This window comes from Lepisma saccharinum, chromosome 6 (assembly GCF_977018435.1).
Source record: "Lepisma saccharinum chromosome 6, izLepSacc3.1, whole genome shotgun sequence".
Lineage (NCBI taxonomy): Eukaryota > Metazoa > Arthropoda > Insecta > Zygentoma > Lepismatidae > Lepisma > Lepisma saccharinum.
In genome coordinates, this window is record NC_139234.1 from 77759715 (window position 1) to 78048072 (window position 288358).

The window sequence follows — 288358 nt, forward strand, 5'->3', positions numbered from 1 at the left end:
ACCACTGAACATTAGAGAAGTGCTTTAACTTTCCTGATTCAACTTGCGTGTTTCAACGTTTATCTGGGGATGTGAAGGACATTGTTTTTAAATGTTTTTGGCCTTGGTTAATTACAATTAATCAAGAACACCTATTTGTTTAATTTAATCGAGAAAAATGAACCTCGAAAGGCATACAAAATGGACAGAATAATCAGAGACGAAAGTAGGCACAAGTTTACCTATAAGTATTATGTTACGGTGAAGTGAAATTTCAGCTTCCTCCGAATAAACAAAATCCTGCTTACGGTATGGACATGAGGTGCATGGTGTTCGCTTGGGTTCTTCCTTGTTACCCCATTTTTTCACTTGTGTATATTTTTTCCTAGTAAAGAGAACAGCATCTGTGAAACTATTAACCACGATGTTCAAGAATTTGCAGATAAAACTTGAAGAACCATATTTAAATGAACCTAAAAAAATTACGTCATAATGTTAAAAGTGTCCTGAGTTTTGAAATGAAACAGATAATGTCATTTTTCTCAAAATGAACTTTGGTTGGGATCTGCCGTTATTATTCTGAGCGCCTCAATTTTAAGTCCATATTTAACTCCATATTTTGGTGAAAATAACCAAATATGTATTTACATATTTAGCACTTTTATACTGCATATTAATCCGTTCCCTGGATATTATTATCAGGGGTAGACAAAGGTAAAGAAAAGGTAAAGTGCTCCCCTGTGCTATGCACCACGCCAAGAAGGCGTATAAGGAGTGTGGAGTTAAGGCCCCACACTTTCTTGATCACTGCCGAAGGTGGGGGTGATGTGATCAGCACCACGCCCCTGGCCGCCTTTACCCCCCAGAGTTTCCTCCAGGTACCCATTTTATACGACGCTGGGTGGACGCCGGAGCCGCTTGAACAGGTGGAAAAAATCCCCAGCCGGGGATCGAACCCGGGCCTCTCGCATGGTAGCCAGATTAATTAATTTTCATTCAATTTGTTACTACAGGCAAAGTTCGCAGCACACCCGTGACATGAAACATATGACTGCATAAGAATGGGAATATAACAGGACGTGGGGCCTCCTCGATGGCGCAGTGGTAACGTCGTCGCCTTGTAATTAAGGGGTCCCTGGTTCGATACGCGGTGGAGGCACATGGCACAGTGGTTCGGATCCCACTTTAAACCGTAGGTCCAGTCCCGATTAGCCTTACTGTGCATAAAGTGGACTTAAAACTCAAACCAATAACAGGACGTATTCATTATCTACCTTGAGTGTAGTTCAGATGCCAACATTTGAATAAAAACAAGTTTCCTATATGACAATAAAGCTGGTAATACCTGCAAACGAAATTAATGTAGAAAAGATAGAAAACTGAATATATATTGAATAACAAAATAGCGTGTAAGATCCAGTTGACGAAAAGTAAAGTTCCTAATTAATATTTTATCCTGTCATTCAAAACAGTTTGATCCCAATCTAATCCATGCCTTCCAGTAAGTTGGGCGGAAATAAATGCAACAAATGCAAAATAAGTTTATTTGTATATATTCTTATTTATTTATTTATTTATTTTTAGCACCTGTTAAGTCTTTCAGGTGAGTCCGGACCCACTGGTCACCTGGTCCATGCCCCGGAAATTAGAATCGTTCACGACAAATTAGAAAAAAAATAATACAAACTAAGACCAATCTAGTTGCCGCAAACAGCCTGTTGAGAATGCCAAGCGGCTTTTTATTGGGTGACTTGTGGTCAGCACGTTGAGTCCCGTCGCTGCTGTTTACTGGGTTTTCTTCTCGAGTCCGCTGCTATTGTTTACAAGAATTTCCCCAATTGCCATCACGCTGCTGGCTGGGTCAACACCGAAATTTTTAGTGTCCCCAGCGCGGATTGAACCCGGAACCGCTCGGACGAAAGACTGTCTTTCAACCAAAAATGCAAAAATAAATTAAAGTGGGCCAATGTTCATCTTGTCAATACTGTTCTAGATATGTGTCAGTGTGGCACAAGGAGTTCTGTCGTAAAATAACTCTAAAACAACATACAAAAGATCGCAAAAGATGCACGGGGAAAACAAAGAGATGCTTGTTTCGAAATACACCAGGAATGCTGACAATTTCAAAATAACGAACAAGGTTAGAGCCTGTGTTCTGCGCTCGTGGAAACAAAAGTCGCATTGAATCTGCCTCGCTTGGGCATCGAGGTCACGACGTGAGAGTGTTTTCACTTCCCGAACAAATCCTTGCGATAAAAAGAATCTTACAAGTTTTGCCTGCCAGTACCAGAAGCAGTGGCGTGCGGTGCTAAATCAGGCATGGGAACAGGTGACCTGCACTTGCCCCCCCCCCCCCCCATGCCTTTCGTAATATAATGCAGTAGACAAAGTAAAATTCAACCCTTACTGAAATGAATTAAATAAATATATGATACATGTTACAAATTGTCAGAAGTGACATATATGAAGCACGTTAAAATTATGACAATAACATTGTTAAAGCAAATATGATATAATGTAAAGAAAACATTAAAAACAAAATTGTTGATGCACAACAAAGAAAAAAATAATGAAAGCAATTTATGAGTGATCAAATGTTTGGTCGAATCCTGTTTCATCTCTCTATTTGTATATTACGTTGACATTTTTTTTTGTAGAGTTGAGTATTCTTGTAATTCAAACGTCCTCAATGAATAATTACATTCAGATGACCGAATTTTTTCATGACGTCCGCTAGATTTGTAGAAATTGTGACAAAACCCAACTGTTCCAAACTCCCTTCTCAGGAACAAACAAGGACAACAATAATTTGCTGCTGGAAGAGTATCCAGTTAATCATTTTACAGAGTTGTAGTAACTTCAGGCACGTATCAAAGGGGTGGGGGGCTGGGGCTCGAGACCCCCCGAATGTTTTCGGTTTACACTAGATAAAATGAGATTTTTTGTTTCTTGTGGTGTGGAATAAAATAATGGGACGTAAATTTAAGGAGAAATAATTATCGAGGCAAGACGGAGAATGTTCTACGTATAATCCTATTATTGTAAATAGCAGGTATTCAAGGTGGGCATCAGGGGCTCGAGCCCTCCCCTCCTTTTCAGGATATTTTTCTGTTTACACTAGATAAAATTACGTAGGTTTTTGGCTTCTTGCATAATGTGATGATAATTCGAGATAAATAATTATCGAGACAAGACGGAGAATGTTCTATAACCCTGTTATTGTTAATAGCGCGTATCCAAGGTGGGGATTTGGCGGCTCGAGGGGACCCCCCACCAGAATTTTTTTCAGTTTACCCTACATAAAATTAGGTTTTTGTCTTCTTGAATGATGTGACGATAATTTAAGGACAGAAATACTTATCAAGGCAAGACGGAGAATGTTCTATAATCCTGTTTTTGATAATATTGCACGTAAACTTTTCTTGCTCTTTCGGTGTTGTCGCACCGAACTTAACACTATGTAGAGACTTGTCAGCATTTGGAAGCTGCACAACAAAGGTAGCGCCACACGTAGGGCGATTCGTTGTAATTTTTAATCTGTGGAAGGCGCGAGAGGGAACGTTATTGAATAAGAGAAAGAGTCGAACTACTGGCAATATTAACGAATAGTTTTTATATACCCTCATTATATAGAATATAATGAAGGTATAAATACGCGGCTTCAATTTCGCGGTTGATCTGTACAACAGAGTCTGTTAATAAGACTTCAGAGTTAAGTGTGGCAATTCATGCAGTCGATTAGTGATCAGTCAGTGTCCATTGGTTGCTTTATAAGATCTAGTGATTCGAAAATGAAAAGGACTAAATACCATAAAGTAACAAAGTCTACTACTAGTTCTAGTTCGGGTCCAAAGCTGAAGACATTGACGACAGCGGAATTTCCAGAGCATAAGAGCTGCAAACATAACATGGGAGGACAAGACACATTAGTGGTGTTCAGGCTCAAATCAGAGTGAAATATTCGAGAACAGTCAGCGTCCAGTTTGCAGCCCATAGTTTGAATTTCGTGTTGTCGAGTGGATTGTGCATCCCGTGCATGTGTAACAGCTTCGTAAAAAACTTCCGATACATAGATGTTTTGATGCCTGATGAGAAGAAATGGACAAACACACATACTGAGATGGTTCCGTTACAGCATGGAAACAGAGGAGGTGATAGGTAGAAAGTGTTCCGATTTCACGTTCTGATGAAAATGACAGCCTTAAACAGTGGCAACGATTTAGGGGATAGTTGCTCCCCATTTTTTGCCTGCACTATCACACTATGGCCTCTTAATGCTAAGCCTTGTCTACCCCCGTTTTGGCACCCATTTGTCACCACTGGCCTGAAACATACAATTGTGAGGTTTTATCTATAGCCCTTTAAAAAATGGTGTTCAGCCCCCCCCCCCCCCCCAAAGGAATTCCTGGATACGTGCCTGAGTAACTTGTTTGAAAATGCCTTGTGTATGATTTCGTTTTAGTCTTTAATCCAGTTAGGATATTATTGGTTTGCTGTCTTTTCTGTAAAGTTCAATTAACTAAAAGCTTTCGTCTTCGTCTTCAGCCGGTCGATCATACAACATTCTCAACCCTACGCTCCCAACATTCGCTTTCTTGTCCTGCCGCTGCGTGCGTCTTGGGCCTTGGCTTGGGGCTGGTGGAACAGATGGATGCGAGCTTCCCTCGGCAGCTATTTCGCAGCGTTTAGCGAAAGCATTTAGCAGACGCTTAGACTATAGAACATTTTTCCAGTTCGTTATGAATGACAGACGAAATTTTGCAATGAAATTAGGAAAATATGGACTTACTGCACTCAAAACTATCACTACGACGCAATTAAATTTTAGCACATAGCAAGAGTTCGAAGGAAAATGAATTCGCTATGTCTCTCGCAGGGAACAGCTAGAGAGTTCAGCTTCCGTGGTGAGGATCGTTTACCATCGCGCGTACTCGGCATCAGTCCGTAGAGGGATGAACGACGAGGGTAGGTGAAGTAACAAACGCCCGGTCACGGTGAATGTTTTTCTTCGGCGTTACTTTTGGAAATGTCGATATCGGGAGAAAGAAGTGTTCTTATTATGTTAATATAGATAATTTAAATAGCTTCAATGGGCGATAAGTAGGAGGGAACAGCCTGTTCCCTCTGTTCCATGGAGGGACCGCCACTGACCAGAAGTGCAATATTGCAGTGTTGCCAGCTATGCACAAAAAAGCTACATAACAGATGGCGCTAGGAGAGTTCTTAATCCGTTGCAAGCTGAATGAACAAAAGAATGACCACCCGACAGTAGAAACACAGACTAATAAGTTGGTAAATTTCTTATATGGCAATTATAGTGTGTGAATTGATACGCCAAATTGTTCATGATTAGAATAATTAGTTTTTCTCTTGCGTCCTGCGCATGTTTTTTTTTTTTAATACGTAATATATTTGTACGTATTGTGGTGTAGACAGTGGGTTTAAACCGGGTTTAACCCCCCCCCCCCCTTTGAGCTTTTGCAATATTATGAAAAATGGCTAATTTATCACAGTCAAAGATCTGCGACAGTAATAATAATAATAATAATTTGAATTATTATTCCAATGCAGCATGGAGAAAAACAACATTCCAAATACAATCTAAGCGGCCTCAAAGTTCAAGTTTGCAATTCTTTTGCAAAAAATTCGCGCAGTCTCTCGCGAGAATTGCGAAAATTCCTTGCTTCGTCGCAGTGTGCCAACGTTATTGCAAACGTTCTTCCCGGTAATGATTTCCCATCCCCTTGTGAACTCTCAAGTGATGCTGCGTCTACGTCCACATCATTAAATAATGTTGAAGAAGTGCTTTGTGAATCACCTAGAAGTGATAAATGTGTTGGAATGTCTATAAACTTACTTTTGAAGGAAAACATAGACTCAGTGGAATTAGGCAACATGTATTCTCGCGCCTCATCATCATCCTGGGTGAGTTCCATAGGTAAAGAAGGTATTGTAAATTTCCACGTGCATATAGCACCGTGCCATGAAGGCACATGTAGTGGTGTGCTGGGGCCCACACATTCTCGATCTCGGCCATTTTGCAGGGGATGTGATGAGCACCATGCTCCGGCAGCCTTTATCCCCCAGGGTTGCTCTCAGGTACTTATTGATATGAGGCTGGGTTCGGAGACAAGGCTGAATAAATTCCAACCAATTCCTGGAATCGAACCCGGATCTCCCACCAGGTAGTCAGACTGAACCACCGCGGCACCTTGAATGAGTTTCATATTTTGATTATTTCAATAAATTTAATATATTTGCTTGTTTTTATGGATGTTCTTCACACTTAGAATTTCTCACCTATCATATACAAATAACAGTTGACTAGACAATTATTTCGTAACAAAGAAGAAAAAAAAATGTAATTTTGTTCTATTGCTTTCATAAATATATTTATGAAGATATCTACTACTTAATAACAGTAGTGATATAAGTAGTAACAGCAGCTGCATTAGTAGTATTATTAGTAGTAATTAAATAATTAATTAATTGTAAGTATTATTAATTAATTATTATTATTAATTAATTAAAATATAATAAAACAATGGTAATGTGAATTTGTAGAAAGTTTTCGAAATAACCCCCCCCCCCCCCCTTGATGAAATCCTGCGTACGCTACTGGGTGTAGAGGTTGGTAGCCAAGAAACGATTACCCGAACATAGAGATCGTTTAGTTCATTGAACTTTCCATTATGCTTATTTTGTGGGGGGGGGAGGTAGCAATTTTTTCTTTGAAGATTCTGCCAGAATATTACAGGATGGCTCAAAAGTCCAGCACCATAAGCGTGTGACGATAAATGTGAATTGTTCGCGATTTCTTCTTGTAAGTGAACCATGCTGACTACTAAAAAGTGGGTAGAAGTTATTCTGCTATGTGAACACAAAAACAACTACTACAGGGGGGGGGGGGGGCACCCGGATCGAGAACCTGTAGCGCACACCACAGAGCTATGTTTCTGATTACCTTTGCAAAAATCTTGCAAAAAACAACTAATTTTCCCTTATTGTCATGTCATAACTAAATGATTGATCATTGAATCCATACAAATGCACTGTTGATATCAGGGACAAAAAGTATCTGTGTGAGCGAATTGCTTCTGAATGCCGTGATTTCCTGACTTCGGGAAATGATTTCCCAACACCCGAAAAATTCCAAAAGATCTTATTTAAATGAGGTTAATTCTTGATATTTTCTGCACTAATTCTTGAAATTAACAGTTTTTATTCCAGAAGTGCAAAAACAATTAGGTGATGGTGAAATAGTATGTCCAAATCGAGATTTTCACAGCATCGAAATTTCGAAAATTTCCAGATGTGATTGGTAAGTGGAGAATTTTTCAGTCCCGAATGTCAGGATTATTAATATTTCTGTCGCAGGCCCTTTTTATGTTCTCACGACGATAAAAAATATAAGGCCTATTCTAAAATTTTCTTGGTTAGTATAGATTAACGCAGAATTGAATGAGCTAAATTTTGATGTAACTCTTTTTTATTTAGGTCTACTGGTTAATTTTTAATTGGAGCCCAAACTCAAGTATCTATAATTTTTAATCCAATGGTAAGTAACTTATCCAGCTGTATTATACATCAAACCAGTGGCGTTTACTTCATATGACTTTGGATAGCGAGATTGGCAAACTTTATGCATTTGTATAGTGTAGTATATCGAAAAATTCTGTATCTACAGTAACGTTTTCCTTGAATTATTTTTGGATGTCACACTCGCTGTACATATATTCACACACACACACACACACATACCAGGTGGTTATAATTAAAGTGACGGTGTTCAGAGTGGTACAGCACGGGCTGTAATGAGAGTAGCAGTCTGAAACTTCGTAGATATGCTAATGAAGCAATGCGCTCGCGAATTATGCCAAAAAAAATAGTTCCAATTCTCGCCACCAGGGTAAAAAACGGCGCTGTAAGCAGTCAAAACGTGGAATTTTCCATAACTCTGACGTCAAAGTCGGTGAAATTGCCTAACCATTGTGTGAGCTCCCTGGTTGTTGTTGGTGACGCTTGTTGCTTTTTCCTTTGGTAATGTTCATGTAATTCGAATAGTGAAATTGTAGCGATATTTTATTACAAGGAGTATTGTTTTCTGCGATTTATAGTGTTTTTCCTGTAACTATACCAAGTTTTGACTGCTTATAGCGCCATTTTTTACTCTGGTGGCGAGAATTGGAACTATTTTTTTTTTTTTTTTTTGCATAATTCGCGAGCGCATTGCTTCATTAGCATATCTACGAAGTTTCAGACTGCTACTCTCATTACAGCCCGTGCTATACCACTCTGAACACCGTCACTTTAATTATAACCACCTTGTACATACATACATACATACATACATACATACATACATATATATATATATATATATATATATATATATATATATATATATATATATATATATATATATAGTACATATTCACTACAAATCTCCGGACTTCTCCAATGGAAGTTCCACGTCATAACGGCGAGTGTGATGTAGTGGGCGTTTAAGACAACGGAATCCTAGGTGCGACAGCTTTACCGGTTCTCCTGTTCAGGGAATTGTGAATTGATTAATGCTTTCGTGCGTTGATCCTCAGAATTCCAATCGTGTAACGGCGGCTTAATGATAACAATATTTAATTATTGAGAACCGAGCTTGTAGTTAGGAAATATTGCACTTGAAACCTCATCCTGCTGTCTCGCAGCTAAGGTTCAGATCGAAGATAAGTGCAGCTGTTGCAGATAACGAGAAGTGGCAGAATAACTGCAGATATGAACAATGTCTCGCGACAACTGAGTTGAGGGAACTCGCGTTTGACAGGTAAAAAGGTAAGTAAGAGACTGAAAATGAGACTTAGTACTCTCCGAAAGTACAGGGCGTCCACATGAAACCTCCCTGATTTCAAATTACAGTTGTGAGGAAACTATTCGGCAATAGAGCCGTGCGGTTTGCGGCATTATTTAAACAGTATATATATATATAATTTAGTGCACTTCTACATGGGCTCCTTTCGTAACCCTCAAAATGTCTAGCCTATAATCGATCTCGACCTATGTCGACCTGACTGTCGTTAACACTCCCAGTCGCTTGGAACTTGCCATACATACCAAGCCTTAATTGTCAGTATGTCTGGTGGTTCCCGTTCAAATGCACGTCTAAAATGTTTTTGGACTGAAATTGGCGACTTCGTTTCCGCATACTACACGCACTGCTGTATCTTGTTCTGTCGTTATCATGGCTAATTACTTAGCACATAAAAAAAATAATTAAAAAAACTGATGCCGCAAACCGCAAGGCTCTATTTCGAATAGTTTCCTCACAATTGAAATTTGAAATCGAGGAGGTTTGATGTGGACACCCTGTATACCATGTCATTTGAGACTTCGGGAAAGTAGAAGTAGAGTGTGTTGTCTGTCTCATTTCAATACCATTCTGAGTGAATACATTTTCGTGCATTCGTCTATCGTTACACTACTCTCCCACTTAATAAAGAAACTATTATTATTATTATTAGCAGTAGAAGTGCACAAGGACTTGCCTGCAAGAAGGGAATTTTGTGTACACTGGTAACACTGAAATCGCCTTCCTCATTGCTTCTGTATCTTTGGTGCTTTTAAGGTAATGAAAAGGCGATAAAATCAACGCCTTCATCGAATTTACCATCATAAATTTTCATTAATGGCAATAAGCGTCCATTTTAAAACACGGCGTTTCTTCACCTGGCAAATTAATCAATGGGGTAATTTTGCTTGATGTTCGTAATCGATAACATGCAAACGAGTTATCGAATTGTATTTACGTAGATCGGAATGTTTTTTTTTTTACTTTGTTTTAAGTCTTGTTTATGCACAGCTAGGCTAATTCGGACTACAGTTTAACCTTTAGACGGCCGAGCAGGTTGACGAAAGTTCTGGCCCAGGCTTCTCGGCGGGAATTTTAAATTTGAACACTCTTTGGAGGAAAATTCTTATAACTCGGGCACTAATGGAGCAATCTACTTCGGATAACTTTTGTCTTTCAGCTAAAACATCAGCGCATGCAACCGTGTACAATTCAGAACGCCAGACCGAGGAAATGGAAAAAACATAAAAATCTGGAGTTTGCCCCCTCTTCTCCCGCTATTTTGGGGAGAGGGTGCGAACTTTAGTATTCTTTTCAAAGAATGGACGTTTCCAAAGAGAATTAAACGTGTTTCATGTTCCTGGGTGCCATACAAATTGAATAATAAGCCAAAATGTGAAAGTCTGTGTTTTACGAAAAATAGGTAATTTGCATATTGCTCAGAAAATTGTTATAACTCGGGCACTATGGGAGCAATCTACTTCGGGTAAGTTTTGTTTTGCAGCTAAAACATCAGAGCATGCAACCGTGTACAATTCAGAACGCCGAAACGAGGGGGAATTTCAATGAAGAAAACCCATAAAAATCTGGAGTTTGCCATCTCTTCCCCCGCTATTTTGGAGAGAAGGCTCAATCCTTGGTATTCTCTTCAAAGAATGGACGTTTCTCAAGAGAATGGAACATGTTTCATGTTCTTGGGTACCATACAAGTTGAATAATGAGCCAAAAAGTGAAACTCTGTTCGGAAATGTGGAATGGATATGTTGCGGAGAGGAGGGAGGGGGTCATCAATGTGAATTTCCCAGGCTTGCTCCAGACCTGTGTCGGAGTTTCCACCCAAACATGAGAGTATGAAGGTCCAAAAAGCACATCCATTTCGTAATCAGCACCATTATACCATATGGTATCATCGGGCCAGTAAAGGTTAAAGTGGGAACCGAGCTATTATGTGCATCCACCGGGTATCGAACGCGGGTCCCCTTGATTACAAAGCGACGACGTTACCACTACGCCATGGAAGAGACCGGAAAACGAAAGGTTTCTCCATTGGTGCCTTGTGGTTGGCACATGCGAGTGCCCTTTCTCCATGATCTTTACAGGCAGATCTCTAATTATTATCAATATGCTGGTCCAACACCGGATGTTCTGGGAATCGAACAGCAGCAAATGCGAGAGTCCGCCTCACCACGTGAATAGAGACGAGACCGAGATGGCATTGAAAAAATCGAGACGAGGACGAGACTAATTTCTTGAGTGTCCCGGTTTCGATACCCCTTGGAGAGACATAGTGGTTCGGTTGGATCCCACTTGAAACTGTACGTCCAGTCCCGATTAAACTATCTCTTCATGAAGTGGACTTAAAAGAAATACTGAAACTAATTGTTGTAAACTCTCGGTCTCTCGAGACTTTTGTATGACACTTGAAAAATTTATCTCAATAAAATTTCCTGTACGGCTCGATTTCTTGAGACGCATCAGTGCCCTCGTTAAGTGCTGGTAAAAAGAAAGAAAGAAAAAAACACGTGTGGTCAGTTCACCGCTGGAAACAGTGTTGGCGGGAGAAAACGGCTGGTTCCTTTCTGTTTCTGTGTCTCTTGGCAGAGGCAGTGTTGCTACATGAAGGGAAATTTCCCTTGTGAAAGGTAAACCAGGTACAATTTTCGGGGAAAAGCAAAATTTTGTGAATAGTATCGAATTGCCGGAAAGTTTGAAGTTGTCGAACCCCTGCTTTTGTTTCATTCGAATGCTTGCATTCGGTGTGCGAATTAACGGGGGATGTCGGATCCCACCCCTCACAAAATGTTTATCCCTGCCAAAAGAAACTCCCTCAAATAAAATGGAATTGAAAGTATATACGAGTACATAAAAAAAAGTAAAAAAATAAAGTGCTCCCCTGTGCTTAGCACCACGCCATGTAGGCGTATAGGGGTGTGGGGGTAACGCCCCACACTTTCTTGATCCGGTCATGAGTGGGGGTGATGTGGATATGATCTTGTGATCAGCATCACGCCCCTGACCGCCTTTACCCCCCAGGGTTTCATGTTATTCGACGCTGGGTGGGTGCCGGGGCCGCTTCCAATGTTATACACGAGTACATACCATGTCTTAACTAATAAAAACAATTGAAATATCATGCCCATTAATTGTCCAGTCATCCAAGATTTCCCTCCCGTAAAGAACGCAGCCTTGTTGATTAAAGGAGGACACATGACCAACCTCATCGAGCCACATGATTTCCACATAAGTTTTCATGCCATATTGCTGATATTTTCTTGTATTGCAAGAAAGTGTTAGGTAGGATATATGGACATTAGTTTGAACTTGGCAACAGGAATTTGGTGAAGTTTTCGGTGTTATTAAACTGACCGCAACTCCAACTGTCAGCTGGGAAGCAGCGAATCAGAGATCAGTTGAGTTTTCTTCGATTGAGATCGGGCATTTTCGAGTCACAAGGTACCGAACGTTGTTCGCGGGACGAAACAAATGAGTGTTGGGTACACCACATGTTGCCAAACGTACTGTAAAGCGCAAGAGAGTCTTCGCGGGCAAAGAAGAGTTTCACCCAGGTACGCATTGAATCGGGGGTGGCTGAACCAGGAAGGGAGAGAAACCAAAAATTGCCCCTGCTTATGTTTTGATCAACAACGAAGACGGCGAATATTCAGTTAACTGAAGTCCGTGTGAATAATCAGGAGTGCCTTCCAAGAGTGAGGTCATAGCATTCGTCAGAAGTAATTGAAATGCGGCATGTGGTTTGGCGATGAAAGGATGACGACACGCGAAACATCACGGTACATAGCAGAACGATTCGTCTGCCTACGTGACAAGGGTGCGGCATGGCAAGTGATAACAGTAATGACCGCCCAGATGTCAGCACCTGCTGTTGCGAAACTTGCTATTTATTGTAACAGCTTTTTTACTTCATTTATCGCGATTAATAGTTCTGTTAATATCCAAATCAAGGTAAACATTGTGAAAACAGTTAAATCTGTAAATTTCCTGCTACTTATTCTTTTGAAAATATGAATTAAATAGAACTTCGCATTACTATAACACTGTTGTTATATTTCTGTTCTACAAAATCTTGTAAATCAATTCTGTTCTGCTTCTGCTATAGAAATGAATGTGTAATGAAAAGTCATACTTGGGCGGGGGAGGGGGTGATTGCTTCGCTAATCGCCACATACTTGAGCATATTGTCACGTATCTGACTTCCTACTTTTTGTAGAAAATGTTAGGTAGGTTGGACATTGTACCCTTCTTCCCCCATTGTATACATATTCATGTCCAAATTTTGCATAAATACTTCATTTACACTGCGCGATTTAAGCTTTGTTTGGGGGGGGGTGCCCACTCAGGGACATATTTGTGAATTCATTACACTTTTCAAACAAAGGTTAAAAATTGCAGTTACGAAATATGTTGTAGTGTATACTCGTTCCCCTACCTTTACAATTCCAACCCGCTCCAACATAAATCCAGCGCACTCTAGTAGCTATTCTAGAACGTCAATGTCAATGGGTTTGTTACAACTCAGAAATATCCATGACTGTACGAACCATGAACACTTTTCAAATTTGGAAGATAATATGTGGATAATACCTACGCATTAAGTTTGCAAGTAAATGACAAGAAAAAATTTCTATTAATTTCTGCTGTTGCAATGGACAATCACAATCTGTCTCAGAAACACCTACTTAAGATCGGCATAAACAATACTTTATATATGTAAATATACATAAAATGTGTCCTACGTAAATTGGGGTGGGGGCAGAAAGTACCTTGCCCCCCTCCCCCGAAGTTGGCGCCTATGATGATATCGTTTCGTGAATTCTATAAAATTTTGCTACGTACATACATTAACGGTTATTAGGTCATTCACAGCTACCGAAGACGGAACGGAACGGGGGAAATATATAACGTTCATTCAATTTTGTATTTCCTGCATAAAACATGATTTTTATTTTATTGTATACTGATGTATGTTTACGGAAGAGTACAAATATTTCCTGCGTTTCATTTTCCGTTAAGACAGATATCCGGTATTAAATGTTTCAACTTGACTGCCGTTTCTTTTCTGCTATGTCATTGGGTTGAAGCTTCCGTGTGTTTCATGCAATCAAGGATTTGATTTGATTCGTTTTTTTTTTTGTCGCCTTTCTTCCGTTTTGGCTGATCGCGACGCTGTTATCAACGAGATTAAACCGATAAAAATCTGGAATAAAACTGTCAAGTTGTCCCCTATCCATTCCACCTTGCCAAGAAGGCGCTTAGGGGATGTGGAAGTAGGACTTGCACATTCTCGATCTTGAACAGAGTGGAAGTCTAGTGATTATCACCATGATTATTTTCAGATAAGTCGTGTGTTTTGTGTGTTGTGATTACAATGCCAACGCATTCAGGATAAAAATATTTTTTTCGAGGGTTTGTAGCGTCGAAACCAGGCGTTAGCCAATGTTACATCCTTTGGATGTACAAATGCGGTAAAGTTGCTTCGAGACGAGACCAAGACTCGTCTCAACTCGACAACAGTCTTTACCTACCTCCCTCAGGTTTACCACAGGTCTACACGTCCGAAAAATGTTTTACATTCGCACTCATATCCATGATAAGTATAATATGCATCGAATTTGAGCTCATTCTTTACCACCACGCGCAAACGTCGCAACCTCTGGAACACAAACTGAGGTAGCGTCCGGGAAAGGCGAGGACTCGTCGCAAGATAACTTTCACCTGTTCTTGTGCACAGGGGGGTGACATGGCCGTAGACAGGAAATGTTTTCGGGGGTGGGGGGTTCATCCATAATTGTTCCCATGGGCGTCGCGAGAAATTTGAATAATAGTAATAATAACAATAATTATACAATAATAATTAAAATTTCATAATAATGAAACAATTTTATTCCATAATAATAATAGGCCTAATAATAATAACAATTATTATTATTATTATTATTATTGTTGTTGTTGTTGTTGTTGTTGTAACCGCCCCTGTTGTTGTTATATCCTTGACGGGGCTTACTCAATCTAGCAGACGAGTGAATATCCAGCACAAGTTGTTTTTTTATTTTTTTTTATTTTTCATACAGTGTGTACTGAAATCCACAATTATAATAGTTTGTTATTAAATTTTAGATACCTTCAAGAAAAAGCTTTAAAAGTCTGATGAAAATTTTAGTCACAATGTTTTTGTTGTTTGACCTTAAAACTTAATTTTTGGAATTTTGATAAGTGTGGAACCAGTTATTATTTTTAAAGAACTTAGCCTGTTGGATGGAATGTTTTAATCGTGAATGTAATGCGCTACGAAATTGGAGATCCTAGGTTTGAACTCCTATCAAGGGGATTTTCAACTTTATCGAACAGGGAATTACAGGACAGCAGAAGTGAAAATGGAGGGTCGCGGGCGAGTTGCAATTCCGGGAATAAATCCTGTTTCACTCAACTTTCAGAATTCCAAATGTATGAAAATTCTAGCTTGATCGTTTCAACCTTGTCTCCTTGTATTTTGTGATGCTTCGGAAAAAAAATTGGAAAATGAGTTACAGATTTTGGTTTCTTAACTTCCATTAATCCTACATGTTAGAAGTTCCGGGGAGGGGGGTGTTTGAACCCTAGAAACCCCCCTCTAAATACGGCCATGGGGGTGATGGTTGCGATCGCATAGTTTGAGTACTAACATGTAGCTGAATGACTAGACACTATGAATAATGAATCTTGCTGCGGATATCAAAACATATATGTACATTTTTTAATAACATGTGAACATATAGCGTATTTCCCATGGATATCCAAGATTGGAGATCTCATGGATATCCAGGATTAGAGATCCCATGGATATCCAGGATTAGAGATCCCATGGATATCCAGGATTGGAGATCCCATGGATATCCAGGATTTTAGATCCCATGGATATACATGATTTTAGATCCCATGGACGTCTAATGGCTGCACATTCTGAATATCCTGTAGATATCCCTCGGAGATTTGTGCTGTATGGGTTCAACAATAAAGTTTACTCCACCTGGCAACACTATTTAGGTTATATCGCAAGCAAGTCGTCTCGCAAGACACAAGTGAGTTTGGAATAGAGCGTGTGAAAGTGAAACCATGATAGGCAGGTGCAACTAAGAATACTCTCAGATGTGTCACTTCAGGGCCAAACTGTGAGTTATGTTTTCTCGTGCGTCTGTATGATCAGTGCCTGCATCTTCTGACAAAATTCTGAACTGCTGGTCTCGCTAAGATTATATGTTATTTTTTTCAAATAGCTATTCCCAGATCCTGCCTCCCGATGGCGCACTGGTAGCGTCCTTGCCTTGTATTCAAGGGGTCCCAGGTTCGATACCGGGACTCATAGTGGTTCGGATTCCACTTTAAACTGTAGGTCCAGTCCCGATTAGCCTTTCTGTGCATAAAGTGGTCTTAAAATAGCAATTCAGTCAATCAATCAAGCTATTCCCAGGTCCATTAAATGCTGCGACAAAATTCGAAATCTTGATGGTAAAGACGTATTGCAGATTTGAATCGAGTCTATATCATGACGTTGGATATAATGCTCCGCCCACACGGTGCTATTCGTTACTCAGACACATGCGCACAAGGCTACTGCGCATCATTTTGCGCAGAGCTCCGCTGACTAGCTTCAAGGTAAAATCCACACACGTTTTGAATTTTAGCAGTATATACCGCGAATGCCGACGCTTCGAGTGACAGACCGTAGCTAACAAACGCGTTCCGCTATTTCCTTCTTCAACCACGCGTTACGGAGGTTCTGCTCGACAATAGTTGCCAACTTAGCCATTTATTTACTAGACTTGGTGCCATTTTTCCTTTGGTACAAAATTTCGGTATTTGAAACAAGAAAGATTTATTTAGAGGACAACCGTAACAAACACCCATCCTTAGCCGCACATCCTCTCAGAAAGTTGCTACATGAAATAATTTATATACAGTACAGTCTCGATAGTCCTGTATATAAAAAAAAATTGTCAGTTTTTTTAAAAGGAAATGATCGGTAAGGTCAGTATTCTTTATATTCGAGACTGCAATTTGTAATTTTTTCCCCTTATTGTATTATGGGAAATTCGCGAGGAAGGCTTGTTTTCAGTTTAATTAAAGGCAAGAAGACAGGTCTTTCCTGATCTAGTAATAACTATTAAAGTGTTTTCAACATGGTAGATTTTCCTAGAGCGGGAAATCGCGGGAGTTTTCAGGATATATATATATATATATATATACATTTCAATTTCGTCAAGTTTTGCTCCAGAAGTTGTTTTTGAGACTTGAGTTTTTGTGTTAAGTTCACCTTATGTAGAGACATGGTCGTCCGCAGGATTTTGTCCAGGGAGGAGCAAGCTAGGTATGCTTTTTTTCAGTGGGGGGCAAAGGAGGCATCTTTCCCCCCATAATAGTGATACCCTATCAAAAGACACTCCTTCACTCTGAAATTATCATGTTCCTTCAACACCCTCATAATAATTAACATAAATTACTGTGACTGAAATGAAATTATGTGTGAAATATATAATTTTTTGGTGGACATTCATTTTCCATGGGGCCTTCCGGACGTTCATGTGCACAGATAGGCTAATCGGGACTGGAGCTACAGTTTAAGGTGAGATCCGAACCACTATGTCCCTCCACCGACATTGGCGTACTGACGGCTAGGGATGCTGGTGCAGAACATTTGCTTCCTGATGTACTTCACACCCGGTATCCTCCGTCTCCTATGAAAGTCGGAGCATTCAAGGAGACGGAGGATACTGAATGTGAAGACGATTTAAGGTTTGCAGAGGGGGCTGATGGGGCTACAGTCCGCTCCGAAATTTTGAAACAATCAACATTTTCAAGTAAAGAAACAGCGAAGAACTCTGGAAAAAGCAGAATGATTTCTAATTGTAATTTTTTAGAATAAAAGTTCTAAAAGTACAATATATCTAATGTATATACCCCACTCCTCTAGAAAGCAACGAATGTACTATCCACCTTAAGGCGCGCTTTAGACGCCTTTAACATTTTTGCTAGCATAAACGTTATGTAAATGCTTCCAAAATTCTCATAGCTGATAATACTTTACATAGAAGCATTTAGGTTAGCTTTTGCGATTGTATACTGTATACAGCACGAAAGGCACTTCGAGTTACACCATCTGTGGTTAGTGCATGGTGTTTACGATTGAAGCAACTAAACTATTCTTCCATAGGTGTACTGCATACGTTATAAAGTATGTATTTAAGCAGCGCCATTGCTTTGGATCTAAAACCTTTTTATAGGAATCGCTAATCCTCTCGGTTCAATAGTTATCTGATTTTAAAAAATGTGAAGTGATACGTTGTTTACATCTCACTCGGTCGCCATTACATCTGCACTCGTGACCTTAGTAGTCGCTTCTGATTTGTTATGTTACGGAAATATGACGGATCCTATCCTTGAGAAATACCATGAAATATGCCATAAGATTGTTCACTTTACACGGTAGCATTTTGGTCATGGCATAAATGTTAATAAAAATGCTTTTGTGTAAAGCGGGCCTTACGATCCAGTCCCCCCGAAAAAAATGTGCGTACGCCAGTGTCCACCTTGTGTCGAAATCAGGACCCCTTGATTAGAAGGCGACGACGGAGCAGAATTTGTGTAAATTCACAAAGGTCATAGCGGATGGGTATAGGGCTAATTACAAGTTACTGTAACACCAAGAAGGGGGATTACTGGGATTTCATCAGAAGATGTTAGTAGAATTGAGGTGTTACATGGATGATTTGTGATTTGTGCTTCTTTAGTGAGATTGTGAAAAGTGAGTTTTTATTTAAGGGCAGGAGGAACAGTTTCCACGCTCAGCCAGACGCGAGGACCTTAAACTGCTTCTCCCCCACTGATCTTTCTCCGCGGTGAGTTGGAGAAAGAGAGGTGTGTGCGCTGGCTGGTTGTAGGAGGGGGAGAAAACTTAGCATTGAGCTTATGGGAGTATTGTTTTACTTGTTCTCTTGGGAATATCACACTTCCGATGGCGTAGAAAAAAACATCAGCGGGAACAGGACAGGTTGAAGATTGCGCTTGTTTTAGGCAAAGTCGAAACTTCAATGTGATTAGCCATAACTTCAAGTTAAAGTTGCGTGTCCTAAGGAATGCATAGGAGTGAGTAAATAATTTTTAATTATTCATCATAATTTCACAGATCGTATCTATCTTAATAATAAACTTACAAATCTGCAAAGCCGCTTCCACTTGCAACATGGAGATAAATTCATACTCTCTTGTCGTATGTTTTGCTTTTGTCAGTTGTAGTGCCCATTCCGACGATATTGAATAAATGCATACCTGGTGAGAAACTGTCACTCTTCGCCTTAAGATTTAGTTTAAGTTCCGCGAAGAATCCTAGCGTTGGCAACACTGTGCTCACTGGTCCGCTGGTAATTGCAGGTGACTTAATCTACAGAATGAAACAATTTTCACGGAAGGCGTGGCGCAGGAGAATTGCCCACGAGCACGCGCACCCGTTACCTGCAGTTATTCTGAGAAAAAAAGGAACATATTTTTTTAAAAGAAGAAGAAAACAGCATCACATGATTCGCGACCTTGAAGCGGTAGTGAACATGTTTGCTGTAAAAATCCCGCTTTTGTAATTAGTAATTTTGTTGCAGGCTTCTAGCATGCTACACTGCATCCAGCAGCAAATGGAAGAGTAGGGAAATAGTTCAAAGTTTCGACAATGGGTAAAAATGTGGCGTTTAGAATTAAAACTCCCCTACTCAGAGCCCTCTGGAGCCCATCCGAAGCATCGAAATACGATGAAACTTGATATAGAGGCTTTATAGACAATAAGGAAGCGAATGCTGACGAAATAGTTCACAGTTTGATCACCAGGTGGAAATGTAGAGTTTAGAATTATAATTCCCCATGTCAGAATCCTCTGGAGCCTGTTAGAAGCATCAAATTGCTGTGAGACTTGGTATAAAATGCTATGGAGACCATAAGCAAGCTGACGAAAATAATAGTTCAAAGTTTCCTCACCAGGTGGAAATGTGGCGCTTATAATTAAGACTACCCTACTCAGAGCCCTCTGGAGCCTGTTAGAAGCATTAAATTGCGGTGAAACTTGTTATAGAGGCTTTGGAGACAATGGAGAAGCGAATGCTGACTAAAGAAATAGTTCACATTTTCACCACAAGGTGGAAATGTGGCGCTGAAATAACAACAACCAGAAATCGTACATGCGAAACTTTCTTTTAAGTTTATGTCAGTTCAGAATTGCTCAATATGTTCACCGTTAATGTAAATAATCTTTGAAAGCGTAAGACAGCGTAATCAAAGATTCAACAGCAGAGTGTTGTTCATTGTTCACCAGATTTCAACGCCACATTTCCACTTGGTGGTGAAAATTGGAACTTGTCAGCATTTTCTTTCCCATGGTCTAATAGCCTTTATACGAAGTTTCACTGCAACTCCAAGCATATTTAAGGAATATTTGTTCTTTAAACATGCCAGAGACCACCCACAGACCCGAAACATATCATCAACTGCAGAGATTTTACCCTTCCTTCAAATCCTGGGTTTATAGTACACCAAAGAGAATCCTCGTGTTCTTGATGTTTCAATTCCAGCCAAAGGTCGTTTCAAGCTGATTCAACGAACCTTTTACAGTCCCGCAGAATTAACTTGAGAGAAATGGCCGCTCTGTGAGTGATGCAACTGTGCTCGAATTGGCTAGAGCGAGGGACTTCCCGCTGTAACGGGCCAACAGAAACTCTAATGTTCGGGCGCGCGAAATGTTACCAACTGTTGAAAGGACTCACGTGCAGTGACTGGTGAAGCTAGCAAAGTGGCAGTGCATAGCGCTTTCTTTCTGAATAAACTGTTTATCCATTTATTGTGTAAGGTAGAATACTTATAATGCTTATAATGTTCTTAGCATGTCCACTTAATACAGTGATATTTCCGTTACACAATGTAATTATTTTTCAGCTGATTGCCCGTGATTCGCGTGAGAGTCAAGCGTTCGCTGTAGGTTGGTACTCCTGCAGCGGCGCCGGCAGCCATTTGTCTCAAGTTAATTCTGCGGGACTGTAGGCGAAAGCCTGAAAGAAATCCTCTCTCAAATAGACAGTGACGGCGCCAGTCTAAAATAAGTGGGGGCTACACATTTTAGAGTCAAATTCTCGGGGGCTAACTAATATTGGCTAAAAGCTAATTACGTAATACTTTACTACGGTATAATTTTACCAGTGACATATTTTACAGTCAGATCCACAGATAAATCACTGAGATGTGATGTTAGGTTGCATTTTGTTCCATAACGTTACCGGCCATACCCGGAAAACCTTACCTTAGCTCGTAACGATAGGCATAAATCTTTATATCAAATAAAATACAATAATTGTATTGTTTTCCTTTCCTAAGTCATTATCGAGAGGAATACATACTTACTATTCATATGTAAAGTTACTTTATAAGTTTTCGGCCGAAATGAATCTACCGTACTATAAAAATCTAGGGGGACTGCTGGTGGGACTGAGGACTTGTTTAGGGGGGCTTCAGCCCCCCTGTAGCGCCTTCTCTGTAAAGTCGAAAATCGACAAAGCGTAAGTCAATTTTCTGCTTCTTTACGTTAATCGCAGACATAAATGATGATCAGATGATTGATTTAGTTTATTTTACTTTGCGTTTTGTGCCTCTTGTCTGTCTTATTTGCGAACATGGGGATGAATGATGAAATTGATGAAGGGACATTCACAAACAACCAAGCCCGAGCGGGATTCGAACCCGGGACCCTTGGATGATCAGATGAAACTGATGAAGAAACATTCACAAAGGAACAGACGTTTCCATGACAAGACTCGAAGCTGGGGCCGTCGGTAACGTGATCGTGAAGTCAGCACTATGGTCACAGCTGAGAAATGTATTGTCAAAACAGAGGTCAGTGTTAGCACATCTGGCTGCCGGAAACTACCGTACTTCCAACAAAAAGGAAACGCAACGTAATCTTAAACGGTTTTGCTCTTCAAAATTGACAATCCGTAAAGGCACATGTTCTTCGTTACGAACAGTTTGCCACCGCAAAAAGAACTGCAGGAGCAAAAGACTGACCTTTACAAGACAGGTTGACTGCGGACGGCTTAGAAAACAGGTGACGTTTCGTTTTTGTTTTCGTTTGCACACTCCCACCCTGACACGCTAACCTGCTGAGACGTTACATGCACTCCCCCCCCCCTTCATATGCCCTCTGGCGGGAAAATCATGAAATCGTTTCCACGGACTGCACATGGATTCAGAACTAGCGTTACTCAGCAAGTGGATTCGTGTCCAGTTAATCCTCTTTGCTTGAAGTGATAGCATGTCTCAGCCAGGTTGCTGTGTTCGGAGGTGCAGTGTGAGGTTGTAAACGTGTAAGCTTTTGCCGGATTGCCACCATGAAGATATTCACGGATAACGACATGTGTCGTCACCACTCTGGGACTTTCTTTATCCTGTAAGTACTTTTTTTTTGTCATTACAGGGGAAGGGAGGATTCCACCCCAAATATAGCATTTTCAGAGGAAGAGTCCATAAAATTCACGTCTTCGCCTTGTAATCAAGGTGTCCCGGTTCGATGCCCGATGCAGGCACATAGATAATACAGTATGTTCTGAGAAGAAAACTGTGTAATTTAAAATGATTGAACTTGAATGAATAACGTCGTTACAAACTGTGTATTATGCACTATGTATGCATTATTCTAAGTAAAGTTTACAATTATTTTTTTTACAAAACCTGACTGATGTCTGAGAATGAAAATGGCGCCCTCTATGCATGGCGCCAGTGGCGTGCCCAAGGGGGTGGGGTTAGTCTGAGTTATAACCCCCCCCTTTGACCCAGTGTTCCTAAAAAAGGAAACGATGGCGAAATGAGAGCTGACTACCAGAAAATGTGTACGTAACCACTCCCTTTCGAAAATCCTGGGCACGCCACTGCATGGCGTCTTAGGCTTCATCCCCTCTTGCCTACTCCTCGCTACGAACCTGCATAGTGATTCAGATCCCACTATAAACCTACATGCCCGTTCGGTTCCGATTAGCCTTACTGTCCATAACGCGGACTTAAAACACAAACTCAATCAATCACTTACATATACAGGGTGTTTCCGGGCTAACGATACAAACTTTCAGGGGTGATGGAGAAGAGCACATGTATCAATTTGAGATATGGAACCCTGGTCCGGAAACGACGTAGTCGAAAGTTATAAGCGAAAATCGGTGCATGAAGATTTAATACTTTTATTACCTGCACAAGTTTCACAAGCTGTTCCGTTGCCAGCTTGGTCACCTGATCTGACCCACTTGATTTCTTCTTGTGACGTTATGTGAAAAGTCTTGAGCACGAGACACCTGTCGAGACTGAAGAGGATCTCCTGACAAGAATTCTCGCTGCCTGTGACATTGTTCGAACTTCCCAGAGGTTGTCCCAACGGGTACGCCAGAGTTTTGTGCGACGATGTCTTGCCTGCAGCGAAGCTGGGGGACGCCACTATGAAGACTGTTGTGAATGTAGCAGCTTGTGAAACTTGTGCAGGTAATGAAAGTATTACATCTGCATACACCGATTTTCGCTTATAACTTTCGACTAAATCGTTTCCGGACCAGGGTTTCTGATCTCAAATTGACACATGTGCCCTTCTCCATCATCCTTGAAAGTTTGTATCATCAGTCCGGAAACACCCTGTATAAGAATCTTCTAATTTGATGTTATATTGTTTATGTATTAATTTCTTGTTTACACAATGCTTTTGTGAACACTGTAATTGGGCATGTGGCTGTTAGGTTCGAAATAAATAAATATTGATATTTTCAAGTATTTGGAAACAATCAATGAAGTACAGGACCCCCCAGGACCGGCTGTGTATGAGTGGTCAGATTGTATTGAATATTTTTGTCAACATAGCGCACGTGACTGGAGTCATTCATATATGTACACATGGACGTCCGCAAGATTTTTTTTTCAGGGAGGGGCAATCAAGGTATTTTTTTACAGGGTGAAGGGGAAACGACATCCCATAATAGTATTGCTTCAGTTCGAAGTTATCATGTTCCTCATCCTGCAACGCCCTTGCAATAATTAACGTATATTACTGTGACTGAAATTAAATCATGTGTATGAAATATGTACTTTTTGGTCGACTATCATTTTCCGAGTTAGCTTGCCCCCTTCCTTCCGGATGTCCGTGGGCGAGCCAAGCAACTTTATCATTGGGTAACGTCTGACCAGTTCATGGACTCCCATCGCCGCTGTTCTGTCTTTCGAGACCGGAGTATGCTGGCATTGCTTTCAGTAGTTCCGTGAGTCAACACCGAAAATTTGGTGCCCTCACCGGGGAACAAATCCGGGACCGCCCACACCAAAGACAATACCGCTCTCAGATATTTTCTGCCCCAATACAAGTATATATATTTCCGAGCGCCCAGTGTTATCTTGCTTGTAAATGTAGGCTTATTCATTATTCAGTTAATTTATTTTGGCAAGGTTTTTTTTTATTATTACTATTATTATTAATTCAGGACGTGATATTCAGGTTTACCCACGATACAGAATTTACCATCCATGTTCTCGCTCGTTGTCACGAGTAGCAAATACCTGCCTTGTTTGTTTCTTTGAGTTTGTTTTTAATCCCACTGGATCTGCAGTTTAAAGTGGGATCCGAACCACTATGTGACCCCACCGAGTATCGAACCCCTTGATTACGGGGCGACAACGTAACGTTGCACAGTGGTTCGGATTCCACTAAACTGTAGGTCCATTTCCGATTAGCCGATCTGTGAATGAAATGAACTTAAAACAACAGTTCAAACAAATCTTGTTCTGCGAATCGAGTTGCAAATGCCTGGGAGGATTTTGAGAAAGGCGACTGCCCCCTTCCCTCCGCAGTTAAAGAAAAAAAAGATTTATCAATGTATGGAGACAGAATTACTATAGACAATATTCTGCATTAAAATTAGAAAGTCTGAGAATTTGGTGTCCTTCCCACATTTGCAAATGGCCGTCACGTTCTCGTGCCAGAAGCTACCCTACCGCTGGGCATGTGTGGCAGACCTCACCTCGGAGGACATGTGAGGGCGAGAAGGCCAAGTAGAGTCGTGAGGGTGAGGTGATGGAGGTTGATCCAAAATGACCCACCTTTCATGAAAGTTTAGACGACCCAGACAGTGGAATGTACAGGAGGGGTAGTGTTGGTAAGTGTCATAGCTTCTTTGACCCAACATCCTTTAAAAAATGGACATCAAATGCAGGAAAGAACGACCATTAGAGGATGTACCCAGAATCATTTTTACCAAACTGATAAGTGCTAAATATGTAAATACATATTTAGTTATTTTCACCAAAATATTGACTTAAATATGCACTTAAATTTTTTTAAAAAAATCATTTCTAATAATACAAGACACCACACGAGCTACATACGCTTATGTTAACATTAATTGTAAAACAACACAAAATGTGTTTTCATTTTCTGTTTCCAAAATAATTTAATAATACAATTTTGTTGCAAGTTTTCTAACGTGAATTTCCTTCTGTTGTCTCATAAAATGAATTTAGTTTGACTAAAACTGCGTTCAATATCGAAATAAAAAGTGGGAGTGTATTTCAAATTTGTCAGTTATTCGCAAGAAATTCACCCAACTCATTCGGTCTCGCTGGGACATGTGGTTATTGCTCGAATATGGAGTATATGTTGAGTAAAGTTCTGAAATATGGAAATAATATGTAAAAATAACTAAAATATGAGCCAAAACCTAATATTTGGAAAATAAAAATTGAATTTCTCGAGTCTACATGCCATGATACCCAAAGATAATACAAAACATAACTGATTTAAGCTTCATACATAAATATGTATTTACATATAAATCCAATCCCTGGTGATAGCCATCTAGCTATTACCCGAGAAAGAAGAAAGCAACCGCTTCAAGAACAAATGTAAATTTCTAATAAACAATGCTGTTTTTTTCCTGTACCACGTCTTCTTAAGTTAACAGCAAGTGAAGAAAGGATCAAACAATGTGTGTGCTTTGAAAACTAAAACCAACCATCTACTGTTTGCGAAAAGTAATGTTTACGGGGAAGTTTGTTCCCTTGTTCTAAGCCTTTGGCAAACGAGTCTTTGTGTACCGTGTCAACTTTGCACTGTACACATTAGCAAAATGGCGTGTAGGTTGACGCCACTGTTACCAAATGGAGAGAAAGTTTTTCTTTTTTCATGAGAAATGCTTCGTTCAACATTGCATTTGGTGTCAAAACAAACAGTTTGAGTACACGTCAGTTTAAATATGGCCGCAACCTATCGACTGCTCAGCAGTGTTGCCAAATGGAGGATAATTTCCCTCCGAGCATGAAAAATATTGAATTTGCAGGGAAATTTCAATATATCCTGTTCACATTAAATTCAAGTACATTATTGCATGAAATACGTTTAATTTCCTTCATTTTGTACCCCAAAACACTGCAAATTGTTATACAATACACACAGTGGCAGCGTTTAGGGGGGTTAGGGAGGCACTTGCCTCCGCACTATGGTCTCTTAATGGCAAGTCTTGTCTACCAAGAAATATTAAACTGTCCTAATGGATAGGCAGAGGGGGCAATATTTCTTAGGGTGCAGTCATACTGTACACCTATATATCGCACAAAAATGTACATCTAGACTAAAGTAGTATTTATGTATCTAGATTTGATATTCGCTGAGGCAGACGAATCCACTGGGTGGCTTCTACCGCCACCCTTGCCTCCCCTCCTCTCTGGAGCCATCACAATGGGGAAGGTGAAAATACGTAGACGTGTGGAGCGAGTGACAGGACGGGGTTGGCATGGTTCAGGCTTTGGGGTGGACACAATTCAATCGCGTGAGAGAGGATGGGGTGAAGAATGTCCAATATGTGGGGAAGACGAGACGAAATTCCACATTCTCCTCCAGTGCAAAGAAACAGCAGAGGGTAGACGGAAACGCATAAGGGATATGAACGAAGCTGAAATGGAGGGGCTATTGAGGGCCATTACGGTTAGGGAAATGGCTGGAAGGGACGAAACTCAAGTAAGGGAACTGGGAACCTTCCTATATTACGTCTGGACAAAGATGAGGGACGGGAGTGAAAGTGCCCCATAGCGGTGTGCAGAAAGTTTATTTTTGACAATGTAATAACTAGTGCTTATAGAGTGTAAAATTATGAGAAAAATGAAACAGGTTGATAGATTGTAGTGAGAGAAGAACCTAAGTCAGTATGAAAGGTAAAGTTGAACATGTGAGGACATCAGGAGAGGGGTTATGGGGTGGGGAAAGAAAAAAAGATAAGAAAAGAAACTTCATTGATGTATGGAAATGTGTGTACAGCTGCAAAGGCTCATACTGAAATAAACCTATATTCTATTCTATTCATCAGTAGGCAGAGTACGAGAATCGTTGATGATTAAAATATCGAAAATAGTGTGTACAGAGTGATTCAGATTGTTATTAGTTGTATTTTTTTGTATTAAGGCTACCCTTATGCTTACAAAATTGATCTGCATTTTTTACAACAATCTGTAGTATTTAAACTTCTGTGGGCTTGGTTTGTGTCCATTTGAGTTTGTGATTGTCCCTTTATTCATTCTTCATTATTACATCCTCATCCTGGCGATTAGCCAAAAGTGGCAGAAAAGCGAATTAAAATAAGACAAATCAATAAATTTAAAATATTTATGGCTAACCAAAATATAGACAATGAAACAAGGCAGTGACATAATAAGGCGTATAAGCATAAAATCTTTTGGTTTTGAATAGTAGTTGAAAGCATAGAGGCTACTCAGGATTAGATTACACTTTATGCATTATATCTACCGAAAATGAATATGCAAATCACCTTATTGCAAAATACATTATAATGCAATTGCAGTGTAGGTATTATTTCATGTTTGGCAATTTTAAAAGCGAAATATAGGGGGCATTAGTATTTGACATGGGATTTGAAATTGTAAGAAGAGAAGTTTCAGTGAGTGTGGGTCGTGTGGGTCTGAAAGAACATTAGAAACAGACACGAAGTAATTGGTAATTAACACTTGACGTCCAAATTTTCAGAAAAAAATATAAGCAGTCAGAGGGATAAACATGAAGTGTCTCCCGCAATGTGTTGGTCATTGCCGTAAGTGATATGCCTTCCAAAAGTACAATATTATTGACACGCAAATGCCAACGAAAGCATCACCTGAAATTATCGAATCGCTAGTTACAAACTTGTGATAGGCTCACGTGTTTAATCATGTTTTATTTATTATTACATTTTTTTTAATGGGGCCGCTGAAATTATTATTATCTATTTACAAATCAATTTTATGATTTGTAAATAGATAATAATAACAAAAGATAAAATATGAGGGCAAGATATGAAATCTTATTCTGTCCTACAGTGTTCGAAGTGGAAATTCCTAGTTTGGGCCGGGGTTGGGGGGAGCTTTGCCCACTTTGGGAAAGGTGGGGGATATGCTTTATGAGAATTTTCTTAATTGGGAATATCATCCCTCATGTCTCCCCATTTTGAGCACTGCTGCAGGATGCCTTGCTCCCTGAAACTGTCCGCGAATACACGAGACAAGACTTACCGCCGAGTCTCATCTCGTCCGTAATGTGACATAACATTTAAAGTCAGTACAAAGGCTTGGGAAATAAGTCATTAGATTATGGCGCGGGGTCGCGTACAAGGAAACAGATGTTATTGATAAAAAGCTTCGAATCAGGTCGTAATTATTATCACGTTAACTGCACGCATAACATATATTTTGTGAATGGATGGTGGGAAAATTAATATTCTCTTAAGAAACATGGCCCCTAAAGTTGCACGAAGATGTTCTCCATAGATGGCGCGATTGCACGAACTACTTCTTCAGATCTGCTGGAGGCACAGTTCTACAACAGTCAGATTTGTACGCAATCAAAAGTGGAAAAGATCTAGTGTTATGAAAGGCAATACAATCTTAAAACAAAGCTTGAACAGGCTCAAGATCAATGGTATAACATTTATGAAGTTCACGACATGGACACAGGGATCAAGTAAGTAATATACTGAAACTCCTGCAAAAGCTAAATACATCAATGGTCTAAGTTTAAATAGTGTTCAATTATTACATGCTTATGATTTTCCATAAAAAGATTTTACAATTCTCAACCTGTAATACAAGATTTGATGTAAATAACCTACTCATGAAAAACGTGATTAGGTTGAATTGTAAGTTTTAAACACTTGAATGCTCCACAGAATGATCTGGATTTTTTTATATATTGCCTGTAAAACGTGGAATTTGAATAAAATGATTGGTAGTTATGCGTCGTTGCCCCATTCGCCAATTTCATCTTCTCACATATGACGTAGCGGTAAGGCTGTCGCCTTGCAATTTATTTATTTATTAACCAGTCGCCTATATACAAATATTTACATAAATACAAACACATAGTAGTTATTACACAAAACCTGAGATAGATACGAATACAAAAAAAGTTATACAAATACGAAAGTTACATAAATACCAAAAATTACATTATATATATATATATATATATATATATATATATATATATATATATATATATATATATATATATATATATATATATATATATATATATATATATATATATATTACAAATTTTAGACAGAGGTGAAAACTAAAGAACAGAAGAAACAAACAATAAACAAAGAAGGAAAAGTTTCAAATTTGAATTCATTTATATGTATACAATTTTGATTATAGATATATATGAGATCAAAGCTACAAATTATATTTGAGACTATAAATATATCACTTCAAAATTGGATCTGTTTTATTTGTATATTATATCTAAAATGTTATTTAAACTATATAAAAAGTTTTTAATATTAAAAGCAAAGTCGAAATCAGTTCTATTCGAAACAATATTATTGTGTTTACTTAATAATCTAATGATTGGAGAATTTTGATGGAATTTTGTGTTTGATTTATTGCAGTAAAATGGTTGTCTTTCTCTTACTACCTTATAATTGACATTAAAGTTTATCATCTGTAAGAGATTTTCACACTCAAGTATACCGTTAATAAGTTTGTATAGTAACATATGGTCAGCCATTTCGCATCTTCGTTGAAGTGTATCACATGAGAATTCATTTAGTAATTTAACATAGGAGATGCGATCTGCATATGAAGATCTCTTGTATTTTTTGTAGTAAATATGTCGCAAAAATTTATTCTGAACTGTTTCAATTTTATTGATATGGCATGACATATATGGGTTCCATACCGTACTCCCGTATTCTAATTTTCTTCGTACAAGATTATTAAATAAATATACTAAAGAGTTGATATTAAATATATCTTTGGAGTTTCTTAAAACAAAGCCAACAATTTTATAAGAATCGTTAACTACTTTTTCAATATGAGTATCAAAGGTGAGTCTGTTGTTTAACCATATTCCCAAATCCTTGGTAATGCTTTTTCTACTTAGAAAATTACTGTTTATTATATATTATTATTATATCTTATATGTCGTCGAGCAAAAGAAAGTACAAAGCATTTATTGACATTAAAAGAAATCTTATTTCTTTGTGACCAAACGTAACAATTATTTAAATCGGATTGAAGAGCTAGACAGTCAATCTCATGATGTACTCTCTTGTATATTTTTACATCATCGGCAAACAATAAGCACTTGGAGTATTTAATTGTTCGTGGTAAGTCATTAACATATAATAGAAAAATAAAGGGCCCAAATTTGAACCCTGTGCTACGCCTGAGTGCACAATAAACGGAAAGGATGCAGTGGTCCCCGCTTCGATCCCCAGTGAAGGCACATCGTGGTTCGGGCCCAACTTTAAAACTGTAAGTTCGGTCCCGATTAGCCTAACTGTGCATAAAGTGGACTTGCATTCATCATCATAGTCACGATTAGTCCGAGCACGCAGAAAAGTTAATAAAAATACAAACATTCTACACGCATAGCTAAATGTTTTTGATGCCTTTGATTCGCACGGGGGGAGGGGGGGAGGCAAGGAGGGGCCTGCCCCTCCTAATACTCTTACTTAGAAATTTAGTGTAGAGAAATCTTATTACCGGTATTGTCTTTAAAAATAAAGCTGACGAAAGTTGCAAGCAACGACAGCAGGTTTATATCCTATGTAATTGGACTATCTCACTTCGTTCTCCAGCAAATTACTTACTATTAAGACTCACACATTTCATTCGTTGTGTTACACCTGCGTGCTCGCAGAATAATAAATTGGTCACACACTGGAAATGAATAAATTATGTGTATTTGTTTTGAATCTGCTGTACGAAATACACAGAAAAGGAAAATAAAGAAGGAAGGGACAGAGAACTTTTGTGCCAAGGAAGTTGGAATTCTTCCAATATAGTGATTATCGGTGGGCCCAGACACACACTAGCTCTATACGCCTCTTTTTAGTAGCCATCAATACACTAATACAGTGAGATGGGATGCGGTTTTCTTTCTCCGACTGAACTTTCATCAAGGTCTTCACACGCCTGACTCCGTGACGCGCCACCTAATTTAAAGTCTCTAACTGGACAAGATTCTTGTTCTCGTCTCGAATTTAAATGGTCTCGGTACTATTCCTACTTTCTCGTTTCCAGTATTAAATGACGGAGCCATATTTGTGACCTAGATATTTGGTTCTTCGAATATTGTCTGCACTTATTTAGGTCGTTGAAAATCACTGGTTCAAAACAGCCATTTGTAACATATTTTTGTTGAATAAGAGATCAATTTTCTGCAGAAGGTATCCACCCACCAAGTAGGATGTGGAACGAGATTTCCTGTTTAAACCTGTTTTCTTCCTTAGTAAGATCATCATCTTGTTACCTGTCAATTTGATTTACCGCTTTACTTCATTTTGTGGGAAGAACTGCAGACCGCTTTCGCCTCTCGGAACTCCAAGACTTTACATTTCTTGGTAATTGCAAGCCTAATTACGATATAAGTGAATCGCACCGCCAATAGTGATATTCTCCTTCTTCGGATTCAGCTCTTTATTTCTCGTCATCTCTGCCTTCCACATTCTCTGTTTCTCACGGTCTCACCACCAACGGTACGCGATTCGAGCTGTGTAGCCATTGGTGTTTCTATGAAGGGCGCCCGCCGAGGGGGACTTGTCCCCTCTGAGAGATACGAGGTAAGGCAAAGTTCCCCGTGCATAAACACGTGCAATCAAGGCTCATTTAGGTGATGTGAGGGTAGGATCTCGACCATTTTGGTACCCTTGGCGGAGTGGTTATCGCATCGCGCTACGACGCCAAGGGTCCCGGGTTCGAATCCCGACCTGAGCATGGATCTTTGTGAGTGTCAATTCATCATATCATCACTCATCCCCATCTTCTCAATTAGCCAAAAGTGGCACAAGAGGCCAAGTAAAATAAAGCAAACCAATCAATCAATAGGCCATTTTGTGGGTGATGTGATCAGCACCACGCTCCGGCCGCCTGTACCCCTCAGGTTTGCTCCCAGATACCCACCGATTTGAGGCTGGGAGAGCCGCTTTAAGCGGCCCGGGAATCGAACCAAGGTCTCCCGCGTGGCAGTCAGACACCGTAGCGACTAGACCATCGCGGCTCTGATATATCAGGAAATTTTGATGTATTTCGAGTGGTGAAATTGTAGTGAAAACATGGATGTTGGGTGCGTGGTCTCTGTTTCATATCTGTGCATCGTGGAAAAGTACAAAAAGTGGAAAGAACTGTTCAACCACAAAGTGATGGATGTTTATGGAAAGGAAGAAAGTCGAATTCAGTTTCTATGTAAATAGTGGGCTCAAGTTTGAAGTTGACAACAACGCCACGGTAGTTTCTATTCAATTCCAATTTTATGGTTTGCAAAATAATACAAATAATAAAGGGTAAAATGTGAGATTTTATGACTATAAAATATCTACCCCCCAGTGCTCGAAGTTCAAATTGGGGGGAGGGGGGTGTCTAGTTTTGAGAAAAGATGAGGGATTTTTGTATGGATCAACATAGGGATGTAAGGGGGTTCCTATGCAAATTATCCTAGTGGGGAGATGCTTTATTTGAATGTTCTTAACTGGGGGATAGCATATAGCATCCTTTATATTCCCCACAATTTGAGCACTGCTGCCCGCTCTGAGAAAATATCCTGCGGGCAAGGACGTATTTAGGGGGGTCCAGGGTGTCCGCACCTCCCAGAAAAACTTACCAAGTACTAAAATAGAATAATGAAAATGTACTTTTTAGCATTTGTTGTATACTTTAATCGATCGTTATTCATTTCCTCTGAAGGCAAGGATTATTATATGGGGATCACACTGCTTTAATGGACATCACCAAAGAAGATTTATGCACATTGCTACTTATGAAAATATGCAAAAAAATATTAATCATAAACGTATTTTTTTTATTATTCAATAAATATTCAATTCTTTATCTATTTGACATTAATTTCCTTGTTTTCATACAAATTTCGGCTATCTTAAGTACACGCAAACTAGATAATTAATATGTGCTCTTATATCTATATTCTTATACCACCTTTTTATGTATTCATTTAAAAATAAATGGAACATTAATAAATTTATATATTTTAATTATAATTTAAACATTATTATTATTATTATTTCTGAGACACTTCACTCGCCCCCCCCCCTACCCCCAGAAATATATTTCTAGATGCGGGCGCTCGTGGTTTACACGTTTGTCCTTTGCAGTTTCATCTGTTCATTCTCATCACGCAATTAGCCAAAGAGGAAGAAATGCGACGCCAAATAATGAAAATACAAAAAAAAAAAAAAAAAAAATACTCCTACATCCCCCTGTCATTTTATTTTCTTTCTTCTTTAGGTTTTCTCTTACTGTTCCTGTTATCTTTTTCTCGCTTCTCCCCCTCCCTCCATCGCTGACTTTCTTCGCTCTTTGTCTCTTATATCTCCCCCAATAGCTGTTTCTTTATTTTCCCTCTCTCCGTTTCCTATTCGCTGTTTAACAGTTCTCTTTTCTTTAGATAGTATTATTGGCAATTTATAGATGGCAAGACCTATTTGTATTCTGTTCATTGTGACCTCCTATTGATGCAGCTGTCTGCTGAACTGAATTACGTCAAATGGCATAATGCAAAAGATTAAATTTTACTTGGATGTGCCATAAGAAGTTTGTAATAATTACATTCAGCACTTGTGTTACTTCCAATACAAAATTCTCAGGGAAGATTACCGTCTCCCACATAATTTAAATATGCATAGGTTTCCAATTTTTAAGTTTTCCCCATTCAAGAACCGTCTGAGGACTATTTCTGTCCTTAACTAATATCCTAGTAATTTTAGAGGGAGAAGTGACATGGTACCTTCCTGAACAACACACTAAAATCTCCCCGAAAGAAACAAAACATGTCCGCATTCCAAAATGGCGGCCTGCAGACTGCACCTGCTGTCTTTATATGTTGTGATAAATGTTGCCTTGAACCTAGAAAATTGAAACCAACAGAAATCGAACTAAATACGATACCAAAGAAATTGATGTTATTCTAGAAATAGAAATATTAGCCCGTCAATTATATTTTCTTTGAATTTCAGTAACGTAACTATGTAACCTTTCAAAAACAAGGTTATATAAAAAAAAAATAAAAAAAAGCACGCATCCTTGCAACTAGTTTGAAAGTTATTTGAATCAGTTATCATTCATAGCATGGCAGTTATGTAGTCAATTATACACATATAATTACAAATCGTATCATAACTGCGTAAATGGTTGTTATTGGTAGTGTCAGATGAGCTTGCATACATGACGAGACCAGTAACTGTAAGCCTGGAAAACTGTCTTCACACTATTCAGCTTCTTGCAAATCAATTCCTGGCCTCGAAGTTGATATTGTTCAATGTACACTGTAGATGTTTCAGCATCGTGACTTGTAGAGAAATTTGGACAGAAAATGGTCTTTTTCACCTTCCATTCAACAAACTTACCCCCAGCTTTTCCCCTCGCTCACAATCAACCAATCAATCACATCATAGTTTCCACCTTCCTTTGTTTCTTCTGTTGACGTGTTTGGTTTCTGTCTTCTGCCAGTGCGTCATTTCTCTACTTTTTGCAATTCATATATTTACCAATTTGATGTACGTCATCCTTCTTATACATCCAAAATATACTGAAACGCACTGTACAAGAAATCCTTGTCTTCATTCTTCCAACACATGGACGCCCGCAAGAATTTTCCAGAGGGGAGAGGGGGAGCAAGGACTTTCCCCTAAAAAAGTGTGCTCTCCCCTCATAAAACACTGCTTCGATTGAAAGTTATTGCAGAAGGTTGGCAAAGTTGTTTTAAGCCCACTTTATGCTCAGATAGGACTGAGTCTACAGTTTAAAGTGAGATCATAACCATTATGTAATGTGCCTCTATCGGGTATCGAACCGCGGATACCTTGATTGGAAGACGACGATGTGATCACTAAAACATCGGGGATATTCTTGCCTGCGACTACCTGAACGAGCCTTTCTTGTACTTACAATCCCTTATAGTAATTAACTTAAATCACTTGAAGCAATAGTGGAGATTGGGTATCAAAACCCGGGGGGTAGTGTTAAAGGGGAGGGGGAACCCCCGAAGTAAGCTCGCCTCCACCCGCATACATTCGAGGACAGGCGCTGGTAAGTTGCGTGAATTTTTACGGTTCCCCAGCCTTTACATTTCTTACTTATTAGTTTAATTTTACAACATATAATATAATGTGATACATAGTATAAGATATATATAAAGAATGATACAAACATTGTTAATTTTTACATAATTATTTGTGGTTGTTCTCGCTATTGTGGGGACCGGAACAGCGTTGTTGACATCGTTGGTCATTTGTTCAGATTGTATCTGCGACGGCGTATTTTGATATTTATTCAATTTGGAGCATGAAAACCGAAGCCTATTATTTTTAATTATTTAAATGTAGAAGTTCTGTTCCTTATCTGACTTTTATGAAATGCAATTGCATCATCGATTGCGCTCGCGTCCTCCGTCCATTCTGGGATCCCAGAACGTGGCCCCTGCATTCGGTGGAAATCAACCCTTAGAATATAATGGTCTTTATTTAAGCAGACGTGTTTCGGCCTCATGTTCTCACAGCCAACCCTTGTCAGAGATACAATAAATGAATAAAGCAAATAAATAGAAAAAAAAACATAATGATCATGATAATAAAATAAAAATAAGAAGAAGATTATACAATGATAAAATAATACATTGAATTGATTAGTATGTATACTGTGTAGTAAAAATTGTAAAGATAAATAATAGTAGAGAAAATATACGGTTTCACCCGGAAATAATTGCAACACAAATGTTTTTTGTGCCAGATTGTGTGGAATGGTATAGTGAATAATATATTAAAAATCCGCCATGCAAATGTTTGGGGAAAATCCGCCATCTTGGAAAAAGGCGGCAAAAATTCAACTTAAAAATTAAAAATAATTAATATCTCGAAAACTGTGCATTATACACAAAAAGTAAAGGTAACCAAAATGAAAGAACAGGATATTTGCTAAATTATGTTTTTTTGTTTGATAGAGCTACCACAAATCTTAATTGAATTAGAAGGATTGAAATATTTTCCTTAATTTTTAGAATTAGCGTAAAAGCTGGTTTTTGACACAAAAAAACAGCAAATATGTAAGAAACTATGTAATTTACGTCCTAAAGTCACTGAACCAAATTCATAGCTTATAATTTCCTCTAGGGATTGGTTTTTGTTTCGTGCCTTTAGAGTCAGGGGTTGAGGAGATATGTAGTTGAATGAAGAGTCATGTGTTTCCCTAAATTTACGTGTTCCATTTCCTTGGTTGATTCGATTTCATTTACTTCACTTTTGTGCCACTTTTGGCTAATTTGCGAAGATGGGAAAGAGTGATGATATGATGAAATTGATGAATGGACACTCACAAACATCCATGCCCAGGCCGGGATTCGAATCAGAGACCCCTGGCGTCGTAGCGCGATTATGATATGAACGTAATACATTGTTTTATGCAGTGTTTTGTTCACGTGGCGTTGTTACTTACATGTTGTTTTGTTGTTTAAAAATGTATGCACACAGTGACGGCGATTAGGTGCCTTAACTGTTCAGGGGGGGTGGGGGGGGGGCAAGAATAGTTTACTTTCTATTGACTGCAATTAGAGAGAAACGTATTGAAAATGGAATTCGGACAGATGATTTTGGGTCAAATCCACTGGTAGACAAGGCTTAGCATTAGGAGACCATAGTACGCGGATAAAAAGTGTGGAAAGGTGGGGGGCTGCTCCCCATTCCTAATCACCGCCCCTGTTAATACATTGAACCAATATTAGTAAAATACGGTTCTAAACCGGTCACTTTGCCTTAGAGTCCATTACAGAGGTGCACTTGTAGCACAGGTGTTACCCCTGATGCAGCAAAAGGAGAACATTTGCGTAACTGATTGAAGATTTAAACCCCACTTCCCAATACGCTCGGCTTTAACGAAATTCCGACGATTATCGAGCATCCTTATGTATTGCAGCCACATAGCAGCAGTATCCTGTTATCTTTCAGAGTTGATCCAAATGTAGATAGAGATTTTTCAACACCTGTGTAAGTGCAGTTGCAATTGTTAAGATATGTAGGTAATGTAATTGTTGGGACAATACTAAGTTCTTTAGTTTTTCTTAAAACTTTGATGGCAAATAATGTTAGTCAATGGTGCAGGCAGTTTGTTCCATTCCCTGATCCCTGTAACAAGGAAGGACTTGTTGTAGGTGGCGATTTTATGTTTGGGGATTTTTAGACTGCGTTTCTTGCGGATATCATGTTCGACCAATGTTCTACGAGAACAGATCTTATCGGATATGTATTTTGGGGAACCGCTCTTAAGAATTTTGTGCATCAAGGTGACTGTTAATACTTTCTTCTGTCGTTGATGTTTAGCCAAGGAAATTTCTTTAAATATAGGGAGATACATGTTCTTTTCTATTTAGGATAAATATGAAACATATACAACAGTTCTGAATTTTTTAAAGTTTGTAAAGAGTGTTCCGTATAGGACGCCGAATTAGAAAATTAAATAAAAATAGGGAAAATATCATGAAGATACTTATATTTCACACATATGTAAGCAGTAACATCTCCCATTTACGTATGAAAGACAATGTCAGGCATATGTCCACCTCTACTGAGTCTCTAAGCTCCACAAAATTATTGATAACCCTCTCGCAGATGTCTGTCCAGATACCTCCAATTACCCGTATGATTTCCGCCTTCAGTTCCAAAAGAGTTCGTGGTTTGTTGGCGTACACCTGTGATTTCACAAACCCCCGTAAGAAGAAATGACAGGGTGTAAGATTACACTCCACCTGTCAAAACCCACACCTCACAGTCGTTCTCAGCGGATGGATGGGCTTCACGCTCCTGGATTATTCGAAGATTTTCGGAAGGAAATCACAACAAATGAGTCAAAACAATTGAGGCTACATTAATCGGCATGACAACAGATGCCAACATTGGTAAGAACAGGTCTGCCAACCTCGAAACAATAGCACTCGATTCAAATTCGGCGTCCTGTACAGAACACCCTTTAGTTTAGGCCTGGGAGATATTTCCCTTAATGCTTATATTATGCAGAGGTGGTGATTGGTGATAGAGAGGGTATGGGAAGATGGCCAGACATCTAATCCGCTTATCCGGGGGGGGGGGGGGGAGAGGACAGTTTACGTTTTCTTGATAGACAAGGCTTAGCATTAAACGTCCATAGTGCTGGGGTAAAATGTGGAGGGGCAGCTGCCACCCTTAATCGCCGCGACTGCTGTGAGGTGAAATATATATAGAGGCAGGCATTATTTTTCCGCGAGGATTGGCCCCCATTAGTCCACCTCCCTTCCGAACGCCTATGCTCCAACATGTTGCAACACACCTTCATGGTAGGTTCTAGAAACACAAGTAAATTATTCCATTTTTATTGTTTCCTGGGTTCGAATCCCACATGGGCATAGGTGTTCTTTGTGAGTGCCCTTTCATCAATGTCGTCACATCGCCACTCATCCTCATCTTCGCAATTAGCCAAAAGTGGCAGAAAAGCGAAGTAAAATGAACCTAATAATCCATCTTCATTTGGCACAGTTAATTCTGAAACGCAAATACAGGGGATATACCCTCCCGATTTTTTGTAGACACTCTCCCTTTACTGAGCATAACTCTATTACATACCTTGTGCCGTAAACGCAGCTCCAGTTATATCGCGGCGAAAGTATGTTACGCGATGTTCTTCTCTTTAATGGTGGAAGGGCAAACACATACTAAAGGCCAATGGCGCGTGGTAATAGGTTGAGGCAGGAAATCCACTTGCAGCCAGACTGCTCATTTTCCTGCCCTAAAGAGCAGCTGCTCCATTTCGCGTTGCTCCCTCCAGCCACGGGAACCCGATGCTCTGCTCATTATGTGCGGATTCGCTGCTCTAACTAGGCTACTCGGTCGAACACATTGCATTTCATTATCTCACTGCTACTTTTCATTTCGTTGCCACTGGTATCCGTTCTCTCTTCTGTTCCCCTTTGGGTCCTTCTATTTCTGGGACTTTTCCTTCACTGCTGTCGCCTTCTTGTCAATCTATAGTCTGTGCTGCTTCTTTGACCATCAGTTCACTCTGGTTTTCTCCTAAATTTATCTTCTTTTCATTTTATAGTCTCCTGTTCCACTGTCACTCTCTCTTCACTCATCTTTCCTCCTTAATTTATCTTGTCTTCATTGTTTACTCTCTCCTTCCGCCGTCACTTTCTTCCTTGATGTATCTTCTTTTCATTTTGTACTCTCGGCTTCCACTGTCATTGTCATTCAACTCATTTTTCTTCCTTTTCATTTTGTAGTCTCTGCTTCCATTGCTACTCTCAATTCACTAATATTTCTTCGTTAATTAATCTTTTCTTCATTTGTAGTCTCCGGCTCTACTGTCACAATCTCTTCCCTCATTTTTCCTCCTTATTTATCTTCTTATCATTTTGTAGTCTCCCGTTCTACTGCCACTGTCTCTTCATTCAACTTTCCTCCTTAATTTATCTTCTTTTCATTTTGTACTTTCTGCTTCCACTGCCACCATGATTCCACTCATCTAATTTTTTTCTAAAAAAATGTAACACCTGCTGCAGATTTTACTATCCTTTCCCTCGCGTGTTTTCTTTAGTTTATTTTTTTCTTTATTTTTCTTTTATTTCCATTTTTGTTTCTTTCCTGTCGTTTTGACTATTCTTTCTCTTATTTTTCTCCACTTCTACGCCTAAGTCTTTTCTTCTGATTTTACTTCCTGTTTTTACGTTCTCACTATTATTCTGCTTTACCTTATCACATTTTCTACCTTAGTTTATTTTCTTTCCATTTCATATTCCGCCTTTTCGAGTCTCGTTATTTTATTCCTTGAAAATTTATCTCCTGAGTTGCCGTTTTTACTGTATTTTTCTGCATCTTGTATTCTTCCTTTCTATATTATATGCCTGCGTTCTGCCACCCTCACTTATGATTTTCCACGTCCCCCCCCCCCTCATGTTAGCCCAGACGAATTTAACGAAGTTCACAGTCGTTTCTGCCTACTTCCTTGTCCCTTTTCTTTCGTCGTCCTTTCACCTCTTAATCGGAGTTAACATGAAGTAAGAATTGGGGGAGAGAGAGGAGGCATGCCCCCTCTCTCTCCCCCTCAAATGCTATGGAAGCAATACAATTTCGAATGTGTGATATTCAATATTCATAATAATACAACATTAAGGCTATTAATTTTTTCTAAAGAAAAGTTTCTATTAACGACTCTTTTTTCAACATTTAGTTCCTTTTTTCCATGCAGGTTTGGGCACTTTTTAGTGCCTACAAATCCTGGCTCACTGAAACAACCCTTGCTCATAGTTACACCAAAGTGCCCACTAACTATAGGTGATTGATTTTCTCTGATAGTGTAATGTGAGCTTAGAAACCTTTGCTAATTACTCAAGATCATTAATTACTTGCTCATTAATTATACGGCCGAAAGCTCGCACATAATTACTTGTGAAAAGTCAGGGGACACATGCTAAAAATTCTTCTATCTGTATCCTCTTATTGGTAGATAGCGCAAATAAGTGTAACAATCAATAAGTGATTATGTATCACATCCGATGTTGTCATAGCAAAAGGTGTAAATTTTGGGTGATTTCATCGTGTACGTACAACTCAATTTTGCATCTTTGTGTACATTATAAGACTCTCGGACGGTTTCTGTGGTAGAATGGTTATGTTAGCATTCTACGAATTCAGGGTTGCCAGGCTAGCCGTGCATCTGAGTTCGTTCCATTATCTATTTTCATCACTTCATCATACATCCTCATCGCCGCGATCAACCTAGATGGGTTGAAAAACTACTAAAATGGTCCTAAATAGAAAAAAGAATGGTAGAGTTTTAATTTTTCCTCCTGTTGAAACGTACAACGTCAGATTGATAAGCTGTGGATGAATTAAGTGTTTCGGTGAAAGTGACAGAATACTATCAGAATCAAGAATTTCGTGACAGAATCTTCCCCTAATTATGAGCGGCGTTTCCCTTTTATGCGAAGCAGATTCGTCCATTTCCTACTTTCTTCATATTTCTGACGTTGGATGACGCGTGGCAAAGTAGGTGTTCCGGAACTACGCGATAGGCAATAAACAACCGCAGATGTCTGAAGGCCCAATGCTCAAGTAGGCATGAGATAAGAATGGGGAGAATCGTAGCTTTCCATCGCAGCCGTTTACACGCTAATGATGCAACCGTTGATTGAGTGCTCGCATTCACACAGAGTTTGAAGGCTTCGAGCTAAGAGAGAGATCCCAAGTGGTTCCGGCTTCAGAGCGTTCCAGAACTGAGCTCGAAGGTGTAATGGAGGACTTATTATGGAAATACGCGAAATGAAACTTTTAAGGCATTCCGGAGCAAAATTTTGCATCCCTTCGGAGCGAAACTTTCAAGAGTGAAACATTGGATATCCTCCCGAACGAAACTTTGGAGACACTCCGGTGCAAACCTTTGAAGATCCTCCAGAGGCAATCTCTGGGCTTCTTCCGGACCGAAACTTTGAAGATCCTCCAAAGTGAAACATTCGATATACTCCGGGAAAAAAAAAACTTTGGAGATACTCCTCTGCAAAACTTTGAAGATCCTTCGGAGCGAAAATTTCAGGATCTTCAGAAGTAAAACATTGGATATCATCCGGAACGAAACTTTAAGAAACACTCTGGTGCAAAACTTTGAAGATCCTCCGGAGGGAATCTCTGGGAATCCTCCGGACCGAAACTTTGAGAATCTTCCGGAGCAAAACACTGGATATCCTACACAGAGTAAAACATTTAATATCCTTTGGAACAAAACTTTGAAGATCCATTGGATATCCTTCAGAACAAAACTTTAGGGACACTCGGATACAAACTTTGAATATCCTCTGGAGGCAGTGTTGCCAGGTCTACTGATTTCGCAGGAGATTTCCTGATTTTCAGCACGGTCTACTGATCTCCTGACAAGTTTCATGAAAATGTGGAAATCTCCTGATTTTTTGCTTCCTTAAATATTTATAATGAACAATTATTTTAAAAAATGGAAAGTTGATTTAAAATTTACATACTCAGCTGATGGAATGCAAAGACCCATGAATATTCTGCAGAGAGAGAGAGAGAGAGGTACCTTCGTTACCCCTGTTGCGATCTCCCATTTGTACAGAAATATGTGACTTTGATGTAATCATGCAAATTCCATCCGCATCTGCGTCAAAGGTTAACAGCTCCCAAGTTTTGGGAATAGAATAGAATAGAATTTATTTCCAGTATGAGTCTTTACAGCTGTGCATACCATACAAGGATGAGAAAATGTTTTAGTATAATTTTCCTACACCCTTCCTCCTCTCAGTCTACTTCCACATTCACTCTGCTTGGGAGTTCACAAACACTATTTCACTTCAACTCTTTCCCTACACTTGCACTGTTACCTGAGTGATTCCTAAATTTTCTCACATTTATTAATTTATTTATTTAGTAGCCTCTCCCCCGTTTCACACATGTTCGCAATCCCCACTGAGCTTCTTTTCTCTCTTTGCCGAGGCATAGTATAGGAAAGTTCTCAGATTCCTTATTTGCGCCTCCCCCTCTCGGTCTCTCCCTCCTAATAACGCTTGTCATTATACTCTCAATGTTATCTTCATTTATTTCCCTGATATATTTTTGTCTTGCCTCCCCTGTTTCTTTGCACTGGAGGAGAATGTGAAATTTCGTCTCGTCTTCACCGCATAGCGGACATTCTACGCTCCCGTCCTCCCGTTTTAGTTTAACTTGTGCCCATCCCCACAGTCTGAACCAGGCCAATCCTAACCTTTCTTTTGCTCCACACAAATCCACGTAGTTCCTCCCTCCCCATTCTCGATCCGTATCCACTATTTTCGCTGATGTTAACGATATTTTTGCGTCGCATTCTGCCAAAATTTTCTGTTTGGTAATATCTTCCAGTCTGGCACGTATGGCTCCTAGCATCTGCATATCAAATCTTCCCTCTTCCCACACCCATCCCAGCCCTATACTGTATAATTCCGTCTTTATTTTTGCTACCCATTGCCTCCCATTACCCCCACTTATCTGTGATTGTACAGAGTTTTTTTTTTTCAAATTTCCCCCCTCCCTGGTGATCAGTTTTGCCCAGTATTTAATGCTCCTCATTTTGGCATCCACTTCCTCTCTTAATTTTCCCATTTCCATAAGTTACCCACATGTTGTCATACCCCTCCCTACTCCTAGCCCTTGTTTAGGAATCTAGACTGTACGACGTTTACGGTTTCCCCTCCCTCCCAGACCCATGGTTCGATGCCATAGAACAGTGTTGCCTTAACTGTGGTCTCGTAGACCCCCCTCCAGAATTTTAAATTGTATATTTGGTACTTTGTATTTTATTTTTCTTGTTTTTTCCAACGCAAACATTGCATTACATTTATTCCTGTGTACGTGCCTTGCCCACCTGCCCGTCATTGTCATCACCATGCCTAAATAATCGTACTGTTTCACCCTATCGACACTTGTCCCTCCGTATTTCCATTGTTCATCCTTACCAAATCAATACCCATTCTTAAATACCATTATTTTGGTCTTCTTGATATTTACTCGCGACCGTTCTGTAGACCTGCTGTTGTGTTCGAAATCAGTACCAGGTCGTCTGCGTAAAACAGAAGTGGTACCTTTATGTCGAATATCGTTGGTGGATCCATGTCCCTCTGTGCTATTTCCTCCACGATATCGTTGTTGTTTCGGTCGAGGAGTGGAATGTATGGTAGGCACTATGATTGAATATTGTCCACCTTTCTTGTGTAATATAAATATTTGTATCGTCAAACGTAGTATGGAGTGTGTAAGGGATGATTTCAGTAGCAGCCAATTAACACTTCAAGTGATATTGTAAAAGATATAGTAGAAAAATGTAGTATGTGTGATATTTCTAAACTTTATGTAACTAAATGACCCCCTTCCCACCACACACATAATTTACCTTCATTTAACACTGTTAAACTTTTGAAAAATTGACTTGATTTACAAAGCCCCCCCTGATAACCCGTGAGCCCCCCCTGGAGATCAATTCTGGCTACGGGCCTGGCTTGATGACATTGGGAAAGACCCGCGGCTTCTTGAGCCCAGTGTGCATTGGGAACTCCAACACGGGTGTCCAATCTGGTGCGGTTTTTGTCAAAGGGGAGGTAACTGAAAACTGGTTACAACAAAATACCAATACACGGAGGTCGGCTTAGTAAACTGCTGTTGCAGACTTATACCTATGCTTGTACGTCGCAGTCTCTTAACTTAGAAATAATAGTTCATGATTTTATTTAAGCCATTTATGAGCGTAACTGCTACTACAATTGGTCTTATGTGCCTTTATACTCAATCAATGCTGTGGCGGTAGAAATTCTCTTTCCCGATTTTATACCAGATAATCCTCGAATGCAAAAGGCGATTTATTTAACATTTACATTGTCTGGAGTGACTGGGAAAAAAGTTGAAGAAAAACCTGCGACTTGTCTGATACTGGTTTCCGGGTTCGAATCCCGGACTGGGCATGGGTGCTCTTTGTGAGTCTCCCTTCACCAATTTCACATCTTTATGATTAGACAAATGTGGCAGATGCGAAGTAAAATAAACCAAATCAATCAATCAATCTGTCTAATACTGGTTGGTTACCTTCCTTGATTGAAAGTAAAATTTTAATTCAAGGATATTTCGGGGGTTCAGGCACGATAGCCCTTCTCCATTACCATCAATGCGAGTATGCTTTGAATGTGTTGTTAAAAAAAATCTGTGGGCGTTCTTACATCCTCTAACTTTGTCTAATTTTAAATAAAAGCAAGCTAAGGTGTTATCAGGTAGAGTAATTCAAAAATATATCCCCGAATGCGTAGTGGCTGAAGCTCGAGTCTTAGTTAACACAAAAATCACGAAATGTTTCCATAAACTTCTAAACGCCAAGTACATAAATCCACGCACAGTCACACCATTTATTTTAGAATATTTCTGACATGAACAGAAAATGGAGGTCGGATTTTTTCCAATACTGTCACTTGCACCCCCTCTGTTTTGGCACTCGATCATCGCCACTGGTTGGGGGAAACTGTACCTTTACCTTAGTGAATTAAGGGGGTGGGGTTATCGTACCACTTGAAGTACAAATTCATAATAAAATTTGTATTAACATAACAGTATTATCTTTTGACATCTAAAATTAATAATACGTTCAATAATGATAGTGGAAAGCTTTTCCCACTCAACCCCCCCCCCCCCCAGAACGTTGATAATACGCTATTATTAGTTCTTCTGATTTTTAAGCAGATCTCCTGATTTTTCAGGGGACGATCTCCCGATTTTTGAAAATATGCCCTGGCAACGCTGTCTGGAGGGAATGTATGGCCACCCTTCGAAGCAAAATTTTGAAGATACTTCAGAGAGAAGTATTTCCATTGACCTCGAAGCTCAAATTTTGCATCTCCCCGGAACGAAACTTTAACTATCCTCCAAAGCGAAACTTTTGAAGATACCACAGAAGGAAACATTGAATTCGCTCCGGATCTAAACGCCAGTTGTCCCCCTTGAGAACATTGGAGGGAAAATGTGCGTTAATTCGGGAATGACTTTGCATTCATATGGTTATCTTCCAAAGCGAAAGTATGAATTTACTCCGGAGCAAAACTTTGATTATCCTCCGGAACGAAACTTTGATGATACTCCGGGACGAAACTTTGATCACAAGAGAGACACCATCAATTATACTGCTCCCGGTAGAATAATATAAGTATCTTTAGGGCAGTTTTTCACCGTTACTTTTCATACAGAAACCATATGAACATGGAACGCATTGGTAATTTTTAGTTGAAATTGATGGAACACGAGTTAAAGCGTGTCCCGTTTCTGCTTTCGGTCTCGTGTTGCCTGTTTGGGGTTGGGTCGCACTGCTTCCACAGTGCAGAGGAAAAAATACCCATATGGTGGACTCATGGTAGGAGAAATGACGGGTGGAAAGGAGTGGAAGCGTGACTGATGAGGTTCTTCGAGTACTTCTTGTAAGTTCAACACGAGCGAGTCTCTCTCTCCGACGCGGCGTTACTCGAGTGTTTATGTTGCTTTCCCCATCCTCTGTGGGCAGCGTGTTGACAACTGTCACGCTCCATATATGGACCTACAAGGAATATCGAGCAGGCGTTGAGCTTCGAACTGAGATGGCTGAAAAATAAAGCTTTTTTTTCTTTCTTTCTTCTTTCTTTCTTCATTTCTCGACAACCATACTCGTATGTATGCGCGTGGGAAATCTTCTATATTCAGGTTGTTTTAATTTGAAATGCTTTGATGGCAACATTATTATTAAAACTTCAGATTGTGTGTTCAGAGAAGGTTCGTGCCATAGAATACTCGTTTGTATTTGAATATACCGGGTGATCCGTTTGAGATGTCAGAAAAGTAAACCTTTATACACAAGGGGTTAATGTACGTATCTCCGTGGAGCTTGTTGTAATATAAGCAGAAAGGATGTAGGTTTCGAATGAGTGGAGGTTTACTGACTTCAGCTGCGTGGCGGCAGTAGCATACATGGAATACTCGAAATTTTGGCATACCACACGATAAACTGTGTGCTCTGTTGTGCCGTGACCACCACCTTTGTTACCATGCACATTAGCGCCGCCATGTGGCTGAAGTCTGTAAACCTCCACCATTCGAAACTTACATCCTTTCTGCTTATATTACAACAAGCTCCTCGGAGATACGTATATTAACCTCTTGTGTATAAAGGTTTACTTTCCTGACATCTCAAACGAATCACCCGGTATTTTTGTTATTTCGCGTAATTTTTTTTCCACTTTTGACTAATCGCGACGATGAGGATGAGTGATGACTAGATGAAATTGACGAATGCCAACCTCCGTGGCGAAGTGGTTAGCACAGCGCTCTAAGACACCAGGGGTCCCGGGTTTGAATCCCAGCCTAGGGTTTCATCATATCATCCTCATCGTCGCGATTAGCCAAACAAAGCAGAAAAGCCACGCTAAGTGACAACACTTTTAAAAATGATGAACGGACGCTCACAAAGAATATCCATACCCCGACCGGAACTCGAACCCGAGAACTTCGGTGGCAAGATCGAAAGTCGACCACTTACCTTCGCACAGTTCGTACCAAGAAAGGAAAGGCCTCGGTCACCTCACCTCAGACGCAAATGTTCCCCTTAGCTAGACCCCGCCCCCGTGTTGCCATATTTAACTACCTTCCTTTGCTTCTTTGCCAAAACTTGAACAGCGTTAAATATTACGTCTTCGTTTTAGCTGTGTACGGTTTTCTGTTTCATGATTCAACACACACTTGGTACTGGATAATGGTGACGACGACGTGTTGAAGAACGTCGTATATTTAAGTAACACAGGGGCAGTTATTGAATGTATCATCCTCGCACCCTTTGCTGACTTAAGCTTGATTAAGTATTTGGTTTATTTTACTTCGCTTTTCGATCATTTTTGGCTAATCGCGAAGATGGAGAGTGATGATATGATGAAATTGATGAAGCGACACTTACAAGGAACACCCACACCCAGGCCGGGATTCGAACCCGGGAACCTTGGCGTCGTGTGCTAACCACTCCGCCGCTCCGTCTAAGCTTGAAAATTCGATAGCATTACATGGTTCTTCTTCTCTTGGTAGAAGAGTATATGGTAGTTCAGATTGCACTCTTAAACTGAAGGAGTGGACTTAATCTTTTTTTCCCCTCTCTAAAAAAAAAAAAAAAAAAAAATAACTCTCGGTCAAATACGAATTGTTAAAAGATTTATGTACATTAACGTAGATACATATTCCTTTTCTAGTTCGAATAATTATTTTTTAATGTGCATATTATGTGCACTATATCTCACGATACCAATACACTGTTAGCATCGTGGACAACTTGCTTATGCTATCCGGAATTTAGTAATAACATTAAATATATAATATTTACTTATTTGCGGTATAAAATTTTGTCGCAACATCACGGCTGGATGTCGAAAAAGCTGGAAGAGGTGGAGCCATCGAAGAAACATCGCGATTCGATGAAGGAGTTGTATTTTGTGATCTTGAACTTCCGATTTTAAAGTAAAGCACTACAGTAACGCTTTAATTAATCTCACGAAGTTCGAATAAAAAAAAATGATGCAGTAGTACATCATGTGCCTTCCTTCCCCACTATGGATTTTGTTCACTTCGTTATAAACGTTGCTATGTAATCAGAGTTGTTTGCCACCTGAACATTAAGTGGGAATGGGTGGAGGACACTGATGCTTTATCCCAAGAATAGCGTCTTGTATAGACTTTGGAGCAAGTAAAATTACGTGTCGTGCGGGTCACATCCAACTGCTAACAGTCACTAAAATTAATTTTTAAGAGCTCTAAACCTGGTGCTCCAAACCTAACAGTTCCTAACCTACAATTCCTCTTAGTTCTAATAATGCTTAGTGGTTAGGTTTGAGCCGTGCAGGTATGGATACGAGAATGGAAATGATCATTACTTCAATTTTTCCGACTTTCTCTATGAGACCTGACTTTTGTGTCACCCGGTATATATTATGCTATTGGCAGATTTCTAATTGGTCGAACCCCTTTTGTTTATCCACCTTCAGCTATTACTTTCCCCTCCAAGATGAAGAGTTTGGTGTTCCCATTTTGTGACAAAAAAAATAATGTGTATGCTGCGGACCGCTTCCTGTAACTCTTCTGCTTAATTTGAATCAACATGTTCTTCCCATGGCTAAATATGTTTATTTGAAAGTGAAAGAATTTGGGAGTAAATTGATTTCATTTTTTAAAAAATTGATCGTTTATACCTAATGCCATGAACGTTTCGATCACCTCTTGTATTAACGTGCAACTGGATTAGTGGTAATGCTATCTCCTTGTAATCAAGGGGTTCCGGGTTCGAGTCACATTGCACAACGTTTCAGATCCCACATTAAACTGTAGGCCCACTGCCGATTAGCCTGTTTGATCACATGCGGAACTTAAAAAAAAAACTTTTGTCCTCGGCTTGTAATCCAGAGGGTCTAGTTTCGATTCCCGGTGGACGCACAATGTACATTGGTTCGGATACCAATTTAAACTGTAGGTCCAGTGCCGATTAGCCTATCTGAGCATAAAGGACACTTAAACATTGACAACGTTTTTGACAGTTTACAAATACGCTTTGTATTACAAAAGGAAACATTTGAAATATCCGTATTGGGAAGTATCCCATATCCGTTGTAGCACGTTTTCTGTAGGGGAAGTACTTCAGTACTTACAATACGGAAGTCATCCATACAGTTATGGTTTTTCCTGTATTGAACAGCCTGTCCGTTGTCCTATACAATAAATAAAACACACGATTATACTTCCCCAGGAAAGTAACTGTAGTCTGGCTGCAAACACTCTTCAACTGTTCTTGGTTCCATAGAGTGAACACAGGATGACGTAGAAAGCACCATATATTCATCGGGAGTCTGAAAGATAAACAACAAACAAATCAGAAAATGCAGGCCAGTAGGATTTTTCTTTCACTGTTTCTACTTCGAGCGTTGGGAAAGCTCACCCTGTTTACAAAATCATTCATGTAAATAACGAGCAGGAAGTATAGAGAATGTTGTTTTTCTTCTGAGCAACTTTGTTTTTGGGAATGGTAACAAGACGAAACGTGAATGAAGCGTGTCTCGTTGCTTGTCTGTGTCCCACAAAGTCGGAAGTTTGTGGAAAGCCCCTTTATGCTCAAATAGGCTGAACTAGAATGGCTGTGTGATGTGTATCCGACGGGGATCTAACTCAGGACACATCGATTTCAAGTCGAGAGCCACAGTTCTCTCTTTCCTCTTTTCTTTTGAAAGTTGAAAAATCTGACGTCATCCGTAGCCAGAACAGTCATTAGTCAAGTTATTAGTTACATTACGAGGGCAATGAGAATGCAACATGTAGTTTTACCCGGAAAGAAAGACAGAGATTTCGATACATCAACCAAGGACGAAAGAGAAAGAGAGAGAGAGAGATGGGCAATGAGAAAGATTGATTGATTTGCTTTATTTTACTTCGCTTTTTGTGCCAGTTTTGACTAATTTGCTAAGATGGGGATGAGTGATGATATGAAGAAATTGATGAATGGACACTCACAAACATCCATACCAAGGCCGGGATTCGAACCCGGGACCCATGGCGTCGTAGCTCGATGTGCTAGCCACTCCGCCACGGGGGCCGGGGACAAAGAGAAAGATAGAAAATGAAATGAACAAAATGAGATAAATTGAGAGAGAGAGAGATGTGAGCAGAGGGGGGAGTAAAGAAAAAGCTGGACAGAGGATGGGAGGGAAATAAGGAAAAGACACAGAGAGAGAGAGAAAAAAAGCAAAAGAAAGAGAGAATGAAAAAGAGAGAAAGAGAGAGAAGAGAATGAGAGAAAACAGAAAAGAAAGATAGAGAAAGAAAAAGAGAAAAGAGGGAGAGACAGAGAAAGAAAGTGAGAGAGATAGAAAAGAGAAAGAGAAAAGTGGGAGAGAGAAAGGAAGAGAAAGAGAGAATGAAAAAGATAGAGAAGAGAAAGAGAGAAACGGATAAAAAGAGAGAAAGAAAAAGAAAAGGGAGAGACAGAGAAAGAAAGAGAGATAGAAAAGAGAAAGAGAAAAGTGGGAGAGAGAGAAAGCAAGGGAAAAGAGAGAGAAGAGAAAGAGAGAAACAGAAAATAAAAAGAGAAAAGAGGGAGAGACAGAGAAAGAAAGAGAGAGATAGATAGAAAAGAGAAAAGTGGGAGAGAGAGAAAGCAAGAGAAAGAGAGGTTAGAGAAAGATTGAAACATATAAAAAGAGAGAGAAAGAAAAAGAGAAAAGAGGGAGAGACAGAAAGAAAGAGAGAGAGATAGAAAAGAAAAAGAGAAAGGTGGGAGAGAGAGGAAGAGATATGAAGTAACAGAAAGAAAAAGAGAAAAAAGGGAAAGAGAGAGAATGAAAGAAGAAGAGAGAAGGAGAGAGGCAGAGTGAGAGAAGAAGAGCGAATGAGAACTAGAGAGATAGAAAGAGAGCAAAAGCAAACGTAAGTGATAAGAAAGAGCGAGAGGAGAGATTGAAAGCTCTTCTCTCCCTTTTTCTCTCTCTCCTTCCCACTCTCGGGAATGAAAGTTATACAAAGGGAAGAAGAGAGTTCAGAAATGACATACCTGTTGACACAGGAAAGATTGAAACGATGAAGGGGAGAATACAAACAATTCTTAATATTAGGTCGTGCAGTAATTCGCCAAAAGCAACGACATGCGTCTGAAACTCGTATGTAGGCGACATGTTATCTTCCAATATCAACTTTATTGCTGGGAAGAATAATTCCTTGAGCCCCTAATAGAATTGATTGCGTAAACCCGTAGCTGTTCGCTTGCGCAAAACTGACTAGATAGTTGTGTATCACGTAATAACTCTTCTCTCGTAAGATAAGATTCATGACGAGGGCTTAACTATCTTACTATTAGGAATTATTATTGAAGACGTTTTCAGCCTGTATATATTATTGCTATCTGACAATCGTTGCAGAAAAACAAGGTTAAATAACAAAAAATCTAAATTCCAAATTCATTGATGGGAATTTATCCCATCATCTATACTCTGTCCCGAGAATCTTTGGAGTAAGAGAACGAAAGATACAGTATATTTCATCAGTTCATCCCTCGTCGTCGCGATTAATCAAAGATGCAGAAAAGTTTATTTCGAGTCCACCTTATGCTCAGATGGGATAATCGGAACTGGACCTACAGTTTAAAGTGAGGTCCGAGCCACTGCAGTATATATCTATCGGGGATCGAACAAATGGCCCCCTGATTACAAGGTAAAGCGACACAGCAGAAAATATAGGAATTATGAATTATAATGAATAATTCGCACGCAACGATGACGTAGTAGTAACGTTGTCTTATTGTAATCAAGGGATTCCGTGTTCGATACCCGGTGTAAACACATGGTGGTTCGGATCACACTTTAAACTGTAGATCAAGTCCCGATTAGCCTATTTGTGCTAAAAGTGGACTTAGAAACAATAACTCAAACAAACAACTTTCGTTTCCACTTGTGGAAGCCCACGAGCGCTCCGTGCGGTACGAGCTTCCCGCCTGCACCTCAAGGCCAGTAACGGAACAGGAGTGACGAGTGGAGGACCATCTTCCTTTTTACGGAACACCACCTGGTTATGGTTACAATTCCACTCTGCACTGTTACTGACGAATCAGGGGGCGGGAGGACTCCCATTGCACGAACGAGACCGACGACGCCTCCTGCTTCGCCCACTCCCTCTTTTCTGCCCGTTTTACAATGAAACAGCACCGCTTCTCGCTCTGTAGTCCACTCTTACACATACAGCGAGTTTTCCAGCTTTACTGGAACAAAACAAAGGGATATGAGGGGTGACCTTACACGTAGTTTACCCTGGAAACTACGTTTACATAGCCTGTAGAATCCTCTCTATCATGTGTGCTGTCCATGTGCGTTTCTGATTGGCCGTTCATGTAATCACCGTACACCGCTGCGATTGGCCAAAAAGGCAGACGTGAATTGAAACAAAGAGTAAAACACATGGAATAGATGATGGAACAACCTCTTTCTTATCCATGCCTTCCAAGCAGCAGCGGCGCCAGGATTGAATCATCTAGAGGTGCTGAAGGGGTGCGGTGTTGGAAGAAAACATGAAAGTGCATACTTTAACTATTATATCAAATTACAGTCCACTTTTATTATGCTTGTATGAAAATACGCCAATGAAAATGAAAATTTGCTTCAATTTTGCTTGCTTTAACCACAACAACCACATGTTTTGTATTTTGAAACCAACAAGCTGGATCAAGGTAGATGAATGTCATAAATTGTCTTACAAAAGAAGAAACAATTGTTAATAACAATAATGACGAACGAAAGACAACAGTCCGTGATCATTGTAGAAACTGTCTCCGGTACAGGGAAGTAAGTTCGGCTTCTCTTTCACATTATTGATATGCCTTGCCTGATGTGTACAGTGAGATACATGAGTATTACCTGCAAATTGTTCATGACTATTTTCAATAATTTTTCTTTTACATCCTGTGTGTTTTGAAGCGATGGATTTTTATGCATGCTGGTTCAGAAGTTGTCAACAGCTTGTTTTGAGTTTTCTTTAATTCTTGAAGCTCTTACTGGGTCAAATAAAGTGCACGAACATGGTGATGGACCATTTGCATGGTAATACTCATGGATCCAACTGTACAATAACAGCGGTCTCAATACCAAACATTCTACTCTCAGTATGACGATATGGTTTTAGTAAGTCATAAAGTAATTTATGGCAATGCAAGAGTTAATGTTTTCGGTTGAAGAGGGGTGCTGAAGGGTGTGCGGAAGAAAATTTAGGGGTGCGAAAGTACCCCCCTGACGCCACTCCTGACTCGAACCTGAAATCCGTGGTGTAGTCTGTTGCTACAAATAGCAGCAGGGATCCTATTGGAAATAGTAACGACGCCAGGGGGGACCGAACCCCCACCCAAAGGTAAATAAATGCTATTTTAACACTCATTACTTGTTGTATTAAGGGGGGATGACATATGAGCAAGGAACGGATTTTAAGGTGCAGCACCTTTAAAAAATATAGCTGTTTTCATACCTTTCGCTCGAGATATGTATTTTAGGACATGAAATCAAGTAAAATGAACACACTTTGTTACACCTTTTTGTGAGATTAGCACATTTATCCCCTTTTTACCACCTCTTTAGTGCTTCAGCGCTTCTTTCCTTCCTTTTCTGTCATGTTTTGTTAAGATATTGGACAGAAAAATAAATGATTTTCACTATTTTTGAGCAGCTACATTGTAGAACAGAACGAGAGCTACAAAATGGTACAATATAATCTTTGCAGCCCCAATAATTCCCAATATAATGTAGCAAAACCCGCGAGAGGAAACACAAACTTCAACAAAACCAACTCGGCAGAAACACAGTTCTCTCTGCGGTCCGCGCGCATTGTATACAGAAGGCGCATAAAAAGAGAGCATTGAATAAAGGCATTTTATCAGCACCTTTTCGAAAACATTTTCACAACCTTTTATTCCCTTTCCAGATAATATTGCACCTTAAAATCCTTTCCCTACATATGAATACCATCCCATTAACCCCCCCCCCCCCATTACATTCTTGCATCTTTACTCATACGAATTTCATGGGATATCCCCAATATGGAGCGTTCCACAAGGATCTAGAGGATTTAAATTCCTCATAAAATTTACCTTACGTGTAACGTGATAACACAGGAAAAGAATTTCTAACCCACCTCCTTATCACATGCACAGGATATCTCCAAACTGATCGATAACGTAATTCGTGATATCTTATCGCACTGGATTTCGACTGAGTCGAGTTCTAAATCATTTCGCATTGGAGCAAAGATCCTTATGTAGGATTCGATAATGCAAGGGTGAAAAAAATATTGAATTGTGATATCTGCGCTGATAAGGTCTTAGTGAATGTAGATTATGTTCGACCGAGGCCTTTCTCTTGTGCGTTGTGTGAAGTGACTATGTGTTTCTAGTGCGAGGGAACGTTCCAGGGTGTACTTGAGAAGTCTCTTTGTCCTTCCAGCTCCAGCGCCATGGAGAACGACCTGCACGCCAGGGACAGGGTGGGAGTCCAAGACTTTGTCCTTCTGGAAGACTTCCAGAGTGAAGACGCCTTCGTGGACAACCTGAAGAAGAGGTTTAAGGAGAACCTGATCTACGTGAGTACATGCATTCCTTTGTCTTTTTGTAGATTATGTCGGGCTAGTTTGAATCACTTTGCCGGGTAAGGGCGTATCCAGAGGAGGGGCCGATGGGGTGCAGCCTCTTCGGTCCAACTTAATGAACGAAAGAATAATTGTCGTAATTTAAAAAGTACACGCGGCGGTACAGGGATGGCTCAAGGTAAAATGTTCACCTGGGCGGGCTGTTTTTTTGGCGCCCCTCCTGCTTTCCACATGACTATGGTACTTGCCAAAAAATACGCTAACCTTATTTTTAAAATACTCTAATGTTACTCTTACTTATTTAATTTACTGGATCAAGCCTTCCAAGACTGAAATGATAGGCTACCTACCTACAAGGAAGTCGTTGAGGTAACACGGCGGCACTTGGAGGTAATTTTACTTACATATATATATATATGCAGCTCACAATAGCTTTCATCTTTTTAGTTGTTGCCCTTGAAAATGATTACGGCCCGTTTCGCCTTATTGCGTTTTCACCTCACCCAATACAATTTCGCGTGATTTATGTGACAGTAACTTTCTAAGGCGAAACGGGACATCCCATTTCGCCTTATCCTGATTCGCCTTACATACAAAGAATTTCCCACAAAGGGAAGATTATCGACATGAAGGGTCATTATTATTAATGTATTATTAACCTAAACTAACCTAACCGACAGGACAATGGGAGCCGAGCCAAGGTATGCAATATCACAAGCTCTGCGCTCCAATTATGAATTACCCTTCGAGTCGATAATATTCCCAGGTGGGAAATTTTTTTGTGTGTAAGGCGAAACAGGATAAGGAGAAATGGGTGTGTCTACCAGTCAAGTAGGTCAAGAAAGTCATGGAAAGGTCAAGAATTTTAGCTATTTTTTTTTTTTTTTTCAGTATAGCGAGTTTATCTTGTCATATACCTGTACGGGGATTTGATAAAATTGAACATTTGGAAATCTAAAATTGTATTGAGGTGTGGTTAACATTTGTTCACCTTGTTTGTTAAGGATTACATTCTTGTATGTGTGAAGTTTTGTAAAAGTATTAAATAAAGTAATGTGGCCATTCCCCAACCAGGATGAAGTCTCAAGCAATAATTTTTACATGCATTAATAATTATAGCAAGTACAGCTTCACTTTTCATCTTAGCGGGCTTTGTGGTAGGGGTTTTTCATTGAATAAAAATATATATTTTCTTAATTTTGCAACTATATCTCGATACCCAGTGGAGGCACGTGGTTCGTATCCCACTTTAAACTGAAGTTCCAGTCCCAATTAGCCTTACTGTGCATAAAGTGTTAAAACACCAAATAAATCAATCAATCCAACTATACCTAAGTAGGGCCGATTAAATAAATTTAAGATAGGGGTGGGGGGAAGGTGAAAAAAAATTCTTTAAAAGGTTAAGAATTTTGAACTTGTTATTTTGGTAGACACCCTATTAAGGTTTTTTCTACAAAACTAGTACATAAACTAATTTTATTCTACTATTTTCTATATTTTCGACTTGTTTTAAAACATAATTATTAAATCTTTTTTATAAATTAGAGCCTTCTCTTCACTAATTAACAAAACAATATGTTCAAAACTGACCTTTTAAAATATATTCCATATTTTTTACGCATCTCCTGTTTCTTATTTCCTTTGTGCTTCACTTGAGTGTCTATGACCGTGATTCTCGAACAGGCTAAATTAGAAATAACATTGTCTCAAAAATGTAATTGAAATTTTCGAGTCTATAGGAGCAAGTAAAATACTTTACACCCAAAAAAGTACCAGAAGCCTGTTCTGGTGTGTTCTGAAAGGTAAAAAAGCAGTGTGTGTGGGTGCGCACACACACAACCAGGATGGATTGAATTTTAGTCGAAGCTGTCAAACATAGTGAAAAAGATGCTCTGGACTATTTTCAGTACAGAAATAAAATCATAACCTTTCGGAATTTGCATACGTAATGTCTATTTGCCTCAACTGTCAGTTTTACTTATAGTAGAGGAAAATTCCCCATTGAATACTGTTTTCTTCCACAATACCTGTCAAAAAGCTTACAGAGTAAATTTCCTTATTTTATGTTATATCTAAAAATATAGTTAGTCCTGTTATTACTTTATTTCGGAAATTTTTAATATATAAAAATTTATTTTATAACTATATATCATGTGCATCTTCTACGAACGTGCATGTTTTATATATATATTTAAATATCTCAGTTGGTAACTTAATGAAGTCTTGTTTCCGTAGTAGTACAATAAGGCCGGTTCTGAAACCGAAAATGGGGCTCGGTGGGGCTCGCCTTAATGGATTTCTCTCGTAAGGCATGAGCCCCATTTTCTGGCAGTGTTGCCAGCTCCTTACTCGAAAAAATCACCAAGGTTTTTTTTTGGGGTCTAACCTAGCCTAAAGCAAGGAGCTGGCAATCTTGCTTGAGGCTCGCCTTAATGGTTTGCTCTTGTAAGGCACAAGTCCTATTTTCTGGCAGTGTTGCCAATATTTTACTCGAAAAAATCACCAAGGTTGTTTTTTGGGTCTAACCTAGCCTAAAGCAAGGAGCTGGCAACGTTGCTTGAGACTTGCGTTACAGTGCATAAAGCAAGGAGCTGGCAACCTTGCTTGAGGCTTGCCTTACAGCGCATAAAGCAAGGTTGCCAACCCACTGGTACTTTTGCCATAGCCTTTTACAAAAAAGAGAGAGAGGAGAGAGAGAGAGGAGAGAGAGAGGGAAGAGTTAAACAACCGACAGCTGCCAACACCCACCCTAACCTAACCTAACCTAACCTAACCTAACCTAACCTAACCCAACCTAACCTAACCAGGTCTAACCTAGCCTAAAGCAAGGAGCTGGCAAGTTTACTTAAGACTTACCTTAGTGCATAAAGCAAGGTTGCCAACCTACTGGTATTTTTGCCATAGCTTTTTACAAAAAAGAGAGAGAAGAGAGAGGGAAGAGTTAAACAACCGACAGCCCACCTACAGCTTTTTTTGTCTAACCTAGCCTCAAGCAAGGGGCTGGCAACTTGCTTGAGGTTTGCCTTACAGCGCATAAAGCAATTTTTGCCAACCTGCATATACTAAACAAGGAAAGCGGGCACTGCCGTAAAAGAGAGAGAGAGATGGATGGCAACACAGTATGTGTGTGCGTGTGTGTGTGTATAATATGTAGCATTATTAACTAGAGTGTGTTGGCAATTTACTTACAACTAAAAAAAAATAGAGATGCCAGCGTTGCTGTAAGATGAAGAGAGAGAGAGATTTATGGCTGGCAACAGTAATGAGCGAATACACCATATCGTAATTTTCCAACTCCGTATATCGTGACCTTTGTAAACCTCTCTCGGGGGAACGATGTGCCACACGCACGCGCGCGCGCGCGTATGTATTGTAACACAAACAAACAAACAAAATAATAATAATTGTTGTTTTTAGGATGCCTGGCCCCTATAACCCCGCCAGGGTGCGTGGTGCCCAACCAAAAATGTAAAAGTTTTCTAATGGCTGCGGTTATAGATTACCGCACCTCTGTAGAGTTTCACGTGTTTTTTTTTTCCCCCAAACTTCCATGAAACCCTACAGAGGACCTCCGTAATGCATGCAACGTGTACTAACGACTCTAGTGTTATTTGATGTTGTGATATTTTTGGATATAGAGTTTTATTGTGAGATATAGATAAAAATAATTATGTTTATTATAATATTTTCTTGATGAAGATGGAGAATATGTGCGTGTTACAAATAAAGTTGCATGCTTTTTTTTCATGCAATTTCTAAGATGTTTTGTAATTCATCAACTATGGGTTGTAGGAAAACGATTCTTGCTCTATCTGTTATCGCTCGACGAATACTATAAACATAAATAATGCTTATGGTTTGATTTTTAAAATGGCGAGCGGAAAATAACTATGTTTTCTGAAATTATGATTTATACTTCATATGCCAAGAGGGCTGAGGGTTAGAAAAAAAAATTGTTTGGTAGAATTATGCACACATAATATTTTTGTGTTTTCTATACACAAGCTTAATTATTTTTTTCAATTATTTACAGGATTCATTAAGAAGCAAGAAGTAGCATAAATAGCACACTCCCACCAAACCCAACACCATTGTGAATTATTGCACAGTATTTATTTTGTGGCACTCCACTATATATATATAATAACATGCCCACAAATATTTTCAACAAGATGCGCTCCATGAAAAGTTGCCCCGTGTGCAAAAAAACCATATCAAGCAAACATTTTGCAAGACATTGTCGCACCTGCGTGCCAAGCAAGCATTTGGCTGCCACTGAACTATGTTCCGGATGCAATAAACACATTACAATTGCGTATGCCAAGAAGCATAAGCTTATTTGTCTAAGCAAAAATACATCTGGTGCTCAACCGTCGACCAGCTCGACCAAGAGGAAAGCCGAAGCCGACTCGCCACCACCCACGAAACGCGTCAAGCCTGTAGCGAAAGCGAACCAGACTGCTTTCGAGCGGTTGTTAGAGGACTTTGTCCTCACTTCGGAGGGCTCATGCGACGTGCGTAGCTTTTTGGAGAACGTGCAAGCCGAAATTATTTCCATCCTCGGTGATGCGCTTGCAATGCACTCCACCAAATTCTACGCATCGCTACGTTGCCAGTACAAGAACCCGTCTGACGAAATTTACAGCTTCTGCCACAACACCAAGGCGAAGACGCTGCATCTGGCGGATGTCGACAACCTCGAGGTCATCTACAACCAGTTTGCCGATGAGCTGGTGGCAAAACAAGAAGAACATCAAGCTAAAGGCTCGGGGGGTTCGCTGTGTGGCGAGCCTCACGAACTGTGCGTCAAACTTTGTAAGTTCGTGCCTCTCTCCGCCTCCAGCTACGTCCGCTTACCACCTACCATTGTGGCAAAGAAGGCCGTCCTGAACATCCAAAATAAAGATAACAAGTGCTTCGTATGGTCGGTGCTTGCAGCGTTGCACCCTGTCGACAGGAAAAACCAACCACGCCGAGTTAACCACTACCTACCCTATGAGGCAGAGCTGGAAGATGCGATGGCTGGGATTGAATACCCGGTGGCGCTTTCGGACATTCGAAAGTTCGAGGTTCGTGCGCGGTTAGCCATCAACGTTTACGGTCTCACTGACGAAAATGCGGTGTACCCTATTCGCGTGAGCGACGTAAATGTTGATGGTGCGCAGGAAATTCACCTTCTGCTCATCAAGGACGAGACCCATCACCACTACACCCTCATCCGTTCCCTCTCCCGGTTGGTGTCGAGCCAAACAAGCAAACACGAACACCACATAGAAGTTTGTCGCAGGTGCTTGTCAACTTTTGATAATCGAGAACAGCAGGATTATCAGCACATCAGAGGTCCCAACATCGCTGCAGAGAAGCTCGCTCGCCACAAGTTCTACTGTAGTAACAACGAGCCGGGTGTGGCAGTCTTGCCCAAACCTGGCACTGTGGAGCGTTTCCACATGCACGGTGCCATGGTAGAACATCCCGCTATCATCATCGCGGATTTCGAGGCCTTCCTCAAACCCCTGTCCACTTGCGATCCCGATCCCGAAGTTTCCTCTACCACCCCTTACCAACTCCACGAGGCATCCAGTTTCGCATACGTTGTGGTGCGACGTGACCAGCATATCGCCCCCGAGCCCTACGTGTACCGTGGTCCCGACGCCGCCAAACACTTCCTCGAGAGGATGGTTGTCGAGGCCAACGAGATAGGGAAGGTACTGTTGGCCCCCAAGTCTATGCTTCCACTGTCTCCCGACGATCAGCGTAGACACGACGAGGCCATCGCTTGCCCTGTCTGCGTCAAGGAGTACACCGCCAACAACCGTAAAGTTCAACACCACGATCACTTTAACGGTAGGTATGTTGGTCCATGGTGCAACGGATGCAACCTCATGGCCCGGGACCCGCGATTTATCCCTGTGTTTTTTCACAACGGCTCGGGATACGACTTCCACCACCTCGTCAAGCATCTTGGGTACGACAACGAGGGAATCAACGTTCTCGCCCAGAACGAGGAGCGTTACATCAGTGTGAGCAAGTGGGTGCGAATCTCAGGATCACACTCTACCGTCGAGCTTCGCTTCCTCGACTCCCTGAGGTTCCTCCCGGCCAGCCTCGATGCTCTCGCGGGGAAGCTTAGCGACGAGCAAATGCTCATCACCTCTGCGAATTTTCCGAACTTGGACGCAGGTCTCTTCAGGCGTAAGGGGGTCTATCCCTACGAATACATCACAGACCCTTCCAAGTTCGCAGAGACGTCGTTACCTCCTCGAGCAAACTTCTACAGCAAGCTGCGAGGCTCGAACATCACCGACGAGGAATATCACCATGCCCAGTCCATGTGGCGCGAGCTGGGCTGTCGAACTCTCGGGGACTACCACGACGCCTACCTCAGACTTGATGTGACGCTCCTCGCCGACGTGTTCCAGACGTTCCGTGCGACCGCGAAGACCATCTACAAGCTGGACCCTGCCTACTTCTACAGTCTCCCCGGACTGGCGTGGTCGGCCATGTTTCTGGTGACGAAGATCGAGCTGGAGCTTCTTTCGGACGTGAACATGATGCTGTTTGTGGAACGTGCCGTGCGGGGTGGAATGGTCCAGGTGTCGCAGCGACACTCGCGCGCCAACAATCACCACATGGCCACCGGTTACGACCCCTCACGACCGTCCAGCTACATCATGTACACGGACGTCAATAACCTCTACGGACACTCCATGATGCAGCCACTCCCCTTTAGAGGCTTCGAGTGGGCTGACCCTTCCAACTTCGACGTCGAAAGCTTTGACGATTCGGAACATGGGTTCTTCGCCGAGGTGGACCTTGAGTTCTCCGAGAAGCTGCAGGATTTGTTCAGCGATCTTCCCCCTGCACCCGAGTTCAAGTGTCCACCCGATTCCAACCAGAAGAAGCTCGTCATGGATTTCGAGTCCAAAGAGCGTTATGTCCTGCACTACCAGAATCTCCGGTGGTTGATGAAGCAAGGGGTTACCGTCCACGCAGTTCACCACATCCTCAAGTTCGAGCATTCTCCATGGTTGAAGCCATACATCGAGCTCAACACCGAACATCGCACAGTCGCCACTTCTGATTTTGATCGCGATTTCTTCAAGTTAATGAATAATGCGGTGTTTGGCAAAACTATGGAGAATGTACGGAATCGCATGGACATAAAATTGGTAACGAGGAAAGCACAATGTCGCAGGCTCGTAGCAAACCCGTTATTTTAATCGAGGACCATTTATAATGAGCAGCTTGCTCTGGTGCATAAGTAGTTGTATTGGTACTACTATAAACTCAGGAAAGTATGAACCCCCCCTCAAGCAGATTTGCTCTACTTAAAACTTGCTCAACATGGCCATATGAGCTTTTTTCTCTAGTGTGGAACCCCTGTTTAATCCAAGATTTTTGTAAAAATGCCCTCGGGAATATTTCGGAAAGTATGACCCCCTCAGATTGATTTGGCTATACTTACAAAAGGCACTTCTGTGAGATTGTTGTCCATAAATTTGTTAAAAATATGCCCCTCTTGGGCCACACTTAAAACTAGGCCACACACACACATACACACACACATACACACACACATTTATTTCTGGTTTAAGTTCAATTGGATACCAGCTTCAATTTGCTTATCAAACATTAAAACAATGTAATTCTTCTAGAACTGCTCTGTGACTCTCTCATTTCTCACATCATAAATATATGATTTTTCACCTATGAGAATGACACTGCATATGGTGTCTTCAGGTAATGCCTCGTGGAATTCACAGATAATTTTAATGTTTGTTCTGTCATTAACCACAACTTGTTTTCTTTTTGAAGTGTTGATTACAAACATGGGTCTCTGTGTTTTGAATTCATCTGGTGTGTAGTACAGGTCAGTATTGCCAGTAGTGACGCGCTTGAAGGAAGAAAAAGCTTCATATAATTTAAGAAAATCATTCTTGGACATGTCTAAATTATAATTTTCTCTAGGAAAGACTTCATTTCTACCATTTTTAAGATATATGTTCTTGATGTTGCAGTTATCAAATCTACTTGAATTTTTTTCCTGATTATTGTGTCTTCCGGTCTGAAACAGTACCACCACGAAATCGGGCATGTCAAATTGAATACTGGAGAATGAATTTGTGGCATCAAACTCATAATAAGTGCCAGATGCGGGCTTCTGTACGCATTGATATGTGTAAAATTGCAGAGGAATCTGTGGATTTTTTACTATATCTGCTTTGTGTTTAAGAGCGTAACTGGCCTCATATTCAACAACAGGAATTCTTAGCTCCATAGTCTGAATAATGCATTTTCCTGCATCAGGTAAGGTATTAGGCAAAGCTTCCCCTGTAGAGTTTAATGTGCTGTACCTCATCAAAACATTGTTATCATTTGCAGCTCTTCTAAATGTAATTCTTAAACCACCCTTCCACATAATATCTTTGTAATCCGAGAAGAATCCTGGCAACAGGCGCATGGGGAACAATACAGTATGATTTTTAGATAATATCTTATCACCAGCTTCAAATCCACCTATTTGGTAGTATGAAGCCTCGGTTTTGGATAATTTTAGTGTGGCCAAAGCTGTAGAGGTAATGCCGGGATAATCCACTCTGTTTATAACAACGCCATGTTTTCTGATCTCAATTTCAGAGAACAGATGCGGCACAAAATTATCTACCAATCTTATATTTGAATTTGCCGGATAATCTGTTCCATCGAGCTTTACAACATCAAATTTGATGTATAGATCTGCTCTGTGGGGGTGTATAAAGCCGTCCCCTACATCAAGATCAACCTCAATCTCTGTGTTGGGTTGATTTAAATTTGCAAATGTCCTCCTGTTTGGAGGAAATGATTGTAGCTCATAACTCTCAATATTTTCCATGGTATGTATTTTTATTTAAATGTTAATCTCTATGATAGCAGTTGTTGTGGCTCCAGCAAAATCAACTAATTCTTCTTTTTCATTAGTGACCATCAATTCAATGTAATCTATTCTATTATGGCACACAGGAAAATATAATGTTGGGGATGGATTGTAGATGATGGGCTCCATAAATTCCGAATTAGGTTTGAATGTTGCAATGATGCCAGTTTGTTTGTGAGTGCCTATGCCATTTGATTTGGTGATCATACCCTCTGCCACATTACAGTGAATATTCAGAGTCTCTATGGCTAAGAATTTGGGTATATTCATAGCAGTGTGTTTGATGGCCGGTTCAAGTTTTGTGTTGTTCTCAAAGCCTAACAGCTCTCCTATAGTACCCAGATCCACTGTTTCTGTAGCAGATACAATCTCTACTCTGTGAGTGACAGAATTTTGACTTAACACTACACCTCTGGGTAACTGAGCATTTAGAGTGGACAGATTATATTGCCCTGGAGTGATGACAATTTTTTGATCCCCTACTGCAATTGTGTTGTTGTGGTGCGTAATATTAGGTATCAAGTACATGCCGTAAAATGCCCTGAGAGCTATTGTTTTGGGATACACAATGTCATCATGCAATTTGAGTTTCAATATTGAATTTTGGCTGGTGAGATGGAATACCCCCATGATGTTTTAAATACCACAAGGCCTTTTGAAAATCTTCAATTGATGGTTTATTTATTTGAGACATATATCTGAGAACAGATAAACACAAATGTCCACAATTAACATCTTTGAAGTTTTGAACACGGGCATTATTGTAATAAAGATTAGCTGATTTTAGATATTTTATTAAATTTTCAGGTGGAACACCTCCAAATGAATCAAACACAAATGCCTCATTGTTTAAATATTTAAGATAACAGATCCAGTGAGTGCCCTGATTTTTGTACTCATCCAAATTAACAATGCCACACTCTTTGTTGAGTGGTTGTTCCGGTAAAGAATCAGACATGTACACACCTCTAAAATGTTTGATGCCCAGTGGCTTGATCAAAGCTTCAATATCTTGGTTTGTAAGCGGCTCTTGTTTTTTTTAAACTTACTCATGGCTCTCTTAACACCTTTGCCTTTTTTCTCCATGGCCAGGTTATGGCGCCTCTGCTCATCTAATTCTGCCCTATTTTTCTTGGCATCTATTACTGTTTTTGCTATGGCAGCTGATCCCCCAGCCAAGCTCCCAACAGCCCCCAGTGCAGCTAAGATGGCAGGGATGGTAAATATAAACCCCCCCACATGTGATTTTTTTCTTGATTGCTGTAATTTTTTTAATTGGGGGGTACTAAGCAACAATTTCATACCATGTCCCTTTGCAAGACAAGAGCTTTTTTTCTTGCGCTGCTTTTTGGTTAAAAGACTATCAATAGTTTTAAGAGATTTAAGACCTGCATAAGGTATTTGATACATAACACCCTTGGCCTTCATTGTAGGTTTATTATATACATGTTCACAGCCCCCACCCCAGTTTTTGTTTGGTGCTCATAGCTATGGTGGTTCCCAATGCTGATATTCTCTCACTTAAAGAAGCATCTTTGCTTACAAATCTACCAAATGCAGCCTCTTCTAATTTCTTGTCTGCAACATGTCTCTTGTCAAGATCAGAATGTGTGTTGTATGCTATGTCATGGTCTCTACAAGCAGCATCTAGGGGATTTACACCAGGATCACCTCTGTTTAATCTATTCTCCAATTTTGTGCCTGGACCACAATACTGATAGCCTGGAATGTGTAGTTCAAATGGCAGCTTGTTTATAATGTCATTAACAAGCCCCCGACCCTCAGAAATATTCCAAAATTTGGGGGGTAGAGTATTAATAATTTTTATGAGATATCCAATCCCTTTAGGGTCATTCACTATAAAATTAGACAATTTTGTGCTTATCATGTCCATAATTCCAACCTTTTCATTGTAAAAATTGTGGTTCCCAGCATTTTCCTCCCCAGCTATCACCAATAACCTATCTACAAGTTTCCTGACATCATCAACCCAGACAAATTCTTTAGGCAGGGTGTTGTATTGTTTGATTCCACTACCTGTCTTGATTTGTGACCATATGGGCTTGATTAAGTTGTTATATTTTGCTCCACTGCTCGACTTGACTCTTTTTTGTGTGGGATCATTGTTCTGGTATAGAGCATCTGATTTTATTAATATTTCTTTGTAATGTTCATAATCTTGATCTGTATAGCTGCCAGGCCTTTTCCTAGTTATCAGTTCCCACAATCCAGGTGTTCCGGGGTACTTAACAAAACCACCTTTTTCTCCGAGACGAGATTCTGAATATACAATTATATCATCTCCCATAAATGTTACTCTGAAATTGCCAATTCTATGAATGATGCTGCCGTCAAGCTCTGTGTCGGCATATAAGCCAAAAACCTCATCTTTGTTGTCTTTAGGTGTGGTTAAATATTTTTGAGCAAGAAGACCCAATTCAATTGGATCCTGTGTAGCTTCAATTCTTCTAGGAGCAACAGGACTAGGTGTATGAATACTGGAAAGTGGGGTGAATGGATAATCTAATATGTTCCTTGCAGCTACAGGTACAAGCTCTGTGATCAAATCTTGATTCTGCTCTGTAACAGTTTTGATATTCTTACCTAAATTATTAATAGCATCAATGACAGGCTGTTCTGTTTGTTTGTGTTTTTCATAAATTCCCCGGTTCTCTGATTTCCATCCCTTGAATCTTTTTACAAGATAATCTCTTAACTTAAGATCATCAATGATTGGCCTTTTCATGGTTATTTATATACGTCTCAACGTCTAGAAAATCGTTGATTTTATTTCTGTATTTGCCGCTATTAGGTGTTCTTGTCATATCAATTGTGACAAACCCATAACTGTCTTGATTCCAGCACCTGCTGCAAAATTTAGAAAAGTCATTGTAGCTCAAGTCCCCACCTACATATTCATCATGTATGTGTTTGAGGTTGGTATGGTCTTGATGAAACACACATATAAAATTGCTGTTGTCTCGGATCAGCTGCTTCGGTATTTTTGAAAAAGTCTGTGCCAGGTAGAAGCAATCAATGTTTTTGTGTCGGCCCTGTGTAAAGAAATTTCTAACCTTGTTTTGATTATCCAGTATAACATCATCAAACACAACAACAGAATTATCGAGACATTCATCAAGTGGCTTAACATCTGGTTCAAAAGTGGCTATATCCAATCCATCATATAGCTTCATCAGCTGCTGATATTTTAATTGTTCCAAACTCTTAGAAAAGACATACAAGTGCCTGTTTTTCCAGTCTAACCAGTTGGGTGCCAATAAAAAATTATCAACCATTAGTGTAGTTTTGCCACAAGCAGATGGCCCAACAATAAGACACCTAATATTATCAGGCAGCAAGTTGCCATTTCTCTTATTCTGTTGTTCAGGTTCTGGCAGCCTTTTTATAACATCCCAGGTGCTCATATTATCACTTTGTCTGCATCGATCCAGCTGTTTTCCGGATGACCCAGCCATTTGACAAATAACTTGTTGCCTTTTCTGCGGATGATTTTTTCTATGAGATATGTGTCAGGCTGTTTAGTTTTGCTGAGCTCTTGTTCATAGAATCTGCCTTTGAGAATTTCTCCTCGGTGATCTTTTATTATATATGTGTTAAGGGTCCCGGGTTTAACTTGAACTACTGTAAATAATTCGGTGCTCCAGTTTCTTGTAAAGCCTCTTTTGAATAAGTGCTTATATTTGCTGATTCTTACTTGATCACCCACCCTGTATTTGGCCCTTCTTGTTGTTGGCTGGTATCTAGGATAATAAACAGTCCTGATCAATTTTTGCTCATCAGATGAAGTTACTTCGGAAGGTTCCATGTTGATTGTGGAATGGACAGAGTTGTTATATTTATGTAGAAGTTCTGGAAGAATATTAAGCCATTTATAATTACCTTGAAGTGTAAATTGTTTATACATAAGATTTTTTAAGGTTCTGTTGAATCTCTCTACAATTGAGGCCTTGAGGTCACTGTAACTCGAGTAATGTTTTATTGCCTGGCTTTTAATAAATTGTTGGAACACTGAATTATAAAATTCTTTGCCATTATCTGTTTGCAAATAGCGCGGTGATCTTCCTGAATGATTGATGATTGTCCTGATGGCTTCTGTAACACATTTTCCAGTCTTGGATTTGAGTGGCACAGCCCAGGCAAATTTTGAAAATGTGTCTATGACAGTGAGTAGATACTTGTAGCCCTTGTTGATTTTGTCTAAGTTTTTCAGCTGTCCACTTGACAACTCAATCAAGTCGCTCTGCCATAAATCATCTATGCTTTTTGTGACTACTGGCAGTCTCTTAAAATTATGTCTGGCCTGTCTGTGTAATTCATCAACTATAATTTCTCTAGACATAATATGTAAACAAGAATATTGCAACTATGGGGTGTTCAGCAGCTGATACTGCAGGATTTTCTAAATATAATTTGTCTCCTATTTGTATTTTAAATTCCAGAGAGCCATCATCTTCAGCATAAGATGTTTCTAATGTGTTGGGATCTGTAAAATCCTCCAATTCTACACTGGTGATTTTCACTTTGTTCTCAGCATTTGTTATTGATAAGGTGGGGTAGTGGTGTGCCTGTGGCTGATGCCAATATTTGATCTTGATTGGTCTCAATGTGCCCCCAACAAAAAACTGGTAATAAAATTGTGCAGGGGACAGCATATATATTTTGCCACCTGGTGTAAATGGAGAATCATATTCTTTGTTGGGGATGCTGTACAATTCAAGAATTACTGTATGTTTTGGATTCTCGATTATGCCTGTTATTTCTTTTTCTGCTGTAAGCAATCTGCTTGTTACAGATTCAAGGTGCTCATTGATGGTCCTAACAACATCATCATGGCCTGGCTTAATTTTTATGTCCACAACAAGTTTCTTGTATTGTTGCACAATCTCTTGAAGCTGGGTGGCAAAAACAGACAGAGCATTTGCTTGATTGGATTCCATGGTCCCTAGCTGGTGCTTGATATTAGCTACAATTTGTTGCAAATTTTCAACAACTGCCAATTTTGAATTTTGAGCAGTAAGATCATGGACCTGTCTTCTGATATCCTCAAACAGGGCATGCAATTCATTAATATGTTGATTGGTTGGAAGAGTGGCCACTGTCTGAGTGAGATGTTTGATCTCTGCTTGGATATTCTTGATATCTTCTGATTTCAATATCCTATTCACTGCTCTCTTAATATTTTTAAGTTCCTGTGATGTGGGAAGATTTGATACTGTATTTTGCAAAAATTCAAGTGCCAATTTCACATTGTTTAATTCAGATGCATCAGCCACATTTTGCATAGCATTTTGGAGCAGGGCTATATCTGCCTGAGTGGGTGTGGATTGTTGTAAAATTTCAAGTTTTGTTTGGATATCATCTATCAAGTGATGAAAATGAGACAGTTCAGATTCAGTGTTGAGGTTTTCAAGCTTTGTGATCTGCTGCTGGACACTGACAAGTGTATCTACAATCCCAGGCAGGCGAGTTTCTTGTACATTTGCCAAATCACTTTGCACTGCTGCTATGGTACCTTCAAGATGAGTTATGGTACTTTGAATTTTTCCAAAATCTTCATATGTTTCAAGTTGCAGCTTAATGTTTGCTACACTCCGAGTTATTGCATTCAAAGCATCAGAAGATGGCAAATTGTTCATAAAATTTTCAAGTGTCTCAATTTTTTCTTTAACCTCGGCTATGGCATTGTGCAGAGGGTCCAGATTAGGTATCTGGAGTGATTGAATCTGTTCTTTCAGAGTGGAAATCACTAGATCAAAATCTTCCTGTGATTTTATGCTTTTGACAATTGTTTGGAGTTGTGTCTGGACATTATTTATCTGCTCTTCTAATTGCTGTTTCAATTGCTCGGAGTTGTTAGCCTGGGTCTTAAATTTGGCTTGAAGAGCTGCTACAGCTTCTTCTAAACTTTGAAAATTATCCAATGTGGCCAGATCAGTATATTTCTGAAGCAGCACTTTGAGTTCAGAATCAATTTTAAGGAGAGGGTCCATGCATTGTGATTGTAAATTTGTAATTTCTAATTGAAGACTGGCATTGAGTGTGGTTTGTAAAGCTTGTAAATCACTTCTTAATTTCTTGACTCTGACATCAAGCATCAGAATCTCATCACTGTGATCTTCATGTCTTGTGTGGCCAAATATATCATTAGGCATTTTGTTTTAATAGTTATTTATTATAGAGTATCTGATTCTTAATTCTATAAAAAAAGGTATAAGCTTGTCATAAGATCCAGGGACCTCAATATATAAGCAGTCACCAGCAGAAACAGTATATACAGTGCCAGAAATCATGTTTGAGTGCTTAATTCTATAAATATTTCTCCCTACTGAAATTTTAACATCACCCTCAGGGGTTGTAATAAATTGCAATTGCCCACCTACAGGTAATTGGTAATGATTTAAATTATTGTTAAATATGTACAATGTTTTGCCTGTTTCATCATCAACATCTGTAAGTATGCTGTTCAGATGAATAATTAACAAGCCACTCAGTTTAGACATTACAGATTGTAAATCAGGAGAGGGTTGTGGTGTTGGCAGGTCCATAATAGCCTGTTTTTTGAACCCAAATAAGTTCATAGGCATGTTTATTTATTTCAAATCATGCTCTGTAATTGGGCATTGATTTCCACTTTTCAAATCACAATGCCCCCAAGGTAGAGTATGTGTGCCACATGATAAAATGCATCTCTTATCATCATGTGGGTCCAGAGCCACTTTTGTTACAATATTTGAAGTCAATAAGTGATTCTCACTCTGAATTCTATTTTCTGATGTTCTAATTGAATTCTGTGATTTGATGCAATTTTTATAATCTTCAAATTCAAGATCTTTTTCCACAGTTACTTTGCCAACGCCCTTGGCCTTTTTGACAACAGCACTACATGTTTTAAAACTGTACACCTTGGCACTTAACCCAGCAAATTCCACAATAACATCGCCAAGTGTCTCATCTTTTAACTTGCCAGGCACCTTTTTGTTGTGGTGTTGTTGAATCTTTGTATGTTCACTGGTATCAAAGTATTGAAACAATTCAGGCTGTGACATATCTTGATAAACATCTTCTGTTTGAATTTCAAGAATAAAACTATCCGTGTCCATGTACAATAATTTTACACGATCACCATAAAAAGGTTTCAGCACATCATAATACAATATTAACATATGTAATTTGGACAATTCCAATATCACAGCCCCTACATAAATAGGTTTATCAAACTTGATCTTTGTTTTCATCATGTTGAAAAGTGCCATGTGCTCATCATAAATTTTTCTGTAATTGAAATTAGGCTTTGCAACCAATTTTTTGCTCCGGCTGGGGTCAGTAATTATTTTAACATCGGTATGTTTTCTGACATTTTCAATAGTTTTGCCATAGACAGAATTAACCATCAATTTAAACAAGCCCTTATCAAATTCGCTCTTTGCAGATGTTCGAAGCTCTGTATTTGCGTCAATGTATGGTTTCAGCCATCCTGAGTGCCTGAACCTCAAAACTTTGCCAACTTTGGTTACTTGAACACCATGTTTCATCAGGAACTGGAGGTTTTTGTAATATATGACATATCCCTGTTTTGGCTCCAGTGTCATCATGAGCTTCTTCTGTTTAGAGCCAGGTGGGCACCTAACCTCGGGAATTGGGGGCAGATCAGAAAATTTGTTGTGCAAATGATCTGGAATTATCAGACCAGTCTCTAAGAAGAGGCCATATTCACTGTCATCAAAATTCTGAAGATCTTCAATTTTGAAATCTTCAACCCACTCAAGCTCTGCATATGGCAGTTTTTGCATCATGGCGTGACCATAGAGGTTGTTTGCATCCACATACACTATATAATTTGATGGCCGTGCTGGATCATAATCAGGCATATGCTTGTTATTTGCTCTGGCATATCTCTGGGAACATTGCACCATCCCTCCTCTTATACATTCCTCCATAAACAGATACTTATCTTGATCGTGGATCAGATCCAATTGCATTTTGGTATTCAAAAACGTTGCAGCCCATGCTAGACCAGGGGCACTGTAAAAATACACTGGGTCCAGTCCATAATTTTGCATGGAAGATTTTCTGAATGCTTGCAATATATCAACTGAGAGAGCGACATCAAGTTTCAAATAAGCCATGTGATAATCACCAAATGTCTCGCATTTTAAACTTTTCCACATCAATTTGGCATGGTGATAATCTTCATCAGTAATTCCAGATCCTCTGATTTTGCTATAAAATGCTTCTTGTGGTGGCAGGGAACACTCATCAAATTTAGATAAATCTGTAACATTGTCGTATGGATATACACCCTTCCGCCTAATTAATTTCAGGTCCTGATCTGGAAACAAGGCACGTGTGATTTTCAATTGATCATCAGATAATTGATTTGCCAGTGTAGCCAGGCTAGCAGATAAAAATCTGTAAGAATCAAGAAATCTTAATTGAATAGAAACACCATCAACTTTAATTATCTTGCTAATAGATATATATTTTTCATCATTTTCAGCTAAAATATTTAAATTCTGCTTCTCAAACCCCTCGTACCTGATCAGATGATGGAAATCATAATTGGATGCTCCATGGCAAAATATGGGGATAAATCTTGGTCTCTTGATCTTAATATTACAGCTATTACACAGGGCCTGTTTATATCGACCATCTGTATGAGAATGGTGATGTACCTTGATATTTGTATCTGAAAATTCACAATCACATACCGGGCATTTTTCTGCATTGTTGAAATCCTCAATCTCTTCCTCTGTTAAAGGCAACATGGGCTTTGATATTAATAAGATGTTAGATGCTATGTCACAGCACACATTTTCTATTCTATGTGCAAATATTTTGATGGCATTTGGTCCCTTGTATGAATATTCTTTAATAACAACACCATCCTGTACAACCACATAACAAAAGCTGGAAGGTTCATGTAGCTGGTATGGTGTAATTGATGATTCTTCTGGATCTGGGCTACAGAATGCAAGAGATTTGAGATTCGATTCGAAATCATAGACAATATATGCTGGGTGTTCCAACAAGGCTTCAAACTTTTTGAATTTGCAATTTTCACTTGGATTGGGCATCACCATATGAACAGGTTTATGGTTCCCACAGTATTTCAGATGCTCAATTAACTTGTTTTTAGCAATTTCTGCATTCACTTCCCGAACCCCCTTCACCATTTTTCTACCATCAAATACAGATAAACATCTTCTGCACAACTTGAATATTGTATGAGTTTTGTCTAGTTGTGTTCTCACCAAAGCTTCAAGATTATGTATTAGAGTGTAATGATATATGCCATCCCCTTCAATTAAGAGCAGATCAATCGGAATTGCAGCTTCATCATCAAGTGTACTGATTCTGAGAGGTGCTATCGGGCAATTGCCAGTGGAACAAGTAAATACATTAATAGATAATTGTTTGCCATTGATATGCCTGGCCCTTTTTTCAAATTTATCAATATTCTGAACTGACATTGGATATTCTAAGCCCTTCATTGCTTCATCAAAATTGTGTTCATGCTGTTTATAATAACTTATTCTCTCAGGATTTCTTGAAACTGGAAACAAAGCAGCTAATATACACCACAAAAAGCATTTCTGGTCGGTATTTTCAATATTGACTACGGCTCTTTTGTTTTTGATATTAGCAGGTAATGGCAGATATGTAGATCCTTGTAATGGGCTGAATTCAGAAATATTAACATATAACTTGTGTGATGAACCGCATAGGCTCCATCCTGATTCTTTTGCCGCAAATTCAGAGTGTTTAATGTTCAATTGATCTATCAGCCTGCTTATTATTTTGTCTGAATTTGTATTTGAATATACAGGTACAGTTTCTGTTAAGTGGGGATGTGTAAATTTTGTGCCGTTTGGTTTCTTATATTGTACAAACAATTTGAGAGAGAGCTTATAAGAGCCATTTTGTGCATTTAGAATTGCCTGCAGATCAGAATTTATACTGTTCAAGAAATTCTCAATGCCACATCTTGGCTCTGATACAAACCGGTGATCTCTTAATTGGCCGTTAAAACTGCTACGGATGGGTTCATAGCGTGGCTGCTTTGCTGCTCTGGCATTAACAGGCGCTTCGTGCCTTCTTTTCAGACCAGATGTAGATGGTTGTGCAGAGCAAGTATCTTTATGTGTATATGTGAAGTATTGCATGCTGTATTTTCTATTGCATTTGGGGCAAATTTTTGTAGGAGTTCTGTATTTGTCTGGATTACAAATTTTTTGATGCTTGGCCCAATTGGGGCTGGATATATTTTTATTGCACTGATTACAATATTTTTGACTTGGCATTTTTGTTGTTGTTTATTATATACAATTTCCCGGGTTTCAATTCAAAACTTTATACTGAATTAAAAATCAGTTGGGTTCAGCACTGTACTTTGTATGTGTGTGTATGTATGTATGTGTGTATACACTTAATATTTTTGGCTTTGGTATTTATATACAATTTCCTGGGATTCAAATCAAAACTCTATTCTGGATCAGTTGAGTTCAGTGCATACAAAAAAACTGCATAGCTCTATGTCAATTAGTTCTTGAGTTTTGTATTTAGGAACCGCTTTGGCCCCCCTGCCAAAAATTGGCTTTTATTGTATCAGTGTATATTGTCTCTATGACCTTACTTGGGTTATTCCAGTACAGACAAAAAAAACTGCATAGCTCTATGTCAATTGGTTCTTGAGATTTTGTATTTAGGAACCACTTTGGCCCCCCTGCCAAAAATTGGCTTTTATTGTATCAGTGTATATTGTCTCTATGACCTTACTTGGGTTATTCCGCCAAATTATATGCTTCAAGTCTCCTATACTTTGGTGGAGCCTGTTCAGGTTCTATCCCCCACTTGTGGGTTCCACTGCCAATCCAGCAATGGTGAAGAATCTGCACTGTGCCCTGGCTTTTATAGTTTTGTCGGACCAATCAAAACCTTGCTTGCTTTAGCCAATCAAAACTTTGTTTGTTTTAGCTAAGCAAAATTTCTGTTTATTAATTGTCCAATCTTGTCTATTCTTGTTCTGTCTTGTTAAATCTTGTCTGCACTGGTTCTAACCTGTAATATTGTGTCCTGCCTTGTTGAATCTTGTCTATTCTTGTCCTGCCTTGTTGAATCTTGTTCTGTCTTGTTGAATCTTGTCTATTCTTGTCCTGCCTTGTTGAATCTTGTTCTGTCTTGTTGAATCTTGTCTATTCTTGTTCTGTCTTGTTAAATCTTGTCTATTCTTGTCCTGCCTTGTTGAATCTTGTTCTGTCTTGTTGAATCTTGTCTATTCTTGTTCTGTCTTGTTAAATCTTGTCTGCACTGGTTCTAACCTGTAATATTGTGTCCTGCCTTGTTGAATCTTGTCTATTCTTGTCCTGCCTTGTTGAATCTTGTTCTGTCTTGTTGAATCTTGTCTATTCTTGTTCTGTCTTGTTAAATCTTGTCTGCACTGGTTCTAACCTGTAATATTGTGTCCTGCCTTGTTGAATCTTGTCTATTCTTGTCCTGCCTTGTTGAATCTTGTTCTGTCTTGTTGAATCTTGTCTATTCTTGTTCTGTCTTGTTAAATCTTGTCTGCACTGGTTCTAACCTGTAATATTGTGTCCTGCCTTGTTGAATCTTGTCTATTCTTGTCCTGCCTTGTTGAATCTTGTTCTGTCTTGTTGAATCTTGTCTATTCTTGTTCTGTCTTGTTAAATCTTGTCTGCACTGGTTCTAACCTGTAATATTGTGTCCTGCCTTGTTGAATCTTGTCTATTCTTGTCCTGCCTTGTTGAATCTTGTTTATTTTTGTTCTGTCTTGTCCAATCTTGTCTGCAAGTAAATATGTATGGATGTGGGTGGGTGTAGGGGTGGGTGTGGGGGTGTGTTGGGTGTGGGGGTGGGTGGGGGTGTATTGGGGGTGCATTCAGAAACATGAGCTCTTCTCTAACATTTTTGCCGAAGTATCCTGTTTTTCTGCTGAGCGTACATGCAATCCATACCGCAGCGCCATGCCTCCCGGCGCGGCGGTGGACAACTCTGGAACTAATCGATGTTGGAAATGCTCTGCTCGAAATATTGATCCCACCCATACTGCAGCGCCATGCCCCAGCGCGGCACTCTCTGGAACTAATCGATGTCAATAAGACTGCTGATAGAACTGCCGGAGCTCTGCTAATAAAACTCAGGAGGCAATAGAACTACCGCTCCAAATATTGATCCTACTGCTGCCGCTACCAGCGCCGCGCTGCGGGGATCTGAGGAACTTGCTCAAGTATTAATCCCACCTCGGTGCTGCCAGCACCGCGCCGCGGGAATCTGAGGAACTGCTCCAACAAGTATTGGTCCGGCAATAAAACTGGGAGCAGTTGAGAACTTAGGTCAGAAGATATTGATTCCCCCGGCAGGCAGGCAGTTCTCAACAGGGGTAACTTGAAATTTTGTATACATATTCTACTCGAGATTCTCTATATTTTATGTCTCTATAATTTTTATAAATAGAATTTTCTGAAATCTATACATGCTAGGGCACTATAACAGTTACTATACTTAAGATATCATACAATATCAAGAGGGGCATATTTTTAACAAATTTATGGACAACAATCTCACAGAAGTGCCTTTTGTAAGTATAGCCAAATCAATCTGAGGGGGTCATACTTTCCGAAATATTCCCGAGGGCATTTTTACAAAAATCTTGGATTAAACAGGGGTTCCACACTAGAGAAAAAAGCTCATATGGCCATGTTGAGCAAGTTTTAAGTAGAGCAAATCTGCTTGAGGGGGGGTTCATACTTTCCTGAGTTTATAGTAGTACCAATACAACTACTTGCATATGAGGAAGAGTGAGGTGAGGCTCGACAAGCCAATTTATGTTGGTGCCTCAGTATTAGACCTGAGCAAGCTGCACATGTTCGAGACGTACTACGACATATTACGTCCACATTATAGCCACAACATCTCGCTTCTCTACACGGACACGGACAGCTTGGTGTACCACGTCCACTCAGCCGATGCATACGGGGATATAGTCACGGCACCATCTTTGGTTAACCTCTTCGACACCTCGGGCTATCCCCAGCCGAACCAGTACGGCATCCTGCCCCGAAACAAAAAAGTACCTGGCAAACTCAAAGACGAGAAGGACGGTGATGTAATTCTCGAGTTTGCGGGTCTTCGCGCCAAGGCCTATGCCATCAAAGCCGAGGGCAGCGTTACCAAGAAGGCCAAGGGTGTCGGCAGACAGGTGGTTCGGGAGCATCTCGCATTCGAGGACTTTCTCGATTGCCTCAAGACCAGGTCGTCGGTTCTAAGAGAAGAACAGCGCATCCAGAGCGTCGACCATATCATCACCACAAACAAAGTTAGAAAAATTGCGCTGGATCCCAACGACGACAAGAGGTGCGTTCTCGAATGTGGTATTCACACATTGCCGTGGGGGCACTATCGCTTAGCAGAAAGCAAAACCTGCAACATATGCCCATCTTCAACAGAAGATTCATAAAAACAAAAAAAAAACAAAAAAAAATCATGTTGTTAGTTATTACAAAAAAACATTGACTGTCATTACAAAAAACTTTGACCGTATTCTTAAATAACCAGCATGCCTATGAATTTGTTCGGTTTCAAAAAAACAGATCATTATGGAAACCATACCAGATCATGAAGTCTTACCTTCCGTGTTACCTAAACTCAACGGTCTGTTGATCATTCACCTCAACAGCATTTGGACGAAACTGAATGACGATGTGGGCAAGATGTTTTATGTTTTTAATAACAATTTACATTTCTACGAAATTCCGATCGACGGGAAACTTCAAATCACCGTGAATCCGGAAAACGCAGGCGAAATCAAAATTTCTACCGGCAAGAACATTTTTCGAATTAAGCACGACAAGATGCTTTCTAACATTACGTACGATGTGTCTGCAGGGGATTATCTTTACGTGGAACTCCTCGGAGATTACGACAAACTTATTCCTCTCTTCGTAGAATTACGTATCGTCTATCCTATTATAAATAACCGTTAACCAAAAATGCCTAACGACATTTTCGGCAACACCAAGCGTGTGGACCACGCAGAAGAGATTCTCATGTTGGACATTCGAGTTAAGAAGTTGAGGACCGATTTGATCGCTTTGCAGGAGACCTTAAACAAAAGTTTAGAGTCGGAAATCGCTACGCTCCAAACGCAATGTCTCGACCCCATTCTGAAAATCGATTCCGAACTGAAGACGCTGATAAAAAATTATGTCGACGTACCTTCTTACGACAGCGTTCAAAATATACAGTTGAGCGTGGATTCGCTTCAAAATGATTTGGCCAAATTACAGCAATTTCAATCGAAAAATGAAGATTTGGAAAAATTGAAACTCGAAATCGAAGAACGAACTTCCGCAATAGAAAAGAATTTCTCAGAACTTCAAACCGTGGTGAACGATATAGACGCAGAACGCTTGCATGTCGTCGTTTCCAAATTACAAGAAGAATTCACCAGCACGTTGGAAGAAATTAAATCCAAGTTGCAGACTTTGGAAGATACCATGACGAACCTACCATCGTCGGACGAACTGCAGGTCATCGGTAAAAGCGTCGCGAACATAAAAATTCAATTGGAGGCCTATCAAGATTTCGAACACATTCAAACCACCATCGCTACGCTTCAGGCGTCCTTGGAATTGATCAACGAAGAAATTAAAAATATTCACGCTGAAGCGAGAGCGTTGACGAGCATTCAAGACACGTTGAGCACGGTTCAGCAGAAGATCGAATATTTAGAAAATTTGAACGTCGAAACGAATCTCGCTCATTTTCATCACGTACTCGACAACATACAGGGTGACTTGGAATCGTTACGGACGAGCGTGCCTTCCAGCGAAGATTTGGAAAAATTGAAAACGGCGGTGACGGCACTATCCGAATCGAGCGACATCAAAAGTTCATTGAGCGATCTCGAGAGTAAAGTGGCCAATCTCCCCACCTCCAAAGAATTGCACGCTTTGAAAAGAAACATATCTCGAATGCTGAAACGACTAGAAACGGAAACGGCGAACGTGGAAGAGATTCGAGACGAAATTAGTTCGCTGGTGTCGACGCTGCCCACTTCGCAGAGCGTCGCCGACCTTCACACGCAGTTTACAGAGATGCGAAGCATCGTGAACGATCTTACCGAGAAGAGCTCGAAATTGAATCAAGTCGAGAACCTTCAGAACATCGTCGTCAACATCAGAGATCAAGTCGGAGTGCTGGAATCCACGCAGGAATCGACGCTGACCTCTTTCGGTGCCAAGTTGCAAGAACTCAACGAAAACTACAAGCAGTTGAACGTGGAAGTGAAAATCAAACCGTCGTTTTCTGTCGTAACGGATACCATAATCGAGCATTTGCTGCCCATCGAAAATAAACTCGGACAAGTTCGCAGTAATCTGCTCGGCGTCGACACTAAATTCGCTAAACTGCATTCTCTGCAAGCCATCGAAATCAACAGCGTTCCCAATCAACAGAGAATCTCCACGTTCGTCGAAGGTAACAAACTGTACATGTTGCATCCTTATCATCCGTACTACAAGTTTCTCCTCGATGGCACGATTCAGATAAACGAATTTTCGTACTGGTCTCACGGCAGAAAAGCTAGCGTTCCCACCATGACTTTGATATCGAATCGTGGTGTCCAGAAAGCAGGAAACATTCCTCTGGCACGTTGGAACGAAACGCGCAACATATATGAAATACACGAAGACGAAGATCTCACCGTTTTCGACGTGAGTGCCGGCGATAAGCTGATCGTTCAAAACACGAGCGAAGTGCCACCTTCTTTGAATCCCATCACGCTTGTGCTTCTCTTGAAACGTAATCTCTAAAAAAATGTCTAGGCAAGCCATCGTCGAAGAATTGCATAAACCTGCACGCCGCAACTACGAACGTTTGGCTGTGGTAACCAAGGGCATCGACGACCTCTGGCAAAGCGACCTCGTGGAGATGAGCAGTGGCAATTTGAAAAACGTTCATAAATTGAACAAGGGCAACAAGTACCTTCTCACCGTCATAGACACGTTTTCGAAATTCGCATGGGCTCTACCTTTGAAGGCGAAAACAGGAACGTGCGTCACGGAAGCATTCAAGACAATTTTTCGCGAAAGCGGTGGCAGACGACCACGGTTTCTGCAAACGGACAACGGTAAGGAATTTTACAACGCCGTATTCCAAAAGTTTATTCAAAAACACAAGATTCGACATTATTCGACCTTCAGTCACATCAAAGCCAGCATCGTGGAAAGATTCAATCGAACCTTGAAAACACACATGTGGAAACGATTCACGCTTCGGGGAAATTACAAATGGGTCGACATCCTGCCGGAACTCGTCGACACCTATAATCACACGGTACACAGAACAATAGGCATGAAGCCAGCCGACGTTACCAAGTCCGACGAGCAGCGTTTAATTTCTACAGTTTACTGTCCAAAGTACACTCCCACGACAAAAAGCTAAATACAAAATTGGAGACCAGGTGAGGATCAGCAAATTCAAACGCACCTTCGAGAAGGGATTCACAAAAAATTGGAGCACAGAACTTTTTACCGTGGTTCGAGTTCTACCCGGAAACCGACACACGTATATAATAAAAGATAGTAGCGGCGAGATTTTGAAAGGAAGATTTTACGAAGAGGAAATCTCTAAAACGAAACACCCCGACACGTACCTCATCGAGAAAGTATTGCGTAGGAAAGGTGACAAACTGTTTGTCAAATGGCTGGGACTTCCAGAAAAGAGTTGGATCGACGCGAACGAAGTGATCTTGTGAGTACGTGGAACGTGGTGAAGCGTCTACCGGATCCGGAAAGTCAAACGAAGAAAAAGAACGGCAAGTTGCTTCCCGACAGCATCCGCTGTCTGATCGTAGGTCCTTCAGGGTGTGGGAAAACGACACTGCTCGTGGACAATTTTCTCCTCGCACCGAATTGGCTAGATTGGAAGAACAGGCACCTGTACGTGTTCTCGAAAAGTTTGGAGCAATCCAAATACCAGCAACTGATGAAACTGTACGATGGTCTGGACATTGCAACGTTCGCTTCGGAAATAAAACCACTCGACGATTGTCGTGAAAATTCAGTTGTTGTGTTCGACGACGCCATCCTGGAAAATCAAAATGAAATTCGCAACTTTTTCACGCAAGGTCGTCACAAAGGAATAGATTGTTTCTACCTAGCTCAAACGTTTTCCAAAATTCCAAAACAGTTAGTACGCGACAACGCTAATTTCATATGTTTGTTTCGTCAAGATCACACCAACCTCAAGCACGCGTACGATGACTACGTAGGCGGAGACATGAACTACAATCAATTTTCGGAACGCTGCTGCTCTACTTGCTGGAACGGTGACGATTTCGGATTCGCGACGATCGACATGACGAGGAAACCCAACGACGGAAAATACAGAAACAAAATCAACGACTTTCTAAACGTTGCAACGTTGTGAGAAACGACGTATATAAATAACGTCATGACGAAACGAAAAATCGAAGACGAAAATCTCAAGCTTCGCGATTACCTCGCGAAACGCTTCAAAGGTTGGAAATCCGAGAATCGCGGATTCTACGAAGAGAAGAAACGTCAGGATCAACCTGTGATCGATGCCATCAGCAGTCTAGGTAAAGAAATTAAAAGTGTCACGGAACAAAATAAAAATTTGATTAATGAACTCGTACCGCTCGCAGCTAAAAGTTACGCCGTACCCACGCCTATTTCGAGCATTCCTTCGACGCCGTTCGAACTGAAGGATGCACCGGCACGACGTCGAGCCATAGGCAGCACGTCGTCGTCTTCGGATAAAATCGAGTTGGGACCTTTGGCACGAGACTACCTGAGCACGGGGAAATTCGACAAGGATGAAGTGTTCGGATTGTATCCCAGCATGGAAACCAGCGAAGGCGACGGTGTGGTGTGGAAGATTGGGAAATCGAAGGTGACCTTCGAAGGCAACGACATTAAAGTCAATTTAGGCGACAAGGATAGTTGGAACAGGTATCCGGGTACGGTGGGACTGTGGGAACTCGTCGCCAAAAAGCAGCCGAAAGATTACACCGACGAAGATTACCAGAGTTACAAGGAAATTCTGATCATGACGGATGCCTTGTACCAGAACAACGACGCCTCGCAGAATAGGGTGAAATCGAGCAGCGGCGAGAAGTACAGGAATCTCATCAAACCGATTTGGAACCAGGTCAAAACGGGCAGCGGCGTCAAACGCTACAACACGTTACCCAAAGAATTCGTTTGGGTGGACGACGTGAGGAAACTCGTGGACCGATTGTTGGTGATAGCCGGCGAAGAGAATGCAGGCAATCGTAATTTCTACAACGAGAAGGTTGGCATCGTGGACATGATCAGCACGAAACTTTCCAACTTCATCGTGAACGACGACAAGGGCATAGGTTACCTGATCAAAATCATCAACACGCTACCTCCGAAATTATGGAACGTGGCCGAAGGAAAGGGACTCGTGAACGACATCATCAACAAGTTACCTTTCGAGATGCATCTACCTGGCTACCAGTACTGCGGCCCGGGTACCAAACTCGAGAAAAGATTGGAGAGAGGAGACAAGGGTGTGAATCCGTTGGACGCGGCATGCAAAGATCACGACATCGCCTACAACACCACGCAGACGGATCTGGATGCACGTCACGAAGCAGACAGAAAGTTAGAGCACGCAGCTTTCGAAAGGTTCGTAAGCAGAGACGCATCGCTGGGTGAACGGGTCGCCGCACTAGGCACCACCATCGCCATGAACACGAAACAAAAATTGGGGTGGGGTATATAAATAACATAGAGTAAAAAATAATAATAATAACAACATGTCTCGCATAACTGATTTGCCGCACGAACTACTATCTAAAATATTCAAAAAGGTAGTTAACGGAGATGTTAATAAACTTGTGATCATAGCAAGAACGACGCCGGCATTTCACATGGGATGCGAAATAGTTCTCAAGGACCGTCTTCGGGAGATCAGCGGCCTGAGGTGCGGTGATCTCAACATTCTGCTTTCGGCTGCAGGGGAGAAATTAAACGATAGGTTCGATGAATTGCACGAGGCAAGGCAGGGAAGAAGATGGTATACTAATGATTGGTACAAGTCTATGCAGGAGACGGAAGATATCATTACGCACATCATCGCGTTTTCCGAAGCACGGACTTTCTTCCTCTGTTAAAAAATAATAATATATATACGTGTCAAAAAAAACTTGATATATAAATAAATAATCTTCGGTATATATAAATAACATACATCGTGAAAAACAATTAAATTTCTCTCTAACACTTTGAAATTTTTTTTGATATGACGACTGAAAAAATAAGTGATCTCCAAGCATTAAAACAAATGCTAAATTTGTCAGTCGAGTATGTAAAAATTCAGGAATTGGAAGTCGACAAACCTTACACGATAACTTCTGGTTCAATCGTTTCTACCCAGTATGGTCCCAAGGTACGCCTGTTGCTCAACGCACAATACAGTCTATTTTTACCAGATCGATACGCTAACATGTTATCCGACGAGAAGCTATCTATTTTAATCGAGAACAAAACTCGAATTGTGTACAAGGGGACAAAGGAACTTCTTGGCAAGAAAACGAAGCACGTAATAGAATTTGTGTAACAACTGCGAGGCCTTGAAAATATATAAATAACATACCGTAAAAAAACTACACAAGAAAAAATCTCAGAATATATATATAAATAACATACCGTGAAAATAACACATAGAGCATCAACATGAAGCCCAAGGGTGTCGTGTACCAGATACCATATTCGAATCTAAAAAATCTAGGTGCCCTCGATGGGTTACTCACCAAGAAACAACGTGAGAAGAAACGTTCTTGCTTGTCGAAAGGACATGGAATGAAATTACTGCTCAGCACACCTCAATTGAAAAGATTGCAGCGTTCGCGGAAACAGCAAAAGATCGGAGGTTTCATATTCAGCATCCCGGCCATCCTGGCAGCATTGGGGGCCGTTGGAAGTTTGGCCGGCGGAAGTGCCGCCATCGCGAAAACCGTCATCGACTCGAAGAAGAACAAAGCGGAATTGGAAGAACAGAAACGTCACAACCTGGCCATGGAGAAGAAGGGGAAGGGCGTGATGAAGAAGTTTAAAAAAAAGAAACAGAAGCACTCACCAACCGAGACATTGAATCTCTGATCGAACCGTTACAAATCAAACACTTCAGAGGAGTTTTCATGTCCGACTCGTTACCTTCAAGCGTTAAAAGAAGAGAATGCGGAGTAGTCAACTTGGACGGTCAAGAAAATCCAGGCACGCATTGGATATGTTACCACAAAAACGATGATAAAGCATTCGTTTTCGATTCTTTCGGAGGTGTTCCACCTACAAATTTAATTCATTATCTGAAAACGAACAAAACCTCCATATACTACAACGACGAACGCATTCAAGATTTCGGAGACGTGAACTGCGGTCATCTCTGCCTCTCCGTGCTCTCGTTTCTCTCTAAAATAAATAACCCTACGATCGAGGATTTCCAGAAAGCATTGTGGAACCTCAAACAGCATCACTAGGATGGGCGTGTTCCATCTCACGAGCGAATCTTCGATCTTGAAACTCACGCTGCACGACGACATCGTCTATCCTAAATCCGTGGCTCTGCGTGCATTCTACAGCATGTACCTCATACCCAATGTTACGCAGCACAACAACAAAATTAGCGTCGGAAGCGAACACATCGTCGTCACGCCAGGACAATACAATCTTTCCACTTTGCAAGCTCAATTACCCAAAGGCACATACCTTTCTCAAAATTCGGTCACGCACAGAGTGGAAATCCTATCCGCGACGGAGACCGTGGACCTGGGCACCATGGGAGAACTTTTAGGTTTCGAGAACGACACCAAACTCGAAGCTGGCATCAAGCACGTGGCAACCAACATTCCTAAATTCTTGGCCATAGAGACTCTGAACGTACACTGTAACGTGGCGGAAGGCATGATCACGAAATCTTCGGACGGATTGTTAGGAAGTCACAAGCAGACGGGAATCATAGCCACTTTCAAACCAAGTTCCGAGTTCATGGAACCGATCATCTACACGCCCTCTTCGCCGATCTATTTTCCAGTATGTCGCAACCGCATAGACGACATAGAGTTGGTGGTGACGAACGAGAAAGGAGACGTGGTGGATTTCGCAGGTGCCACTACGACGGCCATCGTGGAGATCAACGTATAATAAATAACCATACATGTAAAATGGAGCAAATCGAAAGTTACGAATTGCAATCTTTCCCTCCCAACCGTCGCACGTTCGCCAATCTGAACGAAGCGAACAGGGAGATCGAATACGACGTGGACGTAGGCGACGGGTTCATTCATCCTCACAGAGCGGACCTCTACCTTCAATTCGACGTGGTGAAGAAAGAAAGCGGAGACGCGTATCCCGCAGCAGCAAACTTGATACTCGTGGACAACTTCGTGCCTCACCTGTTCTCGCAGGTGGAGGTGAGGAAACACAACACCGTCATCGACAGAATAGATTATCCAGGCATCACGTCGACGGCAGTGGGAACGTTGAAATTATCCAAAACGGACGCAGCGTACTACCAGGCCGGGGGATTCGAAGCCGGGACCAAAATATCGACGAAAAGTCACACGGTGCTCTTTCCCATGCGTCTGCTGCCTGGTTTCTTCTCGGACTACAAGGAGATCATGTGGAAGGGAGGACTGCGCGTTACGTTTCGAAGAGCGGCCAACGACAACGACGTACTGATGCGATACTCTACTTTGGGTCCGGACGCCACCACGCCGATAGCCAACACTTTACCCGAAGCAGCCAAGTGCGTCATCCGGAGCATGGAATTGAGAATGCCGGTGGTGGAATACGAAACGAACTACGCCCTCAAGTACAAAGCGGAGATCTTGAAAAGTCCGCAGGTGCCGATTCACTTTCACGGTTACCAGTGCGTGCAGAAAATAGCGTCGGGAAGTCACATGGAATTCGACGTGACGACGCAGTTCAACAACATACAGTTCGACATGCCAGATTTCGTCGTAGTGCTCTTTCAGACCGGGCGCAATAACAACCAGGAAAAAGATTCCAGCAAGTTCGACGACTGCAAGATCAAGAACGTTTATCTGAAGAATGGACGCAACGAAGTGTTCCCGCGCGAGAATTACAACCTCGACGTGACCAAAAACGATTACCTCAAACTTTACGAAGCTTACACAGCTTACAAACGCGTGACCGAGGGAAGCGTGGACATGTACTACACGCCCAGCGAGTTCAAAATCCGCAGGCCGATGTTCGTCATCAACACATCTAAGAGGAAGAAGGTAGTGGTCAACGATCGAACCAACATCAAGGTCGTCTGCGAGTTCCACGATGCCTTGCCCGAGGATACCCTATGCAGTGTCATCCTGATTGCAGAGAAGTCCTTCGCCTACGACGTGAAGAACGAGAGGGTCACAGAGCAGTTTTAACAAGTTTTTTAACATCTTTTCTTGCACAATAAGAAATTTTTTGTACTAGCACAATCAGTTACAATGGCACAATACGAATTTCACTAGTTCAGATCAGTTACAAATATCAATTTCATTAGTTATCAGTTACAATATCTTTTTTGTACTATAGCACGAGACAATCAGAAAATTTGCACAAAAAAATTTGTTGTTGTTTTTACACGTGAAAATTAACAATAAAATTTCTTTTTTTATCGTTTCAGATGCTGTCGAAACATCAAAAACACATACACACACACACTAGAAAAAAACATGCAACTTTATTTGTAACACGCACATATTCTCCATCTTCATCAAGAAAATATTATAATAAACATAATTATTTTTATCTATATCTCACAATAAAACTCTATATCCAAAAATATCACAACATCAAATAACACTAGAGTCGTTAGTACACGTTGCATGCATTACGGAGGTCCTCTGTAGGGTTTCATGGAAGTTTGGGGAAAAAAAAAAACACGTGAAACTCTACAGAGGTGCGGTAATCTATAACCGCAGCCATTAGAAAACTTTTACATTTTTGGTTGGGCACCACGCACCCTGGCGAGGTTATAGGGGCCAGGCCTCCTAAAAACAACAATTATTATTATTTTGTTTGTTTGTTTGTGTTACAATACATACGCGCGCGCGCGCGTGCGTGTGGCACATCGTTCCCCCGAGAGAGGTTTACAAAGGTCACGATATACGGAGTTGGAAAATTACGATATGGCGCATTCGCTCGTTACTGTTGCCAGCCATAAATCTCTCTCTCTCTTCATCTTACACCAACGTTGGCATCTCTATTTTTCTTAGTTGTAAGTAAATTGCCAACACACTCTAGTTAATAATGCTACATATTATACACACATACGCACACACATACTGCGTTGCCATCCACCCATCTCTCTCTCTTTTACAGCAGTGCCGGCTCTCCTTGTTTAGTATATGCACGTTGGCAAAAATTGCTTTATGCGCTGTAAGGCAGCTCCTTGCTTTAGGTTAGGTTAGACCAAAAAAAATCTTGGTGATTTTTTTTCGAGTAAGAAGTTGGCAACGCTGATTTTTACTTGAGGGCGGTCAACCGGGTTGATTGCACAAGCAAAGTTGCCAGCTCCTTGCTTTAGGTTAGGTTAGACCAAAAAAAATCTTGGTGATTTTTTTCGAGTGAGGAGTTGGCAACGCTGATTTTTACTTGAGGGCGGTCAACCGGGTTGATTGCACAAGCAAAGTTGCCAGCTCCTTGCTTTAGGTTAGGTTAGACCAAAAAAGGCTGTGGGTAAGCTGTCGGTTGTTTAACTCTTCCCTTTCTCTTTTTTTTCTTGTAAAAGGCTATGGCAAAAGTACCAGTAGGTTGGCAACCTTGCTTTATGCACTGTAAGGCAAGCCTCAAGCAAGGTTGCCAGCTCCTTGCTTTATGCACTGTAACGCAAGTCTCAAGCAACGTTGCCAGCTTCTTGCTTTATGCACTGTAACGCAAGCCTCAAGCAAGGTTGCCAGCTCCTTGCTTTATGCACTGTAACGCAAGTCTCAAGCAACGTTGCCAGCTTCTTGCTTTAGGCTAGGTTAGACCCAAAAAACAACCTTGGTGATTTTTTCGAGTAAAATATTGGCAACACTGCCAGAAAATAGGACTTGTGCCTTACAAGAGCAAACCATTAAGGCGAGCCTCAAGCAAGATTGCCAGCTCCTTGCTTTAGGCTAGGTTAGACCCCAAAAAAAACCTTGGTGATTTTTTCGAGTAAGGAGCTGGCAACACTGCCAGAAAATGGGGGCTCATGCCTTACGAGAGAAATCCATTAAGGCGAGCCCCACCGAGCCCCATTTTCGGTTTCAGAACCGGCCTTATTGCACTACTTTCCGTATTAAACACACTAAAGTTGCTAACCAAGAAAGTTTATAAAGATTTAAAAACACGTTTCTACCCTCTATCAGGGTCATCTTTCATCTTCGGTATTTCATCATTTTAGTTTAGTTCTTCGTCTGAAGAAGGCCCTGATAGAGGGTAGAAACGTTACTTGTAAAGTGTTTTTAACTCTTTATAAACTGTCTTGGTCAGCAACATTAGTGATTACTCTGGTAAATTTAATTTTTAAATATTTTATTATATTGAAAGGAAAGTTGCAACTTGGCCGCCGAACGTAGCGCTACAGCAATTTGATGCGTGCACTTGTATCTACTTCCATCTCTCCCGTCCAATTGTACCTCCGCTGCTGATTGGGACTGTATGTGTGTAATGTGATGGCCCTATGCTTTCCATGAGAGAATCTGGGATTTTTTCTCGCTGTCCTTGCTTTAGGGCATGAGAGTGTTTTCCGCGAGGTTCTCCCTTCTGCCGCGTCTGTGAGCACTGTTACCATCTTAGCTCTTTTGGAGCAAGGTCTTTTTCTTTCGTGCACTCCTTTGGCTTTGCATTGGGGCGCGCGCCAACTGTCTCACTATGGTTCCATCACTGGCTCCAGCGCAGATAGACCAACTATTGCCATAAATACACATTTTGCACGTGATATTGGCTGCGTCGCCCCATCCCCACTTATCTCCACAGCTACTTTGATATACCGCCGTGTCTGGCGTGAAGATGACATGATATTGTCATCCGGGAATCCTTTATTTTGGATTCATACGACCATCGCTGGATTATTGAGATGGTGATGCCGCCAGATCTACACGGTGAAAACTAAGAATAAATTGTCATCACTTTAAAGTTAACGGTAATAGCATCGTCCCACCCCCACCCATTCGACACCTAAAATTACCCAGGAAGCACTTTATCCCGCCTTCGTTTACCTAAGTCCTTGAAAGTCAACTTTAGTTCCATTGAAGGTGAAATTTAGCTCTTTCATGCGCTTCGAGTTTGGCAACACTGTCAGGATGACCCGTAGACATATTACTACAAGATGTTGCAGCTCCGGGTAAAGAATGGTTGACAATATGGCGGCACTGGAAGCTCGTTTCCTTGCGAACTTCCTCAAATTGCACAATTTCTTTGAGCGGAAATATATATTTCCTCGAAAGGCACTTTTTTAAAACATTTTTCTACATCATACGAAAAAGGTCCTTCTTAAAATAAACTTTTTTTCCTTGGGTGGAGAATAATTCCTTCAGAATGGAATGAAATAAGTATAGAAGAATTCAGAATTATTTTAAGTCATACGAATCCACATTTGCGAAAATAATTTTCCTCATGATTGATGCTTCGGTTATACAGGACTGTATTGCAAGATTTTACACCGATCAATAATAAATATTTTGTTTATTCGAAGACTGCGTACTGCAATTACGCTCCATTCGAAAATAAAATTAAAAATTCAATATTGTCAGGGATCAGTTCACGATTCACATACCTTATGGCAGTCTGCATAGAAATAATTACCAATAGAGTTCTCGGAAGTGGGTGGGGCTTTTGACCAAGTTTCCTCAAAAATTAAATAAATAAAAAATACCACAAAATACTAGGTTGAATGCTAAGAAAAGGTTCAACCTTTAACACAAACTTACTGTCATGACACATCATAATTTGAAGTGAAATTTCATACTTTATTGTAACAAGTGCAGCTGTGCCTTCTATACATATATGCTTTTTACACTGAGAGACAAGTCTGAAAACATGTTTTGAAAAACTAAATTGTTGTTCCTTTAAGACTTGTTTCAGCATTTATAGCAATTGAAAGAATAGGAAACCCTTATAAGTAATATTTTTACTTTGAAAATATAAATAAAATGTTAACATATTACCTATGTTACATGGTACAGAAATGTATAACTGATTATTTTTTGAGACAGAAATGGAACCTAACAAGCAACGCAAAAGAAAATCTCACAAGGGAACGCGAATGTTCTATAATAAAATTCCCACATTGCGGGGGATCATGAATTTTGGTGAAAATAGCAAAAAAATCGAGGTTGACCACTTGGTGAAAGTAGTAACTGAAAATATACTGTTTTCAATACAAAGTTGCATTTACCTCAAATGATCCTTAAGCATAAAAAAATCACATGCATACACTGTTAATTTTTATACGTTTAATAATTATAAAAGTAAGAGAACCAAACCTGACCCACCTAATCTACTCAAGCAAGCAAACACAAGAGGGATTGAAAAAATAAGTGCTTGTAGAAAGCATCACATATTAAGTTATACATGTAACTTGGGCCTTACAGAACAACGACACTGAGCAGTACATAATATTATTACCATTCCATTAAAATTCATGAGTTTTTCTTTTATACAACAAATGATACACAATTAATTACAATCAGAAAGTTCGATTTCGATACTGAATACAAATCTCTACTGATGTACGAAATGAACCGAATTTGGTTGGCGATATTTTTTATCACTTTTTAAAAATGCTGTGATTTTATGCAGTTATTTCTTACAATGTTAACGTTAATTACGATCTCATTAACTACATTAGGAAAAACTTACCGCATCTCCAAAAACATATTTTATTCACAAGACTTGGTATCAGACGACACAATTTCAAAATATATGGAAAGGGAAACAAGTCGACCGGATAAAGCTATTTATCCAAATTAGAAACTAAACACTGTGTGATTGAAAAGGTTGTAGTATACGTACATTGCTGTTACTATTTATAAATATTATGCGTAATCTACTCGCATTTTCGGAATACAATTGACTAAAAGAGAAGATTCATGAATATGGACACGAATTTGACTTCAGTCTGTTCGCGAAGCACCGTAGAAACACAGAACACCAATTACGATCAACCAATCTCCCATAAGGGTTAAACAGCCCTGGGATGACCGTAGAAGGCAAGGAAAAATGCATTATGCTTATGGGAGCATTATTTTATTTGTTCTCTCGGGACTATCAAACATCCAATGGCGTAGAAAAGTACATGAACGGAAGATGAACACGTTGATAAATTTCTTTGTCGTAGGAAAAGTCGAATCTCCCAATTGATTGGCCGTAACTTGAAGTTGATTCCCTATAAGGAATAATACATGGGGATCTGTAAATACTTAAGCCGGCTTTAGACGAAAGCATTCCCTTTAATATTTTTGCTAGCATAGCTAAATGTTACGTAAATGCTTCCAAAAAATCTTATAACAGATAGTACTTTCCACGAAAGCATTTTATGGAACATTTCTGTTAGCTGTTTCAATTACAATGTAGCTACAATAGATACAGCATGAAAGGCACATCGAGTTACACCGTCAATATTGTGAACGGTGTTTACAATTGAAAAAGCTAAAATATTCTTCCATGCGTGTACAGTAAACGTTGTAAAGTATGTATTTAATCAGCGCCATTTGTCTCTACCTAAAACCATTTAATACGAAGCGATATTCCTCCCGGTTGAATAGTTATCGTCGTTTAAAAGTGTGAGGTGATACGTTGTTTACATCTCACGCGACCGCCATTACATTCCACCATGAGGTCACTTCTGATTGGTTATGCTACGAAAAATGCTACAGAAATAGAACCGGTTCTATCCTTGAGAAATGCCATAAAATATGCCATGGCATCTGAAATGGCATAACATTTCTCACTTTACACGGTAGCTTTTTGGTGATGGGATAAATGTTAAGGAAAATGCTTTCGTCTAAAGCGGGCCTTAGTCGTCATATTTTTCAAACATCGTGTCCAGCTTAATAATCAACTTTCACTTTCACTTGCTACACGGAGAGAAATTCATACTCTCTTGTCCAGCCTTTTTTTTTCTTTTTCCAGTAGCAGTGCCCATTCCGACGATATTGAAATAAATGTAAGACTGGTTCGAAACTGTCACTCTTCCCCTTAAGCGGCTCTGTGCCTTACCCAACCTCTCATCAGTTGGCACCTGAAGGAGGATAGGCGATAGGTGTATTGTATTTAATTATCATGGACTACTATTTCGATAGAAAATTCTAGCGTCTTACAAAAGTATTTCATTTTAAATGCTTCACCAGATGGCAATGGCACGACGGGCGATTAAACGAATCATAATAATTACTTAATACTAATCTTCAGTAAGAACTTAAAATGGAATCAAGAGGAGTGTTCCCGGGGTTTGTACCAAAATTAGAAATTCAGTACCTATTGTCACACTAAATAACATTGTTAAAGAGCGCACTAGAAATTATTTTCATGAGGAATCGGAACATTAGACTCTCCTGAGAGGGGAAAATCCCGATTCGACTAGATTAGTGCAAGTCTACATGTGAATACGCACAGTAGTAATATGTTCATACCATAAGTTTTTGGCTTTCCTTATCTGTTCTTGAAGGACCAGAAAATGTTATCTTAAGAATACGAGACATCTGGTTGTTATCTGTTATCTGCATGTTACAGATATATGTTGAGCGCCTAGCGAGTCCGACACTAGAGTCGTTTTCACGTTCACAAGACACAACGGCGCTTATGGAGAAACCGCACAGTGTTGCCAATACAGCGCTAGCTCATGTCGCCGGGAAATGATGACCTTCCTTCACAATGAAGGTGTTACATATTTTGTATATATAATGATAATTATATGTAATTATTAATATTAATATTATACTGTGAACGTTACAGTTATCCTTTTTACTATGATCCATTGCGATCACTACACGCGCGAGTGTAATGCACGAATATGACACTTCAGAAATCACTTAAAAAAGTAAAAATCACTGAGAGCTCACACAACTGAAAACACTTTTTCGGGAGAGGGAAAAAGTCTAAACAGACCAAAGCAGATCTCTCACTCAAGTAAGGGGAACCTGGCACATGGGTTAGATTAAGTTGCAACCCAAACAATCAAATGAGTTATGGCCCACGTGAACTGATAAGACGTGAATGACTCAAGCAAGGCATGTCATATTTCTATCTTGAAGCCCCATATTTTGTCACGTGTTGGAAAGCCTTTCAAGGGTTAATATGGTGTCTATGAATTTATGTGTACGTTGGAAACTGAAAGGTGATCTTCAGTTTAGTATTAATGTCGACAGTAATGTAAACGAAAACAACGTGTATTTGCGACAGCACTAATGTTGATCACAACAGCAGCATTGGAAATAATTGTCAATTATTAAATTTAAGTAATTTCAATTCTATTATAACAAACAGCATGAAGTTCATATTTTCACTGAATGGAAATAAAATAACTCGAAAACTTGGTGGTGATTAGCCGGAATGCTGCGGTGAGTCAGCTCAAGATGCCCAGACAACGTCTCCTTACTTCGCGCGCGGTTCCGGTTAAAAAGAAACTCCAAATGCATGGAAGTAATATTTCTGGGAACCTTTGAGTGGTTATGAAAAATAATTTCATTATTTTCTCCACAACTTTGTCGCTGGAAGTTTTTACTTGGAATTACAGAACAAAAAATGGCCAGCGACGACATTTTCTACTGCACGAATATAAAAAATCTCCACATACTTTATTTGAATATTTTTTAATGCAAATCTGCTTTAAAGTATTGATAAATTCTGAGTACCACCGTCACCTATGACAATTAAAAAACAGTGTCAATTTTTTTCATAATGAAAGCTTCAATTTTACGGCATGTTTCAACGTTAGGAATGAAAACAATGTAAAAATTGTGTTTTCACAGAAAATTTGCGTTTTTAATTTATCTAAAATTATGTAAGCAAGTTACCAGTTTTTTGTGTTCACCATCGTATTCTCTACAAAATTTCCTGAAAAACTGCAGGTACCGATTTTACTTAAGCTAAATTTGTAAATCCAGAAATTTGACAACAGCGCGCTCGTATTTCCCATAAGAAAAGCATTGCCCATAAGAGCCCATTGTGTCTTCTGAACGTGAAAACGACTCTAGGAATAATAACGCGGAAAGAAGTTTAGAAAAAGAATCATAGATGGCAGAACACGAAGAAAAAATATAAGTAAATTCTTGGAGGTATAAATATCTACTTAGTGAGAGTCAAGTTATGATAGAAAGATGTAGAAGAGATGAAGTCAGTGTATAACAAATAGATAATAGATGAAAAGAAAACTGTAATTGGTTTTCATCATTTAACAAGTTTAAGCCTATAGTCAATTAAGAAGCATGCATGAAGTAGTACTCAACGAAGTATAACCTTTGTGTTCATTTATTCAGTTTTAAGAGTTAGAGATCGGTTAGTTCATGAACTTTCCAGCCTAACTATTGCCTATTTTTGGAGGAGCAAGAAAAGGTTTATAGTATCCTTGCCTTGACTCATCTCACCCAACAGGTCAGTAGGTACCGGGGCCTGCCCCAAGTTGATACCTTTCCTGGAGATGAGGCCTGCTCGAAAAGGTTTATATTAACCTTTGTGTTCATTCTCATTGTTACCATTCCCATTCTTCTGAGAAACAAAATTTGGAATTTACTGTTGCGTACATATTGTAAAATCATGTATTTTAAGCAGCTGCGGCGCCAGGATTATTCATCTATGGGTGCGGAAAGAAATTTAGAGGGTGCGATTCTGAAAATAAGGAAAACATGAAACACGCAGGCAACTTTTCAAAACTGGGGTAGCAAGGTGCCAAAACTAGGGGGGTGCAAGGACAGCTTACTTTCTCTTGGTAGATAAGGTTTAGCATGGTGCAGGAGCAAAAATAGCAAAAAGCGGGGGGCAACTGCATCCCTAATCGCCGCCACTGTTTAACATAAATTACTGACTGAAATTAAAATATATGTGTGAAATATATAACTTTAGATTGACATTCATTTTCCAAGGATGCTGCCCCCCCTTTTGCCCTCCCCCTGGACGTCCATGATGATATGTATGAAGTCTTCTACTCCAAGAAAGTGGCCAAATAGTGTAAACATTCAGATACACGTTGCAGCCTTATTGAACTATGTAGTGAAATACAAAATAAAATCATCCTGCCCTTAAAAACAATTTTTGAACCTTTTCAATGTAACCAATGGGGGTACAAAATACGTATTACATTATAGCTTCTGTCTGCCACAAGACAAAACGCAAAGAGCACAGCAACTGTGTCATCTTTAAAATCCCTTCTGCCGCACTATCCCCAACAACGAACTGTAAAATTTCTTCGTGAACATTGGGCCTCTTCCTAACAGTTTTTGAAAAAACCGGAAATGGTACGCTTACTAGACATGTTACGTGGAACAAATACATAGAACGTATGAAGAAGAAAACTACCCTTCGTGTTACAACTCGCATTAAATAATTTCCAGAGCACGACCTGGTGATACCTTAAAAGCAGCTGAAATTTTTGCTCCAGTGTAAGGAAGAACACGTAGGTGGAAAATAAACCGTTTATCAACAATCCAAAAAACAGGCAATTATCAAAAACCACGAACAGTACACTTGAAGAAACAAAAGAAGAAGAAAATGTAACAACAATGCTAACGAAAGAAAGAAACGGCCGCTGATCTTTACAGAGGCTGCCGCCAGTACAGAAAAGTATCGGCACCTCTTTCAGTGCTTGCCTGTTGCATACAATAATAACGGTCTTACTTCAGTACTTAACATTCTGTGCTCAATATGACAACATAACATAATATTACATATTAATGTTAGTGTTTTCAGTTGAACGTAGGGGGTGCGGAAGAAAATTAAGGGGCGCGCAAGCACTCCCCTGATTTTAAGCTAATGGATTACTGTTATTTTGATATCGTTATGTAGGTATTAAATAAATGCATACAATAAACGTATTCTTTAACAGTAATAGTATCTAAAAATCAGGCACTCTTATTTTTCTTATTTGAAACCGTCAATATGTAACATAGTGGAAAGTAAAGGAGGGAGGCATAAAAAAATCCATCTCACCCGGGTGAAAATTTTATCCTGAGCCGCCCTGGGGGAGGGGATATGTGGGAATTAAGAAAATCCTCATAAAACATCCCTCAGGATAATTTGTGAGCGCAAACCATTCCCCTCCCGGTAACAGGAAACGACCAAGCATCCCCTCAGTTCGAGCACTGTGCCTAGCCACAGGTTTTCTGCTACAAGCCTCAAGTAGCTATCTGAGATCGGATTAAAAATTATAGATACCCGAGTTTGGACTCCAATTAAAAAGAACAGTAGACCTACATAAAAACGAGTTACATCAAAATTTAGCTTATTCAATTCTGCGTTAATCTATGCTAACAATTTTTTTTCGAGTGTGTCCTCTATTTTTTATCATCGTGAGAACAAAAAAAAAAGTGTCGCTTTTTTCGGGTTTCGCAAACGGTCGCTCTTTTGAAATTCTATAAATAAAGAACGGTGATGAAATTTTAGTACAGCGCAGCCAGGAAGGTTTTAAATACAATTCTTAATTTTCAGATTTTTAAAATTTGTCAAAAAACCGTTATTTTTAATTTTGTGAAACAAGTTTTTCTTGGTATTGGGTAGTCCTACAAATATGTACAATATTGTCTTGTTTTGAAGCTCTTCGCATCTGTTTTTAAAATCTATTATCATTGCCAGTTCACATTGCGAAACCGATTTTATACAGATTTTTATACTATTAGAATAGTATTTAATGCGCATGTCTATCGTGCATAGTTAGCTAGAACGACGAATATATGATTTTCCGCGCAGGCCACTAATCAACGAATTTTGCAAACTATATTTAAAATAATATTGTGAGAATGGAAAAAAAATAACATTTTTGGCAAATTCACCGATCGCCCTGAGTTCGATTGTCTCGCAGATAACTGTTGTATGAATAATTTCAGCATGCTGATTCCAAAAATGAAATCCATTTTTACCCATCACGTCTAGTTTTTTTTTCAGAACACAGCAATATATTAACTGCCTTAATTTCACAATAAAATGTATAGTTCCATTTCCTCAATGGATGGCTCTGTATAGATGGTGGTAAAATAATGGTTTTCTATAATAGAAATCCTCCAATTTTGAACTATACATAGAATAGTAGACATTTATTCCACCTTAGCATGAAAATTTTATTGTCTTTGATCACGTAGTTTTATTTTCGAAATACCTCATGAAAATTTCCTTCACAAAATGTCCAATACGTGCTCAATGTTATAATATGGAGGGTTGGTTGAACTTAGTGACGTGCAGAAAAATCCTGACCTAAGGAAAAATCCTGACATGGGAAGAAATTTATGTTATTTCCGTGATCAGCATTCAAAATACTTCCAGAATCATCCATTGATTTCAAAACATCCGATTTATTTTTTTCCAAAATGCAGGGTCGTTTTATTTTAGTTGTAATGGAAAATGATCTCAAGACTACTGTGATTTTGCAACATAGATAATAATTATTATTTTTTGGTAAAATATATTTATCCTACTAATTAATTATTGCGTCAAACTTCTCGCTCAGCTAACGTATGCACGAAGTACATATCTTACAATGTCGTTTTATCCATCGGAATGAGACGAACAGAATTTCGTTGTTTTTACATGAAATACTCCTCTGTTTGCGACGGAAAATGCAGCACGGAAAAATGGGAGAACATATATCGCCGATATCACGATATGGAAGAATAGCTACGTATCGTATCGTCTGGGGCGATATTTTCTTGATTATATCGCGATACCTAATTTCCGATATCATCCATCCCTAGAGATAATCTTACCATCTCTTGAATGTAACGAAAGTGACACTCTGGTGTCAGAATATCGAAACTATGAGGCAGAAGCTATGGATAAATGTTGCGAAAATGTATATTTTTAATTACATCTCATTGTTTGTTTTAATTAAGTGCGCATGTACGTTTCTGCTTAATGTGTGCATTTCGTTTTCATTGTGGTTATCGCCTAATGTACACGTTTTAAGAGGCAAATTTGTAATTTATGTTGGAAATTGATAAGTTTTCACCGTGTCTCTGGTCGGCCATTTGCATGAGGCTAACGAAAGCGAGTTGCTCACAGGAAAAATGCTTTTCAAGTCATTATTTTCTCGTAACTTTTACTGCTTCGCCTTTGAACTGGAAATCGTAAACTATGTAAGTTGATGGTTAATTTAATGAGCTTGTGATCTTCACATTTATTTTTATATTCATTCGTGAGATTTTTTTTTTACTACTTGTATCATCGACTCTGTCAAACTCTTTACCCGATTAAAACTTCCTTGAAAGTATTCATCGCTTTGAATTTTTATTGCAGGGTTATACATGTCTCGAAGAGTAACAGATACAGGTGGCGAAAAGAAAGTCAAATGATTTAAACAATGTCGTGTTTTGGCCTCGTGTTCCTCTGTACAGTGGGATCCATGAGTATTACCGTGCAAATTGTCCATGACTATTTTCATTCATTTTTCTCTTGCATCCTATGTGTTATTAAGCGATGGATTTTTATGTAAAGTCTGCGCTTTCATTATATCCCCAGCGGTTAACAAAGGGAGCGGTACTCTTTGTTAAAAGAAACACCCAAGCTGGCGGTTTTCTTTTGAAGTAGAAGTAACAAACTGGAGTAGGAAAGCGATGTTGCCAAATTAAAGAGATAAAGAGGAAAAGCAGAGGGAAATGGCAAGGAAAAAAGAAAGAGAAACAAAATTAAAGAATATGGAAAGAGAAAATAAATACAGATATAGATTAAAAAGGAAGTGTTTAAGGGTATTATCGAAAGTGGGGGGGGGTAAATATCCAACTCTTACATAGTAGGCCTTAATTGACACGAGGGTTCTGGGGGGATTCTGAATTAAACGTGTGGGGGGGCAGTATCCAACTCTAGGTCTTACATTATGGCTGGTATTTTAGTTAGAGGGGGATTGAACATTAAATTGAGGGGGTATCCAATTCTTGTGTATTACTATTGTCTTAGACTGTTGCGGAAATTCTGGTGTGAAGACTGAGAATTATTTTTTTTGGAGGAAGCAATGCTGTCTGGCTTGTCTTGAGTTTTCTTTTAATTCTTGAACCTCTTATTGGGTCAAATAAAATGCACGAACATGGTGATGGACAATTTGCGAGATAATACTCATGGATCCCACTGTACACTAATCTTAGTAGTGCCGCATAGCTTCTTTATACAGCATATTTGCTCAACGTGCACTGCAGTGGTGCAGTTCGATCGACACTAGACAAAAATGCTGTTTATTACATAGCAAGTATCCGAATTTTTATATGACGTAGTGGTCGGTTGAGTTAGTTTAGAAGCAGCAGAAAATGCCTTGGCCATTTTATTGCATATATACAATTTAGGCAGAATACGAACTGATAGATTTAGTGAGAATCTCTGCCATGCTACTGACAACAGTTGCATAGCATTCTACGGCAAATTTGTTAATTATATAAGTGCAGTTATTCATTTATAATAATTAGAAAATTGCCATCATTAATTTGCACGAGTGCCACACGCATATTTTACTATTCACAAAAACTAAAAATAAAAAATCATATTTTATTCATCAATGCTTTTTGATCATAATATAAGTGCAGTTATATTATAACAATTATAAAAATTACCACCATTACTAACCATTTCTACACTGTCACTGGCATGAGTGATCCACCAATTGAATGTTACCTCCTATGTACAGTGGGATGAAAAAATATTACCAAGCGAATTGTCCATCACCATGTTTATTCTGTTTGTTTTACGCAATCAGAGCTTCAGGAATTGAAGCGAAACGCTGCTGATGACAACCTCTGAATAAAAAAAATGTATTCCTTAAAAACGCGCAGGATGCAAGGGAAAAATTAATGGAAATAGCCTTCGACAATTTGGCGAGCAATACTTGTGCATCACAGAGGCGCAACCACGAATGTTTGTCTGGGGGGGGGGGGCAAGTACCAGGATAAACGTACCAATAATAATAATAAATATTATTATAACATTATTATTATTATTGATTTGCTTTATTTTACTTTGCTTATTGTGCCACTTTTGGCTAATTTGCGAAGATGGGGATGAGTGATGATATGATGAAATTGATGAATGGGCATGTGCGCACTCACAAACATCCATGCCCAAGCTGAAATTCGAACCCGCGACAATATTATTATTAGTAGTAGTAGTAGTAGTACCAAAGACGTTATTACCCTCGTAAATTATGCAAAATGGGTAGAAGTTGGTGCTAAAGCATTTGTGTTCGAACAAACGATTTGAATTATTTCTTAAACACATTAAATTTCATATTAATAATGGAAAACAAACACTCAAAGTATTTTTGAAAGACAGAAATTGCTTGATAAATGCATTCCGAATATAATTATTTTTTACATTAACATGTATAACTTTTCATCGATATGTTTCATATAGTATATGCAACATGGACACTAAATTGTGTACGTAATTATTCAAAGTTCCTTTAATACATATTATATACAACATATATTATTTAAATACATTACGCAACCAATTCATCCATCTGACAATAAACCAACAGCAAAAATTACATAAATTGTCTCTCAATGTGCACGCTCCCTTTCCTCAAAACAATTGTTCATGCATTTAAAAGAAAATCAACTAAGACAAGTCTTATTTCTCTGTCTGGTGATTCCCAATGCATTACAAATAACGATGATGTATTGCGAACGAAGCGAGCAAGAATTTTTTTGGATCCAAGTTTCTTGCAGGCTGAAATCAATATTGATTTAATAGGGCGCAAATAATTTCACAGGACGCCAATGCATTCTCTCCTTTACAATTGTGCCTCCCCGATGGTGTATGTCGCCTTGTGATCAATGGGTCCCAGGTTCGATAACCGGTTGAGGCACATGGCACAGTGGTTCGGATCCCACTTTAAACTGTAGGTCCAGTCCCGATTAGCCTTTCTGTGCGTAAAGTGGACTTAAAACCCCAATGGATTCAATCAGTTTTACAACATATTTTCATTTTGATCGTTCGGCGCCCAGGGCTGACTCCCTCCCCCTATGTACGGTTTTGAACTTAAAAGACTAAGAAAAGCAGGCATTGCGAGCGAAGCGATTAAGAAAAGTTTGCGAAAAGTATTTTTATTTGCATAAAATTTGAAGTTGTGGGCGGTAATTACCTCCTGCAGGTACACTTGGCCTTCAATGTCTGCCCCCCTAGAACTCATTTCCGGCCAAAGTTGGGGGGGGAGCAATGCCCCCCCCCCTGTGGTTGCGCCACTGGTGCATCCCACTGTACGTTACATTTAGTTTTTATGAACAAAAGTAACATAATTATTGGGAACACCGTAGGGAACAATGTAATTTATTTTCAATTCAATAAAATTTTCAGTTAAAAATCGAAAAACTAGATGTAGTGGACTTGACGAATTTAGAAAAAAATGGCAACGGAAAGAATGGCAACGGTAGAGATGGCAAGAATAAAAATGGCAAATGTTACGATTTTACATGAAAATTGAGAAATTTTGTCTCTTGCATTTCACAGTTTGAAATTAAAATTTAGTATAATGTTGGTGTCTTTTAACATTCATTTGTCTTTGAATGGATACATTTTATTTGATGTTTCCAAAAATAATTATAATGCCGTTTATTTCTTTTGGCAGGGGTTACTGCCGTTATAGAATCACATGCTAATAAAAGGAAGCCTTTGTAAATACGCGTAATTTGAATCATATGTGATTGATGAAACTTAGGGGGGGGGGGGTGCAGTATAGAATGGGTTTTCATCTTGGCTGAAAACAAGTTTACGCCTTGCGCGCACCTGCTGACCAATCGCACATGTTTGTTTTTTAGTAGGACTTCAAGTCAGCCCTTATCTAACGCCCTCGCACTAATTTGTGTCACTGAGAGGAACTATTTGTTTACTTTTTTAAAATGAAAATTGTTAAATCTGGAAAAGCTGGAGAGAAGCTGTTCTTTCTACAACAGTCTGATCTGAAAAATGTTTAAAGGTGGAGGAACAAATTCAAGTGTCGAGGAATTCTAAAAACAAAATTATTGAAACAAAATCCTGTGTGTTCCTGTGACCGTAATCATCCACCTGATTATGATGCAGTTAAGAGAACCAAGTGTCCTAATTTTGGACGATATAAGAGAACATTGCATACAATATACTTTTAGGTAGAAACAATAACACAACAAGAATAAGTATTGCTAGCTAAATACAGTAAAAGGTGACGACACCCAAGGTGAATAAATATTGATTTTGTTAAACCCAGCATCAATATTTTTCTTCTTTGCAATTTACGTATGAATTATTTATATCAATTATTTATCATTTGCTTTTGCTTTCTGTTTATGATTTTTACTTTCGCCATTTTTCACTTTGGTCATTTTTTTTGTTTGCCATTTTTAACGGACGCCGGCTTGACACCCCTCTCCTCCCCACCTCTCGGTTAAGCTAGGGCTAAAACAAAACATCAAAGAAGCAGTTGACAGGCTCTGCATCAGCATCTTACATTAGTTAAAAACGCTAGGGTAGGAGAAAAATGAATGAAAACATAGATGGCCAATTTGCATATGTATTTTCAGGCCATGAATCCACGATTCGTGTCCTAAGTAAAAATGCATTACCAATCATGCACATTAACTTTCCAAAATTCTCACCTTAAAATCCTTGCGAAATCATATTTAATCTTTCCAGCACGTTTTCAGCACAATCCATTAAAAAATATCCTAAAATGATGCACATGAAAGTACAATTGCATACTAAATCTGTCGTGGGAGAAAACTCGGTATAATACTCTAGTGAAAGTTCTGTCAAGTGCAAAACTAGAGAGATACATGCCTTTGCATTACGTTGAATTGTTTAATGAGAGTTTTTTTTTTTTTTTTGTCTTCTGTTGGAAAATTAAAATGCAGCAACCCATTCCACAGAAACGCTGCAAACATCAAGTAGCGTGTTTGAAAGTGACAGTGGTGGCAAGTCTTCTTGTTCTCAAACAGTGTTGCCAAACATCTGAATATGGTAAATGAGTATTGCCAACTCCAGGCTGATTTTGTTAAAGCATTTTAAGAACTGCAAATTCGCAGTTGTTTTACAAATGTGTCTTATCGGACATAAATATAAGTTTTTTCTAATTTGAAATGAACGACATCAGTTTCTAGGCGGGGGTGAGGGGGGTGTCTTTAGCGAATGACCGGTTCGATCCCCCTTCGGGATGCCCATGCTACGAACCCTCAAAAAACGGATTTTCATCGTGAATATATGCAACCAAGCAGCACAGGTTCACAAGGACCACTTGTAGCTAGCTACACTTATACTCTATCCCGGCAATCTGTAGAGAAGGGGAGAAAGCTAGTGGGCGAAGAGAAGCAGTACATGCTGGAAATGGCTGGTAGTTGCAGTCGCTTTTCCCCCTCCACGCGTTTCCGTTCCCTCTCACGTGTTAATTGGTCGGGTCCTTTCGAGTCACTACTTGCTCAGAGACTTCTTTTCATTCGCTCGCTACAGACATTCTCGGGACAGAGTATATATCCAGGTAGATAGCAGCTTTATATATCTGAATAGGTCTCATAGTAAATGTGGTTTAGGTAACATTTTCAAATAGGCTATTATATCAAAAACTCGAATTAGACTGAGAGCAAGGTCGTACCCAAACTTCTTTCTAAGAAGAAAAAACAAACCCTTTGTTTCAAGGGAACAAACAATACTTGTTCCATAGAGAGAGAGGGCAATGCACCTTCCATTTGGGAGGGTAATGCTCGGCATGACCGAGAGTTTCAGACACTGAATCTCTGTGTCGTTCTTGTACCGATTTTTCAAGCGCCATCCGGTACAATCCTTCAACTTTTCTTAATAACAGGGCTGTTAAAGGTTCAGTAATTTTAAATAAATTCAATTCCGGTCCAGGAGAGAAATTCAGCGAGCGTAAATGGGTTCTGGACAGTAAAGAACCTTTTTATCTTCAAAGTATTTCAATTCGGTCCAGGAACCTTTTTTTCCTCATCAATTTTAATACGGTCCAGGAACCTTTTTTGCGGATCAATTTAAATCCAGTCCAAGCTCTGTATTGAAATGGAACAATACGCAACTTGGACCGAATTAAATTGTGCAAGCAAAAAGTTTCCGGTTCTGTTGCGGAACCCAATAGAACCATTTAGAATTATAATGAATAACAGTGACAGGGGCGGCGCCAAGGAGGTGTGAAGGGGTGCTTCAACAACCCCTTTTCAAATCCTAGTGATTCGTTGATTGATTTGATTTATTTCACTTCGCTTTTCTGCCACCTTTGACTAATCGCGAAGATGACGATGAGTGATGATGTGATAAAATAGATGAAGGGACATTTACAAGGAACAGCCATGCCCATTCCGGTATTCGAACCCGAGACCCCTGGCATCATAGCGCGCTCTGCTAACCACTCCGCTCGGATGAAAACCTATTTTCAACCTAATGAAATGTTATATTACGTTATGCTATTAAAACCATGTAGTTACTTTGAGCTTATAATGTTAGGTATTGAAGTGATATCGCTATTATTGTATGCAACAGTCACTCCATTGGCCCTGAAAGATAAATCGCATTTGCTTTCCTGTAGTAGCGGCGATCAATACAAACGGGCAGTTTTTTCTCACTTCTACATAAGGGTAGCAGTCTGATAATTACATGAAACTGACTAGTTGATTTCGTATTTTTTGTACGTGTTATTTTATATGCAAGTAGCAGAACTTCAGGTTGCATAGCGATTTTATTTTACCCAACGCACACAAATTGAACACTCAGTACTGGTCTCTGATATCTGTGACAAAGAACTGTTTGTCAACAAAATGTTAGATGTTTATGGAAAGAATGCGGAATGAATTTAGTTTCTACACCCTGTCCCAGTTAACTGTAGAGCAGGGCCGCGCATATCGGCAGAGGAGGAGGAGGAAAATCGAGTGGTGAAAGCGCAGCGTTGCCAACCGTACGGTCCAGACCTTAGTCCGTACGCTAAATGCACGGCTTGTCAAAATTTGCTCTTGCAGTTTTATCCCAAATATTTCCCTAAGAAATTCTTAAACCAATATCACGGACCTGGAGACAAAAATAGGGTCCGTTTGCCATGTGCGTTCGGTATTATCCTTTTCAAAAGTTTGCAACGCTTACGGAGAGACGGAGGAAATCGCGTAATTCCCATCGCCCATTACGTAATCCCGTTTCTCTCACTGTTCATTGGTGGAGCCTTCTCGCGTCACTACTTGCGCAGAGACTTGTTCTCGTTCGCCTGGTCTACAGTTAGTTGGTACGGAGTTTATTTAAATAATGGACTCAAGCAAGTATTTTCAGTTTAATTTCAATTGTATGATTTGTACAACAACAACAATAATAATAAATAAGGTAAAATATAAGTTCCTCGAAAGATATCAACTCTTACTCCCACCAGGAGAAAAAATCCTGCGGCGCCCTTGCATGCATGTTTCATGTTTTCTTTATTTTCAACAACGCACACCCTAATTTTCATTCCGCACCCCCAGATGATTAATCCTGGCGCTCCGCTGAACAATGACAACCATAATTTGACATGATTGCATGTATGTATGTTTCCCGGATCGCCTAAACATAACTTCTCGCTCCTGTGATGTCTAGAAGGCAATCGCTCCTCTTGGCATCTACAATTCAGCGATCACCTCTTCTCCCTAAAAATAACATTTAAAAAAGTTATCCGCTGTCCACTCAACTATTTGATTTTTGATTGATTGATTTAGTTTATTTTACTTCGCGTTTTGTGCCTCTTGGCTAATTTGCGAAGATGGGGATGAGTGATGAAATGATGAAATTGATGAATGGACATTCACAAACAACCAAGCCCGACCGGGATTCGAACCCGGGACCCTTGGCGTCGCAGCGCGATGTGCTAACCACTCGGCCACAGGGTCGGGCTCAACTATTTGACATTGCACTTCGATTAGAAGAATTTTGAACACAGGCAGCTCTGTGTATGATTTTATTGCAATTATTATTGATTGATGTGTATTCCTGTGAATATAGTTCTTTGTTCATTCTACTAATTATACAAATTAAACTATACAAAATTGTACATTTACACATTTTACGATTGCTTTTTAATGTAATACTATCTTCTCTTTTTCTGTTGCAGACCTACATTGGCCCAGTATTGGTGTCGGTTAATCCTTACAAGAATTTGTCAATTTACTCACAAGACCACCTGAAGCGCTACCAAAATGTACACTTCTATGAAGTTTCACCACATGTGTAAGTAGCAAACTTTTATTTCATTAGATTTTTGTTATTGTAGCCAATGATCGAATTGGGTCGGTATGAGCCGGTATGGCATACCGGTAGTATTTTAAGATCCCAAAAAGCACACCGGCAGTAAATTTATAAAAATGTACTTAGTAAACTTACTAATTAGTGTATTTATGTATTTGTTTATTATTACTTATTTGCTAAAACATGACACGTCCGTCACTCATATTACGCAGCTTGTCTTAGGAACATCTGCAGTAGTGAGTGGTTTAATGTCTAATAGTTATTACAATTTGTGGTGATAAAGAAGAGAGAATGAGAATCTATGTATTATTTAAGAAATCGTAAAAGAAAGAAGGGGGAAAAAAAGGATTGTATGAAAAGACAGGTCTCTGCATACGAGCATACCGGAAGTAATTTATTTCCAATTCGGCCACTGTATGGAGCGTCGCTTTTCTGCCACTTGTGGCTTATCGCGACGATAAGGATGAGTAGTGATAAGTAAGATTAAATTTATGAAGGAACACGCCCAGGTCGAGATTCGAATCAGGGGCCCCTGTCGTCGTAGTGCACTCTGCTAACCACTCCCATCAAAAGTTAGGCAGCAGTATGTGTTCTGCAAGCACATGAACTACTTTTCTTCGCTTATTTCCAGTCTTTCAGGGTCCCCTATGATCTGGAAATTCTGCAAAAGTGAGCATTAGGCTATATGTGGTTATTGTACAGTCATACACAGTTCTCAGATGTTGTGAGGACTCCCCGATGGCATAGTGGTATCGTCGTCGCATTGTAATCAAGGGGTTCGGGGTTCGATACCCGGTGGAGGCAAAAGTGGTTCCGATCCCACTTTAAACTGTAGGCCCAGTTCCGATTAGCCTTAATGTGCATAAAGTGGACTTAAAACACAAAATCAAATCAAAAGTTCTCGGGATCAATGGGGTCGTTACAACTGTCCGTGACTGTACTTTCACATATTCGTTTTCTAATTTGTTACACAGGCGTCGTTAGCGGGGGGATGGGCTCCCCTCAATAATTCAGAGAAGAGAGCCAGAGGAAGCGCCTGTTTTACAAGTGTTTTCCCTGGTAAAACAGTTCGTTAGTAGGCATATTAGCAAATTGTAAATTCGAGTTACTTGTATGTTGTATATTTGTTCGCTAGCAGGCAGGCATACGTATCGTTTTAGCAATTTGTAAATTCGAGTTACTTGTATGTTATATATTTGTTCGCTAGCAGGCAGGCATACGTATCGTTTTAGCAATTTGTAAATTCGAGTTACTTGTATGTTGTATATTTGTTCGCTAGCAGGCATACGTATCGTTTTAGCAATTTGTAAATTCGAGTTACTTGTATGTTGTATATTTGTTCGCTGGCAGGCATACGTATCGTTTTAGCAATTTGTAAATTCGAGTTACTTGTATGTTGTATATTTGTTCGCTAGCAGGCAGGCATACGTATCGTTTGAGCAATTTGTAAATTCGAGTTACTTGTATGTTGTATATTTGTTCGCTAGCAGGCAGGCGTACGTATCGTTTTAGCAATTTGTAAATTCGAGTTACTTGTATATTGTATATTTGTTCGCTAGCAGGCATACCGTTTTAGCAATTTGTAAATTCGAGTTACTTGTATGTTGTATATTTGTTCGCTCGCAGGCAGGCATACGTATCGTTTTAGCAATTTGTAAATTCGAGTTAATTGTATGTTGTATATTTGTTATTTAGCATAGCTTTTCTTCCATTTTTGGCTAATCGCGACGATGAGGAATTGATGAAAGGACACTCACAAATAACACCCGCCAGAAGTCAGGCCACTGAGTCGGTTGAGTTATTCATTTCCAAATTGTTTCAAAAGATGGATAATGTACAGTCGCTGACAATAAAGATCGGACACCTAGGTCATACTGCTTTGGTAAAAGTTGCCATTGAAAATTTGCTAATAAAATCCACTTTTAACCTTAGAGCTAGGCAACACACACACAACTCGTTGCAGCGTGGCAAGTATTTCAGGACCTAGGTATCCCTCTGTACACTTAATATCAATCCGACTACAGCAGAACAAAGAAAATGTTCATTACAAGTAATAGCATTAAAGCGGGGGTTCACCCAAGGGAATTCCAAGTTTCAGGTTTCATACACGGAACCTTTGTAGGGCAATTTCCTGTAATGGAAATTCTACTGAATAATTGATTCAGTATTAGATGAAAGTTGAATATGTCATCATTTATAGTAGTTATTCTTGTATATTACTAGAAACTTGAATAGTGGCAAAGGAATCATAAAGAAGGGGAAATTGTGAAATTGTGTCGAGAACATTCCAATTGTGTGGACTGAGCATTTAAGTTTGGGGACATTTTGCATCTTGTTTTATTGTCGATGGTATTTCAAGGGCGGATGGAACATTAAAGTCAGGGCGAAATATCCAGCTTTAACGTGCATAGTGTACGTAGATGCAGTATTTAATACATACAGTAAATACTAATCATCTTTTTCTTTTCAGTTATGCTTTGACAGATACTGCATACCGTTCTTTGAAAGAAGAAAATCGCGAACAGTGTATTTTAATATCAGGTAAGTGCACTTGATTTACTGTTTTGTTTTATTAAATTTACATCACTAGAAATTTGATATTCTTTCAATAAATCACTAGACAATCTAGAAGAATTCGAAATCCATCCCAAAAATGATTTAATATTCTAGAATGTATTGTATTGTTTATTTCCTGTTTTATGAATTATTGTTATGTATATTGCCACTGCCATATTTATATTATTTCATCATCACTAATATTATGATTGTCTTATGTCTATGTACTCTTACTTTATATATGCATATACTCTCATATTAGTATCTATAACATATTGTAGTTCCATGTAATCCCTCTCTCTATATATACATGTATACATTTACATATATACAATAACAAATATGTAACTAATAACTGACGACATCTATTGCATTGTACAATGTCTAACGATGAATAAATATATTGTATTGTATTGTATTGTAAATGATCACTTTTACCTGTATTATTGATCCTGCCACATTTTTTTCTCTCTCTCCCTCTCTCTCTTTTTTAAATACAATATTCCACTGTTTCCAACAGTCCTTATCAGGTGAAATAACAAGGATGAATAATATTTTGCTGCGATGGTCACAGGTTCCCCTTCTTTTTCTTATTATTTATTTTCTTGTTATTTTCAGTGCCTGAAGTGGAACTGGGGGAGGGGGATGCTTCAATCACTGATTATTTTTACAATTTTTCTTTCTTTCCATATTTGGTTTGTAGATGTAACATCTATATGTAAATTATTCAATTTCTTGTCGAATGTATTGTAACAAATATCATTATTCACTTTGCTTGGACTGCATATAAATAAATATATAAATGGCAATTTTTTTTCAGTGAAACTGATGTGGAAATCTGTAAAGTAGTGTTGCACTATACAGATATAAAAATTGTCATGCAGCAGTTCAAACAAAATTGAATAGTGTACACAGATGTTCATTTTCTGATAGCAGTTGCTTTCTTGTTCATAAAATAATAATTTATTTACACATTCTCAATTCACGAAAGTTGAATACACTGATTTCTTTATGGGAATACATTGAACAGTAATTTGATTGAGTTCATTTATATTAATTCACTTTTCTGCCACTTTTGGCTGATGAGTGATGAGTGATGATATGATGAAATTGATGAAGAGATACAGAGAACAACGATGCCCAGGTCAAGATTTGAACCCAGAACCCATGGCATCGTAGCACACTGTGCTAACCACTCCACCATGGAAGTCTGCCTCTACAGTACTTAGTGACTGGAATACTGATTTCAAGTGTTGGTCATAGTACCATTTGCAAGTTTTCGTCATAGTACCATTTTCCCCTAACACTTCCTTAAGCTTTTTTTCTCACAGATTGGACCTCATCCAAAAACAATTCTGGCTATGCCCCTTTATCTAATGTTACTATGTTCTAAAAGCATATGCATATGCTATATATTTCATGGTGAGAATTATATGTGCAATGTGCTTTACATATTCCAGTGTTTAACAACTGCATATTGCAACACTGTTGCCTTCACATTGTATTGATACATTACTTTTTTTAATGTCATTATGTCATTGATCAGAATGAACCCTGCCAGGGTTTCCATATAATAATACTTCCATTAACATACAAGTATTATTAAGACTTGTATGTTAATGGAATCCACCATATTCACACGGATGTTCTGTTTAAACAGGTGAATCAGGATCGGGTAAAACAGAGGCCTCAAAGAAGGTTCTTCAGTTCATAGCTGCAGCCACAGGCCATAAGAAGCAAGTGGAGACGGCGAAGGACAAGTTGCTTCAGTCAAATCCAGTGCTCGAAGCCTTTGGGAATGCCAAAACTAACCGCAATGACAACTCCAGCCGTTTTGGAAAATACATGGATATAGAGTTCAACTATGCTGTGAGTATTGTTAATGCACAGTGCTTTTTCCATTCATGCTATTTCTCAGTGCTCAAAATGATGTTCTCTTGCTGATTTTCAGCAGTTACTATGGTAACTTGCCTGATTTCAAGGTAGAGGTATATCCAAAATTCTCAATTGGAGAAGGCCTATAAGGAATAATTTATAGGGATGTAATAGTAAATTTAACTCATCATGACCAAAATTCAAACTTTTGTGAAAACATTTAAGGTATCACAAAAAATTCGAAGGAGGACGATAGGGGTGTGGTGTGGGGATAAATTACTGATTTACATGCTCACATTAAAATACTTCAATTAGTTTAGCTTTGCTCAGACTCATTGTATGAGAGCATGAATCTGGCAATACATTAAAGTTTTGAAGATTAAATATTATTTTAAAAATTAATATCTGATAAGATAATCTTCATTTACTTAACCTTTTGGGACGAGCGCCATTGTAAGTTTTACAACAGCTTTTTTTCTTTTGTTTCTAGCAAAGGCATTTTTTGATTTGATGTATTTTACTTTGCTTTTTTTGCCACTTTTGGCTATTTTACGAAGATGGAGATGAGTGATCACATGATGAAATTGATGACTGGACACTCACAAACATTCATGCCGGGATTCAAACCCGGGACTCCTAGCATCATAGCACGATGTGCTAACTACTCCACCACGGGGACCGGCAGCAAAGGCATTTGGTAACATTGTAACATGGGGCCCAAGTATTTTCTATTTTCTGACTCTCCCTCACCAGTTCTATAAGTTCAAGTAACTCCCTTAACAGTTTGTTAGTGGCAAATAAAGGATTCTAACAATGCGCGTCAGGTAATGTTGTACTTTTTACAACACGACGTTTTTTACGTGTTGTATTTTACTTTTTATTTATGTACTTTTTGTGAGGGATTTTTTTATTTAACATGTTACATAGATTAGATACAAGTAAAATAGAACTATTTATTGTAGAATCTTCACACAAGGAGGACAATGTAGGCGTAATTAGTGATTTAGATGAAAGTGACAGCTACCTGAGTGAAGAATATATTGAGCATTATGACCAATGTGATGAGAGTGAGATTGAAGGTGATGAATATTAAGTTGATGGATGTTTAAAGTTTCAAGAACGTGTTGTTACAGAATTTGTGGTTGGTAAGGATTTAGAAACTATTTGGTGTATGACAGAAGTTGGTCAGATGAAAAACATTCTCAGGAAGCTTCTTGGACCATGACACCAATATAAGATAATAAAGAATCTTACCCAATAAAACTAATTAAAACAATAAAAAATATAAATATAAAAACATAAAGAACATAATCAAGGAGCACGAAATAAATTAAGCTTGTGAAAACAGCCAATTTATGTATGTTGTAAAAAATGCGACTACCCACGTGAGTGAAATAAGCATGCGTCCCAAAAGGTTAAGAAATTTGAAGGTGTACTGTGAAAGTACCTTATCTGCGACAACATTCTTTTATACCTGTATGCACACTTTTCGTATTCTGTATTTTTATATCACATTTCACTTTTGTCTAATTGCAACAATGGTGATGGAATTGATGAACATATATTCACAAAGAACACCCATGCTCAGGCTGAATTTTAAACTCAGGAACTTTGTTGGTGAGTTCGAAAGTCGAAGTTTCATCCTGCCTTTTACAAATGTACCTCCCATATCTTGGCAGCATGAACTAACAGGGAAGGGGGGAGGGGGAGCTTTCTATGAACTACGTGCTTTTTGCAAGATTCACACTGAAAAATCACAAACCCATTGCCATTTTCGGAAAATGCTTCCGCAGAATAGAGCGCTAGATCTGAACATTTAAAAATAAGCTTTAATAAATCGTTACTGGGGTAGGTGATCTTGGGAATTTTTCCAACAGTGTCCATGTGCAAAGCAACTCTAAGGTTCACCCAGCCTAGAATCAATGGGTACCTTGATGAGTAAAGGCAACTGAAGCTTAGTGCTGATCACATCACCTCCAGTATGGTTGAAATTGAGAATGCGTAAAGCTCTATTTCCGTAACACCTATGTGCCTTCATGGCATGGTGCAGTGCATAAGAGATAGCTTGGCCTTTAGTATGATTATGTGTGTAACATTGTAAGTTTTCTTCAACTTTACCTATTTCAATAGGGTGATCCCGTTGGTGGCAACATTCTGAACTACTTGCTGGAGAAGTCTCGAGTTGTCCAGCAGTACAGTGGTGAGCGCAACTTCCATATCTTCTACCAGCTGCTAACTGGAGCTGATCAGCAAGTTTCATCTTAACAGAAACATGGATTCCTACTATTATTTGAGCCATGGGGTAAGTTATTTACTGCTTCAATTATAGGGTGGTTCATCACGAATGTAGTTTCCTGTAAGACTGAAATAGTTTTCTATTCTTTGATGCTTCACCAGTCATTTTGTACTTCTTGCAGGAAGGGTGTCAACAGATCATGCATTTAACCCAGAGTGGGTAAGTTTACTCAAAAAAGTAATGTGGTCCGCATTACTATTACTTTACTCAGGAAATACAATGTTACTTTGCTTTGAAAGTAATGTGTTACCTGTCATACAATAAGGACATTTAACTCTTTACACATTTTCTTTTGGTAATTTATGTTCTTCCAGTATAACTTCACATTCACAAGTTTTAAAGTTTGAAACAACAAAACAAACCATGAAAAGTTTTTTTTTTTCCTCGGATTATCAATCGGGTGATTTCTGGATGGGCTTCCGAGCTTTTGAGAGCTAACGTCTCATCTTCAGGGATTGAAGTACAGAGATGTGTTAGAGGTAAGTTTTTATGTATTGTGTGGGGGGAGTGTGGTGTAGGTGACGGGCCAATCAGGTGTCGTCTCTCCGATGTCTGTGCTCCCAGTCGACTATCGCTAACCAGGCTGGTTCAGTTTGAGTCCCATGTCTCTGCTGAGGTTTTCCTGTTCCCGTGGATGGTTATTGCTTCTTTGATGATGCGGTCTGGATGACTTATTGATGATCTTGGTTGTTGTGGCCCTCCTGGATGGAATATTCTGCTAACCCTTATTTTTTGTAATAAAATTCTTGATGTGACTCGTATGTTCTTTGCAATTTTGTTCGATTGTCCTCCCTGTTTGTCTGATTAAGTCATTACTGCATGTTCTAAGCCACCCTTAGGATATCGGAGTCGGCTTCTGACTTTCGGTGGCAGTTTGTGGATAGTCTTGATGTTGTGCTTCGAAAGAATGTGGCTGAAGATTGCAGACAGGTTTCCAGTGTATGGAATGATGGCTGTCTTCTTCTCCTGTGGGATGTCTGGATTTTTTGTTGTGCATTACTTTCTCTAGTGACTTGTTGATGATGCTTTCAATGTATCCATCCTGTCTGAAATCTACCGGACTCCTTCCACACAGTACATAGACACTTACCTATTACACATGACTGCACTTAACTCGAAAGCTCGGAAATCACCTGACTGATATGCTGAAAAATCTCTTCTTCATTTATCACCAGGAAAGCTTCAAGAATTATTAAAACTAAGCACATTGTTAATTTTTGGCATTACATGTGATTATTTTAAAATTTCATCTATTCTAATTCATGGTTATGGAGAGGGGTGGGGGGATACTTTATGAATTGAACAGGGTGACAGAAAAAGCAATATGGTAGATGACACGTGAAGAAAGGTATTGGAACATACTGGGCATAGAGGAGTGAATGTATACAGTTCACAATGAATAGGGAAAAGGCCAAAAGAATGATCTACGTGTTGGTACTAAGAGGAGATAGTAATGAGTGCAAGAAGCTATTCCAGAGACTGAAAAGTGTGAGAGGATTTTGATGATGCTGTTGTCTCATGGTATAGATACATTACTTCATAGTAGAAGTTTATAAATTCTGTTTTCTATTTTTTAATTCAAAATTTGTTGTTGTTTCTAGAAACAAGGGAACAGGAACACAATCGATGATGCTGATCAGTTCCAGACAGTGAGGAAGGCAATGTCTGTCATTGAACTGGCATCATCTGAGCAGGAGGATATATTTTCCATTGTTGCGGCTGTTCTCCATCTTGGAAATGTGGGCTTCACAGAAGACAACAATATCGCACAAATTGCAAAACCAGAGGCTGTAGAACTTGTTTGCAAAGTAAGTACAACATTTCGAAATTTGTGGTTAAGAATTACTTTCTTTAAGTAATGAACTAAGGAGTAAGTTGTAGTTTTTATTTATAATGGTTCACACCACCAACATCTACCTTTTATTTACCCTGGTAAAGTCCCGCAAGACTTTACACGTTCTCTGCCACGTCGGTCATAATGACTGAAACTGGCACATGCCATGTTGGTCCAAAACATTTGGCTTGACTTTGTTGGTCTGTCACAAGTATAACAATGATCCACATAAGGCATGATCGACAAGGCATGGGGAGTCGAGTGCACATAGAAATTTGCAAATTTGCGAAAAAAAAAAAATAAAGTCCAATAACCACTTTGGCGCAGGAGGAAGACATTTGTGAAACCACGCTGGCTGGCAGAGAATGTGTTAAAGGTTACTGATTTGGTCTTTGGTTCATTGGGGAGCTTCTTGGTTTCCAGCAGGGGCATAAATTGGAAGGAAGGGAGTATAGTCCACCCTGAGTCATAAGTTAGCCCACCCTGAAGGTACACATTTTACACACCAGTGAACATACCCAACATAACTGTCTACGCTGAAAAATTAGTTACCCATCCGCCTTTAGAATCCTGAATAACATGCAGGTTTCCAGCAAAGAAAAACCAAATAATGGTGATAGTGAGTTGTGGAGCTCCAGTCAGTAAGGTGTCTGGACTGCCATGTGGTAGATCAAGGTTCGATTCCTGGGGTTGGTGATTACAGGTGGGAATATTTTTGCATCAATGTTCCTCCATGAAATGCTCTGGGGTTCACCCAGGCTCTAATAAATTGATGCCTGCTGGCAACTCTAGGAGGTAAAAGTGGCCAGAGTGTGCTACAGATCTCATCACTTTCAAAAATAACTGAGACTGTGAATGTATGAAGCACCCCTATTTGTAGTGGAAACAAAATAATTAAAATTCCTAGAGAAATTTTACAACAATAATATTCATCTCTGCTTGAAGCTCAGGTAAACAAAAATTTTCCATGTAAGCTAGTTATAAATCTACAATCTCACAAATAAATTAAATATTTTCTTCTGATAACAGTTCAGAAGTGATAGAACAATCCATAAATACATTTACATACGAGGTTTGGCTAGAAAAAAACCGGACTGATGCTATGAAATCTTTTATTCGGCATTTTGTACAACAGGAACTTTATCTCCTTCAAAGTACTCCCCTGCACGATCTGTACACCGCTCCATACGAATTTTCCATTGCTGGAAGCAGTGTTGCCAGTCATTTTCGGAGATCATGTTCATTACATCCATCACTTTTCTTTGCACAGCTTCTACTGTCTCAAATCTGGTTCCTTTTAGGGCGGACTTCACTCTGGGGAATAAAAAGAAGTCACAGGGAGCAAGGTCCGGCGAATATGGCGGATGTTCTAACACTGGGATGCCATATTTAGCCAAAAATGTCTTCACTGACAGAGCCGTATGGACAGGAGCATTGTCTTGGTGCAGAATCCATGACTTCCGTTGCCACAAACCAGGTCGTCGTCTTCTTACTCGCTCACGAAGTGTTTTCAGCACATTAATGTAATGATGTTGGTTTACAGTTTGACCCTCGGGTACCCAATGAACGTACACAATGCCTTGAATGTCGAAAAAGACAATCATCATGGCTTTGAATTTGGACTTGCTCATGCGAGTTTTCTTGTGACGTGGCGAACTCGGGGTCTTCCAATGCATTGATTGGCGCTTTGTGGCAGGGTCGTACGTGAAAAAACACGATTCATCACAGGTTATCACTCTCTCTAAGAATGTAGGGTCTGTTTCAATGTTCTTCAAAGTGTCCGTACAAATGTTCACTCGAGCTTCCTTCTGTTCCAATGTCAGGTTCCTTGGCACGAGTTTTGAACACACTTTACTCATGTTCAAATTCTCGTGTAAAATTTGTCGAAAACTTTCTTTGTCTATTCCTGTGATTTCAGCAACTGCTCTAATGGTCAATCGACGATCTTTTCGAATCACATCACTCACTTTTTGAATGTTTGTTTCCGTTTTCGACGTGCATGGTCATCCTGAACGTGGGTTGTCTTGGATCATTTCCTGTCCTTCTTTAAACAGTTTAAACCACTCTTGTGGTTGTGTGCGTGATAAAAACTCATCCCCGTACACAGATTTTAACATGTCGTACGCTTCTGTTGCGGATTTTCCCAGTTTGTAAAGGAACTTCATATTGACACGCTGTTCCATTTTAATACTCAGCATTTTTCCGACGGAGCACAGACGCACGTTCTGCTTTGTCCAAGTGCCACAGCGAAACTGAGAGGCCTGCACCCAGGGCAATTAGTCATTCTGTAAGCAGGGTATGGTAGTATAGAATCATGCATTGCTCAACCTTCGCGCATTCGTTGTTTGCCAATAGCAACATCAATCTGGTTTTTTTCTAGCCAAACCTCGTATTTCGCCAGTTGAATTCTTAATATTTTTCCTTCAGCTAGCATATTAATTGGAATATCCTGTGTGAAGTATGTTTGTTGAAGCCTTGGGAATAGGTTGGAGAAGGAGTGCTTTACGTAAACTGTCCTAACAGAGTGGATGAACCCCCCCCCCCCCATCCTACCCCAGTTTTCAAACTCTATATGAAACATGTATATTTTCATGGGTTGGAACCAACAATTTAGAAAGGATATATGAGGTGTATTCGTAAAGTAAGTACCGTTTGCAAATATTGCTGCTGTAGCGATGCAGTCGCGACCGTGTGAGTTCTTGCTGATGTCCTTCATCCTTTAGTTAGCCACAGGCACGCGTGGGAGCAGGTCATGCTTTTTCTTCATAGTTTTCTGAAGGTTTGAAATGTTCAAGAAAATCAATCAGCCCACCGACTGTGAAGTCCTGGTCTGTGATTTGTTTCCTCAAGGCAAGAATGGTTGAATTCTTGCCTAGAGGACAGACCCCCAACAAAGATGCCTGCTGTGACACATTAATCCGGCTGCATTGTGCAATTCAAAACAAAAGATGCGAATGCTTAGCGAAGGCATTGTGTTGCTTCACGACAATACTCGTCCGCATACGGCCCAACAAACTCAAAATTTCATCACATCATTCGGCTGGGAATAATTTGTTCATCCGCAACCAGCCCTGACTTGGCACCAAGTGACTACCATCTCTTTCTTCATCTGAAGAAGAAGTTTCTTGCTAGTCAGCGTTTCGACGAGAATGAGGATGACGAAGCAGCAGTGCATGGATGACTTTCGTCACAGGTGGGAACATTCTATGATGATGGGATACAAAAACTAGTGCCACACTACGATAAATGCTTGAACAATGGTGGAAACTATGTAGAAAAGTAGTTTAAGGTCTGTAGAATGCAATGCAAATAAAAAAAAAAGGTACGAAACTATTTTACTTTATTTTTTACACCATTTCGGTACTTACTTTCCAACTACGTCTCGTATTTAACCTTACATTGACTAAATATTTTAACATACAAAGGGAATAACCACTACACAATCATAAGGGTTTTAAAGTACTTTAAATACTTTGTATTTAAGGTTCAAACTTGAATATGTTTAGTAATATCATGAGGATGAGGGTAGTTATATTATTATTATTTAGAGCTGAGCCAATACCACTTTGAACCAGTGTTGTAATATTGATGCTCAAAAATTGTTCAAAATATTCATAAATATTAATATGTAAGTATTGCTGCAATTATATGCATCAGTTTACTAGAGTTTTACTTTAAAATATTAAGAAATTACATTGAAATAGTAAAATACCTGTCATTTAGTTGAATATCCAGTGTTTCACACAATACAAGAGCAAGATAAATTGAAACTTTGAATTTTGCATAATTTCCAAGATATTTAGACTTCATGGAAGTGTCACATAACAATTTAGTGGACTCCACAGTTGCCTAAATCCACATAGCATTGTATGCATTGATGTTCGTTTCAACTCCCGTTACACACTATTTTCTAAAATAATTGAAAATAAAATAATTTATAAATTTGCCAAAACGTCATGTATCAACATCCTGTTATTGCCTGATGATAATCAAACAATCAATGAGTACATTGCGATTTTTTTTTAGATGACGCAGTGAATGAGAACACTGATACCTGTAAAGATATTTCATCAACATTATTCATTTGGTATTTAATTTTCCAGCTCTTAGGATGCAAAGTAGATCTTCTCCGAGCTGCCCTGACGAACCGCACAATAGAAGCACAGAGGGATGTGGTCACGACCCCACTCACACGAGAACAGGCTGTTTATGCACGTGATGCTTTGGCAAAGGCTGTGTACGATCGGCTCTTCACATGGCTGGTCTCCCGACTGAACAACTCACTCCAGTCAACTGAACATGGGAGGAAGACTGTGATGGGAATTTTGGATATTTACGGATTTGAAATCTTTGAGAGGAACAGGTTGGTAAAAATTTTATGAATTTCTTTGATTTGTAGGTTTTTTTTTCTTTCTTCTAAAGTGTTCAACCTTGAGATTTGTTTGCTAAAGCTTATTGTGTCCTCACATGCAGTTTTCTTTTCCTCCCTAATACGTCCATGTTTATTTAAGTTTTACGTTCTTGAGGTTTTGCTTTCTATGTCCTCTTATACAGGGTGTTTCTGTGATCTTGATTCAAACTAGCAGGATAGATGGAGACTGACCCAAGTACCAATATGAGATAAGGAACCTTGGTCCGGAAACCCATAATTAAAAAGCTGTAAGTGAAAACTAGTTTGGGTTGCCTATGACAATGGAATAAGGCAATTGAAAGATGCAGCTTGTAGATTTAACACAGACATTGCTACAGTGTATCGTAGCATTCTATGATGAAAACGTTATGGTAGTTGTTCAAAATGGTGGCCCCAGTGTCGATGCAGACATGACAGGGTTGCAAGAAGCTCTGTCACATCTGCTCGAACATCTGTGAAGTCATTCTAATGATATCACAGGCAGCAAGGATTCTCGTCAGCAGGTCCTCCTCATTCTCTACCAGTGTCTCATAGACAAAACACTTTTGACATGACCCCACAACAAAAAATCGAGTGGAGTCAGATCAGATGAGCGACTCCAGGGATGTTAGAGCAGATGCGATAGAGCTTCTTGCGATGCTGTCAGCCTGCATCAATGCTGGGGGGGGGGGGGGGGGGGTTGCCAATTTGAACAACTACTGTAACATTTTCACTGTAGAGTACTACAATACACACTGTATTAATGTCTGTATTAAATCTACAAGCCGTATCTTTCAGTTGTCTTATTCCACTCTCATAGGCAACCCAAATTAGTTTTGGCTTATAACTTTTAAATGATGGATTTCCGGACCGAGGTTTCTTATCTCATTTTGGTACTTGGGTCAGTCTCCATTCAACCTGCCAGTTTCAATGAAGGTCTAGGTAACATTCTGTACATGGAAGACCTTCATAGTAGAGTTCTATATTAAGGATGAGACAAATTAATCGGTACTCTCTTGGTATGTTTGATACAGGCAAGCGAAACCAATGCTGCCCTGGTAGCCGAGTTGGTAGAGCAATGGCAGTTCATACCAGAGAAGTAAGTTTGAGTCCTGGACAATCAGGGACAGCTTAAGGGCCAGGCAACCCAGCGACTGCTCAGGGTTCCAAACTGGGGAATCCCCCTTGATTAGCACCAAAACCTTATTTCTGATTACATAAGCGTGCCTATGTATTTCTTTGAGTTTACTTTTAAGCCCACTTAGTGCACAAAAGGATAATTGGGACTGGAGCTACAGTTAAAAGAAGCATCCGGACCATAATGTGCCTCCACCAGGTGCTTGGCTATTTGGTTTAAAAATAGTTGGATTTATTATTGACAAGAATTGAATTTGATTTGGTGTTTTAAGTCCACTTTATGCACAGTAAGGCTAATTAGAACTGGACCTACAGTTTAAAGTGGGATCAATACTACTTGTGCCTCCACCGGGTATCGAACCTGGGACCCCTTGATTACAAGACAATGACGCTACCACTGCGCCATCGGAGAGGCCATAAGAATTCATTGAAGTTACTGCTGCATAACATAATACGTATATTGCAAAAATCATTAACTATTTATGCTAAGAGGTTACTTTTATTTTCATGTCATTATGTAGGTATTAAAAACACATACCTACAATAAACATCTTTTTTGGCGGTAATACTTAAAGTAGTTTAAAAGTATTGTTTTTCATCATGAAAACTGTAAATATATAACATGGGCATGCTTTCTATTGGAGGAAGATGGAAATTAGGAGGACAAGGGTAGAAATATAGGAAACACCAAAAATGCACTTTACCTGGGTGAAAATTTTATCTTGGGCTGCCCCTGCTGGCAAACCTGCAATTTTTGCTTGCATTTCAATGACTGATCATCCAGTACTCTCCCAGAAAGGAAAGACCTGATGTTAGTTACAAAATGTAATAGTTGACAATCACACAAATGCACATCATGTTACTGAAGTGTTATCAATTTATTTCAGTTTTGAGCAGTTCTGCATCAATTACTGCAACGAGAAGCTTCAGCAGCTGTTCATTGAATTGACTCTGAAGTCAGAGCAGGAGGAGTATCTGAAGGAAGGGATTGAGTGGGAGCCAGTTGAGTACTTCAACAACAAAATTATCTGTGATCTCATAGAGGAAAAGCACAAAGGTAGGTTTTTATCTGTACTCTGAGCAAAAGCTCTCAGTTTTCGACACAAACTTACATACGTGAGTACTGAAATTATTTCCGTGAAACTTACTTGTAAATGTTCGATTAATTTCTGTGGCCTGCCACCATCCACTTGGAAAACTCGATGCGTCACTGTTTGGTTGACTTCCAGTTCCTGCTGTTTCCTCGCTAATTGAACATTTACTAGTAAGTTTCATGGAGATCATTTTAGTACTCACGTACGTATTCTAATTATCAACTGCATTTTTTATTCCCTTTATGGTTATACAAGAATGTAATTATATTAGAATATGTAAAACCATCAAAATGCTGACCAAGGCAGAATTTATTGCAAAATAACACCTATAAACGTAACATTTGTCCTCCTCCGTAGTCGAGTGGGTTAAGGCGTTCACTCGTCTTGAGATCGTTCGCTGCGGGACGGCGTAGGTTCGAATCCGGTTCTGGTCGGAATTTATTAGGCCTACGTATAGGGTCGGTGGCAACCCACCATTGTGAGGAAATTGGGAAGCTCCGAGTGAGTGAGCGTAATCCGGTCGATAAGACCTACTATAACGGCTGGGGATACGTCGGGCTGACCCCCCGACTATTCCAATACTGGTTGAAGATCTCCACGCTTAGAGGTGACGAGAGAAAGTGTAGAGGTAGACCGGCAGTCGGTAGGTATGTCCAGGCCCTTCATGGGCTGTTGCGCAAAGGATTATTATTATTATTATTATTAAACGTAACATTTCCACCCTCTAACAGGGTCTCCATCAGACAAAGATTTGAATGTGAATCTCTGTCAGAAGAAGGCCATGTCAGAGTGTGTTATTTTGCAATAAGTTCTGCATTGTTCAGCATTTTGAGTGTGCTTTTAAACATGGAAACAAGGGGTAATAGTGTTATGTAAATTATGATAGGAATGCAACAGATTAATTGAATTGGTACTCTGTCGGTATCAGATGATATAGGCATTATTAGTTTGTCACTAAAATTTCCAATAATTTTACTGATATGATATACACTGAGCCTGTAAAATAAATCTAGACCAGTCAACAAGGTAATGTTACAACAACGTTGTGGCAACGTTAGCCCCTAGCATACCTAACGTTGTTACAATGTTCAATGTATGTTGATACAATGTTGTGAAAACGTTGTGTCAACGTTTAAGGGTCATTTATTTCAACGTTGCTGCATCGTAGGTTGACAACGCTGTGGCATGTATGTAAGGGGTTAACGTTGCCACAACTTTTTTGCAACATTACCTTGCTGCCTCTGCAATTTACGAATATAACAACAATGCATATTTAAAATATGGTTATTTGGCATGGTAAGCTATTAGCAATCTTGACAAGGCATTTTTGTATATAATACATATGCGTAAGAAGAAAAACCCATGTTTGTAACGTCACAGCTTCTCTTTACAGATTATAAAAACTTTTCCTTCTCCACCAAAATAGGCTACGTTGAAATAAATTACCCATAAACGTTGACACAATGTTGTATCAACATACGTTGCCATCTAGTGTACGCTGTAGGAAATATAAGCTTTGGTGGTCAGTGCACACACAAATTCAGATTAAACAAAACACTCCGATCTGACGCTTGTGCCGCTCATGGTGGTGACCATCCAAACTAAAGCGTATTCAGTGGAATGTTTTTTTTGTAACGTTGATGCAACGTTATCACAACGCTGTTCCCCTACATACAACATTCATCATAAATACAACAAGCATACAATGTTGTGGCAACGTTATCACAACGTTGATCCCCTACATACAACATTCATCATAAATACAACATGTATACAATGTTGTGGCAACGTTAGTGTGTTGACTGGGGATCTATACATATGTTACTATCAACAATAATAATATTGCATCACTAATGGTTTGAAATGGTAACAATCCAGGTTTAAATCATTTAAGTCAAAATTCTTTCAATTCCATTCCATTGTTAAACAAGGAAAAGTAACATTTCAAGTTTCATTCTGGAAGCATGTCCTTGCTAATGCAGAAATATATGCAGTTTGAAATCATCTAGGAATCCATGTATACACTAATTTCAGGTCATATTATACTTATATGCATGTGTATATATGGAAAATATAAAAACAAAAAAGAACATTAATCAATAATTATTATTTATTGATATATTATCATTTTTTTAAGTTTCTAAAGACTCATATGAATGCCTGTTTACAGTTTAAAATATTAATGTTATTATGTATCCCATAATATATTTTTCTCTCTTCCTCTATTGTAGGTATCATTTCACTGATGGATGAGGAATGCCTCCGGCCAGGAGAACCAACCGACCTTACTCTTCTGGCAAAGCTGAATGAAAACCTAACCTACCACAACCACTACATCAGCCACAAGAAAGCAGACAAGAAAGTGCAGAAAATAATGGGGCGTGATGTAAGTTTCCTCTACTGTATTCTATACTTGTTATTTTAGAAACATCTATTTTTACGCATTTGTGATATCACAAATTACATACTGGAAAACTTTGACTAGCATAGGGCATTTGTAAAAATGTTGATGTTTTTTTCTACTGTGCCTTGAATGTTAATTTGAACAAATGTTACACATTTTAAGCATCCAAAATTGTATTTAATTTGTTTCTAACACATAAGGAGCACGTGACCTGCTAACCTATATTCACATCACCTTTATGGCTACCATAATATATATATATATTAAATAAAAAAATCTTCAGAATTGGCAGATTAACTCTCTTCATGCTCATTTGCTTCTGATAGTGAACTTACAACTTTTCCTATTTGTGGTTTGGTTTTTCTACCCCTGTGTTTCTAATGCCAATGAGAAAGCATGCTGAACTGATGAGACACAGTGCCTTATTCAGGTTTGAACCTAGGACCTTCAAGTCACCAGTGTTTGAAATTAATGGTCAGAGGAATGGACAATTCATTTACATGTCTATTACTAATCAGTTAATAATTCATTGCAATCGTAAGTGAACTTCTGGTTTGCCGCAGAAATGAATTTGTTTTCCTTGTGCTGCTAAATCTTAGCCAAGTGTGACTTATTGGCAGGTTTCAAAGCATTATGCTGACAAGAAATGCTCCAATGTAAAAATAACAGAATAATTCAAATAAATTCAGATCACATTATTGTTTTTCCCCTTGTTGAGTGGTCCTAAAACTCTCATTTACACTATTCATGATGGATGCGGTAAACGTGGTTAAATTATTATGTATGTGAAGTTTCATGTTTCTACGTTGCACAATTGGATAGTTTTCTTCCGATTAATTTCGAAGGCTCACTGCCTTCATTCACTAAAGGTAAAGCATCTGGGGCAGAGCTGGTAGCATGTCACTTCTTAGTTCATTCCCGGGCAGCAGTAGTTGTAGTACTGGTGTGTGTTTCCTGGCTTGTGTCGTCTGCTGTACTTTCTGCTTTCCATCGTTAGGTGACATTGCTGGGTGGTGGTTCGGCTGTCTGCTGCGTTGTGTTGCTTGAGATAAAATGCACACACCCCCACCCAACCTCCTTCCACCCACACAAAGAACAGGAAAACACACCACACCAAGCAACACAATGCTGCAGACAGGCCAACCCTGGCAATGTCACCTGACGACGGAAAGCAGAAAGCACAGCAGACTACACAAGCCAGGAAACACACACCAGTGCCACCAAATGGGAGAAAATGCAACTACCACTGCCCGGGAATGAACAAAGAAGTGACACACTACCATTTTCGCTCCAGACACTGTACCCTTAGTGAATGAAGGCAATGAGCCTTCGAAATTAATCCGAAAAAAACTATCCAACTGTGCAATGCGGAAACACAAAATTTCACGTACTCTTGTTTTGACACCCAACATTTTACCAGATCTAGTCTCGAATGTTGCCAGCTACACCACCACAGAGACTGGCTCACAGTTTTTTTGAATTCTACATAACAGCAGGTCAAGTAGTCAAGAGAGTCAACACTTCTTTCAGACACTCTGGATATGTTGTGTAGGTAAGGCTTCAGCCATCACATTCCTGGACATCCTAATCTGCCGCAAACCAGATGGCACCTCGGACATAGTGTGTACAGAAAACCCACCCATACTGACCTGTACCTAAATGCCAATAGCTTCCACCACAAAGCGCAACACCTCGCCGTTCTGAACACACTAGCCTACAGAGCAGTAACCATTTCGGACCAGGAGAATCTACAATCATAATTCACTTACCTCAGAACCAGTCTACAGCAGAATGGATACCACATCAGACATATCAACAGGGCGACCAAGAAGACAGTTTCATCTCAGCAGAGAACAAGCACGGACAAAAGTGTGGCCCTTACAAGGACCGATACTCCACCGCACACCCCATCTACCAGTAGCAAAACAGGACAGGAATGCCCAGCTGTAACAGTTTTAGCATTCGTCGGACACACCTCCGGGAAGTTAAACAGAATTCTAGCCAGGCACGGGGTGAAGAATATTGACAGGCCGCCACTGAAAATCAAGGCCCTACTCCGTTCAGTCAAAGATGACCTGCAACTCTGCGTTCCCGGGGTTTACCGATTACCATGTGAGTGTGGGACACCGTTCATAGGCGAAACAGGATGCACCATTGAGCAGCGACGGAATGAACATCAACGTAATATCCGTTTATTCCGACCGGAAAAGTCAGGACTCCCGGAACACAGTATCACCGAGCGACACAGGATTTTATTTGATGACACCAAAATAATAGCCAAACGTGCCGGTTTCTGGGACCGATGGGTAAAGGAAACCATAGCCATTTCACGGGAAAGCACCAATCTCAACAAGGATGTGGGACTTCAGCTCAGTCACACCTGGACCCACTCCTCCGTAAAAACAAGACACCACCCAATGAGAACTCCAGGATCCAGAGCCAACCAATAGGAAGACAGAGTCCAAACTCCACCACATCATAGTCATATATATATAAACCCACACTGGTCTCCAATTTTACATTCCCTGAAAATGAGAGCAATGTATGCCCTCGAAACGTTGGATGCCAACTCCAATTTAACCTGGCTGGTAACCCGAGAACACCTGTTCGAATCACGTCGCCAGAAAAGCTACAATTCCTATCATCGAGATGTTTGGATCATTTTGGATCCTTCTTCAATTCTGAAAACATTTCTAACAACAGGTTTCCAGCAGGTTGACTTGTTACCGTCTTTGCTAGAAACCATTTGTAGCACTGGAAAAAGGTCAAAGTTGATCCAAAAAGTATGGAGAAAAACTGAAAAACTGGGGTTCTCATGTCACACATATAATTAAAAACTCAATAGCCAAACTGAAATCACTTTTTCCATTAAAACATATGCTAAGCAAAGAAACGAAAACTCACCTAGTCAACACACTTGTAATGCCAAAAATTGATTATGCTTCCCCAGTTTTTATAAACATCCACAGTGCTCTAAATTACAAGATACAAAAACTTCAAAACAGTTGCATAAGATTTATACTGAATGTCAAAAGAAGAGAACACATATCCCCGTACTTACAGGAACTTAATTGGTTAAACGTTAAGAATAGGAGAACATTTTTGGCATTGTCTTTATTGTACAGGATCCTGAACAATAAGGAACCAAGATATTTATATGATCAAATTGCTCCGTACAGGAAGAAAGGAAAACAAATTAACCTTCGTCAAAAAACACACTTCACGATTCCTGTACACAGAACAACATTCTATGGGAATTCTTTCATAGTCACCGCAATAAAAGAATGGAATGACCTCCCCCCACCACTGACCTCAGGGGAGCTCCACCCTGCAACATACAAAATAAATCTAAAGAAACATCTGCTGTCCAAACAATAGTGCCTGGCTTTGTCTTTTCTGTAATGAATGGGAATGAGGTATTGGTTGTAGTTTTAGCTGTAATAATTGTATTTTAATTGTGGTATTTAACTCTGTACCTTCAGTACATTAATTGTTTACATTATAAGTAGGAATGTTTTTTTTTAATTTCTTTTTTTTTTGTATTTTTTTTTATTCTTTCTACTGCAACAAAGATTTTCAAGAAGTGGAAAGTGTCAATTGTAATATGTTGTTTTTTTTTTTATTTTAAAGGGTTTGTTGTAAGAACGGCCCGCGAGGCCGAAACACGCCCTCTCAATAAAGACGATATTATTATTATTATTATTATTATTATTACTTGTTTGGCTATTGTCCTGAGTAGAGTTAAATGAAAGAATTGTGACAATTATTGAAACTGAATTCCTTTAAGGATTGTCAGTGGTGTATTCTCCCATGTTAGCTGGCTTACCAACAGTAAACCAACTTTTTCAAATAAATATATAGAAATTGCCATAAAATTGGAAGTTCTCGGACTTCTGTTTTTGTCTTACTTGCATGCCTACATTGGTCTTTTATTTATGATTGATTGGATTGATTTGTTGTTTTAAGTCCACTGTATGCACAGTAAGGCTAATCGGGACTGGACCTACAGTTTAAAGTGTGATCCGAACCACTTGTGCCTCCACCGGGTATCGAACCCGAGACACCTTGATTACAAGGCGACGATGCTACCACTGCGCCATCGGGGAGACCCTCTTTTATTTATGTTATATCTAATTAATGTATACAATAAATTAGAATTGTTGTGTTAAACCAGGCCAAATTTTCAGAGTACGCTACTGATTGGGGCCTACAGAAAGCAGACGTATGCATAAAATTGTGTATATTATTCAGTTAACCTTTAAATTTTGATAACCCAAAAATATACTTGAATTTTGCCTCACAACATATGAAGTTACTGAACAAATACTTTTAATTTGCAGGAATTTCAGTTGATTCATTATGCTGGGGACGTAACCTACAATGTGAAGGGATTCCTTGATAAGAATAATGACTTGCTGTTCAGGGATCTCCGAGAAGCCATGACTAACACCACAAACAGTATCACAAGGGTATGTATATATTACTGGATCATTCCTGGTTCCCAAATAACCAAAAGTGGTTGGGCTAACCATACTGAAAATGGTTGGCCCAACATAAAAACCAGTAGTGTGCGGTGAAGCAGATCCCGAAAAATTAAGAGAACCAAGAATGTACGTTATACTGAAAAAATTAACACTATACCTGATACTGTTTCCATAACGTCTCTAAGCGAGCAGTTGTTCATTTTTTCAAATTTTAGTTGGTCTGTTGTCAAGCGTATTTAATGCAACAGGCAATATTCACAAATCCACTTTGGCACCACGTAGTTCTTTCCGTAGTAAATAGTAAACAATGCCAACACTAAAGTTTTTGAAGCAAACACATAGAAATTCACCTGCCCGAAAGACAGTAACTTTTCACCTCGCAAAGCATTTGAAAAAAGTGTGACTGCGGCCAGAGAGTTTTACCAACTCTATTTGGCGGATGTGTCCATGGACATGTTAGCTGTCTTATCTAATAGACCAAATGCTCCGAAACATTTATCTTCACATAGAATGTCATCTGTATGTCAGCAATCATATTTTTATGTATCTCCTGTATTTTGAAACTTTATACTTTATTTATGAATAGCTTGGTGGATATGCTACATCGCTGACAGTATACAGTACACTTGGACACTTAATCGTGCAGTTCGCAACACTGAGGAAATCAGTACACTGAAGCGATGTCACTCTGGCTTTCTTTCGGCGTTACCGGTTGGAAAACAAAATTTGGCTCCACGCAACCTACTCTCCCATTGGACTTTCAAGGTCGCTGGGGATTTCTCGGGCCCATGATGGCATTGTACAGGATGGCCAGGGTGATGTTACGCAGATGTTTTGTCAAAATGCGGCGAGAGGCCCCATATCGGAAACGCACTAACCTTGGAGGCTTTCAGGTTGATATTCTGTTGAGGCAACCCGGAAGAAATAATGAAAAACCAAAAGTTAAAGAATTAATTTGTAACAGTTATGCTGTGTGCCACCACTGTTGGCCTTGCTGTACCGGAGTGCACGCACATGATAAAAACATATCATTGGCCAATGGTGATTTTGGCCGTGGTTCCAACATTGGCCCAACGTGTGGTTTTTATGTTGGGTCAACGTATGGTTTTACATTGCTTGGGTGTAAAACATGGTAAGTGATATTTTGGTCATATGTGAGTTCATTAAGAAAAAAGGTTATTACAAACTATACTGTAAACAAATTGTTTTCGTCTTGTGTTTACCAATTTCAGAAGGCTTCACTGAGTCCAATGCAAATTGTATAACATGGCAATTTGACTCGAAAATTGAAGGATGGCACATTTTACTTTGCAACTCAAAAATAACTGCAATGTCACGTACCATGTTTACACCCGAGCCCTTCAATTGTTTACATAAAGGCCCTAATCATATCCTAGCTTCCTATTCACTTGGTTTGCAGTATTTCATAAAACTGGATGCAAATTCGCTGGAGTATTGGTGAGAATGTAATCACCAACACTAGCAAATACTTTTCCTGGATTTGCGTGAACTGGAGTGTGTGCAAAAATTTCCATGCAATAATTTTATGGAGTCGAAATATCCTGGAAATTATTAAAAATGCATAATTTTCATTATTTTTCCAACAATTAATGTACATACCAAAGATGCTTATGCATCCATATACCTGTTTGTTTAATTCAATTAATTTTGGTGACCACCATTCACATGGAACTTGTAGTAGTCCACCTCACGGAAGCCTGCTATGTAGTGTACTACAAGTGCCAACCGATGTAAATGGTGACAGTGGTCGCTGAAATTAATCAAACTAAATAAACAGGAAAGTGGGTACTTAAGCACTTTTCATGTCTAAAGTCCCGTAACATGAATTTGTGGCAATATTGTGGGAAGCAATGGATTTAGCAATTAAATAATTATCTCATGTGAAATTATGAATACATTTTAATGCAAAACTTTGGTAGATTACTATGATGTAGTTTCAATGGAAAATGTTATGTATTGAAATTTACAAATATTCTGAACTATTTGGAATTGTAACAATTTTGAAGGCCTAAAAATTAGACAGGGAATGAAATTGTTCCCGTAATTCGATTGAGGGCGTCGAGCTGATTCCATTGCGGGTAAAATAATTTCTTTATTTTAATTAGCAACGAAGATATGAAGTTAGGAAATTGTTTATTTCAAATCATCTCCATGAAAACAACAACAATGGCTAAAAATTAGATTCAACTTCCCATTGTTAGAAAGGTTTCCATGGAAACGAGGCCTAAAAATTAGACATGGAATGAAATTGGTAAGAATATTGTCAGTGGTATCAGTGGTCAGTTCAAAGTGGTATCAGCTCATCCCCATTGGAAATATCTAGTAGCTTCTAATTTATGATTGTTCTCACAGATAATGATGATGAATGATCTGGATCAAGTATCCTCTAAACTGGAAAATTTGAAAAATCATGAAAATAAACATTGAGCAAATACATTATGTAAATAATTGGATACATGTAATATTTCTTCTTCCCTAGGAAGTGTTTCCTGCAAGTGAGCTTAGCAGAAAGAAGAGGCCGGACACAGCTGCCACACAGTTCAAGTCGAGCCTGAATGGATTAATGGAAATCCTGATGGGGAAGGAACCATCGTACATACGCTGCATCAAGCCCAATGACTTCAAAATGGCAGGTAAGACAATATGCATCTCTTGTGCATGGGTGTTGTAACCACCTCTTTCAGATTCCAACCAATAGATGTATATTTTTCTCCATTGCTGAATTTTTGTGTACTCTTGTCGAATTAGTTGGCACTTTTGTTTATGCTCTTGAGAATAGCATTGAATAATTGTATATCCACATTGTGGAAATTTCTTACGATGATTCCCCTTTGGATTTTGCAGTTAGTAATGATTTTGTAGGAAGACTTTAGGATATTTTCATTCATTAATTCTATATTACCTTATCACTCAGTATATGTGCTCAGTAGCTTTTATTCAATGCTATAAACTTTTTTACTTTCAAAAAATTGTTACACAAATAAAATCATAAATGTAACATATATATCTGTGGAAAGAGGATGTGGTATAGATTTCAGAAAAAAAAGTTAAATAATAACACACTTAACAATATATTTTCTATGATTTCTTGAAAAACAGCATAATAATAAAAGTTTATTTATTTAAAGTACTGAGAACAGTTTAAAAAAAAACTTATACAGCACTATGTCACAAAGAGTAATAGCACAGGATTAACTCATAATGGTTTTTACAACAAATCACATCATATACCTAAATATAATATTTTAAGGGAAGTCATAATTGAAATCATCGATTAATATTTTTATAAATTCACCACCATTTTTTTAATTTTACTGATAATAATGAATTTTTTCTTGTTTTATATTTTGGAACATTATATACTATTGTATTTATAAAATATTCACTATCAATCCTATTTGACAAAATGTTTTGTATCAATACTTTAATTTTATCTTTCCTTCTTAAGCTCAAGGTTGTTAAATTAAGTATCTCCAATGACTCCATATAATGTAATGATATGTAACTTTTCTTCATTTTCGTACAAAGTAACCTAATAAATAATTTCTGAATTGATTCAATTTTCTCGGTGTGACTATTTACTGCTACGTTCCATAATTCACTTCCATATTCCACTAATGGGCGAACCAAAACTATAAATAGAAATCTAAAAGTTTCCATTTTATTAAGGAAGTCCAATTAAAAAATATAAAACCTAAAACCTTTTTAGCTTTTTTACAAATTTCAATTATATGTTCATCAAATAGCAATTTAGAATCTATAATTATGCCAAGATCCTTATGACTAGAACAAATAGAGATCTTATTAGATTTAATAACATATTGAGAAACAATACAATTTGTTTTTCTCTAACATCTCAATAGTTTGCATTTAGCATTTATAATAATAATAATAATAAAATAAAAACTCATCTGCTGGGAAAAACTGTATTTACAGGCTTGTTAAGGGTTAACAATCTTAATATATTATTGGTCCTGCTTTGACAATGACTTTTTTGTTTAGAATTTACCTCACTAGTATTCTAAATTGCAAGCTGTCATGTAGCTTAATGGCTAACACTCTTGCCTTTGATGTGAGTTCATATCCTGGTTGGAGCTCCTAAACTTTGTGTTGATCAAATATCAGAGGACAATTGCAAGTTGCTTGAAAGGAATAGCAGCTAGCTCAGTGACCGAGCACATTAAGTGTTCCAGTTTCCATCTCACTACCAAAGTTTATTGGTTCGAGTGCCATCTTGGGAATGTGCATTCTTTGTGAGTGTTCCTTCATCAGTTTCATCTATTCATTACTTAACATTGTCGACCCTCATGGCGGAGTGGTTAGCACATCACACTACGACACCAGGGGTCCCAGGTCCTGGGCATAAATGTTTGTGAGTGTCCATTCATCACTCATCCCCATCTTCGCAAATTAGCCAAGAGTGGCACAAAAACAAAGTAAAATAAAGCAGATCAATCAATCAATCACTTGGCATCCTGTCATCATTATCGAGATTAGCCAAAAGTGACAGGAAAAACAAATTAATAACAAAAATACAAATGCAACAAAGGCATAGTAGCAGACTCCAGTCTCAAAAACCAGAAGGCAGCTGACCATGAGAGAAAGCTGGTTGGAAGGCTCTGGCCCTCAGAGAGCTGTTGTACCATGGAGTTTAGTTTAGTTCTAGTATTCTATATAGAAGAAGAGATCAACTTGGAAATTCTTTTGTTAAAAAAATAAGATAAACTTTAGCGAACAATTCTGACATTTTGTTATTGCTTTTATGAAAGCACAACCAATAATTCATGTACCATGATTTCATAAAGGATGATATAGATGATATCAGTATATTGAAGGAATGAAATTTACAAGGATCATGAACATTGACAATTGCCTAGGATAGGAGCAATGAAGTCTATGATTGGGTTTAGAATTCAGCTGAGAGTAGTTAGAACTCTAGATATATCTTATTTAAATTAATTTTATGTAACCTGAAATTATTACTATGTTTTTCCTTCTTGTATCTACATAACATCAAATGCAAATGCAATCTATACAAAGCCGTAATCATTTTAAAGATGTACTAGATGGATTCAGCTTTCACGATTCCAAATATCATCACCACAAGAGCTACATACACGGTTCATTCAATAAATCTAAAATATAATCGTGATTGTTATATGTTACTGTAAGCTATTCATAGCTAGGGCTGGCATGTCTGCCTCGCGCACGGAATGCTGGGAAAAAGTTACACAAGATGGCGGCACTCTTACAGGAGTGCTCCAAGCTTGAGCAGCAAAAGTGTCATGAGATTTTTGTTGAGTGAAGGTGTGAAACTGATAGAAATTCATTGCTGCATGACAGTTCAGTACAGTGACAACTGTATGAGTCGATCACAAGTGTACGAGTGTGCTGAGAAGTTCAAACAGGGCATAACCAGTGTTGAAGATTCTCCGCATCCAGGTCGCTCTGTCACTGCAGTAACGGAAAGCAACATTGCTCAAGTGGAGGACTTGGTACGGGAGAACCGGCGTATTAGAGCCAATGTATTTTCGGAACAGCTACGAGATCTTTCACTTCACTAGTTAGCGAGCCTAAAATTCTACTCGTGAATGCGACGACGTAGCAAGTTGCGCAGAAAGAATGCTCAGAAATCACTTGTGCCTGTAAAGTCGAGGTGATAGGATCGGGTGTTTGAGTTTTGCATTCTTGCCGGGCTATTGTTGTTTTCTACAATCTTTTGTTGAAGACCGGGTAGAAGTGCTATTTTGAATTACGTTTCACGTGAAGAATATGCCTCCTACACACTCCAAAATATATCGTAGGACACTTAAGGGACAAACGCGTGAAGTTGTCGCGAACGTATTGAAATTTATGCAGGAGGAAGCCGACCAAAAGGATCGGAAGTTGCCTCTGAAGAAAGTGATGGACCGTGTTTGTGCTGCGACTGGTGTCTCTGTAAATACAATAAAATCAATTAAAAAGGAAAGTTCACAGGTTAATGCGGGAACATCCTCGTCATATAGCACACCACGTAGAAATAAAAACCGACCGCGACCATGTACAAATATTGACGATTTCGATATGTGCGTTGTTCGAAGGACAATAAACGAATTTTATACCACAGACAAACTAGTGCCTACAGTAAAATCTGTGCTCGCTAAATTAAAGATTTCAATAGGGTTTGAAGGTAGGGTGACCAGACATACTCTTTTTAAGAGTATTATACTCTTTTAGAGGTTCATATACTCTATACTCTTTTCAATTTGTAAAAATCCGCAAATATACTCTTTTCCTTGCTATTTAATTTCATTCATTATTTTACGCGTAAAAATGCCTTAAAATCCACAGAACGGAAAACGTCAAGACGTCAACAAACCGAAGTATTTATTCCTTGACTCAAGAATTTCCTATGAACAATTTCAAGTGTCATTTTCATATTCCACAACAAGCAAAACATATTTCAAATTGATTGGAATTTAATGATAATGATTAGGGCTGAGCCGATACCACTTTGAACCGATACCGATACTCTTACCGATTCCCACCGATACCGATAATAATTAAAATTTGTTCAAAACATTGATCAATATTGGTGTGTAAATATTCTCCTCCAATTATATGCATCAACATACCAAGAAATTTGCTTTAGAATATTCAAGAATTGCATCAGAATATTAAAATAGATATTATGTAGTCACAAAATATAGTTTTTTGTGCAAAATTAATGTAAAATAAAAAGGAAGTTTTAATTTTGCATAATTTCCAGGATAATTAGACTGTCAAGAAGTCGCGCGGGATTTTTTTGCGGACCCCGTGAAAGAGCAAAATGCACGCGCACCTTCAACCTATAGACTATACTCTTTTTGGTCAACAAATATCTGGTCACCCTATTAAAGGGCAGGCGTCTAGTTTGTTAAAGATTTTTAGAAAACTCGGGTTCAGGTGGAAGAAAGTGCAGAGTAATAGGCGCATACTTATTGAAAGAAATGATATTCGCAATGCGAGAATAAGTTATCTGCGTGCAATTTGTAGATATCGAAGGGAAGAGCGTCCTATTATTTATTCTGACGAAACATACATCCACAGCTCTCACACAACATCCAAAGCATGGTGTGACGACACTTTTCAGGGCCTAAAATCACCAGTATCCAAAGGGCAACGCCTGATTATTGTTCATGCAGGCACCCACAATGGCTTTATCCCGAACGCCCTTTTGATATTCAAGTCAAGTCAAAAAAATGGTGATTATCATACAGAAATGAATTCCAACAATTACACGCGATGGATACGGGAAATGTTATTACCAAATTTACCACCAAATTCAGTATTAGTAATTGACAATGCATCATATCACAATGTCCAGAAAGAAAGAAGCCCATCCTCTAATAGTAGAAAAAGTGAAATGCAAGACTGGTTATTGAAAAACGGGATACCTTTTACTAATGATATGTTTAAACCTGAACTGTACAGTCTCATAAAACTACACAAACCAAAAACAAAGTCTTACGTTATAGATGACATAATGAGTGAGCATGGTCACACTGTCCTTCGTTTGCCCGCATATCATCCCGACTTGAACCCAATTGAGAAAATTTGGGGGATATGTAAACAAAAGGTTGCCAATCGCAATGTCACCTTCAAATTGAACGACGTCTGGGAACTGTGCAAGGAAGTGTTTGCCGAAATTGGCGAGAAGGAATGGGAGCCCTGTTGCTGCAATGTCAAAAAGGCTGAGGAAGAATACATTCGTTTGGAAGGTTTGCTGGAACCGGAAATTGAACGTCTCGCTTTCAGTGTTGGTGACAGCAGTAGCAGTGCAGACGACTCTGTTTCAAGTGCCGGTGAGGATTCGTGCAACATGACAGATTCGGATTCCGAGCTTGATGGTATTGAGCAGTTGGAATAAAAACAACTTTGTTTCATCATGACATTTGCGGCATTACATTACACAAGGTAAGTTTATTAAATTAAATTGTTTTGCGTTTGCGTTTTTAGTCAGATGTCTGTTTTGTGTCACTGTCAGCCGCCGTTCCTTCGTTTACTTGCAACACTGCACAACGCACGCTAACATCACTTGTTTCTCCTCCCCCACAGCTGTAGGGGCTCGCTTCGAGCTTGTACATAAGAAAACCTCATAGCTGTTCCGAAAATACGCTGGCTCTACTGTCAGTGAAGTTGCTTCCCAAATGGAAATAAATGTAGGATCAGCCCACCATATCAGTCATGACATCCTGAGGTGTAGGAAAGTGTGTGCGAGGTGGGTTTCGAAACATTTGACACCAGAAATGAAGGAGAGACGTGTTTATGTGTGCAGGGAGCTTTTGAGTCATTATGAAGCTGACGGTGAAGCATTTCTTCATCGTATTGTCACTGGAGATAAAAGTTTGGTTCATTTCTATGAACCAGAACGTAAGAGGACGACAATGGAATAGCGACATCCTTCACCTTCTAGACCGAAGAAGGTGCATGATCAACGGAGTGCTGGAAAGGTCATGTTAACTTTGTTTTGGGACCACAAGGGGTCAATTCTTGAACATTACATGCCCAGAGGTCATAATGTAAACAGTACCACCTACTCCAACCTTTTGCATGAAAACCTGAAACCAGCCATTCTGCAGAGACGACGTGGTCTGGTGTTCACTGGTGTGCTTTTGCTCCATGACAATGCGAGACCACACACTGCCAGTGTTACATTCTCTACCATCGAGGACCTAAAGTTCGAGTGCTTACCACACCCACCATATTCGCCTGATCTCGCACCTTCCGCTTCCCACACCTTTGGCCCACTGAAAGATGGAGTAAGTGGATCGAGGTTCCAGAATGACGACAAAGTCCAGTCAGCGGTTCATGAGTGGTTACGCATGCGTCTAATTTTTTTCCTGTGGAAACTGCCCTTATCAAGCGCTGGCGTATGTGCATTGAACTTGGGGCGGAGGGGGGGGGGGACTATGTTGAAACATAGTACTGTAGTTCTTTTTTTGGTGCTTGTAATTAATATTTGGTACAACATATTTTTGGTTATATATTGAATGAGCCTTGTATTTTCAAAATAGACATTCCTCAGACAGATCAATGATATATCCAAACTTTAACAAACTCCAACAACACAAGTTTTATTCACATGAATTTGACACAGATAATCTAATTTTAAATACTCAGGAATTTATTTTATAGACATGAAGAAAAATTTTTAAGAAATAGTTCAGATTGGCATAAACAAAACATTCTAAGCTTATACACAAAGGACACATAGTAACAAGCCAGCTTGGTGGCCCAGCACATTAAGTGATCAATATTTCGATCTTGCCACTGAAGTTCCCAAGTTTGAGTCCCAGCTTGGGCAGGGGTGTTCTTTGTGAGTGTTCCTTCATTCATTTCATCTAATCATCACTCGTCCTTTATTCTCATCATCATGATTAGTCAAACAGAGACAAGAAAGTTATTCTAAATAATAAAAATATTAAAGCAAGACATTTATATTGTAACATGTTATTTTTTCCCTGAAGGTCAGTTCAGTGAGGAAATCGTGAGGCATCAAGTCAAATACCTGGGTTTGATGGAGAACTTGAGGGTACGCAGAGCAGGGTTTGCATACCGTAGACCATACGAATTGTTCCTTAAACGTTACAAGTGCCTTTGTCCAGACACCTGGCCTCATTTCAAAGGACCAGCAAGAGAAGGCGTTCAGAAGCTAGTCAACCACTTGAAGTATGAGCACAATGACTACAGAATGGGAGAGTAAGTGTAACTTCTATTACTTTTTATCTGCAGAGTGTAAATCCTCCTTTAGCAAGTGGAGCTCAGGCCATAAGGCATGTGGGGGTGGTGCCAATTAGCTGTATTTCAGTAAACAACCACCATATATTGGTATTTTCCCATGATTTGGAAATTAAAATAAAATCAGTTTTCTTTAGCCAACTTCTTAAGGAGAAATATTTTGTATGTTTTTATTAGGGTGAGCTGATCAGCTGATACCAGTGGTATTGGTATCGTAAAGTATTGTTTGGAATTGATTCACTGTAATTGGAGATTTGTCTGTTAAAGGTAAATAAATATTGATAAGGCATAACTTACACCACATACCATCATTTCACTAAATAATGAAGTCCATTTTTGGCATGTACTTAGGGGGAGGAAGGGTAAAGTGGCCACACTAAGGTTTGATGAATTCTTATCATACCTTTTTAATCAGCAAAGTTATAGAAACATAGACCAATAGTAAGTATAATAACTTTACTTCCAATTTCTATTTTATTTTTTTAATTCTTGTTGTTTAGAAATGTACACGTTACTTTTTTAAAAAAAGTATGAATGGCCACTTTGCCTGCCTAGGTTGGGTAAAGTGGCCAGCCCCTTCCCATTTTACCTGCATAGGTAAATTAACAAATCACATTGATTCAGAGTGTGTATTTAATCAACACAACCTGAAGTAATACACATTAAGAATAAGTATTATGTTTTTTAAGTATTATCTTAAGTATGAAATCTTTACAAGATAAAGTAAATAGTAATTTGTAATCAATAGTCTATCAATAAAGGATTAGGCGTAGGCCTATTTGCAAAATTTGCACTCAAACTCATCAACTTCTTGGTCACAACCGGCGCACTCTTCATGTGCCCACTTCTTACATTATAAGCATCTAATCCATCCTTCATTGCCTTTCGAGTCTGTCTGTTTCATGGCCACTTTGCCGGGAATGACACCATTACAAAAACTGTGGTCTAACGTCTAACCTACATGTCTTAGCATTTTCAAACACACATAATTTAAAAGGTTATTTCACACTGATAAAACAGAACAAGAGCATATAATTATAGCACTTACTATTATTTAGCTATAATCAACAATTTGTACCACTTAGCTAAAATCAGACTTGCAAAAAAAAACAATAAAATGAGTTCACATCTAGAAAAGTGCAGCCTCCCGCTTCAAAGTCACAGACAACACTGACAGCATCCATGGCGACTGTTTCACCCGGCTCCCATGTGGCAGATGCGCTATACATTGAAGAAAACTCACATGGCCACTTTGCCCGCACTGGCCACTTTACCCTTCCTTCCCCTATTATTTTCCTGTAGTTAAGTTGGGTTAAAATGGTAAAAGACAATGTGGTTGTCAGCAGTGGTGGAGTAGGAAGGAGTGTATTGTCGTTTACCATTTTAACCCAACTTACCTCCCCATGTTTTAAACTTTGACTATTCTTGTCTTCTTATGTCTTGAGGAAACCACATGATGTGGTGAAAGCTAGAGGTAAACAGTAAGTACATGCCAAAACTGGACTTCATTACTTAAATAGATATCGACGGACACTTTTTCTAGAGTTTGAGTGTTTTATGGGGTCCACCAAAATGGTACATGTACCTTCCAAACTTCCTTAGGTTTGTATATGTTTAAAAATTACCCTGTCTTTAATTTAACTTCAATCTTTGTATCATAATTACGATGTAATATCTTATTTTATTTAATTTCTTAGTGATGTTTGAACTGAGCTTAAATGATTTTGTTTCCTTGTTTCCACAGGACGAAGATTTTCATCCGTTTCCCGAAGACCTTGTTTGAAACGGAAGATGCATTCCAGATGAAGAAGCACGACCTGGCGACGCAAATCCAGAAGATATGGAAAGGTAGGCAGCAGAGAATCAAATACCTGAGAATGAGAGAAGCAGCCATAATCGTGGAGAAGTACATCAGGAGGTTCCTGGCCAAGAAGGCAGCTGAGAGAAGGAGAAAGGCTATAATTATAATCAGAAGGTGAGGGGCTCATGGGTATTGTTGTGTATCAGTGTAGAGTGGAACCCCGATTTTATGTTCCACAGTTTTACATTTTTCCACATTACACAATTAATCTTCACGGTTCCAATAGAGTAAGGTTACCAGACAATCCAGTCTCTGTCCCAATTTTTTTGGAACGTAAAGCGGGGTGCCAATTTATTTATTTATTTATTTTTTTTTATAATAACAAATTATTGGGATAGAATTCCGACGTAACGCCAGAAATATTGTAAAAATGGAAGCTGAAAGAAACATTACCGAGTGATTGTTGGGTAGAAATTATTTCACATTTCAATGTCAACAACATTCCAGTTTTTTTAAAAAAAATTTGGGAGTTTCTTCTCTGTTTATCTGGAACTAATTGCCCTACTGAACGAGTGTTTTCATACATGAATTGTGGACAAGTAACAAGAACGCTCTTTCAGTACAAACTTTGAAAGCTGTGTTGGTTGATAAGGTGAACTTTAAATCACACGTGTGTAAACTTTTACAAAATGTTATTTGAAAAGAAGGCTGCAGAAGATCCATTTATTCACAAAATATCAGTGAATGACTTCTAATTCTAATAGACTGCTTGATTTCAGTGTAGTGCATGTAATCATATTATGTAAGTTATTTATAAAGTATTTATATATTTTTTAAATAGTTTTTATGACAAATCCATTTTTATATTAAAATGTGTATATTTTTCCATCACATTTTCTCATTTTTCATTCAGTTAAATATGAAAAATGTCCCGTTTTATTGTTCTAAAAATCTGGTCCCCTTACAATAGAGGAAAATGCTATAAAATTTTCTGGACTTTATATTTCACCACATTTTAATTATTTTCATCTATGTGCCCTGAAAAATTTAAAATTGAGGTTCCATTGTATTCACTTCACACAGCATGTGAAACGGAAATTGTTAGGTGGGAGGGATGTTTTCTTGAACTTTGTAGATAACTGTGAGAATGAATCAATGCTTTAACGGTGGCTGTGAAACATCAGGGAGGATGCTTTACATATTTTTTTCTATCTGGAAGATTCCCTCTCCCCCCTGCATAGCCCCCACTTTGAGCCCTGCTTTCAAAGTGGGTAAATGATATTAAGGTGAACAAGTTTTCTTAATACAGTCGAACCTCAAATTTACATTTTTCAGGAGATCAAGCTGAAAAACTTAAAATACAGGAAAATGTAAAATCGAAGAATATTTTACAATATTTTGGTATGTTCGGACTGTCAAGATTGAATGTATAAATTGGGAAAATGTAAAATCTGGGCTCCACTGTAATGTTTTGGTCATTGAGGACTTGTTTCAATGCTAGAAGCCTTCATTAAAAAGCACTGTGTGGAGTGATAATGGGATGATATAATAAGTGAGGCATTAGGGGAGGGACATTTTCTTGGGGAGGCAGTCCTAATTAATGTATAATTATTTTCCGGAATTTCTGGAGTAAGAGAACGCAAACGTGGCCTGGCTGCACATTGCGGGTGTGTGCCTCGTCCAATGAATGTGCGGAGGGGAGGGGTTGTACAGGAGGGGGTGACTCGACTGGTCATTCGTGGTCCAATAGTTCTGTAGTAAACATGACAGCTCACAAGCACTAGGGGAATTTTGCATTCCCCACCTAGTCTGGCTCCGCCCACAAGCTTTCGCCTCTGCACGTCGCTACTCCAGACATTCTGGTAAAGAAGTTTAGCACTCAGTGTCACACAAAAATTTAAATTTTTGGCTAGAAGATATTTTATTTATTGAGTTTTTCATGAATGCTGGGGAGAGGTGGTAGGGGGCAGACTGATCAACAGGGGGCATCTGTCCCCTCATCCTCCCTGGTGTCATCACTGACCATGTGGCACAAATGCACCTTTAGTAATGCCGTTTATTTCTTCTAAACATGCTTAATGTTTTGTTCATACTTCACTGTGGCCTAGGTGTGTTTTTAATACAACAATTGATGTCTTCCAGGTTTGTGAAGGGCTTCATAACTCGCAATGGACCAGAGACTTCAGAGAACAAGAAGTTCGTAGCACTCGCCAAAGCCCAGTACCTGACTCGATTGGCTCGCACCTTGCCCCAGAGTGTGCTAGACAAGTCCTGGCCACCTTGTCCTATGGCTTGTGGAGAGGTTAGTGTAGTTGATCGATTTGGTTTATTTTACTTCGTGTTTCTACCACATTTGGCAAATCACAAATATGAGAATGAGTGATGATATGAAGAAATTGATGACACCCATGTGTGCGCTGGGATTTGAATCTGCAACGCATACTGTCGTAGTGCACTGTGAAAGACACTCCACCAGGGAGGATGGCAGTTAGTGTGATAACAGTTTCATTAAATTTTGTGATCAAACTTCAAGTTTGGGGAAACCCCACCTGTATTTTTACTATAATACACAATAATCCCTCCTGTATTTTTAACAGAATAATCAGTAACTTCTCCTCTCGGTGTCTTTTTATCACAATGTTCAGTAACTACTTCCCTCCCTGTATTTTTACTACTATGCTCAGTAACTCCCTCCCTCCTGTATTTTTACCACAATGCTCAGTAACTCCTTCCCTCCCTGTATTTTTACCACAATGCTCAGTAACTCCCACCATCCCTGTATTGTTTCCACAATGCTCAGGAACTCTCCACTCACTGTATTTTTTTTATCATTATGCTCAGTAACTCCCTCCATCCCTCAATTTTTTCCACAATGCTCAGTAACTCCTTCCCTTCCTGTATTTTTACCACTATGCTCAGTAACTTCCTCCATCCCTGTATTTTTACCACAATTCTCAGTAACTCCTTCCCTCCCTGTATTTTTTTTCACGATGCTCAGTAACTCCTTCCATCCCTGTAGTTTCACCACTATGCTCAGTAACTCCCTCCATTCGTGTATTTTTACCACAATGCTCAGTAACTCATTCCCTCCCTGTATTTTTTCCACAATGCTCAGTAACTCCTTCCCTCCCTGTATTTTTACCATTATGCTCGGTAACTCCCTCCATCCCTGTATATTTCCACAATGCTCAAGTAACTCCCCCACACTGTATGGTTTACTGTTATGGTCAGTAACTCCCTCCATCCCTGTATTTCTTTCAAAATGCTCGGTAACACCTTCCATCCCTGTATTTTTACCACAATGCTCAAGTAACTCCCTCCATCCCTCTATTTTTTCCACAATGCTCAAGGAACTCCTCCATTCATTGTATTTTTTACCGTTATGATCAGTAACTCCCTCCATCCCTGTATTTTTACCACAATGCTCAGTAACTCCTTCCCTCCCTGCATTTTTTGACAATGCTCAGTAACTCCTTTCATCCCTATATTTTTTCTACTATGCTCAGTAACTCCTTCCATACCTGTATTTTTTCACAATACTCAAGTCACTCCCCCACTAACTCTATTTTTTTACCACAATGCTCAGTAACACCCTGAGCTCGGTAACACCTTCCATCCCTGTATTTTTACCACAATGCTCAAGTAACTCCCTCCATCCCTCTATTTTTTCCACAATGCTCAGTAACTCCTTCCCTCCCTGTATTTTTACCACAATGTTCAGTAACACCCTTCATCCCTGTATTTTTACCACAATGTTCAGCATCTCCTTCTTTCCCTGTATTTTTACCACAATGCTTAGTAACTCCTTCCCTCCCTGTATTTTACCACAATTCTCAAGTAACTCCCTCCATCCCTGTATTTTTCCACAATGCTCAAGTAACTCCCCCACACTGTATGGTTTACTGTTATGGTCAGTAACTCCCTTCATCCCTGTATTTCTTCCATAATGCTCAGTAACTCCTTCCATCCCTGTATTTTACCACAATGCTCAGTAACTCCCTCCATCCCTCTACTTTTTCCACAATGCTCAAGTAACTCCTCCATTCACTATTTTTTACCATTGTGCTCAGTAACTCCCTTCATCCCTGTATTTTTACCACATTGTTCAGTAACTCCCTCCATCCCTCTGTTTTTTCCACAATATTCAGTAACTCCTTCCCTCCCTGTATTTTTACTACTATGCTCAGTAAGTCCCTCCATCCCTGTATTTTCAACATTGCTCATTAACTCCTTCCATCCCTGTATTTTTCCACTATGCTCAGTAACTCCCTCCATCCCTTTATTTTTACCACATTGTTCAGTAACTCCCTCCATCCCTCTATTTTTTCCACAATACTAAAGTCACTCCCCCACTCACTGTATTTTTACAATTATGTTCAGTAACTCTCTTCATCCCTGTATTTTTTACCACAATGCTCATTAACTCCTTCCCTTCCTGTATTTTTTCCACAATGCTCAAGTAACTCCTCCATTCACTATTTTTTACCATTATGCTCAGTAACTCCCTTCATCCCTGTATTTTTACCACATTGTTCAGTAACTCCCTCCATCCCTCTGTTTTTTCCACAATACTCAGTAACTCCTTCCCTCCCTGTATTTTTAACATTGCTCATTAACTCCTTCCATCCCTGTATTTTTTCCACTATGCTTAGTAACTCCCTCCATACCTGTATTTTTACCACATTGTTCAGTAATATCCTCCATCCCTCTATTTTTTCCACAATACTCAAGTCACTCCCCACTCACTGTATTTTTTACCATTATGCTCAGTAACTCCCTCCCTGTATTTTTTCTACAATTCTCAGTAACTCCTTCCAACCCTGTATTTTTACCAGAATGCTCAGTAACTCCCTCCATCCCTCTATTTTTTCCACAATGCTCAAGTAACTCCTCCATTCACTGTATTTTTTACCATTATGCTCAGCAACTACTTCCCTACCTGTATTTTTACCACAATGGTTAGTAACTCCTTCCCTTCCTGTATTTTTTCTACAATGCTCAAGTAACTCCTCCATTCACTATTTTTTACCATTATGCTCAGTAACTCCCTTCATCCCTGTATTTTTACCACATTGTTCAGTAACTCCCTCCATCCCTCTGTTTTTTTACCACAATGCTCAGTAACTCCTTCCCTCCCTGCATTTTTTGACAATGCTCAGAACCTCCTTTCATCCCTATATTTTTTTCTACTATGCTCAGTAACTCCTTCCATCCCTCTATTTTTTCACAATACTCAAGTCACTCCCCCACTAACTCTATTTTTTTACCATCATGCTCAGTAACTCCCTTCATCCCTGTATTTTTACCACAATGCTCAGTAACACCCTTCATCCCTGTATTTTTACCACAATGTCCAGCATCTCCTTCTCTCCCTGTATTTTTACCACAATGCTTAGTACCTCCTTCCCTCCCTGTATTTTTACCACAATTCTCAAGTAACTCCCTCCATCCCTTTATTTTTCCACAATGCTCAAGTAACTCCCCCACACTGTATGGTTTACTGTTATGGTCAGTAACTCCCTTCATCCCTGTATTTCTTCCATAATGCTCAGTAACTCCTTCCATCCCTGTATTTTACCACAATGCTCAGTAACTCCCTCCATCCCTCTACTTTTTCCACAATGCTCAAGTAACTCCTCCATTCACTATTTTTTACCATTATGCTCAGTAACTCCCTCCATCCCTCTACTTTTTCCACAATACTAAAGTCACTCCCCCACTCACTGTATTTTTACAATTATGTTCAGTAACTCTCTTCATCCCTGTATTTTTTACCGCAATGCTCAGTAACTCCTTCCCTTCCTGTATTTTTTCCACAATGCTCAAGTAACTACTCCATTCACTATTTTTTACCAGTATGCTCAGTAACTCCCTTCATCCCTGTATTTTTACCACATTGTTCAGTAACTCCATCCATCCCTCTGTTTTTCCACAATACTCAGTAACTCCTTCCCTCCCTGTATTTTTAACATTGCTCATTAACTTCTTCCATCCCTGTATTTTTTCCACTATGCTCAGTAACTCCCTCCATACCTGTATTTTTACCACATTGTTCAGTAACTCCCTCCATCCCTCTATTTTTTCCACAATACTCAAGTCACTCCCCCACTCACTCTATTTTTTACCATTATGCTCAGTAACTCCCTTCATCCCTATATTTTTACCACAATGCTTAGTAACTACTTCCCTTCCTGTATTTTTTCCACAATGCTCAAGTAACTCCTCCATTCACTATTTTTTACCATTATGCTCAGTAACTCCCTTCATCCCTGTATTTTTACCACATTGTTCAGTAACTTTCTCCATCCCTCTGTTTTTTACCACAATGCTTAGTAACTCCTTCCCTCCCTGCATTTTTTGACAATGCTCAGAACCTCCTTTCATCCCTATATTTTTTCTACTATGCTCAGTAACTCCTTCCATCCCTCTATTTTTTCACAATACTCAGTAACTCCTTTCATCCCTATATTTTTTCTACTATGCTCAGTAACTCCTTCCATCCCTCTATTTTTCACAATACTCAAGTCACTCCCCCACTAAATCTATTTTTTTACCATCGTGCTCAGTAACTCCCTTCATCCCTGTATTTTTACTACAATACTCAGTAACACCCTTCATCCCTGTATTTTTACCACAATGTTCAGCATCTCCTTCTCTCCCTGTATTTTTACCACAATGCTTAGTAACTCCTTCCCTCCCTGTATTTTTACCACAATTCTCAAGTAACTCCCTCCATCCCTCTACTTTTCCACAATGCTCAAGTAACTCCCCCACACTGTATGGTTTACTGTTATGGTCCGTAACTCCCTACATCCCTGTATTTCTTCCATAATGCTCAGTAACTCCTTCCATCCCTGTATTTTACCACAATGCTCAGTAACTCCCTCCATCCCTCTACTTTTTCCACAATGCTCAAGTAACTCCTCCATTCACTATTTTTTACCATTATGCTCAGTAACTCCCTTCATCCCTGTATTTTTACCACATTGTTCAGTAACTCCCTCCATCCCTCTGTTTTTTCCACAATACTCAGTAACTCCTTCCCTCCCTGTATTTTTACTACTATGCTCAGTAAGTCCCTCCATTCCTGTATTTTTAACATTGCTCATTAACTCCTTCCATCCCTGTATTTTTCCACTTTGCTCAGTAACTCCCTCCATCCCTGTATTTTTACCACATTGTTCAGTAACTCCCTCCATCCCTCTATTTTTTCCACAATACTAAAGTCACTCCCCCACTCACTGTATTTTTACAATTATGTTCAGTAACTCTCTTCATCCCTGTATTTTTTACCACAATGCTCAGTAACTCCTTCCCTTCCTGTATTTTTTCCACAATGCTCAAGTAACTCCTCCATTCACTATTTTTTACCATTATGCTCAGTAACTCCCTTCATCCCTGTATTTTTACCACATTGATCAGTAACTTCCTCCATCCCTCTGTTTTTTTTACCCAATGCTCAGTAACTCCTTCCCTCCCTGCATTTTTTGACAATGCTCAGAACCTCTTTTCATCCCTATATTTTTTTCTACTATGCTCAGTAATTCCTTCCATCCCTCTATTTTTTCACAATACTCAAGTCACTCCCCCACTAACTCTATTTTTTTACCATCATGCTCAGTAACTCCCTTCATCCCTGTATTTTTACCACAATGCTCAGTAACACCCTTCATCCCTGTATTTTTACCACAATGTTCAGCATCTCCTTCTCTCCCTGTATTTTTACCACAATGCTTAGTAACTCCTTCCCTCCCTGTATTTTTACCACAATTCTCAAGTAACTCCCTCCATCCCTGTATTTTTCCACAATGCTCAAGTAACTCCCCCACACTGTATGGTTTACTGTTATGGTCAGTAACTCCCTTCATCCCTGTATTTCTTCCATAATGCTCAGTAACTCCTTCCATCGCGGCATTTTACCACAATGCTCAGTAACTCCCTCCATCCCTCTACTTTTTCCACAATGCTCAAGTAACTCCTCCATTCACTATTTTTTACCATTATGCTCAGTAACTCCCTCCATCCCTCTACTTTTTCCACAATACTAAAGTCACTCCCCCACTCACTGTATTTTTACAATTATGTTCAGTAACTCTCTTCATCCCTGTATTTTTTACCACAATGCTCAGTAACTCCTTCCCTTCCTGTATTTTTTCCACAATGCTCAAGTAACTCCTCCATTCACTATTTTTTACCAGTATGCTCAGTAACTCCCTTCATCCCTGTATTTTTACCACATTGTTCAGTAACTCCCTCCATCCCTCTGTTTTTTCCACAATACTCAGTAGCTCCTTACCTCCCTGTATTTTTAACATTGCTCATTAACTCCTTCCATCCCTGTATTTTTTCCACTATGCTCAGTAACTCCCTCCATACCTGTATTTTTACCACATTGTTCAGTAACTCCCTCCATCCCTCTATTTTTTCCACAATACTCAAGTCACTCCCCCACTCACTGTATTTTTTACCATTATGCTCAGTAACTCCCTTCATCCCTATATTTTTACCACAATGCTTAGTAACTACTTCCCTTCCTGTATTTTTTCCACAATGCTCAAGTAACTCCTCCATTCACTATTTTTTACCATTATGCTCAGTAACTCCCTTCATCCCTGTATTTTTACCACATTGTTCAGTAACTTTCTCCATCCCTCTGTTTTTTTACCACAATGCTCAGTGACTCCTTCCCTCCCTGCATTTTTTGACAATGCTCAGAACCTCCTTTCATCCCTATATTTTTTTCTACTATGCTCAGTAACTCCTTCCATCCCTCTATTTTTTCACAATACTCAAGTCACTCCCCCACTAACTATATTTTTTACCATCATGCTCAGTAACTCCCTTCATCCCTGTATTTTTACCACAATGCTCAGTAACACCCTTCATCCCTGTATTTTTACCACAATGTTTAGCATCTCCTTCTCTCCCTGTATTTTTACCACAATGCTTAGTAACTCCTTCCCTCCCTGTATTTTTACCACAATTCTCAAGTAACTCCCTCCATCCCTGTATTTTTCTACAATGCTCAAGTAACTCCCCCACACTGTATGGTTTACTGTTATGGTCCGTAACTCCCTTCATCCCTGTATTTCTTCCATAATGCTCAGTAACTGCTTCCATCCCTGTATTTTACCACAATGCTCAGTAACTCCCTCCATCCCTCTACTTTTTCCACAATGCTCAAGTAACTCCTCCATTCACTATTTTTTACCATTATGCTCAGTAACTCCCTTCATCCCTGTATTTTTACCACATTGTTCAGTAACTCCCTCCATCCCTCTTTTTTTCCACAATACTCAGTAACTCCTTCCCTCCCTTAATTTTTACTACTATGCTCAGTAAGTCCCTCCATTCCTGTATTTTTAACATTGCTCATTAACTCCTTCCATCCCTGTATTTTTCCACTTTGCTCAGGAACTCCCTCCATCCCTGTATTTTTACCACATTGTTAAGTAACTCCCTCCATCCCTCTATTTTTTCCACAATACTAAAGTCACTCCCCCACTCACTGTATTTTTACAATTATGTTCAGTAACTCTCTTCATCCCTGTATTTTTTACCACAATGCTCATTAACTCCTTTCCTTCCTGTATTTTTTCCACAAAGCTCAAGTAACTCCTCCATTCACTATTTTTTACCATTATGCTCAGTAACTCCCTTCATCCCTGTATTTTTACCACATTGTTCAGTAACTTTCTCCATCCCTCTGTTTTTTTACCACAATGCTCAGTAACTCCTTCCCTCCCTGCATTTTTTGACAATGCTCAGAACCTCCTTTCATCCCTATATTTTTTCTACTATGCTCAGTAACTCCTTCCATCCCTCTATTTTTTCACAATACTCAAGTCACTCCCCCACTAACTCTTATTTTTTTACCATCATGCTCAGTAACTCCCTTCATCCCTATATTTTTACCACAATGCTCAGTAACACCCTTCATCCCTGTATTTTTACCACAATGTTCAGCATCTCCTTCTCTCCCTGTATTTTTACCACAATGCTTAGTAACTCCTTCCCTCCCTGTATTTTTACCACAATTCTCAAGTAACTCCCTCCATCCCTGTATTTTTCCACAATGCTCAAGTAACTCCCCCACACTGTATGGTTTACTGTTATGGTCAGTAACTCCCTTCATCCCTGTATTTCTTCCATAATGCTCAGTAACTCCTTCCATCGCGGCATTTTACCACAATGCTCAGTAACTCCCTCCATCCCTCTACTTTTTCCACAATGCTCAAGTAACTCCTCCATTCACTATTTTTTACCATTATGCTCAGTAACTCCCTCCATCCCTCTACTTTTTCCACAATACTAAAGTCACTCCCCCACTCACTGTATTTTTACAATTATGTTCAGTAACTCTCTTCATCCCTGTATTTTTACCACAATGCTCAGTAACTCCTTCCCTTCCTGTATTTTTTCCACAATGCTCAAGTAACTCCTCCATTCACTATTTTTTACCAGTATGCTCAGTAACTCCCTTCATCCCTGTATTTTTACCACATTGTTCAGTAACTCCCTCCATCCCTCTGTTTTTTCCACAATACTCAGTAACTCCTTCCCTCCCTGTATTTTTAACATTGCTCATTAACTCCTTCCATCCCTGTATTTTTTCCACTATGCTCAGTAACTCCCTTCATACCTGTATTTTTACCAAATTGTTCAGTAACTCTCTCCATCCCTCTATTTTTTCCACAATACTCAAGTCACTCCCCCACTCACTGTATTTTTTACCATTATGCTCAATAACTCCCTTCATCCCTGTATTTTACCACAATGCTTAGTAACTACTTCGCTCCCTGTATTTTTACCACAATGCTCAGTAACTTCCTCCATCCCTGTATTTTTTCCACAATGCTCAGTAACTCCCCCACTCACTATATTTTTTTATCATTATGCTCATTAACTCCCTCCCTGTATTTTTTCTACAATTCTCAGTAACTCCTGCCAACCCTGTATTTTTACCACTGCTAAGCAACTCCTTCCCTACCTGTATTTTTACCACAATGCTTAGTAACTACTTCCCTCCCTGTATTTTTACCACAATGCTAAGCAACTCCTTCCCTACCTGTATTTTTACCACAATGCTCAGTAACTTCCTCCATCCCTGTATTGTTTCCACACTGCTCAGTAACTCCCCCACTCGCTATATTTTTTTTATCATTATGCTCATTAACTCCCTGTATTTTTTCTACAATGCTCAGTAACTCCTTCCCTCCCTGTATTTTTACCACTATGCTCAGTAACTCCCTCCATCCCTGTATTTTTACTAGAATTCCTTCCCTCCCTGTATTTTTCCACAATGTTCAGTTACTCCCCACTCACTGTATTGTTTACCATTATGTTCAGTAACTCTTTCCTTCCCTGTTTTTTTAACATCCTTCCCTCCTTCCACCTTTTGTGTTAGAAGAAAATTACAGAAAAATTAACTCAATTCATATCGGAATTGTAGCTTTCCTGGCAACGTGATTCGAACAAGTGTTCTCGGGTTACCAGCGAGGTTAAATTGGAGTTGGCTTCTAACGTTTCGAGGGCATACATTGCTCTCATCTTCAGGGAATGTAAAATTGGAGACCAGTGTGGGTTTATATATATGACTATGATGTGGTGGAGTTTGGTCTCTGCCTTCCTATTGGCTCTCTCTGGATCCTCGTGTTCTCATTGGTTGGTGTCTCCAATTTTACCTGGCTGGTAGCCCGAGAACACTTGTTCGAATCAATTTATATAATTTTGCATGTAGTGCAGATGTTGCATGCATACATTTTGTGTGACTTTGTGCACCATATATTTTAGCTTTGATGGTGTATTGTAAGAGAAAATAATAAACTGTTCACACAGAAAAAATAATAATAATAAAATAAGGATTGAACAGGTTAATTAGTACTCTATCACTTGCCAATATAAGCATATAAATTTTGTGATAATTCTGTAAATAGCCTGTAACTGAGTTCACATTTCTGTCATATTATTAAAATTTCTTATGAATATAGATGTGTGATTAAGTTAGCTCAAAAATTGAGATTTTGATGTGAGAGGTCACAGCTTTAACTTCGTGTCTAAAAATGTTCTCATAACTTCAATTTTTTTCCTATTTTTTATTGTTATAATTTATAATAAAATATATTATAAATATGAGAATGAGGAATTTATATTTTTGTTATTCTACATCACTTTTCTGCCACTTTTGAGATCCATATAGCCAGTAGTTACCACTTGCACCTTTGATGAATGAAGTCCTGTGTTTGATCATTAGAAAGAGATCCAAAATTTCATTGTTGAGAGAACATGAGGACAATTGCGGAGCTAAGTGAAAAGAAGAAGTATGCAGTCTCCACAAATGCTAGAAAACATCTGCAATGGGATCACATGCCACCCAGTGGAAAGATGCTTTGCAGGCATTGGCTCTCAAAGTATTATTGTAGCACAGAGTTTTGTTTCTGCCATATTTTTGGCTAATCACATTGATGAGGAAGAATGATGATAAGATGAAATTAATGAGGGGACATACAAAAATGAAGACAAATATGCCTAGAAGGGATTCAAACCCAGGCCTTCAGTGGTGAAATTGTACATCACTCAATGAACATGCTTGGCTGCTGAGCAGTTTAAATAAAAAAAAACAATGAAATATCAGAATGATTTTTAAGTTTATTGTACAAACTCTACAATGGCAGAGAATTTAATATTCCTAGAATAGTGGGAAGGATCATTTTAACCCCACTCCTCCTTAAGTAAAACTGAGGTGAGGATTGATGTGTAACCACACCCATATTCTTCTCCACATTCCACCCTCTACGCTCACATTATTATTACTTACATAATTCTGATCTTCATTCTCACTTTTGTCTGGCACAATGCCACCATCTGAATCAGATTTCTAATTCCACATTCAAAATCACTCGAACTTGCAACTATGGCTGAGCCAATACTGATGCCGATGTATTGGTTTTGACCAATACCAGTGGTATCGGCATCGGAAGGTATCAGTTGGAATTCATCTACCGATACCAGCTTTTTCGGCATATTGGTCTTTTACAGGGTCTGTACAAATGCCGCGTGGCAAAATTCAAACTTTCTATTTATTTTTCACCAATTTTGCACGAAAAACTATATTTTGCAATTATATAATATCTATTTTAATATTCTGATGAAATTCTTGGATATTCTAAAGCAAATCTCTGGTAAATTCATGCATATAATTGGAGAAGAATATTTACGCACCAATATTGGTCAATATTTTGAACAAATTTTAATTATTGTGATTTTCAAGAATCTGTATCGATGGGAATCGGTAAGAGTATCGGCATTGGTATCGGTTCAAAGTGGTATCGGCTCAGCCCTACTTGCAACATTTCATGACAAGATGTGACCTCATTGAAAATATCCAACACAATCAAGTAATGTTTTCCAAATGATGAGATAAAGACAATGAGACTGCATTGAGGCAGTGTGGATCCCACATAGAACATGGCATGCTGCATCCCACTGTTCTAGGTATAACACAAGAAATGTCTGCGACATCTTTGTATGAAAAAGGAACAGTCATGATACTTAAGGGATAATTGTGCCCGATAGTTGCTTGTCAAATGATGTTTCAACTCTCTATCAGGGTCTTCCTCAGACTCAGAACCAAACAAGAAAGTGTTGAAATGACAGATGTTAAGTACACGGAAATAAAGACTGCCTTGGTCAACATATTTAGCATTTTTTCTATCATCGAAACAAGGCTTTATCATGTTACGTATTGGTTATCAAATAGAAGAACCCCCAAATATATAATATATTAATATTAATGTTTTTTTTATGGATTGTACTGAATTGACCACACACACACGTACAGATGGTCCCGGGTTTGATACCTAGTGGCGGCACATTGCACAGTGGATTAGATTCCACTTTAAATTGTAGGTCCAGTCCCGATTGCCTATCTCTGCATAAAGTGGAGTTAATACAACAATTGAAACAAACATACAGACATTTACAGAAATTCATTGTGACACTAATAAAAAGTTCTGTATTTTAATTAAAGTTTGTTTTAATTTCCTCTATTTCTATCTTTCCCTGCAGGCATCAAATATTCTTCGTGGCCTTCACCGAAAGTGGCTAGCAAGGAAGTACTGTCTTGGACTGTCTCCGGAAAGGAAGAGACAATTTGACCTGAAAGTCTTGGCCGAATCTCTCTTCAAAGGTAATGATTGCTTCTAGTGAACCTTTTCCTGCATTCAAACTGAAAGCATATGACACATGGGATATCTTTTTAAAAAGTTAATGGAAATTATGTCTCAACCAGGATTTCTGTGTAAATTTGAGTTCATTCCAAGCATGCAACAAATTCTGATCACCATTACCAAACTTTAGACAAATGAGCATAGAAATATTCCAAATTAAAAAGCCAAAATAGTAGTGAGCTCTCACATAGTATGTCTCTTGTGAGCAAAGAGTTTTCTTGTTTGTTTTTTTTCAGAATATCATATCGGTATACAGGGGTCGGAAGTAGCAAGCTACTTGTAGTAATGCTACAAAATTTGTAGCTGTAGCTGTAGCGAAGCTATAAAATTTCTGTAGTTGTAGCAAAAATTTCACTACAGCTACATTTCTTTTTGGAGTTTTGATGTAAAATGCAGCAGGAGTGTCAAAAAAAAAATCGACAATAACGCTTACTTGTGTAGGAGGTTTAAAAAGACCACATCTATTACAAGGTAATGGTAATACGGATAATGTAGATGAATAGGGCTCGGAAGTTGAGGAAAAATCCTTTTTTTCCTAGTGTCCAAAGACGAGGCCCAACATAATATATGTTCATTTTGGGTCATTGTAGGCCAGAAATAGGTGGGTTTTATTTGTCCTTTTTTGCCTTTTTCGGCATTTTTTGGCTTATTGGTCCTTTTTTAGCCTATTTGTAGGTCTTAACGGCTGTTTTTTTTGCAACTTCACCTTCTTTCGACTAGGTTTTTACTGACCATTCTCAATTCGAATCATCATCAGTTCATCACCTCTTAAACTGTAGTAAAGAAATAACAACAAAAAAAAATTTGAACCATCCCTGAAACGAGAGAAAAAACATTTTTGGACAACTGAAGCAGGTACAAGGTCGCGCTGTAAGTGGCAACTGTCTCTTGTTTTGAAGCTTTCAGCATGGTGTATACGACCAGACAGCACACACCTGAAGAGATCTGAAGTCATAAGGAGGTGCCGTGCATATTCATTAAATATGTAATTAGAGATCACATTTATACGTCCTTTTTTTCATTTTTAGATCCCTTTATTTTATATTTTTAGGTCTTTTTATAGGTCTTTTTTTGGCAAATTTATAGGTCTTGAACTTCCGAGCCCTATAGATGATAAATGTTCTGATATCACAGATTATAGATATCCACATAATGTATTTCATTGATATATGAATAATTCTGATATCCAGATAACCAAATGACATACACCAATATAATCCGGCCAATGGCTATGTATCTTCAAGAAAAATATGTTGATATAAAAATATAAATAGAAATATGTTAATTGAAAAATATGTCAAATTTGAGTAACACCCTAATTGAAATACTCGAAATATCAAATTTGAATTTATTTGCCACATATACGCACGCATCTTTCTCAAACACTGTAGTAAAAATAGGTTACTGCGGCAACACTGCTATCAAAATGATAGAATGATGCGTATCATGATAATAAATAACGGAATCTATTTTCTAGTAAGTGCAACTGCTAGGGCTTCTTTTGAATGGCCATATTTTTTTAAATGGAAAGTAACAAATAGTGAACAGGAGTAGCATAGCGAGCTACTTTTCGGTAAATGTAGCTGTAGCTGTAGCAAAGCTACATTTTTGGATGAGTAGCTGTAGCAAAGCTACTTTTAAAATGTATAGCGTTCTGATCACTGTTGGTATATATGCATGTGCAGTCAACAAATGGTTATGCTCCTACCTTTGTAGGGTGGCTACTCACCTAGAATTCCCTGAATTCTGGGAATTATGTGTGAATTTTTCTCCATATATGTAAGACATTGCTATTGAATTTATACATATTTATAAATGCCATGAGGCAAGTTTATCAAAGTTTAGCTTTTATTTTTATTGAATAAAGAAAAGAAGGCTATGTGGAAAACACCTTTCTCTCAATCCATTTAATTTGTTAGTGTCCTTTGCACACAAATCTATCTGATAGATGGAAGATTATTGCAAGGTAAGATATCTTGAAGTTGATTAGGTAAATTTCAGTTTGTAATTCTTATACAATTAACAAGTTTTTGTAGATTACTATATCCTATAACATTTGGGACTTGTAGATGTATTTCGAGTCTGAGTATGTAAAATGGCAAATGAAAACTCCACACCTTAAATTAAATATTTTAATATATATATATATATATATATATATATATATATATATATATATATATATACCATTTAATTTAATTGAATTAGAATTTTTGGACATTTGAGTCACACTGACCCTTTTTATTGTTAATATATTATATATGTATGTGGGTGTGAGAGGTGGGTAATATGTAAGGTTGAAATAGAGAAAATATCTGCTTGTATCCTTGAATTTTTGGAAAGTTTGCCGTGAATATTGGAAATTATACTTTAATTTTGTCATGGTCCTAGAGTGGCCACCCTGCTTCAAGCCCAGTGGAAGCCCCCCAAATTTTGGTACTGACCCAGACAATTTGGTGAGGTCCTTGGGTGAACTGACCATTCATTGTCCAGTGAAACAGATGCTTGGCACGCTCTTGCTCTCAGTGAGCTGTTGCACAATGAAAAAATTTAATTCACTACAGAAACAAAAAGGTCTTATTAATACGTATTACTTTTATCATGTCGTTTCTGTATTCCTTGAGCCTTATACTATTTGTTATTTCAACATTCTTTCATTGCATCTTTGTAACTGTTGAGGTTTGAGATAGGCCAGTTTTATATATACAGGGTGTCATAAATATTGCTACATGTTTGAAGTAAATATAGTGTGTTACTGTACAATGTACATGGATATGGTGAATGGCATATTGAACTTGAAACTTCATTTTTATTCAGTGCCATCAGATGTGTGACTCTTATCTGAAATGATAAAATTAAGTTTCAAGTTTAATATGCCATTCACCATTCCCTCTACATTATACAGTAACACACTACATTTGCGTCAAAAGTGTACCTTTTCATCCCTGTACGGAGGAGTAGGATGCAGCAACTTAATGCACAGAGGTGCAAGTAGTGAAAGTGTGATAGCTTAGTTTGTATCGATTCAGTCTCTGATTGAGGCAGCACATTATTTACGTGTGTAATGATAGACTATCAAGAGAGGGGTAAACCTAATAAAGTAATACAGAGATTCCTGATCAAAGCACATTTTCAGCAATTGAGATCAAAGTTGCAGTGGAACTCAATATGCTGACTGCTGGTCCAGTTGACATATTATAATTTACAATGGACTTCAGCTTTTGCCCAATGGTTCAGTGTTTGCAGCATATCGATCCTGGTATATTTCAAAATATGCTACATGCAGGCACTTAGCCAGGATGAGCCAAATCTTACAAAATATCTAATTTAAATAGTGTATAGTGGTAATTAATTTTACTCCCTTAGCAGGATTAAACATCAGATCGAAATAACTTTAGTGTACAATAGAGGAACTAGGTTATATTTTCATATTCTACCATTTAATGCAAAGAATAAATTGATCCCCACAATATAAACTGTATGAGTAAAATTTGTTCCTAACTTTAAAGACTTTTTTTTTAACGGAATGTGTAAAAGTTAATAACAAAATACAATAACTATGAACTTAAGTATACTAACTGTACAAAATATATGAAACATAATGGGCAACACTTGTGTTGGATATTCACTCATACGGTGGATCAAGTAGCAAATGATAATAATAACAATATCAATAAATTTGGATTATAATTCATTTATTTTCAATAACTTATAATAGTTATTATTGTTATATTGCAATTATAACCATGGTAATAATTATTGTCATTATTGTTTCTAATAATGAAGTTTTATCAGTGGCCTGTGCCCCTCTACAAATATTTCTGGCGACGCTTGTGCTGATAAGAGGAAAAAAATCATTGAGTATGCATGGCCAACAGACTGAGTCAACATGAAACATATTGCAACATGCAACACACTGAGAAAAATTAACAGCCCAGTTCAAGTAATATTGAAGCAATGCTTGGCAGGCTAAAGCAGCACATGCAGTCTGTTGTGTCACTTGAATATGAAAGGTTCCATTTATGTGAAGATTCATTTCCAAATGGCACGTGTCAATGGCCGTGGTGGCTCAGTCGGTAACGCGTCTGACTACCATGCTAAAGGTCCCGGGTTCGATCCCCGGCCGATTCAAATCCGGGAACTTTTCTAACGATGGAAGTGGCCCCGGCGCCCACCCAGCGTCGAATAACATGGGTACCTGGGGGAAACCCTGGGGGGGTAAAGGCGGTCAGGGGCGTGATGCTGATCACATCACCCCCACTCACGACCGGATCAAGAAAGTGTGGGGCGTTACCCCCACACCCCCTATACGCCTTCATGGCATGTTGCTAAGCACAGGGGAACACTTTACCTTTACCTTTTACGTGTCACTTGTCAATTCAGTCTGAAAGCTCCCTAAGAGTAATATGCATTTTAAAAATATGACAGTAATACACTTTTTTTATTTCGTACAGTCAATGAATAACCAGATTGAATGTTATATAGACTTACCTTTTAATACTGGTCGGCATACTCCCCTGCGTTGTTGAGGCAGGCATCCCACCACTTCACCAAATTTTTGATGCCCCTGTCTCAGAAGTCCTGTGGCTGCTGTAAAGCACCAATGGAAGACCGCCTCCTGCAGTTGTGCGTCTGAGGCAAAGTTGATTCCACGTAGGGCACCTTTCAGTGGGCTAAACATGAAAGTCACATGGGGATAGGTCAGGACTGTAGGGGGGGTTGATCTAAGCATTCCCAACCCATTTGTGCGATCATGTCCATAGTGTGTCCAGCAACATGGGGACGTGCATTGTCTTGCAGTAGGATGACACCTCGTGACAAGAAACCGAGCCGCTTGCGCCTGATTGCAGGTCTCACCTCGTTTCGTAAGATGTCAGAGTACAGAGCAGCATTTATTTTCTCACCCTGCCGGAGGAATGACCGAGAAGTCGATCATGATGATCAAAGAAAAACATGACCATCACCTTGCAAACAAAGTCAACTTGTCTGCTTTTCTTCAGTTGCGGGGATGAGGGGTGTTTCAACTCTTTGCTGTCTCATTTACTCTTTGGCATATACTGGCCGAGCAAGATTTTGCCTATTGCCACAATGCAATCCAGGAAACCCTTGCCCTCTGTCAAGTACCGCAGGAGATGCGTGAGGCTCTTCCCCATCTGTATAGCCTTTTGCTCCTCTGTGAGCATCATTAGCACCCAGGCTGCACACACCTTCCGATATTGAAGGTGTTCATGAACAATAGTGTATGCTGTACCATGACTAATGCCAAGTTTGGTTGCCATCTGGTATGAGGTCATTAATGGCAGAAATGGACTCATTCGTAATGGCACATTTAGGACACCCACTACACGCTGCATCAGACTGTTGTATATCCTGCTCGAAACCGACCTGCCCACTCACACACGTGTGTTCGGAACATGCACCCACCACCATACCCAGCAGTCATATGCTCGTAAATGTTCCCTGGTGTGTTGCCCTCTGACGTCAAAAACTCTATCACAGTTCGCTTGGCCTCCTTTGTGGCACCTGACACTGTGAATGCCATGACTCACCTCACTGAATGACTGACTGGCACATTGCACATACGCAACCTCCCTTCCCTGCCAGTGCTGCCAGCTAGCGACGTGGTCTGGAACTCGTCTCACAGACATGTAGCGTACCTCAGCGTGGATTAAATATCCTGTAAGTTTCATCACTGTGTCACTTTATTTCACTTTTTCACGGCATTAATCTGGTTATTTATTGACCGTACCAAATATTTTGCATCAAATAACAGCTAGTAACCTCTGTACATGTCCTTTCACAGGGAAGAAGAAGAGTTACCAGAAGAGCATAGGACCTAAGTTTGTCCAGAACAGATTAAAGGATGAGATGGACACCCACAGAGCACAGTTTGAGCTCAACACAAAACCAGGGGACGAGAAAGTACTGGTAAGTACAGCATAAAAAATTAATGTTTTTCTTGAGAAATCATCACTAAACCCATTTTCATGTTCTAATAACAGAAAGTGTTCTACAGGTACGTAGTGAATCATATCTATGTAAGAGTCAATTATATTTTTGATATTGATCATATTCTAAGTGTAATTCATTACAAATCCATACTAGAACTCACCGATCATTTCAATTCAATGCATCTTTATCAAGAGTTATGGTGCAAATTAAAAAGTTTGCTTGCTTTAGGTACAGTCACTATTGTTATTATTAGTTGTACTATGACTGTGACAACAGAAAATATGCAAAGAGGCTGTGAATCTAAGTTATTCTGACCTTTTGTGATGAGATATCTATCAAAATATTTAAAAGGTTTAGATACATACTCGTATATGACACACTAGTATAATACAGTGGACTCTTTCTAACTGCTTCTCTTATTATCCCGAGTTAACTCGGGAAGGTACTAGGTGCACTTTTTATATTATCCTGAGTATAATTGGACCAAATTACTTTTCCCATTTATTTTTTTATCCTGTACAAACTTGTGAGAGGCTCTTTGCCACGAAGTACAGTAAATGTCTACTTGGAAGCAGCACCTTACGCAGCTTGATGCTTGGTAGCAGAATGAGAGATGCCAAAGGCAAGAAGATTGACAGTGAATCGCGTTGCTACTGCCCAGATTGCAATGTCCCCTTGTGTGTAGTAGCTCCATGCTTCAGAATTCACCCCAGTGTGCTGCAATTTGTAAAATTTTAAAAACATGTCCAAAATTTAAAGGCAAAATATTATGTTTATGTTTATTATGATGATAAAATTTGCTCATTATGTATACATATATATGAACACATAATGTTTATAAGTGAATGAACTGAATTGTTTAAACTTTAATTTCATATTTACAGGCAGTACATTATAAATTTTTTGTATGCATGTGTGTGTAGCCAGAGATAATAAAACATAAGTTTTATACATATAGATATCCTATCTTCTTAGCTATATTTCAGGTAAAATATGTGTTCTTAGTAACGAGCATACAATATAGAACAAAGAAACTGGATTTAAAAGATTCCAAAATTTGGGACTGAATTTTGGAAATTAATTTGTAAGGCAAGCAGTTAATTCGAACTTGTGTAATTTGAGCAGAAGTTTATTCCCCTTGAAATCATCTTTAATGATATAAGTTTTTTGTTAATTCGATTTTTGGATAATTCAATTTTTTTGTGTCCCCCCTTGGAGTTTGAATTAAAAAGAATCCACTATAATTAATAGGGCCTAAATTTTTGTGTGTCCAAAATATGTACATAAATATATGGAGAAATCACTTAAATAAGTAAGAAATATGTAAGTATATCAAAATATTTAATAATAGCTTTCATAGTCTTCGGTCCTTCCTTCATTCCGATGTTCGGTTCTTAGGTTTGAGTGGATCACTTGGAAATTAAATTTGCTGACCCACACTCACTGTTCCCAGAATCAGCAAGGATTAGTTACTTTTGTGCATTTTGTGCATTGTTCGTAAGTTTGCCAAATTGCTCCCAAACTCACCATAGAAATAACTATGAACTTGATATCCGAATGATATATCTTGATCTTATAAAAACAAACTTCTTCATAAAATCAAATCATTTTTGCTGTCTATTTACAATAATGAGTGAAAATATTCCGATAATGCTGTTCTGGATATATTATGCACTTTATACTTGGTGGAGGGGGCCTATGGTGCCTGAAACCCTAATACAGGTGTCTCTCAGAAATATTTCTTGTTAGCTGAATTATAGATTATCAAATTCATTGTCATTTAAATAATTTTTGTTTTTATAATTCTTTCTAATTTGCAATCAATTTCACTTTTTCAAGTGAAGGATTATGTTCATGTTTCCAAATTCTCTCTTTTATAGCATGTTTGTCGCACGTGTATGCATCTACATTCTAAACGGTTCTTGAGTTATTAAAGGATCCATATGTTATTTTTTATATTGGATGATCGAATTCCTGATTTTATCTTTCAGGTTTATATGTTGTTTCTCATTCTTTTTATCTATTATCCTAGCCTCCCTTTTTTCTATTTTTTTTTTTTTTTAGAAATCCATTTAATGTATAGAATTCCTGCCAAAATTGTCTAATTTAATACATAGAATTTCTGCCAAAATTGTGTATTTATAGTACTGAGTATTTCTTACATGCTGAAGAGGTTTGTGAAAATTTGCCCTTGCTAACATTGCTTTTTATAAATATATAGTGAGCAATAATGTGGTTTCTAGCACATGCATAAGACAGTTTCTTGTGACAATTCACTAAATTTGAAAGTTCACAATGCGTAGTGAAGATTTTTTTTTTTCCCTCGCCAGTACTCCATTCCAGTGACAAAGTATGACCGACATGGCTACAAGCCCAGGGAGAGAGTCCTCATTCTTACGAACAAGACTCTGTATCTGTTCGAAGCAAAGACTTTCAAGATCAAGCATAGGCTGCCCTTGGATTCGCTGCAGGAAATAGTTGTGACAAACGAATCCGACTCCTTGTTGCTTCTGAGAATACCACCTGAACTGAAGAAGGACAAGGTAAATATTTTGGTTAAATTTTCTTTGCAATTAAACAATTTCTTTCATAGGACAGTAAAAAAAACTTCAACATACATGTTTAAAAAACACACCAACAGCACCATAAAAGACACTTTAAGAGTTTGTGTGTAACGAATAACAATCATTAGTAGAATTTAATTTAACATTGTGGTATGTTTATAAATAATCATCTGTAAAAAGGTGCAGGTGTGGTGTACCATTGCGTACCCACCATAACAAAATGCACTGTCTACAGATAACATATGATCCAGTGCAAAATTCTGCACAGAAGTAGGGTGCTACTTGCATTGAAAGGTAAAGCTACTGCAGGAGAAGGGCTATCCTTTTTCATGGAAATGATTACAATGCCACACGGCACTGTTACTCACAAAACAGATGACGAGAGGTTTTCCATTGCATGAGTATGACGGACAAATCCTCCTGCTTTTCACCTTTCAAACCCTCCTCCCAACCTTTACAACAGCACTGCTGCTCACTACGCAGTCCATGCATGCATGCGAGAGATGTCTTCCACAAATATACGAGTTGATCATACCTCTTTCCTCTAAGCAGAGCATGTAACATTTCAAAATGGAGTAAGCAGCTTTGGACATAATTTAACCCTTAAGTACTATGAACGTTGTCACGCAACTACTGTAGAGGGGTCTGTCAGACTCCTGTTTCGATTTTCAACTGTGAACTAGCTGTTTTGTTATTTTCAATTTCTGATGCATTTCACATGACTTGACATAGCTATGGAAGACTATTGTAAAGTAGTTTCCAATTATTATTGTTTAAAGAAACATAATGTGATTTAGGCAAAGGGGAAGAAAATTAATAAAACATTGCAACATTGGCATCTTTATTGTTTTTAAATTCTAAATTCTTAACATTTCTACATTTTTATATTGTCAGAAGAGAAAGAGTTCAAAGTAATATGTAATATTTTGCTGAAATTGAAAATTAGTAATGAGTAAGGATGTGAAGTTTTCATTTTAACAATAACACCGAAAAGTTGAGGAAAGCAAAATAAAGTGTTTAAAATGTATTTGAGTAGGTTAAGGAGGCAAGTTTTCGGAGTTTCGGAATCACAAAATAATGCGAATTATGCCATTTTTCAGAATAACACCAAATTTGCACTTTGAAGTGGAAAATGCAGGGAAATATGCAATATGAACAAGGCATAACACTTCCTTTGTTAAGAAAGAACTACCTGAAGCTCTATGAGACCTGTTATTTCTAGTCTAGCTAGTGAAAGTTTGATTCAAAAGAGATTGTCATGCTTCATTTATTGCAGTTTGATGCAGAAATGACTGACAATGCTTTGACCTCATCCTGAACTGAAATAGAATTCACTGTGGTGATCTTCCCAGAAGGGAAGTTTCGTAGGAAGGGGTAAATTTTTAGGGAAAAACATCTGTTGTGTTGCGTGAGGAGGAGGTTAGGGGTGTGGGTGTATGTTTGTACATAAAACTGTATTTTGAGGTCAGGGTGGGATTTTTAGGCATTGCTAGGGAAATTTCTTTCAATAAGAATCACTGAGGCTTAGGTTTGTGCATAGTTTGCACTTCCTTTTCCTTCAGTGGTGTACACTGTACTTCACAGCATGCTAAAGAGAGCAGTAAATGCATTAGTTTGCATCTGAAAGACGTTATACTTCAGATAGAAGAGTGGAAGGGTTTCTTGATTAAGCACAATGGATGTGAGAGGCATAATGAGAAGAAAAGTTTTTTGTTTGAATTGTTTTTTTTACATCCACTTTATGCACACAAAGGCTAATTGGGTCTTGACCTACAGTTTAAAGTTGGATCCGCACCACTGTGTCATGTGGCTCCACCAGGTATTGAAACTGGAACCTGTTGATAACAAGGCAGCAACATTACCATTACGCTGTCGGGAAGCCCCGAGAAGAAAATTAAAGGGAGTGAAACAACTTTCTGTCGTCGAAGGCTTCAGGAAGCTTAAAAGAAGGAAAGAAGACAAGGAGTACATCGCACATTTCATTTGAATGAATTGAAAAAAATGCTTTCTATTTAAGAGTGTGTTTCGTACAGGAAGTGTTGTGTTGCGAGTGAATACTGGGAACATTTACTACGCACTGTGCGTTAAAAACCATCAATGTTATTGTAACTGAAAAGTGAATTTAAAAAATCAATTTTTAGAAGTTTTATTCTGTGAGAGTGAAAAGTTGGAAATATGATTGTGTTCAAATATTTGGGTGATATCCTTCAATAACCATTTCATATTTAGTAGCCAATGAGATGAAATACTTTTCCAAATGCAATAAACTTGGTAATTTCTTATAAAGGTAAGTCTTATATTGATTTATTTTTGTCATTAAAACTAAAATTTGCTTCAGTTTTCCACAACTAAAACAATGTGAAAATCTTATGCAAAGAAGAAACGGTAAAAACGCATGTAAAAAAAAAAACACCGAAATTTAGGGAAAAATAGAACGAAAACTTTACATCCCTAGTAATGAGCCATTGGAAGGACAACATAACAAATAGCACACGTAGCTACTATCGTACATCTGTCAGACCACTCGCTGAAAATAGAATTCAATAAAATTTGAACAAAGGTAAGACTTCATGAACTAGACAGTGTGTAGCCAGCATCCCAACTGGTATGGAGAAGGCAAGTGGTTAAAGGGGTGGGAGAAATATAGTAAAAGATAAATTCAGCATGGTCTGAGAGACGGTCCATAGTAGTTAAGGGTTAAAAAAATGCACAAACTTTTAGCCTACTTTATTTTAGTTGTTCTGCCTTTAGCAGTATAATAAAAGGTATTGTTACATTTGATTTTGCAAAATTTGAAACATTGTTGCCTCTTTTACAGGGAGACTTGATTTTGCAAGTTGAATGCATCATCGAAGCTGTAACTCTCGTTCTTGATGCAGCAAAGAAGAAGAACTTGCTAACAATCGCTGACACAGCAAGGTAAGAATAAAGAAAATATACTTGTTTATATAGATTTTGCTTAGTTTTTGAAATTTTGCAATTACATTGGAAGATACAAAATAAATGAATTAGCATGACAACTATTAATCAGTAATGTCAGTTCTTCATCTTGGTCTGTAATTTTTTTATTTTTTTTAAAGAATTGATTAGTCAAGTCAGCATATTTTGTTCATAATTGCATATTTTTTAGTTTTTATTTTCATTATTTCATTTTAGGGGACTGATTTTTTCAGTTGAAAAGACATTATTTTTATACTTTCTCCTAACCTAGTTACAATTATTATTCTGTTGACATGGTAGCTCAGTTATGAAAGTCTTTCTTGAGTGATGGCTTTCACTAAATGCCGAAAAATTTAAATATTTTATTATTATTCTTTTCTTGTCTGTTTTTCTACTATGTCATTCATCATTTTATGTTATCATCTTTGTTTGCAGTGCATTAATCTCGATTTTTCAGCACAAAATGAAAACATTGTGTCATGTTCATCAAATATTGTTTTTTGTGTTGAATAAAATTGTGTGCTATGACTGGCTGTGGGTATGGATGCTAGATTATAGAGCATAACCCTATTCTATGTTCCCAGATTTTACAATTTCATCTTGGTCCTAAAAAGAAATAAAATCGAGGTTACACTATATTATTTTTGAAATGATATCCCACTTTCACTCCAAAAATACTCCTTTAATGGTGGGCTGTAATTGAAGTGGACCTTGATTTTTCACAAGCGTGATAACACTGGAAAATGTTAATTGTAGAAAAGTGTTTCTGTATGTTCACTGACATGTTCTAAACACATTTTTCATGCATTCCAAATCTCAAAATAACGCGAGTTTGGCATAAATGTGAATTATGGCCTTTTTCATTAATTCCAATGCATTATGCACTTAAAAAACAAACAAAAAAATACCACAAAATGCATCATTCTTGTGTTTTAAACTTTAAAAATAAAGTGTACAAACGTGCATGGTTTGAAAGGTGTTATTCTCAAAAAAAAAAAAAAAAAAAAGTATGGTACATGTTATAAATGAATTCATTCCGACAGCTACATTAAACTATGTGTAAGTGGATGCTTAGAGAGAATTAGGATCAAGGAAGGGAATTTGGAATATTATAGTTCCCATTAATGACAGGTATATTGGGCAAACGCACACACACAAAATGTTGATATCAGTTGCCTTGCCTTTTGCATAAGTTGACAATATACACTGCATTATCAGTTGATCAGTTCCAAGAAGTCGTACCACCTGTATCCAATGACAATGTACAAATTGCCTCTCTCCCAGTCTTTTTAGTTTTCAGTCAGTCAGAGAAAGGCTGTTTTAATCCTAGCTTACCTTTTTCAATTGTGAAATTTTTTATAAAAATTTGAAAATAAAATCACTTTTCGTAGGGTGTTTTCAATATTCATGTATTTCTTTTGTTCATAACAACAATAGGAGGCAAAATGCACTTGGTGGGCCTATAAGGTGCCATCTTTGAATGCATTTTATTCGAGACACTCATGCCAGTGACAGTGTACAATTGGCTGGTAATGATGGTCATTTTTTTTTATTATTATCATTAATAAACAACTGCCCCTCTATAAACAAAAAAAACATTAATTAAAAATTATTATGGTTTTTGTGAGTTTTAGCAAATCATAAAATATGCGTGTGACACTCATTCAATAATAATTGGTTATTATTTTTTAATGATGGTAATTTTTGTAATTGTTATAATTAATAAATAACTGCTCATATATAATCAACAAAGGAAGCAGTGATTCAATAACAAAATGGTTTCTTGAATTTTAGTGATAAGAAAAAGTTTTGAGCTGTGAGCCCCCCCCCCCCCCCCTCGGGTAAGTAAGTTTCTTGTACAGCACCAGTAAGCTAGGGTGAAGAACCTCTATTGAAACACTTCTCTAATTATCAGGGATTAGTTTGAAATTCGGACAATATCAGAAATTTGATATCACGAGATATCATCAAGAAAATATCATCATAGATGATACGATATTTTTTCCATTTCGGGAAATCTGCATATATCGTCTCCATGATAAATATATCGCCAAATGTCGTGATGATATATTGCAGACATGATATATATCGCCAACACTATATATTGCCAATATATCGTGACGATATACCACTAGTTGATATTGCCTGGATGATATTTTTTCAATAACGATATATTGCCCACCACTACTACTTACACCTATTCTGCAACTACATTTTTAAGAGGGGGAGGGACATTGTGGGATAGTTTGTTAGGAAACCAGGTCTGTAGTCAAATCAGAAGCTTATTGTAGGTTCGATTTCCACCACAGGCACAAAGAAATGGTTCATTCTCTCTTGAGCATAAGTAAGTAGTAGCACTAGAGAATGGAGAATCTCCAATTAGCACTACATACTTATAAAAAAAAACATTGTTACTAACATGCAGAGAATGTTATTTCACATTTAATTGACGAGTACAGTTCACAAAATCATCCCATCATTGTGTAATGCACACAAAAAAATTCCAGTTTTGCTTAGTTGCAAATCAGGATTGATTCTGTTGCTGATGTGTTTTTTGACTGTGTTCCTGTATCTTTTCAGCATATCTCACCACATGAACGGGAAACAGGGGGTCATAGACATCACACAAGGAACAAACCCTGCCATTGCTAAAGGAAAGACGGGACATCTAATAGTGGTAAGTAAAAATTTTACTTCAAGTATGGCTCATTCGTAGTTCTGTATTGGTTCAAAATTGGTGATCTGTCTTCAGCCTCAGTATTTGAAGTATGCAATCTATTTTACCCAATATTATACCTGCATGGCTATTCATGAATAGGGAGATATCTATTTTTTTTTCATAACACCGTGGAAGGTAGTGTTTGCATAACATGGATTCATTGGGTGGTGCAAATTTTATGTATTGGACAGGATGTTTTTCAGAACCAGATTGTTTATTTATTTGTTTATTTTCATTGCAAAAAATGTTCTACTTAAATGTAAATAATATTGCAAACGCTTAGAACATCCTTCATTTGAATATATTGAGGCATCTATTAGCACTTGCTGTGAACGTGCATGTAAAGCTGCCTCACAATGTTTGTTTCCTAACAAATCCAGGGTGAGTTGAGAACCCTGCTCTACATAAATTGCCTTGGCACGTTGCCACGTGGTTGACAAAACAGTACTTTTCCATTAGTTATAAACACCCTTGGAAACTCACCAATGTATTCCTGAAGATGTGAACTTGAACTCCTTTTCACTTTCAGCATCTTACAATCGACTAACTGAACTCACTTCAGTAACACTTTAATAGATGGCTTATGTGTTGTTCAGTTCTGAATAGGATAGTGATTTACTAATTTTGTCTATTTTATGCATTAACTCCAAAATATGCATTTACCCAAAGAATTTGAAAACTTTATTTTGTCTAGAATGTCTAAAAATGTATTTCCATAGAAATATGGGTTTTATTCGTTAAAAGTAAAATTATGCATTTTATGTGAAATAAGACATCGCTGATTAGGGGAAGGTGGGGGAATGGCACTCAGCGGGCAATGGCGCTCACCGAGTGCCATTACCCTACCAATAGGGCAATTGCGCTCACACGCACATTGTTACTTTTTGACGTTTACAGATATAACTATTAACGACAGGGAGCAAAGTGATACGCAGAGATGTACTACAAACATTGCTTTTTCAGGCCCACATTTTCTTTTTGTTTCACTGCGTACAGTTTCTGAGATTTTTAAAATCTCCCTTAGGTGGTCTCAATTCCCCCACTTTCCCCTACATTGCAGCTGAATGGTCAACACTCGTACCAAATATGGCTGACTTCCAAAGCAGGGTTAAAAGACATTAAAAGTAATTCAGGTGCCAGCCCCTTTTTCTCAGGAGCCAGTTTTTTTTCACAAATATGGTCTAAGAAATTCATTAATCCAACAAACATAAAGCCATTTTAAAATATGATCTTAAAACATTTAATTTATTAATACATGATTGGATTCAAAGTAATTAATTCCTGCACCAGAGTGGCCTTCGCCTGAAGAATTCTCAACTGGTAACAGCATGAATAACTATGCAATACATTGTAATATGGCTGACTCTACTGTATCGCTGCAGATTTTAAAATTCGACTAGCAACAGTGAAAAAATTTAGAGTGTCATGTTTATTATTCTGCTTTAATGATACAAGTGATACAGAAAACTCGCCAACTGTATTCTTATTGTTTTAAAGAAACGTTATGGAAATTTCCATGAGTGAAGTCAAAATATATATATATATATTAATTATATTATAACAGTAATGCCCCTCATCCCCTATCCCAACCCCCCCACCACTCAGTTTTCGACAAGCCTGGTGAAAGTACCACCTATAATTTTTGTGGTACTGTCAACACTTTTTTCGGGACCTGGCAACACTGCAGTTTATGCGAACTCTTTGTTCTTGTCACCAAGTTCTACAACGTCTCTCTACTCCTGAAGATGTGACATACCATCACGAAAATTTGAAGTTCCTCTGCATCCAGTGAGTGTTTCCTCTCTCCTGTAATATCACTGAATTTGAAAATTCAGGCGACAGGTGAAAATTTTCAGGCACCATGGCACCCTGTATTTTTCTACCCCTGTTCCAAAGCAACAAAATAATATAAAATATAAGAATCCACTCCCTATTTAGGATTTAATAAATAACCGGTACAATGTTCATTTTTTTTTGTCTTTCCAGGTAGTCTCACCATGAGGTATTATGTGGCTGAATAATTAATACAATGTGAAGAAATTCTTGTGGAATAAATTGAACGAAAGACAATGCATTTATAGCAGAACCAGCATGCAGTATTCCATGAACATTTGGAAATGTTGACACTAGTAAAGCTGTGTAATGCCATTTGATTCATTACCCTAGGATGAAGTGATCGAAGCCATGGTTGATTGTGCCAATGTGATGTTGAAGATGCCTCTTATTTGTACATGGAGAAAAATATTGCAATTTGTACATGGTAATTAATATGTTTATTGTAGAGGCCTTATTGTAGAATTTGGACCATGTATGAATGTTGTACAGGAGTGGATTGTACATATGTTGTTTTGTTTTGTGAGCATGCGTGTTTGTCCATATATGATTAATATTGTGGTTAATCAATCTGCATTATATGTAATGTGAATTGTTACTGATTTGGAGTACTTATATAGTATAATTCTTGTGCCTTGCTTATGTAACAAGCATTAAAATATTGTGATAGTGCAGACTGTTGCCCCATGAAATGCCCAGTAAAACCTAGATTCCCGACATTCTTGTATTCAAATATTGTTGTACAGTGTGAATCAGAAGATCCAACACTAATGCATCATACCTTTGTTAGATAATACCTACTAACCCATCTTTTTACCTGGGGGGGGGGGGGAGTTCCAACACACTTTATAATTCTGTATGCTATTGTAGCGTAATTATAAAAAAGAGCTACTAAAATATTCTGGTGTATATTTATTCATAATCACACATTGGTACATGTTTTTTTTTCATTAACACAAATGATTATTAACTTCTATTCTGAATGATAACAAAAGGTGTACAACAATGCACTGGTTATAACTGTGTGATGAATGCAAAAATAGAACTAAACAATTGTTGTATCCATATAATGAAGCAGACATTATTGTTTAACTTTATAATATGCACATTTAAATTTTAATTAAATAAAGGTTTGATCAAAATGAATGTGATTTCTTGGAAATCTAATGTGTTTGCGTAAATTTGTACATGAAAATACTGATTGAATGTTTTGATTTTATATATAAATACAGTAGCTAAGATTTTTAGTTTCTTATTAATTTACATATTAGAAAATGTAAAAGAATGTTATTCTAAATTGTTGTTATACCTTCTGTGGGCAAAAAATCATGAGACATTTTTATAAAAAGCTTAAAGTGCACTAAAAATCAATTGTTATTGCGGATGAAAATCTGTAAAGCCTTATCTTGCATTTTTTCATTGTATGCAAGTTAATACAATATAAGTTATATAACTAGTGATTAGAAACCAGTGCTATTAAAGTAGTGTAAGTGTTGATGTTACTATTTGATTAGATTTTAGAGAAATGTGCTAGAATATATGTTACCAAGAATTACTTTAAATCAAGTATTAATTTAATATGATTTGTTCGTTTAGAAACTATTTTGTATTAGATATACATTAGAAATTGTGGATGGGATAATGAACAGTAAAATAAGTACAAAAGCCTTTCTCTTTTTCGAGCCTATTGTGGGACAGTTGTAATTTTTAGATCGTTTTTCATGAACTGAGTTATTCATTGATCGTAAAATAACCAGTAATATATCTATAGCATAAATTAGTTTGTAATTGTCAAAGTTTCATGCAATGTACTGAATCATTGGTGCATCATACATCAAAGTGCTTCAGTATATTACATTTTTAATCAAATTTGATTTCTTAAGATCCAGTAATTTGTCAATATTTTGAATAGGTGTTTTGTAATGAGTTGATAATGTGAAATATGTATGTAGACATCCCACCTAGTGATATCTTCCATAGACTTAGTGTGAAGATAAATTGCCTTATTCTTGAAGTAGGAAGGAAAATTAATCAAAGGTTGTATGCAATGTGATAAACTTATTTTCTAAAGAAATAAACTAGTATTTTTCCAACTGTGTTAATTTCATGTTTCTTTTAAGCACTGTTACACCTTCTTTGTGTCTTTGAAATATATTGCTTGGAACTTATCCTTTGCAAACTGTGATTTACAGTGACAGAACTTGGAACTTGATTTGATCATATAGAAAACTGTAGCCACGTTTTTCTTTTAAAAATTAATTCTGATTTAAGCTACTGCTACATTGTAAAGCACAATTGTACCCATTCTAGTATCAAATTTATCCTGTGTGGAACCATCTCTGCTAGTTCTACCACAACGGGATCTGTTGCCTTTAAAATGCTGTAGACACCGATGTTGCCTGGTTTCTACCAGCATAGAGATGTAAATTCATTAACATTAGGCACACACAGGAGATGTACTATGTAGAATTTTCAGTGAAAAATCAGGCGAAGCCAGGTCGGTAGCTCAGTGGTAGAGCAATGGCACAGTATGCCAGAGACCCGGTTCCAAGTCCTGGTCAAGCCTGCATTTTTCACTGAAAAATCTGTGGTACATCTCCTGTGTGTTCCTAATTTAATGAATTAAATTGCTATGCTAGGAGCATGGGCATCACCAGAAATTTTTGCAGAGGGTGTCGGGCTAATTATAAAAGTTGAATAGTACAAAAATAATACCTAGCTATTACTACCACAGTTATAAATGTTGTTATACAATAATAAATATTATAAACTAACAAAAATAAATTTTATTCAAAATAATAATAATAATAATTATAAATAGGGAGATTCGATCCACCAAACGAGTGAATACCAGCACAACTATTTTCTATTATTTCTTTTGCGTCTTATGCAGTTAGTATCTGAAATGCATTTTGATATTAACTTTTGCATGTCTCGTTCAAGAAAAAGCTTTTAATGTTATGGAAATTTTTTTCATAAAGTTTATTGTGTGACCTCTCGCCTACCACTGTAATTATTTTGAAAACTGTGGAACCATTTGTTCTTTGGATGAAATGGTTGAATATAACCTTGTTCCTCTATTTTTCAATCAATGTTTTCTGTCCAATGCATTTTTACTTTGATTATTCTCTTTAAATACTGATTAAATTAACTTTATTTCTGTTCTTAACCATAAGAGTAACAAAGTTTCGGCTTTCTTGTATCTTTAAATGAATTATGTTAATTTCCAGGGGGTCCACCGATCCAATTGACCCCCCCCCCTTCCCGATGCCCACGGCTATAGTGGAACCACAAGCAAAGAACGTGCTCAGACCCGCGAGGGGAGGGAGAGAGTGGACCATGCTTCCTTATGGCCCGAGCTGAACAGAAGAAGGAAATGCTGCACGGGAACTTTTCGTCCAAAGTTTTTTTTTTCCTTGTGGTCGCTCTATAGGAGGAACCGGGCAACATCGACGTCTACAATGTTTCAAAGACAACAGATCACGTTCTGGTAGCACTAGCACGATTCCACACAGGTAAAACAGCAACAGCAACAAATCAGGCAAAGCCAGACCGGCTCGGTAGCTCAGTGGTGTCCACCGATGATGACAGTGGGCTACTATTGTCTTAGGGTGCGTTCTGAAAGTCTTAACGAAACACGAATTCAACTAAGATAACTGGGCTCGTGAAACTGGTGAAACCAGTTATTTTACGGACTTATGGGACACTCTAGACCAGTGGTTCTGAAATTGTGGCACGCGTGCCCCCAGGGATACATGAATGACTTGAAGGGGGTACGTGATCACCTCGGAATAGATATGTCGAGAATACCCACAGGACGACATTTTTGCTGCAGGTGTATAGAGCAGACTTCATAGATTTAATACTCAACAGGACATAAGTGAGAATAAGTGCACTGGATTTTGCTATGACAGTGTAAGAGTGGACACTTTTGGTAGCAGAGAGTGGACTATTTTCCTCATATCTCTGACCATGCAATAAAATTTTTGATCTCTCTTTCTCCACTATATACTTATGTGAGAGTGGTTTTTCACCACACACAGGGCAGGGCGCCCACGAACATCCACTGATGATGGCAGTTCTGTCACGGTCCTTGTGAAGGTAGCAGTAAGTCCCACCCAATCATTGCGTTAGATGGAACAGGATCTTGGAATTCCCAAAAACTCTGTGAGCACCATGTTCTGCAACAACATAAATTTACCCTTACAAAACTCAGCTTGTGTTTTGGAAGTCCTGGAACTCAAGACTTCCAACTTTCCCTTATTGTTTGATCGATTGATTGAATTGTTATTTTAAGTCCACTTTATGCACAGAAAGGCTATCGGGACTGGACCTACAGTTTTAAAGTGGGTGCTGCACCGGGTATCGAACCATGGATCTCTTAATTACAAGGCCCGACGTTCCTTATGAGACTGGACTTTTGAGACACCCTGTATATTCACATCCCTTGACTAAAATATAGACATATATTTTATCGTGGCATATACTATGTAGTGTTACTTCCAGAAATGATGGAGAATATAATTTAACACACCTTATGGATGATATGAGCCGCATGTAATCAATCTTCTGATTCCTTCGCAGCAATTATGTTGCTAGAGTTCTCTAGAAAAATGAAGGAGATTAGTGTTTGTCCAGGAGGAACAATGTTGAATATTGCTCATTCTTTTCAGAAGGTTTGAATCTACTTTTATCTTTGGCTTCGGTGGCATTAATTTTGAAAATAATTGCCAGATGTGGATCAATATACAGAATTGATTTTTTAAGAAACGTTGCTTAATCATTAAAAATGTTAAACATCTATGACACGAGTAAAGGAAGGAATATCAGTATTTTCCACAGAGGAAATGAGAGCACAGCCGTGCCTATAAAGAGAAGCACATCAACACCGTGTTCCCGGAATAAGAAGAAAGAGTATATTTCAATGAGGTAAGTGTAGGAGAGCCTAATACTTGATCGAATTAAGAATTGTAGAATCATTACTGTTGGTGAAGTATATTAGTGTACACAAATCCGTAAAAGGTGAGTAGCATAGGGTGCGACTACCCCAACTAAGATTGTTCTGTCCCGTGACAAATAGGTATGTGTTTGTTATTGCTACCTTGTCCTCCTCCGTGGCCGGCGGTCTAAGGGCTGTTGCACCATGGGTTATTATTACTATTGCTATATATAATTTGTATTAGTATTTTATATTTTACTTTTGAATTTGATTTTAGAAATCTATCTATCTCTCCAGTATTTCGATGTGTGTGTGTGTCTAGATTGTCTGTCCTGCTTTGCCAAGGCAGTTCAAGAAGGCGATCTATGTAGGCTCCCATGGTGTATTGAATAACGTACTCGCCATGGAATAAAGGTATATATCCGGGTTCATTCCCATTAGAGGCAAATTACATAATTTTTCGGATCCTGCTCTGAGGCATTCCACGAGAAGTGGTCCTTCTCCATGTAAATAACAAAATGAATTCATATGCAAATTATTGTTGTTTTTAATTGCTTTAAGGTGTATCTGTTTGTAAATGTATATAATTTGGGCATGAGTTTACAATACCGGACCACTCTCCAATTTCTATAAAATTTCGCCTACTTACTAATTTCGGTGTCCTGATGACGTATCTGTAGTTCATATTTGGCGGTCACTTGTTAAAATTGTACATTTACGTGTAGAACTTGTAAAATAACCTTGCGATTTACCACGTTCATTGTCCATACACAGCAATTCGGAACCATCTTTCTTTCGCAATTCGTTAATGCTTTTCCTTTACGCACAACAATCTCGCAACCTTGAATATTGATGTCAAACGAGGAATGCCTACGTGGTTATGTTAGGCCTGTTAGGTTAGGTTCCATTAGCATAAATACAAAGAAAAATTAATATTTTTGCTAAGAGACGCGTTACCTTGTATTGCCTAACATGAAAAAGCTCTCTCCCGTGACGTCAGAACACAATGTTGCTACAGTGTTGTGCGATAAGTGACACCCATTCGGGGAAAATGGTGTGTTCCGTGGAGCTGCTGTTCTTATGGTAGGGTTACGTTACGTTAAGAAAACATAGTTTATTTCGTTTTTTTATCGATTTCCATACTTGACCGCCAATTATTACATGCAGATTCGTGATTAGGAGGTCTCAATTAGTGAGTAGGCGAAATTTCATAGCAATTGAAGAGTGGTCCGGTATTGTAAACTCGTTCCATAATGTGCACATTTTGCCAATACAAGTTACTAACATCTGCAGCCTAGATGCTTCACAGAGAAATGAAGTAAAAATTTTCTACATTTTAAAGCGTCACACACGTAACACACTTCTGTTAATGCCTTTCATGAATTCAGCCTATGCCATCATACTCAAGTTATTTTCCATTTGCTAGCAGACACCATAAAGTACATCATATATCCATGAAATCAGCTCATTATGATATGACTAATTTAATCGTCCATTAGTAACGCTTCAGGCATGATGAACCCATCCAATTTAACTGGAAGAATGATCTGGCCAAGCACTTAACACCCTCGGTACAAGACCACTGCAGCGTGCAACGTGGAAATGCTGATGACCAATCATTGCCAGGCCAAGGCGTAACCACATTGACGCCACCTGCGAGGTTGGCGGCCATCTTGATTTCAACTTCAGAATTTAAAATGGGAAGGTGGTGATATGATATATAAAATCAGGCTAGAATTTCACAAGAAATGCAATGGTGAAGGTTTTTTCGACGTATCTTTAACTAGTAAAAAGTTATAACTGAATTCTTGTATCAATTTGATATATCATATCACCCCCTTCCCATTTAAAATTCTGAAGTTGAATTCAAGATGGCGGACATCAAGACATTGCGGGTGGCGTCAATGTGGTTCCCCCTTGGCCTGATAACGATTGGTCATCACCATTTCCATGTTGCACGCTGCAGTGGCCTTGTATCGGGGGTGTTAAGTGACTTTTTGAGCCACCCTGTAGATTGGCATACGTAGTATGCTTTGTTGCCTGCTTGTATTCTGTCCAAAATTGTTTTGCTCATTTGATTGTTGTTATTTATTACCATTCCCAGGCATTTAAAGCTTTGAACTGTTTGTATTTCTGTATCCTCTATTTGTATGCTGTTTATTTGTCTATATCTGCTTTTAGGTGATACAATCATACATTTTGTCTTTTTAGTATTTACCTGTAATTCAACTTTCTCTTTTTCTTTTTTTGTTGTTGTAGTTCTTGAAATACTTGTTTCATTGAATTTTCTGTCCTTTCTATGATTGGTACATCATTTGCATAGGTGCAGATTTGATGTCAAGTGCAATGTTGAAAAGGGTGGTTGACAGCACATCTCCCTGTATTACTCCGCTGTTGATGTCAAAAGGAGTGCTTATCTCGTTTCCAACTTTGCTATTGTATGCTCAGTGATCATTTTTATTAGTCTCAGTACTTTATCTGAGTAGATTAATTGTCTCATGATCTGCAATCTCCTTTCGTCTTGTGCATTTTATTTGACTTCTCTCTAATTTTTCCTCTTACAAGAAAATGATCTGAGTCGCAGTTTGGACCTCTACAGCTTCTGACGTCTAGTATTGATGAAAAGTGCCTTGCATTTATCAAAACGTGGTTAATTTGGTTAACTGTATTGTCAGGTGACTTCCATGTATCTAAGTGTATGTTCTTATGTGAGTGGAATGTGCTTTTTACCACCATTTTGTTTCTTGTAGCAAACTGACGAAAGAGCATATCATTCTCGTGGGTTTCTTCGTGTACTAGAGTGTGCCTTCTAGCTATTCCCTTCATGAAATTTTATTTTTCTACTTCTTCCGTCACTACTAACATACTATATTTTGGTACTCTATCTACAGTTTCGTCTAATGGATCATAAAATTGGTCTTTCTCAGTATCTTCTTTCTCGTTCGTGGGGGCGTGGACCGTTATCATGGTAATGTTTATGAACATACCCTTGAGTCACATATATATTCATTTATTGATTCAAAATGCAAGATGTTTCTTCTCATTTGTTTGGTTATTATGAATCCAGTTCCATATAACCTTACTTTGTCCCGTGTTTCACTTCATAACTATGTATTTCGGTTTGTCTATCCTTCCTCTTCCATGCTACCTTATCTCTTCGAGAGTGATTACATCTATTGTATTATTTATTACTGTGTCTGCTATTTCTTGCATTCTTCCTGTTATCTTCATGGTTCTTACGTTCCATGTTGCTATAGTAATGTCAATATCATTCTTTCTTTGCCGGGGTCGTCTTGTTTCCATCCTTCATCCGAGGGTGTCACGTTGTATCTGTAAATGCGGTTCTTTTATGGGGTAGGGAACTTGCCCATCTGCCCAACCCCCAACCTGGAGGACCAGGTGATTTGTTTTTCAGGGTTTTCTTCCCCTAGGCCTTGTAGATCCTTCTACTAAATGCAGGCCAGCAGTTCTGATTTGGTCTGACCTGGGTATTTTGATTGCCCAGTACCCACGATATCTAGTTGGCATTCCCCTATCCGCCACCTGGGGAGGCGCCAATTAGGAGACCACGTGGGTTCCAAGCAACGTATAACCCCTCACCCCATTAGATTTCAGCACAACTTACAACCTGTAACCTCCTTATTTTACCCTACCTTCCCATTCTGTTCAACTTCCCTCTATTATCTCTGTATGCTTTCTAGTCTCTTATACTTACCAGAGAGCATTTCGAAACATTCTTGAAACGTACTTCTTGGAAAATAACGGGTTGTCATCCCCATATATTGCAAAGGTTGCAAATAGTCTGACATGTTGACGCAACCATTCATTTAGATTTCTGACTTCTCAGTCTAGTAAATCACATATTCAATTCTTACATGCTGTCTGATTAAACAAACTTGTAACTCTTTCATGAATACAACGGGACACAAAGATGGCAATTTTATGGATAACTGCTCTAATATGGTGCCCAATTAGAACGCCGACGATACAAAAAGTCTTCAATGTATAATAAATGTCAAAGTAGGTACTTACAATACTCCTTTTGCACTCGTGGGTTTTGTTGTATTGAAAAGATGTTAATAATGTTTCGTAGATTCATATAATACCGATACCAGTGTAAAACAAATGAAGCTCAGAAAAATCTTATAGTTTTGTTTCTCTGTTAAATAGGTTTCATATATGTGATACGATATCAATAGAAATTTGGGATATTCATGCCAAGTTTCTTTTGCCCTACAGATCATCGACGTAAACAGAATATGGATATTGTCGTTCTGTTACTACTCTTCTCTGCTCCAATTTCCGGAACTCCCGAAATATCTGAAAATGAATATTTTGACATGCAAAACTTGGCATCATGCGTAACTGAGATTGTGTCGCACTATTTCAACAACATGAGACATGCAATTCTTGTCAAAGACGAAGGGACTCGAGATCTCAACGAGGCGATTATCAACAACCTCCACATGCCGCACTTGACCTTTGACAGTCGCAGAGCATTGTTTGCGGAGGGTCCCCTGGCGTATCGCTGGTTTTACCTCAGGCAAGAAGTTGGCTATGGTATGACTCTGGCTCACGCATCCTACTTTGATGCCACCCTTCGCAACATGCGACATTCCGTCAAATGGAGACCAGAATTAAAGTACTTGATTGTGTTAGGGAACGACGAGAGTATGTCAGATGATGTTCACAGCATACTCAGAGCCTTGCTTAAAAATCACATAACGAACGCTGTTGTCGTAGTTCCAATGATGGCGAATGATCCCACTCTGAAGGAATCCACTGATGCCAAGAACACTTCAGTACTGGTGTACACTTATTTTCCTTACTCCAGCGACAACTGTGCTAACATTGTTCAGGGAAAGCTTCTGGATTTTGGGGAAAACGGGAAATTTATGGGAGGAGAAAATCTATTCCCGAACAAAGTAAAAGATTTGTACGGTTGTCCTCTACATTTCACTGGAAATGAAATTCAAGGCATCGTTTATGATAAAGGTATTTCTGAACGAAGCCGAAAGCTCGCCGATGCGCATGGAGGGATTCTCGCAGCATTTTCTGAACATCTGAACTTTACATTGTCGACAAACAACTTGCATGAAAAGTCAAAATTTGCGGGATTTGTTTTCCTTAATGGCAGTCGATACGGAGATTTGAAAAAGATACACGACGGTGTGTATGCGGGAACCATTAGATTTCAAACGCCCACTCCCTACTCCCACTTCGTTTTCGACAACACTAATCTACGTCGCAACCTCCACGAGATAGTCCCAGTTCCAACAGCTTATCCATCCTGGATGAATGTATATTTTCCATACCAGTGGCTACCTTGGATTTTTTTGCAGCTTCATGTGCTGCAATTGCTGTGTTTGTATTTAGTAGCAGTAATGGTTTTAAGCAATAATCAACTATGTTGTACATTTTGTCTATTGTTTTGGGAATTTCAGTGCCGCAATTGCCCCGTACTGCACTCTTCAGATTGACCTTTGCATTGATTGTATTTTGTTCTTTGGTTCTCAGCACAGGCTACATAAGCGGGCTATTTAGCTTCACAACACATCCCAAGATGCCTCCTATGATTCATACTCTGAAAGACCTTGCCCGTTCGAATTTGCCAATATTCGGCACAGCGCAAGCGAAATTCATGATGTCCAACAATGAAGGTGAAATGTGGAAGCCAATATTGGCAAAGTGGATTGTGATTGAAATTGACAACAAGAAAAATGACTTTCTTATAAGAAGAGCAGGTGCAATATATACGAGAAATATTTTCTTTCAAGGCATGATCCGAAAATACAATCTAACAGATTCTTATGGTATACCTCAGTACTACATGATGCCAGAAGATATCAACACACTGCCAATGATTTTCATCCTGAGGCGTGGGTCACCGTTTACAAAACCTTTCTCGCGCGTCACGTGTGTGGAATCTTACTTGACTCTGTACTGGAATAAAGAAACGCTTGCTGAATATGAAGCTTTCGACAGAAAGCGATTGAAATTCGAAGAGAAGGAAGAGAACATAGTTTTCGGATTGTCTAACTTACTGAGTGCCTTTGTTTTGCTCCCCTTTGGCTTTGCTTGCAGTTTCGTCGCATTCTTATTCGAAGTGATAAGAGCACACTTCAAACAAAAGAGAGTCATCACCACGCACTAGGAAAGCTTCAAATAAGCAGAATGATCTCCTTGCAAAATGTGGTGAAACAATATGGAAATTCTTGTATAGAATTATACTATTCGAAGAACTCTTATATTTGTGAAAATTAGGAATGTGTTTCTGTTATCAAATAAGCTTCTAAGGATCCATCATGAGAATCAAATTTACCAAAACCAGTCACTAAAGTCATGCATTCAAACTATAATATGAAAGGTGGACCAGTAGCAGCTGCTGCATGTTCATACATTCGCACGTGCACACCCAAATAAATGTGTGATGCAATTAATTTTAATTGTATTTATTCAATGAACGCCATTTCTTCACAACATCAAACGTTCCAGGACCACATCACCTTCCATTTACCTGTTTTCGAGTTCCTCTCTTGTTGAGTGAGGTTCGCATGAGCGACCTTTCAAAGTGAACACCTTTGTGGCGCTGTCTTCAGCGCCGAGTGGAGAAAGCAGAAAGGCTCTTACCTTATTTTTACCTCACGGTGTTCCGGGCAAGCCATAGAAATCAGCAAGTATTTGGTTCCTTGCCTTGCCAGAGCTGTAAACAAAATGTTGCATTGCAACAATGAACTGTCTTTGCTTAGTATAAAGAGAGAAATAATGTATTTGTCCACAAGTTTCAGGTGGATCTGTGAGGGAGGAAGAATGTTGTGTAGCAAGAACAAAGAAACTCTGCTCTAGAAACAGAATTTTGATGTTTTGCAGTCAACGGTGGAAAAAGAGCAAAGAGAGATTTTCTTTCCAGTCTGGTGTTTGAGAGTGGGACTACAGGTTGCAAGCAGTATAGAGTTTTGATATGCTCCATTCGTGGCGTGTAGTTACGAGACATTTCGTGAAACTGATTGTACGTTTAAATGACATTTAAGATGGCATATTGAAAGACAATTCTTTGTATAATTTAAGGTACACTTGTGTGATGAAGTTAGCGTGGTGGCTAATTTCCACTAAGATGACATAGGAGGTAGGATCTGGTGCTTTCTGGATGAGAGGGAAAGAATCCCGCATTTGAAACGGATGCACTCGTGTTTGTGTGTAGTATGTTATCGTAATTGAGGTAAGGTCTCAATTTTCATTATTGGAGACGTTGTATTCAACGATCTAAGGGCATATGCGAAGTAAAAAAGGAAAGTGCTCCCCTGTGCGTAGCACCAAGCCATGAAGGCGTATAGGGGGTGTGGGGCATATGCGAAGGGTGGAATAAATTGATACAAGTGCTGGAAAAATACGTGAATCTATAGCCAGTCTCACACGGCAGTTAGGTACGTTCTCACTTCGCCATCGACTTCTAGCTTCGTTACTTAACGATCGTGTGAGAGATTTCTCTTATTCAGTTCCCGACAGAATTGGGAACAGTCTCTAAATCCATCCTTAATACCATAGAACTACCAATCAGAATTGAGGAGCACACTGGCCAGCTGAAGTAGGAAGTAGAAGAAGAAGAAGAAAGGCAATAGATGTTCGACTGTTTATTCAAGGCAGCTTAAAGAAGAAAACATTCCACCAATACAGCATAGGCGTGCGCACGGAGGGGCAGGGGGAGGGCAATTGCCCCTGGGCAAAATGTTTTGTGAGGGGCCCCAATTTTTTTTATTATTTTTACTAAGAGCTTTATTAGCTCAATATGTTAACCACCAATTTTCAGCAGTTGAAATGGTAGACGTGATTTTAGAATCAGTAGTCATTCACAATCGAACATATCGCAGATAGGTTTGCAGGGAGAATAGCCCAGTAAAATAAAGTTACAGGACGAAAATTGTAGCGCTATAGCAGCAGTAAAATTCTGCGTCTAAATGTCTACAGTATATTATGAAGAGTGAACACCGTAACTACACTATATACAGAAGGTTGTTCGCTTTATATCCGACCATTTTTGACGGGTACTCACCTTAATAGATACCGCGCCGCCACCACCGATCATGTTCTATTGGACCCCCAACATTGTGGACTATCGCCCGGCATCGCAGTTTCCATTGCAGCAAGCTCCGGCGCAGGACAGGCATGTGAATTCTGTCCCACTCCTCCTGCAAGCTTTCCATAGATCATCCAAGGTGCGCGGGAGGCGATGTTGAAGACGTCGTTTCGACAGTCCAAATGCGCAAAAATCCATTGGACTGGCATCTGGGCTTTTCACAGGAATGTCTTCAAACGGAATGACACGAATTCCTAATTCCTCTGCCATTTCCTGATAAAAACGTAGTGATGTTCTGGCGGTATGACTCGAAGCCTTGTCCATATGGATCATCACCTGGTTCGCGTCCATTCCATACAATTGTGGGATGTCTCTCCGATAGATAGGTGTCAGAATGGAGTCTTGGAACTATCTGGCATTCACCTTCACGTTTTTGTCCACCTTGCGTATCATCAACTTACCTTCATATCCGAATCCCGTCACAACCATAAAGCCACGAGAGAAACTTTCCCTGCACTGACGAACAAAGTTGCTGCGCACCTCAGCACTACGGGTGACACTTTGTTTGTAGCCCTTATCCTGGTGGTTTTCGTGGGTGAATGTTTCGCAAGGAGAGCCTGTTGTGTGTAACGGGCCACAATAGCTTTCGCAGTAGTCACCCAGAGTGTTAACCCATTCTCCCGACACTGTTTCACAATGCGTACGTATGAAAACTTAGCATGGAAAAGGGCCATTACGTAACCCTCCCAATACCGGTTGATTTTCGGCGCCATTTGATAACATTTACTACCAACACTTACTCACCTACAAGGTCAGACACAACACTTCTCCCGCCAGCAGACCCATAGTTCCAGCATGATTCGCCAGGTGGCAGCACCGAATCGAAAATGGTAGGATATAAAGCGAACAAACTGTAGTAAATACTAAGGGGGTTCAGACGGAAACAGAGAACTGAGCAGTAGACTGTACTTACGTACATAATTTATTATAAATGATATTATTTACAATTAAGAGTAAACATGTCACTACATATGCACGGTCCATCTACTGGACAATTACCGACAGGTTCATTGTGGAAATTGTAGTAACTACACTTTCTTCAAGAAAATTTCCAAAGGCTTAACACTTATAGTAGACACACTTTTCTTACCTTTTTCGCCAAAAAATCATCTACTACAGGGTGATTCTAAAGGTATAGTACAAACGAAAACCACAGATACCTCCCATGAAATAGAGACGAAAGTTCCCCTTCCACTTTGCCGAGAGATGCCTCCGTGAGGAGCTAGACAACGCCGAAAACGTGTGAAAATGAACTTCACACCTCTGTACAGCCAGTACCAGTGAAGATAGAAAGGCGGAACAAACGAAGTCAAAAGGAACACCAAAGTCGCCCATCCGAAAAACACTAGGCGGCAGCTGCGCAACGCATGCGCATGGGGTTCCACAAAGGAAATAGGAGTGTCCCGCAAGACAAGTGAAGGGAAAGGGTAGCGATCGACAACGGTAGGGAGAAAAGAAGCTATGAAGCATGAAGTAACAATTGCACAGCGGGAAACAAACACCATGACTGAAGCAGTGCAGTCGAGAAAAGTAGTGCGTGGTTGCAGAACCACGGGAGGACGACGTAGGATGTAAAAACACACCGAGAATGCAAGCAAAGTGGTCCGTGACACTCGACAGGCAACAGACGCGTACACGGTTCGGGGCAGAAATGGCGGTGCTGGCGGTGCAGCGCAAGGGGAGTCCCCAAAACACAGTGGGGAGACACCGCAGCAAGAACAAAGCACGGTGCAACAAAAGAGAAAGAGGACCGGACGTGGAATGGTACCTGCCAAGGAGACAACAAATGCGGGACGAGGGATTCCCCGTAGCAGCACCGAGGGGATGTCACACAGAGGTCGTGCGCCAGCAGGACAAACACAGCAACTACGGGCACAGGAGGTTATTGCTAATGAAAGGTGCACGTACAGATAGGACCACGTACCCCGTGCTGACATTGTAACAAACGTCGTGATGGGGCCCAATCAGCCTCTTAGAAATGAAGCCGGAGGCACATCGCTGGGTGGGAGCGGGCGAAAGGCTGCTGGAGTGTCGTACGGACCCCACCACTCCGTACGGTGGACGACACTAATGGACGAGGTCGGAATGTTTCCATCCCGATCACCAGGTCCACCGTTCCCAGACCTGACGCGGCTGCTTGCTTCCGAGCGCAACCCCAGCCGAACAACTCGAGTCCCTCCTCGGCTGCAGCCTTCCGCTCCGAAACCAAGCGTGGCCTCACACCACCGCAGCCTCACACTGCCGCGTGGGTGTGAGACCGGGCCGAGCAAGGCTGGACAGATAAACTGCGTGCGACAATCGTGTAATGAAGCTACGTGGGGGTATGCACGTCTGTTCAACTGCTGTGTTACCCCACATTGGTGTACACAAACACCACACGATCGTACGTAGTGCTCCCCGTCGGCTCGAGCAAGACGGACGAAGTACGTGTTGTGGGTGAATGGGGCAAGAATGAAGGACGCTTCATGTGTTCCACGATGACAAGACCCCAGAGTACATGGCCCCACCTGACGGCAGTGGTCAGGTAGTGAAGAGCACAGGCACGGGTGGCTCAGGAACGTCAGCTGATTGTACCACAGTGCCGTGCGGACGTGTGGGCTGATTGGAAGTGCAGCGTCAGGGAGCGTGTCAGTGAAAGAGCCGGTGCGGTTGTGGTGTGCTTGACGTACGACAATTGAGTACGTTGTTTCGAAGCCGTTGTGACCAGTGTGTGTGTGTGTGCCACCTGTGCACTGCAGTACAGTATTCCATAATTGGCACTATCCTCACCGTACCATGGAACGCTACACATTTGTAGAACTGAGGGACATGCATTTTGTCTACGGCCTTGCAGATGGCAATGGCCAAGCAGCTGCACGCCTTTATCGCGGACGGTATCCGGAGAGGCGACAACCCGACAGCAGGTTGTTTTCGAACGTGCACCGCACCCTTGGTGAATCGGGTGTGTTACGTGCAGGCCATCATGTCGGTCACCCAAGACATGTGCGCACCGCGGCGGTCGAGGAGGACGTACTTGCTCGCGTGGACGACACACCGTCCACTAGCACCCGTAGCATTACACGTGCAGTGGGAGTATCACAGTCGTCAGTGTGGCGTGTCCTTCATGATGATCTGCTGTATCCCTATCATCCACAGCGAGTCCACGCGTTGCAGGCTGGGGATTACCCACGACGTGTGGAATCCTGTTAACGACTGTTGCAGTTTTGTACCGACGATCCCCGTTTTTTGCGCCATGTGCTTTTCACGGACGAGGCAACATTCACCCGTGAGGGCATCTTCAATTGCCGAAACAGCCATGTGTGGGATTATGAAAATCCACATGCAGCAGTCGAGGTGCACCATCAGACCCAGTTTGCAGTGAATATCTGGGCAGGTATCATCGATGAACAGATTATCGGTCCATACCTGCTGCCACCACGTTTAAATGGCCGCCTCTATCGCACCTTTCTTGCATCAGTCCTTCCAGAGCTGCTAGAAGATGTACCCCTCAACGTGCGACATCGTATGTGGTTTCAATTGGATAGAGCGCCTGCACATTTTGATGGCACAGTGCGAACCCTTTTGCACCGTACCTACCCACAGCGCTGGATCGGCAGAGAGGGCCCCGTCCCCTGGCCCGCCCGTTCGCCTGACCTCACACCAATGGATTTCTTCTTGTGGGGCCATGTGAAAACACTCGTCTACGAGACCCCGGTGCCTGACAAGGAAACATTGGTAGCGCGGATACTTGCAGCATCGGCCGAGGTGTGTATGTACCATGCCAGGGATTTTTGATAGGGTTCGCCAGAATTTCCTGCGACGCTGCAATGCCTGCATTGAATGTGGTGGTCGTCAATTTGAGCAACTTTTGTAACAACGTCAGTCCGGGTACGACTACGTACCACGTACTATTCCTATCTGTAAGTACACCTTTGCGTGGCAATAAACCTCCTGTGCCCGTAGTTGCTGTGTTTGTCCTGCTGGCGCACGACCTCTGTGTGACATCCCCTCGGTGCTGCTACGGGGAATCCCTCGTCCCGCATTTGTTGTCTCCTTGACAGGTACCATTCCCCATCCGGTCCTCTTTCTCTTTTGTTGAACCGTGCTTTGTTCTTGCTGCGGTGTCTCCCCACTGTGTTTGGGGACTCCCCACGCGCTGCATGTGTTTGTTTCCCGCTGTGCAATTGTTACTTCATGCTTCATAGCTTCTTTTCTCCCTACCGTTGTCGATCGCTACCCTTTCCCTTCACTTGTCTTGCGGGACACTCCTATTTCCTTTGTGGAACCCCATGCGCATGCGTTGCGCAGCTGCCGCCTAGTGTTTTTCGGATGGGCGACTTTGGTGTTCCTTTTGACTTCGTTTGTTCCGCCTTTCTATCTTCACTGGTACTGGCTGTACAGAGGTGTGAAGTTCATTTTCACACGTTTTCGGCGTTGTCTAGCTCCTCACGGAGGCATCTCTCGGCAAAGTGGAAGGGGAACTTTCGTCTCTATTTCATGGGAGGTATCTGTGGTTTTCGTTTGTACTATACCTTTAGAATCACCCTGTATATCATCGAAGTCAAATTCACGAAGAAGTTCATGTTCAATGCTTAATAAACAAAGATTGGATAAGCGATCTGTCCCATGGCAGCACGAAGACTGTTTTTCACTAATTTTATTTTTGAGAAAGATCTTTCTCTGCTGCAGTTTATTAACATTGAGACCAAATACATTCGAAAGAGAATTTCGACATTGGGAAATGTACTGCGGAACGAGTCCTTACAAACAATATTATACATAGACAGTTCCATTGGGATGTCTTCCTGATGTTTGACATTGCTACTGCTTACTAGGTGTGCAAACTGTATGAGCTCATTCTCTAGCGAGAGTTCCAGATACTCCTCGTAGATGCTCGCGAGCTGCAGATGTAATATGTATGTGATGGAGTTGCCACTGCAAGTTCATTTAGAATACTGAACCTCTTTGCGACAGTTTCATAGGGAAAAATCCTCTCTGCGAGTGATGAGGTGATTTGATCAATCACTGGTAGAAAACTTTCCACTCTGAAATGTTCACTAGGCGAGAGGTGGATTTGAAGTTGAGAATTGATTGTTTGAATAAGTGTGCCTTATTTCCACACCACAGCCAAAACAATCCATGGTATAAAGTATATTGAGCTTCAGATATCTACAAACAGATCGACTGAGAGCTGTGCTACAATTGGATCCCGAAGAGTGTAGACATACGACAATATTGAAGTTTTTTTTTATTTTTAAAATACAACTTGTTATGTAATTGTTCACAAGCATAGACAGTTGGTTAAAGATTTTTTGGTGGAGGACCTTAACAGCCTCCTTTTGGTGGGGGCCCCGGGGCAATTGCCCCAGTTGCCCATGGGTTAATCCGGCCCTGGTTATTGGAGATATCTAGCTAGGGTTGCCAGACGTACTCTTTTTTCCGAACGTGTCCTACATTTTAACCTAATGTCCGGCGTCCGGGAGGAATTTGAAGCACCGTCATGAATGTCCTAAATAAAATGTGCTTCTGTCGATAAAAGAGTAATCAAAGGAAACATTCTGTGGACTGCACTCCCACCCCAATAGTGATAATAACTTTGATTCAGACACTGCAAAAAGTGGTGCCAGAGCAAAGACTGATACAGAACGAAGTTATTGAATCATACACCAACAAAATGGAACCATTTCAAGTTATCTTAAGGACATTATGTTTCTTATTATTTCAAGCTATGTTGATTTCTGAATATTTGTTTGTCATTCCAGATAATAATGCAAATGTTGAGAGAGTATTTTCATTCATGTCAGCGCAATATAGTTATGAACGAAATATATTTCTCACAGAGTCTCTAAAAGGTTTGGTACTGGTTCAGTATAATTTCCAGAGTTCAGAATTCCATGAGTATATTTTGACATGTGAAATTGTAAGAAAAATTGGCTCCTCCGAGAAATGTGACTGAAAACACGTCTGATAAGAAATGTATTGTTTATTATTGATTAGTATCAGTTTGGGAATTTTGTACCAAAGAAATCCTGAAAATGCGTCAATTTTTACATTATTTACTAACATGTTTTAGGAATGTGTATTATTTATTGCGAATTATTTGTGTCCTACATTTTGACTTTAAGTCCTACATTTTGGGATAGGAAGTCCTACTTTTCCTTTATCTAGCTACAGGACTAGTTTCCGCCAAATCACGTTCAATTTGCGGCAGTTATTGGAGTCAAATCCTTCATAATTTGACCCCTTCGCCCCTCCTAAACAACTCAACATATTTCAAGCATTTTACTATCAGTTTGTAGAAAACATGATGACGTAACAACGTTATGAATTATGCAACGTAGCTTCCCCTCGCCCACCAAGCTTTGGAAGGAAGTACAATACCCTTTAAATACAAATTGTTCACATTGTACGAACCCACCCTCTTCTCAAATAATTTTACAGAACCTCCTTCATTGTAGCTAAACACAGTTTGTGTCTGAACACATTTTATTCTTTCCTAAAACACGAATGTTGTGCTAGTTTTTTCACCCGATCTGTGCTTCTGGAAAACGTGTTAAGGAGATGAAAGGTGTATAAAATTAGTACATGACGAAGGAATGATATAGTTTAGTTTAAAAAAGTCAATGTGCAAGCTAAGGAGTATGCATTTCTAAAGCAGTAACCGAATGAAAGGTAAGATATAAATTGGCTTCAGAAGAGTATATACGACTGGCCTTCACTTTCGAATTTTCCAAATACTTCCACTGTAAAATATTAATTACATTCTATTCAAAGTTTATTGGACATTAAATGAAACATTAATGACACTATAATCGAAGAAACCATTCACTGATCAAGGGATTCCTGTTCGTTTGTCGAGTGTCAAACAATTGTTTTTCACTCATAAAAACTTTAAAACATATTATAATCATTGAGACAGTATTCTACAGAATGTCCTACATAACCAGTACAGTGTCTATAGTTGTGCAAGAGCCTTCCTTTATAACAAGAAGTGCCCGAGCGGAGACGAAAAAGAGTCGGGACATGGATTAAAAGAAATGGACTGTCCGACATAATCGGGTTATAAAAATAAGTTACTAAATATTGCAGACTTCAGCCTGAAATCATCATCGTTATTTTTGTAGGTTTTTACAGGTTCATATTAAAATATTTCATAGCTCGAGGAGAGACATGGCCCCCATGCTCCCCGCCTTAGTTACGGACCTGTGTCGAATTAGCATTTTATGGCAACTTCTGATTTTCCCTTGATTAAATGTCAAATGAGCCCAGAGCAAGACGAACAATTTCATCGGTTTCAAAATTATCGTTTTGAAAATTTGTTTAAGAAACTATATCTTCAAAATTACCATAACAATAAAATAAATAAATAAATAAATAAATAATAGCTTTGTGAATGATTTTTTAATGGGAAGTATAGGAGTATGTACATTTTTCATTAAAGAAACATGTAGCCATATATGTTGTTCTAAAATGGAATGCCCCTCATACACACATTCAAACATAACTTCAAATTTGTACCCTTCTTCTGAATTTACCAGTAATGAATAACTATTACTGAGGTACGTTGCGTAACCGAAGTATTCATATAGGTTTAAAAATATTTAACTCTATCGAGTAGGAAGAAGCACCCCTCATGACCCCGCTCTCTGCGAATGCCCATGAAAGTAATCGTTCATTTGCTTGTTCCACGTAAAGTATATCATAAAGTTCTATACTCATATTTACAATACGCAATCTGGTTAATCTCTTGGTCAAAGACTAGTCATAGCGTAGAAATTGCTGCCATCTACCGTCAGAAAGCGTAACACTTCTCTCGAGTAGTCACGAGAGCCATCTCTCGGTGATTTTTTAAACCATGTCATGCACAAGGAAGGTTTACGACGACTACATTCACAACTGCATTGGTTTTGAATTTGATTATATATTACAACCCAGAAATTGCCGTGAATGTCCTCTTATTAATCGCGACGATGGAGATGAATGACGAATCCTATTTTCTTGCAAAACGTGAAAGTTATAAAAATATAGATAAAGATGCACCGATGGCTTGAAAATCCATTCACCATTTATGGTCAAGCACACCTAGTCATAAGGACTAAGGTTCAATTGTCCCCATGGGCCTGTATTTTATGGGACTCCTAGCATAAAATGAAACTGAAATATTACTATAATATTCAATGCGCAACAGCTTTCCTCTGTTGATTCATTTTTCATTAGTTATTACTGAATTTTTGTAAAACGTCATTTTTGTTCTACATCAAATTCTTAAAGCCAATATTCAAATCAAATTAACATTGTTTCAGAAGAGTTTTTTCCCCCTTCATGCGCAGTAAATTGTCTTTGCTATGAACCTATTTGAAATACTCTATAATTGCTACAATTTATATTCCTTTAAGGGCGACAATGTAATTTACTCCAGAATGTACAGTTGAATGCATAAGTATTGCTCGGAAAATTTTACATGATTATTTTCATTAATATTTCTCTCGCATCCTTCTAGTTTTTAAGGAATCAATTTTTAAGTATATCAGCAGTTTGTTTGCCGTTATGATTCAATTCTTGAATTTCTCATTACGTAAAGAAAAGAGAATAAACATACCGTGGGGAGCAAGGGGGTCACAGCTCCCCCTGGAAAAAGTCCTGCGGACGTTCATGAACATGATGATGGACAATTTGCTTAGTAATAATTATTCATTCCACCCTACAAGGATTTAATGTGCGAGTGATGAATTGAGAAGCTTTGCAGTGTAGATATCCCCGTTTTATAAACATATCACAATAAAAATATTAATATAGGCATTACTTGATCCATCAAGAAAACTTAGGAGGGCAGGCCACGTAACACGAATGTGAGAGGAGAGACGAGTTTACAGGATTCTTGTTGGGAAACCTGATGGTAAGAGACCTGTAGAAAGGCGAAGACGAAGATGGAGAGATGACGTTGAAATGAACCTAAAGGAAATCGATAAGGATGGAAAGGATTGGGGCGATCTTGCCCAGGATAGGGACAGATGGAAGGCTGTTCGGATCCCACTTTAAACTGTAGGTCCAGTCCCGATTAGCCTTACAGTGCATAAAGTGGTCTTAAAACATCAACTCAAGTAATCACTTGATTTTTAGCAAACCATAACAATTACCTAAAATATTATTGATAATATCTTGATCATAACTTGGGCCAATTATACAACATGGGATACAAAAGAAGGAGGAGAACGAAGATGGAAAAAAGAATGATAAGGTAAAGGGCAAATGCAGAAAAATGAAACATAAATAAGAACAGAAAGAGTAATGTAAAGGAAAAGAAAGAAGCAGAAAATATTGCAGGAAAATAAATGAGAAAGGAAAAGGCACAGTCAAGGATGTATTTAGGGGGATCCGGGGGGGCCGGAACTCCAGAAAAACTTACCAAGTACTAAAATAAAATAATGAAAATGTACTTGTTTAGCATTTGTTGTACTATAATCGATCCTTATTCATTTCCTCTGAAGGCAAGGATTATTATATGGATCACACTGTTTTAATCGACAGCACCGAAGAAGATTTATGCACTTATGAAAATATGCATAAAATATTAATCAGGAACATCCTTTTTTATTAATCAATAAATATTAAATTCTTTATCTATTTGAGATTAATTTCCTTGTTTATATGCAAATTTGCCGATCTCAAGTACAAGCAAACTAGATAATAAATATATGCTGTTATATTGATATTCTTATACCATCTTTTAAGTATTCACGTAATAATAAAAATGCAATATTAATAAATCTACATATTTAATTAATATTTAATTTAATTATAATTTAATTGCTTTAATATATCATTATTATTGTTATTATTATTATTATTTCTGGGTCAGTTGGCTCGGATCAGCCCCCTTCCGAAATATATCTCTAGATACCTGCCTGGATACAGTCTATGAACACAGAATCAAGAAAATGATGTAATACAGTCAACACCGCTTATTCGAATTCTGAAGGATTCATATAACTGGTTCACAATATCCGAAGTTCACGAAAACAGAAAAACCTTCCTTTAACCTGAATTGAGGTTTGCACTTCCACATGTTAATGTTCACTTTTTAAAAAACTTTTAGCTTAGCTGACAAGCACGTGCAAAATTCCAGTCACCCCTCGCCACGAACAAGTGTTTCATCATCACCTTGAGTTACAATCCCAAACTCTATGCCTCTCCAACCACCAGCCCTGTTCCATATCAGTCGTTCTGTGGGCTACCAAAGCAAAAATAGACAGGAAACACGTTTCTTCAAGAGTTCAAGTTAATATAGGAACGTTTGCTTCCAATCTGCTTTATTCATTCTAAGAATGACAATTTTTCATGGATACTTCGCTTTTTGTTCACTAAAATCGACGCTGAGTGTTCACTATAAACGAAATTTTTAATGTATTTGAGTCGACGTGATTTACATTCCTATAGACGCATGTTAACCACAACCGGGTTCGGTCGTCCTCCGTGGCGTAATGGTTAGCACAGCACGCTACGACGCCAGGGGTTCCGGGTTCGAATCTCGACCTGGGCATGAGTGTTCCTTGTGAGTTCCCTTTCATCAATTTAATCATATCATCACTCACCCTATCTTCGTCATTAGCCGCCAAAAGTGCCAGAAAAGCGACGTAAAATATACGAAATCAATCATCAATCAATACAACTGGGTTCACTGCATCCAGAGTAGACTTAGACATTTATCCCAAAGGTTACAGACCGCCTCCCTCCCACCTCCTTGTCCCATGCTCACAAGTCAAATTACTTGTTGTGGTACGACAGACTGTCTTGATTTTGAAAACACTTCATCATGATAATATAGATATAAACAGATCATAATTCCTGTCTGCTTACCTACCATAGCCTAAGGTAGATAAAAAAAAATTAAAAAATGTCAGGATGCAAGTAAGTATAGGGTTATAAATTATAGATTTGAAACAATAAGTACGACATATTTATTACTAGAAGTCTTCTCGCCGGTTCGTGATAGTTGGCCCTTTCTGATTGGTCTACAGAATGAGGTGATGTCACGTGTAGATTGCTGTGATTTTTCTTTAAAAATTATTGCAAATTCGTTACTATGCGCACTCTTGCCTCTAGCGAACTTTATGGTATAAGGCAGTGGTTCTCAAAGTGTGCGCCGGGAAATGTTCCAATAAATTTCACTGGAATTACACTTACTACACGTGGTTTTAGAATCGGACAATCCCATGAATCTAAATATGTGCTTATTTAGTATTTTTTACATGTAAAATGATTCTGAATTTGAATTTTCTTTTTAACTTAAGGTAAAAAACCTAACCACACTAACTGAGCATTGCAAGTATTAGATAGGCCTACATTCTGATTTGGGCCCCGCGGAAAAATCTTGAAATACTAAGGGAGCAGTGAAACGAAAAAATTTGGGAACCTCTGGTATATGGTAATAATATAGTTGGGATGGGATTATGCTTCTCGTGTTTGAATTGATTGTTCAAGCAGTAGTTTGAATGTTAACTAACTCTCTGGCATTCCTAAACCTGAAAGTTTATGCCGCAGTAACTTAAGGCTTCCGTCTGTTTCTATTCTGGACAAGATCAATTCACCCCATGACTAAAGTGACCAGATTTTTAAATCTAAACGTGACAATTTCATATTTTCCTGAAGGAAAACGGGACAAAACGGGGCGGCAGAATATACGCATTTTAATATAGAAACTATTTCGTCATAATTACTTACGTTTGGAAAGTGACTAACTAAAATAATTACTGTGTAAATAACTTTCGTGATGTGGTGATGTGCACTGCACTCCAACCAAGCAGTCCTTAGGAAATAGAAGTAATTCATTGATATTTTGCCAATGAATGGATCTTCTACAGGCCCCTTTTCATATAACATTTTGTAAAAGTTTACACATGTGTGTTTAAAGCTTAGCTTATTAATCCACATAGCTTCCAACTGAAAGAGCGTTTTTGTCACTTGTCCATAAAACATATACGAAAACACTCGTTGTGCGGACATTAGTTCCAGCAAGGTAAACAGAGAGGAAACTCCAATGTTTTAAGCAATCTGTGATTTTCCTCAAGTCTGTCTCGTTCTCGGTTACGTCACGACAAGTCCCGAAGCATCTGTTCTCGTTCTCGTTTGGATTTTCGCAGTCTTCTCGGTTTCGTCTCGATGGCATCCTTGGTGTGTGTTATAGATTTTAAGGTAGCAACTCGAATTATCTGAATGTGTAACTTTTTAGGTAATTTACACTTTTTCACGTATGCTATATGCACTGACGTATTTCCACGTGTATCTTGACTCGTCTGACTGCCACGCGGAAAACCCGGGTTCGATTCTCGGGGTGGCTGATCTAAGGTCGGATTTTTCCGGCCTTGTCCCCCGTATAAAGCGGCTCTGGGCCTCACTCATCCTCAAATCAATGGGTACCTGGGGGCAACCCTGGATGTGGGGGTGTAAAGGCGGCCGGAGCTTGGTGCTGATCATTTCACCTCCAAAATGGCAGAGGTCGAGAATCTGTGTGGCCCTACCCCCAAATGTGTCTTCATGACATGGTGCTATATGCACGTGGAACTTTACCTAAATACGCAAACGAGAAGCTTACGGGATGAAACAACCCCTGTGATTAACCCTTTCACTCAATCCATGAACGGTATTTACAGGGTAGTAAAAAATCTTTCGATCGCAACTTTGTCTATCCTCTCTTCTTCATCCTTTGGAAATCCTGATTTGAAATTTATGAAATTTGTCCCGTTGCGTAGAAATTTCATATTTTCCTATAATCGCGATTCTACACAACCACTCACATTACTGTTTGACACATTTATAAACCTAGAACGTTAACACTTTCTTCTTACTGCAAAAATCTGGCAAAGCCTGCAAATGCACCGTTCCTGGGAGATATTTTGAGGAAGTAAAAATGAAGGTATCCGCAGATCTTTATTTCTACAAGTTAAGCTGTTATTTTTTTTATAACAAAGGTGACAATTGTGACGTAATGACTAGACCTCGGATTTTTAGGTTCCTAAATTAGGCTCTAAAAATCCTGAAATAGGTTCTAAAAACCTTAAATTAGCCTCTAAAAATCCTGAAATAGGTTCTAAAAACCTTAAATTAGCCTCTAAAAATCCTGAAATAGGTTCTAAAAACCTTAAATTAGCCTCTAAAAATCCTGAAATAGGTTCTAAAAACCTTAAATTAGGCTCTAAAAATCCTGAAATAGGTTCTAAAAACCTTAAATTAGGCTCTAAAAATCCTGAAATAGGTTCTAAAAACCTTAAATTAGCCTCTAAAAATCCTGAAATAGGTTCTAAAAACCTTAAATTAGCCTCTAAAAATCCTGAAATAGGTTCTAAAAACCTTAAATTAGGCTCTAAAAATCCTGAAATAGGTTCTAAAAACCTTAAATTAGGCTCTAAAAATCCTGAAATAGGTTCTAAAAACCTTAAATTAGGCTCTAAAAATCCTGAAATAGGTTCTAAAAACCTTAAATTAGCCTCTAAAAATCCTGAAATAGGTTCTAAAAACCTTAAATTAGCCTCTAAAAATCCTGAAATAGGTTCTAAAAACCTTAAATTAGGCTCTAAAAATCCTGAAATAGGTTCTAAAAACCTTAAATTAGGCTCTAAAAATCCTGAAATAGGTTCTAAAAACCTTAAATTAGGCTCTAAAAATCCTGAAATAGGTTCTAAAAACCTTAAATTAGGCTCTAAAAATCCTGAAATAGGTTCTAAAAACCTTAAATTAGGCTCTAAAATTCCTGAAATAGGTTCTAAAAACCTTAAATTAGGCTCTAAAATTCCTGAAATAGGTTCTAAAAACCTTAAATTAGGCTCTAAAAATCCTGAAATAGGTTCTAAAAACCTTAAATTAGGCTCTAAAAATCCTGAAATAGGTTCTAAAAACCTTAAATTAGGCTCGAAAAATCCTGAAATAGGTTCTAAAAACCTTAAATTAGGCTCGAAAAATCCTGAAATAGGTTCTAAAAACCTTAAATTAGGCTCGAAAAATCCTGAAATAGGTTCTAAAAACCTTAAATTAGGCTCGAAAAATCCTGAAATAGGTTCTAAAAACCTTAAATTAGGCTCTAAAAATCCTGAAATAGGTTCTAAAAACCTTAAATTAGGCTCTAAAAATCCTGAAATAGGTTCTAAAAACCTTAAATTAGGCTCGAAAAATCCTGAAATAGGTTCTAAAAACCTTAAATTAGGCTCGAAAAATCCTGAAATAGGTTCTAAAAACCTTAAATTAGGCTCGAAAAATCCTGAAATAGGTTCTAAAAACCTTAAATTAGGCTCGAAAAATCCTGAAATAGGTTCTAAAAACCTTAAATTAGGCTCGAAAAATCCTGAAATAGGTTCTAAAAACCTTAAATTAGGCTCTAAAAATCCTGAAATAGGTTCTAAAAACCTTAAATTAGGCTCTAAAAATCCTGAAATAGGTTCTAAAAACCTTAAATTAGGCTCTAAAAATCCTGAAATAGGTTCTAAAAACCTTAAATTAGGCTCGAAAAATCCTGAAATAGGTTCTAAAAACCTTAAATTAGGCTCGAAAAATCCTGAAATAGGTTCTAAAAACCTTAAATTAGGCTCTAAAAATCCTGAAATAGGTTCTAAAAACCTTAAATTAGGCTCTAAAAATCCTGAAATAGGTTCTAAAAACCTTAAATTAGGCTCTAAAAATCCTGAAATAGGTTCTAAAAACCTTAAATTAGGCTCGAAAAATCCTGAAATAGGTTCTAAAAACCTTAAATGAGGCTCGAAAAATCCTGAAATAGGTTCTAAAAACCTTAAATGAGGCTCTAAAAATCCTGAAATAGGTTCTAAAAACCTTAAATGAGGCTCTAAAAATCCTGAAATAGGTTCTAAAAACCTTAAATGAGGCTCGAGAAATACTGAAATAGGTTCTAAAAACCTTAAATGAGGCTCGAGAAATCCTGAAATAGGTTCTAAAAACCTTAAATGAGGCTCGAGAAATCCTGAAATAGGTTCTAAAAACCTTAAATGAGGCTCGAGAAATCCTGAAATAGGTTCTAAAAACCTTAAATGAGGCTCGAGAAATCCTGAAATAGGTTCTAAAAACCTTAAATGAGGCTCGAGAAATCCTGAAATAGGTTCTAAAAACCTTAAATGAGGCTCTAAAAATCCTGAAATAGGTTCTAAAAACCTTAAATGAGGCTCTAAAAATCCTGAAATAGGTTCTAAAAACCTTAAATGAGGCTCTAAAAATCCTGAAATAGGTTCTAAAAACCTTAAATGAGGCTCTAAAAATCCTGAAATAGGTTCTAAAAACCTTAAATGAGGCTCGAAAAATCCTGAAATAGGTTCTAAAAACCTTAAATGAGGCTCGAAAAATCCTGAAATAGGTTCTAAAAACCTTAAATGAGGCTCGAAAAATCCTGAAATAGGTTCTAAAAACCTTAAATGAGGCTCGAAAAATCCTGAAATAGGTTCTAAAAACCTTAAATGAGGCTCGAAAAATCCTGAAATAGGTTCTAAAAACCTTAAATGAGGCTCGAAAAATCCTGAAATAGGTTCTAAAAACCTTAAATTAGGCTCGAAAAATCCTGAAATAGGTTCTAAAAACTTAAATTAGGCTCGAAAAATCCTGAAATAGGTTCTAAAAACCTTAAATTAGGCTCGAAAAATCCTGAAATAGGTTCTAAAAACCTTAAATTAGGCTCGAAAAATCCTGAAATAGGTTCTAAAAACCCTAAATTAGGCTCGAAAAATCCTGAAATAGGTTCTAAAAACCTTAAATTAGGCTCGAAAAATCCTGAAATAGGTTCTAAAAACCTTAAATTAGGCTCTAAAAATCCTGAAATAGGTTCTAAAAACCTTAAATTAGGCTCTAAAAATCCTAAAATAGGTTCTAAAAACCTTAAATTAGGCTCGAAAAATCCTGAAATAGGTTCTAAAAACCTTAAATTAGGCTCGAAAAATCCTGAAATAGGTTCTAAAAACCTTAAATTAGGCTCGAAAAATCCTGAAATAGGTTGCAAGAAGACTTAATTTGGTACAAAATTACCGAAAAATACTGATTAGATACAATCCTTAAAAGTTTCACAAGAACCGTAATAACTAAATATTAATTTTCTAAACAAATTTTCATTTCTTTATATCATTTTCAAAATTATCTACAAATTTTATAATACTGCACTTGTGCTGTTAGAAAAAGTTACTTGTTGATATGAAAAATGAATTACGTATGTATAATTTGCTTCACAATATCAGGGTGGCTACTCACTTGGAATTCCTTGAATTCCGGGAATTGCACGTGAATTATTGACACCGGAAATTATGTCTGAATTATTGGCTCTGGCAACATTCATTAATTATGGCAAGACATGAAATAAGGTACAAGCGGATGTTTTCTCTATTCCATTTTTTCTTAGTAGACGTGAAACATTGCAACTTTTATTAATCCAAATCCCATTAAATGTATACATGTTTATAAATGCCCTTAGAGACGTTACTCTCAATTTAGCTTATATTTCATTCACTTTTTTTGAGGATTAAACAGAAAGCTACACAGAAAATAAAACAAAACTTTCTCAATCCGTTTACTTTGTTAGTGTCTTTTACAGAACAATCTATCTAACAAACGGAAGATTATTACAAAATAATATATCTTTAAGTTGATTAGGTAAATTCTTTGCTACATTGGAATCATACAAACCTTATATTGTCAAATATTTGTGTGTGGAAGGGAGGGTGAGAGTCGGTAACACGTAAGGTTGGAATAGAGAAAACATCTACTCGAATCCTTGAATTTTTGGAAAGTTCAATTTGAAAACCAGGAATTATACTTGAATTTTATCATGGTTCTAGTGACCACCATGAATCTTTTTGCGTTATCCACACTCAAACTCCACCTTTTGTCTGTGAGGATCATTTTATGTGCTGAAAATTATCTTTCAACGGAAACATGGAAACATAGTCAGTAGTGCTAATTTGAATGCTGAAATATTACTTCGCAAGGCGTGAATGCCAAACAGGACCAAACTGAGGCGAAAGTGAGCAAGGCCACACAGATCAGAAGTTTGCACTTTAGACTGTGCAGGCAGTATAGACGATTGGGTGCCAAAACTGAGAATGGGGAGGAGGGGGGAGGTCAAGGACAGTTTACTTTATCTTAGTAGGCAAGGCTTAGCATTAAGAGAATAGAATAGAATAGAATAGAATTTATTTCCAGTATGAGCCGTTACAGCTATACATACCATTCAAGTGCAAAAGTTTTCGTGTGCTTTCCCTACACCCTTCCTCCTTTTTAGTCTGCTTCCACCTTCACCACTGCTTGGGAGTTCACAAACACTATGTCATTTGAAATCTTTCCCTATACTTGCCCTGTTACTATAGTGCAGGGGTAAAAAGTAGGGGGGAACTGTCCCCTTTCGCCGCCACTGTCTGCATTTAACAGTGACGTCAGACATTTTTGTTTTGTTTAAATATTTGTTAAAAACATCATATACTTGGAGGGAAGGAAATCTAAAAAAATATATATATAAACCTAAAAAAAGGTTTAATTTAGGCACATAAACCTCTGTACCAAGTTTCAGCGGAATCCGATGCTTCAAACGGACTCCAAAGGGCTCTCAATAGGGTAACTTTAATTGTGGACACTCGGTATGATCTTATACCACCTAGATGAAAATTCTGGATAATATTATATACAGGGTGGGTCAGAAAAATCTGATACTTTGTAACATAATATAACAGTAAATAAAAGGAAATCGTCTTTATTCATATGCTAGCCTTACAGTATATGCCATTATTATGGGGGAAAATATGATTTACACTAACATTAGGTGCGAAAAATAACATCTTGCAAATGGTGTTTCAACAATAAAAGCGCGGTGCGTTGCGTTCTACGGCTCGATGGTGCCTGAAATGGCTGCTAGCAAGGAGTGGAACCCCTCACGCGCCGCAATAACAATACAATCGACAGGTTTTTCTTCCCTAGAAAAGAGAAGTTTCAGCGACCGACTCCAGAAGTGTGTGGACCAAAATGTGCGTCATTTGCAAAATGACATATTCCGCACTTAATGTTTGGTGTAAATCATAATTTCTTCCTTTTTTTCAATAATAATGACATGCATTTGGCTGTAAGGCTACCACATGAATAAAGACGAATTCTTTTTATTTAGTGTGTTATATCATCATCATCATCCATAAAATACAACATGTATTTTACGGATTTGCTTTATTTTACTTCGCTTTTTTGTAATCAAGTGGTCCCGGGTTCGATACCCGGTGGAGGCACATAGTGGTTCGGATTTCACTATACACTGTAGGTCCAGTCCCGATTAGCCTTACTGTACATAAAGTGGACTTAAAACACTAAATCAACAACTCCGCTTTTTTGTGCCACTTTTTGGCTAAATTGCGAAGATGGGGATGAGTGATGATATGATGAAATTGATGAATGGACACTCACAAACATCCATGCTCTGGCCGGGATTCGAACCCTGGACCCCTGGCATCGCAGCGCGATGTGCTAACCACTCCGACACGGGGGGCTGGCCCCTGTATTTTGGAAGTGCTTACAAGACCGTGTACTGTATCTCGCGTCGCATACTCATAACGGTGATCATGATTGCTGATCGCCACCCCTTCAACAGGTTCTCATACAGTGGCGGCTGGCCAAGTGCAACAAGTGCAGATGTTTTCACCTAATTTTCAAATTAATATTGACATTTTTCATTTGCTTGTTAAATTAAACTATTTCTCAGCAGAACGTACGCGATAATACTCAAATTACGCCGCTCTGCGCTACGCACGTGAGTTCGTCGAAGAGCAAACCTCACCAGGGTGCGGAAGACTTAGCCGGTTGTCATGGCAACGGTGACGTCACCTAGCGTTGGCCTTGAACATGGTGTCGCCCTCTACGTGAATCAGTTCTCTCGTCGGAGAAAACATCGCATCCAGTGCTTGTGGCAAAATCTTCGCGTTCTCGCGAGATCTTGTTCCGCGTGTGTGTTTCGCGTTTCCTATCGTGTGTTGTGTTCATGTGTTGAGCTGTGGTTTCTACAATGAACCCAGTAAATGACTTAGTGTGTAATTTGTTGCAGACACCATTTTCCAGATGGACGGATGAAGACAAAAAAGACGTTTTAAATGGGGGGGGGGCACTGGCACTTACTATTTGTTTTCATTGCCTATAAATATACTTCTTCACCTGTTATTTTAGGCACGAGCCGCTACTGGTTCTCAATAATACAATCTGATGTGCAAGGACATTCACCAATCTAAGAAAACCTAACGCAACATGCAACAGAAACAGCTGATCTAAAGCTGAACTTGTCGTAAGGCAAGACACTGAAATTCCACTCGCGTAACCTTGAGGAAGTGCCAGTTCACAGATTGTGCCAGACGAACTGATTCAACAGAAGAAAAGGATTGCCAACAAGGCCCACGTAGGATGACGTGGTTAGAAGTTCACTAGCGCATCTTCCGGTGAGTTGGAAAGTTCCTGGGAATGTTGGCTCCTGATGTCGGTGGCGTGATGTGTATCGTCCTACCTGTGACGACAAGCATCACACCACACTATCATTCTCGGTTTTTTTTCTGACGTACAGAAATCCTATTCACCTTGAAAGATAGCTTGCGTAATATCAGTCGATGTTTCACAGGTACGAAAGAAACAGATTAGATTGCAGTAATAGGCAATGGTCTGTGTACATGTCAATTGTTGAAACTGGCGCAACTTACAGTTGTGTAAAACGGTGTTTGTACATTTGTACGTACAACGAATTTCGTAGTAGGCCAACTGTGTAATTTAGACAGTGAAATTTTGATATACTCGTTTTAATGTTTTGTAAATTAATTACAAAAGTTTTCACTTTCACCAACAAGAATAAAGACTGACTAATTATTCGTAGTATTAGAAAATTTCACCTAAAAACAATCGAATGATGTCGGTCTAACTGTACAATGGGACACATAAGTATTGCTCAGCAAATTGTCCATGACTATTTTCGTTGCTATTCATCTTCATCCTACGTATTTTTAAGGGCTGTGTTTTTATTTATCCTGGTTCAGAGGTTGTAAGCAGATTGTTTGGTGTTTTGTGTCAGGTCTTGAAGCTCTCATTGCATAAAACAAAAGCAGTAAACGTGGTGATGGACAATTTGCTTGGTAATTCTTATGGATCCAACTGTACCTTGAACAAAAGTAGGATAAAGCGATTTGGGACCTAGATGTTAAGTGATGAGAGTCGTAGCGATTTTCTCGCAGTAAGTGCGGCCACATTGAATTCTGGCTGGCCCTAATGACAAGAAGTCAATTGTCTCCTGAACCTTAACTCAAAATTAATCCTTTGGAACTTGGTAACGTCAACCACGTTTTCACTGTATAACGACAGAATCAAGTGTAGCAAGGGCCTCCCCGATGGCGCAGCGGTAGCGTCGACGCCTTGTAATCAAGGGTTCCCGGGTTTGATACCCGGTGGAGGTACATAGTGGTTCGGATCCCACTTTAAACTGTAGGTCCGGTCCCGATTAGCTTTACTGTGCACAAAGTGGACTTAAAACACCCAATCAATCAAGTTTAGCAAGAGATCTTATCCTCCTTCTAAAAATAAGCATTATTTAAAATATTCAGAAACGAAATTTGGAAAGTTAAAAAATCTAGATTATTTTGAACATAAACACAAAGAACATATGCAGAAAGGCTTAATTTTGTTTAAAAATTCCGAGAGTGCGTTCAAATGTTGATTAATTTTTATAAATGTCCGAAATACATACAGGTTGTTCCTATTAAATCAAGAGCGTTTTAGAGTTTACACAAAGGACAATAGTGGAGAGGAGTCTGTCTTCTTTCTCAGTTCTGATTTTCAAATTCTAGATAATTACATTCTACAAGTGGAGAAACAAGGTATGGAAAGAGTTTTCCCTATTTGTGGTTATTCTTGGATAAATAATTTAATTCTGCATTTTTGATGGGTTCCACATATTGCCAGGCTATTCAATTTATGCACAGAGAAGCTGATCGGGACCGGACCTGTAGTTTAAAGTGCTGTTTCGGTTGTCAAACGTGTTATGTGGTCGACTTTTGATTTTGCCACCGAAGTTTCCGGGCATAGGTTTCCTTCATGACCGTCTCTTCATCAATTTCATCTTATGATCGCTCATCCTCATCGTCGCGATTAGCCAAGAGTGGAAGAAAATCGGCGTCAACAACAAAAGTACAACAACAATACAATTTAGAGTGGGACGCAAACAACTGCGCAAGTTGCTTGCACCGGAGATCGGACATGACAAGGCAACACTAGATAGACCACAATGTCAAAGCAGAACTGACAATCTTATGATTACAACCATACCGACTTTCAATGCAGTTGTCACAATCGATAAGTGTGTGTGACTTTACTCATCTGATATGAATTAGTTACGGTTGCCTCTGTAAGAATTTTATTTTCTGTATATACAGGGTGTACCAGAGGTGATAGCGCAAACTGAAACGGTGAAAAGTACACGATAATAGAAGCACTAAAGTCTATAATTGCGAATGCATGTTTACGATCCTCCAATGACTTGATTGTTTGTACAATCAGTTAAACTAAAAGAGTGAATGCGGAATAATTTCATTAATTAATTACAGTTGATAATTATATTTTGCAAGTTGACATATCTGCTTCTACGAGTACTACAAGTTCTAGAGAAATATGCAATTAATTGATGATCATTATTATCTATGAAGTTGCCTCTTTTGTTTACAAGTTTCTGCATTTAAAAGTAATAGTTTTATCAGAAAATATAAGACGGCAGGTGTTTGAATCGAACATGGAGGCGATTACCTAAGGTGACATCGGTCGAATTGTGTTCAGGACATGCTTCTACAAGAATATGAAAAAGGGAAAAAGTTGGACACCCCAAAACTTTAGGCAGAACATTAAAACTTCTCCATTTCATGAAGACATGTAAACATTAACTTAATTTTTGACCCCCCTTCGAAAAATTTCTGTTGGGGACCCATTCTTAAATAGTTTAAATTTCGAAAAGGTCTCAAAGAGAGCTACTTTCTTCCGAGTGGGGGAGGGATGTCAAACTTCACGACGGAATATCAAAGAAGTTGACCCGACCCATTTTCGTTGCCCACCTCAAACCTAGTCAGGACGTTAGTTCTCAATAGTTGTCATAAAATTTTCGTTAGTTCCGCAAATGCATAGAAACTATTAAGGAAATAAATGTGTCGGGCCAACTTCATACTTTTACGGCCCATATTCAACTTCGAACCGAAAACCATCGAGATCGATTGATTTTCGTTAGTTCCCGTTAGTTTCTCATAAAATTTTCGTTAGTTCTCAAAATGTATCCAATTTATTCGCAGAACAAATAATGGAGGCAATTTGCAGTTTTCCAATTTTTTCACGGAATTTTTATCAAAAAATTGTCCGTATTGTAGAAAGTATGTGTCGATTTTGTTAAAACTTTCGTCATTTTATCAAATTTATCCAATATTAAAATACTAATAATAACAATGCTAATATTTTTAAATTTTCTCTTTGTCTCTGATGTGTAATTAAATTTGCTTTATTTAAGTGTACATTTCGATAGGACTACCCAAGCACGTCACGATCATTCCACAGCAAATTGTTGACTGACTAACGACTAAATAGCTACAAGGAATTGAAATTAGTCACAACAATAGCTCACACGTGTCGATTGTTGAGTTTCAATTAAATGAAATTTTATTATAGGCCTATATTATAAGTTTGCAGTTATCTTGTTCGGAGTAAATTAAATTAGGATTATTGCTCCTACTACTACCTGGTCCTAAGGCAATGCGTATCAATAAAAATATAACTATACAATGTTTCAAGATTCCCATACCCAAGTAATACGACAGCCGTGCGAAAAGGAATACAGTAAAACCTCGTTAATCCGGACGAATTGGGGGGGATAAGTTGACCGGTTTAACGAAACTCTGGATTAACTGAAATACCCTAAAAGAACAGTAGAAAGTGCATTAAAACTCCGTTTATAGCAACAAAACACGTTTATTATGGTGTATTTAAAGGGCATAGGCCTAAATACACTATAGAGTACAGTAAAATGTAAAGCAATACTGTACATACAATGCAGTACGTACAGATTGTTGACTTTTAGCCACATTTAAAACCTTGCATTCTGCCCCCCCCCCTTTTTGCCTGTCCGGATTAAGCAAAGTCCGGCTTATCGGGATCCGGATTAACGAGGTTTTACTGTATAAGAGACAAAAATAAGAATTGCAACCAAGACATGGAGATAAGGCCACAATACGAACTAGAAGGCAAGGCAACAAAGTTGTCGAAACTTCGAAATAACATAATCCGCCATGATAAGTCTTGATCTTGATTTTGATCTTGATCAAAACGGACGATAATTTAAATTCGTTCATATTTTGAATTTTAATTACAAAGGAAAACTAAATCAGTGCTTATATTACGAAAAAGGCAGAGAAGTATGTGCTACCACAGACAAATGCAATAGGTTAGGTTACTAATACATTTGTCTGTGGTGCTACGTTAAATTGAAGTGAACGATAGCAATGAAGGCGAGAGTTAACATGGTTGTAAATTTCTTAGCTGTTGTCCGAATGCCCTGCCATATTATTGAAATTTTCAGGGGGGAGATTTTTCTATTCCCTTAGGGGATCCCCCCCCCCCTCTGGGCCACCCCTTGAACCAAAATGCCGCTTTTCTGGAGAAAATTGTTTAATTTTGATAGGTGTGGTCTATCGAAGGCGTGTTTTCCCTACTGGCCAAAGGAAATGCCTTCACAGGAAGTGACGTTAAAATGAAGTCATCAATATCAGCTCGGTGACACTGAGGGTGGATATTTGAACAGCCCGTTGTAAGTATCGATGCTTCTGTCGATACTTAAATCTACGTGCTGAGTTTGTTAAGAGAACAGAAGTTAATTGTTTCGAAGCGTCTTCTTTTCTTCCAGCTCTCAACAAAGGCTGGAAGAAAACGAAAGCCAACAGATAGGAGCTAATTGTTATGTTTTAAGAACCACGCCTTCGTCGCAGCCGGAAAGCTATTTGACTCGACTGACCGACATTTTGTGCTGTAAATCCCTTTGAATGGCAGGTGTCTGCGATAAGGAGTTCATCACAGACAGAGATGGATGCGTTCTTGCATATTTCTTTTATCGTTTACGAGGAATACGGGGGGTGATTTGGAATCGGTGATGTTAAAGAATCACGTTCCTTATGAAGGGGAAGGAAGAATGCGATTTTAAACACTTACCAGGAAACAATTTACGTTTTCATCAACATATGGCCGAAATGTATGTAAATTGCCACTTGAGGCGCTGCCATGAAGTCAACTAGAGCTAGGGCGATACATACTGCACACATGGACGTCCGCAGGATTTTTTCCAGGGAGGGGCAAGGAAGATATTTTTTTCCAGGGGGGGCCAACATGGCATATTTTCCCCAATAATAGTGTTCATCCCTCAAAAAACATTGCTTAAATTTGAATTTATCATGTTCGTGCAATAATTAACACATTATTGTGGCTGAAATTAAATTATATGTGTGAAATATGTAATTTTAGGTTGACTTTCGTTTTCCAGGGGGGGGGCACGGCCCCCCCTTGCCCCCCTTCCGGACGCCCATGTGCACAAAACATACGTTTACGAATGACACCGAGAATAAGATGTGGGTGCCTTCATGCACACGATCCCCAGTGGTGCCAGTCCCAACTTCTTTCTTTGTTTCTCACCTCTTTCTGGTTCTTTTCTTCCTTATTTCTTTCTGCCAGTTTCTTCATTTCTCTTCTTCTGTCTGTTTCGTTCTCTCTCTCTCTCTCTCTCTCTCTCTCTCTCTCTCTTTGTTTCTCATTATCAGGGATCGGATTTATACGTAGTAAAAATGTGCTAAATATGTAAATACATATTTCATTATTTTCACCAAAATATGGACTTAAAATTGTAAAAATTTACCTTTCTAATAATATAAGACACTAATTTATTTATTTATTATGCTGCGCATAACAGGCAACTGCCCTCTTACAGTGTTCAGTAAAGAGTAAATTTCTTGCATTTGAAGTTTAATATATACATAAAAGAAAAAAATACACATTTTCAAACATAAAAACTACATATAAAAGTTACACATATCTTGTATCAAACATGAATCAAATTTTACACAATTACATTCATAAAGGTATGTAGATGTATATGCATACATAAATGTAAAGAAAGTAAAGAGGAAAAATAAATAAAAAAATAAATAGACATTAAGTAAGAATGTTGTCCATTAAATTGTGTTTGAACTCAGGAAATTTACAAAATATGTCCATGTGTATGCCCTTCTCTAACAAGTCATTGTACAAACTACACATTCTTCGCAGGATTTTGTACGGGTGCGGGAAATTACAAAGAGTTGCTTTCTTGATCGCAATTTTGGATGGGGGACATAAAAAGCTATTTTGAAAGCAGAGAGGAAGAATCCAACTTGTCGTTAAGAAGTTTGAAAAGAAAAGGGAGCTGATGTATCGTTCATCTCTTTTCAAGGGAGACAATATCTAATCCAAGAAGTAATTTGTTATCAGGTGTCATCTTTGGGTATGCACCATCTATCCTAAAAATTACATAACGGGTGAATTTATTTTGAACCTTTTCATTAATATCAATTTGTTTATTGGTTTGTGGACTCCACATTATAGATGTGTACTCTAATTTGGGTCTACATGAGCTACATAAAATACAGTACGCTTACATTGACATTAATTGTAAAACAACACAAAATATGTTTTCATTTTCTGTTTCCAAATTACTGAATAGGCTAACAAAAGTTTGTTGTAAGTGTTAGAACGTGAATTTTCTTCTATTGTCTCTTAACGTGCATCTATATTGACTAAAACTGCTTTCAATATAGCAAGAAATAATGCAAATGGATTTCAAATTTGTCAATCATTCGCAAGATATTCATCCAACTCTTTCTGTCACACAGGGATATGTAGTTATTCCGCGAAAATGTTCAGAAATGTTCTGAAATATTGAAATAAAATGAAAAAATAACTAAATATGTAAAATATGAGCTCGAACCTAATATATGAACAAATATGGAAAATAAAAACTGAATTTTTCGAGTCTACATGCCATGATCCGCAAAGATAATACAAAATATAACTGATTTCAGCTTCATACATAAATATGTATGTACCGTACATATAAATCCGGTCCCTGCTCATTAACTTTATTTCTCTTTCTGTATATATCTCTGTACTTTTTCTCTATTCTCTTTCTATTCAGTTCTGTCGCTATCCAGGAGGGATTTGTCACTAGGCTATGCCAGGTTATAGACTAGGGGCCGCACAGAAATGAGACGTTGAAGGGGCAAAGGGACAACGACCATCGACTTTCAAGAATTTTTAAGGGATTTACACTTGACTGAAGCAAAGTATGAAGTGAATTCGGCTTTTTTTCTGAAAAATATTTAACAGTGCTTTTCCCAAATCTTGATATTGCTCTGAGAATTAATTTATTTTACCATCAAATGCCAGTGGAGAGCAGTTAAAGCTGGCCTCAAAAATTCAGCGTCCGATAACAGACGATCTAGTTTCGTATCTTTCACAGCTAATGCTGATGTCATGCAAGAAATTTACTTTGAGTCTCATTCATGAATATGTTGCCATAAAAACCAGAAGGAAACAGTTTTGGGAGAGTGTTTTATCATAGGTTAATGAATAATATTTAATCAGATGTGTCTATATTTTAAAGTTTATATTCGTTTATAAACGAATATAAGTGAGTGCATATTTATAAAAAATAAAAAATAAAAATGAGAATTATAACTAGTGTGCCGTAAGTGTTATTGGTGGGCAATTAAATTTGTAACACTTATGTAAATTATAAGTTAACGCTGTTGTAAATAGTCGATACTATAAATAAGACCAGTAGGACAAGATCAGGCGAGTGTAAATTTGGGGTGGCTAGATTGTTCCATCCATGTGCAATCCAGGCATTTCTCATCACTTCTTGAGATTTTGTTTCAACATTTGTAAAAAAAATCTCAGCGATTAAGACCAAACGTAGAATTGAAGGGGCCACATATATTTTTTTGCTATGTTTGCTATTTACTACCCAATATCCAACTCTATGGATCTTCTCGCTACCGATATGAGAAATTTAGCATGCGTTGGATAATCTTACGACACGAAAACATAGTTATACATACGACAGAAAGAAATGAAAATGTTTGTATTTCTTAGTGTTTCCCGGTGGTACGCTATAATTGCTTTGAAACAGAGTTCGAAATAGGAAAATGACACGGATAAACATGCTATATGCTTTGAAAGAAAGTTTTGATCGACATGGATTATAAGATGAATTTTCTTAAATAAAATAATATGTGAAACGGATAAGTGATTACAGAAAAATAGAAAATTCACTAATTCTAACAGTGACAAAAGAGAGTTGCAAACACTTCTGATGCATGTAAAGTGCATGTAGCTCTGATGGTAATTATAAGTAGGGAAGGGACATATTTCAATTCTGTAGTACATTACATTCACAGATAGAATTGTAGGAGGGGTGACATTTTTTACAACGGCCTAAGAGCGGTGACGTTGTAAAACCGACCTTGGCTTGGCTACACAAAGTTATATACAAGACGGAGCAATCTATTTTCTATTTTTGTCATTACTATTTGCCCAGTGGCGCACTTACGACGGGGCTACTGGGCTTCAGCCACCTAAATTATATCTAGTTTCATGTATTCCAATATTGCCCCGATATTATGAGTTTCCTATAAGATATACAACCGTAATCGACAGAAACTGTCTGTAAAGGTGGTAAAGCCATTGATATATTGAATAATATAATCAATATTAATAATAATAATTATTATTATTAATATTGATATATTTTTGAGGAGATTCTTTTAACGGACATAATATGTGGACCAATACCTCTTGACATCATTTAACACGTCATTTTTTATCTATTCTGTCTTTTTTGCTCGTTTGTAATGAAGGTAATGATATATTCGAATTGCAACACAATACGGGTATTGTTTGTATGTTATATGTTTCATTTTTTAGTCCATATCAATTCTAAAGCGCGGGATTTTCAAATGCACGAAAAATGTTTTTAGAAAATCTTAGAATGAGACCATTTGTCGTATAGATTCGAAATTTGTTTTACGTTAAATGGAATGGCTAGGGCTTTCGTGGGAAGTAAAATGTTCACTTACTCTGTTAATGTCTATAATGAAGATATAGTTCGTGAAGTTGAATAGCATGTAACGAGTGCACCCACGGTCCCCGAAATGACGTGTCAATCATACCCCGGCACGGGGCCAAACGTCGTTATGTGTACGGGAAACCGGTCGTGACTCACGGTCCAGTTATCAAGTTCGGTACTGAGACGGTCGTTTATTGTCATACTATTGCGAGGCGGAGATTAATACCTTGAAAAGTTACACTGTTTTGTTTACCTTTGATATGTAGATTCGAACAATCATAAAACACTAATAGCATAATATCTGGTACCTGAAAAAAATTACCTTAAAAACCACTATGCAACAAATAATACTACTTCATGCGCACGACCTTGCAATAAAATTTACACTTTCCACAATTAAAAAGGACTCATCAGTCAAGTATTGACAAATCAAATGGCGCGACGGGGCGGTCGGTTACACAAAAAATGGAGCACACTTTGACAATTTATACTAAATATTAAAGAAATGAAATGGAGCTTCTAACCCTGAATGCAGACAATTAAATTAGCACATCTGAACATGAAATGACTCTTTTTTATAACAATACCAAAAATTATCAGATGCGGGGATTAGGTTCGGGGTTTCCTGAGTAACTTTGCTAATAAGTGAGACTTCGGCGTTAACTGTACGGTGTTGATACTGACGACGCACGTTTACATGGACATGAGACCCTCTGAAGTATACTGTACCAGACTCTGCTACATGGCGTGGTCATTCATCTCTCCTGGACGCGGGACTTGCACACGGTTCCTTTGTGGCGAAATTGTCCTCCAAGGTCGATCGCGACGAAGAATAATTGCGACGATCTGTTGCACTTGCACCTCTTCAGAACTTCGGGAGTTCCTCTTGCCACTAGCGTCGGATGTACGTGGTCACGCGCCGGTCAGGAATCTCTCCAGTGTCGGGCATCAATTGGACGTCGATCTGCAATCATCTCTCTCTGGTGCCATGCTTCGTTTGGGCGTCGTTCTGGAATCGTCCTTCCCTCTCTCTCTCTGGTAACGAGCTTCGGTTGGGACGTCGATCTGAAAGCGTCCTTCGGGCTTTGGGCAGTGTTTGGTTTTGGCGTCGTCTGACTGGCTTCGGCGTCGTTGCAGGCGTCAGGGGAGTCGACGGACTCCCTTCTCTATCTTCTTTAGCCCTCCATCCTTATGTAGTCCACGCTTGGCAAAAACAAATCACCGCGTAATCTTCACCAAAATAAGGCGCACACTGGTAACTCTCTATCTGCAAGTCGCTCACAGTACGTAAGGAAACAAAGTTCACGGACACAAAACAATAATCACGCGAGAGTGTAGCGCGGAGATGCTCTCTCTATGAAATCCGGGTAAAAACTGTTTCTGGGATGGTAGCACCGCATATATATAAGAGATTCAAATTCGTCCGTTGAAACCCACGCTAAGGTGGCTTCGCTTCGCTTTCTCAGGGGATGGAAATGACCTCTGTCCATTGTCTTGAAAGGCGCGGTCGGCGACGCGTCCTGGATCCTTGCAGAGTTGAGCTCCAGCTGGTTTTCCTGGTCATCCGTGAACATGGGTTCGAACGCCTGCTGCGACTCAAGCCCGGTAGCGGCGAAAATAATCTTTCCTTATCTCCGCGTTGGTGCAAATATGTCATGTTCTAGGCGGCGGCTGTCACTCAAGAAAAACCCGTCCCCAACTCCCGACGTCTGGCTCGGATACAAGTTTATTCACAAAATAAATCAAACCTCACACTTTCTTGTTTGTGCATAAAATGAATCAATAAACAAAAAATAATTTATATCGAACTGCGTTTAGCATGTCACAAGATACCGTGACAAGCAGATGAGAGACGACAGACAATTCAGCATCTCACTTTACGTGCATTTTGCACGAATTTCTTGGTAACTTCTTCACGAAATTGTGGAATTTGAAATACCCTCTCACGCAAACTTTTCTTTATAAAGTTGTTTAAGATGAGTCACAAATTCTGGTCAGATTTATTCTTCTTTGTGCAATGTAACAGTCTTTTTTCTTCAGTTAATAAATGTGGAATACTTTAAGTGCCTCATCTCCAGGAAGGTATCAACTCGGGGCACCTAACGAGTGTGACTGTCTTCTACATTCACAAATAACTAATAATTACTTTATTTCTATTGCGTACAAGTTTATAAAATTAACAGGGAACTATTAAGATTAAGAACGCTTTATCAATGTCGATATTTGTTTTAAGTTGTTGATTTCGATTCGTTTTTGATATATGTAAGAAGATTGACTTAAAAAAATGTCTTGTCAGAAATCGAAAATGAGTTTATATCAAATGTTATAAAGTGAAATAATATTTTGGAAGTGAGTTGTGTTGTTTAATTCTTGCAATGTAAGTATAATAACATTATGAAAACCAATTGAGCGCTGAGGACTTGCAATTTAATTTTAAAATTGTGTTAGTCTGCTCATCCTTCGCGTACATATATATTCAGTGTGTAGTATTGTTGCACTACCTGTTGAGTGAGAATATGTCAAGGCAAGAACATTAAGAACCTTTTCCTGCTACCCAAAAAATACTCAATAGTTAGGCTGGAGATTTCCATGAACTAACCGATCTCTAACATTTTGCCAAAAGTTACGTTCTTGCTGTATCTCCTGGAATAATAATTAATTGTTACTTCTTATTTCTACAAGGAGGGGCAGGAATGTTTTTGAGCCGACCTCCGTGGCGGAATGGTTAGCGCCTCGCGCTACGACGTCAGAAGTCCCGGGTTTGAATCCCGTGCTTGGGTCTTCTTTGCTTGTGTCCCTTCATCAATTTCATCACCCCATCACACATCCTCATCTTCGCGATTAGCCAAAAGTGGCAGAAGGCAAAGTAAAATCACACAAATTAATCAATCAAGGAACGTTTTTGATTTGGGATGTTCCAAGTTCAACCTCCATGCACATACACACATACACATAGCCTATTCCATTTTTTGCAACCTCCATGCACATACACACACACACACACACACACACACACACACACACACACACACACACACACCCACACACACACACACACACATTCCATTTTTTGCAACCTCCATACACATACACACACACATATTCCTTTTTTTGTAACTTCCATGCATATACACACACACACATATTCCATTTTCTGCAACCTCCATTCACATACACACACACATTATTTTTATGCAACCTCCATGCACATACAAACACATATATATTCCATTTTCTGTAACCCCCATGCACATACACACACACATATTCCATTTTCTGCAACCTCCATGCACATACACACACATATTCCATTTTCTGCAACCTCCATGCACACACACACACACATATTCCATTTTCATCTCCTGTAACTGTAATACAAGACACTCCTTCCTTCTATCTTCTTATGTTAGTAAGAGGACATTCATTACATATTGTTTTGTTTTGCTATTTCCACAATATTAAGGAACTTTCACGGTCACTTCTACCCCTTCAAAGTATCATTTCAATGCGCCCAACTGGACTTTCGGGCCCTAGGCGGAGGCAATTTCCCACATGCCTCCTATTAGCGTATTTTAAAAAAATCTCATTTGGATGTGTTTCGTTTATGCCTAATGCATGATCACATTGAAGAAACGCTGATTTTTTTATATATTTTTTTTAAACAATTTCTCTAAATATATAAATGGGGTTGGAAACATTGCAGACGCAACTCATTCCAGATAGGAAGTTTTAATTTTCGTCCTGCCGCAGGACCCCCGCAGACAGCGGCTTCTTTGTGGCCCACCTTTAACACCACCGTCTCCCTGGAGCGCTTTGATACACATATTTATGGACTACTTTCGAGACCGACGCCAACCCAATGAACCGTGAAGCAGATAGCGCTCCTTCGCAGCCATTAAACATGGCGGTGGAAGAAAAAGTCCCGTGGGGTAGGAGACAAACACCGACTGCGACAGAACTGCGATTGCATTCGATTACGTCATAACCCAGCCATTGTTGCGACGGTATCAATGTTTGGGTTTCATCGCTGTGCCCCTTGATGGATTGGTTCTTTGTTTCAGGAACACGCCTTGCATCCTTCACGGAATGCAATAAATACATAATGGCTAAAGAGACAGTTACCATTTACTAGTGATATTAATGAAAGGAAAGAAATGTTTATAAAGATGAGAGAGGCATGCACAAGAACAGTGGTGAGATACAAAGTTCACTTCAAAATTTCTCACAAAAGACATACATACATATAGCTACAGGTTGTTTCATAATTCCCTCCTGGATTTCGGATGCTCAGAGACTAATTCACCCAAAGGGATGAGAGCATGTCATTGACAGTGAAGGTTGGTTGGTTGATTTGGTGTTTTAAGTCCACTTTATGCACAGTAAGGCTAATCGGGACTGAACCTACAGTTTAAAGTGGGATCCGAACCACTATGTGCCCCCGCCGGGTATCGAACCCGGGACCCCTTGATTACAAGGCGACGACGCTACCTCTGCGCCATCGGTGGGGGAGACCCGATGTCAGTGAATGGAGTAATATCAAAGTTCTTAACCCACCTTACAAATGTTCGGTCATCCTTGGTGACTTGACAGACGTTAACTCAGTAATCTTCCTCGTATGCGTACTTGTCACAGGGGAAAGGGCAACCTAATGCAAGTAACTCGTTACGCTTTCGATACTTGCTTTAGTAGCGTGTTACCGAAATTGAAAGAATGCTTGTAACGGTGCGTCATTGCTTAGCATTAGTTCACTTCATAAATTCAGAACTGAGGGATTTATTTGCCATGATCAAACATCATCCTTTGATGTGTTATTTTCGAACATGCAATGCAACGTGCCACCACTCGTAACTCCAGGGTATGGAGATCCGATTTGGCAACACACCGCTCCTTGCTCCGGCTGGTCAGTTGGGAGCACCAGTTCTCACCCAGGGATCAGGATTAAGACGATCCACCCTTTCTCCAGGAAGGAAACCACCGAATTGCGACAGGTGACAGTAAATAAAATTCCAAATACTTTATAATTAAAATGTCCAAAATCTTCAATCACGAATCGCGCGCGTACATACTGATTCGCACAAGTTAAAAGTTATAATTTGTTGGGTCATGCACGCTCGCAGGCAGTGATAAGCAATTTATTTAACACGAGAGTCCGCGCACCGCCTTCACAGTTAATAGCAAGACCTCAACTGCTTACCTCAAGCGCGAGGCGCAGCATAACAGATTGTTCTAACTTAAAATACAAACTCATAACATAAAATAACAGAAGAAAAACTGATAATTTATATAACACATCAATGTTAATTAGCGATAGTAAGCTAAAGTTAGGGTTGGCAACAATTAAAAATGCCAACGTGGAAGTTTTTACATCGCCAAGAACACGAAGCGTGGTTCCCCCACTCCTAACATAAACAGCCAATAGGAAAACGATATTTTATTGAAAACGAGGGAGAAATACTTTGCTATAATATTACAATATTAAAAATATATAGAAATAACTAAACTGATTTTATCAAAAAATCATATTTGCCCTTGCACATAAAAATTATTAAATAAAGAATTAGTTTATAACGAAGACAAATTACTTCAATCTTGTACATTGTTGAACAAAAATCGATATTAAGAAGAAATGTATTTAACTTGTGCTTAAACAACAAATTTTGCGTGAAAGATAGTAATAATCCTAGCCATTTTGGATTTGAAAAACAATGAAAACGTGGCATATATTATTTATTATTTAGGATAATTATTAGCCTATAAATTCTGAATAAATGTTGCAAAAATACGCGAATAATATTATAACATAAGATAAATCTTGAATATATACATGAATTATAAAAACAATTAAGTATAAATAATTTAATCCAAGTTCTTAACTTGAAAGTATACGAATAAGATAAATGCCAATATAAAACTTAAATCTGCCTAACATGGCGGTCGTTACAAACTTGTGCATATAAAATTATACAATTACACTGAGAAAACATTGAAATAACGAAGTGACTGTAACTCGTTAACTTTGTTACTTACCCACCTCTGATAACTGTTAATTTCGTTGCTCTTTACCTGAAAAAGTAACTGAACTTAGTTGTATAGTTACTCTACTCACGAAGCATGCAGTTACAGAGAAACGTAACAGTTACTTCCACACACTGGCCTAAAGCATTTCACAACCAGCCTGTACGCCACTGAATCACTGAGACATTTTTTGAATGCCACGGAACTTGATTTCACGCAGTGATACCAGACAAGGTTCTGAGAAATCACATTCGTACGTCTGGATACCACATCAACACTTCAGTGAGTACCACCGCTACTTTTTTATATTCCCCTGTTGTTCCCAGTGAGCCTTGTAACATGACTCGCAGCCTCATTAGCATGGGCTGAGATGATAAATTCACTTCTACAATGAAGAAGGAAAGAATGTACGCAACGCATTCCCCACCGCTTTGTGTATGAAAAAGAAACATCTGTTCTGTTCTGACTTGTTATAATTTCTCTAAACCAGGCACATAACATTGCTCGTATAGTAGTGTCATTCTTTAATCGATTTGAAATATACGAATACGTTCAAAAACGAAAGACTTTTAATTCAGTCAAGGTAGTCTTGGACAAAATCTATACCGCAAGGTTCATGTTTCAGACTGATCAGTAGGTCAGACGTGATTTGGTGCGAAATTTTCAGATGAATTTTTCAAAATGGCGGGTTTGCACAATTAATCTGATTTATCTTGTGTTCACATTGGCTTTAAAAAAATTCGAATTCAGAGTCAAAATTTACGTTTGCGGAGATGGTAAATTGAGGAAAAAATACATCAAAGTTTAGTTTTGAATAGTTTAACTAGTTTATGGAGCTGGCAGAAAAAGCGCTGGAGTCTTCTGACCAGTGACGTCAGATGAATCAGACGTTTCTACTTCAGTCATGTGAATTTCAAGAATCTTTGAAGACGTATTGCATATCGTACTGGCAATGCCGGGCACGTATTGTATCATCGCCCTTCAATAAAGAAAATTTGAATTTGAATCTAGAAATATATTTCGAGAGTGGGTTCTGAGCCACGTGTCTCAGAAACGTTAATATAATTTATAAGCCGATTCATAATATATAAATTAATTATATTGTATTGTTATTATTACATGAATAGGTAAAAAGACGCTGTTAGAATACAGATATAACAGCACATTCATTATCTAGCTTACGTGTAGTCAAGATCACCAAAGTTTGTGTAAAAACATCTGTCCAGGCAATGAAATTATTGTCAAAAAGATAAAGAATTGAATGTTTATTGTGTACCAAAAAAAGGATGTTGGATCCAGTTAACGAAAAGTAAAGTTCGTGATTAATATTTTATGCATATTATTAGTAGTAGTAGTGTGCATAAATCTTGTTTAGTACCGTAATTGAAAGTCGTATGATCACACTCTATTCCTTGCTGGAATTGTTTGTTTCAGTTGTTGTTTTAAGTTATGCACAGAGACTAATCAGGACTGGACCTACAGTTTAAAGTGGGATCCGAACAACTATGCAATATGCCTCCACCGGTTATCGAACCCGGGACTCTTTGAACTACAAGGCGACGACGTTACCACCATGTCATCGAAGATGCCCAATCTAAACCTTGCCTTCTAGTAAGTTCGTCGAAATGAAATAACTGTCGATCGTAGAACAAATGCTAAGTATATTTTCATCATTTAATTTTAGTACTTGGTAAGTCTTTCGGGGATGGTCCGGACCCCGTGAAACCCCCCCCCCCCCACTTCCTTCCCTAAGCACGTCCTTGGGTAATGTCAATCGTTACTCGTTCATATAATGGGAATCACAGTGGAAAATATTGTCCGAAGCAAACGAAGTAGAACGGCTGCTCGATTGAAGGCAAGTGAAAGTGATCATGTTTATGATCTTATTTACGCGAAGCATGTTGGGTGCTTGAGGTCACTAACATCCACGGCGACACATTTCTTCCTCACTTCCATAAGACTGACGTTTCTTAATTGAGCGCTATTCAGACGATTTAGCACCGACAGCGCTTGCGTTATTCACATGCTTCCGAGAAGGCAGAGCAGAGGGCGTAATACGATTTCGCGTTCTCCTGTTTTTGAAACCGTGGTCGAGATGGCGTCGCTGTACCAGCTACCAACGAACAAAGGGTGAAGTGTCCCATCCACTTGGGCAAGATCATTTCTAACAAGCTCTGCCGCTTTCGTTTGGATTCTTAAAATTGTTTTGTAGATGTTAAGATCTTGCACAGAAAGACCACCCTGGGAAATATTATTGGTGAGGCCTAACCAGGACGTCATTAGATGGTTCAATCTAAAATGATCGCATTTATGAGGGGTGATCAGTTATCCTCTCATATGCAGTGGCGAAGCGTCCTATGAGGCCAGGAGGCCGGGCCTACCCACGCCATTACTCTTTTTAAAGGTGTATTTACTTATTTCGTCAAAACATGTAATGCAATGGAAAAGTTTGGGATTTTCATTTATGATAATTACAAAAAAATTCTAACCCTGTCCAGTATACGAACTTTCCACGGAGTGAGGCACATTTGCTGGGGCCTCTTCTCTTCACATTCCGTCGTACGGTCGTATATGCGGGAAGCCTAATCTTACGAGTACTGTACGTATGCTTATAACGTGCTCGTGAGGCCGGCCTCGCGGTGTTACCCACTAGGACGAACAGAATATCAGCAACACTGCATTTCCGCCAGGGTTGGAAATTTGTGGTGTACCAGCATCTTTTATAAACATTAGCCTGTGTTCGTGCAGAGAGACTTCTATTTCATTGTACATTCTCCATATTTTGTACGAAACTTAGGTTTTCCTTCCTTTCATCGACAAGTGTAAGTGAAATTGAAAATTACGGAGTACTGTAGTTCTGACTTCGTTTTCTGGTCAGAGTGCTGATGGTCTTGTCGATTCACCCAACACCGTAGCGTAAACAGAAAGTCTAAAGAACTTATATTTGTCAAGTAAGTCTTCATACCAAATTATGTAAATTAAAATGATAGTTACGCTTTATATTTACAAAGTAGTTTTACTTTCACTGGGAATAGAATAATTTATTTTTATCCTGAACGGGGATTCCCTCGCTTGTTCCCCCTCTGTGAAAACTTGCCTCTTGCTCAGGACGCTAGAAGGTAGCTTGGCTCGGAGCGCGAGTTTCGTGATGGTAGAGCTTTGTTTGTGATTCGTGTCGTGTGCAGCGATCAGATTTATGCAACAAGTGCTGGACTGAAATGCAAGAACAACAAGAATAGTTGAGTTCTTAATTGAGTGAAGATGTAATCATCGGTAAGGTAGGACCCACTTTTGGTCTTTCATGTTTCCTTCTTATAACAATCATTTCTAAAATGTTTTCAACTATATTTTCCTTTGCAATTGGCAAGTGACAGCAAAATATTTTAAAAAATTCGAAGTTGTTGAAACGTTATTTAATGCGTTAACACTGTCGTCGAATAGATATTGCAAGCATACATTTTTTATCCAGCCGACACAAGCGAAGAGGTGGGCAGTTTCGTTTACCCTGAAGAGATAACAAGAGAAGAGGGCGGTTATTGAGAGTACAATGCAAGGTAACACTTTTTTGGGTTTAGGACAAAGAGGGTTATGGGGTTATTGCGCGGGCCATGTCTGTTTCAGGTCTGGCGGAACAGGCCAGTGTTGTCACATTGGATTGGCAGAAAAGATCTAAATTGCGCCTAAAAATTAGGATTCTATTCTCTCAAGCAACTACATTTATTATAACCTGTTTATATGTTACATAGTAACCTGTCGTGTTGCCGGGTCCCAAACAAGGATCCTATGTTCTATTATCACGTAAAGGTGTCTACTAACACAAGGGGTAGAATAAACTAGGATGCGAAGTATACACACTGAATGAGAGAGGTCACCTTTACTTATGTTTTTTTCTTGAATGCCCCGTAGTGGTCATCCTAACACGTTACGAAGCCAGGTGACCTAATTGTGGTCATGTCAATGTTTCCTGATCATCTTTAATTCATTCTCCATACATTCTCATCGTCACGATTAGCATAGATCAGAACAAATGAGACGAAAATATTCAAAATTTAAATTATGTTTACTTGCACATACAGGTGTCAGAAATTCATTTATCTAGAAAGCCAAGACTGGAATTAACTACAACCATTCCTTTAGTTAGACAACAGATAACAATGGTGTTTTCCTCGGTGCGAGGAAGTCTTGCTAAAAAAAAACTAAGTTGGCAGCAGTAGAACGTACCAAACTGACAGTCGCTGAAAGTGCGGAATTCTGTCGTCTGCTCACGGCACAAACGTCAGACTAACCCGAAAATTATGGGGTTCTTCTAGCCCTTTTCACCTCAATTGCAAAATAAATAAATAAATTTAGAAAAAAAGTGATGAAGAATTGACAACAGGGTTCGAGCACTATTCGTTGGATTTTCGCGATGTCTCATGATTGGAGGTGTGTGCATAAATCAGGGGTTGAAAAAATACAAACAAATAGAAAACCCGAAATGAACAAAAATCTAGATCGATGACATCTGGTGGGCGGGAGGAGAACGTCCAAGACATAATTATCGTACTGATGGCCGGTAACAACACTTTAGAAAATGTCACGCCACAGGCAAGTAAAGAAGCGGTCTGGAGAGATATTGAACCACTCTCCATGACAGCCCCCTCCCTTTCTTTTAACAGATTTAAGCAACTAATGGAAATTATCTCACTTCTGTGCCTACCCTGCTAGGAACTCTACGCTTCGCCACTGCTCATATGGCAGAATATGGCTGGGACACTAAGACGCACGATTTTGACTTTCCTTCCTGATATTTTAAACATATCCTTTCGTCACTTCGCTTTATGGATTGCATCCATACCAGATTTGCTTGGCAGATTTTCGGTTTCGTCTCGTTGCTCTCTCTGCTCGAAGGGTCGGTCTTGGTTTCGTCTCGATTCTCGAAATACATTGTAGACGATGTCAAGGAACTTTCACAGTGCATAGAGACCAATAAGACGAACCACTTTTGTTGATATCGTTTCTCTGCTAGACGCCTCGTTTCGACGCTACGAAAACTCGAAAAACTTGCAATCACGTCCTGGGCAATTGCCACTAATAAATTGATTTTCGTAATACTATAAATACAATATGTGGCTTATAAGGGCATAATTTCAATAATCAGTTTGAAATTTCTGAAGAAGTTTAAATATGATTGAGGTAAACATTTCAAATATCATACAAAAGTCTCAAGACCGAGAGTCTCGGTCTCGTCTCGACCCGTTCTCGTTTCGATTTTTACAAGGCCTTCTAGCTCAAATTTTAGAGGAACCCACGCTTATCTCGCCTAGGAACACTTATGTTCACAAAAAGTGGCACATTCGTTTGAGTTGAAGTCCAGCTTCGTGGCCGGATGTACAGTCGAAGTAAACGTTCTAAAAGCAGCAGTGTTGCTTACTATCGATCAATTTAACCATATGCAGGGAATTTTGTGTCTCTCAGACTCAAAGAAAAGGGCTAACGGAAAGATTGCAGCGCAAATATTAATTAACTGGAATTTCCAACTCTACAATCAAAGTAATGTAAATGTGAAATATTCCTGAAATTTATTTTTTTTAAAAAACGCGTTTTTGATGTTCGTGACTAAGTACTTATCACAATTCGTTAGAATGCGAGGGCCCCGGGTTAGGGTTCTAAGAAATCTCAATTTCAAGTAGTCTCGAGCAACAGTCACGTTCTCTGAACGAGTAATAGTTTCAATACATATTTTCTTATTGGCATGCAAACAATAACCAAGTTTCAGGCTGCAATTGGTATGACGAGAATAAAATACAGTATGTAGCACCCATTTGGTAAGATAAAATATTTTGGAGACACGGGGACTCGAACCTATGATTTACAGCTTACAATGCTGACCTTTAACCGACATGACAACAAGCCACGGTGAAGAAACCAAGCTATTCGAGTAATTTATCCATAAGATTACATCTTTTCCTGCCCAGCTCGAAACTTTTGATGTCGCTTCTCGCTAATTACATTAATTTGAAAGCAATACGCTTCATCTGATAGGGTTCATATGCTGTACACATTTCTGACAAAATACAAGTGAAGCTTGGGCATGAAAATTAATGAAGACGTTGGGATGTCGTGCTTTTGTGGAAGGTTAGTGTTTGCAACCTTCAATGATTACCGTTCTCTAGTTCCCGTCAATATAGCGGATTCTGCTATGTGACGACGAATCTCATTAACCAAGGGCACATAAATTATATTATTTTTAACTATTTTAACTAATGAAGTCATTATTCTGGAATCTACGGAGGCATTCATTCATTCGGTAAGAATTTTACGAGAGTCACAATAATATTTTTATGCTCCATTACGAAAACCACGTGCACGTGTAAAAAAAGTAAATTGATTGATTGATTGATTTAGTTTATTTTACTTCGCGTTTTGTGCCTCTTGGCTAATTTGCGAAGATGGGGTTGAGTGATGAAATTGATGAATGGGCATTCACAAACAACCAAGCCCGAGTGGGATTCGAACCCGGGACCCTTGGCGTCGCAGCGCGAGTAAAAAAGTAAAGCCCAACAATTTTTATTTTACAAAAAATCCATTTAATGTTAAAGTTTAATGAGAGGACAACCATTGGCGTATTCTTTATAGCCTGGATGACTGATGTGGGTGGGGGGGTACCTCCTCTCATGTGCCCCCCTGGCTGTGACATAAACTCTTCTTCATTTAGGATTTCTATTATTTTTCCCTTCGCATATTCAGTGCCAACTTTGCGATTCTGTTTGCCAAAGTGTATGGGGAAGGGGTTTATTTATTCTTCAAGCCTTCTCCTGGACTAGGATAACACTATTTACGAAAGATTTTTTTTTCCATCATTTTGAGGAATTGCAACAGCACTATTTCTGTCTCGCTTATTCTTATTGCGCTTTTTCATTTTCGTTATTTAGTGTTGCTTTTCTTCCATTTTCGGCTACTCGCGACGATGAAGAGAGACTTAACACCCATACTCAGGCCAAATTCGAACCCGGGGCCCTTGCATTCTAACGAATTGTGATAAGTACTTCGTCACGAACATCAAAAACGCGTTCTTTTTAAAATAAATTTCAGGAATATTTCACATTTACATTACTTTGATTGTAGACGTGGAAATTCCAGTTAATTAATATTTGCGCTGCAGTCTTTCCGTTAGCCCTTTTCTTTGAGTCTGAGAGTCACAAAATTCCCTGCATATGGTTAAATTGATTGAAAGTAAGCAACACTGCCTCTTTCCGAACACTTACTTCGGCTGTACTTCCGGCCACGAAGCTAGACCAACTCAAACGAGTGTGCCACTTTTTGTGAACAGAAGTGTACCATGCTTACTTTGCTTAGTATTACTTGTACACTCACCTCAATTAGTACTCCGGCAGTTTGTTTCTTTATACACCATATTTTCAGAAGACACAATTGGTCCCGGGTTCGATACCCGGTGGAGGCACATAGTGGTTCTGATCCCACTTTAAACTGTAGGTCCACTCCCGATTAGCCTTACGGTGCATAAAGTGGACTTAAAACACCAACTCAATCAATCAATCAATCAGAAGATACAATTCAACTTACAAGTGTATCAATACACGCTGTATAAAACAGACCTTATTACTAACTTCGTTGACTCTGTACTTGATAGCCACAACAAAATAAAAAAAAAACAGAAAAAAAAACAACAGATTACTAATCTACGTAAAATTTCGCTGCTCCGCGAAGAATAGGGCTAACGTACTGGTGGGCCTAGTCAACTATAGATCCTGATTTCATGATTCGTTAAAGTGTGTGATAATTTTTTTTATGACAAAGACAACATTGAAATTATTTACCTTGACGCATAAAGTGTTGACATTTTTAAAGGCTAATAACTTGTTAACTGTAAGTGGCACGGTACACAAACCTAAATGTATATAAAACATCATCTAAGGATTTTCACTGCTTATAGTTTATTTTAGTACAGATTGTATGTTTTACACGTTGTTTCAAATTTAACAAAGCAAGCAATAATTTCCACTTATACATCTTCCCCCATTTGCCATTATGTGCTAATAAATTTGACGCGATCGAAACTGTATAACGTCGCATGGTGATACAACAGTCGAAATAGCCTACAGTAATGCCATACTTGTTTATAAAGTGCAATTACAACATTCCCCACTCTTTAGTTTGACTCCGTTCGTTAGTGGTTATATTAAAAGTATAAAATTGTTAAATGTTGTTTCCATGTAACGTATTGTTTGTTCCTTGGAATTCCCTTGACCCCAGGCACGCATTTAGAATTACATTTCGGGGGGCGCTTCGAACCAAGTGTCTCATATGAAACAATAATAAGAATGATTGATTGATTGAGTTGGTGTTTTAAGTCCACTTTTTGCCAGTAAGCCTAATCGGGACTGGACCTACAGTATAAAGTGGGATCCGAACCACTATATGCCTCCACCGGGAATCGAACCCGGGACCCCTTTATTACAAGCCGACGACGCTACCACTGCGCCATCGGGGTGGCCAATAATAAGAATGAGAATAACAATTAAATAATAAAGTAAGAATAATAAAGTTTATAATCATAGATTACTAAGATTAAAATAATAATATTGTTGATATTTAAATAAGTAAATTAATAATTGCCCTCTTCCGTGGCCGTGCGGTCGAAGGCACTGTGCTTTGGACTCGGACTGCGGGACGATATGGGTTCAGTCTCTGGGTGGCAACCCACCATTGTGCGGAAATTGGGGAGCGACGAGTGAGTAGCGTAACCCGGTCACGGATATCTCCTATAACGGCTGGGGGTTCGACGTGCTGATCATATGTCACCCCATTACTGGTTGAAGATCTCCACACCTCTAGGTAGGATTGTGGGAGGGAGACTGACAGTCGGGAGATAGGCCAAGGTCCTTCTAGGGCTGTAGAGCCACGGGTTGTTTATTTTTTAAATTAATAATTACTATTGATTTTTGCATGAACAGATAAACAAAGGCATGTATTTTTATCTGGCCAATATGTAGTTAAGATAACCAACATTTGTACAAAAACAGCTGTCCGGCCAAAAAAAATATTGTCTTATTTAATTTTGGGTTTGATCAGTCTTTCTGGGGGTATCCGAACGCACTAGACTCCCCTAAATACGTCCTTGCTTGCCACCAAGGTGTATAGTTTGTAATAAATTAGAAACCTTTGCATTTGATTGATAATGAATATATAACTCAACCAAGATGAGACTAACCCCGGCAAACTCAGTCATTTGCTGTCACCGCATATGTTCTCCTTCGCTTGTGCCCGAGCGCCCAAGTGTTGCCATATAACTCGACTATCTTGCTTCTTTGTCAAAAACTTCAACAACGTTAATATTCGTACCTGCTTTGGTTGTGTACGATTTTCCCCTTCATGATGAGACAAACAGTCTTCAATGAGTAAACGTGGCAACGATATGTTGAAGAACCTCGCACATTTTGGCAAAGCAGGGGCAGGATTGCATCAGCCACGCTTCCTTCACTTGCTTCGGGTCGAAAATTCGACGACACCCCCACAGGGTTTTTCTCTTATTGGTGAAACTGTAGTTTGGTGGAACTGAGCCTGACGTCAAAGAAGGTCCCTGATTGGTCAGCGAGTCTGAGGATGCAACGAATTATTTTACCGGCAGCTACGAGAGAAAGAACTTGGCGACACAATTATTCACGAGGAACAGTTTCCATGCCCCGGACGCAGGGACAAATTTGAAATGATCCAAATCCAAATTTTATGTTACAATCCCAGCCTGGGCGTGGGTGTTCTTTGTGAGTGTACAGTCATGGAAAAAAGTTCTTCCCCATAAGGCTTTAATAGGAGCAAGTAATGCAGGAGGGTAGGCAACACATATTGCACCCTTCGATGATCGGGTGATTTTGCCTGTCTTAACACCGAGAAATGTGTTCCACGCGAAGGTCAACATGACAGGAAAGCAAAGAGGGTCACGTGACTATTGGTTACGTGGAGTGTTGTGCTTCTCCACGTCCCCAGTTCTTGATCCACATTGCAGAAAAAGTAGAGCTGCATGCAATATATGAAAATAGGTTGTTTTCAACTACACGCTTAATTATGATTTTCCCAATTGTAAATCTATCAGACGTGTCTCCCGATTTAGTCGGGACAGTCTTTTACTTTGAATTCCTGTTTTTTCATAGGCGTAACTTGACGGGAGCAGAAAGGGCATTTGTAACCCCCCCCAAAAAATCAGGTTTCTTAAAGCTGCTAAAACAGGAATTAAATACTATGATTTGACGCGTCCAAAAAAAGTATTATATTGAAAGATTGTTCCCAAATACGTAGATAGCAATTTAATACTTTGAAAGTGTCTCAGATTTGTTTATTATGTCACATCTTAGTGTGGCACAGGTCTACTACAAAAGTGGAATTTCGTAACAGAAATATGAACCCACTCCTTTTATTTCGTAGCCGATTTCATCTTGAAACTGAAATTAAGAATATTAGTTAACAAGGTAAAAAGGTAAAGTGTTCCCCTGTGCATAGCACCACGCCATGAAGGCGTATAGGGGGTGTGGGGGTAACGCCCCACACTTTCTTGATCCGGTCGTGAGTGGGGGTGATGTGATCAGCATCACGCCCCTGCCGCCTTTACCCCCCAGGGTTTCCCCCAGGTACCCATGTTATTCGACGCTGGGTAGACGCCGGGACCGCTTCCACCGTTAACAAGGTCATTGGTAAACAATAAAAAAATGTGTTAGACCCAATTCTTTAATACCTTATCATAATCTTTATCGCAATTTTAAATTTTGTTGTAAGTCCACTTTATGCAAAAAAAAAAGGTAAAGTTCTCACCTGTGCTTAGCGCTACGCCATGAAGGCGTATAGGGGGTGTGGGGGTAACGCCCCACACTTTCTTGATTCGTTCGTGAGTGGGGGTGATGTGATCAGCATCACGCCGCCCCATACTTTCTTGATTCGTTCGTGAGTGGGGGGTGATGTGATCAGCATCACGCCCCTGACCGCCTTTACCCCCAGGGTTTCCCCCAGGTATCCATGTCATTCGACGCTGGGTGGGCGCCGGGGCCGCTTCCAACGTTAGAAAAGTTCCCGGGCTTGAACCGGCCGGGGATCGAACCCGGGGCCTATAGCATGGTAGTCAGACGCGTTACCGACTGAGTCACCGGCACAGATAGACTAATCTGAAATGCATACAGTTTAAAGTGGGATCCGAACCACTATGTGCGATCACCTGGTATCGTACCCGAGACCCCTTGATTACAAGGCCTTACCACTACGCGATCAGTGAGGCGCACACAATCTTTGTATTTCGACCTTTTTAAACCTATATGTATCATATAAGAGGTTGTTTAACGTTGCTATGCCTCTATGGATTATATATAGCCAGTATTCGAGCACATAGCGTCAGGTTTCATAGAATATAAGCTTCTCTTGCATGTTTATGGTTTCCTGTCTGCAGTAGAAAAACTGGCAGGTTCCCGTAGCTTTTCTTTCAATAGTCTTCCAATGGTTGCATATCATATCACTCAAATTTGATTCATTCGTTGCGAACACAATCCCCGATGGCGGAGTGGGATCGTGGGCGCCTTGTAATTAAGGGATCCCGGGTTCGATACTCGGTGGAGGAACATAGTGGTTCGGATCCCCCTTTAAACTGTAGGTCCATTCACGATTAGCCTAACAGGACATAAAGTGAACTTAAGACACCAAATCAAGCAACCAACACAATCCCGTTATTGTCCAGATTATCGAATCCAGAGCCTTCGTCGCGAATAACATAAGCAGGAAGACAACATGAAATAACCGAACAGAAACAGAACCTAAAACCTACATCGGATAGATTGGATTAAGTCGACGATACAGCACGGGTTCTGAAATGAAACAGAATACGAAAGTTGAGGGACCTCTATACGCACCCACTTTTCCTCCACTCAATGGGGAAGATATCCTTCTAGCTCAGAAGCCTTTACGTAGGAGTGCCCTGAGGGAACTTCAAGGCCACTACGATAAAGTGTTCTACGTGCAGCGGCGTATACTCTGGGTCATCTAGGTAATCGCAGATGACCCGGCTGTATTTCTTTTTTTTAATATATATATATATATATATATATATATATATATATATATATATATATATATATATATATATACATTTCCTCGCAATATTCTTCCAAACCAATTTCGATGCATACATTTCCTTGCTTCCAGCGCGCGAATACTTCCAATCGTTTGCCACCGAATGTCCGGGAACCTTTCTCCAGCCGGTGGAATGACTTCAGGGAATCTCACCCTGACGTCATTCCTCCCGCTTTCCTTACAACCCTTGGCGAGGAGGGAGGAGAAAGGAAAGAGGGGGAGGAAACACTGCTTTTCAGGCGCGGTGATTCCGTGCCCAGGGTAAGCTCCTTCTTGTGAGAGTCCACCGGTCGCACTCTCAACCTTGAGAGCCTTTACCGTTCCCTCCGCTCAACTAGGGAAAACATACCCGGTAGAGTGCGAAGAACAGGAAAACTGAATAACATGGGCAAACCAATTCTACGCTAATTTTCACTTTACATTTGCTTCTGTCTTGCTGATTTCTGTTACTTGAACATAAATTTATCAAAAGGGAAAAGCTTAAATATTGAAGATGAAGCAAACTGAATTAAAATTCAAGGCTTAAGCAATTAAAGCACCTATTTGCTGACTCCCCCCATCCTTGTATTTACAAAAATAGTGATTGTTTCTCCTCTCTAATCTTCAAAAGCAGCGAGAATACTTATCTCACGGAACTGAATATTTTTTTAAAGGGAAACCCCCCTCCCCGAAATCCTACAAATATCTAATTTAAAAAGTGTATAGTGGTAATTCATTTTACTTCATTAGCAGGATTAAACACTTTGCTTAATACGTTCTAATAATCTGAGATTCATCTTCAGGACTTCTAACCCCACTGTTTCAAATTTATGTGGCGGCTGATAATAAGGGATGATCCTCATCCCGAATTAAAATTCTGACTCTGACCTGCAATGATTCGAACTTTTAAAAACCTGTCAATTCGAGCTCGGAAAGGGATTTTTTTATTATTCATAGGGAATTTCATTCTGAGCCAGGAACACAACAACAGAAGTTTGGCGCGTGAAACTGAATGCGTGTAGTCGTTGGCTTCGTGCTGTGCTTCGTGTTTATTATTTATTTAGGTGTTAGTGTTTGTCGTGATAGTGCTGTGTTAAAGGGTAATGGATGTGATACAAGATTTGCTGGTGAAACCTTTTGGAACAAGATCTTTTCAGGAGAAGTTGCAAATTGTTAATACAGGTAGGCCAGTGTCATCGCTTGAACTTATTTCTACACACAAAGACAAAATCGGGAATATGTGATGCATTTTCGCAAGCAAATTATGACAAAACACCATGGTTGACAGGAAGTATAAGTGTTAATAAGCTTTGCATTTTTGTTCGCCGTGCTTACTTTTCGGGGCTGAAAAGAATGTATGGACGCGTGACTGTAATCTTTGCAACACTTGTGCCAAACATGAAAAATCCAAAAGTCACATAACTTCCTTTGTTAAGCTGCAATCTTTCGCCCAGACACGTATTGACGTGCAACTGGACAAACAGCGGGCTTTGGATGTAGTACAGCACAAGTAATCGGGTCCTGGAGTAAGTTGAATTTTGCACTTAAATTAATATTGCGGGTTTTTATTTCACTAGTGCACGTCTTTCATTTTTATATTTCACAGGCTGTTTTTTTATAGCTTTATAATACTGTCTTGTTTTATTATTTGAAATTCTACGCGTATAGTAAACTGCAATAACGAGAATTAATTGATTGTGATCGTAGCAATAAGACAAACATTCCGACACAATATTCCTAAATCCAATATGGAGCGTGACATAAATTGCACGGAAACTTTTGGAGTTTGAGGATCAAAAGGTCGGAGATTACCCACTCGTTAGAACCAGCATACGCCACTGTCTACGTGCAATGACGGGACCAAAACATACGTCAGATAGCTGTGTTCCTCCTTATTTCGTACGCCATTGATAACTGGAACACGTGACCTCGTCTTTGGTAGAGCACAAGCCTGCTTGCTTGCCACCACCCTTTAGTTCAGTGACCTTCGCCCGTAGTCAGCAAGAGTGAATGACTCACCAGATACTTGTTGTCTGTGAGGCTATACAAGAATAGATATTTCGTTAGTGGCTGTAAGTATTGTTTCATCTGCAGTTATATCAGTTAACATTTCAATAGTTTCCTAATGGTTACGTTAGTGATAAACATGTAAATTAGTTCTCGAGAGTGAACGTTTTATCTATTTGAACGGGGGATTTTTATAGAGCCTGCATGTATTATTTTTTCCTGAAAAAAGAAGAAATTCGAAGACGCAAAAAGAGTTGTATAAGAGTAGTTAACAAAAGGAAAAAAGAAGAAGAAAACGAAAATGTAAATGCTGAAATAAATTATGGTAGAGATCGAGTGAATAACATTTTGTCATGGGGCCTCCTCGATGGAGTAGTGATAACGTCGTCGCCTTGTAATCAGTGGATCCCGGGTTTGATACACGATGGATGCACATAGTGGTTAGTATCCCACTTTAAACTGAAGGTCGAGTCCAGATTAGCATATCTGTGCACCAAACCAAAACTAAGAAAGAAATTGTCACAGTGTAAGAAAATTTCATGTTCAACCAGATACGAAACAAAAGGGAATAATATATTGCAGGTTGGAGTTCACATCTGTAGCATCTAACCAGCACAATTATGAATCGCAACATATCGTATGAGATCCATTTTTATTATACATGTATGATAATATAAGAGAAGTAGAGGAAAGAGAAAACCAAGCGAAACACGGACGCCTTCTCCAGAATTTCAAATCTCGTTACATAAGGTTCTGGGTTGGAGTCCCGAACAGGCATGACTTTCTTGTTCTTGCCCTTTTATCTGCTTCATTTCATCATAATTCATCGTTATGGTTTACCTGCAGGGGAAGAATAATGACAATAATTGCCAATACAAAGCCAATGACAAACAGAACAACTCGATTACGGAGGTGCCAAGAAGAAACGAGACTTGAAAGTTTCTCCGCCTCTCGGTTTGTCGAATTGAAAATTGCTGTCCCGTTCTCGGTCTCGACTAGTTAAATATAGAAATCGAAAATGTATGTGAATGAATATACATGTATTTTATATATTCCGGTTTTGTAGGAGATTTCGTGAGAGATGAAATAAGTACTCTTCCATCGTATTTATTTTTATAATTTTTATTCCCTGTTCGATGTTCGCGACGATAAGGACGAGTGACCATTACACGAAATTGATGACGAAATAGTCAAACACCCCCGACAAGGACGGTACTCAAAACCGGGAACTTTGGCGACGATATCGAATGTCAATCACTTAATGAGCTTGACCACCGAGCCTGCTTAATGTTGTTTCTCTCAGGAAATTCGTAATAACTGTCAATATCCCACATTCACTATCATTTTCTTCATAATTTATCTTATTGTTGTGATTAACCTGAATTCAAAGAATTAGTTGAAAGGCAAAAATGCAAGATTGAATGTCTCTGATGTTACTTCGTGCCGAATAATATGACGTGGTATTATGATATGAATTTATTAATCATATAATATGCCTATTCATTCCATTGATTGATCCCAATTGAGCACACAAAATATGCTATAATGTCCACTCCATGGAGGAGTGGTTAGCACAGCGCGCTACGATGCCATGGGTCCCTGGTTAGAATCTCGACTTGGGCGTGGGTGTCCTTGGTAAGTGTCCTTTCATCAATTTCATCATAGCATCACTCATCTTCATCGTCGCTATTTGCCAAAAGTGAAAGAATAGCAAATCTAAATAACAAACATCCAATCAAATCGAACATCTCTACCGATTTAATTCTATACGGTACCGAATTCCCACTTTATTACTGCATCTTAAGTCATTTTACAGCATCTCAATTGTTTTCCGATTCGAAAACATTTGGAATGTTGTCTTGTGCAGTTGATTGTGCATTGTTTCGTTGTTTAGATTGTTTAATTAACGTCGCATTAATTAGTTTTAGACCAATCGTGACGGGGGAAGCAAGAGCACAAAGAAAGCGAAAGAGACAAGGAAGAGACCACGGCTTTCTTTAAAGATAGCATCCCGTGAATACAACTCAAGTGACTGCAGAATATTATGAATAAAATTTATTTCGCTTTTTCCTTTTATTTCTGTTTCAGTTATTTTACTTCGCTTTTCTTCTACCACTCGCGTTACTCGTGTCGGTGAGGAAGAATTATAAACTCGTGAAATGGACGATGGTACAAAAAAATATATGCCTCTCCCACGGTTCGAAACTGTCAGTACAAAATATTGTCTTATATTTAAAATTTACGGGCAAATATGGTTTGTCAGGTAGCAATTTTCGCTTATCTCTTTCTCAAGGGGTTCCATTGCCTCTCTGATGTCGTAGTAGTAACGTCTTCGCCATGTAATGAAAGGCTTCCGAATTCAATACCAAGTAGAGAGGCTTTGGTTCGAATCCCATTTTAATCTGTAGGTCCAGTGCATGAACTAGACTTAAACAATTAACGTGTGGCATGTGGTCTGTGATGAGAACCATCATTTCAGCGAACCTTCTTGACAATGACTCTAATATCACTTGATAGAATAGTATTTCGTTACGAGTAGCTCTTGTCAAGAAACCAGTTCCTGAAATTTTCTTCTGGAGGCATCGTAGCACCCAGCTGTTTGTTGTGGCTGGGGCACGAGTCATGTGACTCATGCTATCAAAGCTCAATCCTTCCCGAGAAGTCAGAATCACCAGGCAAACTTAAGCGAATATTTTGTTATTTGGGTTGCATAAACAACAGGCTTTAAGACGTTACGAAATTCTACGTCCCGTGGCCCAGGTATTTTTTTCTCAGACTGTACCTTCATCAATTTCATATTATCACTCATCCTCTTTTTCGCGATTAGCCAAAAGTGACAACGAAGTAAAATAAAGCAAATCAGTCAATCAATTTTAGCTACATTAAAGGGATGTCATGGAATGAGGTGGTACTTGTGTGCTTGCTAAAAAATCAATAACCCTCGATTTGAGGCAAGATGGATTGGGTCATGAATGGTAAATCAAAAACTAAAGGCAATTTTGTGTTTTCGCAGGAATAAACGAAGACTGGGTGTGTTTGACTGACGTCACCACGTGTATACTTGGAGTGACGTGGAAGTAGGAGTATCCATCACTGCCCCATTCAGTCCAGTGTCGCGTAACAAAAAGGTCATACGTATGGACTCACCACTCCACGAATGCACCATCAAGGAACAGCGTGCCGTAGTGCGCTTTCTGTGGTCGGAGGGAGACAAACCTGCCGAAATCCACCTTTGGCTGTTTGCACAGTATAGAGCAAGCACCACGACTCAACGAAAGGTGTATGAGTGGGTGGACCGCTTGCTTTAAAGCGAGACGCACAAGTGTAACGGACGAAAGTCGAAGTGGGTGCCCAAAAACATCCTGCACAGAAGAAAACGTCCAACGGGTGGATACCATTATCAGGGACGATCGAAGAATCACAATAGCACAAGTGGCGGAACTCTTGGACGTCAGTTTCGGATCAGCATATGAAATAGTGAATTAGGGTACCATAAAGTTTGTGCATGGTCGTCGGTTCAGGTCAGATGACGAAGTCCAGCAGGCGGTGCAGACGTGGCTTCGTGAGCAAACAAAAACCTTCTTCGCGGACGGGATACAGAAACTGATTGCACGATACCAAAAGTGCATTGCCGTGCAGGGGGCATATGTGGAAAAGTGACATGTGTAGTTCTTCTTCTTGTGTGGAAATAAAGATGTTATGTGAAAAATGCCTTTACTTTTTGACTTACCGTATTTAAAATACCACTGAAAAATTCCTTCGTTAATAGAAGTTTCATTGTTTTTTCTTAATTATTTTAAGAAGTATTTTTTTTAAATGTTATCGTTGCGTGTAATAGATACATTGGAGTTTAAATATAGACACATTGGAGTTCACATATAGAGACCAGAAAGAAAGAACGAGCCATTTGCGAGACGAGACGAGACTATAAGTGTCGTCTCTTCTCGTTATTCTTCCTACAGTGGAGTATATTTGGAGGAAGATATTTTTGCCAAAAACTTTTGATATTACTTATTATCATCAGTGTTTTGTTGGGAATAATAATGTTTGAGCAGAAGATCCTTGATTTTTTTCAAATATGTAATTGTTTATGTACTCAGCAACTTTTAACCAATGTATTTCTGAACACTGACATAATGCTACATAATATAGTCTGTGCCTTTATCATTACGAGTTTACGTGTATTTGTTGTACAGTGGGATCCACTAGTATTGTTCTGCAAATTGTCCACGACTATTTTCATTAATTTTTCTCTTACATCCTGTGTGTTTTTAAGCGATGGATTTTTATGTATGCTGGTGCAGAAGTTGTCAACAGCTTGTTTTGAGTTTTCTTTTAATTATTGAAGCTCTTATTGGGTCAAATAAAGTGCACGAACATGGTGATGGACAATTTGCACGGTAATACTCATGGATCCCACTGTACATGTAGATTAAAGGCTATCTACGAAAAAATGCTTCGTATGTAACAGTTTCTAATATTGACGTTTTCCATGCGCTTTCACCAGGGACTACGGAAGAAAGACCAATAATAATATAAAAAAATAGTCAAGAGTTTTATCATATCGATCAATTGCATTGCGTAGTTCTTTTACTGCATCACATCAACTGGTTAGATTTCTTGATCTATGTCCATAAAGGTGAAGAAAATATTTTACATAAATATTAATAATCTTACACTTGTGTGTATTTTAACACCCAGTTTTCATCTCGCTGTTTAATTTAGAAAAAAATAATCGAGTTAAATTCTGCGGCGTCACAATATATTTTCAATGTAATTATTACTAGCTTTTAACCTCAAGGCATAAGATCGGTATCTTCCACTAGGACCACTTTCATACCAGTAATTAACTGGCTTAATTGTACGTTAGTGTTGCACTTTCGCAACAAGTATGCGCTCTTCCTTTTTTCTTATTTCTTCTTCTTCCTCTTCTTTTAATCTCTAACAGGCTACGATCTGTAATCATCTCTGCGTTTTTCGTGCTCGTACACGTGGCGACATGCAATTGGTCTAAAAGTCGGGCGTCGTCCGTAGGTCAGTGCGAGGCAAGTCTCTTATTGGTTCGTGAAGCCGACACCCGTGGCGCCAGCAGTAACTGCGTTGATAGGAAGTGAATGTCACCTTGGATGGTGTTTCTTCACGAAATGGGGTTGTTGAGTCTTTGGTGTTCTCTTTTTTTGCAGTGGTCGAAACATTGAGATAAATGGCCATGATTGTTGGAATGGCGTATTAACAGCCGAAATGACTGTTTAGTGCGATGTTCCTCGCTCCTTCACGGTTATAATGCTCGTAGATTTGTGAATGGAAGTTTTTCCGGACGGAAAAAAATGAATGCCTCTCGTGGGAATGAACGTTTTTATGACAACACCGATTTCTTCCATTCATATTTTAACCTTTGGTTTTTGAGAAGCTTTGATGCAATTTGACGTAGTATGTAAACAAAGATGATAACAACACAAGTAGCTGATACACAAAACAAATTTCGTCTTTCCGGGGAAAAAAAGCAATGTTACATCATAGCAACGACTTGTTATATAATCGTTACGGCCAAGGTAGTATTTGTAGGGGGGGGGGGGGGGTGATGGGGAAAACTCCGTCTGGCTTACACATTTGTGGGAAAATATTTCCTCAACCCTTTAAAATATTACACTCAATCAGCACAAAGACTTTATACTTTTTAAAATTTGGCAAAATCATAAAATTAACAAGCAGCTTGTGAGGTAGTCCTCATCCTCAGTGCAAATGTCATTGTGCAATGCTCATTTTGTACTTTATTGTATTATCTAAGTCGTTACGCGAGAGCCGACACTACTGGGGGAGGCTGAAGGTGAGCTGGAGTGTTCATCTTCGAATTGCCTTAACCACCCAAATATCTTGCATGAAAAATCTTCAATAAAAAGTGAAGATTCTAATAAATGGTACTGTGTGATTTTGTTTATTTTTTTATTGTATGTATTTGTTTACATTGGCTTCGTTCTTACAGAGAATTGTAACTGTTTCTTACATAGGCGTTGCCAAATGTACACGTGTGTGTGTGTATATATAGTAGATTTTATAAAGAAATATTGTAATATTATCAATCTCCATTAATATAAACGAAAACATATTGTCGATCTTTTGCTTTTAGCTTGCTGGGGAACATATTTAAAACTCACATAGGTTAATTTAGTAATTGATAGTCTAATTTCTCCAACATTTCAAGCCTTCGTGGATCACTTTGGAGGACAAGGTGACCCTCAGAAGGCCCGCTGACCACATGTTAAGATCCGAGGAACTACGGGGAAATCCTCTAGAATGGTCTGGGAGATATTCTGATCAGATTCATTTCGGAATTTTGGACATCAGTAGATTCTACGAAACAAGATACGTTTTCGAAGCATTCGGTTCTGGTTCATTTTAAGTGCAGCGTTGTTGACCCAGCTTGCCCTGGGTAGGTGCGGAGGCCTTGGCCCAGGTCAGCATTTATATTTCTGCAGGTCCGGGACATATAACATGGTGACTAAACCTACTCCTAATGACAATATATTAGTGTTTTGCTTTGAGTAACTCTAACTAACTATTTAGTTCTGTAATGAGTAACTGTAACTCGTTTACTTTTTCAGGTAACAAGTAACGAAAATAATAAAATTATGGTCATTAGCCATTCCTTAAGTCCTCGTGTGAAGAGTTCGTTATGGCGTTCCCAAAGTAGATTTTCGTGCGATGCTTGACGTTCGTTCTCGCATGACTGGGAGGTTGCTGTGTTTCATGAAAATCGTCTGCTACTTGTAAACAATGCGCGTGCACGGTGTTTAGGGAGATGCGATATAATGTGAACAGAGAGCGATATGAACCAACATTCACAAGATGAGTGTCCCTTACCTCTTGTTACAAAGCGATTAAAATTATCAAGAACGTGTGCAGTGGAGTTTATTTCCGCCAGAAGAACTGGTTTCCCGCTTGGCGCCTTGTGGAAACTTTCCATAGAAACACTGCGACTGACGCTTTCGCCAAATGCGTTCCGCAAGTCAGCAAAATAACTGGTTTTACAAGGTTCAGGAGATCAACTGTTTTCGTTCGATTCGTTATGATTATATCACCATTGAAGCTGGAAACTTGAAACCAACGGAAATTGTGAGACAAATCTTCGTGGAATTCCATTTTTGTACAGTTTGCGTTGCAGAAGTAGAAATATTTGTCTTAAAATTACAATTTTGAACTTCAGAACCGCATTTTGTCAAATAACCTTGTAACTATACATCTGATAACAATAATGTTAGCTTGCAATCATAGGACTTTGTCCCTGATCAATAATTCTTTTCCCGTCCTTATAACCTCCTGCTCATTAGTCTAACTTGGATTAAAGCTACATAGTAAACTAGAATCCGAACTATTGCCTCGATAGAACCATTAATCGAACCCTGAACCTCTTACATTTTTGAAAATCAGGCACGTTTTAGGAGCAGCTGTGTAAATATTCATAAGTCATGAATTTTTAGTATATGTTGTTATTTTGTCTTATTAGCTAGCACATTCAAATGTACAGTCTTGTGCAGATAAAGTGAACTGTCGAAACTTACGAAATGTGCCACTTTATGTGAACAGGAGTGTACAAGGAGAGAAAGACAGACGCCAACTTGCGAATTAAAGTTGCCAGTCATTTGTTTTCTCTTTTTACTCTTTTCGCAGTTACCATGGATGAAAATGTTCCCCTTTGCTTGTGCCCGAATGCCCCAGTGTTGCCATATTTACAAATTTCCTCTCTTCTCTCGCTGTGCATCAACACGGCATACTTTGGCAACGCAGGGGCAGGATTACGTGGCAAGCAGCTGATTGCATCGTCCACGCTCTCTTTGCTCACTTAGAGTTGAAGCTTTGACGACAGCGCCAGATGGGTTCTCTCTTTGGTAGAGCCGTACAATAGTGACTACTGTATTTCGAATATTCGTTCATTGTTTTCTGCCCAGGGGCAGTCTTTCCTTGCAACCTCCATGCTGTTGTTTCTTTAGCCTTTCGCTTTGTAGCATAGTAGGACTAATTTATTTTGACGTCGTCAATAATTTGGAATCTTCTTCTTCCCCGGATTTCCTTTCCCTCGACCATTCCTTCAATAGCATCTCTTAGTTTCTTCTCATCCAGTAAATAATTTGGAATCTTCTTCTTCCCCAGATTTTCTTTCCCTCGACCATTCCTTCAATAGCATCTCTTAGTTTCTTCTCATCCAGTAAATAATTTGGAATCTTCTTCTTCCCCGGATTTTCTTTCCCTCGACCATTCCTTCAATAGCATCTCTTAGTTTCTTCTCATCCAGTAAATAATTTGGAATCTTCTTCTTCCCCAGATTTTCTTTCCCTCGACCATTCCTTCAATAGCATCTCTTAGTTTCTTCTCATCCAGTAAATAATTTGGAATCTTCTTCTTCCCCAGATTTTCTTTCCCTCGACCATTCCTTCAATAGCATCTCTTAGTTTCTTCTCATCCAGTAAATAATTTGGAATCTTCTTCTTCCCCAGATTTTCTTTCCCTCGACCATTCCTTCAATAGCATCTCTTAGTTTCTTCTCATCCAATAAATAATTTGGAATCTTCTTCTTCCCCAGATTTTCTTTCCCTCGACCATTCCTTCAATAGCATCTCTTAGTTTCTTCTCATCCAGTAAATAATTTGGAATATTCTTCTTCCCCGGATTTTCTTTCCCTCGACCATTCCTTCAATAGCATCTCTTAGTTTCTTCACATCCAGTAAATAATTTGGAATCTTCTTCTTCCCCAGATTTTCTTTCCCTCGACCATTCCTTCAATAGCATCTCTTAGTTTCTTCTCATCCAGTAAATAATTTGGAATCTTCTTCTTCCCCGGATTTTCTTTCCCTCGACCATTCCTTCAATAGCATCTCTTAGTTTCTTCTCATCCAGTAAATAATTTGGAATCTTCTTCTTCCCCAGATTTTCTTTCCCTCGACTATTCCTTCAATAGCATCTCTTAGTTTCTTCTCATCCAGTAAATAATTTGGAATCTTCTTCTTCCCCGGATTTTCTTTCCCTCGACCATTCCTTCAATAGCATCTCTTAGTTTCTTCTCATCCAGTAAATAATTTGGAATCTTCTTCTTCCCCAGATTTTCTTTCCCTCGACCATTCCTTCAATAGCATCTCTTAGTTTCTTCTCATCCAGTAAATAATTTGGAATCTTCTTCTTCCCCAGATTTTCTTTCCCTCGACTATTCCTTCAATAGCATCTCTTAGTTTCTTCTCATCCAGTAAATAATTTGGAATCTTCTTCTTCCCCGGATTTTCTTTCCCTCGACCATTCCTTCAATAGCATCTCTTAGTTTCTTCTCATCCAGTAAATAATTTGGAATCTTCTTCTTCCCCAGATTTTCTTTCCCCTCGACCATTCCTTCAATAGCATCTCTTAGTTTCTTCTCAACCAGTAAATAATTTGGAATATTCTTCTTCCCCGGATTTTCTTTCCCTCGACCATTCCTTCAATAGCATCTCTTAGTTTCTTCTCATCCAGTAAATAATTTGGAATCTTCTTCTTCCCCGGATTTTCTTTCCCTCGACCATTCCTTCAATAGCATCTCTTAGTTTCTTCTCATCCAGTAAATAATTTGGAATATTCTTCTTCCCCAGATTTTCTTTCCCTCGACCATTCCTTCAATAGCATCCCTTGGGATACAGTTTCTTCTCATCCAGTAGCCCAACCAATTTCTTTTTCTCTTCATGATTGTCTCCAGCATTGATCTCTTTTCCCCAACTCTTTCTAGCACTGTTTCAATCCTCACTATTTCTGTCCATTTCACCTGTTCCATTCGTCTCCATAGCCACATTTCTGGAGCTTCCAGTCGCTTTTTCTCACTTGTTTTCAGTGTCCATGTTCCTGCACCATATAGAGCTACACTCCATACAAAGCATTTCATTAGCCTTTTCCTCAGTTCTCTGTTCATAGATCCACAGAAAATATTTTCTTTCTATTGAAGGCTTCCTTCGCCATTGCTACTCTCATTTTCATTTCCTTTCTGCATTTCATATCACTGCTTATCATGCATCCAAGATATTTAATTCAGTTCTCTCACCTCTGACGCTCACTTTTGCCTTTCTCGGTTTTCTTCCGATCACCATTGCTTTCGTCTTCTTCGCATTTATTCCCATCCCGAACTGCTCACAGTGAGTATTCATTTCTGCTAGCATGGCATTTATGGTTCTTTCATTTTCTGCCAACAGGACATGTCATTTTTTAACTATTTCTTCTAAATAGATGTTGAATAATGTAGGAGAAAGGCAGCAGACGTGTCGTACCCCTCTTCCAATTTCACTTCCTTGGTTCATTTCTTCTGCTATTCACTCTTTTACATGTTGTTTCATATATAGGTTGCACATACGCCCCCTTTCGTTGCAATCTACACGAATATTCTTCAGGATCCCTGAGAGCTCGGTCCAATTCACTCTATCAAAGGCTTTCTCCAAGTCGACAAAGGCTACAAACATTTCTTGACCTTTTACCAGGTATCTTTCTCTTTCGAATATTTTGCTAAATAAATAAATAATCTGGAGTTGACCATTGATCACATCACCACACTATAAGAACCAACACAGCTTACTTAATCGCGATAATTACGTGTGTTATTTTCCCAGTCCTTGTCCAAAGGTTAAACATTTCGATATTATATCACGATCGGATTGAATGTTATCTGCACAGTTCACTCTTCTGAACAATATAACTTTTAGGATAAAGAGAGCAATATTATCGGTAGTTCTTGAAGGCAAAAATCAGGTGAAGATAATAAGGATAAGTTATTGATAATATTGGTAAACCATTAGATCATTGAAGAAACATGTACCTGACGTGTCCATGGGATATTTTTGAGCACAGAACCTTCCTTTGATGCAACTTCACTTTTTTAAAAAAATGAAATCCAGAAAATATTTAGGATAATATGGGAATGACTGCTAAAATAAGAATTCATGGCTCTCTGATGTAATTGAGCGGCTCGGGAGTAAAACTTAATAACCCACAGTCTTTTCAAAATTGCGTTAACACTGGATACAGTGCTGTACAATAGTGAATGAAGTTCCTTCAGTAGCCGCTGACAGAAACACACGGGACATCTTGGTAACCACAAGTCACAGTGCAATGGACGAACTTTCACCTGCGTTTTTCGGTTTCATACTTTTGTGGGTTATCAAGTTTTACTCCCGAGCCGATCAATTATTGAGAACACAATTGTTCCTACTATTGTCATAAATAGTAGGGCGATCTACTGTAAATAAAATATTTATAGGATCGTTTATGGCATGACTGAAGCCCTGAAAAGTGTAAGAAGCCTTTAGGAATCTGCCATACTAAATGCAAATGCAAATAACATTATATTTAAACGGCAATTTTCGACTTTTTTAAAAAATAAATATGAAAATGTAAAGTTTGAGAGAAAACAATGGTTTTTTTTAAAGAAAATTTCCGCCTATAATCTTACTCCAACATAAAAGGCAATTATTAGTAAAGATTGATTGATTAATTCGGTTTATTTTACTTCGCTTTCTGCCACTTTTGGCTAATCTCGAAGATGAGGATGAGTGATGATATGGTGAGAGTGATGAAAGGACACTCACAGTACGGTATTCGAAACTGGAGCCAATTATTAGTAAAGAAAAACGGAATAACAGTACAGAACGAAGTTTTCAATATTAAAACCCAAGTCATTGTAGTACATTGAAAAATATATAATATAGTAAGGAAGAGGAAAATAAACTAACATATGACCAGTTCAACAAGTAACTAGACATTCAACGTAGATAACTGTTTGAAAAATTTAACAGAAATTAAGTTCGAAACTTAGCTATTTTCAAATGTGAGCTATCTAACTCTATGGCATTCTTAAACACGGATATGTATTCCAATTCCACAGTAATACAAGCTTCTATCAATACCTTGATGCGCAAGATCTATCTAATCTTGGCCACCTTGCCAATTTCCTTGAGAGCACATCAAAACATTATCCTTCAACGTTTAAAGTAATCGCAAATATAATTTGAAATTGTACATTGTCCTTAATGCAAATGTGGACAAGGATGCCAATTTGTACTTTTACATCAAGATCGCATGTTTTTAATTACATATGGCCATAACGTCAAGTTACACACAGGCGCAGAGTACCCAGATGAAGATATTGTAGAATATCCCCAATTGATTGTTGATTTTGTGTTTTTAGTCCACTTTATGCACAGTAAGGCTAATCGGGACTGAACCTACAGTTTAAAATGGGATAGATAGAATTGGTGTTTTAAGTCCACTTTATGCACGGTATTGCTAATTGGGACTGAGCCTACAGTTTAAAGTGGAATCCGAACAACTATGTGCCTCCACCGGGTATTGATTACAAGGCGACGACGCTACCACTGCGCCATCGTATCCCCAATTGACTCCGAGTTCGTAAAAAAGTGTTGGATATATGAAAACACGATCAATTATAGCACTGATCATTCAGAAATAGTCATGATGTTTCTAACACAGATATATGACTATTTCTAAGAAATTGAATACAAGTATTGCAACGTGGCATCGTAGAAAAAGAATATTTCTTCAATAAATACAATTTTATATTATGAATTACAATCTACGGTCGAGATAATTATTGGCATTATATCATTATTTACAATCTGTTTTTATCTTCGCAATTAGCCAAAACTAGCATAAACGCGAAGTAAGCTAAAAAAAATCAATCAATTAATTAAACTGTGTTTCACATACCTGCAATAGAATACCAAGTTTATAACCAGATCTTGACTTCAAATATACAATAACTGATTATAAAAACTCACATTTCGCAGTATGAATATAGTACCATATAGTCAGATGGGTAATTATATATTTTGAATGAATATATAGCATTGGAATAATCAACTTTAGAAACTTCTATCAAAGATACAACACAAATAAATGTATAATTATGTGCAACATATATAATTGGAGAAATTCTTCTCTATTGGCGGTCGCAAATAAATAAGAAATTCCTGGGATACTTCTTAAAAAATTTGGATTATTTATTTTTTATATCTAGCTCGTGTTCATATAATTGCATAAGTATACCACGAACTTCTTCCCTCGCTAGACCATGGTTGTACCTGTGTTTTTTTTTCTTAAATCATAAGGTCATCAAATTTCATTTCTGATATTTTACGTCTCTTTTCTACCTTCGCGTTAATTACAACGATGAGGATGAATTACGTACTGGTGAAAATAACACGGTAGGAGAACACACACATCCATGCTTAAAATACATAGCGACTCCACATGGATTTTTACCGTGGGGAAGCTGTTGCAATCATACGCATCAACTTCCCCATCATGTTATCCACCATTATCGTCTTTTGGTAAGAAGAGTTGAGAGCCCTGTGTCCACATTGTGTTCCAGTTCAGTGGACGAACTGACAGAGCTATTAGACGCCAGTGGCGGATTCAGAATACAATTGGGGGGATTTTTACTCGGGTAGTCACCTCATTAGAATTAATTCTAAGCTACAGTTGCACTGTTTTATGTAACCAATATATAGACCCCTCTAGTACTGTAAACAGGAACCAAGCTGACTTACATGTTTTAGAGTTTATTTGGAAAAATAGGGTCCAGGGATGCAATAGACTTATCTTTATATATCGTTATCAAAATTCCTTCAATTGCCACGGTAATGAAAGATATGAGGTATCTCAGGTTCGATCCCATTTTGAGGCATATTGCACAGTGGTTCGGATTCCAAATTCAAACTGTAGGTCCAGTTCTGATTAACCTACCATGAGCGTATAGTAGACTAAAATCAACTAATATCCTCGAGCGGGTTAAACTTGGTGATCAGACAGTACATTTGAGTTTTCAAAAATATTGGGCATTATATCGAAAAACTAGCAGTTGGGAGGGGCTATCGCTCCTATCGTCCTCCCCGTGGATCCTCGCCTGTTAGACTCTCTGCTTCCCTAATACATCAAACCGATTGGAAGATCTGTGGGTTTCATGTGACGTCAGGATTCGCACCGCCGCCATGTTTGCGCCCAACTTTATTTGTCGTTTGCAAGGAAATATCCGCCACGTAGCGTTCGTTACATCTGCACCAACTGTACGTTTGTTTGAAATCATAAATGTCTGTGTATTTCCCGCCCGCCCGATTGAATTCCGTATGCTTACAAGAACTGGCTTCAATCACGGCTGCTCGAAGCCACAATGAAACAGTTTGTGACGTAGGTGAAACACACCTATTGGCATCGAGTTTGCTTTCTGGTGCACAAATCCACATCGCCAAACACATGGAGATATCGTTGCGTGTAACATCCCTCTCATAACCAAGGTTCAAACATTTGGATTCCTTGACTTCGAACGGCATTACGCTAACCACTCTGACACAGAGGCCGGTTTCAAATTTGTTATTATAACGAGAAACCGAGAGAAGAACAACAATGGCTAGAATGAACAAGATATTTAACAAATGAACAATCAGCTTTGTTATTAGACTCAAGGTAACATCATAACCTTTGCATTAGCTTCCCAGGGCGAAATATTTATCCTTGAAATTCACCACGCCTTACAATTCTTCAAAATGATACTCTAATAGGCCGATTGTTCTACGTCACACATACCGTGTGTAAAATTCCACTCGCCCTAGTGCGCAGTAGAGGAAATAAGAGTTTTTTCTTCATACCATTTGCCGATAATTCATTATTTGCACCCTCTGGCATTATCACAACGTGCAATTTTCGCCCTTCCCCCACATCCATCCAATAAAGACAGCTAATTTTTCAAAGGCGCCAAACTGCATAATACGCATTAAAATTCATTGCTTGATCCCCATGAACTCTTTTTTAATTAAAACTTTGCATGTATACAACGAGGTTAGTAATTGGCAAGTACCTGTTATTCATATGAGGCCTATAATAGTGCACCATAGCATTATTTCCGGATAAAGACCTACTGCGCAGTTCAAAAACATACGGGTTATGTGGTCGGCATACTTAAATTTCATCTCAGATATGAAAAAGTAGACGGAATAGCCTGACCAAATTTGGACATCACAGACTACCAGAATGGCAATAATGGGGTAATTGTTGAAGTAGGGGAAGGGGGTGGGGACAAGATGCGAATTTACTGGAAGATTCCGCTGTGAGACTAATTACTTCAGGAAACTAAGGTTAATTTTAATCCCCCCGTCCCCTTTTGACGTTAAGAGGAGCATATACAGGGTGTACATTTGGCCATTGATGTCAGTCTCTGGTACACTTTCTGAATTGATGATTTTTTATGGTACTCTGCCCCCTCTCCCACAAATGAGGAGACTAAATGTACAATATTATGTCTATAGATCCTTGCACTAGGAATAGGTTCCTTTAATGTTAAGATAATAGTTCAATACTGCTCTGTTCATTGAAAGTGAATCATGTAACTCATCGTGAGACATGACCCGGGGATCGGGGGGGAATGTCCCCTTGTGAATGAACTAATCCTGTGGAGTTTTGCATAACCTTCATCTTTTGCGTTGTAAATATTATTCAGGAATTCCGCGTTCGCTCTTGGAATAAGCGCATTGTCCTTCGTGAAGGTGAATAATGCATTTCAAGCGAAGGATATTATGTCATGTAGCTCCAGAAGAGAGAGAAGCATGTGTTAGCAAGACAATCGCGGACCCCAGCTAAAACAAAACACGTGATGTCATGGACGTTCAAAAAATAAACAAGTTAACAAACTATGCCGGGAGCATCTTCCTAATTGACATGCGAACTTGGGCACAGTTTCAACCCCAGGTTACAAAGAACGTTTCATGGCCACAACGCAGTGCGTTCTCATTGGTCCATTCCACAGCCCAGCCTCTGTACGTACTTGTATGACGCAATGGTACCAGCTCGCTATTTAATTTAGCACAGCTGAGCCAATGAGTGTTTCCAACTTAGCTTGTTGTTTGTTTATTGTATTGTTACTTTTAAGGTGATCTTATACCCTGAGCACTTTCCCCGTCAAGTCCGTGTACGCTTACGGGGTAATCTTTGGTCATGATTATCTCAAGAACTAGTCTACATAAAATTCCTAACTTTTGCATGAGTACTGAAAAAAGTTGCTTCTAGAGAACGATTATTTGATATTTTGATTTACTTCAACGTTCGAGTGGATAGGCCTCCGTGAAATGTCTTAACCAACAACCCAGCCAACCCAAATAGCCTGCAAAAGAATTTTTCAATAAAGGAAGAACAGGACCATATTGAGGCCTAGGCTCAATAGGTTAGGAATCAGGGGCGCACGAATTTGGAGTGGCAAAATTGCCTTATCCGGGCACTTTCTTTCGCTTGTTCTGTGTTCGCTTCATACTATTCTCGTGAATGGTTGTAGTGATTTTGAGTTGCATGTTAGTGCGTGCGAAATTATATGATATGGTTCAGGACTGCAATGTTAGTGAACATAACTCTGAACTTGCCCTTGGGAAAATGTATTATGGCGTTCATTAATGAAAATCGATCTTTGAGTGAGAGGAAGAACACTTCCTTACTGCTTGTCCCTTCCCCCCTTTTCCTTATTAAATCAGCCATTGAATTATTTCTTCGGCAGTTCACAGCCACACAATGCACAAACCATTCACACAAATTACACTGAGTAGTTACACAGAAACATCGGGCACCAACTTTTGAAAAATATTGGATAGGCTCAAGTACTTGAACTATAAGTTTACAGAAAAATCACATAAGTCCTCCGTTACATATATCATGATATTAACGCACATTGGAAATGCATCCTTGCTTATTTTTTTTAATCTGTTACGTACTGATTTGAATAGCAACCCACCACGAATCACGATAACAAATAAATTATAATAGCAATAATAATAATAACACAACAAATTATTGGTTGGGCTCGGGCCAACAGACCCATATAAGTTGGCGTCACTGTATATAAATACAGATAGATAGATACGAAGAAAGAGAGAGACAGAAATAGATGGCAAGAAATAGACAAACAGATGTAAAGAGAAAGATAATTGAATTATATTTTTAAGTCCATTTTATGCACAAAATGGCTAATCGGGACTGGAGCGACAGTTTGAAGTGGGATCCGAACCACTATGTGCCTCCATCGTGTATCGAACCCGGGACCCGTTGATTACAAGGCGATGACGTTAGCACTGTACCATCGAGGAGGCACAAAATAGAGAGAGAGGAAGAGACATGGAAATAATATGGAGAGAATTAGATAGAAATAGACAAACGTGGGTTAAAAGAAAGAAAGTGAGATAAACTGCTGTAGTAAGAGAAAACAAGTAGAGGTAGAAAGAATCAGTAAGAGTGAGAAAATGAGGAAAAGGAAAACTGAGAGGGAGGAAACAGGGGAAGAGAAAATAAAGATCGATGGACAGAAAGCGTGTGAGAGAGGCGGAGACAGAAAAAAGATTGATGGAGAGAGAAAACAGAGAAAGGGAGGAAAAAATGGAGAGAGAGGTAGAGGAAAATAAAAAGACTGAATCGAGATAATAAATCTAACAGTTACTGGTGAAGTGGAAGAATCCAAAACCGTGAGAAACCACACCGTGGTTTTCACAGTAGTATTTCGCTTGTATGCGTTCTCTTGTTTATTATCCCTCTCTTTAAGGTGTTCATGATTTATGATGGCCGTTACAACTTGTAATCAACCCTTTCGATGATAAATAAACACGATTTTCACGGAATCTGCTTCCCCGTCTACGTTTCACTTACAACGCCACCCTTTTGCTGCCAATGGACTCTCCCAGTTGGCGCATGCGCACTTCCATTGAGGACCGTGACAAACGTAGACAGACTGTAGTATGACCATGGAAGCAGATCTAATGACGAAGCCAGAAACAATAAGAGGGGAGACGGGGGGGATAGTCACAGTCAATACGCTACACTAAAATATTTAGTTGGGCTAAAATAGGACTTATTTATCTAGTTTTTCTTGTGTTGTGAGGGTGAACCATTCGACCTCCCTGTGTCCCCTGGGGCCGCCACTGAGGAGAATTCATTTGAAAATATTTCGCAGGCTCATGATAAGATTTTTGGCAATGGCATTGACTGTTACACGTCATTTCGGTGCTCCAGGGGAGACTAAGTGGGCACTGTCTCCCCAAGAAGTATACATGAAAATTGTTCATTAATGACGCCTATGAACATGAATACGTATCTACGATGTTGCCTCCGAAGGTTCCATGTTCCAGTCCTCAGCGATTCTTTGTGACTATGCTTTCATCCAGGGGTGGACTGGGAGCCACATTCGGCCCCCTTTTTGCCCCAACTGATCACAACTGCGCGCCATGTTGCGGAAAATTGCCACCGCCCTCTTGGCAGTCCCAGTCCGGCTCAGCTTTCATCAGTTTCATGTAATCATCATTCATCCGCATTCTTCGCGAATAGAAGAGCGTGACAGAAGAGCGACCTCAAAAATATAAATACATCATGAATACATATCTCATATTTGAACACTTTCTAGCGAAAGATTCAGCACAGTCTTGTTACCAACCTGGCCCCCCCACACTTTACCTCCGCACTCGAGGTTCGGTGCACTTCGTACTCGGCTCAGATTTGTCTAGGGGTATCTTTCTTTGTACGACAATGCACGTGGGTTGCTACAAGTCAACATAATTATATAATTAACTACAAGAGACAACGGATAACCTTTGCGAAACCTTTATGATCAGGGGGATAAATTACCTTGTCCAGCTTGTGTGAAATTAAAAACGGAAATTTTGGATAATTTCTATAGTTTAATTTAAAATTTAAAGTATATACAAGTCGTATCCGAACGTTCATTTCTCTAATTATCGGGCCAAAACTCTAATTTTGATGTTGGAAATCTCTATTGTTTATACCTGGATGCTTTACATTTCATGAATTACATCTGGAGTACGCTTGTCACAAGGTAGACTCGCGTTACTCCAAGAAACGTCTTAACAGGCGCTAGGTCGCCCGACGTGTACATTTCTCAACCTCCACGGTGACAAGGCACTAGGCTGTCCGGCGCACCGTAATTACTTCAAAATAACATCCAGTACAAACTACCTTTTTACCTGTAAACTGGACACCAAGGCACTAGCTTGCCCGGCAATCCAATCTCTTACAGCATCCGTTTCGGGAGACCTGTCCTCCCGTACCATGCCCTGTTCGGTTAAGAAATATTGACCCTGGCAGACCTTGTCAGCTCCTGCTCAGAAATGTGTAGAATAAGCTTTCTACAGGAAATGGTAAGAACACTGGCCTTTGGTAAGAGGTGACGAGAGGCCAAGCGAGTGTTTAAATACGTGCGCATGAGAGCGACACGAGGTCTTTTAATCTGGAATCATCGGAGAAGCAGGAGCTACTGGTCTTATTTCTAAACCGAACAGGGTAAGCTAGTCTACACCCATTTTGCCATTTGCATTGCTCACTTCAGTCTAGAAACGAATCATGAGTCTATTTGAATGAATAGTTAGATATTTGTACCTGCCCGTTCAGGGCTGTCTCTACCATCAACTAGTACTAATAGTACATCCCTATTTAAGATCCCCGCGTTCAGACGAACGTTACGTGGTGAGATGCTTGGGCTTTTCATCCATTTTTACGGAAATGTGATGAAAAATTAGCGCTACGTGGTGGATTGATGCGGGCCTTTTCATTTTCTTTTGGAAATGAAAAGCGTCAAAGACTTGTTTTCTTAAACAGACATGAAAATTGAAAGGATAGGCATCGTTACGTGGTGAGATGCTTGGGCTTTTCATCCATTTTTACGGAAATGTGATGAAAAATTAGCGCTACGTGGTTTGAGATGCGTGGGCTTTTCATCCATTTTTACGGAAATGTGATGAAAATTAGCACTACGTAGTGGAGTGCGGAATTTTTTCATTTATTTCACTCTGAAATAAATGAAAATTGAAATTTGTTAAATAGTGACATGTCAGAATTGTTTTTTCTCCGCGAATCTTTATTTTTGGGGAAAGCTGCGTAGCACGCAGTTTTAATGTTAATGATGGTTAATGTCGATAATCAGCTTTAATTCAGTCCTTACCCACCACACCCACCCAATAGGCTAATCACCCGCTGCATTAAAGCACATTACAATGCCAAGGAAACGAAAATAGAATGTTTCCTTTGGTAGCCACGGGCGCTTTTGCTTCGTCGCGGTTTTCCGCGTCGATGCGATGTGGCATAAGGTACGTCCGTCATTCCGCGCGCCGGAAGGTTCGATGTCGGACATTCGAGTGTCATATTCCGCCCAGAATTTGGCCAGCCCGGGCACGTCTACCGACAAGCCCTTGTCATTCCGCTCCTAGTAACGCCGTGGTTCGCTCGAACCCGGTACCTTCGGTCAGGGCCTGATGGCTATGACAAAACTACCACCTGGGAAATTATCATCAATTCCCAGGATTTTATCAAAATTTTGAAAGTGGCATTTGATTTTGTTGACCCTTGTCCTTGCAGTAGTCTCTTGAAATACAATTTGGTATTTTTTTAAACGTAAATTTGGTGCGTGACTTATGATATTTCGGCTATAAACGATACGACTCAATCACACCATGATGTGTGTACTTAGTGGGTCACAGCAGAGAGTATTGCTGAAGTTAATTGTGTTTTAATTAATTAAAGTCCTTTAAAGTTTCGATTTCATATATATTTTTAAAACAGACCGTAACTTGTTAATGATCCGAAAAGTAACGCCAGTTGTGTTTATGTGTTTTAAGTTTAAACTGTTAAAGATTATCGCAAGGAGGATATTTAATTTTATCACGTATAGTTTTGAAATGCACAAGGATCAGTGGTCGACTCACTCGTAATTTAAAATGACTGAAATCTCCTCGCCCCGAAGATGGGAGCCTTGGTACTAATAATTGTAGTGCAAATTGATAAGGAGATAGTCGAGAGAATACACGAGTCAGTCGCAGAGCATTTTTATTTTTACCTTGTTTAAGGAATATTTTTTTTACTAAAGTAAAGTTAATATGTGAAAAAACGAAACGCTAATTATATTTCTAGGAATAGAGGAGCAATTATATGTCCGCTACTATACGCTGGCGTAAGTAGTAAGAGTGACGCTACCATTCGGCTAGAGTATAACCCGCTCGTTGATTCAATGTTCTAGCTAAGGGATAATAATAGGTGTTTTTAGTTGTACGCGCAGAAATACCGGTAGTGAAATATAAAAGAGTGCGCAAGTGTTTATATATATGTTTTAAGGAATAGAGGAGCAATGATGTCCGCTACTAAAGGTAGTAAGTGTGACGCTCCCTTCCATTAGTTTTAAGGTTAATTATGTCTTCCCCTACGAATTAATTGTGTACACAGAGGTACCCGTAGCAAGAGGAATGACACTGTCATTGTAGCGCAATGACATAAGAATGACTTAGTCTGCATGACTTTTAGTTTGTTAAAACACCATAGTTAGGCGTAAGCCAACTTGTAATGAAAAGTAGAACGAGACGTAAGCGGTATTCAAGGCGTGGAGTATTTCACATATTAACGAGATTTTTTTGTTATTATCCATATATTTATTGTCTCCTTCAGCTATTTATTAAAGGATAGCTTAATATTCCTCCTTTTGCGTTTTCTAGCTTTGAATTTTAAATACCTTAAATTTCATGTGTATTTATATTATGATATTTATATTTCAAGTTACGGCATTCCTTAATGTTTAAATAAACATTCTTTAGCGTTATTCAACAGATTTCGTGTGGTTATTTAATCGCATCGCAAATCACTAAATCACTAAATAGCGATAAAAGTTAAAAAGGTTGTTTAAATTAAGGCAAATCTGGTTGTCATTTTTTTTCATTAAATAACGATGAAGTATTGCGAATAGTGTAATCAATCAAGCCCTCCCCTTAGGTATAATCACGTTTACATTCCGTCAGCTTACGATAGGTTTAAACACGCAAGTTTAATCTCTGCACCGAAAGCACGATTCATGCGTTGTTTTCCTTTTGTTCCTTCGAACTCAGGATATGTGCAGTCGCAAGACTCAAGTCCAGGATTTTCCTCCCATGTAAGTCACCAGATTTCCGTGCGGAAATTTTCACATTCGAGTTAGCGGAAGAATCATATCTTATTTCAGTCTCGGAGAGAGATAATTTGATGACACCTTTCTTTGTTGTAGATGAACTTTACACTCAGCTGGCGTCGACACTGAAATTCCTAGCCTCCCAAAGAGGCGAGAATAAGAGTATTTTCAAGGGCGCTTATTTATGCGACGTTTTCTCGTTCCTTCAGAATTTTCAAAAGTTTCCAGAATGAAATTTAATTACTTCTTACAGATTAATTTCATGTTAATCTTCGTAAAGTAGGTAATAGCGAGTAATTGTGCTTATATTTTAATCTCCCACACGTCATAGACTTTAGTTGAAGTAATATCATACGAAATCCTATAATTTTCTCCCGGCCCGGCGTCATGATGTTCATTTACGGTTCCGTTTGAATTTTTTTTTCCTAAGGCGACCATAAACAGTAGTTTTGTTTACCTTATTAGGCTAAAAACTCAAAAGAGTGGATTTAGACGCCTACAGTTGTCATGGGTCAAGTGTAATCTCTTACGCGACGAGCATTTATGCTAAGTGACGAAGAAAATCCACGGCGGGTTATAGCATTATTATTATTCCTCTTTTCTGTTTAACGCAATGCCTTATATATATTTTTTTCCCCTTTATTCTCAGAACCGTAAATTTACTTCACAGATAGCCAAGAAATGTTTTCTAAATCAATAACCCAGTTTAGTTTCAGTTTTGAATTTACTGTTATCCTATTACTAATTTGGAACTTCATTTTAACTGTTTATTTATGCTATACGTCAGGCGTATGCAAGCGCAAACAAACCTTGACTAGTGAGCGCTAACAGTGCGTCACTATGTCGCCTTGATTTATTCATCCATTCTATTATGTACCTTTCGTAATTAATGATTTTAAGGTCATTGGAGCCATGTCATTTACTCTTTTATTTTACTTGAGGTTAGGTCCGTTTTAACAGCTGTGACGTTACCAAATTTTGGGTTAATTTTTTTTTTCTCGTCAGTTCCTCATTTTTTACAATGCTTTGACACTTCTGACATGATATTAATGGATTTCGTCGGGTTAATTTTCTGATACCAGGGGATATATTTGATACCATCTACATACTACTTTTATATATTTATCAATATTTAATCCTACATATTTTCGTTTATTTTATAGTGCCATGTCATAACTTTAGTTTTATATTGCACATTATTTTTGGGAGAAGCCAGGGGCTGTATATATATATATATATATATATATATATATATATATATATATATATATATATATAATTTAGTCAATATATACATATATTACTTTTGATGTAGTCAGATTTTTCATCTTAATGGTGTTCCAGTGTTACGGCGTCAAATGACATTTTCCGCCTTTTATTTTATTTAGCCTTCATTCAAACTTTGTTTTATAATTTTTATCACTTATTGGGCAGTTTATTTTATTTTAGTTTACTTATCTTTACTCATGATTTTCACTTGCCTATAGAAGACGATTCCTTTACACATTTTTTATATATTTTTAAATATTGAATGACTGAGAGCAATGTAGTTTTTACCATGTCCAACCTGTTTCCTACCCTGTTCGGGAATTCCACGAGTTCAAGGAATCTCGAAAGTAGTCCAGCGATTTTTTTTGAGGCCGGAAGAAGAACGCATTCCTGAAGGCTTTGGAGCTCACCAGCCTCCTTTGGTTTTCAGCGGTGTATGTCACGTAGCAGCACCGAAAATCCTATTCCAAGTGACATCCCAGGATCGTAACAGCGTCAGAAACATCAGAAGAAATGTCATCTTACAGAGCAAACCCCCCCCCCCCACGACTCTAACCCCCCTTAAGAAGAAGCATGAACATCTTTCATGTACATCGTCCCCTTTTGCTCTGTAAGGCCAGGCAGTGTATTTCACCACATATTGGAACTTTCCGGGTACAGTCAACGACCCAAATGTGTTGAGACCCACCCCTGTGGATCAGCAGCCTTCCAGGCCACCTGTGAACAGTTTAATCCTACCAGTGGCCATATTTACTGTTCCCCTCTTGGAGTGATAGCAGCACGGTACACCTTCCGTTTTCACATGCAACCAGCGTACGAAATGTGTCGCCATTCGATGTGTGCCGGAAATATGCAATGGCGTCTTCTGTGAACTTTCGGGGGCCTATCATAAATACCCCCCAGTGTTCGCCATTGGACAAGGCATATTTTTGGGGCTTGGAACCGCTACTTGGAGTGGCTTCCCATGGACTACCCTGTGTTCGCCCGCCCCACGGCCCACGTCTTTTCATCTGACCTTTGCTGCCCAGTATTCCGGAACTTTCCACACCGGGATTCGAATCCGGTCCCCCAGTGAAAATGATCGGTCAAGGACCGTGTATGTCACAGAACAGTGCTTCGTACCCCAGGACTCCGGGGTTGGAATGTATTTGGATTGCCCTGCCGTCTCATTTCTCAGGTCATAGTGTGCACACATAGTATGCTAAGAACGTCAGTGGCAAGTGCAAACATAACCTTCATCTATTTTTTTAATCTTCGTGTGGTTGTGCGCAGTCCAGTGGAGTTTGGTGTTTACCACGGTCCTTTTCTCTCGCCTCGAACTGTCATCCTGATGAGGCGGAAGATTGCGAGCATGCGGCATTAAAGTTTCTCACGGATTACGTTCTGTGCTTATTTAGCACTTGTTCAGAAGCAAGTCGCATGTATCGCGTTACGATGCAGTGTGTTGAACTTTCCGCTGACTCCACGGACCTGCGAACAACACTTTATATCGCATGTTGACCAACCGTCAGCATTGTTGATTACGAAAGACTCTTCCAGCGTGTGGCTAATGTAAACATAGGACTTTATTTCAGCATTCAAGCTTGAGCTTAATTCTGTTTCATTTAATTTTCGGTGAAGGGTATCCGACATTTTTTTTTATTAGTATTTTATTTTATGTATCCTTTTGTTCATGTAATAAACAAAACCTTTTAAATTTTGGTGAATGGCAGAAGGTTCAATTTAAACTTTAATTATTACAATTTCAATTTTGGAAATTGTTTCGCAAGAGGGAGTGTCGTACCATGCCCTGTTCGGTTAAGAAATATTGACCCTGGCAGACCTTGTCAGCTCCTGCTCAGAAATGTGTAGAATAAGCTTTCTACAGGAAATGGTAAGAACACTGGCCTTTGGTAAGAGGTGACGAGAGGCCAAGCGAGTGTTTAAATACGTGCGCATGAGAGCGACACGAGGTCTTTTAATCTGGAATCATCGGAGAAGCAGGAGCTACTGGTCTTATTTCTAAACCGAACAGGGTAAGCTAGTCTACACCCATTCTGCCATTTGCATTGCTCACTTCAGTCTAGAAACGAATCATGAGTCTATTTGAATGAATAGTTAGATATTTGTACCTGCCCGTTCAGGGCTGTCTCTACCATCAACTAGTACTAATAGTACATCCCTATTTAAGATCCCCGCGTCCAGAGGAACGCTACGCTCCGATCCTAGCTAACCGAAGCAAAAACAGCCTCTCCCTTCCAAGTCTAAGTTCCAACAGCCGACCTCCCCCACTCTCATCTGGGAGTTTATATACGTTTTGTTGGCGTCTGTTGCCAACAGCCCTTCTTTCAAAATTTTTAAGCCCGCCTTTCTTTTGAACGTTCGAAACACGAAGAAAGAACAGAGAGCTACATGGTATTTATACATGGAATAATACGAACCTAAAAATGCATAATAAATTGATTTACACTAATCAGACATATATATGTTTATACTCTTGATTACCCAATTAATTAACATATTAATAAATATTTCAATAAGGAAAAAAACACTGTTGCCCTGACACGGGGCCAGGGTAACAGTCTCTACAATTTTTAAGGATTCAATAAGGTCATGGTTACGAACGAGTCAATTTCTATTAGACTAGGTGTGGAGTCACAGGCTACTTCCACGGAAGTATCGTCACACCAGCAATTCCACAAAGCATAAAACAAACGGGGACAACATTGACAAATGGAACTCTCCCTCCCTTAAACAAGTAGCTCTGAAAGATACTGTAATGCCTGAATCGCACGAGGCTACATTTCCTGCTGAATTATTCAGTTGGACTTGGACTATACCCTGTCCAAGCTAACTGTAGAGCAGGGCCGCGCATAGCGGCAGAGGAGGAGGAGGGAAAACGAGTGGTGAAAGCGCAGCGTTGCCAACCGTACGGAAATTTCATGGCATGTACTGAAGTACGGTCCGGACCTTAGTCCGTATGCTAAATGTACGGCTTGTGAAAATTTGCACTTGCTGTTGTATCCCTAATATCTCCCTAAGAAATTCTTAAACGTAGTGTACGGACGTGGAGACAAAAATACGGTCTGTTTGTCATGTGCGTACGGTATTATGGTTTTCAAAAGTTTGCAACGCTGACAGATCGAAGCAGGGAAAGCGGGGAACTCCAGTCGTCAATTACGCAATCACGTTTCTCTCACTGTTCATTGGAGGAGCCGTCTCGCGTCACTTCTTACGCAGAGACTTGTTCTCGTTCGCCTGGTCTACAGTTAGCTGGTGCAGGGTATCGTTGTGTGGTACTTGCTCAGCTGCTAGTTTTCGCCTCACACGATACTAGATACCATACTTATCGGTATACTTTTGTTCCCACAAGGCATTGCGCAGAGCAGACAAGCTAAAAGGATGGACGAGCCACCTGAGGAAGAACGTCAGAGTGGAATAGCTACTGCTGTTATTAAAAATTATTATTTTTTAAAAAAAGCATGGGCTACAAATTTGCTCAAAAGAAAATATGGTAATCAAGGTACACTCATGAAGCTTTTTAATAAGCTCCGATATGTACCAGGTGGCCAGAATTTAGGTTACCCAACTCGAGCCCTCTGTAGCCTGTTTGAGGCATCGTAGAACTCTGAAATTTGGTGAATCCACTATGCAGACCATGGGGAAGAGGATGGCGATTAAAAAAAACAAAACAATAGTTCAATTTTCCGCCACCAGGTTGAAATGTGGCGCTGTACTTCCATGATGGGTTGTAATAATAACGTAAACTGCTCCAATTGGTTATGGATTTTCCTTTACCTTGCAATCTTGCAATAAACGAGAGATTATTTTCTCGCAACTTCCAGCCACTAACAAATGTCTTTCTACTTAATAACTCAGCTAAATCACTTAACGTGATTATTTGTACACGAAACGGTGAAAGAGAGAGTAGACGAATTGTCCACCACCATTTTCATTGGGTCTGAATTACACAATGTGATGACAATGAATTGAAATAACAACGTCAATAAGCAGAGAACAATGCCTGTTTCGAACCAACATAGTTTCATTCCTTAAAACATCACAGGGTGTAGAATAGAAAGGTAATGAAAATAGTGGTGGACAATTAGCCTACCATTATATTTGCCGTTGACTGTACAACCCAGCATGGAAGTACAGCGCCACATTTCAACCTGGTGGCGGAAAATTGAACTTTTTTTTATTTTTATCGCCATCCTCTTCCCCATGGTCTGCATAGTGGATTCACTAAATTTCAGTTCTACGATGCCTCAAACAGGGTCCAGAGTGCTCTGAGTTGGGTAAACTTAAATTCTGGCCACCCGGTATATTCAATCACAAGTTTCGCAGCATTCATTCACGAAACAATATTTTGTTGAACTAAATATGTCAAACACTGTTAATATTAAGTATTTTCTATTATGGGCTAATCACATCTGTCGTGTACAAATCTCATCGCTTTGGATAAATTCCTAAATATTAATGAACACGAATTCACCTCATCTCCGTTTTGATTTCCATCGAGCAGCGAACAAAAAAACAAGCAACACTCGGCAACCACATTTTTATTTTGCATGTACTTACTTTGCTCTCTAGCTTTCACCACATCATGTGGCTTCCTCAGGAGACAGGACAAGAATAGTCAAGGTTTAAAAACATGGGGAAGGTAAGTTGAGGTTAAAAAAGGTTAAAATGTTAAAAAGAAGATAAAAAGATAAAACACAATGCAGCGCCCTGTCACTATTTTCAACTCCATCTCTGGCTGCCAACTGACTGTGACACAGATTATCTTCATATGACCAAACTTTCGATCTGATTGGCTGTTCCACAGAATCTAGCAGAGAAAACCAGTTGCAATTAGAACACGGTCTAGTCGTCAAAACCAGTCTATGTTGTTGAGTTGGTGTTTTAAGTCCACTTTATACACAGTAAGGCTAATCGCGACTGGACTTACAGTTTAAAGTGAGATCCGAACCACTATGTGCAGCCTGGCACCCATCATTTCCAGCCAGGTAGCCAGACTAGCGCCAACTAGGACATTCTTACTGGAAATCCAATTGTGTGATTCGGCGCTTAATTCCGTTACAGTAATTGTAAAGAGTAGATGATTTATTTCCGGGTTAGATTTACATAAACGAAGTGATTTCAGAAGTTGAACTCAACGAAATCCGATGGTGGCCATTTTTTAAAAGGTCGGTATTGCTGCTACAATCATTTTCGTCGTCTTCTTCTTCTAAGGGAACCAAACCCAACTTGCCTAACCTAACTACCACAGATTATTTACTGCCCACAAAAGCTATGAGCATAAAACAGTTGTAGCAGCAATCACACTACCTTTTTAAAAATAACTTGCATATCTCTCTACCTTTTGCATTGTAAGGGAAAAATTCAGGCTTACTTTGATAAATATTTAATTCAGAATCTGCAAATTTCCATTTCCGGCCTGGTCGACTGATACGCTGACCGCCATCTTGAAAGATGGATGCCAATCGGAAAAAAAATATAGCATCGTAATTCGGTAGGATTCAAGATCGAGAAAGCTATTATCCTATAAGCAAGAATTCTTGCTTCCTCAGGGTGCCATGTTTAACTCTGAAAAAAATTCCAACCCTGAATGACCGGACTAAAAGTGCTGACGGCTAAGCTAGTGGAAGGCCTTGGTAGCAGTCCACTAATCTTGAACAAATGACAGACAAAAGAGAGTTCTTGTTCCGTTGCCAATGTAGATTATGAGCATTAATTAGGCCAGTTCCAAGGGAAGGTAATAGTTCTAATTACCACCACCTGAGTCAGCACTGTCGTCGCCTTCAACCTCTGTGTTCTTTTTTCTTTGTCTTCACGTTTGGAAGTTCTCCAGTGGACATTGGTGTAGGAATTTGGCCAAGTTAAGCGAAAACAAGGTCCTGATCATTTTGCTATGTGCAAATTCTGGTTATATTATGTCAGAGATATTGGTATCAACTTCGGCAGTTTGGAGATCAATTGCCAATAATGAGTGGAACTAATTCAAGCAGAAACAGATTTTGGATCCAAGTTGCGCAAGAAGTGCACAATTCGTTTAGACTCTCCAAGGATGATACATAGAGGTGAGTTAATAAAGGGAAGCAAACGGGTATTGGCTGATGAGGAATGACGTTAAATATAAATAGAAGCTCAACCACGCCCTGTTTTTTTTTTTTTGTAAACCGTCTAGAATGAGTATTAAATCAACAATGAAAATTCTCTCTCTCTCTCTCTCTCTCTCTCTCTCTCTCTCTCTCTTACACACACAAAGAGAGACATACACGATCCCATCCAATTTCACCTAATTCCGTTTCACTTAATGGCTTATCATATCTGACAGCTGGCGGCCATTTTAGGCGAAATTGGATATCCCGTCTCGCCTAAACCGGTTGGAAGGGAAATATTTCAAGTGGGGGAAATTTTGATGGTGATCAACTAAACATCAAACAATTCGGAACACATGCCGATACCAATCACGAACAGTCAAATGAGCCAAATGGTCAGGTGTTGCTCCTAGAAAGGAGCCTTGTCACACAATCCAGCAGCTGGGGGCGTTTGTCATATTTTCTATGAGATAAAAGAAAATATACACAAACTACCTAACTTAACCTAACCTGTCCTTTTTCTATTGGTTGGGCCGATCGTTGGATCAGGTGTCTGACATCTAGGAGAGCTAAGGATGAATTATCATAACAAAACAGAGCACGCATCTTCTTGTTCAGAGACCATTAAATTTCCCTAATTTGACCCTTTCAACCAGTTTAACCAGTTTCAACCATAAGGCAAACTAGGATTTGGCGAAAGGATATCCCGTTTTGCCTAAAATGGCAGCCAGGTCATAAATCACATTATATTGTGCTGATCATCAGGCGAAAGACGATTAGGCGAAACGGGACTACACGACACACACATACGACGTGAATTTTATGTTACATGTTTTGAGGTACGTATATTGCATATTTTCCATTCAGAGTACGTTCTTTTTTGTTTTGTTTTGTTTTTTAAGGCGATATTTCATTGCGTAAAACAGATATATTTGTGGGACAACCTTCTTCCTTCCTTTCTGTCACCCGAACTCTTCGTGAAGTCACCTCCACGGTCACTCCTTTCTCACTACCAAAGGTTCTGGGTTCGAGTCCTGTCCTTGACACAGCTCTTTCATCCTGAGAGTCCTTCAACAATAACGTAAGAAGGCAGAAAGACGCAAAATATGAGATATGCAAATATGTCCACAATAATTCGCTCCAGTGCAGTGTTTGGAAATAACAGAGCTACTTGTGACGCATGTACAGGGAGATGCATAATTATTACCGAGCAAATTGTCCCTCCCCATTTTTTTCTTTGTTTTAGCCACTGTACCAGAAGACGTAAGAGTCCCTTGCTGAAAAACACGTATGGTGCAAGGGGAAAATTGACGAAAATAGTCGTGGACAAATTGCCGAGCAATACTTGTGCATCCTACTGTACAAGCAACAGCTTCTTTTTTTAGAGTGACTGTAACAGTTACCTAATTGCACTTCTCCACAATAACGAAAATTAAACCTTACTCTCGATTCTAAATACAATACCTGTTCATTACTATCAGCAAGTTATTTGTCCCATAAATATTGACACTATTTACTGCAAATATCTTTCGTATCATGTGGCTACACGACAAGAAGTATGTACTATAATCTCTATCCTTCTCAAGTGAATATGTTACACAGACGTGACTGCCTTACAAAAAGCTTCATTTGGATCCCAATGAGTTGTCGTGGAACGTTCGTTGTTTAGAGAAAAGAATGTGTACAACCTCCGCGCCACGAGCCGAACCCATCCTTGAGACACGAACACTGAACGTTGCCAGTTTTACGATACATGTTACTGCATTTTACAGTTTAGCAGGAGTGTCACATTAAAATATACATTTTCCACTGTGCACAATGCCAGTTCTATCGTAGAGTTCACCTTTATATAAAATTGTGGAGAGGTGTATTATTCAGCGTTTATTTTATCTTCTCGGGTGCGTTCCTAAATTTACTAACGTGTGCATCGGAATGCCTGCTGGTTCACAGCGTGACGTCATTACTCAAAGGCTAATAAGGGGTTTCAAACCTTAGTCACAAGCAAAAATAACGTCTACATGCGATAATTTAGGAAGGACGTGTGTCATTGCTAAGGCCTGGATACGTACGCGCATAAATAAATAAAAAATATGTAATATTTTACTTATTCTTCAATTGTTTCCTTCCATCTTGTGCTTTTTTTCCTTTAGATTCGAGAGGATTTGTGTTAAGTTCCTATTTCCAGAACCAGCATTGAGAAATATGCAGTTTCTTATTCTGAAAATTTGATCTGGTATACAGCAACAATTCTTATTTATTGTACAGAGTGTCCCAAAATAATGTTTACACTCTTTGAACTTTAATAACAGAGAAACTATTAAAGATGACTCTACTGGATTTTTTGCATTTGAAGCTTAAATGTCTATGTTGAGCATGTGTGAGAGCATTTAGGTCTTCTTGTTTTTAGTCCCGTCACAGCCTGCCAAGCGATAGTCATTAGTGTACACAAAATGGCAGAGGTGAGAAATTTTTCTTTCCAGAAAAGTAAGAAGAGTCGAATGTCCATCCAGATCTCCTGATTTAACACAGTTAAATTACTACCTGTGGGGAACTGTGATGAATGCTGTGTGCGCCAGAAAGCCAGAGACACTGAGTGACGTAGGACATGCAATTGAGACAACCTCGGTTCTCTTTCCGCAGAAATCGTATCTGCTGTTTATCGATCTGTTCAGATTGGACATAACGTATTACTGCCAATGGTGGTCACTTTGAACATCTGGTACTTTAAGGTATATGACACCAGAAAAAGTTCGTGCTTGCTGTTATTATTGTTCCTGTTATTGACGTTCAAAGAGTGTAAACACTATTTTGAGACACTCTGTATATATTTATTATACAAACCATCTAGTTATTTAAATATAATAGAAATAAAACACTAACGCAGGCATGCAAGTAAAAAAAATCCAACTTCAAATTTTCCGAGAATTTCTATATTTTTCACAAAATTTCCCTTTTTACCTGAAACTGGGCCTGAATTTCTTTGCACCAAGGGAAATTTCCCTTCTTGTAGTAACACTGTCTCTGCAAAGCGCTGCACAGAAAGCAAGAAGGAATAAGCAGTGTTCTCCTGTCAACGCTGTTTGGGGCAAATGTTAACTTCGTCAATATCACCTTTTTCGGGAGAGGGGGCTGGATTCGTAAAGGTAGATAGTACACAGCTTTGCTATAGGGGGTGAGAGATATACAATAAAATATTTCGCACAATTGGAGTTTTTTTATCCTATTAAAATTGTACTCGAAGGTAATGGAAAGATGTTTTGATGTGAATTGCATTTACAGCATTCGTTTTTTTTCGAGTTCTTAACTGATTTTCATCTGAAAATTTTGTTTTTTCTCAATTTTCTGGAGGGGCTATAGCTCAATCAGCTCCTCTCCTGCGTACGCCAGTGATTTTATCTGTAGATTGTTGTAAATTTTACGATAACTTCTAACAGTGTAATTCGCTTAAACACAACTCATTCTAAACGTCTTACTGTAGTTTATGCAACTGACGTTGAGTATCGCAGCCTTTCAATCCTCGTTACTATGCTAATTCGTCAAACAAAGTTCCTATAATTTGGTTGATCAACTTTATGTTTTGCTTTGCTTCAAGGTTATCAAGCCTTGTTTCTCCCACTATCTCTACCACAGTCATTTTGTACTGCTTCCGTCCTCTGCCCTCACATTTACAGACGCCTACTTCTTCCAAATTGCTTATTTCCTGCTGCAAAAACCTTGGCTACCATCAGGACTTAATGATATTTTCCCCACATGCCGAATTAAATATCTGAACAAGATTCTATTAGTGACCTGGCCACAATGCTCACATTACGCGAGCAATAGTCTGTGGCGAGTAGGATCGTGGTGGGTGTGAATATTATGTATGATAGTGGTGATGGTAGTAAACGTTGTGTAAGCAAAAACTGCCACTTTTTTAGTCTTCTGAAGATTCGGGTTGCTGAAGAAATCTCAATATTCCTGAATTAGGAAAAATACTCTTGATTCGTATCATATAAATAAATAATAAAACTGAACAATGATGTGGCTTACGCGTAAATTTAACAAATATTAATTATCACATGATCATCTTGTTCAAGTAATTAAACCATATTACAGTAATAAAGGCATAAGGCTCTAAAATGACAATTTGTCTCTGTGCTGCCTCTAGAGCAGCAGTTATTGGTCGTGGGCCAACCTAACTCCCTTCCCTGCTGAGGATAAATTAATGTTCCTCATCCATCCAACGGTTCCTAATATCCATATTATCCGTAGGTGTAGTTCACAAATCTAAAATTGTTCAAGTTCCCTCTATTTTCTTCTGCGAAGCCACTTGGGTGCGCCAGCACTATTTGCACCTGGCTCGTTATATGGGGCCCAGACCATTGCTAAAATCAACATATGCCTCTGAGGTCTGAAATCACCTTACCTAGATTAAAAACAGGCAGTAAAGGGGGTACTCAGCACACACAAGGACAAGACACAGCCCAACAGAGGACCCCTACAGGCCGCAGGTCGAGACATCATACAGCCTCGCAGGCGTGCAAGACTGCAGCCACCGAGGTAAGCGAGACAGACATTCGCGTGTCTTCAGAAAAGATCACCCGTTACACCCGCACTTTGGAGTTTTCTGTACAGTCTGTATCGTTTTGTTCCGTCAACAATCGAGTTTGTTCATATATATATAATATATACATGTATATATATTGTTCGAGAAAAAATAATTTGATCTTTTAAAATTATACCTCATGGCTCTTTGACGACCGCTCTACAAGTTAACATCTAACGCTATTATTCTTAAATAGTAAACTTTTAAAAGCAGTCATTAAGTTTAAGGATGCTACCGAATCCGAGACAAAGATGGTCTTTTGTAAAAATCGAAACGAGAACGAGACTGAACCCTTTGACACTTGTCGAGACAATACCGAGAACGAGACTCACCTCAGTAAAATCTAAGTGTACAAGACTCTCAGACTCGTTTAGTATGATATTCTTCATCATTCCAAGGGTATACCTTCCTGATTATTTATAGATAAGTCACATATTTTGATATTTTAATATGATATTCTTCAGTCATTCCAAGCATAGGTTATATCTGCCTGATTATTTATAGATAAGTCACATATTTTGATACTGATATGATATCCTTCAGTCATTCCAAGGGTATATCTGCCGGATTATTTATAGATAAGTCACATATTTTGATATTGATATGATATCCTTCAGTCATTCCAAGCATATATCTGCCAGATTATTTATAGATAAGGAACATATTTTGATATTGATATGATATTCTTCAGTCATTCCAAGGGTATATCTGCCTGATTATTTGTAGATAAGTCACATATTTTCTTTATAGTAATTAGAAACTCAATTTATTTATGACAATTGTGATCCTGTGTTGTGTGATTGCATATACGTATGTACAGGATAAATTTCTTTTGGGGAGTTCTTAGCATCGAAATAAATAAAAAGAAGTGTATCAACAAAATTTGTTTGTTTAATAGATCTCTATACGCCGTGTGCGTTTTTCCAGGACGCAATGTGTGTGTGTTGTTTATATTTATTTCCAGACTCGAGGCGAGACCGAGACAAGAACGAGATGAGAACGGGAAAATGTTCATAAAACGAGGCCAAAAAGCTTAGTTCATGTTTGTTTTGTGCTCAGATAGCTTAATCGAGCTAAAGAATTTAACCATTGTGCTCAGAACCCCTTGATTACATAGAGAGGGCGTTACCGCTAAGCCATCGGAAAGTTGCCGAGGCAAGACAAAGAACGGGACTCGTGTTACATCGAGACGAGACCGAGAACGAGTCTCTGCAAAGTATCGTCTCGTTTCGTCTCGATATCCTTCATTAAGTTGGCTATAACATGGCTATGGGAAAAATTGCATATGAGATGAAACATATCAGTGTCTCATTTATTTTTTTATTACCCTGGGCTTGCTAGGCTGTCTCCGAAGCCTGAAGCCTGGAGAGCAAAATACAAAAGAAAAATAGGTTAGAACTTGTGAATAGATTTACTCATTTCAATCAAGCCGGCCCCCATGGCGGAGTGGTTGGCGGCCCCTGTGGCGGAGTGGTTAGCACATCGCGCTACTACGCTAGGGGTCCCGGGTTCGATTCCCGGCTCGGCCATGGATGTTTGTGATTGTCTGTCCTGAAAAGTCTTGAAATTGAAATATGAATGAAATGATATGAGTGAATGAAGTGTGATGGGGGAAGCTTCCGCATAGGGGCTTTCCTTTGTAATAAAAAAAAAAAAAAAAAAAAGTGGTTAGCACATCACGCTACGACGCCAGGGGTCCCGGGTTCGATTCCCAGCCTGGGTATGGATTTTTGTGAATGTCCATTCATCAATTTCATAATATCATCATTCATCCCCATCTTCGCAAATTAGCCAAAAGTGGAACAAAATGTGAAGTAAGATAAAGCAAATCAATCAGTCAATCATTTCAATAAGAACCCGATGGTGGTTCTGAACTTGGCAACCTGTCTTTTTTAGGAGATTGCAACCTGGTTGCCGTTGGCATGGCAACATGATTTCCTTGATGACGCCGAGAACGAGCAATGTGGGAGGTTAGATACTACACAGCTTTTACGTACGCCTAGTCTTCCTCCTTCCTCCATAGCCTAGGACAACGTGTCATAGTGAGATTGCTAAGATTCAGCAAACGTCAACTGTCCTGCATCTTTGTAGACTAACACATAGACAATAGGCATTGCTGGAGCATAACTCATTTACTTCAATAGAGATGCTGAAGTTTGCGGTTTTCTTTAGACTGGGCGGTGGTTCTTGCAAACCCACGCAATACACCGTATCCTTCAAGCAAACAATGCTGCATATCCAATGTAATGACCAGGCATTCATCAAGATTTCAGAATAAAGGTGGGGTCATGCAGATACTTCAGGTTCCGCTTGTCATTGCCGTCGTGTCGTGAACATTACGAGACAATTCAAACTTGGGCAATGGGCTGCTGGAAAGAGGACAATTGAGATATTGCGTATGCGTTGAAACAATTCGCAGCTCCCCATGGTACCGTTTGGATCTTGTCCGCAATCTACAAAACTCGAGCGATTGGAATCGGATAGTTGTTCCATTTATAGTTAGACAACTTTTCTGCGACTGTTCCTTTTGAAGTATCTTGTTGTCTCAGTAGATTTCTTGTTCCAAAAACACCTACAAAGCATATTCCTAATTTATATTTTGTGCTAGACTTCTGAGTGTTGCACAGACCATGGAATTTCATGGAACCATTTTGTACGGCAATCATGTCCCCACAAATAATTTCGAAGCCAGTGACGGGCAACCAAGTCAAGACAACCGGTTTATCTACAAAGGAAATTACATTTTGGTACTTCAATCAACATTTATCACAAATGGCATTCCAGGTAGGGTATATTAAATGAGATTGTCCCTTCTTAACTCACACTCATACAGGTACTGCAGATATAAGTAGATGAGTGTCGAATATACGTACAGCAGAAGGACATCGCCAGAATGTTTTTCGTATGAGTTAAATCCGTTGATATAAAAATTGAATGGTAGAAATAATAATAATAATAATAATAATAATTACAGTCGAATAGTAAAAACTATTTTTATTTCAAATTTATTATTATTATATCCTTCAGAAAAAAACCGTTTCACTTCATCCACCACCATGACTGTGTTCTTATTTTTTTTTTCATATTTCATACAGATATAAAACTTGTTTATATTTAATCTATTTTGTTATTAACTTTTACCCCTCTCGTTTGGTCATATACAATGTCAGCGTTGTGTGATTTCTCATGTAAAAATCTAATTTGTGGAAAATGAAAATTGATGGAATCATTTATCTTCTAGATAAATGTGGTTACTGCATTTTACATTCAATTGTTCAACTAAACTTATTTTCTACTTTGGCTATTCTATTCGAATACGAAGTAAATTAATTTTATTGCTGTTACCCACTATAAGCTTTTGCTTTTTCTAATGTGAAATGAAAAATGTCAATTTCCAAGAGGACGGGGTAGCCTCACCAGTTCGAATCCTCCTCACGTAGTCTAGGACACAAGATTTCTGAGACGCAAAATAGTAGCTACGAAAACAAGTCAGAACCAAAACAGAAAACAAATAGTCTTTCGTGGCTTACTGCTTGTTATCATTACGCGCAAAATCAATCCACACAGCACCAAAGTCCAGTTATTTTCCTCTAAAACAAGTTTCCTGATGTGATTTTTGCTTTTAGTTACTAATTTTAGGCGGTAAACAGAATAATCACTGCATTGATGCATTTAGAAATGTAAAATTTAAGATAAGGATTAGTTCAGTATGTTTTGTGTGCATATTTTGTCTTGCAAGTTTGAAAGTGCTACAATGGACTTCATATTGAGTTAGAAAGAGTCATTTAGAGAGTTTAACTTCATTCTATCCTTGCATACTTGAGGGTTATACAATATATCATAACGATTGAATTATGAAAATGCGAATGCTTCAGCCTAGAGCACTGGAGTCCTTGAACCAAGTCCTGGATACAAGTTCATTTCTTTGGCCTTCCGCCATTTTGGACGTCGACTTTCGGCCAGGTTATATTTCAAGCATTATGGAAGCATTGGAATAGGTCGTGGACTTCCACACTGGGACGTTCAGGGTTTCCGCTCGTCGCTCTTGTTCGTCTGCCTCCATCCAACCACAGTTTATTTACTACCCAATCCCTTTTCCTTCCTTCTCTTCTTCCCCGTTATCGTCTTTCAGAATCAACTCCCGCATTCGATAAGGGAGCAGCGGACAAGGGTGAAGTAAGACCAACCGTGGACCTGACAACGTCCAAATTATCCCTTTTCTTCCTTCTACAGATTTAATCGTCTGGTCTCCTTTTACGGTGTCAAAAGGCTCCTGTTATTAATGTGGGTTTTGTTTCCCAGGGGGCGACCTGCAGCGCTAAGATGATAATTTTTCATTAGGACAATAGGAAGAGAGTTCGGAATGCCACACGGCAAAAGTTCGGAAGGCGCTTTGGAGAAAGAAAGTAAATAGGGAGTATATTAAGTGAACGATAAGAGAGATTGATTATTGATAATGAAAGATGAGGGTGATTCAATATCGCATATGAGAATATCGTAAAGGATCAAAACAGTTCCCCAGCTGCCTTGGAAACCAGTGTTTATAACATACAAGGCTATTAATTTATTTCGTGTCTGCCATAGTGGTATAATTTCCTGAAGATATGAGGCTTCTGTTGTACGCAAGTTCACTTCGCAAAATACACAGGTATTATAAAAGTAAAAGAAGATCCTGGCAGTAGAATCTGAAACTAAATATTAACATCGCATCAGCGGCTAGCGACAGTCATAGAAACTTGGAAAGATCCACCAAGCTTTCTGAAAACTCGGAAAATATGCGAACTACAGGTTTCCCCGTAACATAGCCTATAGACACTAGCGCCACTGCCTCCACGCAACGGTTTCAAATGTCTTGGTGGATCTAACAGCCATCGATAACCTACTAAAGGTAACAGCACCAAATCTGACCTGCCCAACCTATCCACGTATGCACATAATAGCTTAAATAAACAAAAACTTTACCTGCCTAGCCTAATTACGTGCTTATTTCTTCTATTATATGACTACATGGATAGGTTAGGTAGGTCAGGTTTGATGCTGTTGGCAAGTTGTGTACATAAAGGTGAATCAATCAACGGTAGTAGACAATCATTGGATGTGGCCAGAAAATTATGACAAATGGAGTTTATCAGAAGTTTAAATGAGAGGATAGAATTATGTACTACGTTTTTATCTAAATCCATCAGTGATTCACTGATTCTTACTGGTTAGTAGTAATCTGGGAAAATATCAACAATAGAAAATAGTACAATTTTGAAGACAACTGCGATGAGAGTAAAGTTGTAATTGGTTAATACTTAGTCACAACTGGCGAAATAGTTTTGTTTTATGCAATAAAATGGATACAAAAATATTATGCAACATATTATGGGTGGTAGTAAAACTTCAAAGGGTATGATAAACTCCACAAACTCCCAACGTCACAGCACAAGAACACATGGGATGATTCGACAGGAACTTTAGTGATGCCCGCTATGGGATACCCAGGGAAAGTTTGAATGGAAAAGGGGTCATGAGAGTGACATCGATTGATAGGCCTCTTATTTCAAGGAAATTAAGGAGAGTTTTTTTGCCATTCGTAACTGTCTTCGAATGAACCCAACAACTGACTTTAAATTTACTTCCATACTTAACTCAGTGACAAGTTAACCATTATTCTGGATGTAAAAAAGTGCATAAATCGGATCTTTTCTAATTCTTTTCTATTTCCTTGTGTATTTACTAATGCCTTATATGAAATGTGGTTGAGAACTCCACGAGAGTATACAACGGAAGAAAGGTGGTCTAACGGTTTAGAAAAACGCTGACTGCCGAAAGAAAGGAAATGCTGAAATGCAAAGAAGCTTAGAACGGAAACTGATATAAGCATTCCGTAAATGCTTGCCTATACAATCATATATTTTCTTTGTATCTTCCTTTACTGTCTATGAGCAAAAAATGAGAGAAGTGTTGTATTCCGTAGAGTGAAATTGATATGCATTACCAAGCAAATTGTCCGTCATCATGTTTATTCTCTTTATTTTACATAATGAGAGCTTCAGGAATTGAAACAGAACTCCAAGCAAGCTGCTCACAATCTCTGTAAAAGCATAGCTACTTTGAAATCTATTCCCTAAAAACACGTAGGATGTAACAGAAAAGCTCATGAAAAATGTCGTGGACAATTTCCAAGTAATATTTGTGCATTACACTGTACACTCACCTCATTTAGTACTCCGACAGTTTGTTTCTTTATACAGCATATTTACAGAAGAGACAATTCAATCTACAGGTGTATCAATATACGCTGTATAAACCACACCTTATTTTTAACTTCGTTGACCCTGTGCAAGAGAAGTGCAAATAGAACGTATCCATAGGCATACGAGGGTTGCTATTTATGTATCCGGAATAACAAACAAAAATAAAATATGTATCATTGAAAATGGTTTTATTGTTTTTCAAAATATTCTCCATGATGATCGATGCACTTTTGCATACGTTTGAACCAATTCTCATAGCACTTTGTCCATTCCGATTGAGGTATCCCGAAAACATGCATTTTGAACGCATCAATCGCTTCTTCTGGCATCGAAAATCGTTGACCACGTAGCTTATTCTTCACGTACGGGAACAAAAAGAAATCATTGGGTACTAAATCAGGGCTATACGGCGGATGACCCATCAATTCAATGTTTTCACCGGTCAAATACTGAGTTGTTTCGACCGATGAGTGACAACTCTCATTGTCATGGTGAAGAATGATCCTGCGTCGCTGGTTGTTTTTTCTGATTTCCCCAAAGACTTCTGGCAAACAAATGGTTGTGTACCATTCAGAATTGACGGTTCTACGATTCTCTAGTGGCACTGTAGCCATATGTCCATTTTCCCCAAAAAAACAGGCGCCATTTGCTTCGAAGTGCTTCTTGCACGAAAAACTTTTGTTGGGTTTGGCTCATCTTGGAACACCCACACTGTCGACTGCTGTTTGCTTTCGGGCTCATATGCATAGATTCAAGATTCGTCACCTGTGTAGATCTTATACACGGCTTTTGAAGCACCACGATTGTATTTTGTGAGTTTTTTTTGCACCAATCGACACGAGCCTTTTTTTGAGCGATTGTCAAATTATGCGGGATCCAACGCGAACAAATCTTCTTCACGGCTAAATGTCCATGCAATATCTTATGTATGGTAGTCATACTAATGCCCAGGGATGCCTCAATCTCACGATATGTAACATGACGATCTTGCATTATCAGTTCTTGCACAGCATCAATGCTTTCTGGCACAACGACCGATTTTGGACGGCCTTCTTTAGATTCGTCCGTGAGCGAACGACGGCCACGATTGAATTCACTAAACCAGTGATATACAGTGCTTATAGATGGTGCTTCATGGCCAAAAGTCGAAGTGAGTTGATCGATGCACTGTTTTTGAGATAATTCACGTCGAAAGTTGTAGAAAATCATTGCTCGAAAATGTTCTCGAGTTAATTCCATTGTTGGCCTCCGATGAAATTTTCAAGTCCCTGTAACAAACAAAAATAGCATCCGTAAGCACAACGTTCTGGGTATATATACCATAGAAATGTCCAACTTTACGGTGGATATATTAGATGTTACCTAGCAACACTAGTGTTGCCAGTTCCGGATACATAAATAGCAACCTAGTAGTATCGAGACAAGACGAGACGTGGTTCAGGCTCGCTTCGTCCTGTGAATGGGGAAGCTCGTCTTGTTCTCGTCTCGAAAAATAAACGTCTCGTTCTCGGTCTGCTTTCGAAACCTAAACTTGAGGTTTTTTCCCATTGATATGTAGAAGTCACATACTAAAGTAATTTTGATGTATACTCTGTCTCGATTATCTCTGTAGAATCGAATGAAAGCAAGTAGTGACGCGAGACGGCTCCACCAATGAACACGTGAGATGGAACGGGATTGCGTGGAGTTATCAGCCTTCGCAGCAGAGTGTACTGTTTCGCTCTGCCCACTCGATCCCCCCTCCCCTCGATTTATCTGTCTTTGTGCGTAGCCTTGCTTATCAGATTCCGGGGATAGAGTATAGACGAAATTTTAATAACGTATACACCTACACATACCTTTCAATCTGATTTACCAAAGCCACTCTCAGACAGTACGTTTGAGTCAGGGTTGTTCTGAACCCATAAACCCTCGCGAAACTTCCATTCGGTTCAAATTGGGTATTGTTTCATTTCAATACGGAACTTAGACCGTATTTAAACTGATCCGGGAAAGAGGTTCCTGGAAGAAGGTTCCGACCTAATTGAAATATTTTAAACATAAAAAGGTTCTTTACGGTACAGAACCCATTTACGCTTGCTGATTTTATTTCCTGGACCGGAATTAAATTTATTTAAAATTCCTGGACCTTTAACAACCTTGGTTTGAGTTCCTTCTCGATATTATACACAGTGTGTCTTGTGTCTCGATCTTGTTTCGGAATCATCCACAACTCTGTGCTTTGATATGATAGCAGTATAACAAGCTTCCAGAATACCAAAATATGTAGTATGTTACACTGTCAGACAGTGGCGGCGATTGGGTTCCATACCGGGGGGCAAAGACAGTATATTTTCCTTTGTATATAAGATTTAGCATAAAGCGGGGGCAAAAGTGGTGAAACTGCAGTGTCGGAGTAACGTTTTTGTTTTGTTTTTCTTCAAGATTTGAATAAATTGAGGCCTTGTTGTGTTCCATTAGGAAGTGCACGAAGAAGGTTGAAGGACAAAGAGCAAAACGAAACAGGAAGGATCAGGAAATGAACGCAGTGAAAGTTGAAGCGCTTGAAGCGTCGTCCGTCGATGTAAGCAGTTCTTCAAATCTTGCCAATAGACAGTGATGAAGCCAGAAGGTGCTGTTCAGAAAAGAGAAGCATAATTATTGAATCCTGTTCGAAGGTGACTCAATAGACGTTTATAACTAGACGAACAAAGTCCGTTTGACAAATTACCAACTCGAAGTTAATATATTCAAATTGGGCACTTTGGCAATGAAACATTTGCAATACATTGTTAGGTTTAGGAGCGGCGTGGACCAATGTGTGGAAGTTACCAAATTTATGACACCGAGAACTGGAGTACGTTTAAACAGTTTGAGCTGAAAGTATAATAGTAGCTAGAATCCTAAAGTTATTTATTCCAAACTGTATATTTGAGCGAAATAAACCAACACATTTCAGGATGGCCTACTTTAAACAGTCATAAAACTTGGTTAAAACAGTTGACGTGGTTGATGCACGAAGAGAGATTAAATTACTTATGTTAGCATTCGTTCATAAAATATAAAGCACTCTAGAACAGACATTTTTGTGCATATTTGTGGGCAAACTATGCACACGAAAATTACCAAAATCAAGAACTGTTCCCACCCACATGTATTCGTCTTCCATACCTACACTGTAAATTGTTGACTGGACAAATGACGCTTTAAAATTGTCATTCTCTGTTGTCATTCAAATACCTCAAAAATGATGATCATGATCGTTATTAAACTAATTACGCCTATTAGCCTACATAGTTAACCGTAGTTACTGCCATTTTAATAGCCTAATTTAGTTTTTAAAAATATATCCAAGATCAAATATTCGAATTTAAATTAGAAAATCTTATTTTTCTGAATTCGTACAATACGCCTAGCCTATATATGTAGTAACATGCATGATTGTGTGTCTGTGTTTACACAAAATAAAACTAACGTATTTGAATTAACAGAACATGTTTGGTTAACCTTTCTGGCAACTATAAACAAAAGATTGTGTAGCATTTACAAAATTTGATAATTTTGGCCAAATTATTTGGTAACTACACAAATATGCACGATTACTAAAACAATTTGGTTCTCGTAGACAATGATTTGTTTGTTGTCAATTTTTAAACAAATATTTGTATCCCAGAAACTATTCCGAACTTTTTTTTTGTGTTAATATTCCAAGCGTTTACCGACGCCATTCTTGCCACACCATAGATAGGTGAAGACATTATTGCACCTACATCACAAAAAAGGAAAGTTGATTCCCGTTTTTGTAAATTAACGGGCAGACTGTTAAATTCTTAACGGTACAATATTGCCATTTTTACGGTAACAGACAAAAGAACATAATCGAAAACTTGCCTTTCCTGGATCACTTCACCTAAAGAAGAAGAATTATCAAGATGTCAATAATAGACAAAGTGAAGTCCAGATTGGAATGTTAATTCTTCTGTAGGCGTTCAATTTTCACCTAAGAAAAGTGAGATGTCACAAAGTAGGTAACGATAAGATCTCTTCTCCACCGCTAGGCCTACGCGTCAATTCCGTGAACGCACGATAAACGATTGAGGAATTTACAAGACACTGCACAGAAGTTAGTGGAATTGCTTTGTTCGGACAGGCGACAACATCTACATGTTTAAGAGCCCAAGTAGAGTGGCTTGATAGCACAGAGTAAGATTCTGATTACTGTATTTTGTAGAACTTGCATTCTACACTGTATATGTAATGATAGTAACCTCATTTCGTGTTTAAATAACTGGATTTGGAATGACAGAATGTGGTAAACACAAGAGTGAATTGACACCTTGATAAAACCTGAACACAGATTAACCTACCCTCGTCCACCAGGTACCGACGCTTCTGCTCTTGGTCTCTCATTTGGAACCCTCCACCAGATGGCAGGTCGATCGATTAAACGCAAATCATAATAACAGTAATTACAAATCAAAAGTAACGCAGGATTTAAATTGTGCGCCAATTTTTTTCCGCAGGATTGGCAGCGTTCTGCAAGGTCAGAAGTTGTTGTAAAAGCGTTGCGGTTAGTCAATATGGAGCGCTACACGATCAAGGAGCGAGTGATGATCGTCAAAATTCATTAACGGAAACTGTGTGCAAATTACCTGAAGCGCCCCAAATCAAACAACCGTGCGATTTTTGCCTCTCGGTATTCATGAAGTCCAAAGTTCATGCCGCGAAAATGAGAACGATTCCTGAATTGAAAGCAGAAATGCAAAGAGTTATGGACGGCACTGAGCCGCAGTTATGCTAAAAAGTGATTCAGAATCTTGTAAAAAAAATTCGAGTGTGTCAAATCCGTCGTCGAGGACATTTGTCAGATATCCTCTTCTACATTTAGTGGCAATGTTTATCCTTTCAAATAACGCTATAACCTTGCTAACTAATAAATATATAAAATGTTTGTTTTTTATCAAACCCTGCGTTTCTATTGGGACACCCTTTAGTAATAACTTTAAATTAAATTGTCAAGATTAGTTTCGATACTAAATTTGAAATTTGTTATACAGGTAGATAATTTTACACTAAATAACAGGGTTAAGTAGAACATATTAGTGCTTGATGAATTGATAATAATGTTAAACATGATTGGTCAGTGAGTTCCCATAACACTACTATGTAACAGAGTGGTTGGAAACAACTCGATAGGTGACTCTAGTATCACATACACAGACTAAATGTTCAAAAATGTAGATAGCGAGTATGATACTCAGTATATTCATAGTCAGTTTAAGATTATCCCTATTCTCTCTAACCAGCATGGTCTGTTTCTCTGGTAGTACAGGTTTCATTTGCTTTGCAACCCATTTGATCACGGTTTCATGTGCCTGATCATTCACGAAAATGTATAATATATAAGTGTACATATTAGACATCGTTGCCAAGTACATTTAACTTTTACCATGCCCCCTTTGCACAAGAATGGTCAGTTCAGAATTACACAATTGGAACTCTGCACGCAACCAATAACAGAGCAATATAAGTACAATTATCTCACTGTTTAGTGAGAATAAGCACATAAGTATTCGATGATCGTAGAACGGAGAGTTTTCAATGTTTGCAAAGCTGCAAGTAAAAAGTTGACAGACAGTGACATTTCGTGAACTTTGCATCTGTGGAATGAGAATACGCGATTGACTGTTTGCACATTTATATGCACTCTATGATGCTCCAGTAATCCACAATTTGCCGGGTTTCGTCATAACTGAGATCTGCACTTTGAAAAAGAAAGTTCGCTTCAGAAATCCTATTTACAATTGCAACAGTTTCTGCTCACAGATTCCTCTAAACAACGAAAGAAAAAAAAGTTGCCAGACCGAAAGACGGTCGTATCTAGTATATGAACATCCCTCGTATATGCTTTTACTGTTAGGTTCACCATATACAGCCTACAGCCATGCAAAAGTTTATATTATATACTACTTCAATGTAACGTATATTATAATGAATATTAGAATTTAGAATGTATAAAATATATCACTGTTGTGTGTTACTTTTGAGCTTAAGCCTTAATTATAGGCTTTCACAAGGTGTCAGAATGATGTTTCAATATGTTTTCTTTCAAATTTTGTGCAGTATGGGTGAACACAATCAGTATACTGATGAAAAGGAAACTGGACATTTTTTAAGCAACATAATAAAATTGCAACCATTACAAGTGCACCCACACTCATCCATCCACACATACATATTCCAATTTGGACTCTCCGCGTTGTTTTCTTAGCTTCTGTTACCGCAGTGCTGAAGGATTGCTTCAATGAATTACGTACTTTTGAAACAAAAGACAGTAGCAAAACATTTCTTTGAACCTTTTCAATAACTTATCACCAGCTAGCTAACTTAAGGTAACAGTTTTGTTATACTCGTCCGAAAAATCTCCTGCGTAGATACACACTTGCTATTGACGTAGTTAGCATTTGTCAGTGACACTGAACTGTTTACATAGGACCATGTGCTTTCACACCTTTCCTCTTTCACCGAAGGTGTGCGAGGTACGTCAGAGGAGGTGTGACCTGCATTAATTGAGCTAACGAGCTCTTCAATTTGTTTCAGACACCAAAGTGCAATTTGAGTTAATGTGTGTTCTGAACGTCGTTTCAACAAAGAAATGCGAAACTTAAAGCTAATATCAGCTGCTTAGTGATGAATTCAGGGGGTGCCAAGGATGGGGGGATTCCCTCAGGAAATAAAAAAAGTTCCCCGAAAATTTCTGAATAAAAAGCACTGATTCAGTCTTGTTTATAAATAAAAGTCAAAATAATTAACGAATTTTAAAAAGACATCCACTTTGATAACTGCTAACTAGGAATAGATAATAAAATTCAATTTCACTGACATTCAATAATGAGCACATGCAGAGCATCAGGGCTGAGATAATGTGAACTTCTATTGTTGTAACGATTTTCAACTTCTTCTTGGAGCTACAGTAAAGGGTTAGTCAAGTCAAATTTTACTGTGGAACGGTTGTGACGTGCTTATGAAGTATTATCTAATTTAATTCAATTTGATATCAGAGCTAAGGAACTAATTTAAAATATTAGTATTATTTTTATTAGTATTATAATTGCATGTAATTTTATGCCTATGACATAAGTTTGATAGCCCCGCAGGAAGAAAGGGGCTGGATTCAAAACTGCAGTTATCCCACACTGCACCCAAATATCCAAGAGATATGTAATAGATTTGTCTTGGATTTTCGTGCTGAAGTTTTGGATATCCAATATGTAAAAGGAACTTTGTCACAAAAGCAACCCAGTTACAGTTTACCGTTACGGAAAAAATAAATCTATACTTCCAAATACTAATGCACTTCAATCACCTGAAAGTTTAGAGGAAAATTCTTTTTCGGGAAGTTTGGAAATTCGGAAAACTCTTTTAAGGATAGCTATGGTTGCCAGATGTCCTGTTTTTTTACAGGACACCCTGTATTCAGCAATTTAGTTTATGCTCTGTGAAAGTTTATATTATCTTAATGTAACGCATGGTTATAGGCCTAATGTGTATTATAATTAAGGCCCGGATTCTCAGGTTTTAACCTGTTGTATTCCTTACTTGGTAACGTCACTATTCTAACACATATTTTCGTTTTAGCCATTTCTTAATGGAAATATATGAATCCTATAGGTCCTAAAGCGGCTAAGAGGAGTTGAGATCCTAAAAAAGGCTAAATTGAACTTTTCAGCTAAATAAATGTAAAAAAAATAAAAAATGCTGAAACCTTGTTTTGTTTCATCGCAGTTAACTGTACGGCAATATGAAAACATATTTTCTTCCCCCCCCCCTCTCTCTCTTTCACACACACACACACACAGTGGAGAATGGAAATGAGAGAAGGGAAAGGGCGTGAGAAAAAAAGGGAAGAAAAGTTGGCATTACATAAGAAATAATTTAGCTTAACAATGACTTACTTACTTACTTAGTCGCGTCCTCTTCTACCTGCCGGTGTCGAGGGGTTACAGAGAGTTCTCCAGACGTTTCTGTCCATCGCCTTTTCCTGTGCCTCTTTCCATCTTATGCTTCGTTTCTCCAAAATCTCTTTGACTATCATATTCCATGTCTTTCTTGGTCTTCCTTTTGGGCTTGTTCCTTGTGGACGTGCTTCCCATATCTGCTTTGGCAGTCTCGTCTCACTCATTCTGCTCAAATGGCCGAACCATCTGAGTTGATTACGTTCAACTGTTTCTTGTAGTGGCTGAGCATTTAAATATTGCCGGATGGTTTGATTCCTTATCCGATCTTTCCTGGTTTTCCCACTTATTCTTCGAAGGTACCTCATTTCCATTGTTTGTACACTTTGCAGGTGTTTTCCAGTCATTGTCCAATTTTTACTGCTATATGTAAGTATTGGTATATAAATTGTTTTGTATACAGTGAATTTTGTTTGGGTAGATATTTCTTTTTTTGCCTATAAATCCTAGGTTTATCATTTGATATAGCTTTCCTGTCTTCATGATTCTATCTCTTATTTCTTCCTCTTCTTTTCCTTCACTGTTTATAATTACACCAAGATACTTGAAATTTGTCACTTGTTCTAAAGGTTCGTTATTCAGTTTTATCTTATGGTTTGTCTTTTCTCTACTAATTATCATTGTTTTAGTTTTCTCCGTATTTATTTCCAATGACACGTTTTAAATTTTTCAGAAATTCCATTGTTGTTGTGATCCAACAGATACCTGTTTAAGATTGTAAATGTAAGAAAAGCAGTTACAGTTTAGAATAGAGAAGAGAACAGAGCTAGTCCAAGTTGAGCAACATAAGGAGTCGATAACCCCCCCCCCCCACAAAAAAATATCACATAAAAGCAGAAAATATTGATTCAACCGTTTATTACTTCATCTGCTACAAGTTCTACGGTGCATATTTTTAATATTCGGTTGTGTGAGGCACTTTCATTAAACGAAGCAATAAAAAAAAAAGTGGAGAATTACCATGGGGACCTGAAGAACTTGCATCTATGAAGTATGCACCAATCACTTCATGTTGTGTGGAACGAACCTTTTCTCAATACAAAAATGTGTTGAGGGACAATAGGCAGTGGCGGCGATTGGGTTCCAAAACTGGGAGGGCAAGGTGCCAAAACGTAAGTGGGGGGGGGGGGGGCAAAGACAGTACATTTCCCTTTGTAGATAAGGTTTAGTATAGTGCGGGTGCAAAAGTGGCAAAAAGTGGGGGGGGCAACAGTTGCACCCCTCGGCCCCTCTAATCGCCCCCACTGACAATAGGAAATCTTTCACAACAGATAATGTGGGATTGTACATGGTTGTTCATTGCAACACTTCATCTTAAAAGAAGTGACGATTTCGTTTTGTATGCTAACCTTTAACTTGATATTTTAAAAACTGGAACTTTAATTTTTAATTATTTTCTGTATTTTCTCAAAAACTGTGTTTTTTGTATGCTTTATGTTTAGTAAACATGTAATATGTGAAGGAAAATGTGTTTGCAGTATTGATGCTCATGTAAATGCAAAGATTTGTGATTGATTTCAATAAAAATACGGGTAGGGAAAAATCCTAAAAAGAACTAAATCATCCCTATAAGAAGCCTAAAATGATGTCTATAAAATCCTAAAAGTCCGGACCCTAATTATAATATATAAAATACTAGATGATTGCCCGGCGTTGCCTGGGTATTTATTTATCCCAATCTTATATTAGACAGGAAAATAATGAATTGTAACTATAGCGTAAAATAAACTTGAAAGTTGAACGGCATTGGGAGTGTTATTATTCATCTCAGCGGCCCCGAAAACTATCGATTCCCCACTAATATCGGTCGTTTTCGATTATTTTTACATGTCACCCCCTTGCCACCCCAACCCCTAGTGTTGCCAGGGGTGTCTTACCTCACAGTATTTCTTTCCAGATTGTAAGTCATGTGTGTACCAATTTTGGTCATCCTGAATGTCACCAATTAGCTTAGCGACTCTGAAAACTATGGATTCGACACTAATCTAGATATTTTTGACATTTTATTTTTCACCCTCTCTCACCCTCCATCCCGATAGTTGATGAACATGGAGTTCAACGGCATTGGGACTGTCACTATTCAACTTAGCGAACCCGGACAACTATGGATTCCACACTAATATCGGTCGTTTTCAATTATTTTTACATGTCACCCCCTTCCCACCCCCACCCCTAAGGGTGCCACGGGTGTCTTACTCCAACAGTATTTCTTGGGAGATTGCAAGTGATACGTGCACCAAGTTTGGTTGAAATCGCTCCAGGCGTTCGAGACTTATGCCGGAACAAACACACACACACACACACACACACACACACACACACACACACACACATACATCCATTTATATATATAAAGAGATAAAAATATAGATGACACTGTTATGTGTTAGCCTATTAAAGTTGGTTTTTACATTCGCGATAAGTGTGTGTCCTGTATTGGCAAATGAGAAAAATTTGGCAACCTTTCTATGGGGGTTTCTCGTTTCTCCATTATACGCTCTATTTTTCTGGCTGAATCCTTTCTTGCTCGTGGTTATTTTGCTGGAAATGTAAATAACTACATAAAATGTATTTATTTCATATAAGCTCTCTTACTTTTTTTCCTCTATATAACAAAATGAACGTTGTCAATTTCGTGGGATGTGGATTGGTACGCTCCCTCGCACCCTCTCCTGGTCTGATTGATTGATTGATTGATTGATTTGGTATTTCAAGTCAACTTTATGCACAGTATGGCTACTCGGGACTGGACCTACAGTATAAAGTAGGATCCGAACCATTATGTGCCTCCACCGGGTATCGAACACGGGACCCCTTGATTACAAAGCAACGTCGCAACCACTGCGCTTTCGAGAAGGCCCTCCTTCCCTTGGACTGACTGAAAACTTTCCGATAGTAGTGGATAATACAAAGTTACATAATGAAAATAAGGATGTTTATTTTGTTCCGGGTGAGCGCACTTTGGGGCGCTTAAAAATTGGCGCCCGCCATGAACGCACCGCAACTTTTTTCCAGTGAGAGCAAAACAAAACATTTCTCCAGGGGAAAGCAACACTTTCCCAGGAATGGCAAAAAATATTTCCTTCGAAATTTCCGCAAAGCTTTATTTTGAATTATTTGAAATGGGAATAACATTGAATTTACTTTCCAAAGTAAAAACTCACAAGAACCAAATGACATTTTCCTGGGGGACAAGTGCTCCCCTTGCACCCCGCTGGATACGCACATTGCGGCCACTGGGGCGGACGCGAGGCGAATCGAAACGCACGGAAGAAACGTCATGCATGAACTCAAAAATCGATTGATTGAAACAAATATCTTGGGTGCGTTAGCACTTGACAGGTTGAGTATTTTCTTCTATTACCTAGCACATAGAGAAAAAGTGGCGTAATGTAAATTCACTCATTGTGTGCTATTTGCTATGCGGGGAGCCACAAGTGCCTCATGCAAGGTAAATGAAAGAAGAATAGTCAATGTTGTGTCAAGTTGTTAATCAATTGGAGTTCTTCATTATGATTTAAAGTCTTACAGTACACTTTACTTGTGACATATAAGAAATCAATTTATTTTTTTACTTCTCTCATCGTCGAAATGAAACACGAAATCGTGATAAAAGAAAATTAATCGTTCACATTTTCCTTACTTGTGAAAAGATCTTCTCACATTAGATTAGCTATATCAATCAGTTAACTAAATTTTATCTCTATACCTTGAATTTGAATAGTTTCTGAAATATTAGTATGCCACGTTGCTTCTCGCAAATAGTGACCATTTTATCCTATTCCTCAGATATTTGCTATGCGTTTCATTTCCCAACATTTTCTCTTTATACCGTGCGTCCATTTCGATCTGCAGCCGAGAGATCGGGAGAAACGTGGCGGGCGGCGCTGACGGAGATGCCGACATTTGAGGCCTGTAATGCCCGCTTATTTTTGTGGACATCTTGCAAAACGAGCACTAACCTGTGTTATAACACGCAAAAGTTCTTCTGTAATTCTTCCAAGTTCCACCCTTATATACACAAATAAATACGCTTTAGAAATTATATTAAGAGCCACTCTGTGAAACATTTTAAACATAGTTTTGACCAGTAACGTCCTGCTTAAGTTTATATCCTTGAAAGAGTTTTGTGTCGATGGGGATCGTTTGGAGGTGTCGAATGTGCAACACTGTATCAAGATTACGCTGCAGACGAACCGTTAAAAGCTAATGGTGTTCGTGAGCTTCCTTGCAATCCGAAATCTCCTAGCTCAAGTTTTTTGTTCCTTCGCGACTGTGAATATAGTGGCAGGCAGATGTAAACCAAGAGCGTGTTAATTTCGTACTGTGCGTAAGAGTGTTATTCTTGGTTACTTGCCGTTACTTGTTTGTGTTATTGCAGTGTGTATGTGTGTTGTGTCAGTCAGACGATTGGAATGCCAGCCTCAAGGTTCACGCTAGAACAAACAATTTTTATGTATGACACTTACGTGAAAACAGACTCGTGTCGAGACGTGTGTGAACAACTCTTATAACACAGGTTAGTGCTAGTTTTGCAATATTTATATAAATGTCTGCATATGTCCATAAAAATATGCGGGCATTACAGGCCGCAAATGTCGGCACCGCCGTCAGCGCCGCCCGCCATGTTTCTCCCGATCTCTCGGCTGCAGATCGAAATGGACGCACGGTATTTCTGTTTTCAGGTTATCGATCTATCGATGAAAGCTTCGAGGTTCGAGAGTCTCGATATTTCTTTCTGTTCAGAGAATCGGTTCAAGTTCCTAATTTCCCTTGCTTGCCTGGAGGTGGCTATGTTATGCGAAAATTGGTAAATGTAAAGAAAATAAATTACTAATTGAAAGTCGCACCCTTGCCTGCACATAACTCTTCAAAGAGAAGTGGGTGGTTCCGGACAAGAAGTCAAATGCAACCGTGAACTGATATGGCAACACTGCAGGACGCTCAGTACCTCTTTCGAAATGACTCAAGTCAGGCCACCTTACAATCGGTGCAATGTACGTCAGTCTGCAGTTCAAGACACAGTTCGAATCAATTATGTCTTGTTTCTGTAACAGCGTGAGTTCATTCCCCATGAAAATAACCTTAGTCCTTGTTACCAACCAAGATTACATGAACACGAGTCGGAGTAGCAGTGAAAGGTCAAATTATTTAGACAAGGTGAATTTATACAGGTGGGTCCTCTCGGGATTTTCTATGATTGTATGACGACACCTGGAGGACTTTGACCATGTGGAGAATAACAGTGCCACCGTCATAATTGTATCAGTTTGATACAATGAATTTCACTCGTATGTGTTAACTTACTTGAATTATCCTTGTTAAACTTTATTTCAGAAAATGACACTACAAAACACAGTTATTTTCTGCAAATTTGTGAGAGCACGAGATTTACCGAACACGCCTGTACTTCTTTTAATGAATGAATAAATCAATCATTGTCTCATCTCACCGTTTGAAAATGGAGGTAAAATGAGACCACATTTTCGAAAGTTGTCAATACGAAACCCAGAACGAGAGAGTTGTCTGTAAAATCGAGAAAAGTTTGAAAGTTTATAACTCTACAGCAGTGCGTGGATTAAAGTTGTAATCCACTTTTCTACGATATCTACGTGGAATTATTTCTTATATTTACAGTTAATGTATTAATTTCGTAAAATGGTGTGAAAGAGTTTCAAATGCATTATCTGAAACACTCGGACAGATAATGGTGTAGCCAGTCATGGGCTTTGCCCCCCCCCCCTTTCCGAAACTTTGTAGGGACTCCCCTATGGCGCAGTGGTAGCGTCGTTACCTTGTAATCAAGGGGTCCCGGGTTCGATTCCCGGTGGAGGCACATAGTGGTTCTGATCCCACTTTAAACTGTAGGCCCAGTCCCAATTAGCCTTACTGTACATAAAGTGGACTTAAAACAACAAATCAATCCAAAACTTTGTAAAATACAGTGCTCAATGCAGTGCATTTTTTTCAGGAACAAAGGAGCTATTTCGTTAAACCATATTTCTGGACGATGAATTCGAAAAGGACATTAACGGCTGTTCATTCGCTCTCGCTTAACTGAAATTATCTGGAAATAAATTGTGCTTCATATGGGGGGACCTTATTTTCTGCAATAGCGATAAGGCTGAATTGCCCGAAATTGCTTAAAACTAGGTAAAAATGATATGCTAAACACATTTTTCATTCACACCAAGTCGCAAAAAACTACAAATTTAGCATTTACATGATTTTTGATGTTACACATGTTCTTTGCAGAACGAAGCGAAAATCATAAATTTTCTTTTGTATGAATATACTGTTCAATAACGTTTTGGAGAAAGTAGAATTTTATTACTACATTAACCGTAATTGATGTACAGTGGGATCTATGAGTATTACCGTGCAAATTGTCCATCACCATGTTTGTGTACTTTATTTGCCCCAATAAGAGCTTCAAGAATTAAAGGAAATTTCGAAACAAGCTGTTGACAACTTTTGCACCAGCATACTCAAAAATCCATCGCTTAAAAACACGTAGGATGTAAGAGAAAAATTAATGAAAATAGTCATGGACAAATTGCACGGCAATACTCATGGATCCCACTGTACATAATGAAAGTTACATTACAAATTTTATTTAAGTATTAGGCTATCATCTCTTTACAATATTCTTACAAACATCTTGAAAGAAACATGGTTGCTGCATGTGAAATGTTTCCGAAGCTACAAATGAGTGCAGCACTTTCGACTTGGAAAAAGCAATTCAGTACTATAAAGATAGCAGGGGCGTAGACTCATGGGGGCCCCGGGGCAAACTAATCAAGTGGGGCCCCGAGTTACTACTATTATAGCATCTGGATCTACTAATACAAAAAATGCTTAATTTTAACATATGGGGTGGTAAACAAATATCATTCTTTCCATTATTATTAAAGATGTGTTTATTTCTCTTTTTTACAAATGCTAGAGACTAATAAATATAATAAGAGATTGTGCAAAATAACCAATAAAATAGATATTGTGAACTACAATACATTCTTTACTTGTTAACAAATGAAGATTGATAATTAATTACAATGCTTACATTTTTTATTAATTCATTATTATTTACAATGTTGAACTTAAGACTTAAATGATTTTTCTTTATTTTTTTCCTGTAAAAGCAAGACCACTAAGGCATTCCTGTCACATAGTACTGTGTAAATAGATTTTTTTATATAATTGCGGTACTTTTCAATTTAGAAAATGATGTATTTGCCTTTGCTGCTGTGACAGAGACATGAGTCAAGATAACTGGAAGCCAATGAACACTGTATATGTATCACAATGAAATCAGCAAGCTCTTTCGCATTATTCATGTCCTTTATCTTACGTTTGAAAGAACTAACTGATAATATTTGTGACTGAAATAAAGGCTTGGAAATGTTCTTGCAATTTTTCCAGGACCAGTGCAATGTCTATAGAACAAGACAAAACGAAGATTGCAACACTTTCTATGAGTCTGCAACTGCCTTCGTGCATTAAAACGATTGTCTAGTTGTGAGCAAATTGTGTTTATAGTTAGTAAAATATTGATACATTGAATCAACTCTCTCGGTTGGAAAGTCTTTGGTCCTGAAAGATTATTATTGATCGATTAATTTGGTTTATTTTACTTTGCTCTTCTGCAACTTTTGGCTAATCGCGAAGATGAGGATAAGTGAAGATAGGACGGATTTGATGAAGGGACAATCACAAAGAACATCCATGTCCAGCCCGGGACACTTGGTACTTGGACCTGTGTACCACACTAGGTGCTAAAGGATTTTGTCAAAATACGTCTTATCTTTTTGATTCTTTTGTCAGATAAGTCACTTGAAATCACCCCCACTTAGCATATTTCCATCACTTCAATAATTGATTCAAATTATCCCCGAAGCTCAGTAATTTCTAAGAGAGCGTTCTTCAAGGGATCACATGCAGCCATATCAAAAGAGTCTGCTTGTAATGACTTAAAAGTGATATTGTCAGCTCCAAAAACTTACATTGACCAGTCAATAATAAAATGAAACTGGAAGATCAAATTTTACCATTAATGCTGATCAGTGGCGGCGGCGATTTGGAGGTCGAGGGGGTAGTTGCCCCCACTTTTAGCCATTTTTGCCCCTGCACCATGCTAAATATTATCTACAAAGGGAAATATACTGTTTTTGCCCCCCTAGTTTTGACACTTTGCCCCCCCCCCCAGTTTTTGGACCCAATCGCCGCCACTGATGCTGATAGCATCACTTCTATCAAGTGAATTTCTGCTTGTTAATATTATACTATATGACAAAGTTTCCAAAACATCAACAATCCTCTCTCTAACAGCATACACAGCTTCATGTCTTCCTAAGGGGTCCCGGGTTCGATACCCGTTGGCGGCACATAGTGGTTCGTATCCCACTTTAAACTGTAGGTCCAGTCCCGATTAGCCTTGCTGTGCATAAAGTGGACTTAAAACAACAACTCAACTCAACACATCTATAGACGGGTCGCCAGAACAACCGCGAAAGGGATTAACCGCAAAAGTGAAATTTTCGCGATTGTGCTTTTCGCGCTTATTCCTGTGTTCAACTTTGGTTT

The 288358-nt window shown here is 38.9% G+C and overlaps 1 protein-coding gene across 1 annotated transcript; it reads left to right on the forward strand.

Annotated features, from left to right (window-relative positions):
• The first annotated feature begins 22133 nt into the window (after nt 1-22133).
• Nucleotides 22134-172393, forward strand: LOC145988897 (unconventional myosin IC-like). The gene is given in 22 exon segments (XM_083124186.1): nt 22134-22289; nt 54927-55062; nt 106277-106392; nt 108881-108951; nt 110627-110835; nt 112972-113090; nt 113092-113143; nt 114739-114945; nt 119075-119334; nt 121386-121555; nt 123824-123978; nt 128337-128465; nt 130981-131134; nt 137990-138221; nt 140005-140235; nt 142204-142363; nt 154129-154249; nt 160093-160217; nt 162572-162784; nt 165624-165724; nt 168326-168422; nt 170451-172393. Coding segments are annotated over 22 exon segments (3132 nt in total). The 5' UTR covers nt 22134-22230; the 3' UTR covers nt 170466-172393.
• The last annotated feature ends 115965 nt before the right edge of the window (nt 172394-288358 follow it).